This window comes from Callorhinus ursinus, unplaced genomic scaffold, assembly GCF_003265705.2.
Source record: "Callorhinus ursinus isolate GAN/ISIS: 27379988/994484 unplaced genomic scaffold, GSC_fseal_2.0 scaffold4, whole genome shotgun sequence".
Lineage (NCBI taxonomy): Eukaryota > Metazoa > Chordata > Mammalia > Carnivora > Otariidae > Callorhinus > Callorhinus ursinus.
This window is the reverse complement of record NW_027397066.1, coordinates 86,065,636-86,353,993: the sequence shown is the minus strand read 5'-3', so window position 1 is coordinate 86,353,993 and position 288,358 is coordinate 86,065,636. Positions and strand designations below refer to the sequence as shown.

General features: G+C 37.2%; 1 protein-coding gene and 1 pseudogene across 4 annotated transcripts; both read right to left on the bottom strand.

Moving 5' to 3' along the window:
* Window positions 1–4,732: 4,732 nt before the first annotated feature.
* Window positions 4,733–5,196, bottom strand: LOC141372540 (small ribosomal subunit protein uS10-like; annotated as a pseudogene).
* Window positions 5,197–52,153: 46,957 nt separating this feature from the next.
* On the bottom strand, window positions 52,154–189,267 carry TET2 (tet methylcytosine dioxygenase 2). 4 transcript variants are annotated; one of them, XM_025873657.2, is made up of 11 exons: window positions 188,987–189,252; window positions 150,989–151,133; window positions 101,854–105,314; window positions 100,079–100,169; window positions 98,586–98,679; window positions 97,754–97,962; window positions 68,311–68,461; window positions 66,489–66,578; window positions 60,828–60,965; window positions 58,044–58,398; window positions 52,154–56,147 (listed from the first exon to the last, which is right to left on the bottom strand). In XM_025873657.2, exons 3-11 carry the CDS (start codon window positions 105,266–105,268, stop codon window positions 54,655–54,657), a joined length of 6,036 nt encoding a protein of 2,011 aa, XP_025729442.2. In that variant the 5' UTR covers window positions 105,269–105,314; window positions 150,989–151,133; window positions 188,987–189,252; the 3' UTR covers window positions 52,154–54,654. The 4 variants fall into 4 exon arrangements, with proteins under 4 accessions (XP_025729442.2, XP_073748172.1, XP_073748173.1 ...); XM_073892071.1 differs by lacking the exons at window positions 52,154–56,147; window positions 58,044–58,398; window positions 60,828–60,965; window positions 66,489–66,578; window positions 68,311–68,461 and adding an exon at window positions 68,492–70,891 and having other exon boundaries at window positions 188,987–189,266; XM_073892072.1 differs by lacking the exons at window positions 52,154–56,147; window positions 58,044–58,398; window positions 60,828–60,965; ... (1 more) ...; window positions 68,311–68,461; window positions 100,079–100,169 and having other exon boundaries at window positions 97,759–97,962; window positions 188,987–189,266.
* Window positions 189,268–288,358: the final 99,091 nt, after the last annotated feature.

Here is a 288,358-nt window from a genome sequence, read left to right as displayed (position 1 = left end):
GTATATCCATTAAAAATTATTGTTATTCTTACTACTTTTGTCTTTTAACCTTCATATTAAATTTATAAGCAATTGACTCACCACCATTACAACATTGGAGTATTCTAAATTTATATATTTACCTTTATTGTTAAGATTTATATTTTCATATATTTTTCCTGTTACTAATTGACATTCTGTTGTTTCAGCTTGTGGAAATCCCTTTAATAATTCTTATAAGACTGGTCTAATGGTGATGAATTCCCTCAGCTTTTGTCTGTATGGAAAACTCTTTATCCATTTTTAAAGAACAATTTTCCAGTTGGAGTATTCTTGGTTGGCAGTGGTTTTCTCTCAGTATGTTTCTGTTGAAACAATTTTTTCTGCTGAAAAAATCTGATAGTCTTATGAGGGTTTCCTTGTACATTAGAAGTTGTTTTTTTCTTACTACCTTTAAGATTGTCTTGTTGCCTTTAGCTTTTGACAATTTAATTGTGTGTCTTGGTGTGGGTCTCTTTAGGTTTACCTTATTTGGAACTCTGGGCTTTCTGGATCTGATGTCTCTGCCTTCTACAGGTTAGGGAAGCTTTCTTCTATTTTTCCTTCAAATGAGTTTTCTACCTCTTTCTTCCTTTTCTAGGGCCTCCATAAAGTGAATATCGATTGGTTTGATGGTATCCCATGAGTCCCTTACACTATCTTCATTGTTTTTCATTATTTTTTCCTTTTTGCTCCTCTGATTGGATAAATTCCACTGCCTGGTCTTTTTTTCACCCATCTTTTCTTCTGCTTCATCTAGTCTGTTATAGAACTCCTCTAATTAATTTTTCAGTTTAGTTTTTGTATTCTTAGATCTGTGATTTTTGTTTGGCACTTTATTATGTTTTCTCTTTGTTGAAATTCTCACTTTGTTCACACACTGTTCTCCTGACTTCTGTGAACATCATTATGAACATTATTTTCAGCTCTTTTTTAGATAAATCATTCATCTCCATTTTATTAAGGTCTTTTTCTGTGGTTTTATCTTGTTCTTTTATTTGGAACATATTCCTCTGTTTCTTCATTTTCCTCGACTCTGTTTTGGTTTCTATGCATTTCATAAAACAACTGCCTCTCCTGTTCTTGAAGAAATTGTTGTGTAGATGAACCTTACTGTTCAACCCTGCCCTAGCTTAGTTGTCTCAAATCTTTTGACTGTCCAAGCAGGCCTCTGTATTTTTAGTGGCTCCCAGTAGTTGAGGGTGTGCCAAGACCTGTCATTGTCCCAAGGTGGAGGATTTCAGTTAGTGCCTAGATTCATGCTGATTGGAAGTCAGATTCCTAGGCAGCACTTTTAAAATATGCAAATATGCCTCTTTCAGAGGAGACTGGGAGATGAGTGTTTCTGTCTGTTCCTTCTGCACTGAGCCCTGGGGGGAATAGTTCAAAACTGTTGTTTGTTTGCTACTGTCCTCCTGTTGAAACTTTGAACTTAAGCCCCAGTGGCCATCAGATCCAGGCAATCAAGGGATGCATCCCCTTGATGGCAGCCACAAAAGTCAGAGTGCCAGTCATGTGCACAATTTCATTCCCAAGAGATACTGGCACATGGAATGAGGCAGAGTGAGAACATGAAAATGACAACTGCCAGCCTCTGTGGTCTCTGGAGATTATTAAAATTGTCCCTAGGTGTGTGTTAAATTAGAAGCCTGCCCCTCAGACCAAAGCTTATGAGATAAGCAAATAGGCCTCTTTCACAGGATGGCTGAGCCAATTTTAGTCTGCTCCCTCTGCACTGTGCCCTGGGGAGATAGCCTCAGTGAGCCCATGAGAGCTTGTTAAGGACTGTTTCACGGTCCACTATAGCCTTGTGGACCTCACAGATTCAAGCCCCACTGACTTTCAAAACTAGATATTTTTGGGCTCCTTCTCTCAATGTGAAGTCTGAAATGTTGGGGATACCAGATGTAAGGTCCAAACCCTTCACCCCTCAGGGAGCATCTAAGAGTTGTGAGTTTCTTCCTGGCCATGTGTTGCTGCATTAGAGATGAGGTTTATGGAGAGATTGTGTCTCATCCTCTCCTGTTTTGATGTAGGTGTTTGCTTGCCTAACCAATGTGTTGGAGTCTTTCATTTAGTTTCTGGTTTTTTTTCCAGAGGGATTTGTTCTATATGTAGCTGTAGATTTGGTATGTTCATGGGAGGATGTAAGTTCAGGAGCCTCCTATGTCACCATCTTGATCCAGAGATACTTAAATTAGCAGTCAACAATAAAAGAATAGAGATCAAAGTTATCAAGACATGTATAGGATAATATGGAGAAAATTGTAAAATGTAAGGGGCATGAAAGATTCTTGAAAAAAAATGTATAGCCAGATACAATATGTTCAGAAGTCATTTTTTCTTAAAATAGTATATTTAATGTAATCATAATAAAATCTTAGTAGTGTTGGGGTGGGAAGTGAAATGGGGAAGTTTGAAAAATTAATCTAGGGTGCCTGGGTGGCTCAGTCATTAAGCATCTGCCTTCGGCTCAGGTCACGATCCCAGAGTCCTGGGATCGAGCCCCGCATCGGGCTCCCTGCTCCGCGGGAAGCCTGCTTCTCCCTCTCCCACTCCCCCTGCTTGTTTATTTCCTCTCTCGCTGTGTCTCTCTGTCAAATAAATAAAATCTTTTAAAAAAATGAATCTAAAATTTTCTGGACAAGTAAAAGTATGAGAATTGCTTAATTCTCTGAAAGGGGATTAAAAGGGGTGAAGATGTGGCTAAACTGAATTTTGGTGCAAGAGATCTGGGTCTTGGTAAGTGTAATTAAGTTCAGGAATTGTTTGTGTAAGTCTTCCTGAATAGGGATGTAACTTCTAAGTATAAGAGAATTGTGGCTTAGTGTGGTAGCCCCAGCATAGACAGAATAGTGTCACTGGGCTCCCTGTAATTAGCATATTGGGGTGTGGGCCAAGATAAGCTATAATGAGATATGAAGCATTTGCTTCTGCTTTGTGCAGTCACTTCACTTTCACCAAATTGGATGAATAAATCAGGAAGTGTGTGTGTCTGTGTGTGTCTGTTTGTGTTGTGCACTCTTCCTGCTAATCCGTGGCCCATTTGAATTTCTAGAGAGGCATAAATCAATGTGCATGTATTTTATAAAGGAGAAAACATGACATAAAGATGAAACCCATAAGACAAAAGATGTTTAGATTTGATTAAAAAATAAAACACCCATTTAAATACTTATAAACTAGTTTCTTTCAACCTATCAGACAAAAAGGCCGATATTCCTCATGTACAAAGAACTCTTCCAATTTTATACAGAAAACATGACACATAATAGAAAAATTAATACTTACCAAATAAGTGATAGAAATGCCCAATAAACCTATAAAAATTACAAAAAAGATTCTGTTTTAAAACTATTAGCCATATGAGGTTTGGGGTAGAGAATGCCCTACATTAGCAAGGATAATGGATGCTATCATAAATTGTGGTAAAAATGTGTCAAGAGTAGGGAAGCATCTGAAGTTCTACATTACTGGCAAAACCAACGAGTTACACTGTCACAGTTCATGAGTGCCTGGGTCAGAAACAGAAGACTGTATTACTCATATCAATGACAATAGGCAGAACAGCAGCATCTTTGGTACCAATTTCCCAAGCCTCATTTCCCACAAGGACGCTTTTACCTGGGACTTATCATAAGAAAATTGTTGGAAAGAGTGTAAACATACATATACATACATGTGTTCTCATTGCAGCATTTTTTACAGTATCAAGATAAAAAGAAACAACACAAATGTGTAATTGCTTAAACGATAGTGCATCCAATAAGGGAATATTAAGAAACCCTTAAAATGATCATACAGATCTATATTTATTGATGTGAATTTAAATATCTTTAAAATTTTTATGGGGGATATTATGGACTGAATTGTGTCTTCCCTAAATTCATATGTTGAAGCCTTAACACCGAATGTGACTGCATTTGGAGATAGGGCCTTTATAGGGGTACTTAAAACTAAATGAGGTAACTAGGGTTGGTCCCTAATCTGATAGGACTAGTATCCTTGTAAGAAGAGGAAGAGATGCTAGAGCTCTCTCTTGGCATGCATAGAGGAAAAGCCATGTGAGGGCACAGTGAAAGTTAGTAGTCTACAAGCCAGAAAGAAGGATCTCACTAGAAGCTGGCTTTGCTCTCCCCTTGGATCTTAGACTTCTACTAGCCTCCATACCTGTGAGAAAATAAATTTCTGTTGTTTAAGCCACCCGGTCTGTGATACTTTGTTCTAACTGCCTAAGCAGACAAATAAAGGGATAAAGTAGCTCACATGAATTGTGAACTTATTTATATATAATTTTATAATGATGTCTTTGCATGAAGAGAGGTTTAAAAGGATGTTCACCAATGACACAGTGGTCATCTCTAGTAGATTTGGGTTGACATTTAACCTTTTTACTGATTCTCTTCTATATTGCTTAACTTTCTACAGTAAACATGTCATCTTTTATGTTCCAGGGGAAAAAAGTTACAAAGCTAACCTCAGCATAACTTCATTTAAAAAAAAGTTCTGACTGGTCATCTCCCAGCCACTTATATGATTTTACACTTCCAAGTTAATGATTTCACTGATACCAAGTGCATCCTGAGATGGACAATCTTAGATGTTATGATAAGTGGTCCTGATAAAAGAGTGGTTAGAAGTGTGAGACAGGGCTAATACCACATGGAATTATGTTAGATCTCCTTCTTCTTCTTTTTTTTTTTAACAACTGATAATCAATTTATTAAAAAGGTTGATTTAAGCATCTGCAATGGTGACTTCAACCTCAACTCTTGGCTCAATACTGATGGAAGTAATCTGTTTAACAATCTCAGAAGGACTGTGCAAAGCAATGAGTCGCTGTGGATTCTCATCTAAAAATGATCCCAAGTCTTAGAATCTTCACTACAAGGAGTTTTTCTTGTAGTGATTCTCAAGAGTCTTGGTAGGCATCCGAACTAGTCCTCTCACTTTGAGATTCTTTTCCTTTGCGCCTCTGATCAAGTCAGCACATACCTTTTCCAAAGATTTTATGTTGCGGCTGGTGAGAGTAATTCTAATTCGGTGAATAGCCACCTCCGGTTCCACGGGTGTCTTCCCGGGCTCTTTCAGGAAGACGTGGTCGCAGCTGCGGCGGAGGTTTGGACACCCTGCTCCGGCTCCTGACTCACCGCTGTTCGCTCTCACCGAGGAACAAGTCGGTCAGGAAGCCCTGCCTCAGCCATGGCTTTTAAAGATCTCCTTTTGAATGTGAAGTTGAGCAGGTTGAAAAACTGCCCAGTAATTAGATGGGTGAACATCTTTTGCTTCAATCTCTCTGCTCCTCAAAATAATGCTGACCTATTTAAGTGCTTCCTTTATGGGTTCCTCGTATTGATAGGTTTGGTTCAGATGTTATTGGTACGATAAAAATTTAAAAGGCAGATTAATCTAGAGTTAATTTTTTTAAATTTTAGTGTTTTTGGGTGGGCATAAAAGCAAATACAGTCTTGGGGCGCCTGGGTGGCTCAGTTGGTTAAGCGATTGCCTTGGGCTCAGGTCATGACCCCAGGGTCCTGGGATGGAGCCTTGCATTGGGCTCCCTGCTTAGCAGGGAGTCTGCTTCTCCCTCAGACCCTCCCCCATCTCATGCTCTCTCTATCATTCTCTCTCTCTCTCTCTCAAATAAATAAAATTTTAAGTGAGACTGTATTTCCTTTTTCTTTTTTATAAAGTTAAGGCAACTTCTTTGTTTCCAGGTTTTTATTTAAATTCAAGATCATTAACCTATAGTGTAGTATTGGTTTCAGGAGTAGAATTTAGTGATTCATCACTTACATATAACACCTAGTGCTCATCACAAGTGCCTTCCTTAGTGCCTATCACCCATTTTAGCCCATCCTCCCTGCCACCTCCCCTCCAACAACCCTCAGTTTCTTCTCCATAGTTAAGAGTCTCTTATGGTTTGCCTCTCTGTTTTTATCTTATTTTATTTTCCTTCCCTTCCCCTATGGTCATCTGTTTTTTTCTTAAATTCCACATATGAATGAAATCATGTGGTATTTCTTTCTCTGACTGACTTATTTTGCTTAGCATAATACCCTGTAGTTCCAACCATGTAGTTGCAAATGACAAGGTTTCACTCTTGATGGCTGAGTAATATTCCATTGTGTGTGTGTGTGTGTGTGTGTGTGTGTGTGTGTGTGTGTGTACACCACATCTTTATCCGTTCAAGTTGATGGACACCTTGCCTCTTTCCATAGTTTGGCTATTGTTGATAAAGGCAACTTCTTCTTCTTTTTTTTTTTTTTTTTTTTTTAAAGGCAACTTCTTTTTTAGTCAGTATATAGAAGAGGCTTGTTTTCATTAGTTGTGTCATTAGGCATTCTGCCTTATTCAATGGAACTATTTCCTTTATAATTGGTGTTAGTCTAATTATAACATCCTACCTTTTGTGTATAATTTTGATATATTAGCTCCTTATAATTACAAATTTTAAAAATAGAAGACAAGGGATGCATTTGTGCCCATTATTGAAAATGAAATTAATGTGTAACCCAGATATTAGTTGGGGCTTCTGGTACCTGAAGACATAGGTAAATTTGGTTCAAACCTTCAATATCTCAGTTATTATGTATACAGAATTCCGCACAAGATTTCTGTGACTTCCTGTACTTCTTTCTTTTTCTTTTTCTTTCTTTTCTTTCTTTCCTTCCTTCCTAAGAGTTATTTCAGAGAAAGAGTGTGTGCAGGGTGGGTGGGAGGGGCAGAAGGAGAGGGAGAAAGAGTCTCAAACAGACTCCATGCTGAGTGTGGAACCCAATGCTGGGCTTCATCTCATGACCCTGAGATCACAACCTGAGCCAAAATCAAGAGTAGGACTCTCAACTGACTGTGCCACCCAGGTACCCCTTCCCATATTTATTTCTAATGGTCACTCCTATTTATCGTCCATCCTAGCATATTTTTCCATTATAATCTAGCCTATATCAGCCAATATGCAGACCTTCATCATTTCATTTTCCATGAAAAAATCGAATCAGTTATGATTTTGTGAATTAAGTAGCATTATTGAAAACTTGAAGGGCTGTTAGGAGAGATCACATCACACAATCTTTGATCAGTTTCCTTGCCTCCCTTGTCAGGCTCTGCCTCCTTCTAAATGCCCATGCCTCTGACAAAAGACCTTTCTCATGATCTGCAGACCGCTGCAGATTCCTATCAGTTTTACTCCTTCTTTAATGGGGAACATTCTCTTCAAGTTTATTCTGCCTGCCTCTGATACCTGGAATTATGGAAAATAAACTTTCCTATTTCATTAAATTTCATTTTTCTATTCCACCACAATGATGACCTGAAAATGTAATGTTGCTGACGCTTATGCCACAAATCAGCGGCCAGGGTGATACTCTCATTCAACAAACAAGTATTTTTTAGGTAACCTCCAAGTATTGGATACTATACTAAGTACTGGGGATCCAAAGACATAGTAATGAGAAAAATACCTTTTAAAATCTTTTTCATTTGAAAAAATATAAAGTTATAGAATGTTACAACTAGGAAGGTGCTTGGTGGTCACCTGTTTGAACTCTTTATCTTCATACAGATTAGAAAACTAGGGAATAGATTGCAGAACTTGTTGATGGCAGAGCTGGGACTGGTAGCTGTGTCTTCTGTTTCTTGGTCTGGTTCTTTTTCCTAGACAACTTGTATTATGGGGGATTTTGACTAAGTGAGGATATAGGTGAGATGTGTTGGGGAAACACCAAGGGGAAAATGTAAGAAGTACACAGGGAAAAAAGAGTAAAACAAGCTGGGTCTCATGAGAAAAAGTGAGAGAGGATATGCCAAGCCACAAGGCAGCACTGGGTTCATCAAGTAGGAGTGGTTCACCAGCAAAGTGAAGTGTGTTGAAAAGGGAATGAGCTTAGGTGTATGCATTAGTAGGTGGGAAAAGAAGAGAGAAATGTAAAACCAGTGCTTCCTAAAGCTTGCTAATGTTTCATATCATTTATTCAGACTGTCTGATGGTACCCAAAATTTCCTCTGATGTCACTTTTTTTTGTGTGGGCTATCAGAGTAGGAGTTGGTAAATTTTTGAAAAATCGGGCCATCTTTGTGGGATTCTCACAGAGTTGAGAAAATAAACTGAATAATGTTTTTTTTTAAAGGTTTTAATTATTTGGGAGACAGAGAGTGAGCACAAGCAGGGGGATTGGCAGAGAGAGGGGGAGAAGACTCCCCACTGAGCAGGGAGCCCTATCTGGGACTCAATCCCAGGACCCTGGGATCATGACCTGAGCCAAAGGCAGACACTCAACTGACCGAACCACCTAGGCACCCCAAACTGAACGTTTAAAAAAGGAAAAGAAACTCTCTTCTCTTAAAAGATTTCTTGGTATCACTGGAGTAGACCAAATAGTTCCAAATAGTAAAATTAAATGTGACAGTGTTAACCAAAGAACCTTAGATACAGACACAGATACATGATTTCTATTGTCCAGAAGCTACACAACACCAGACTACTTGGAAGTGGTGATAGGGAGAGGATGGAAATACTGCTGAAGACTTGGTTTGTTCCCAAGTACAATAAAAAGGGAAGCACCCATGATGCTCAGGAATGCTTCTCCTTGACCTCTCTGTTGTACAGTATTTTCATTCTCAATCAGCACTCAATTTGACCTTGCATGTGAATTGGTAAACTGGGCCAGTTAGAACCCTATTCTTTTAAAGTTTACTGTTTATAAGACTAAACACCTACTTAGAATAGAACATAAACATTTAGGAATAGAAAACCAAGCAAAGCAAGGCCATGCAGGAACTAGAACTGGGAGTTTAACAAGTGAGGTGCTTCCTCTGTCATTTCAGTCTGCATATTCTTTTTATTCCTGCTTCTGAATGTCTCTTTGCAAACTTAAATGGTTTTTATCGACACCTGGCCCAATGTGGTTTCCCTGGCCCAATTCTACATGATCATTCTTATAATTCTTATATCTATGATCATATTATTGCTGCATTACTTCTGTTTCATAGCTCAAATTTATCTTTTATTGAGGTATAGTTGGCCTACAATATTATATTAGCTGCAGGTGTACAACAGAGTGACTTGACATTTATTTACATTATGAAATGCTCACCACAATAAGTCTAGTTACCATCTGCCAGCATATAAAGTTATTATAATATTTACTATTATCCCTATGCTGTACTTTGCATCCCTGTGACTTATTTTACAACTAGAAGTTTGTACCTCTTAATCCCCTTCACCTATTTCATGCATCCCCCTACCCTCCTACCACCAGTTTGTTTTTTGTATTTGAGTCTGTCTCTGTTTTGTTTTGTTCATTTTTTTTTAGATCCCACATACAAGTGAAATCATATGGTATTTGTCTTTCTGTCTGACTCTTTTCACTTAGTATAATACCTCTGGGTCCATCCATGTTGTCACAAATGACAAGATTTCATTCCTTTTTAATGGCTGTGTAATATTTCATCGTGTACATACTACATTTCTTTAACCATTTATCTATTGATGGACACTTAAGTTGCTTCTGTATTTTGGCTTATAGATAGTTCTGCAATGAACATAGGGGAGCATATATCTTTTCAAACTAGTGTTTTTGTTTTCCTTGGATAAATACCCAGTTGTGGAATTTCTGAATTCTATGGTATTTCTATTTTTAATTTCTTTGAAGAACATCTATACCGTTTTCCATAGTGACTGCACCAGCTTATATTCCCATCAACAATGCATGAGGGTTCCCTCTTCTCACATCCTCACCAACACTTGTTATTTCTTGTCTTTTTGATTCTAACCATTTTAATTGTGAGTTGGTATCTCATTGTGATATTGCAAAACCTTATTGTGAGGGTTTGATTTGCATTTCCCTGATGATTAGTGATTTTGAGCATCTTTTCATGTATCTGTTATACCATCTATATATCTTCTTTTGAAAAAAATGTCTATTCAGGTCCTCCACCCATTTTTTAAAATTGGATTATTGTTTGTTTTTTGTTTTTTTATTTTGTTTTTGTTTTTAGTATTGAGTTGTATATTTCTTTATATATTTTGGATACTAACTCCTTATTGGATGTATCATTTGCAAATATTTTTTCCCATTTAGTAGGTTGTTTTTTCATTTTTTAAAAATCATATGAATACTTTTATTTTTTAAATTTTTTTATTATGTTAATCACCATACATCATTAGTTTTTGATGTAGTGTTCCATGATTCATTGTTTGCGTATAACACCCAGTGCTCCATTCAATATGTGCCCTCTTTAATACCCATCACCGGGCTAACCCATCCTCCCACCCCACCCCTTGCTTTTTCATTTTGTTGATGGTTATCTTCACTGTGTAAAAACTTTTTAATTTGATGTAGTCCCAGTTGTTTGGTTTTGCTTTTATTCCCCTTGCCTGAGGAGACCGATCCATAAAAATATTGCTAGGACTGATATCCAAAAAAATACTGCCTATGTTTTCTTCTAGAAGTCCTGTGGTTTCAGGTCTTAACATTTAGGTCTTTTACCCATTTTGAGTTTCTTTTTTGTGTATAGTGCAAGAAAGTGGTCCATTTTCATTCTTTTGCAGCTTGTCCAGTTTTCCTGACATTATTTATTGAAGAAAATGTCTTTTCCCCATTATAAATTCTTGCCTCCTCTTGATTAATTGCCTCCTTGTAGATTAACTGACCATATAAACATAGGTTTGTTTTTGGGCTCTGTATTCTGCTATTTTAATCTGTATGTCTGTTTTCATCCCAGTGCCATACTGTTTTGAATACTATAGATCAGTAGTATAGTTTGAAATCTGGGAGCATGATACCTTCAGCTTTGTTCTTTCCCAAGGCTATTGGCTATTTGGGGTCTTTTGTGGTTCTATACAAATTTTAGGATTATATGTTGTAGTTCTGTGAAAAATGCCATTGATATTTTGATAAGGATTGCACTGAATCTGTATATCGCTTTAGGTAGTATGGCCATTTCTTAAAAAAGATTTTATTTATTTAATTGACAGAGACAGTGAGAGAGGGAACACAAACGGGGAGTGGGAGAGGGAGAAGCAGGCTTCCCACAGAGCAGGAAGCCCGATGTGGGGCTTGATCCCAGGACTCTGGGATCATGACCTGAGCCGAAAGCAGTTGCTTAACCAACTGAGCCACCCAGGTGCACCTAGTATGGCCAATTTTAACGATGTTATTTCTTCCAATTCATGAGCACAATATATCTTTCATTTATTTGTGTTACCCTCAATTTCTTTCATCAGTTTCTTATAGTTTTTAGAGTATAGCTCTTTCACTTCCTTGGTTAAATGTATTCCCGGATTTTTTTTTTTAATGCAGTTGTAAATAGGACTGTTAATTTCTTTTTCAGATAGTTCATTATTAGTATGTAGAAATGCAATTGGTTTCTATATTTTGTATTCTACGATATCACTGAATTCATTTAATAGTTTTATAGTTTTTTTGGTGGAGTCTTTAGGGTTTTCTATATAAAGCATCATGTCATCTGCAAACAGTGACAGTTTTACTTCTTTCTTACCAGTTTGGATGCCTTTTATTCATTTTTCTTGTCTGATTGCTGTGGCTAGGACTTTCAGTACTATGTTGAATGAAAGTGGCAAGAGTGGCATCCTTGTCTTGTTCCTGATCTTAGAGGAAAAGTCGAAAGCCTTTTGCCATTAAATATGATATTAGCTGTGGGTTTGTCATATATGGCCTTTATTATATTAAGGTATGTTCACTTCATACTCTTGTTCACCCTGTACCTACTTTGTTGAAAGTTTGCACAATATGGATGTTGTTTTTGTCCAATGTTTTTTATGCATCTGTTGAGATGATCATATAATTTTTATCCTTGATTTTGTTAATTCCGGGTATATCAAATTATTGATTAGTAAATGTTGAACGATTCTTGCATCCCTGAATAAATCCCACTTGGCCATGTGTATGATCCTTTTAATGTGTTTTTTAATTTGGTTGTTAATATTTTGTTGAGGATTTTTATATCCGTGTTCATCTTAGACTAATTTTATTTTTGTAGTGTCTTTGCTAACTTTGGTTCAGGATAATGCTGGCTTCCTAGAATGAATTTGGAACCATTTCTTCCTCTTCAGTTTTTTTTAAATAGTTTGAAAGGATAGGTATTAATCCTTTTTTAAATGTGTGGTAGAATTCAGTGACGCCATCTTGTCCTGGACTTTTGTTTGTTGGAAATTTTTTGATTATAGATTCACTTTCATGACCTGTAATCGGTCTATTCAGAGTTCCTATTTCTTCCTGATTTAGTCTTGGAAGATTATATGTTTCTAGGAAATTAGCCATTTCTTCTAGATTATACCATTTGTTGGTGTATAATTGTGTATAGTAATGTTTTATAATCCTTTATATTTCTGTGGTGTCAGTTGTGACTTCTGTTTCATTTTTTAATTTTTTTTATTTGGTTTATCTCTCTTCTTGATGAGTCTAGCTAAAGGTCCATCAATTTTGTTTATCTTTTCAAAGAACCAGCTTTTGGTTTTATTAATGTCTTCTTCTTCTTCTTTTTTTTTTTTTTAGTTTTTATATCCACACTGATTTTTATTATTTCCTTCTTTACTAATTTTGGGCTTTGTTTATTCATTTTTTAGTTCCTTTAGGTATAAGGTTAGATTGTTTATTTGATTTTTCTTATTTTTCGAGGTAGGCCTGTAGTGATACAGAACTTTATCTCTTCTTCAATTCTGAATGATACCCTTGCTGGGTAGAGTATTCTTGTTTCCTTTCAGCACTTTGACTATATTGTGCCACTCCCTTTTGGCCTGTAAAGCTTTTGCTGAAAAAACAGCTCATAGCCTTATGGGTATTCCCTTATATATAATTAGTTGCTTTTTTCTTGCTGCTTTTAAGATTCTCTCATTATCTTTAAATTTTGGCACTTTAATTATTACATGTCTTGGTGTGGACTTCTTTCAGTTCATCTTATTTGGGGTTCTCTATGGACTTGGACCTGATTTCTATTTCCTTTTCCAGGTTAGGGAAGTTTATAGCTATTATTTCTTCAAATAAGTTTTTTTCCACTTTCTCTCTCTCCTCCTTATGATATGAATACTGGTATGCTTGATGTTGTCCCAGAGGTCCCTTAAACTATTCTCATTTTTTTAAAATTTTTTTCTTTTTGCTATTCAGCTTAGGTGATTTCCACTACCCCTTCAGATTGCTGATCTGTTTTTTTGCATCATCTAATCTTCTATTGATTCCCTCTAATGTATTTTTTATTTCAGTTATTGAATTCTTCCACTCTAAGTGTTTTTTTAAAATATTTTCTATCTGTTTGGTGAAATTTCACTGTGTTTATCCATTCTTCTGCCAAGTTTGGTGGGCATCTTTGTGACAATTACTTTGAGTTCTGAATAGGTAGATTGCTTATCTCCATTTCGTTTCATTTTTTTTCTTATATTTTGTCTTAGGTTTAGAACATATTCCTCTGTCTTCTCATTTGCCAGATTCTCTGTTTTTTTCTATGTATTAAGTAAATCAGCTATATCTCCCAGTCTTGTAGTAGTGGCCCTATGTAGAAGGAATTGCCTTATGTAGAAAAGCCCATTCTCCCCCCCCAACCCCCATCGCCAGAACTAGGCACTCCATAGGTGTCTCCTGTGTGGGTTGTATGAACTCTCCTGTTGTGGCTGGGCCATGACTACTACAGGAATGCTGGTGGTTGGGCTAGCCTAGCCCTCTGTGTGCCAGCTTTGTGGTGGGAGTGCTGGTCCTAGCTGACGCTTCCTGCTGGGTATGACAGGATGGAAACTGCTTTGAAGAGGCACCCCCTGGGGCAAATGGGTTGGGCAAGATATGTCTGCTCCTAGCTCAAATTCTTGAGAGAGAATCTGGTTCATTGTGCTCAGCTTACATCTTGGTTTCCTTTTGAAAATTGTCCACTGTTGGTCAAATCAGCTATGGCTAAAGAGGAAGGAAGGAAGGATGAAAGCCCCTTTCTTCAGCAAGGGAATATGGTTTCCTGTTTTTAGAGAAAGTCCATGTGTTTGGTCCTGTGATCTAAATTATTTTTTTCAGGCTCATGGTTTTGAAAAGTGTGATTTATTTGTTCTTCAACTCATTAAGCATTTCTCAGTGGTGTTTTGGTCTGGGATTCAGGTTTTCTTAATGAGCACTCGGGAAGTTTAGAATTAAGATTTGGGATCTCATCAGGAAAGGTGAGAAACAGTTAAAATCATGGGAAATGTGAGGCTTTGTCTCCTTAGGCTGTAAATGGCAATAGCTACAATGGAGTACAATTTTCTCTATGTTCTTGATTCTTTTGCATGGCCTAAATTTAAAACAAAATCAGGGAAGGTTTTTAAAGAAATATATATTTGATGTGGTGGCCCAACACTCCTCCAAAAATAAAAGTCAATTTGAGAGATTAAATAAAATTGGGCTATAGTGGGAAGATTGGGGGTAGGGTGGATTTTTTTTCTTTTTCTTGTCCATAGATTTTGATTAGTGGTGAAATCATAGAATTCCATTTGCTCTTTTGTAAAGATCTGAGAGCCTAATGCAAAACATCATTCATATCTCCTAGTAATGTCTGCAGGATTTGGTGGGTCACAATGAAGAATTTTATTGATTACACTATGAGAAATCAACTCAAAAGTCACCTAGAACTTTAGGTCCAGGATGCATTCTGTGCATGCAATGGCAGAGGCTGGTTATTCATTGTTGTGGCTAAAACTGAGTACCATGGTGCCCAGTTACAGCCCTGGCAAGGGGATCTTCGGGGAAGTAATTGTGGTTTCTTTCATTGCCTTCATGTGGCCTCTGAGTGAGGAGCCTAATGATTATTTTCCAGTCTGGGGCAGCAAGAGAACTAATATGACTCTGTAATTTTGACTTCCCCTGTCCACTAGATCAAATCAATACTCCCCCATCCCTTTAATAAAACCATTTCCCACAGATGCTGAGCAGCTGTCCTTGTCTGAAGATGCTCTGAGAAAGAAAACAAGGGCTAGAAACCCTTAATTTCCTGTGTTGATGATAAGCAGACTTGTTTATTGAAAATAAAACTTTCCCCTAGTAAGGAGGAGAGCAAGAAGACATGGGTAGAAGAGTGAGCCAGAGAGGATGGAGGAGTGTAAAGGAGGAGTTTGTCAGAAGCCCTCTTATGAAGGCTATATTCTTAAGGTCATCTGCCTTCCTTGTGCATGCTATAATTGAAAATGGTTAATAAAGGGCTTTGGATCAAATAAGTTACTTAAAGAGAATATAGGACATAGGAATTATGGCTGTTAGAATTGAAGCCATCTGCCAAAAAAAAAAATATCAGAGCTGTTTGGGCAGTTTCTAACATGTCTTACCTACCATATATTGACTTATTTTGAAAAATTTTTTGGCTCCATGTATAGAGAATGAAGTAGGAGTACCATGAGTATCTGATAAAAGGGAACCATGTTATTTTATCTGTCAAGAAAAGATTTAGTTTTTCTCTTGTTTCCCAATAATCTCCCTTAGTCTGGAATGAAACCTAGCAAGAAGAGAACAATAGGCAATAATGTCAAGGAGCTGGGCTTGGGTGGGGATGGTAGAAGACTCAGAGTCAAAGATGGGCTGCTCAGAGGTTCAAACTCCTAAACTATAGTGGACTGGTAGGTCTGTTCCTTTGGGAATTTGATAGACAAATCTAATAGTGCTTATGATTGGATTTTTATTAAATTTTTCCAGTTGTAGCTAATCTTTTGAATTTTCATGATGGAAGAGATATCCTCAATGACTAAGTGCTGAATATTTTTATCCTACTCAAAGGAAATAGGTTAGGCTTTCTTAGTGATTCTGTGTGGGAATCATTCCTTTTGCATCAAAATAAACCACCATCCAAGTTCCTAACAGTGGGAATAGAGAACAGCTGATAAAAACAGGTAGTATGCACAAGTCAGCTATGAGGAATTATTTGTCTCTGTTGTCAAAAGCAAACCTTTCTAGACTAATTTTTCTTTTATTGAAAGATAGCAGCCTTTCCCCCCAAATGTTATTTTTTGCTATCTTAAAAGTAGGAAAATATTTAAGCTACATTATCTTAGCTGTGTTGAGTTTTGGTGGTGACTGATGGGTACAGTTCTGTCAGTTTTGTTTTCTAAAGAACAAATTGTCAGTCTAAACTGGAAGAAAACACTGTCAGCTATGTCTGGATGAGCAAAATTATTGGTTGTGTCTCTGGAAGGTGAAAGTTCTGGGGAGTAAGAGAAAATTGCCAGATGTATATTTTCAAGACAGAATTGTTGGCCATGTCAGTTAAATGACAGGTTACTATTATTTTACTGCTGAACTGTGAAATTTACCATTTTTATCCCCTTTGGCATTTGAATTGACGAAGTGAACTCCACCCAAATTGTCATGTGCATCGGTACTTAGCAAGGAGGGATGTGCCACATGTGCCTTTGTGCTATGGCTGGAAAGATAGTTATGTATGGGCAACCAACCAGGTAGTATAGGATAAAATGTTGCCTGTATGAATGGAGAAAGAGCCATTCTGGGTTCCTTTAATGGGTACTTCAATTCAAAATGAAAGGCAGCTAGGTCAGTGGGAGGTGGGACAAAGGCACAGCAAGTGGGGCAGTCATTACGAGAACACTATATTTAATAACATGGTTGGTGACAGGTTTGTACTAAGTCAATAATTCTTTTCTGAGTCACAGTTGGTTCTGGGGGTGTGTGCTGGGGGGTGAAGAGAGAGGGAGGCAGGGAGGGAGACGGGGAGACTGAGACTGACTATATTTCTAAACTGGCTTCCATTCAACTTGCAAGAGGTATTTCTGACAGAGCAAGGTAACCTTAAGAGTAAGGAGCAAAGAGATGAGAATATCTTGTGTACACCTATATAACAAGTTATATAATAAGACTTATTTTTTTAGCACTTAGTTTATTTAGGGAGAGTGAACACACATAGTGAAGGGCCAGAGGGAGAGGGGGAGAGAGATAGAGAGAGAAGCAGACCCCCGCTGACTGGGAAGTCTAAAGCAGGGCTTGATCCCATGACCCTGAGATCATGACCTGAGCTGAAATCAAGAGTTAGACACTTAACCAACTGAACCACCCAGGTGCCCCTAACAAGAGTTACAACAAGAGTTTTCAAACTCATATTTGAAAAAAGCTTGAATGACACTGACAAAATGAGGTGGATTAAACTTAATTAGTGGAAGAATTGTAATTTCTTTCCCAATTACTGAAATGCTAATACTGGGCACATTTTATTTTTTGAGACCTAGATGGTATGGTTTATTCTGAAGGAATCTCTGGGATAGCCCGAGAAATTTGTTGCCTGTTTTATTTTTATTCTGTGGGTTTATGATTGTGGTTTTGGAAGGCAGGTCCAGTTTTGAGTCTAAATTAAGGAAGTTGGAAATGTTGAGTTTCAGGATTCCAAAAGTTTGTTCTTTAGCAAAACTAATTTGCTTATCTGTATTATCATATACTCTGGCTAACAACTTTTAATGACTTCCTGATGCCTACAGGATAAAGTAAATATGCCCTAGACTAGAACTGAAGACCTTTATAATGTGGTCCTCCTTGGTCTTTTTAATTCTGTCCCAAATTCTTATGTACACCCTGCAGAAAAACGGCTCCAAACATTATATATTTCCTAAGCCCCATCCTGTTGTTAATCTAACCCTAACCTTAACTCTAATCCTGACTTTGACTCTTCCTCTTGGAGTTCTTTGGGACATAGAGCATATATATCTTTAGTGATGTCTAACGTATCTGAAGATCACTCTTACTCCTTTGTAACCTAGGCATTTATTGTTACTCTGTACTGCTAATTTGGCACTGATTATATACTGTCTTTTATTGTGTTTATGTATTTAAATATTTTTAAGGGCTAACTATGTGTATTATATCTGATGTTAGAGATAGGCACATGTCTTGTTTCCCATTCTATCTCCTTGGCCATTGTAGTTCAATAGGGGAATCGGAGAAGAAAATGGGTGGTTCCAACAGGATGCAGAAAGTGTTATGAGGGGGGAGCTCAGTGCACGATGAGAGCAGACAGGAAGAACTCCTTACCCAGACTCAGGGTTCTGAAGGAGATGTCTTCCCTGTGGAAGTGACATTTAGGCTGTTACCTGAAGGAAGGGGAAGAGTCCGAGAGGTGCACAGGTGCAAGATCTTAGTTCCTGCAAGGAAACCATGGCAGGGTCCTTTATTGAACTAATAAATGGAGTTAATGTTCCTTATCCCTCTTCCTTTCTCCTTATTTTAAGCAGGTGGACTCTATGTGAGATGAGGATGGTGAGTGATGAGGGAGACGCATATCCTGAAGGACATGTGGGCTATCACAAGGGGTTTGAAATTATCCTATAAGGAGCCATTGAAGAGAAGGATATAAGGGGAGATACAAGGTCAAATTTGCATTTCAGGAACATCACTCTGGCTTTAGTGGAAAAAGATTGTAAGCTGGATAACCAAACAATATGGTCTGCCTGTTGTAGTGTCCTGCCCATTTTAGCGTTTGTCTTAGATTTTTCATTTTTTTAAAACAAATTAGGAACTTCTCTTTATACCTCTAGCTTCTGCCATGGGCTCTTCTAGTATTTGAAATGTATGTCAGTGAACAGAATTCTCACCTTAACATGTGGTTAAGTCTAAAAGGCACCTCTCTTTCAAGGACAGCATGCAAAGCAGTCATGATAAAAAAGCCAATGGATAACTAGATTCTAAGTCCTTTAGGTCTTGACTAGTGGTGGGAGTAGTATATAAAACTGCTTTCCTACCTCTGTACCAGCCAGTTGTGCCAGTTTGTGAGATGCAGGAAACTATAATGCTCAGCAGAATTTGAGGGACAGTAAAGGTTAAATGTACATGAAACAATGAGCAGAAAACAAATTGGGTGGTCTTGTTGTAGCACATAGAGAGAAGGTCCACTACAGTAGTTTTGTTATTTATTGTATGTTATACATCCACAACTATTTGCTTGGTTTTATTATTTGATGGCCTTTTATTTAGCAATAAAAGCATTCACCAGCTATGAGTTCAAAAAAATCAAAAGCACATATTCAGTGAAAAATTAGGTGCTGAGCTATAGTTTCTTGAGAAATTTGATGTTGATTGACCAACAAAATGATTAAACAAAATAGCATCACTTACCATATGAAAAGCAGAAGACAGAAATCACTGAAAACCAATCTTACAGAATTTAGTATTTATAAGAAAGCTATGTGTGACTACAACAATTTACTATGTACAGTTGTAGAAAGTATGTTTTCTTATCAGTGTATGAACATGACTTTTCAACAGATCAAATGACTGCTCTGTTCATATCCAATTCCAAGTCTTCTAGTGCATCTATGAATGGTGAAGGATAACCATTGGCTCCATCAGAAGAGGAGAAATTCTCAATCATTGATGCTGGTTATGTATCAATATTATCAGATGCTTCAGTTAGAAAATCCATTATTTCCGATACTGGTCCTTTTCCTAAAAAATATCATACATGGAACCAAAGTAAGCCTTTGGAAGTTTATTTGATTGTCACTGTGACTGTCATTGCAAATTTAGTTTAAAGAGAAGTTCAACTTTGAATAAGAAATTATTTTGTGATAATACAGATTTTGGTGAAGCACAGACATGAGGTAATAAATGTTTTTATACTGAATTAAGAAACTTATGGAGCTGAAATGTACTTGGGTTGGTTGTGCTACACACTTTATAACACCAGAACCATCCTTGGGAGGAGGCATGAGCCAGGCTCCAAGTTTCCAGCACATTTCCCGTTGTCCCACCAGGCTTCATTTACAAAAAGAAAAAGAAGAAATTTTTAAAGAATTTCAAGAAAGTAACAGCAAGAGCATTAAATCCTAAATATGGGAACTTTGGCTCATGGGGCCCTGGTTGCATGCCCGTGGAGCTGGCCCTGGATGTAATCAACTTATCAGAAAATGAAACAGATTGTTGGGTTTATATGGCTTTGTACCTTCCAGCCCCTTGACTCCATTCTACCTTTTTCAGAGAACCAGGAGTATGATTTCCCTCACCTTGTGGTGAACATAAACATGCCCAGGGCCATCTGGGGAAAAGCCCAGTTAAAGTGAGAAGGGGCTACTCTAAGCTGTAAATGACTGCCCCTTCCTTGGTCAAGTCTGTCTAGGTCCCTTACTGAGAAGAGAACTTGTGGCACCATCAGTGCCTGATGCAGAACATCCCAGGAGGATTGAACCCACACAATGGAACAGATGTGTGTTCACACCCACGTGTCTCTTTTTCCCTTTATTACTTTTTATTTTTTCCTAGTGGAGAAAATATAAACAAACAACAAACACACACCCACACACACAATGTGAATGTGTTTAGTCTAGACTAAGCTTTTTATTTGGTTCTGATTTTTCTTTGGGTGGAATGGAGAGCCAGGGAAAGAATATGAAGGAGGCTTTGTTTGGCTTGGGAAAAGAAACTTCTAAAATAAGAACTACTTTAATATCTAGTGAACTTCACATCATCTTGTTTAATTCTGTTAACCAATCCACAAGATAGCCATCATTATTCTTATTTTTTGGACCGAGGACAGTATGGCTCAGAAAAATTAAATAACCTGTTCAAGGTAAAGACATGGCAAAATCAGCCTTTGAATCCCTGTCTGTTTGACTTAAAAGCTATGGTCTTTCTTTGGAGACAAGGTTCTTGTCCTCGTGCAGCAGACTAGTCTCTCCTGGATCTCAAGAAGACTGTAAGTGATACCTCTTCCAGGGGTCTAATTAGTGCCCAAAGAGGTGGTATCTCCAACTTTTTCCAGCCACGTTAGACTTAGAACCATTTTCTAACAGAGTAACAAGTATGCGATTTTGCTGAGAGGATAGCAAGTATAAGAGAGAGAAGGAGGAATTAGGAATAGCTCTTTTTCCCCCACAGGAAGTGTTTAATTTCCTGGCTTTCTAGTGGGGAAAGGATGCTTGCTATTCTTCCCTCCTCAGTTCTCTCAATAATCCTGGTAGCCACATTGGTACAGAGTCCATGTCTGTGAGATGGGAGAGAAAATAGGGGGAAGGTTTTTCTTTGCCCAGTTTATTTTCCTCTCTCTGGTCAGATGTAGATGCTGTACACACTGGATTATGACGGCAAGTTCTTTCCTTTCTGGGCTGTCTCTCTGAAACTCTGAGGTAGATGGCAATCTGCCACTTTTGAGTCTCCGACCTTTTGAAAGTACTGGTGTCATCATTAAACATTTGAGAAGAGCACTAACTTTGAGGAAATGTGCTTCTCATGTCCCCTCCTTCAGACTCACCCTCAGCCCTTGTTCCACCTTCCACTCTTTGACCCCATTTCCAGAACAGGTAGTGCTCTCTTGAGTCATTCTTTCTGTTTCTGGATGGCTCACATTAATAGTGACTCAGAAAAGATGAACAGCCCTCTCTTCTCTGAAAGATCTCATGATTAGATTCAGTCAGTGGCTTCTGGGCGTTGTTCTGTCCTTCCGTTGTCAATCTGCGCAGGCTTGGGGGTTTTCCCTCTTCAAACATTCTGGTTATGAATGGTTATCATGAGAGTGAGTGACTCACCACTGTTTAATATATCAAGGGGTAGGTGGGGTGCTGTGACATCAGCTGCTGGCGTGTCCTTGGAACCAGATACATGCCCACCCACACCTACGCTATTTTGCTTTTGTCATTTAGATCTGGAAGTGCTGAATAGGGCAGGATCCCAGTATTGTAATACCACCGTATAATGTTTTCCACTGACTCTTTTCAGAGACTCAGGTGCAAGACCCAGCTGCAAGGGGAGAGGGGGGTGGGGGGCAGACTTGTAACGTGTAGGTGATGCGTACTCACCATCTTAAGCTGTGTCATTGGATCTGAGGCCATTTTTGTCCCTCTCACTCACCTTTTCCCACTGACCACCCAGACTTCTTTGCAAGGGAACAAAAATAATGGGCAGTGCGTCTTAGCCAGTTCATTCATGGAGCCCAGACACAATCCACAGGACTCCACTGACAGTCCTAGATGAGGTTAATATATATGCGGTCACCTGGGAATTCTATTAAAAATTGGACAGCTGGTCCAAAGGCTAACCTACTGGGCCTCTGACTGTTCTGATTGGTTAGCCAAAGGTCTACTGCCCAGATAAAACAGAATTTCTCACTTCTGCCTTACTTGCTGCCAGGATCCAGAGCCACTTAATAAGTAGCTCTACGACGTTGAGAAAACTACTTCAATTCTGTATCTCAGTTTTGTCAACTCTAAAATGCAGATAATAACATTACTTCCCTTAAACAGTGGTTAGCAAGGATTGGGAGAGTTAATCCATGTAAGGTACTTGGATCAAAATTTGGCCCATAGTAAAATTCTCTAAGTGATAGTAATTATTATTATCCTTATTAAGCCTCTAGTTTGGGAGCTTCTTAAGCTACAAACCTATAAGTAATATCATAGCTTACCTGGGAGATGAAAGCATAGTCTTTGGAAGGTTCTGTGCCTCAGCTAGAAAGCACCCTGACTAGCTGTCAGAATCCTCCTGATCCATAAATACCTGATACTCCATGAATATGATGCTCTTTGCCTGTGGTTACGTTAAAAGGAAGCATGTAGGGGGTGGGACCAAGTCAGATTTATCCTTATTTCCAGCCCTTTTTGTGGTTCTTCCATATAGGCTGGTGTGTTGTAGATGCTCCGTTGAATTGGCATTGAGGGCTCTTCCCGTGAGCCTTTACCATGAAAATGCGACTCTTGCTTGGGCAGAGCTGGCTGCTCCATGGCAGAGAGAGGCTGGTTTCATGTACTGCGAACTCTAGAATTCCCAACTACTATGATGTAAGTGTCCCAAAGAACACAGATTTGTTTTAAGTACAGTATTTCCACTCTCTACAACAGCGCTTGGCTCATGGTCTGTGAATAAATATTTGTTGAAGGTATAACTAAATGAAAAACATTGGAAGAGCTTTGGGAGGTAATGTGTTTAGAAGGGGGCACAAAGGGGCTGACTTAAAGTCTGTGCTTGTAGAGATACCACTTTTTCAACTTAGGTTTTATTTTATTTATTTTTTTTTCAAGATTTTATTTATTTATTCATGAGAGACAGAGAGAGAGAGAGAGGCAGAGGGAGAAGCAGACTCCCAAGGAGCAGGGAGCCCGATGTGGGACTCGATCCCAGGACTCCGGGATCGTGACCTGAGCCGAAGGCAGACGCTTAACCATCTGAGCCACCCAGGCGCCCCTTAGGTTTTATTTTTAATTCTTTTTTTGTGATAAAATATGCAGAAGATGAAATTTACTATTTTAAACATTTTTAGGTATATGATCTAGTGGCATTAAGTACTTTCACATCGTTGTAGAGATTTCTACCTTCCACCTCCAGGAATTTGTCAACTTTAAAAACTGAAATTCTGTACCCATTTAACATTAGCTCTGCATTCCCTCCTACTCCCAGCTCTGGCAACAACTACTCTGTTTTCTGTTTCTATGAAGCAGACTATGCTGGGCCCCTCAAATAAGTGAAATAATGCAGTATTTGTCCTTTTGTGCCTGCCTTATTTCGCTTAGTGCAATGCCCTTAAGGTTTATTTATGTTATAGCATGCATCAGAATTTCATTTCTTTTTGTGGCTGAATAATATTACGATTTACTGATCTCTCTACCTATCTGTCTATCATCTGTCTATCTCCCACATTTTCTTTATCCATTTGTCTTAGTCACTTTGGGCTGCTGTGACGAGTTACCATAGACTGGGGGGTTAAAAAATAAACCTTTCTCTCATACTTTTTGAATCTGGGGAGTCAAAGGTAAAGGTGCCAGCAGATCCTGGGTCTGGGGAGGGTCCACTTCCTGGTGTGCAGATGGCTGTCTTCTCCTTGTATCCCCACATGGTGGTGAGTAGAGAGCAGGAGCAAGCTCTCGTGTCTCTTCCTGTAAAGACACTAATCTCATTCATGAGAGCTTTATCCTCATGATCTAATTACTTTCGAAGTGTCTCACCTGATACCATTGCTTCTGGGTTAAGATTTCAACATATGAATTTAGTCGGGGGGGCACAAATATTCAATGTATATTACTGGTCCTCTGTCAATGGACATTTGGACTCCTTCCACCTTCTCAATGTTTGAATTTTTTTTTTTTTTGAGGAACCACCATACTGTTTTCCTTAGTGATAGCACCAGTTTTCATTCCTACCAGCAATGTTCAAGAGTTCCAATTTCTTCACATCCTCACTAACACTTGGTACTACTATCCCACTAGGTGTGAAGTGGTATCTAGTTGTGGTTTGATTTGCGTTTCTGTAATGATTAGTGGTGTTGAGCATGTTTTCATGTACTCATGGGTCATTTATATATTTTCTTTGGAGAAATATCTATTCAGGTTCTTTACCTATTTTTAAATTGGGTTGTGTGTTGTTTTTGAGCATGTTTTCATGTACTCATGGGTCATTTATATATTTTCTTTGGAGAAATATCTATTCAGGTTCTTTACCTATTTTTAAATTGGGTTGTGTGTTGTTTTGTTGTAGAGTAAGAGAGTTGTTTTAAATTCTTTGTCTAGCAAATGTGATGTCTGTGCTTTTTGAGGGATGCTTTATGCCAGTTTATTTTCTTCTTTAGAATGGGCATGTTTTCCTGTTTCTTTGTCTACCTTGTGATTTTGTTGTTGTTGTTGTTGTTGAAAACTGGGCATTTGGGGAAAACAGCAATCTCTCCCAGTCTGTGTAGACTGGCTCTATGCTAGAGTAGTAATCTCTTGCCCCATGCATGTACTGGGCTTACTCTTCAGGCAGTGTTCCTGAGGAGCTCCCACTCTTTTTCCCCACCTGAGCTCCAAGTTAAGCAAAATGGAGACCAGATAGATGTTCAGGCAGACCCAAGACAGATCAGAATGTTGCATATAAGATCTGCCCTGACCCTCTGGTTCATAGGAGAGATTTGAAAGCTAGCATGTTGCCTTTTCTAGACCAAGACTGTGCCTCACCCAGGAGGTGATGGGCAAGGGCAAATAGAAACACCACAAAATTCCTACCATTTTGAATGTGACTTTTTCTTGATTGGATTGTTTCCTTGGTTGCTAGTAGACTTTTGACTTTGACTTTTTCCAGTGCTCCTATAAGGTTATTTTAACCAATTTCTCTGTGTGTGTGTGTGTGTGTGTGTGTGTTTAATGTTTTCGTGGGGCTCAGAGACTCCTGGTCCACCACTGTGTTGATATCCTTCTTCAACTTAGGTTTTATGACTTCTTTTAGAGTAGCTTTGGGGGGGTATTGATGGAAATTGATATTTCTTGAGAGACCTCCCCACTGAAGTTACTCTTATTTTTTTAATTTTTTAATTTTTTAAATTCGTTTCAGGGGTAGAATTTAGGGATTCATCAGTTGCATATAACATCCAGTGCTCCTTACATCAAGTGCCCTCCTTAATGCCCATCACTCAATTATCCCTTTCCCCCACCCACCACCCCTCCAGCAACCCTCAGTTTGTTTCCTAGAGTTCAGCATCTCAAGGAAAGAGCTCAGCATCATGGCTTGCTTCCCTTTTAATTTTCATCTTATTTTATTTTTCTTTCCCTTCCCCTATGTTCCTCTGTTTTGTTTCTTAGGTTCCACACATGAGTGAAATCATATGGTATTTGTCTTTCTTTGACTTATTTCACTTATCATAATACCCTCTAGTTCCATCCACATCATTGCAAATGGCAAGATTTCATTCCTTTTGATGGCTGACTAATACTCCATTATATATCTATAAATAATTCCTTTATATATAATGTAATATATAACTCCTACACACACACACACACACACACACACACACACACACACACACACACACACACCACATCTTTTTTTTATCCATTCATCTGTCAGTGGGCATCTGAGCTCTTTCCATATTTTGTCTATTGTGGACATTGCTGCTATAAACATTGGGGTGAATGTGCCCCTTCAAATCACTGTTTGTATCCTTTGGATAATACCTAGTAGTGCAATTTCTGGGTTGTAGGGTAGCTCTATTTTTAACCTTTTGAGGAACCTCCGTTCCAGGCACATGGATTGGAAGAACAAAGGTTGTTAAAATGTCTATGCTACCTGAAGCAACCTACACATTCAATGCAATCCCTTTCAAAATACCATCATCATTTTTCATAGAGCTGGAACAAACAATCCTAAAATATGTATGGAACCAGAAAAGACCCTGACTAGCCAAAGTAATGTTGAAAAAGAAAACCAAAGCTGGAGACAACACAACTCCAGACTTTAAGCTGTACTACAAAGCTGCAGTGATCAAGACAAGGAGGAGAACTTGAGGAGAACACAGGCAGCAACCTCTGTGACCTCGGCTGCAGCAACTTTTTGCTAGACATGTCTCCAAAGGCAAGGTAAACAAAAGCAAAAATGAACTATTAGGACTTCATCAAGATAAAATCTTTTGCACAGCAAAGGAAATAGTCAACAAAACTAAAAGGCACCCTACGGAATGGGAGAAGATATTTGCAAATGTCTTATCAGATAAAGGGCTAGTATCCAAAATCTATAAAGAACTTATCAAACATTACACCCAAAAAACAAAAAAATCCTGTCAAGCAATGGGCAGAAGGCATGAAGAGACATTTCTCCAAAGAAGACATACAAATGGCTAACAGACACATGAAAAAATACTCAACATCAGGAAAATACAAATCAAAACCACAATGAGATACCACCTCACACTGGTCAGAATGCCTAAAATTAACCACTCAGGAAACAACAGATGTTGGCGAGGATGTGGAGAAAGAGGGACTCACTAAAGTTACTGAGGCACTATTCCAGATTTCTGGATTTTGAAAACATGAGTTTAAGTAGAAACTCTTCTGAGAAGGCAAAGTGAAGAGGATATGGAAAGCCATGTTTGGAGTGGAAAGAAAGCCTTTCTAACCTCGGCTATGAGGACGTGATTGAGGGCATTACTCACACGATTAGTGGGTATTCTTTATGAGATCCCAGGGGAGAAGAGTTTCTTTTTCCTGATAGGTTGTAAAATACACAAATATTCCCTGAAAAGTAGGCAAGAAATTTATCATGCCCATTTGCCTCATGAAGAAACTCAACATTAATAGGAGTTTTAGCCAGAATTTTTCCGCCTACTCTAAGCTGCCCCCCCCCACTGAATATGGAAGATTCCTTTGTAGTTGAAAGCAAGATCTCTGTCTTATTTACTGATGTATCCTATGCATCTAGAATGGTGCCTGGCATTTGGCAAGTGTTCAGTAAATATTTGTGGAACGAATGAATGAATGGGAGGAGCCAGTTTTCTATAGTAAATGAGAGGAAAAATGAGGACTTTATTTTTTCAAAACTTTGTTTAGTGAACTTTATAATGAAGTATAACATACATACAGAAAAGGACACCTATGCTAAGTATATAGATCAATGAGTTTTCACATGAACACATTTGGGTAACCAGCTCCCAGATACAGAAACAATATGCCCTCCTCTAGTCAATACCCACCACCAACCCCTATCTTCTCTCTAAAGGGTAACAACTCCCCTGATTTTCCTAACCCCAAAGGATTTGTTTTGCCTATTTTTGAACTTCCCATAGATCTAATAATATAATCTGTACTCTTTTGTGTTTGGCCTATTTTTGTTCAACATTTTGTGAGATTTATCCATGTTGTTGAATGAAGTTGTAGTTGAAGGCTACAGTAACCTTTTGAAACCTTAGAAACATTTAGTTCAAACATTAGTTTGAAATCGGTGTCAGGGGATAGCCTTCAATAGCCACCATTTATTGAGTACATAGTAACAGACACTATGCTGAGAACTGGAATTCATGAATGATCTTACTTAATGAACCCTCTTGACAGGTTTCCTGATGTGTAGGCCTCATTCTGTCTTGACAAAGAAACTTAAGCATAAAGAAGTTAACTAGCTTGCCAGTAAATAACAGGCTTGTAATTAACGGAGCCCTCGTCTGAGCCCTGGCCCGGCCGTCAACGATGCTCATGCTTTTATTAACTGCTACTCTCATTTGCCTCCCCATATAAGGATCCTTTAAGACCTCGCTTCAAATGAATATACATTTAGGTAAAACTAGGTGGAAGCGTGGGCTGGTCCTAATTTGGAGATGGCTGTCTTTTAGTCTCGCGCTCCGTGTGATAAGATGGTTTCCTGGGACTCCTTATTGTCCTGACTGGTATATATGTTGGCCCTCGGGTCCGTTTTCTTCTGTTCCCCAAGGCTGACTCCGGGACCCGAGCCCTGGCGAAGAAGAATGGAGCTGGCCTCCAGCCTGTGCAGTACAGATTTGGGCCTCGGGATAAAGTCGGGAAGGACTGTCTCCAGCCATGTCTTGTTTCTTTGGGCCCCAATAGCTGTGGATCACAGACCCAGCGAGAGGTCAACTCCATACCAGCTGTTCTCAATTTCTGTGTAAGAGGTGGTGACCTTGGCTTGAATCAGCCCCCGCTCAGAACTGGATTTCTCTCTCAAGTGAACTGTTGCTGTGGAACTTGTCCCCAGAGGCAAACTCTCCCAGCCCGGGATTTACTGTGTTTACTTCCCAGCTGTTCTTAACACACCATTCAGAATAATGCAAGTTTTTTCTTGTTAGATCTTCCTTGGGCCAACATTTGAGTGTCTCCATTTTCATAGCCTTAATACTCCAGGCTCACTTTGTTGCTTTTGCCTTTGTTTGTAGAAGTTATCTGTGTGCAAAGACAGAGTCATCCACTTGACACCAGGAAAGGCTGTGCTCATACTGTACATCCTGTCTCACCATGACCTGTCATTTTGTGAGGCAGCACACCCCCTAACTGTCCATTCTCCTTTTACCCTTGATTTTTTTTTTTTTTTTTTTAAGATCTCTCTTTGCTGATTTTACAGATTTAGCCAGCATTTAACTCTTGGTTTAGAGTTTTCACTTCCCCAGTTTGGGGAGAAAGTGCATGCGCTTTATCTCTTAGTCCCTTTACTTAATTCTTATATTTCAAGCCTCCCCCCTTTGCGGGGAATCTTCCTGGTGCCATCAGCTCCCTCTAGTAGTTCAGCACTTCATCTCTCTGCTGCTTTTAAAGTCCTATAGTCTCTGGGGTTCTGTGATGGTGGCCTTTGCTTATTTCATCTGCTGATCTAACTCTCTTTAAAAGGCATCTTTCTCCGGGATCTCCATTTTCTGTTCTACTTCCTCTTGTCTCAGAGAGTGATTTTTAAGGTGGCGGGTACAAATGCATACTCCTGAGGCCTCTATGAACTGTCTGGAAGAGCCAGCTTGATTTTCATGCCGGGCACCATATTGGACACATTCCCAGGCGTAGCCCACAGGACCTCAGGGCCACCTTTGTGTGTGAGAGAGAGATGCTATTACCATTTAATAGAGATGAGGAAATTGTGCCTAAAAGCATGTGGCTGGGAATCAAACTCGGGTTTATTCAACCTAAAATTTTGTCTACTTAACCCTAGTGTCTCCAAATCCTTTTCCTTTTGATAATTATAAAAGAATACTGTCCAGAGGAGAAGGATGACCACATAATATAGTTTGTGGAGGAGCGTCCTAAAATAGAGGGCTAATCCGGCAGTATTTTTCTGTCCGTTCACCCACCCGAACACCCCTGTCCTTCGAAGCCCAGCTCAGGTCTCCCCTGGTTTGCCCAGCCTTCCCTGGGAACACTTCCTCCCGGTGCCCTCTCCTTCCTTTGAATAACTCTGAGGCCTGTTTGATCCTGTATTCGGCACCTACTTATTTCACCCTTTTGTTGCATTCTTTGCACGGTGACCCATCCACACTCCCCATCATCATCCTCGTGTGTGTGTGGTGGCGGGGGGGGGGGGAGTTCTTTTGTACATTTTATCTTCCAAACTGCCCTGAACAGTTTATGTCAAAATATATTTTGATAAACTGAGCAGACCACATCTCTGGATTATCTTGTAGATTCTGGCTATTCTTTCATTTCATATTTTGTCTTCCCTCCACTCCCCTCAAGTCCAAGGACTTGCTCTTGAGTTTCTCCCCTTCCTTGCTACTCACAAAAGCCCTTGTGTGTGTTTCCAGGCCGCTTGTGTCACCTTCCTAGGCTGCTTAAGTCTCTGGTGGTGGCTCCCTCCTTTAGACTCCATATCTTCTAACAGCTGCCTTCGTTGTGCCTGGAGCCTGTGCAGCCTTGGGTTAATATACTTTCATAATTTATTTCAGGGGACTATTCAATATCATTTGAATTCCTTTTACTTGCCAGCCACTAGATCAGGTGGGGGCAGTAAAACCAGGGCCCAGAGAGACCCGAGTCCCTGCCCCTGAGGAGCTAAGCAAGCCATTGTAGGCTGATAAGTGGCGTGAGAGGGGAGACAGGGCCCTGGGGGGAAGGGTCCCTCACCTGGATTGGTGGGGTTGGGGTATGTTCCCTCCCGTGAAGAGGTGCTGCCGTGGGGGAACTAAAAAGAGTTCAGTCTGGAGAGCCTGGGTGGCTCGGTCAGTTAAGCATCTGCCTTCGACTCAGGTCACAATCTCAGGGTCCTGGGATCGACTCCTGCCATTGGGCTCCCTGCTCAGTGGGGAGTCTGCTTCTCCTTCTCCTTCTGCCCCTCCCCCCTGCTAGTGCTTTCTCTCTCTCTCTCTCTCTCTCTCTCTCTCTCCCCCAAATAAATAAATAAAATCTTAAAAAATAAAAACTTCAGTCTGATGAGAGCCCGAAATGGTACTGGAGATGGGATTGGTGGGGGCAGTTTGGAGGAGTGGCAGGAGATGTGGCCAGAACCCAGAGCAGGCGCCATTCTGGAATCCCTGGCCAGAAGGTTAAACTTGAGTCTGAGGACAGTGAGAAGGCCCTGAAAGGATTTGGTCAGGGGTGGGGCCGCTCTCCAGCCTGTCACCCTGAATGTGTTGTGAAGTCTGTGAAGGCGTCTGCTTGTGTGGCTTTCTGTCACTGGGGAGCGCTTAGCACATCATTGCTTAGCTGTTGATAGGGACAGGAAGCAGGGCCAGAATTCTGGCTTTCCTCCTCCCAGCCCCATTGCCTGACCCAGAACTGAAGGAGGAGGGAAGTGGGGTCAGGCCCCGCTAGAGTGCTTACTCTGTTCTGGGCACTGGCTACACACTCTTGTATGTAAATAATTTTCTTTGATTTCCACATCAACTTTGCCGCCAATGTGTTATCCTCATTCATCAGATGTGTAAACAAAGCTTAAAGAGATTAGATGATTTGATCAATAACAATATCTAATAACAACTACTAGATAAACCAAGTTACTGCAATTGAATTGGCCAAGAAGGAACCCAACAATCCCAGCACAGTGTGCCCTTAATTCTCGGTTAAACCTCACTTCGTGGGAGGTCTTTATTGAAAATGCCCTGAATGAAATATTCTCCCTCAAATGTGTATCTTCCTGAAGTTCACAGTGGCATCATATTAAGAAAAAATGAAACCGGAATAAAGCTCTGCAAAGCTTACCCTCATCCAGGTTCTGCAATAACACACTAGTCAGCATTGTGACTGTGTTGTCCATAATGCTTCCTGGTGAAAAAGAGCAGGTACTTATTTGAGGTAAGATTGCTACGTATTTGCCTACTTGTGATTCACAAATCATCTGTTTAGCATTTGGGACATGAACTGTCAACTATCTAAAACTTTTATACCAATTATGAATGAACTTTATATAGGAAAGACCTACCAGCATCTCTGCTTAAGAAAAAAACCCCACTTCAGTTAGAAATGGGATTTGATTGTAATAAAATGGTGTTTATTTAATGGGACAGTGGAATTTCTCAGGTCAGGAGTTTTTACCTACCACTTTCTTCTGCCTTTAGTTATGGGACCTGCCGCTGTGATCCAGTGGGAAGAGTCTTGAAGGAAATGGAGGGAGGCCTGGGCCACCCTGTACAGTTCTGTGACCTCAGGCAAGTTGCTTTACTTCCCTAGGCCTCAATTTCTTCCTCCATTTCTCAATTTAAAGAAAGAAGCCTCTTGCTTCCTCAAGTGCCCCATGCCAGAAAACCTCCCCTCATGCTTTCTCCGGCATGATCAGGTCTCCATCTCTAGTGGATCACTGCCATCTGCATATAAAGATTCTTGATGGTATCCCACCTTAAGAAGCATTTTCCTTGTCTCCCCCTTACCCTCCAGACACCACCTCGTTTCTCTTCTCTCATCCCAGCAAAACTCTGACAGAAGAACCACCTATGCTCACTGTCTGAAATTTCCCTTCTCTTCTTCTTGAACTCTCTCCAGCCAGGCTGTCCCGTTTGCCATTCTGGCAAAACCACTCCTGGGGAGCCTCAGGTTTGCCAATCATGCTTCTAAATCCAGCTGTGCATGTTCAGGCCTCATTTAACACAGTTGATCATGGCTTTCTTCTCAAAGCCTTTTCTTTACTTGGTTTCTAGAAAACCTCTCCTCCCCACCCTCATCGGCTTCATTCCTTGCTCTTTCTCAGTGGGTGGTCTTTGTGGTTTCTTTTTCACTTCTCAGTCCCTGAAAATTAGAACAGCCCAGCACTCAGGCTCAGTCCTTGGGCATCTCTCTATCTACACTCCTCCTTAGATGATTTTATCTGGTCTGAGGGTATTAATACCATCGGACATTGATGATGCCCGCATTTGTATCTCCAGCCACATTTCTTCCCTGAAATCCAGATTTTGTTTCCAATAGACTTGTCAGTCTTCCACTTGGATGTCTAATAAGCATTTCAAATTCAGCATCTCAGAAACGAAACTCCTAACTCTTCCCACCTCAGGTCCCGCAAACCTCCTCTTTCTACGGTCTCTTCATTTGAACCTCATCCTTCTCTCCTGAGTAGGTGGCAGTTTCAGTCTTCCACATCCTTGGTACAACCAGTCATTATGTCTACTGCCCTCATCTCTTCTCTGCCTGAATACAGTGGCCTCCGATCTGGTCTCCTTATTTCCATCTTTGTCTTTATTTTATTTTCCAGCTTTAATGAGACAAAACTCACATATAACAGTGTGTAAGGTGCACAGTGTGTTGATTTGATATTTATATATTGTAAAATGATGACCACCATAGCATTAGCTAACACCTCCATCCTGTCATTCTGTTACCATTTCTTTTTATGGTTTTAACACTTAAGATCTCTCCTGGCAACACTCAAGTATATGATAGAGTATTGTTAGCTAAAATCACCATGCTGTACATGAGATCCTCAGACTTGTTAAACTCGTAAAGTTTGTACCCTTCGACCAGTATCCACCACTCCCTAGCACCTGGTAACCACCACGCTGCTCTTTGTTTCTGAGTCCTTTATAGAGTCCACATTTAAGTGTTATCATACAGTGTGTTAGTGTCTTCCTCTGTCTGACTTACTTTACTTGGCATAATGCCCTCAAGGTTCATCCAAGTTAGTGGAAATGTCAGGATTTCCTTTCTTCTTGTGGCTGAATAATATTCATTATTTTATATATATATATTAATTATATATCTGTAATACGTGTGTGTATATATATGTGAATATATATATGTATATATATATATATATATAAAATCACCTCTTCTTTATCAGTGCATCTGTTGATGGACACTTAGGTGTTTTCCATATCTTGGTTACGGTGAGTAATTTTGCAATGAACATGGGAGTGCAGACATCTCTCAGAGATCCTGATTTCAGCTCCTTTGGATATATACCCAGAAGTGGAATTGCTAGGTTGTATTGTAGTTCTATTTTTAATTTTTTGAGGAAACTCTCCATTCTGTTTTCTACAGTGGCTGCAGCAATTCTTGTTCCCACAACCAGGGCACAAGGGCTCCTTTTCCTCCACATCCTCACCAACACTTGTATTTCTTGTCTTTTTGATATTAGCCTTTCTGACTGATGTGAGGTGCTATCTCATTGTGGTTTTGATTTCCATTTCTCTGATGATTAGTGATATCACCTTCTCACATACCTGTTGGCCATTTGTATGTCGTCTTTGAAAAACTGTTTATTTGGTTGATCTGCCCTTTTAAAAATTGGGTTATTAGATTTTATTATTTATTATTTTCTTGCTATTGAGTTCTATTAGTTTGTGATATATTTTGAGTAATAACTAACCCCTTATCACATACATGGTTTACAAGTATTTTCTCCCATTCCATAGACTGCCTTTTCATTTTGCAGAAGTTTTTAGTTTGATGTAGTCACACTGGTTTGTTTTTGCTTTTATTGATTGTGCTTTTGCTGTCTTATCTAGAAAATCACTGCTGAGACTAATGTCAGGGAAATCTCTGTTTTCTTCCAGGGGTATTACAGTTTCAGGTCTTACATTTAAGTCTTTATTTTGAGTTAACTTTTCTGAGTGGCCTAACTTAGGGGTCCAGTCTCATTTTTCTGTATGTGATTATCTAATTTTTGCAACATAATTGAAGAGTCCATCTTTTTCCCATACAGTATTCTTGGTGTCCTTGTCAAATACTAGTTTGCTCTATAATATATGTAAGGGTTTATTTCTGGCTCTTTTTTTAAATTTTTTTATTGTTATGTTAATCACCATACATTACATCATTAGTTTTTGATGTAGTGTTCCATGATTCATTATTTGTGCATAACACCCAGTGCTCCATGCAGAACGTGCCCTCTTTAATACCCATCACCAGGCTAACCCATTCCCCCACCCCCTCCCCTCTAGAAACCTCAGTTTGTTTTTCGGAGTCCATCGTCTCTCATGGTTCGTCTCCCCCTCCGACTTACTCCCCTTCCTTCTTCCCCTCCTGCTATCTTCTTCTTCTTCTTTTTTTTCTTAACATATATTGCATTCTTTGTTTCAGAAGTACAGATCTGTGATTCAACAGTCTTGCATGATTCACAGTGCTCACCATAGCACATACCCTCCCCAGTGTCTGTCACCCAGCCACCCCAACCCTCCCACCCCCCACCACTCCAGCAACCCTCAGTTTGTTTCCTCAGGTTAAAAATTCCTCATATCAACGAGGTCATATGATACATGTCTTTCTCTGATTGACTTATTTCACTCAGCATAACACCCTCCAGTTCCAACCATGTTGTTGCAAATGGCAAGCTCTCATTCCTTTTGATGGCTCCATAATATTCCATTGTGTATATATACCACATCTTCTTTATCCATTCATCTCTCCATGGACATCTTGGCACTGTCCACAGTTTGGCTATTGTGGACATTGCTGCTATAAACATTGGGGTGCACGTACCCCTTCGGATCCCTACATTTGTATCTTTGGGGTAAATACCCAGTAGTGCAATTGCTGGATCGTATGGTAGCTCTATTTTCAACTGTTTGAGGAACCTCCATACTGTTTTCCAGAGCGGCTGCACCCGCTTGCATTCCCACCAACAGTGTAGGAGGGTTCCCCTTTCTCCGCATCCCCGCCAACATCTGTCGTCTCCTGACTTGTTAATTTTAGCCATTCTGACGGGTGTGAGGTGGTATCTCATTGAGGTTTTGATTGAGATTTCCCTGATGCCGAGCGATGTTGAGCACTTTTTCACGTGTCTGTTGGCCATTTGGATGTCTTCTTTGGAAAAATGTCTGTTCATGTCTTCTGCCCATTTCTTGACTGGATCATTTGTTCTTTGGGTGTTGAGTTTGATAAGTTCTTTATAGATTTTGGATACTAGCCCTTTATCTGATGTGTCATTTGCAAATACTTTCTCCCATTCTGTCGGTTGTCTTTTGGTTTTGTGGACTGTTTCTTTTGCTGTGCAAAAGCTTTTTATCTTGATGAAGTCCCAATAGTTCATTTTTGCCCTTGCTTCCCTTGCCTTTGGCGATGTTTCTAGGAAGAAGTTGCTGCGGCTGAGGTCAAAGAGGTTGCTACCTGTGTTCTCCTTTAGGATTTGGATGGACTCCTGTCTCACGTTTAGGTCTTTCAACCATTTGGAGTCTATTTTTGTGTGTGGTGTAAGGAAATGGTCCAGTTTCATTGTTCTGCATGTGGCTGTCCAATTTTCCCAACACCATTTGTTGAAGAGACTGTCTTTATTCCATTGGACATTCTTTCCTGCTTTGTCAAAGATGAGTTGACCATAGAGTTGAGGGTCCATTTCTGGGCTCTCTATTCTGTTCCATTGATCTATGTGTCTGTTTTTGTGCCAGTACCATACTGTCTTGACGATGACAGCTTTGTAATAGAGCTGGAAGTCTGGAATTGGGATGCCGCCAGCTTTGCTTTTCTTTTTCAACATTCCTCTGGCTATTCGGGGTCTCTTCTGGTTCCATAAAATTTTAGGATTATTTGTTCCATTTCTTTGAAATAAGTGGATGGTATTTTGATAGGGATTGCATTGAATGTGTAGATTGCTCTAGGTAGCATTGACATCTTCACAATGTTTGTTCTTCCAATCCATGAGCATGGAACATTTTTCCATTTCTTTGTGTCTTCTTCAATTTCTTTCATGAGTATTTTATAGTTTTCTGAGTACAGATCCTTTGCCTCTTTGGTTAAATTTATTCCTAGGTATCTTATGGTTTTGGGTGCAGTTGTAAATGGGATCGACTCCTTAATTTGTCTCTCTTCTGTCTTGTTGTCAGTGTATAGGAATGCCACTGATTTCTGTGCATTGATTTTATATCCTGCCACTTTACTGAATTTCTGTATGACTTCTAGCAGTTTTGGGGTGGAGTCTTTTGGGTTTTCCACATACAGTATCATATCATCTGCAAAGATTGAGAAGTTTGACTTCTTCTTTGCCGATTTGGATGCCTTTGATTTCTTTTTGTTGCCTGATTCCTGTGGCTAGGACTTCTAATACTATGTTGAATAGCAGTGGTGATAGTGGACATCCCTGACGCGTTCCTGACCTTAGGGGAAAAGCTGAGAGCTTTTCCCCATTGAGAATGATATTCGCCGTGGGTTTTTCATAGATGGCTTTTATGACATTGAGGTATGTACCCTCTATCCCTATACTCTGAAGAGTTTTGATCAAGAAAGGAGGCTGTACTTTGTCCAGTGCTTTTTCTGCATCTATTGAGAGGATCATATGATTCTTGTTCTTTCTTTTGTTAATGTATTGTATCACGTTGATTGATTTGCGGATGTTGAAGCAACCTTGCAGCCCAGGGATAAATCCCACCTGGTCATGGTGAATAATCCTTTTAATGTACTGTTGGATCCTATTGGCTAGTATTTTGGTGAGAATTTTTGCATCCATGTTCATCAAGGATATTGGTCTGTAATTCTCCTTTTTGATGGGGTCTTTGTCTGGTTTGGGGATCAAGGTAATGGTGGCCTCATAAAATGAGTTTGGAAGTTTTTCTTCCATTTCTATTTTTTGGAATAGTTTCAGGAGAATAGGTATTAATTCTTCTTTAAATGTCTGATAGAATTCCCCTGGGAAGCCGTCTGGTCCTGGGCTTTTGTTTGTTGGGAGATTTTTGATGACTGCTTCAATTTCCTTAGTGGTCATAGGTCTGTTCAGGTTTTCCATTTCTTCCTGGTTCAATTTTGGTAGTTGATACATCTCTAGGAATGCACCCATTTCTTCCAGATTATCTAATTTGCTGGCATAGAGTTGCTCATAATATGTTCTTAAAATTGTTTGTATTTCTTTGGTGTTGGTTGTGATCGCTCCTCTTTCATTCATGATTTTGTTGATTTGGGTCATTTCTCTTTTCTTTTTGATAAGTCTGGCCAGGGGTTTATCAATCTTGTTAATTCTTTCAAAGAACCAGCTCCTAGTTTCGTTGATCTGTTCTACTGTTCTTTTGGTTTCTATTTCATTGATTTCTGCTCTGATCTTTATTATTTTTCTTCTCCTGCTGGGTTTAGGCTTTATTTGCTGTTCTTTCTCTAGCTCCTTTAGGTGTAGGGTTAGGTTGTGTATTTGAGACCTTTCTTGTTTCTTGAGAAAGGCTTGTATTGCTATATACTTTCCTCTCAGGACTGCCTTTGCTGTATCCCAAAGATTTTGAACAGTTGTGTTTTCCTTTTCATTGGTTTCCATGAATTTCTTTAATTCTTCTTTAATTTCCTGGTGGACCCATTCATTCTTTAGTAGCATGCTCTTTAGCCTCCATGTATTTGAGTTCTTTCCGACTTTCCTCTTGTGATTGAGTTCTAGTTTCAAAGCACTGTGGTCTGAAAATATGCAGGGAATAATCCCAATCTTTTGGTATCAGTTGAGACCTGATTTGTTACCTAGGATGTGATCAATTCTGGGTTCCATGGGCACTAGAGAAGAATGTGTATTCTGTTGCTTTGGGATGGAATGTTCTGAATATGTCTGTGAAGTCCATTTGGTCCAGTGTGTCATTTAAAGTCTTTATTTCCTTGTTGATCTTTTGCTTAGATGATCTGTCCATTTCAGTCAGGGAGGTGTTAAAGTCCCCCACTATTATTGTATTGTTGTCAATGTGTTTCTTTGCTTTTGTTATTAATTGCCTTATAAAAGTGGCTGCTCCCATGTTAGGGGCATAGATATTTACAATTGTTAGATCTTCTTGTTGGATAAACCCTTTAAGTAAGATATAGTGTCCTTCTTCATCTCTTATTACAGTCTTTGTTTTAAAATCTAATTTATCTGATATAAGAATTGCCACCCCAGCTTTCTTTTGGTGTCCATTAGCATGGTAAATGGGTTTCCACCCCCTCACTTTCAATCTGGGGGTGTCTTTGGGTCTAAAATGAGTCTCTTGCAGACAGCATATATTTGGGTCTTGTTTTTTAATCCAATCTGATAGCCTGTGTCTTTTGATTGGGGCATTTAGCCCATTTACATTCAGGGTAACTATTGAAAGATAGGAATTTAGTGCCATTGTATTGCCTGTAAGGTGACTGTGACTGTATATTGTCTGTGTTCCTTTCTGATCTATGCTGCTTTTAGGCTCTCTCTTTGCTTAGAGGACCCCTTTCAATATTTCTTTTAGGGCTGGTTTTCTGTTTGCAAATTCCTTTAGTTTTTGTTTGTCCTGGAAGCTTTTTACCTCTCCTTCTATTTTCAATGACAGCCTTGCTGGATATAGTATTCTTGGCTGCATATTTTTCTCGTTTATTGCTCTAAAGATATCATGCCAGTCCTTTCTGGCCTGCCAGGTCTCTGTGGATAGGTCTGTTGCCAATCTAATGTTTCTACCATTGTAGGTTACATATCTCTTCTCCCGAGCTGCTTTCAGGATTTTCTCTTTGTCTCTGAGACTCGTAAGTTTTACTATTAGATGTCGGGGTGTTGACCTATTTTTATTGATTTTGAGAGGGGTTCTCTGTGCCTCCTGGATTTTGATGCCTGTTTCCTTCCCCACATTAGGGAAGTTCTCTGCTATAATTTGCTCCAATCTACCTTCTGCCCCCCCCTCTTTCTTCTTCTTCTGGGATCCCAATTATTCTAACGTTGTTTCTCTTTATCGTATCGCTTATCTCTCGAATTCTGCCCTTGTGATCCTGTAGTTGTTTCTCTCTCTTTTTCTCAGCCTCTTTATTTTCCATCATTTGGTCTTCTGTATCGCTGATTCTCTCTTTGCTTCATTTATTCTAACAGTTAGTGCCCCCATTTTTGATTGCACCCATTAATAGCCTTTTTGATTTTGACTTGGTTAGATTTTAGTTCTTTTATTTCTCCAGAAAGGGTTTCTCTAATAACTTCCATGCTTTTTTCAAGCCCAGCTAGTATCTTTAAAGTCATGATTCTGAACTCTACGTCCGACATCGTACTAATGTCAGTATTGAGTAGGTCCCTGGCAGACGGTACTACCTCTTGTTCTTTTTTCTAAGGTGATTTTTTTCGTCATGTCATTTTGTCCAGAGGAGAACAGATAAATGAAAGAACAAAATGCTAACAGGTTAACAATGTCCCCAGCAAATATACTCTATACAAATCGGAAAAGACCTGAAACCAGGGGAAAAGAAAGGGAAAGAAAGAAAAAAGAAAGAGAAAAAAAAGAAAAAGAAAAAGAAAAAGAAAAAGATAATAACAAACAAAAACAGAACAAAACAAAAAAAAAAACAGAATATGATCAAAAATGATCAGACTAGTGCATAGATCAGTGCCACACACTAGATTTTGGGTGTATTTTGGTGTGTTAGAAGAAAGTGCCTCCTAAAATTTTAAAAGGAAGAAAGACTTATATATGTACAAAATAAGGGTTGATACAATGAAGGGATGGAAGATGACTGTAAAGATGAAACTTATAAAAGGTTTTATAAACGGAATTCATAAGAAGTTGTTTGAAAGAAGAAAGAAGATTTAAAAAAAAGAAAAAAGAAACGAAAAAAAATGGGAGAGACTGTGATCAGGCAGGAGACTAGAACAAAGCCATACACTAGTGATTTAGGGTATATTTTGATCTGTTAGAAGAAACTGTATATCAAAATTTTAAAGAGAGAAGAACTTACATATATATATATGCCAAAAATAAGGGTAACTACTATGAAGGGATAAAATATGACTCTAAAAATGAAAAATAAAAAATGTTTGTTTAAAAAAGGGATTGATAAGATGTTGGTTGAAAAAGGGAAAAAGAAAAATTCAAAACAAAAACAAAAAAAAGTTAAAAAAATTAACTTTGAAAAACTAATGAATCACGGTAAAGAAGCCATGAATTCTATGTGCAGTATTCCCCTAGCGCTGGAGTTCTCCCATTCTCCTTGATCGGTAAACTTGGTCTTGGCTTGCTGGCTTTTCGTGCTGATCTTCTGGGGGAGGGACCTGTTGCCGTGGTTCCCAAATGTCTTTGCCGGAGGCTGAATTGCCCCGCCCTTGTGAATCCGGGCTAAGCAAGCTGCTTGGGTTTGCTCTCAGGAGCTTTTGTTCCCTCCAAGGTCTCGGTACAGCTTTGGAGGACCAGGGTGAAAATGGTGGCCTCCCACTCTCTGCCCGGAGGGGCTGAGAACTTGGGGTCCCGCTCCTCAGTGTGCCCCCAGAGAAAAGCAGTCACTCCCTTGTCCCCGGTCTCCGGCCGCTCTCTGTGCTCACCCGGCCTGTGACCGAGCGTTTCTATCTCTGGCACTCGACCCCTCACCAAACCCAGCAGATCCCTGTGGTGCGCTCCTGCGCCGCTCCTCCCGGGGGAGGGAGGGGAGTATCCTCGGCTTTGCTGCTCGTTGGGTCCCTGATGGAGGCGCAGTGGCCCAACTGGGCCGCGGATCACAGTTTATGGCAACCCCGAGCTGCGAGCCCACGCCTCAGCTCCGTCTCTGCAGCCGGCTTCCCCGCTCCGATACCTGGGAGCTCTGCCGCACTCAGGCACCCCCGGTCTTTCTGTGACCCCGAGGGTCCTGAGTCCACACTGTCCCACGAGGGTTCCACCCCCCCACCCCCCACCCCCCCGCTTAGCCACTGGCGTGATGTCCCTCAGCGTAACCAACTTCTAAAAGTTCTGATTTTGTGCTCCGCGGCTCTATCACTTGCCAGAAGCGGCCGAAGGAGGCCCCCTCCCCCGCCGTGTATCCTCCCCAATATCGCCACGGATTCACTTCTCCACACGTCCTACCTTCTAGGAAGTGGTCGCTTCTCTGTTCAGAGAGTTGTTGCTACTCTCTTCTTCGATCTCCTGTTGAGTTCGTAGGTGTTCAGAATGGTTTGGTCCCTATTCAGCTGAATTCCTGAGACCAGACGAAATCCAGGTCTCCTACTCCTCTGCCATCTTGCTCCACCCCTCCTATTTCTGGCTCTTGATTCTGTTTCATTGGTCTTTGTGTTTGTGTTTATGCCCGTGCCATACTGTTTTGATTACTGTAGTTTTGTAGTATAGCTTGAAATCGGGAAATGTGATGTCTCTAGTTTTTTTCTCAGGATTGCTTTGGCTATTCAGAACGTTTCATGGCTCCCTACAAATTTTAGGATTGTTCTTCCTATTTCTGTGAAAATGCCATTGGAATTTTGATAGTGATTGCATTGAACCTAGTGATGGCTTTGGGTAATATGGGCATTTTAACAATATTCTTCTGATACACAAATATGCAATATCTTTCCAATTGTTTCTTCTGCAACTTTTTCATCATAGTCTTGTAGTTTTCATTGTATAGATCTTTGGGCTCCTTGGTTAAATTTACTTCTAAGTATTTTATTGCTGTTGATGCTGTTGTGAATGAGGTTGTTTATTTTCCAGATATTTTATTGTTAGTGTATTGAAATGCAACTGTTTCTATATGTTGATTTTTGTATCCAGCTTGACTGAATTTGTCAGTCAGTTCTAGCAGTTTTTTTAGTGGAGTCTTTAGGACTTTCTCTATATAAGATTGTATCATCCACAAACAAAGGTAATTTTACATCTTTCTTTTCTATTTGGATGCCTTTTTCAAAAAATTGAGATATAATTGCCATATGGCATTATATTCATTTCAGATGTACAACATAATGATTTGGTATTTATCTATATCACAAAATGACCACCACAATCAGTGTAGTTAACATCCATCACCACATATTAGTTATACATTTTTTTTTATCCTTGTGATGAGAATTTTAAGATGCACTCTCTTAGCAACCTTCAAACATACAATACTGCATTGTTACTGAGAATCACTATGCTGTACGCTGCGTCCCCAGGACTTATTTACTTTTAACTGGAAGTTTGTACCTTTTGTGTGCCTGTGTCCCTTTCACCTAACCTCCACACCTGCCTCTGGCAACCACCAGTCTGTCATCTGTGTCTCTGAGTTCAGGATTTTCAGTTTTGTTTTTGCTTTTATATTTCACATATAAATGAGATCATATGGTATTTGTCTTCTCTGTCTCACTTATTTCACTTAGCATAATGCCCTAAAGGTTCATCCATGTTGTCATAAATGATGGGATTTTCTTATATGTTCAGGGTTGAATATACATATTCAACCCTGAACATATAAGAAAAAAATATACATATTTCATTCAAATATATATATGAATATATATACACACACATATATATACACACACCTTTCATTCAATCAAATATATATATATGAATATATATGTATATATATATATACACACATACATACATATACACATTTTCTTTATCCATTTGTCCATTGATAGACACTTAGGTTGCTTCCATGTTTTGGCCATTGTGGGTTATACTGTAGTGAACATAGGTGTGCAGGTATCTTTTATTAGTTAATACCCAGAGGTAGAATTTCTAGATCATGTGGTAGTTCTATTTTTAATTTTTTGAGGAATCCTCCATACTGTTTTCCATAATGGTTGTACCAGTTTGCATTCCTATAAATAGTACACAAGCATTTCTTTTTGCCACATCTTCACCAACACTTGTTATCTCTTTTTGATGCTTGATGCCATTCTAACAGGTGTGAAGTGATACCTCATTGTGGTTTGATTTCCATTTCTCTGATGATTAGTGATATTGAGCATTTTTTCATGTACCTGTTATCCATCTGTATGTCCTTGTTGAAAAATGTCTATTCAGGTCCTCTGCCCATTTTGTAACCATATTTGTTTTTTGTAATCAAGTTGTGTATAAGTTCTTCATATGTTTTGGATATTAACTCCTTATTAGCTATGTGGTTAGCAATTATTTTCTCTATTTCCATTGGTTGCCTTTCATTTTGTTGATGGGTTCCTTTGCTGTGCAGAAACTTTTCTGGTTGATGTAGGCCCACTTGTTTATTTTCATTTTGTTGCCTCTACCATTGGTGTCAAATCCAAAAAATCATTGCCAAGATTGATGTCAAGGAGACTACCACCTATATTTTTTCATAGAAGGTTTATGGCTTCAGGTCTTATGTTCAAGTTTTTGTTCCATTTTGAATTAATTTTTGTGTATGATATCAGACAGTGGTTCAGTTTCTTTATTTTGCATGTGGATATCTTGTTTTCTTACCATTATTTGAAGAGACTGTCTTTTCCCCATTGTATATTCTTGGCGGCTTTGTCATAACTGATTTGACCATATATGCATGTGTTTACTTCTGGTCCCTTTATTCTGTTCTATTAATAAATGTGTCTTTTAACGTCAATACCATATTGTTTTGATTACTGTAGCTTTGCAATATAGTTTTAAATTAGGAATTTTTTGCCTCCATCTTTCTTCTTGCTCAAGGCTTTGGCTATTTGGAGTCTTCTATGGTTCCATACAAGTTTTGAAATTGTCTTTTCTATTTTTGTGAAAAATGCCTTGGAATTTTGATAGGGTTTGCACTGAATATGTAGATTGCTTTGGGTACTATGGACATTTTAACAATATTCTTCCAATCCATGAGCACAGAATATCTTTCCATTTATTTGTGATTTTTTTTTTTTCAATTTCTTTCATCCTGCCTTATAGTTTTCAAAGTACAGGTCTTTTAACTCCTTGGTTAAACTTATTACTAGACATTGTATTCTTTTTTAATTAAATTTTTAATTTAAATTTAATTAACATATACTGTATTATTGGTTTCAGAGGTAAATTTAGTGATTCATCAGTTTCATACAATAGCCAGTGCTCCTTACATCAAGTGTCCTCATTAATGCCCGTCAGCCAGTTACCCCATCCTCCCACCAGCAACTCTGTTTGTTTCCTATAGTTAAGAGTCTCTTATGGTTTGCCTTCCTCTCTGTTTTCATCTTACTTTATTTTTCCTTCCCTTCCCCTATGTTCCTCTGTTTTGTTTCTTAGATTCCACATATGAGTGAAATCATATGGTATTTGTCTTTCTCTGACTTATATTACTTAACATAATACTCTCTAGTTCCAACCACAACATTGCAAATGGCAATATTTCATTCTTTTTGATGACTGAGTCATATTCCATTGTATATATATATATACACCACATCTTCTTTATCCATTCATCTGTTGATGGACATATGAGCTCTTTCCATATTTTGGTTATTGTTACTAGATATTGTATTCTTTCTGATACAATTGTAAATGGAATTGATTTCTTAATTTCTCTTTCTGATAGTTTATTGTTAGTGCATAGAACACAACTGATTTTTCTATATTGATTTTTTTTTTTTTGTATCCTGCAACTTTTTTGAATTTTTAAATTAGTTCTAAGATTTATGGTGGAGTCTTTAGGGTTTTTTTTTTACATATAATATGTCATCTGCAATAGTAACAGTTTTCCTTCTTCCTTTTTGATTTGAATGCCTTTTTTTTTTCTTGCCTGATTACCCTGGCTAGAATTTTCAATACTATATTGAATGGAAGTGGCAAGAGTGGGCATCCTTATCTTCTTCCTGGTCTTAGAGGAAAAGCTTTGAGCTTTTCATCATTGAATCTGATGATAACTGTGGGCTTGTCATATATGACCTTTATTATGTTGAGATACATTCCCTCTACACTCACTTTATTGTAAATTTTTAATCATAAACGGATCTTGAAATTTGTCATAAGCTTTTTCTTCATCTATTGAAATGATCATATGATTTTTATCATTCATTTTGTTGATGTGGTGTATCACATTGTTGATTAACAAATGTTGTACCACTCTGCATCCCTGAATAAATCCCACTTTGATCGTGGTGTATGATCCTTTTATTGTACTTTTGAGTTTGGTTTGCTAATATTTTGATGAGTGTTTTTAAAATTTATGTCCATCCGGGATATTGGCCAGTAATTTTCTTTCCTTGTAGTGTCCTTGTCTTGTTTATCTTCAGAGTAATGCTGACCTTGTAAGATGAATTTGGAAGTATTCCACTCTCTTTAATTTTTTGGAAGAGTTTGAGAAGAACTGTTGTTAATTCTTCTTTAAATATTTGATGGAATTCACTAGTGAGGCTGTCTGGTCCTAGACTTCTTTTGTTGGGAAGTTTGATTATTGATTCATTCTCCTTATTCATTATTGGATTGTTCAGATTTTCTCTTTTTTAATACACCAGTTTTGGCAGATTATATGTTTCTAGGACTTCATCCGTTCCTTCTAAGTTATCTAGGTTTTTGGTATAAAATGTTTTTAGTAATCTCTCATGGTACTTTGTCTTTCTGTGGTATCAATTGTAATTTCTCCTTCTTCATTTCTGATTATTTGAGTCCTCATTCCTCTTTCTATTCTTCTGAGTTAGTCTCTAGCTAAAGGTTTGTCAATTTTGTTTATCTTTTCAAAAAAGCAGCTCTTAGTTTTTATCAATCTCTTCTATTGTTTTTCTGGCCTCTATTTCATTTATTTCTGTTCTGATCTTTGTTATTGCCTTCCATCTGCTAACTTGGGCTTAATTATTTTCTTCCTTTCCTAGTTTCTTGAGTTGCAAAGTTAGGTTGTTTGAGATCTTTCCATTTTTCCTAATGTGCATTTGTCACTATAAATTTCCCTTTTATTACTGCTCTTGCAGCATCTCACAGGTTTTGATATGTTGTATCTCCATTTTCATTTCTTTCAACATATTTATTGATTTCCCTTTTTATTTTTTAGTTTGATCTGTTGGATGTTCAGGAGCATGTTGTTGAATCTGTATATATTTGTGAATTTTCCAACTTTCCTCTTATTACTGATTTCTAGTCTCATACCATTGTGGCTGGAAAAGATACTTGTTATGATTGGATTTCAATCTTCTTAAATTTGTTAAAACTTGTTCTATGATGTATCAGATGGTCTATCCTTAGGGAAGTTCTGTGTACTCTTGAGAAGAATATACATTCTGCTAGTGTTGGATCAATGTACATGCCTATTAGTTTGATTTGGCCTAACATTTGTTTCAAGTCTAACATTTCCTTTTTGATTTTTCCACCTGGATGATCTCTCCATTGTTAAAAATGGAATATATAAATCCACCACTGTTATTGTATTATTGTACCATATCTCCCCTCAGATCTGTTTGTATATGCTTAATACATTTAGATACTTCAGTGTTGGGTACGTATCTATTTATGATTTTTCTAACTTCTTGATGAGTTGATCCCCTTATTATATAATATCCACCTTTTTCTCTTGTTACCATTATTGGCTGAGAGTCTATTTTTTTGTGATGTCAGGATAGCTTCCTACTCCTATTCTTTTTTTTTGGTTTCCACTTACAGGGAGTGTTTTCTCATCCCTTCATTTGAACCTATGTGTGTCCTTTAAGCTGAGTGTGAGACTCTTGTAGGCAGCAAATAGTTTTTTTTTTTTTTTTAAATCCATTATGCCTTTTCATTAGTGAAAATTAATCCATTAATACTTGGAGTAATTATTGGTAAGTAAGGACTTATTAATGCCATATTATTCTTTTCTGGCTGTTTTGAAGTTCCGTTTTTCTTTTCTTCATTTCTTGCTGCCTGCCTTTGTAAGTTGATGATTTTCCATAGTGGAATGCTTTGATTTTCTCTTTTTTGTTTTTATCTTTGTTTATTTATTGTAAATTTTGGCTTTGTAGTTCCCATGAGGTTTATATAAAGCACTTTACATATAAAGGCTATTTTATGCTATAACAATCTAACTTCAGTTGCATACAAAAGCACTATCCTTTTACCCCCCTTTTTAAATAAAATTTATTTTTTTAAATAAAAAAATTACCATTTTTTAATCATGTATTCAACAAATTGTTGAGGCTATAGTTATTCTTATGCTTTTGTGTTTTAACCTTTATTCTAGAGTTAAGTAGTTAGCACATTACCATATGTGACAGTATTAGGGTATTCTGAATCTATGTGTGCTTACCTTTACCAATGTGTTGTATATTTTCATGTGTTTTCATGTAACTAATTAGCATCATTTTGTTTCAACTTGAGCTCATTTTAGCATTTGTTGTAATGCTGGTTTAGTGATGATGAATTGCATCAACTTTTGTTGATTAGGAAGGCCTTTATTTTACCTTCAATTCTGAAGGAAAGCTTTGCTGGGTAAAGTATTCTTAGTTGGCAGCTTTTTTTTTTTCTTTTTAGCACTTTCAATATATAATCTCATTCTCTTCTGGCCTGTAAGGTCTCTGCTAAGAAATCCACTGATGGCCTTATGGGGGTTTCTTTATATGAGAGATTTTTTTTCTCTTGTCTCTTTAAATGTTCTCTTTGTCTTTGGTTTTAGAGTTTTGTTGTTATGTGTCTTGAAGAACGTTTTAGATTAAAATATTGAGATGACCTATTAAGAAAAGAATTGAAAGGGAGAGGAGGAAGGAATGGATAAAATAGGTGAAGGAGATTAAGAAGTGCAAACTTCTAGTTATAAAATAAATCATGGGAATGTACAGTATTAGGGAATATAGTCAGTAATATTGTAATTACTTTATAAGGTGACAGATGGTAACTACACTTATGGTGACCATTTCTTAATGTATATAATTGTCAAATTGCTATGTTGTACACCTGAAACTAATATAATACTGTAAATTACACCTCAACAAAAATTCATCATTATCACAGTTATCCATTATCCATTAAGACACAAATCAGTTCATGTTCCTCCTCTGGTGAGAACCAACACTCCCTTTCTCCATCCCTTTTCTTTCTCCTCATGGCTTTTATCTCCATATTTACTTTATTCTGTGTCTCTCTCTCCCAAGTAGAAGATAATCCCCAAGAAGATAGGGACTTACTGGTTTGCTTATTGCTGGATGCCTAACTCCCAGAAATGTGCCTGGCACCATTTTTCAGAGTGGGAACTTAAAAAATGTTGGTGAATGAATTAATAAATGAATGATTACATAAAATCAGAGTGTGAGAAAGGTGATCTCTAAGGTCTCATTCAAATCTGCTTATCCATGATTTTGTACAGTGAATATGTTTTTCCTCTTTCTCACTAATGACTTGGAAATATGTAAAATAAAGCTTCTGTGGTAAAAAACAGACAACTTCAGCTGAACTAATTAACATAATTATAATAGCTGGCTTTTAAAAAAAATTCTTTTGATGTGCTTTAAATAAACTCATTTATTCCTCATAACAGCCTTGTGAGGTAGGAAGTATTATTTTCATTCTCCAGATGGAGAAATTGTGGAAAAGAGAGAAAGTATTGGCACCTAGCCTAAGGTCCCACAACTAGTAACAAGCAGAGCTAGAACTTGAACCCAGAGCTGTAGTTCTTTATTGTATGTCATGGCCTAGGGAATATAAAAGTGAAGTTCTTTTAAAGTTAATGATATACAATATTTAAAACATAGCCAGTGTCTCCCTTCCATTTTAACATACTCTGCTTTAAAAATATTTTGTAATATGCATATTTGAAACATGGATATTATAAACATTATATTACATGGAATGTATTCCATGTAATATAAAGAATAGAAATTAAAATATTATAGTTTCCTTAATTTATTTTTTCTCTGGTTGAATTTTTTTCTTGACTTTTTTTTTCTTTTAAAGATTTTATTTATTTGAGAGAGAGAGAGGAAGAGGGAGCATGAGCAGGGGGAGGGGCAGATGCAGAAGCAGACCCCCCACTGAGCAGGGAGCCCAACTTGGGGCTTGATCCCAGGACCCTTGGGATCATCACCCGAGCTGAAGGCAGATGCTTAACCCACTGAGCCACCCAGGCGTCCCTCTTTTAACTCTTAAATTGTTTGGACTTTTTATTTTAGTCTTTGTGTATTTGGTATGTTAGAAACTGTCCCATCATTTCAACTATGAGTTTTCACACAGTAACTAGAGGATCATTAACTTGTATGAAAATCAGTTTGAAGCTTTATGAGATTACCAGACAGGGGATTATTTCCTCATTTTGTCTCTCTCTCTGTAGCTTTGAGGTTCTAGTAGTGCTTCTTCAAGAGCTTTTACACTGGTATGTAAACCCATTTTGTCAGGTGAGGTAATTTGGGCTCCTGCCTTTAGGGAGAAAGGAGAGAGGCTGCAGGAGTCAGCTAGGTGAGCATTGCGGTATGCTCAGTGGACTGAATCTTCCAGCAGTAAGCAAAGGAGCGGGAGGGAGATGAAAAATTTTGTGAGAATAGCTGTTTATTCTAGTGTGTGCTTAAAGCTTTATATTCTCCTTAACCCTCACCACATTTCTGAGGGATGCATTATTTTACTCATTTTTACAGATGAGGCTTGATGGCACACAGCTAGTGAAAATGCAAGGTTGAATCCCAAACCAGGTGCTTTCTACTATGCTGTTACTTGTACTTCATTGTATTCCTTAGAGCCAAATCAGGAGCTACCCATGAGGGAAGGGTTAGGGCACCACAGACATCTTAAGTTTCAAGCAACACCACCCAGATTTCTATTAATGTGACTGTTTTGTGTAAGGAATAAAAGCAAGTGCTCAGGGGATAGGCCCACAAATTCTTAGTGATTTAAATCCTCTGAATTCATTCTTATGGGGGTAAGGAAGAAGTAGAGTGCCTTTATGTAACTATTTTACTCAACACCTAAGTAGAAATCCCATTTCAGTTTGAATTAAGAATTGATTAGAGAGTAAAATGTCTAATTGGGTAGAGAAATTCCTTTTGAAACATTATAAAAGGAAGCCCCGAAGAAAGCATATTTTTTGAGTGTCTATGTGGGAAAAATAGCTGCTCCTTTCAGGAGTGTGTTGGACTAGACAAACACAGAAATTTGTGAGAAATTGCTGGGTAAGAGAGAGGGAAATGTAGGCAGGTGGCCACCAATATAGGGAAACAAGAGTATCTTTGTTCTTTGAAACTGAAGAGTGCTGCTAACACTGAAACAATCTCTAATTGCAGTTCATTCTCTTCTAAGCGTCTTTTGTGAACTCTAACAACTAGAGAGTGTGCTCCCAGCGGAGGGAGGAAGGCTGAGAGAAAGCACCCCGAGCCTCAGTGGTGAGCCCAGTGACTGCTTGGTGAGCAAGTGTCTTCACCCAGCAAGCACTCTCCCTTCACATTGACTGTGGAAAGAAAAGATGCTCCCCCGGCCTTCCCCCCCCTTCCCCAATCCCAATATCCTCAACTCCAGATGCCCTCTAACCCAACAAAACCAATTTAAAATTCTCAGCAGCTCGAGAAGGTCCTTGATAAATAAGGCCTTTTCTCACAGTCTGGTTGTCACACAGCTGATGGAGTAGAGAGGCAAAGAGTCAGGAAGGGGTCAAAGCTAAGCTAGAATTACCCCAAACAGGGGGAGGGGTTATGACAAGCCAACTGAAGAGACCTGAGGCAAGGAAGCAGTGCCCCAGTGGGACAGGGCAGCTGTGTGCCCGCCTGCCTGCCTGTAAAGGTTCATTCTTGGCAGTATTTCCCGAGGAGGCAAGGGGCAGGTAGAGCTTCTCTTGCATTCCAGTTCACCTGCAGGCTCCTAAGCAGCAAGTCTGCCTCCACCTTCATTTACAGCATCACCAGCCCCTGGCAGCCCGGGTCAGGGTCAGTATGGCGCCCTAGCGGGGAGAAGCTTTGGAGCTCACAGAATCTCAAATTCCCCTTGCGCTGGGCAATGACTAGCAAATTTGAAAAGTGGGAGGTTCCTGAAGTTCAGCTAGAGGATGGAGGGTCAGCAGAAGTGCTGTCTGTCGCGCCATCCCTAATACTGGCTACACACACACAGCGAACAGGCTAAAGTAAGCTGGGGGAAAAAAAGAAGTTGAGTATCTAGGCTATTTCACTAGAGAAAAAATTTGGCTTTAGTTATCCAGATATTATTTTAGGTACAGTTAAATAACCATCTAAAAAGTACCTTTAAAAAGCAATTTCTTTCCATTCCCTTTTGTCTCATTGAAGTAGCAGCAGTTCAGGCAGTAAACAGAAACTTCAACAAGACCATACTTAGAGTGCATTAAATAAATATAAATTTTATTAAAAACACTCACATAGCGTTATCAGGAATGATATAATAATAAACGCTTTCAAATAACCTGCATTCATAACATTACAATACTTACAAGTATTTATAACCATCCTCAGGTTTTATAGACAAACTGAACATGAAAATGAAATGAAACTAAGTTTTAAAAAAAGCATAGAAAAATGCACACAGAGTTCATTATCTTAGTGTCAAACTGCAAAAGTTTCCTATACAAGTTACCCACTAGCTTTAGAAGTGAACTGTACAGCACTGTGCGTCAATCAAGATGAAAAATTCATTCAAGTAAAGTTGACACCACTCAGAAGCATTTTCAAGTATGGCTATATAGTTAACCTGATATTCCTATATAAGCAAATTGGAGATCTGCTTCCATTCATTCTAACTGAGGCAGGTGTGATATTTACAATTATAGATCTGATATTTACAATATGCCACTGGATTTCCTCTCTTCCTCCCTCCCTCCCCCCCTCCCTCCCGCTCTCCAAACCCCAAACTACACTTCTTGCTCTTGTTGGGCCAGCAGTTTGACAAATGACAGTGGACGATACAGAAACCAGATATTCAAATAGGGATGGCTGACTCAAAACCAACAGATGTGCACAGACTAGCCAGATATTTGGGGTTAGACACATGGTATATGCAAAATATTGAAATCATGTGGTTTGACATATGCAAAGCAAATGTTTTTGAAATATTTGTAAATTGGTCACAGCCAAAAACTGTGGGGCGATTTTTTAAAAAGACAAAAGCCATGTTATAAGGACTTGACCAAACTCCAAGGCCTCGTTTAGGAATTTATTTATTTGAAATGTTAGAAAGCACAAATGTACTTAGACCAAAATGTAATTGTCCAGTGGATTGCACGCCACACCCTTACGTGTTCTGCCTATGGAGGGAAGTCCTCGTGGCCCTTGACTGTATTGGCTACGGGGTCAAAAACTCTTAAGAGTGTCGAGAGACTCTAGCCAACGGCCACTTGCCAAACTCCTGCCTTACAATCTTCCCTTTATCAACTCAGTGCATTCTATTTTCATGTAATTCTTTTTTCCTGCTTGAAACAGTCAAAAGATTTCCCCAAACTTTTAAAATGCTTTTCTTTACAATAAAAAGAGCCAACAGATTTTACAAAATTAGTTTTAGTTACATCAGGACATATACAAGTAAAATAGGAGGGATTCAAAATAAAAGGGTTAAATCCCTGAAAAAGGAATATATTTATTAACCTACAACAATTTTACATAAACACAGGTGACATGTTGGCATAAGGAGAACATGAGCTGAAATATCCCTGAATTTTTAGAACGAAAAGGTTGAAGTTCAAGTTATACTTGCGAAGAAATCAAGTATTGAAAAAAAGGTATGCTTTTTTTTTTAATAATAATAACAAAAAGACTTGGAAAAAAATGATGGTACATGATGCTCTAAGCTTTCACTCTCAGTTCAATATCCTATTGCCAAACTAGTGTTGAGGTATATGACAAGTAGGAACATCACTCAAACCTTTAATGAATTCTTAGCTCACATTATGATATATTTGTAGCAGGCTGAGTAGCACCATCATGATGTGAATTCTGCTTCAAATCCATATATATATATATATATACACATATATATGTATATATTTAATTTTTTTACAGTACTAAAATACTAAAGCATTGCGTTAAAAAAGTTTTGTTTACAATTTAATTTACTTACTATACATCTCTTTCACTTCTTTATACAAATTAATGATTTAAAACCACCACAGCAAACCAGCTGCCTGTTTTTTTTCTTTTTAATTAACAGATTCACATGGAACTAACCCTGTTTATTCATCTTATGCAGGCATCAGTCTGCTCAATCTTCCTGGAAAAGAGGACACTTAAGCTAAGAAATGACAACATCACAATGTACAATTATCAACACAAAAGCAGACTGCCATTCGGTTTGCTGAAGAGCATACAGATCCATAAAATAGCATCAGCTTAAGTGAACTAGCTTTGTTATGTCTGTAGCATGTCGTTATTACCTGCAGTTAAGAGAAAATTCCTAAAACTACATATTTGAGTAATGAACTTGTCATACAATGTTGTATAAAACTGTCTTACAGTATAGCATGTGAGATGAGCACCAGAAAAATGTGTTGTGGACTAATGTATTCCCTTGAATCCAGTAAGCCCCGTGGCGGATTTAACTGGCTATATTAAAAATGGACACATTGCTCATCAGCAGATGCATGGCTAAAAGCAAAAATATTTTAAAAGCTTTCCTTGTTTCCTTAAAAAAAAATCAACTTTGCATTCTAAAATGAAAGTAAACTTTTTTTTTTAAACGTCTCAGTACCTTAGCATTGTTCAAGTTGTCAAAGCTTAGGTAGACAAAGTGCTTCTAAAACACCATTTAAAATATTTATACATATACGTGTGTGCACATATACATATGTGTATACATATATGTACATATATACGTTTATTGTCCTACAAGGACTTCACTGGATGAGCAAAATCCAGAGGCCTTTAAATGTCCACATTTAAAAAAAAAAAGAACAAAAACCTCGTGTAAGAATAGGTAATTATGCTAAAAACTTGACTGAAAAGGTACCCCTATTATTCAAGGGCATTGGAGTACACAGATAGCATCTTGATGATATAAAGGCATTAAATTTTCAATTGTTAAAGACACCATTTTCTTAGCACCATTTCTTAGAACATCCAAACAAATTCAGTGTTTTGCTGTCTATTCATTTATGCTTCCTGTAGCTATTTTGATAAATAAAAGTTAATATTAAGATTACAGTAAAAACTGCATGTTAAAAAGCCATTAATTCCAGTATTTCAGTACATTGTATATTCAGCACCAGATGGTATTTTAAAATTCCTGCCCCTGTAATACTACAGTACTTGTTTGACTTCTGTTCCATGACTATGCAAACTTGGTATTATTAAAAGTGGTCACATGTGTAGAGTTGTAAAGGGGGAAAAAAATCACATTTACATACCATCTCGTCCAATAATAGAACCAGTGTTTAAAAATGCAAATTGTGGAACACTTTCTTCCCCACCTTCTTTTTTGCATAGAATGCTTTGGTCTTTTGCCTAAATGCCATCTGTGACCACTTAGGAGTCAGTGGAAATTAAGTGCTATGGTAGGATGACCTCTTTTTTTGCTGGTGAGCTGAGGTTCTTCCCACCACATTTGCCAGGAATCCTGTATCCTTTCCCCACTGCCCCCGTCATGAGAACTATACTACGGACAGGTTGGTTGTGGTCTTTTCAAATGAGGTACCCACCACAAGGAGCGACATCATATGTATCTGTTGTAAGGCCCTGTGACCCGAGTGAAGGCATATGGAGATGTAGTTACTGTGGAGTCTGTGGTCACGGACATGGTCCTTTCAGCAAGGGACTTGATAAAGCGCAGGTAAGTGGGCTCGGAAGGTTCATGCGGCTCAGTGGGCTCCCGTTTCACTTTTTTGCCGTGGGTTTTCTGAGGCACATAGTCTGGCCCATACTTCTCACACTCTTCCTCTTTCTCTCGGGCTTTTTCAGCCATTTTGGCTTCCCAGAGCGCCAAGCCATGTTTTGGCTCATTCATGCTCTTATGCTGGTAAAAGACCAGCGAGATCCTGGTGGGGTGATTCCTATTGGGATTCTTTAAAGGGGTTGTGGCATGAAGCTCGCGCTTGGCACACTCAATGAGAATTGACCCATGAGTTGGAGCCACAGCCACTCCCCCAATGTCAGGATCTAGAAAGCTCTGCTCACTGTCTGACCAGACTTCATCATTGTCCTCGGGGGCAGAAGGCTGCTTTTCCTGGTTACCGGCATCCTGTAATTTGTATAAGCCTTCTTGGACAGAAGCAGTTCTATCATGGCTAAGACCTGGAAGCATCTTAGAGAACCCATTAGCTGTGTGGGAAAGCATGTCATTTTCCTTGTTTTGGAGATGCAGGGCATGAAGAGAACTGTTGAACATGCCTGGAGCTGCACCGTAGTTATGGATTATATGAGAAGATGGGGGATGTTCACCATTCTTATAGTCTATGTTTGGATTGCTCAAACTGGGTGGTAATCTAGAGGCGGCTCCCATGAAGTGGCCATCCATCTCATGAGTGGAATAAGGAGGAAATGTCCCTACATGGTGTACATTTGTTTTAAGAGTACAACTGCTGAAGGCATCTCCCTGCATAGTTTGGTTTCCATAACCTAAGTACTTAGAGGAAAAACTCTGGCTATTTCCGAACCTTGGCTGGTAAAGTGTATGGATGGGTGGTAAATTTAGCTTAGAGAGAGGGTCTTGGTTTGGATACCTGTATAGATCCATGGGCTGAGGCTGGGGAGAATAGGAACCCAGATACGGGGAGCAGTTGTCCACCGATACATTTCCATTGCATTGATATGATGGATATTGATTATTCTGGTTCAGAAGCCCTGTGTAGGGATTCATGGGATTAGAAGAATTCAAATATGAACCTGTAGCTTGGGATGAGGTGGAATAGAGGTTCATAGGGCTGGCGCCTCCATAAATATCTGAAGTGTGTGAAGAGCCCGGATAAGCTTGGATAACTGGATTGGGCCGCCTCATGTAAAGATTGGCTGATCCAGAGGAAGAGTAGGAGTTGCCAGACTCTGACTGAGGGTTATTCGTCACGGGGTGATGCTGGGGCTGCTGCTGCTGTTGGGGTGGCTGTTGGGGTGGCTGCTTCTGTGGCTGTGGAGGTTGCTTCTGCAGTGGCGGGGGTGGGGGTGGGAGCTGCTGGGACTGCTGCATGACTGGTCCTGAAAGTCGCAGAAGTTCTGTGGACAGGGTAAGAGAAAGCACACAAATGTGTCCGATTATTATTTTACAGAAGCTAGCGAAGATGCTTAAATGTATGTGAGAACCCCCGGTAAGATGATGCAATACCCATCAAACAAGGACAAGAGCAAAGTCAGGGTTCTGATCACTGTCTGGTGTAATTTTTTTGTCTAAAGCATTAGATAAAACAGCAGATCTCTACAACAGTACGATGTGGTAAGTGAAGAAAAATGTCACAAACATCCAAGAGCTGTTTCACCGAGAGCATCATGTTTTCTGGAGCTTCTGTGCATCTGACCATGCCACATTCTACCTGAAGTGCCCTTCTCCCTCCACCCCACCTCCCTGCCCTTCCTTGGCACGGTCCTCCCTTCTTCAAGGAAGCCTTCTCTGACCTCATCTTCTAGTGCATGCAGAATACCCACAGATAGAGCAATGCTTCATAATGTACGGTAATTATGCATTTTTTAGTCCTCTTCTCCCACTGATGCAAAGCCGTTCCTTGAAGGAAGGGACCAGGTCTTATTTTACTTTATTTCTCCACTGCCTGGCATGCAATAAAATTTGTTAAATAATTGGGAGTAGCATAAAATTTGTTACAGAAGATTCAGCAATGCTATGAAGAAAAGAATGACCTTCACTTAACACCCAAAGCATATCTTACATAACTGGTAAACCCCATCTACACAGTGGTCAATAAAACTTTAAAGTAATTTTCAGCTTTGTAAGTGAAAACTTTAAGTCATACTTTTATTGCATGACCTCATAAAAATCTATGTATGAGAAAAGAACAAATAAATGGAGCTGTAATGGCAGTCCTGAGCATTGAAATGATTATTAGAGAAACCAGTTAGAAAAGACTGGAGGCAAAGTTCTATCCGATTATACTTTGCAGCTAACCTAAAGGAGAGATTAAGGAGTGAATAGGATTTACTTCTCTTAGTGTAAGTCAACCAATCAACAAATTTTTGTTAAGCATCGTTAGCATATTATTCTAAATTACTTAGTTTCTCTAGGTTTTGAGATGAATTGGTAGGGGAATTTGACTTGGTGAAGCAAAGATGGTTGGTTCTAAGCAAACCAGTAGACTAAACTTAAAAGATAAACCTTTTACTTTTGTTAATGGCCAGGCCAATACCATTTGTAAGATGTGGATATGGACATTGCATTGTATGGCTTTTTATAGCAATTAACTGAAGACACAAACAAGGGATTTTGAAAGGAAAGTATCAACTTAGTATTGATAAATAATGCTCTGTTGCTACTACCACAGATGTGATCTGTTTGGATGGGTAAAAGCTTTAGACGATAACTACATGTTATGAGGATACCCCTCCTCAACTCAGACTTAAAGTGGCTAAGGAAAGAATCTTCTTCTCCTGCCCCTGCTCCATAAATCCTATTTTCAAATTTCTTATTTCAACAGATAGTACTGTTTTAGTTACCTAAGCTTAAAATGTTCAAGTCAATCTTAAATTTTTCTTCATCTTTGTTCCAATGCTTTGTCAGCCATGTATTGCGAATCATTTTGGGTGCATTCACTTCTATCATTTTTGCTACGTCTTCATTGCTACCACCCAAACTCAAGCTTTTTCTCTTGGTTTATTGCATCTGTCTCCAAACTCATAGCTCCTCTGCCTCTAATTTGGCCTCCTGTCACTGCTAGATTAACACTAATTTCACCATATCCCCTCATAAAACTGCCATTTATTACAGAATAGAATCCATACTTCTCCATTAAGCTGGGGTTGAGGGTGCAATATCTCATTACCATCTCCAAGAGCAAAGCTTGGCCCTTGGGACTTCAGAGAAGATTCTGGTTCAAAACTTAAGACCCTCATTTTGAACATAAGTTTCAGATAACACAGATGCATCTTGCTTTACATTAAATTTACCTGCCAACTGTTTAGTCTGGCTTGCATTTTCAGTCTGTTTTGTACGAGATGAGGCTGACTTTTCCTTTTCATTCTTATTTGCGCTGTTTTCCAGGGAGGAAAGCTTTTCAGCTGCAGCTTTCTTGGCTTCTAGTTTCCTTTGTCGGCATGTCTTGACTGGCTCTGCTAACATCCGGACTTTTCGCCGAAAAGAACTCAGCACCTGAATGGCACCATTTTGTTTCTTCTTCTCTTGAGCTTCCACACTCCCAAACTCATCCACGTCAGAGACTTTGTAGAGAGGCAGAACATGGAGCTGCTCATCCTCAGGTTTTCCTCCAATTTCTCGATTGTCTTCTCTAGTGAGGGTGCATACCTGGTAGGAAAATAAGACAGTACCGCCTCAGTTTCAGTCCAAAAGACACGTGTGTGCGCGTGTGCGCACGTGTGTGTGTGTGTGTGTCTGTGTGTGTGTAACTTTCTCCCTGTCAGTATTTAGATTTGTGGTGGTGGTCTCCTGGACCAGATCGGTAACAGGCATATTACCATGAACCACGTCTTTCTGTTCTTAAGGGAGGTTGCATTAAAATGGTACAGGGAGATAGACAAGTCCATGTTGACTTTTTTTTTCCCCTTTTCTTTTTTTGAGTCTTATCAGGAAATGTTACCAGTGGTGACTTTGTTCTTCAAATATATTTTTGATTCTAAGGGAAGAAGCAACACTCCCACCAAAATGGAGCAATCTCCCACCTTTCACACTTGAAACATAGATGTGAGAGATGTGACACCTCTTCAAGAAGGGGCTAAAAGGTTCTTCCACCAAATGACTTCCTGTTTTGCTAGTTATCACAGTCACCTAATCTCATACTTTTGTACACAAAGAAATTTCACATCCTTCCTCACACCGGACTCCTAACTCCCCTTTCGTTGCTCTTAAGACATTTCCACAAGCTACCAAAGTGAAATCTAAGTAATGTAAAACTGAAGATACAGTTGCTCTAGGGGATGTGTAACTCAACTCTGCATCTACCTTCCTCTTCTCTCCTTTTCTGTACTTGTCAAGACTAACTTACTGTTGTTCCTCTCTCTTTTCTCTTCTAAGCTATTGCACCATACAAGGGGCTCTTCCAAAAATGGGTAAAGTCTACCTCTCTTGCTTTGCTAACTTGATGGTCCCTTTTTCTCTTTTGTTAGCCACAGTTATATTGGTGTTGATGGGAGATTATTTGTTGACTTTAAAATACTAGCTTTTAGTATTTAGTGTTTTTGAGTGATGCAGAAAACAACATGATCATGATTATTTAAAGTACAGGAAATATAAAATTACTGGAAGATACTCTTGAAAGGAATGTGATAACAGACTTACCTTGAAAGACAAGTTTAACACGAGATGGGACTAAAACGAGTTTTTCACTTCCAATACATAAATAAGTCTTCCAAATCCACATCTCTAAGCACTTGCCACTTTTTCTCACGTGTGTGTCCCTACTCTCTTCTTACCTAGTGCTGCTTTCCCTTGCACCTTGTGGAAACCGTGACCTATTAGAGGCAAAGTCCCCTTTACGCAGAACCTTTCTCATCTTTGCCTTCTCTCCATCACCTTGCTAGCGTGAAACATGGCTATCTTTAGAACCTACTATGGCTCTGATTATTATTTATTTCTTCTTCCTAGAATCTAGCCTAGCCTTCTAATAGTGAGCAAGTGTTCAACACATAATTAGTGACAATTTTAGATATTGTGGATGATAAGCTGCCTTGTTGGTCCTCCTGGATCAGAAGTCCGCACGCTAATCTGCCTCACAGCCAGTTTTTGCATGGCCAGTGAACTAAGAGTGTTTTTTGCATTTTTAATAATAATAAAAAAATAATGTGGTGGAGATCCTATGTGGCCTGCGAAGCCTAAAAATCTACTAACTTTCCTTTAATTAAAAAGAACAAAACTTTCTGACCCCTGCTCTAGACCATTAAACCAATACCCTTTCTGCTTCTCAAAAACTTCATACCTAGGTTCCGTAAATTACTTCCACTATTGTTTACCATCTCCCTGGGGTTCTTGTCTACCCGAGACTATGACTTTGGTCTCTGTATTCTATTTTTCATCTGAAGTCTCATTGGTCATCTTCCTCAACTACACATATATCCATGTTGATGACTCATTAGGTAGATTATAGTTTCTTCACCTAAACTTTTTCATTCTCTATCTCCACCCTGGTTTCTCTCTCTCCACGCAAGGCCACACCATGGACTCTCAGTGTTGGACACTGCTCCACCCTAAGACCATATTCATTTTCTCCACTTATCAAGACCTCCAATTATACGGCCCAATCTACTTCACCCACTATGCTATGTAGTTAAAATGGGCTCTTCTGTACTTTGAATTTTCTACAGTAGTTACTTTGCCACAGAAGGGTATTTTTCATTTGCACTTCTCTCTGCAAGGTGGACTGGTGCCTTGACTTGTATACGGCTTTTTACTTTACTGATTATAACCTACCAGATACCTGACACTGAATTTTGAAAGAACCTTTGGCAGCTAATAGTAGCTGGCAATGCCTAGTCACTGGTTTAGCTTTGCATCAACCATGCTTTTCCTGTGCTTGTCAACAGATTTCTAGTAATGTGCCAACCCATTATGAGAGTACGAGATATGCCAAACAAGGTCACCTTTGCAACAGCAATTCATTCATGAAAACACTTGTGCAATGACACCTGTAGAGAACATATTACTCTAATCACATGCTACTAACTTGCAGCCTTTCACTCTTTCACAGGATGTGCTGCTAATCCATCCTGTGCCCCACTTACCAATGTGCTGCCATTCTGCATGTTGTGTAAGTCCCTATGGGCATGAGCGCAGAAGTCCAAACATGCAGTGACCCCTGAGAATGGTCGGCCTTCCTTTAGACCCAGTCGGCACTCTGGTGCTCTGTGTTCATATTCAATCTGAAAAATAAAAGTGTGTGTGTGAATGGGGACATACTTAGGCATTTGAAATTCTTAAGCTACATTTGAGAAAATAGTGTAAGACCTGTGTACTGAACAGGTCAAAAAGACTCCTTAGTATTTTGGCTATTTAGAACTTTAAAAAAAATGTTGCATATTTTATATCCAGAAATACAATAGAATGATACAAAATAGGCCAAACATTTTGATATGGTAAAGTATTTATTTTACAGTGTTGAGGTATAATTGATATACATTAAACAGCATATATTTAAAGTGTACCCACTTGATGAATTTTGACATGCATATACGTAAAACCATTGCAACAATAAAAATAATGTACATAGCCATCACTTCCAAAGTTTCCTCCTTCCCTTTTTAATTCACGCTTCCTTTGTTCCCAGGTAACTACTGATCTGCTGTCACTACAGATTACTTTGGATTTTCTAGAATTTTATATAAGTGGACCTATTTTGAGTATATTTTTATATATGATGAAGATTAAGAGTCAAGGTTAATTTTTTTCCATATGGCTATCCAACTGTTCAAACACTACTGGATAAAAAGATTATCCTTTGCCACTAAATTGCCTTTATCAAAAATCAGTTGACTGTACATGCTGGATCTATTTCTGAACTTTCTATTCTGATCTTTTGGTATATAACAGTGTGTTGGGAGGTGTGTGTATATATGATAATACACGGTCTTGATTACTAGTAAATATGGACCCTTAGTAATCTTGAAATCAGGGAGTAGAAATCTTCAAATTCTGGTATTTTTGAAAATTCTCTATTTCAGATCCTTTGCATTTCTCTCTATGTATTTTACAATCACCTTGTCAATTCCTTCAAAACACTTGGTAAGCTTTTGATAGGTACTGAATCCACTGATTGACTTGGGGAACGTAATAAATCTATCTTTCCAGTTTGGGTCTTCTTAAATTTCAGCAATGGGTTTTCAGTGCACAGGTCTTGTACATTTTTGTCAAATGTCAAATTTTTATGCATAAGAATTTCATATTTTTGATGCTATTTGCTATTGGTTTTCACTACAATTTTTAATTGTTTATTGCTAGTACCTAGAAATACAATTCATTTTTTTATTTTGCAACTTTGCTAAACCATTTATTAGTACTAGGAGTTTTTTGGTAGATTCTTTGGGACTTTCTACATAGATAAGCATGTTGTCTACATATAAGCACACTTTCATTTCTTCCTATTCAATCTGTATGCTTCTTGTTTTTTTCTTGCCTATTACCCTGTCTAAAATTCTCAGTTAGATGTTAATAGAAGTGGTAAAAATGGATGTCCTTGTCTTGTTTCTAGTCTTAGGGGTAAAGCAGTCAGTCTTTCACTATTAAGTTTGAAGTTAGCTTTTGGTTTTTCAATTATTCCCCTTATCAGACTGAGAAAGTTCCCTTCTATGGGTGTTGAATATTGGTAAATGCTTTTTTCCTCTATCTATTGAGATAATCATATTTTCCCCATTACGTTGGCTATTATGGTGCATCCCATTGATTTTTGAATGTTAAAGCATTCCTGAAATAAACTCCATTTGGGCTGTATTATCCCTTTTACACATTGTTGTGTCTAATCACTAAAATTTTGTTAAGAATTTGCACATCAATATTTATGAAGAACAATGGACTATGTAATCTTTTTTCTTTAAAGCCTTTGTCTAGTTCTACTATCAAGTTATTTCCAGCTTCATAAAATGAGTTGGACGTTTACTCCTTTTCTATTTTTCTAGAAGAGTTTCCACTGAATTGTTATTTCTTCCTTAAATAATGAGTCAAGTTTGGAAGGGAAATTATCTGAGCCTGGAGTTTTTAGGAAAGTTTTTAACTACAATTTCAATGTCTTTAATAGATATAGAATGATTTGTGGTATTTATTTTTTTCTTCAGTAAGCTTTGGTAATTTGTATGTGTTTAAAAATTATTTATTTATTTATTTATTTAGAGCACAAGCTAACAGGGAGGGGCAGAGAGAGAGAGAGAGAGAGAGAATCCTAAGCAGACCCTGCACTGAGTGCAGAACACAATGTGGGGCTCAATCTTATGACCCTATGATCATGACCTTAGCTGAAATCAAGAGTTGGATGCTTAACCAACTGAGCCACCCAGGCACTCTGGTAATTATTGTCTTTTAAGTACTTTGCTCATTCCATGTAAATTGTTGAATTTATTGGCATATAGCTTCAATAATATGTCTTTATTTTTCTTTTAATGTCAGTAGGATCTGTAGTAATGTCTTGTCTCTAGATATTGGCAATTTGTGTCTTTTCTTTTTTCCTGATTGAATTGACTCAAAGTACCAGCTTTTGGTTTCACTGATTTATTCTCGTTTCCGTATTTCATTTCATTGATTTCTGTTGTTTAGTTTTTCATTCCTTCCACCTTTTAGGGCTCAAATTGCTCCCCTTTTCCAAGTTTCTTAGAGTAGAAGCCTGGATCATTAATTTGAGACTTTATAATTTTCTAATAAGTGTTCAACGCTATAAATATTTAAGCAAGGCATAGACATCATCCCGCAAATTTCAATGTCATGGCTTCATTTTCATTCAGTTGGAAATACTTTCTAATTTCTCTTGTGATTTATTCTTTGGCTCATAGGTCATTTAGAAGTATGTTGAATTTATATATATATATTCTTTTCTGCTATTTGTTATATATTTGTCTTATCTTTCATTTGGTTCCATATTCCTTTCAAGAACCTTTTTGGACTGATTCCATTCTTTTTATCTCTTTACTGATGGATTAGCTATACACCCCCACCCCCAGTGGCTGCTTGCCTTAAGGTTTACAGTATATTCTGTCACTTCTCACAGTCTACATTCAAGAAATAGGACACCACTGTATATATAACATGAGAACCTTACAACAGTATACTTTCAATTCCCCAGCCTCTATGCTACTTCTACATGTTATAAACTTCAAAATGCATTGTTTTTTAAATAGCAAATTATCTTTTAAAGAAATTTTTAAAATAAGGAAAAAGGTTTTTTATTCACATATCTACTGTTTATGATGTTTTCCATTCCTTTTCGTCAATATAGATTTCTATCTGGTATCATTTTCTTTCTGCTGGAGGGCTTCCTTTAACATTTTTCAAGTGTTATTAGTCTGCTCATGGTAAATTATTTCAGCTTTTGTAAGTTTGAAAAAAAATACTTTGCCTTTACTTTTGAGAGTTGTTTTTACTGGGTAGAGATTTCTAGTTTGACAGTTTTTTGCTCTTTCAGAACTTTAAAGATGTTTCTCCTCTTTTTTTCTTACATTTTTCTCTGATGAGAAGTTTAACTTTAGCAATGAGACTTTATAAAATCAAGGAACAAAGCAAGGGAAGAGCATTTAGATATGAAAAATAAGGATAATATATTCAGTTGGGGGAGGAGACAAAAATCAAACGGTAGGTTTTGACAGCATCCATACCCTTAACAGGTCTTCCCATGTACTGTGTGGAAAGATCACGTGGCTGTTTTTTTGATCTCTATTAAGACATATTAAGACATACAGATGAACATTACCACTAGTAGCTACCATGCAATATACAAAACACTTTATCCATTCACAGCCATTGACTGATTTAATTTAGATAGACATTACATCTATTTTTTACGTATTTTTTTAATGTATGAGTATTTATGTATTTACATTTTTTATTTTTTTCCTTTTCATTTTTTTATTTAAATTCTAGTTGACATAGATGGTAAAATTGGTTTCAGGTATAGAATTTAGTGATTCATCACTTACATATAACATCCAGTGCTCAACACAACAAGTGCCCTCCTTAATACCCATCACCCATTTAGTCCACCCCCCACCCACCTCCTTCCATCAACCCTCAGTTTGTTCTCTATAGTTGAGTCTCTTATGATTTGATTTTTTTCCTCTCCATATGTTCATTCATTTCATTTTTTTTTAATTCCACACATGAGTGAAATCAGATGGTATTTGTCTTTCTCTGACTTATTTTGTTTAGCATAATACACTCTAGCTCCATTCACATCTCTACAAATGGCAAAATTTCCTTCTTTTTGATGGCTGAGTAATATTCCATTATACAAATATATTATGGAAGAATGCATAACATGAGATCTACCATTAAACAAAGTTTCAAGTGTCTAATACATTAGTGTTGACTATAGGTATGTATCATTTTCCCATTTTGCCCCCAAACTTACTTTTCCTCACTGACTCCAAATACTAGTTAATAGAACCATCTGTCCAAGCCAGAAATTTGGTGGATCCTGAAATTTACCTTCTGCTTGTCCTCAAATCCATTGGTCACTAAGTTCTGTATGTTCTACCTCAGATATTTCACATACTTATTTTCTTTATTCTATCACTACTGCCATTTCTTTAATTTAGGATTTTAACATCTCTTGGCCAATGACTACACTAGCTTACTTCTCCAATTTAATCTTACACTAACCTAAGTTGTATTTCATTTAATTTGGCTTGTTGAGTGAAATTTTTTTTTCATTTTTTTATGTTACTCATCATACGGTACTTCACTAATTTTTGATGTAGTGTTCTTTTTAAATTAAATCACCCTCCTCTGCCCCAACACACACTTAAAATGCCCCAATGGTAGCCTTCTTACATACAGGATAAAGTTCAAAGATTTTTATATGGTCTCCAAGGCTATTTGTGACCTTAGTTGTCTCTACTTTCAGGGAGAACTTTTTTGTTCCTTCAGAAATGTGCATACCTCTATTCCAGCTGTAACTGCTATTTTATCTATCTGTCTCCTCTAAAGAAGGAATTCCTTAAAGACAGAAACCCTACATTGCTCATCTTTATGTCCACAGTGACTAAATACAGTATCTAGTTTATGACATATATATATATTTAATATATATAACATATACTAAATATGGTATCTAGCTTATATCCATTTAATGCTTCTGTTGTTGATGTTATGACAGGGGAGACTTTACAATTTTTTTTCCTCCTTCATGAACATTTCTGAACAAATCACCTAGCCTTCCAAATAGGTACAGCCTAGAACACACCTATAAAATAGGAAAAAGATGTTTTTGCTTGGTTCATGGAGCCAAGGCCAATCAAAAAGAAGAGAATCCAGCAAAATCTGATCTATCTGGACACATGTATGTACACTTACAAAGCAGTACACTCATAGGTTAATATGTATAGACATATATGTGAAAACAGTTACTATTAATAGGTGGTTAGAACCTACAATTTGGGCCACATAATTTTAGTTAACCATCAAAGTGTGCTTACAGAAGAGATATGAGAACAAGATTAGTGGATAGAACAGCTTGTGAGACTTAAAAGCTCATTATCTTTACGGATTAAAAGACCAAAAATATGCTCTTTTGGATGATATAATTCCTATGTACCAGAAACAGAACAGTGTGGCTTCACTAATTGGGAAGAGGAAAATTTAGAAAAATAAAGGAAAATCATTGCTTCAAAAATATTTCTGGAAGTATGTAGGCCATCAATAATAAGTAAACTGTTCCAATCATTGTCAATTATTTTTAATAAACTTACCTGATTATTATATGCATCAGGTGCAAGTTTCTTGTATGTTGGTGCCATAAGAGTGGACAGGTTTTGTAAATGAGACTCCAGTTTCTCTTCCTGTATAAAATGAATAACTCTACTTATTAAATTCTAAATCCTTTCTATATGTAAGAGATGCTATCAGTTAAATTTTTCCTGCTACATCTTAGATCCAAATGACAATATATTGTGTCTTTCTTAAGTAATTAAAGTTCCTTAACATGACTATTTCTAAGTAAAAAGTATAAACCATATATCTATTTTTGTATGTGTTATCAAAATATCTAGCTCTTTGGTATTTTTCTATTAATCAATTTTGTACTCTGCATGCAGATATTTGGCATTTTATAAATATAAGCCTATGCTAGTAATAGGATAAGGAGAATGAAGCCATATGATCTTAAAGAGGTCACATTCTCCACTCCTTCTCCAATCAGCTGCCATGGAAGATGAGCTATTGAAAGGATTTGTTTGGTTCATCTATTTTCAATCTTTATATTTTTAAATGTTTATAAAAACAGCATTCAAAATTTGAGAAGATCTTTCCACTGAACTAAAAGTTAGTAGATGCTTCAAATATGGATAAAACTCTCAGAACTAGAATGTGCTATATATGCAGAACTTTGTAAAGTTTACTTGAAAGGAGAAATGTTCAGTTACACTCCCTCCTCCCTACAAAGAGCAGATTTTCCAGGTAAGATGCTTATAAAATGGTAGATGTAACTACCTGGCAGAGTTATACTTATTTGTAGTTTAGAAGGTGAGAAGGTTTCTAAGCCAAGCTCTCCTACCTACCTGAGGGAGGATGTTCCTAGCCATTTCTTGGATTTGCTTTATATTAAATCTAGTGAAAGTGATAAACATTTATAAAATAGTGGTAAAACCCTCCAGTATGGAAAATTAAAGTCGTTGATGATATGTAAAATTGCTACACTTCATTAGGCTTATTAAGTATTTGTATTTTTTTTATGAAAAGGGACATCTAGCCCATTTAATATAGTTTATTAAAAATATAATCCTGTGAAAAAATTTATATCATGATTTCACGAGTTTTCGTTCTTTACTAAATTTCCACTTATAGTCACAGATAATAAAGCTAACACATTTTTCATTTAGAGGGAAATATCAATATTATACATAGTATAACTATATTTCAATTGCATTTAAAGTTTGAAAAGATAATTATAAGGTTCATAGAGTCACTAAAAATTTGGTCATATCTAAATGGTAAACATTTGGGGGGTTTTTTGATTATTCAATTAGCATACACTAGAAGCTATACCCAAAAGTTGTTAAAATTGGTATACATCTGTAAATTATATTTTGAGAAATTTATGTTTTAGTTACTTGAACGCAATCATTATGATAACTTTAAACTATCAAATCTCATGGTATGAAAATGTGATGAGAAGTGGTCTTTATTGAATGTGGCAGTGATGAACATGACTTCTGTAATTCAGGTTTGAAAAATGAAAGTTTTAACAATAAAATGTTACCACTTGGTTTTAATACCAGTGATGGCTGTTTAAAACTCTGGAATTAACATAAAAGATAAGTACAAAAGGCCATAAGGTATGAAGAGTTTATATTGTTCAAACTTTACTACTTTGGTATCACATGGTTATTATTATGCTAATTTTATCAAATATATAATGTGTATCTACAGTATAGTAAAATTCTGATGTACCTCTGAGATGAAATTCTCTATGTTAATGAGAATTTAACAGAGTATGTTATACTGTTCACTTTATCTGTACTCATCAATTCTCCCCCAAAATTAAAGAGATTATATATCAGGAAGTAAACAAACCTCTTTTGGGTCATCCCCAAGCAGCTTAAATTTTCTTGGGATCTTGCTTCTGGCAAACTTACATCCATTGTAGTACATGCTCCATGAACAACCAAAAGAAAAGGAGGCACCACAGGTATCGGGATCCAGCCCTTGACAGGCACAGGTTCTCCTGAGGAATTAAAGCACCAAGTTCATAGATAATCGATATCGAACACTTATCTAGGCTACCAATCTTGTATTCTGGACGTCTGCATGCAAAAAGGAGTGTGAATTAGGTTTAAAAGAAGTTTATATTAAGCTTGCCATAACCACATCAGAAAAGAACTATTTTAATTGATTTTAAAACACAATTTAAACAAACTTTTTATTGTAGCATAATATACAGAAAAAGTACACATAATTTTACAGCTTGCAAATGCTCACAAATAAAACATACCCAAGTAAGTAGCACCCAAAGTAAGAAACAAATATACACTAGCACTCCAGAATCTCTTCTATACTTCCAGGCATTGTCTGTAACAATAACTTCTGTCAGAAGAGTTTTGCCTATTTTTATATTATATATATAGTGTACTATATGTGTATGTCTATATGTATGCATAGTTTTGCCTATTTTTATACTATATGTAGTATATATATACAATTTTGCTCACTCATATATATATATACTATATTAAATTTTTATTTATATGGTATACCATGTTTTTTATTTATATATGTAGTACAAAAATGGGTAAAACTATATATATGTACACAGATAAATTATATTGTATAAGCTTATTTGTGTCTTGTTATTTTTGTTCAACATATGTTTGGGATATCCATCCATATTGTTGCATATAAGTGTACTTTTTCATGTATTTATTCATTGAATACAATTTTCCATTTTATGAATATTTCACAAAATAACCATTCTACCATTGATGGGCATTGGAGTGCTTTCTAGTTTTTGGCTAAAATACAGTACTGTGACAGATATACCCTAAGGGCAATAAACAAACAGAAAAAACTAGCAAAGAACCCAAAGAACAAAAATGATAAAATAACCTACTAGGAAAACTTACTCAATAGGTATTTTTTTCAGCTTTACTGAGGTACAATTTGCAAACAGTAAGAAATTTAAAGTGTACAACACGATTTGATGTATGTGTACATTGTGAAAGGATTTGCCCACTGAGAAAATATATCCCTCACCTTTTTAATGCCCCCCTTTTTGAAAAGAACATTTAAGTTGTATTCTTTTAGTAAACTGCAATTATATAATACCTGTGTTATCAACTAGAGTCTCCATGTTACACATTAGATCCACAGACGTTATTCATTTTATAACTGAAAGATTGTACCCTTTTATCAACCTTTCCCTATTTCCCTTACTCCCAAGCCTCTCACAGCCACTTTATTTTTTATTATTTTTTAAGATTTTTTATTTGAGAGAGAGCATGCACACAAAAAGGGGTAGGAAGAGGAAGAAGGAAAGAATCCCAAGCAAACTTCGTGCTGAGTGCAGAGCCCCATGTGGAGTTCAATCTCATGACCCCTGAGATCATGACCCGAGCAAAAACCAAGAGTCAGATGCTCAACAGACTGAGCCACCCAGGTGCCCTCACAACCACTTCTCTACTCTGTTTCAGAGTTCAGCTTTTTTGTTTTTCTTTTTGATTCCACACATAAGTGAAATCATGTATTTTTCTTTCTCTGTCTGGCTTATTTCACTTAGCACAATGTTCTCTAGGTTCATCCATGTTGTTACAAATTACAAGATTCCCCCCCTCTTCGAGGCTGAATAATAACTTGTTTTCCCTCTCCCTCCATACCACATTTACCCATTGGTGGACACGTAGGTTGTCTCCACACCTTGGTTATTATGAATAATGCTGCAATGAAGTGCAGAAATCTCTTTGAGATAATGATTTCATTTCCTTTGGATGTATACTCAGAAGTGGGATTGCTGGATCATATGGAAGTTCTATTAACTTTCTGAGGACTCTCCATACTGGCTGTTAACAGTTTATGCTTTCACTAATAGTGTACAAGGATTTCCTTTTCTCCACCTTCTTGCTAACATTCTTGTCTTTTTTGGTAAAAGATATGCTAACAGGATCAGGTGATAGATGATATCTTATTGTGGTTTTGATTTATATTTCTCCAGTGATTAGTGATGTTGAACACCTTTTCATGTACCTGTTTGCCATTTGTATGCATTCTCTATAAAAATGTCTACTCAGGTCCTTTGCCTGTTTTTTTTTTTAATTGAATTTTATAGATTCCTTGTATATTTGGGATATTAGCCTCTTTCTGGATATATTATTTGCAAATATTTTCTCCCATTCAATAGATTACTTTTTTTTTTTTAAAGGTTTATTTATTTGACAGAGATACAGCTAGAGAGGGAACACAAGCATGGGGAGGGGGAGAGGGAGAAGCAGGCTCCAACGCGGGGCTCGATCCTAGGACTCTGGGATCATGACCTGAGCCGAAGGCAGACGCCCAACGACTCAGCCACCCAGGCGTCCCAGATTACCTCTTCATTTTGTTGATGGTTTCCTCTATTGTCCAGTTTTTTGGTTTGATGTAGTCATACTTATTTTGCTTTTGGTGCCTTTGTTTTTGGAATGCAAAGAAAAAAAAGAACACATTAAGATCAATTCCAAGAAGTTTACCCCTATGTTTTTTTCTGGGAGTTTTACAGTTTCAGGTCTTGTGTTCAAAACTTTAATCCATTTTAAGTTGATTTTTGTGTATAGTCTAAGAGAGGTCTGGTTTCATTCTTTTAGGTGTGATCCCTACTTTTCCCAATACCATTTATTGAAGAAATGATCCTTCCCTCATTGTATAGTCTTGGCTCCATTAAAAAAAAAAATGACCATATTTGCATACATGTATTTGTCGGCTCTGCATTCTCCATTAATCTATGTGTCTGTTTTGTTGCCAGTATCATACTGTTTTAATTACTATAGGTTTGTGGATATAGTTTGAAATCAGGAAGTAATGACTGTCTTTTTCATTCTCAAGATCGCTTTGACTCTTTGGGGTCATTTGTGATTCCATATAAATTTAGGATTTTTTTTTTTCTCATTGTCAGATAGTTTAATCATTGTTCAGCTTTTCCTCATTGTTTCATTAATGGTTCCCGTTTCCATCCCATAGCATGTTTGACTCATGATCTAAATTAAGATCTACATATTGCTTGCTACATCCTGTAAATTTTTTTTTTAAATTTTTTTATTGTTATGTTAATCACCATATATTACATCATTAGTTTTTGGTGCAGTGTTCCATGATTCATTGTTTGTTCATAACACCCAGTGCTCCATGCAGAATGTGCCCTCCTCAATACCCATCACCAGGATAACCCATCCCCCCCCTCCCCTCTAGAACCCTCAGTTTGTTTTTCAGAGTCCATCATCTCTCATGGTTCGTCTCCCCCTCTGACATACTCCCCTTTTCTTCCTCTCCTGTTATCTTCTTCTTTTTCTTTTTTCTTAAAATATGTTGCGTTATTTGTTTCAGAAGTACAGACCTGTGATTCAACAGTCTTGCACAATTCACAGCGCTCACCGTAGCACATACCCTCCCCAATGTCTATCACCCAGCCACCCCATCCCTCCCACCCCCAACCACTCCATAGGATTTTTTTTTCTATTACCATGAAAAATGCAGTTGGAATTTTGGGATTGCACTGAATTTGCAGATTGCTTTGGGTACTATGGGAATGTTAACAATATTGATTCTTCCAATCCATGAACATAGACTATCTTTCCATTTATTTGTGTCCTTTTTGATTTCTTTCATCAATCTTTTTTTTTTTGAGACAAGGTTTTCAGTATACAGATTTTTCATCTCCTTGCTTAAATTTATTCCTAGCTGTTTTCTTTTTCTTTTGTAAATGGGATTATTTCCTTACTTTCTCTGTTAGTTCATTGTTAGTATATAGAAACACAACTGATTTTTGTATATTGATGTATCCTGCAACTTTACTGAATTTGTTTATTAGTTCTAACAGTTTTTGGTGGAATCTTTAGAATTTTCTATATATAATGTCATCTGCAAGTAGTGATAGCTTTACTTCTTCCTTTCTGATTTGGATTCCTATTATTTTATTTTCTTGCCTGATTGTTCTAGCTAGTATTTCGAATTACATATTGAATAAAAGTGATGAGAGTAGGCATTTTTTGTATTGTTCCTGATCTTAGAAGAAAACCTTTCAGCTGTTCATCACTGAGTATGATGTTAGCTGTGGCTTTCTCATATATGGCCTTTATTATGTTGAGATATTTTCCTTCTGTACTCAGTTTTTATTATGAAAGGATGTTGAACTTTGTCAAATACTTTTTTCTGGGCTTCTTAAATGATATCATTTTATCCTTAATTTTGTTCATGTGGAATATTGCATTGATTGATTGGGTATGTTGAATTATTCTTACATCCCTGGAGTAAATCCCACTTGATCATCGTATATGATCCTTTTAATGTACTAGTGGACTTGGTTTGCTAATATTATGTTGAAAGGTTTTGCATTTAATTTTTCATTGGATATTGGCAGGTAATTTTATTTTTTTTTTTGTAGTGTCTTTGGTTTTGGTATCATTGTAATGCTAGTCTTATAAAATGTTTGGAAATAATTCATTTTCTTCAAGTCTTTGAAAGAGTTTGAGAAGGATTGCTAACCCATCTTCAAATGTTTGGTAGAAATCACCACTAAAGCCATCTGATCCTGGGCTTTTCTTTGTTGTGAGGTTTTTGATTACTGACTCAATCTCCTTACTAGTAATTGGTCTATTTAGATTTTCTATTTCTTCATGATTCAGTCTTGGTAAGTTGTATGTGTCTAGGAATTTAGCCACTTCCTCTAGGTTGTTCAACCTGTGGGTGTACAATCGTTCATAGTTATTTGCTTATAATATTTTATATTTGTGTGATAACAGTTGAAATGCCTTCTCTTTCATTTATAGTTGTTATTTCTTTGAGTCCTCCTTTTTTCTTGGTAAGAGTAGTTAAAGGTTTACTATTTTGTTTATATTTTCAAAAAAGTAGCTTAGTTTCATTCATCTTTTTATCTTTTTATTCTCTATTTCATTTATTTCCACTCTTATTCTTGTTATTTCCTTCCTTCTGCTAACTTTGGGCTTTGTTCTTCTTTCTTTCTTAATGTTGATATTTATTACTATGAAGTCTCATTTTAAAACTGCTTTTGTTACAGTCCATAAATTTTGGTATATTTGTTTCAAGATATTTTTTTAACTATTATTTCCTGAATAAGTGTTCTGCTCTTCTCTCTTTTGTCTCCTTCTAGGGCCTTTGTATTGTGTATATTGGTCCTCTTCTGGTGTCCCATAAATTCCTTAAGCCATCTTCACTCTTTTTCATTCTCTTAAACTCCTCTAGTGGATTTTTTAGTTTTAGTTATTCTTCAGCTCTGTGACTTATGTTTGGTACTTTAAAAATACTTTCTCTTGTTAAAATTCTTGTTTTGTTTATGCGTTGCTGTCCTGACCTCAGTGAACATCACAGTCTTAGGAGTAATATTTTGAAATCATCTAAGTATATTGTGACATGAAGAAGTCAATGTTAAATGTTAAAAAAATGTTCAGTGTAGAATAAGTGTAAAAAAATAAGTAGATACCCTGTAATCTTAATTACAAATAGGAAATAACAATATAAACTCATGGTTTAATAGCTCAAAATCACTCATTCTAAAAAATAATTACTATATCTGCCCACTGAAAATATCAAAGAGTAACAATATCTCAGTGGTAATGAACATATCTGGGCACAAATTGTGACCTCTAAATATCACTTCTCATCAAAATGAAACAGGTTAAAATCCACAAGTTAATAATGATACTAAAAAGAAAGAACAGACTAACTGATCATTTTGGGTGATTATTAGGACACCAAATCCCCATTCTCAAATTTCACAACTAAAGATATGTACCATACATTTATCTGTTAATTTGCTTAAAAACCATATTTAATGGTAATTAAACAGTTGATAAGAAAAAGTTCTTTAAAGAATTCTCGCTAATAAATGCAGAAGGAATGTTATAATTAGAAATTATCATTTTAGAGATGTCAGCCAAAATGGCAGAATAAGGATCTCTGAAATTTCACTCGATAAAAGCACTGAGAATGCTGACTGGTAAATACTGTCAGAATTAACTTTTCAGAAACCTGCAAATTAACAAAGACTTGCAGCATTCCAGTGAATGTTTATGCAAGAAAAGTAATGGAATTTCAATAAGAAGAGTAAGCTCCGTAGTGTTTTAATTTGCCCTATTCCCATTGTTCCCAGAACTCTATGACAGCCTTCAAAACCAACAACCCACATTTATAGTAAAAATCAGCATCCTGGCGACCACTGGAAGGGGTAGAATTAGGTTAGATATCCTCTAATGCTCCATTCCCAGAAAAGTGTCATTATTTTACCTATTGGATAGCTTTGCTAGTAGGGTCTTCTGGAGAACTGTCTTCATTTACCCAACTTGGAGTTCACCTAGTGTGTACAAGTTTTTCCCCAGGAGGTATTAATTGTTAACCACTGTGGCTGCCTGAGGTGGTGGATAACAGGTGGCATTTAAAAAAAAGAAAAAAGCTAATTGAAAGCTTAAAACATGGGCAATAAGATGTCTATAGAAAGCTTTAGAAAAGTTCCAACATGTGTCTGGAAATCCAGAAAGCCATGTACATACATAGGGCTGTATGCCCACTTACAAAAGACATAAGCTCTAAACTGGCTAACTTTGAAGCTCTGCACAAGCAGGGAGTAAAGGGGTAAGGCAGAGTTGTAAATTGCCTGGCTGACTGTTGAAGGCATGCTCCAATATACATCATTTGGCCAAGACTGGGAGACTTACTGGTTTTAGGTACCTAAGGATCTGTGTCTAATCATTAGGTGACCACTAAACTAACCAAGCACAGACTTCCACAGCTGTTCATGAGAAAAAATAGAGATTTTACTGAACTAGTTTAGAAGAGTCACTAAACTAACAAAAAGCACCAGCAACAACAACAAATCCTGGGTAAGGCAGAGAATCTAGCTTCCTAAGTAACTACATACTCTAAAATGTCCAGTTTCTAACAATGATAAAACATACAATGAAACAAAGTATGGTCAATACACAGGAAGAAAGAAGTTACTAGGAGCTGTCAGTAAGGAAGTCCAGGTGTAAAGCTACTAAACAAAGACACTGAGTTATGATTTCAAATATGTTCAAAGAACTGAAGGAAGTGATGCTTAAAGAATTAAAAGTAGGAAAACAATGTCTTCTCAAATAGATGAGATAAAAGAAGTAGAAACCATAATAAAACAAGTGGCAATTCTGGAACTGACAAGTAAAATAACTGAAATAAAGTCCATTAGAAGGATTCAACAGTAGATTTGAGTAGGAGACAGAAAAAGCAGTGGGGAGAGAAGCTGAAGATAGGTCAATTGAGATTATCTGTTCCAAGAAACAGAAAGGGAGGGAAAAAAAGGAAGAAAAAAATTAACCTCAGAGACCTGTGGGGATACTGTCAAACATACCAACGTATTCATAATAAGCATCCCCAAAGTAGAGGAGGGAAGTAAGAGTGTATGAGGTAGGAAAACTATTTGAAGAAATAATGGTCGAAACTCCCCAAATTTGATGAACATTAATCTATACATTCAAGAAGCTCAGCTAACTCCAAGTAGCATAAAAAGGTGTTCCACACCTAGAATAATTATAACTGTTGAAAGCCAAAGATAAAGAATCTTGAAAGCAGTAAAGAAGAACTCATCATGTACAGGATATTTTCAGTAAGATTAACAGCCAATGATGCATAAGACATAATGGAGGCCAACAGGCACAGAGATGGCATACTTAAATGCTGCAAGAATAAAACTGTCAACTAAGAAATTCTATATCTAGCAAAACTATGCTTTAAAAATGAATAATAAATTAAGGTATGCCCTGACAAATAATCTCAGTGTTTATTGCTATTGGGCCTGCTCTATAAGAAATACTGAATGAAGTCCTTCAGACTGAGAGGAAAGGAAACTGGACAGCAACTTAAATCCACATGAAAACATAAAGAACACTGGTAAAAGTAAATACATAAGTAAACAAAAAAAGACCTTATATGTGTATTGTTTTTAACTCTTTTTCTATCTGATTTAAAGGCAACTGTATAAAGCAGTAATTATAAATCTGTGTTAATGTATATACAATGCATAAAACTGTATGACAATAAAAGCACAAAGGAAAAGGGGCAAATGGAGCTATATAGTAATAGTTTCTGTACAATATTGTAATTAAATTGGTATTACTCTAGATTGTTATAACTCCAAAAAATACTGTAAAAGAGTGACAAGGAAGTGAAAATGGTACACTAGAAAACATCTACTGAACACAAAAGTAAAGGAAGAATAGTGAAACAAAATACATATAGAAACCAATAATAAATTGGCAGACATAAATCCTACTTCAGTAATTACATTTACTGTATATGGTTTAAATAATACAATTAAAAAGCAAAAATGGGAAAATGGATTAAAATTTCAACTATATGTCATCTTTAAGAGACATGACTTAGTTTTAAAGATACAAATAGGCGGAAAGTAAGTGGATAGAAAAAATGTTTCATGCAAATAGTGATGAAAATAGAACTGGAGTGGCTATACTAATATCAGACAAAGTAGGACTTAAGACAATATTATTACCAGAAAAAAGTACATTTTATAAAAGGGTCAGTCCATTAAGATGTAACAATTATATATATGAACCTAAAAATAGAGTACCAAAATACATAAAGTAAAAAATGACAGAAGTAAAAGGAAAAATAGATTATTCAATACTCCACTTTCAACAATGGATATAACAACTAGACAAAATTAAGAAAGAAAAACACGGGAAATCAACTGAGCCAACCAATATCCAGAGAACATTCCGCCAAGCAGCAGAATGCATTCTTCTCAAGTGTGCATGGAACATTCTCCAGGACAGATTATATGTCATATCATAAATAAGTCTATCAAAATTTAAATGAATAAAATCATGCAAAGTGTATTCTTTGGTATGAATGGGATGAAATCATAACTGGGGAAGAAGCAAAGTTGTGTAATTAATAAATATGTGTAACACACTTCTAAGTCAGTGGGTGAAATTAAAATCATAAGGGAAATTAGAAAATACTTTGTGATAAATGAAAATGAAAAATCAAAATATTAAAACTTTATGGGATGCATATACAGAAGAATTAGAAGAAAATTTATAGTTTTACATACCTATATTTAAAAAGTTCTCAAATCAATAAAATAATCTGCCTTAAAAATCTAGAAAAAGAAGAGCAAACTAAACACAACCAATGAAGGAAACACATTAGAGTGGAAATTAATGAAATAAACAACAGAAAAATAGAGAAAAATCAAAGAATCAAAAGTTCTTTGGAAGGATCCAAACTTGAGAAAACCACATAGACTGAATAAGAAAAAAGAGAAGACCCAAACTACTAAAACTGGGCATTAAAAGAGAAAACATACCTTATAAATTATAAGGGAATAATATAAAAATATCGACCAAGTAGATAACCTAGATGAAATGGACAAATTCTTAGACACAAACTACTGAAACTGACTCAAAAAAAAAAGAGAATATGAATAGAACTACAACTAATAAAAGATTGAGTTAGTAATCAAAAAAAACTGCCAATAAAAATAAGCCCAGAAGTACATGACTTTGCTGCTGAATTCCACCCAACATTTAAAGAGTTAGCCCAGGAGTGCCTGGCTGTCTCATTTGGTTGTGTCTGCCTTCAGCTCAGGTCATGATCCCAGGTCCTGGGATTGAGCCCCACTTTCTCCCCCCCCCCCCCCCCCCCCCCGCTCATGCTCTCTCTCTTTCTCAAATAGATAATAGATAAGATCTTTTTTAAAAAATAATTAGGGGGCAGGAGAAAGATGGCAGAGGAGGAGACCTAAATTTCATCTGGTCCCAGGAATTCAGCGAGATAGTTATCAAACCATTCTGAACACCTACGAACTCAACAGTAGATCGAAGAAAAGAATAGCAGCAACTCTCTGAACAGAAAAGCGACCACTTTCTGGAAGGTAGGATGTGCGGAGAAGTGAATCAGAGGCGATATTCGGGAGGATAGATGGCGGGGGAGGGGGCCTCCGTCGGCCGCTTCTGGCAAGTGATAGAGCCGCGGAGCCCAAAATCGGAACTTTTAGAAGTCGGCTCCGCTGAGGAACGTCGCTCCAGTGGCTAAGCGGGGGGTGGGGGGGTGGGGTGGAACCCTCGCAGGGACAGTGTGGTCTCAGAACCCTCGAGGTCACAGAAAGACCGGGGGTGCCTGAGTGCGGCAGAGCTCCCAGGTATCGGAGCGGGGAAGCCGGCTGCAGAGAGAGCTGAGGAGCGGGCTCGCAGCTCAGGGTTGCCAGAAACCATGATCCGCGGCACAGTCGGGTCACTGCTCCTCCACCAGGGACCCAACAAGCGGCAGATCCGGGGAGACTCCCCTTCCTCCCCAGGGTGGAGCGGCGCGGGAGCGCACCGCAGGGATCTGCTAGGATTGGAGACTCCACACAGGGTTGTTTGCCAGAAACAGAAACGCTCAGTCACAGGCCCGCTGAGCACGGAGTGCAGCAAGAGACGTGGGAGACGCGAGTGATTGACTGCTTCTCCCTGGGGGCGCACTGAGGAGCAGGCCGGAGTTCTCGCTCCTCCAGAGCAGAGATTGGGAGGCTGCCATTTCACGCTCCTCCTCCAAAGCTGCAGGGAAAGCTTACAGGGAACAAAAGCACCTGAGAGCAAACCGGAGCAGATTAGGTAGCCCCGACCAGGCAAAGACACCTGGGAACCACGGCAATAGGCCCCTCCCCCAGAAGATCTGCAAGAACAGCCAGCCAAGAACAAGATCAATGAGAACAGCAGAACACCAGCACTAGGGGAATACAGCACATAGAATTCGTGGCTTTTCCCCCCCTTAATTCTTTGGTCTTTCAAAGATAAGTTTTTTAATTTCTTGTTTCTCTATTTTAATTTTTCTTTTTCCTTTTTTCAACAAACATTAATCCCGTTTTTAAAAATCTTTTTTATTTTTCATTTTTAGAGTCATATTCTATCCCTTCATAGTAGTTAACCTTCTTTTTGGTTATATATATATTGTTGCCTCTTTAAAATTTTGGGATACAGTTTCTTCTAACAGACCAAAATATACCCTAAATCTCTAGTGTATGGCTTTGTTCTAGTCTCCTGCCTGATCATATTCTCTCCTTTTTTTTTAATTCCTCTTCTTTCTTTTTTCAACGAACTTATCTTAAAATTCCTTTTATAAAATCTTTTATAATTTTCATCTTTATATTCATATTCCATCCCTTCATCATATTCACCCTTATTTTTGTACAGATATAAGTTTTTCTTTCTTTAAAATTTTGGGAGGCAGTTTCTTCTAACAGACCAAAATATGCCCAAAATCTAGTGTGTAGCACTGATCTGTGCACCAGCCTGATCATATTTGATCATATTCTTTTTTTTTTATCATTTTCTTTTTTCCTTCTTTCCCTCTCTTTTCCCCCAGTTTTAGGTCTCTTCTGGTTTGTTTAGTGTATATTCTTCTGGGGTCGTTGTTACCCTGTTAGCATTTTCTTCTCTCATTCATCTATTCTCCTCTGGACAAAATGACAAGACAAAAAAATCACCTCAAAAAAAAGAACAAGAGGCAGTACTGACTGCCAGGGACCAAATCAATACGGACATTAGTAAGATGTCAGAACTAGAGTTCAGAATGACGATTTTAAAGATACTAGCTAGGCTTGAAAAAAGCATGGAAGATATTAGAGAAACCCCTTCTGGAGAAATAAAAGAACTAAAATCTAACCAAGTAAAAATCGAAAAGGCTATTAATGAGGTGCAATAAAAAATGGAGGCTCTAAATGCTAGGATAAATGAGGCAGAAGAGAGAATTAGTGATAGAGAAGACCAAATGATGGAAAATAGAGAAGCTGAGAAAAAGAGAGATAAACTACTAGATCACGAGGGCAGAATTCGAGAGATAAGCAATACCATAAGATGAAACAACATTAGAATAATTGGGATCCCAGAAGAAGAAAGAGAGAGGGGGCAGAAGGTATATTGGAGCAAATGATAGCAGAGAACTTCCCTAATGTGGGGAAGGAAACAGGCATCAAAATCCAGGAGGCACAGAGAACCCCCCTCAAAATCAATAAAAATGGGTCAACACCCCGACATCTAATAGTAAAACTTATGAGTCTCAGAGACAAAGAGAAAATCCTGAAAGCAGCTCGGGACAAGAGATCTGTAACCTACAATGGTAGAAACATTAGATTGGCAACAGACCTATCCACTAAAACCTGGCAGGCCAGAAAGGACTGGCATGATATATTCAGAGCACTAAATGAGAAAAATATTCAGCCAAGAATAGTATATCCAGCTAGGGTGTCACTGAAAATGGAAGGAGAGATAAAAAGCTTCCAGGACAAACAAAAACTAAAGGAATTTGCAAACACGAAACCAGCCCTACAAGAAATATTGAGGGCGCCTGGGTGGCTCAGTTGGTTAAGCGACTGCCTTCGGCTCAGGTCATGATCCTGGAGTCCCGGGATCGAGTCCCACATCGGGCTTCCTGCTCAGCAGGGAGTCTGCTTCTCCCTCTGACCCTCTTCCCTCTCGTGCTTTCTATCTCTCGTTCTCTCTCTCTCTCAAATAAATAAAATCTTTAAAAAAAAAAAAAAAGAAATATTGAAAGGGGTCCCCTAAGCAAAGAGAAAGCCTAAAAGCAACATACACCAGAAAGGAACACAGACAAGATACAGTCACAGTTACCTTACAGGCAATACACTGGCACTAAATTCCTATCTTTCAATAGTTACCCTGAATATAAATGGGCTAAAGGCCCCAATCAAAAGACACAGGCTATCAGATTGGATGAAAAAACAAGACCCATCAATATGCTGTCTGCAAGAGACGCATTATAGGCCCAAAGACACCTCCAGATTGAAAGTGAGGGTGTGGAAAACAATTTACCATGCTAATGGACACCAAAAGAAAGCTGGGGTGGCAATCCTTATGTCAGAAAAATTAGATTTTAAACCAAAGACTATAATAAGAGATGAAGGAGGATACAATATCATACTTAAAGGATCTATCCAACAAGAATATCTAACAATTGTAAATATCTATGCCCCCGACATGGGAGCAGCCAATTATATAAACCAATTAATAACAAAAGCAAAGAAACACATTGACAACAATACAATAATAGTGGGGGACTTTAAAACCCCCGTCACTGAAATGGACAGATCATCTAAGCAAAAGATCAACAAGGAAGTAAAGACTTTAAATGACACACTGGACCAAATGGACTTCACAGATATATTCACAACCTTCCATCCCAAAGCAACAGAATACACATTCTTCTCTAGTGCCCATGGAACATTCTCCAGAATTGATCACATCCTAGGTCACAAATCAGGTCTCAACCTGTACCAAAAGATTGGGATCATTCCCTGCATATTTTCAGACTACAATGCTTTGAAACTAGAACTCAATCACAAGAGGAAAGTCAGAAAGAACTCAAATACATGGAGGCTAAAGAGCACCCTACTAAAGAATGAATGAGTCAACCAGGAAATTGAAGAATTTAAAAAATTCATGGAAACCAATGAAAAGGAAAACACAACTGTTCACAATCTTTGGGATGCAGTAAAGGCAGTCCTGAGAGAAAAGTATATAAAGCATTTCTCAAGAAACAAGAAAGGTCTCAAATACACAACCTAACCCTACACCTAAAGGAGCTGGAGAAAGAACAGCAAATAAAGCCTAAACCCAGCAGAAGAGAAATAATAAAGATCAGAGCAGAAATCAATGAAACAGAAACCAAAAGAACAGTAGAACAGATCAACGAAACTAGGAGCTGGTTCTTTGAAAAAATTAACTAACAAGATTGATAAACCCCTGGCCAGAATTATCAAAAAGAAAAGAGAAAGGACCCAAATAAATAAAATCATGAATGAAAGAGGAGAGATCACAATGAACACCAACGAAATACAAACAATTATAAGAACATATTATGAGCAACTATACACCAGCAAATTAGATAATCTGGAAGAAATGGATGCATTCCTAGAGATGTATGAATTACCAAAACTGACCCAGAAAGAAATAGAAAACCTGAACAGACCTATAACCACTAAGGAAATTGAAGCAGTCATCAAAAATCTCCCAACAAACAAAAAGCCAGGGCCAGATAGCTTCCCAGGAGAATTCTACCAAATATTTCAAGAAGAATTTATACCTATTCTTCTGAAACTGTTCCAAAAAAAAAAAAAAAAAGGAAGGAAAACTTCCAAACTCGTTTTATGAGGCCACCATTACCTTGATCCCAAAACCAGACAAAGACCCCATCAAAATGGAGAATTACAGAACAATATCCCTATGAACATGGATGCAAAAATTCTCACCAAAATACTAGCCAATAGGATCCAAAAGTACATTAAGAGGATTATTCACCATGACCACGTGGGATTTATTCCTGGGCTGCAAGGTTGGTTCAACATCTGCAAATCAATCAATGTGTTGCAATACATTAATAAAAGAAAGAACAAGAACCATATGATCCTCTCAATAGATGCAGAAAAAGCATTTGATACAGTAAAGCATCCTTTCTTGATCAAAACTCTTCAGAGTATAGGGATATAAATGTCATAAAAGCCATCTATGAAAAACCCACAGCGAATATCATTCTCAATGGGGAAAAACTGAGAGCTTTTCCCCTAAGGTCAGGAACACGGCAGGGATGTCCACTATCACCACTGCTATTCAACATAGTATTAGAAGTCCTAGCCACAGTAATCAGACAACAAAAAGAAATCAAAGGCATCCAAATCGGCAAAGAAGAAGTCAAACTCTCACTCTTTGCAGATGATATGATACTTTATGTGGAAAACCCAAAAGACTCCACCCCAAAACTGCTAGAACTCATACAGAAATTCAGTAAAGTGGCAGGATATAAAATCAATGCACAGAAATCAGTGGCATTCCTATACACCAACAAGAAGACAGAAAAAAGAGAAATTAAGGAGTCGATCCCATTTACAATTACACCCAAAACCATAAGATACCTAGGAATAAATCTAATCAAAGAGGCAAAGGATCTGTACTCAGAAAACTATAAAATACTCATGAAAGAAATTGAGGAAGACACAAAGAAATGGAAAAACGGTCCATGCTCATGGACTGGAAGAACAAATATTGTGAGGATGTCAATACTACCTAGAGCAATCTACACATTTAATGCAATCCCTATCAAAATACCATCAACTTTTTTCAAAGAAATGGAACAAAGAATCCTAAAAAGTGTATGGGACCAGAAAAGACCCCGAATAGCCAGAGGAATGTTGAAAAAGAAAAGCAAAGCTGGTGGCATCCCAATTCCGGACTTCCAGCTCTATTACAAAGCTATCATCATCAAGACAGTATGGTACTGGCATAAAAACAGACAGATGAATGGAACAGAATAGAGAGCCCAGAAATGGACCCTCAACTCTATGGTCAACTAATATTTGAGAAAGCAGGAATGAATGTCCAATGGAAAAAAGACAGTCTCTTCAACAAATGGTGTTGGGAAAACTGGACAGCCACATGCAGAAGAATGAAACTGGACCATTTCCTTACACCACACACAAAAATAGACTCCAAATGGTTGAAAGACCTAAATGTGAGACAGCAGTTCATCAAAATCTTAAAGGAAAACACAGGCAGCAACCTCTTCAACCTCAGCCGCAGCAACTTCTGCCTAGAAACATCATCATAGGCAAGGCAAGCAAGGGCAAAAATGAACTCTTGGGACTTCATCAAGATAAGCTTTTGCAAAGCAAAGGAAACCTCAACAAAACCAAAAGACAACTGACAGAATGGGAGACGATATTTGCAAATGACATATCAGATAAAGGGCTAGTATGCAAAATCTATTAAGAACTTATCAAACTCAACACCCAAAGAACAAATGATCCAATCAAAAAATGGACAGAAGGCATGAACAGACATTTCTGCAAAGAAGACGTCCAAATGGCCAACAGACACAAGAAAAAGTGCTCAACATCCGCTCGGCATCAGGGAAATCCAAATCAAAACCTCAATGAGATACCACCTCACACCAGTCAGAATGGCTAAAATTAACAAGTCAGGAAACGACAGGTGTTGGCGGGGATGTGGAGAAAGGGGAACCCTCCTACCCTGTAGGTGGGAATGTGAGCTGGTGCAGCCTCTCTGGAAAACAGTATGGAGGTTCCTCAAACAGTTGAAAATAGAGCTACCCTATGACCCAGCAATTCCACTACTGGGTATTTACCCCAAAGATACAAATGTAGTGATCCGAAAGGGTAGGTGCACCCCGATGTTTATAGCAGCAATGTCCACAATAGCCAAACTATGGAAAGAGTCAAGATGTCCATCGACAGATGAATGGATAAAGAATCTGTGGTATACACACACACACACACACACACACACACACACACACACACACACACACACACTGGAATATTATGCAGTCATCAAAAGGAATGAAATCTTGCCATTTGCAACATGGGGGATGGAACTGGAGGGTATTAGATTGAGAGAAATAAGTCAATCAGAGAAACATATGTATCATATGATCTCACTGATACGAGGAATTCTTAATCTCAGGAAACAAACTGAAGGTTGCTGGAGTGGTAGGGGGTGGGAGGGATGGGGTGGCTGTGTGATAGACATTGGGGAGGGTATGTGCTATGTTGAACACTGTGAAGTATGTAAGATTTGAATCACAGACCTGTACCTCTGAAACAAATAATACATTGTATGTTAAGAAAAAGAGAAGAAGATAGTAGGAAGGGAAAAATGAAGGGGAGGAAATCGGAGGGGGAGATGAACCATGAGAGACTATGGACTCTGAGAAACAAACTGAGGGTTCTAGAGGCAAGGGGGGTGGGGGAATGGGTTTGCCTGGTGATGGGAATTAAAGAGGGCATGTACTGAATGGAGCACTGGGTGTTATATGCAAACAATGAATCATGGAACACTACATCAAAAACTAATGATGTAATGTATGGTGATTAACATAACATAATAAAATTATAAAAAAAGAATTAACCCCAATCCTTTACAAATTCTTCCAAAAAAATAGAAAAGGGGAGACCTTTCAATGGATTCTATGAAGGTGGTATTAACCTGATACCAAAAGCAAAGACATCACAATAATGTGATATATCAATATCCTTTATTAATATAAATGCAAGAATCCTCAATAAAATACTAGCAAACATATCTGAACAACATATAAAAGATTTGTACATTATAACCTCGGGTGATTTATCTCAGAAATGCAATGTTGGGCCAATGTTCAAAAATGTAAATAATATACCACATGATCGATCATCTTGTTAGATGCAGAAAAAGCATTTGCAAAAAGTCCAACATCTTTTCATGATAAAAATAACAGACTAGGATAGAAAAAAAAATCCCCAACCTGATAAAGAGCATCTACAAAATCTACAGATAGCACCATACTTAATGGTGAAAACTGAGTTTTTTCCCTAAAATTAGGAGCAAGACATAAATGTTTGCTCTTGTCAATTTTACTTAATATCTACTGCAGGTTTTACACAGGAAAATTTAGGCAAGAAAAAGAAATAAAGGCACCCAGTATCGAAAGGAAAAAATTAAACTACCTCTATTTGTAGATGACATAATCTTGTATGTAGTAAATCCTAAGGAATCTACCAAAAGAAAAAAATTAACACTAATAAACTAGTTCAGTGAGTTTGCAGAATATAAGATGAATACATAAAAATCAATTGTTGCATGAAGACTAATGAAAATGAAGAGCTAAATGAAACAGAGATAAGCAATATGCCTGATAAAAAATTCAAAGTAATGGTCATAGAGACTGGACTTGAAAAAAGGATGAATGAAGTCAGTGAGAACAGCAAAGAGAAAGAAAATATAAAAAATAACCAGTCATAGCTGAAGTATTCAGTAGCTGAAATGAAAAATATCCTAGAGGGAATCCACAGCAGATTAAAGGGTGCAGAAGAACAGATCAGTGATCTGGAAGGCAGGAGATGGAAAGCAACCAAGCTGAACAGCAAAAAAAAAGAATTTAAAAAGTGAGAATACCTTAAGAGACTCTGCAACATCATCAAGCATGATAACATTCACATTGTGGGGATCCCAGAAGGAGAAGAGAGAAGGGGGCAGAAAATATATTTGGAAAAAAAAAATACCTGTAAACTTCCCTAATCTGGGGAAGGAAACAGAATCCAGGTCAGAAAGCACAGAGAGTCCCTCTCAGATGAACCCAAGAAGACCCATACCAGGATACATAAAAACTAAAAAGGCAAGAAGTAATGACAATGAGAAAATTTTAAAAGCAGCAAGAGAAAACAGTTACATACAAAGAAAACTCCGTAAGGCTATAAGATGATTTTTTTAGCAGAAACTTTACAGGCAAGATGAGAGTGGCATGATAGATATTCTAAGTGCTGAAAGGATAAAACCTATAATCAAGAATACTCTACCTACTCTACCCAGCAAGATTATCACTCAGAATTGAAGAGATACAGTTTCCCAAACAATAGTTAAAGTAGTTCATCACCACTAAACCAGCCTTACAAAAGAGGTTAAAGGGAATTCTTTAAGTGTAAGGAAAAGGCCATAACTAGAAGAAAAATATGAAAGGAAAAATTTCACAAGTAAAAGCAAACATATAGTAAAGGTAGTAGAATAATCACTCATAAAGTCAGTGTGGAGATTAAAACTAAACTAGTAAAATCAACTGTATTTACAAAAATTAGTCAAGTGATAAAATAAAAAGATTTAAAATATGACCTCGTACACATAAAATATGGAAGGGAACAAAAACTTAGTGCTTTTATGTGTTCAAATTTAAGTGACATCAACCTAATATAGACTGCTATACACACAAGATGTTCTATATGAACCCAATGATAACCACAAATGTAAAACCTATAACAGATATACAAAAAATAAAGTGAAAGTAATCCAAGCATAACATTAAAAGAAAGCCATCATACCACATGGGAAGAAAGCAAAAGAAGAAAAAAGGAACTGAGAAGAACTATGAAAACACCAGGAAACTAACAAAATGGCATTAAGTACATACCTATTAACAATCACTTTAAATGTAAATGGACTAAATGCTCCAATCAAAAGACATAGGGTGACTGAATGGCTAAAAAACAAAACCCATCTATATACTGCCTACAGGACACTAACTCAGACCTAAAGACACACACAGCCTGAAAGTGAAGGGATGGAAGAAGATATTCCATGCAAATGGAAGTGGAAAAAAAAACCAAAACCTGAGGTAGCAATACTTATATCAAACAAAATCAACACTAAAGCAAATACTGCAGTAGGACACAAAGAAGGGCACTACGTAATGATAAAGGGATCGATCCAATAAAAGGGTATAACAATTGTAAATATCTATGCACCCGACGCAGGAATACCAAAATACAAAATGCTGATACTAATAGACATAAGGGAAGAAATTGACAGTAATACAATAGTGACTCCACTTGCATAAATGAATAGATCAAGGAAACGGTGGCTTTGAGTGACACATCAGACCAGATGGACCTAATAGATATATACAGAACATTCCATCCAAAACCAGCAGAACATTTTTTTTTTCAAGTGTGGAAAATTATCCATGGAACATTTTCCAGGACAAATCACATGTTAGGCCAGAAAACAAATCTAAATACATTTAAGAAGACTGAAATCATATCATGTAACTTTTGACCACAATGGTATGAAACAAGAAATCAACTGTAAGAAAAAACACAAACCTCACAAACATGTGGGAACTAAATAACATACTACTAAATAACTGATGGCATGGCACCTGGGTGGTTCAGTTGGTTAAGTGACTATCTTTCTTGCTTTCAGCTCAGGTCACGATCTTGGGGTTGTGAGATCAAGCCTTGCACTGGGCTCTACACTCAGTGGGGAGTCTGCTTCAGATTCTCTCTCCTTCTGCCCCTCCTACCACTCACGTGTGCTCACTCTCTCTCTCAAATAAATAAATATTAAAAGAAAAACAACTAATGGATTAACAAGAAAATCAAAAAGGAGATAAGAAATACATGGAGACAAATGAAAACTAAAACACAATGGTCCAAAATCTTTGGGACACAGTTAAAGCAGTTCTTAGAGGGACGTTTATAACATTACAAGCCTACCACAAGAAATAAAAATATCAAACAATTTACCCTCACACCTAAATAAATTAGAAAAAGAAAAAAGCCTAAAGCTAGTAGAAGGAAGAAATAATGGTTAGAGCTGAAATGGATGAAAAAGAGACTAAAGAATAATAGAAAAGATCAATGAAACAAAGAACTCATTCTTCAAAAAGATAAATTGATAAAACATTAGCTAGACTCATAAATAAAAGGAGAGGACTCCAATAAAAACAGAAATGAAGGAGGAGAAATAACTGAAATCAAAGAAATATTAAAAATTATGACAATATTATAAAATTATATGCAAACAAACTGGACAACCTAGAAGAAATGGATAAATTCCTAGAAACATAAAATCTTCTAAAACTGAATCAGGAAGGAATAGGAAATATGAAGAAACCAAATACTAGTGACAAAACTGAATCAGTAATAAACTCCCATCAAAAATCTAGGACCAGGTGGCTTCATACATGAATTCTAGCAAACATATAGGGAAGAGTTAATACTTACTCTTCTCAAACTATTCCAAAAAAATAGCAGAGGAAAGAAAGCTTCCAAATTCATTCTATGAGGCCTACATTATTCTGATACTAAAAACAAAAACACTATGAAAAAAAGAAAACATAGTTCAATATCTCTGATGAACACAGATGCAAAAATCCTTAACAAAATATTAGCAAACCGAATTCAGTAATACATTAAAAGGTTCATTCAGCATGATCAAGGGGGACTTATTCCAGGGATTCAAGGGTAGTTCAATATTCACAAATCAGTAAATGTGATATATATTAATAAGAGAAATAATAAAAGCCATATGATCATGTCTCAATACATGGAGAAAAATAATTTGACAAAATACAACATCCATTCATGATAAAAACTCAACTTAAGTGAGTTTAGTGGGAATACACCTCAACATAATAAAGGCCATATATAACAAACCCACCGATAATGGGGAAAACTGAAGGTTTTTCCTCTCAAATCAGGAACAAGACAAGGATGTTCACTCTTACTACTTTTATTCAACATAGTACTGGAAGTCCTAGCTGCAGCAATCAGACAAGGAAAAAAAAAATCCAAATCGTAAGGAAGAAGTGAAATGGTCACTATTTGTGGATAACATGATACTATATAGAGAAAATCCTAAAGAATCCACCAAAACAACTATTAGAATAAATTAATGAACTCAGTAAAGTTACAGGATATAAAATTAATATACAGAAATGTGTTGTGTTTCTGTACACTAAAAACAAAGTAGCAGAAAGAGAAATTAAAAAAAAATTCCATTTACAATTACACTAAAAATAATAAAACACTTAGGAATCTATTTAACAAAAGAGGTGAAAGACTTATACCCTGGAAATTTTAAGATGTTAATGAAAAACACTGAAGACAACACAAAGAAATGGAAAGATATACCATGCTCATGAATTGGAAGAATTAATGTTGTTAAAATATCCATACTACCCAAAGCAATGTACAGATTCAATGTAATCCCTGTCAAAATACCAATGGCATTTTTCACAGAAGTAGAACATATAATCCTAAAATTTTTATCCAACCACAAAATACCACAAATAGCCAAAGCAATCTTGAGAAGAAAGCTAGAGTATCACAACCCCAGATTTCAAGATATACCATAGATTACTATAGTAATTAAAACAGTATGGTTCTGACACAAAAAAATAGACCCAGAGATCAATGGAATAGGATAGAGAACCCAGAAATAAACCCATACATACGCTGTCAATTAAGCTATGAAAAGGAGGCAAGAATATACATTAGGGAAAAGACAGCCTTTTCAATAAATGGACAGCTACAGACAAAAGAATGAAATGGATGACTTTCTTACAACATACACAAAAATAAACTCAAAATGAATTGAAGACCTAAATGTGAGAGCTGAACTGATAAAGTACTCCTAAAAGAAAAAATGAGCAATAATCTTTTGGACATTAGCCTTAGCAACATTTTTCTAGATTTGCCTGTCTCCCCAGGCAAAGGAAATAAAAACAAAACTAAACTATTGGGACTACATCAAACTAAAAGGTTTTGCACAGCAAAGGACACCATCAAGAAAACCAAACAAAAGAACCTCTACCGAATGGGAGAAGATATCTGCAAATGACATATCCAATAAGGGGTTAATATCCAAAATATAGAAAGAACTTGTATAACTCAAAAAAAAGTTAAAAATTGGGCAGAGGACCTAAATAGACATTTTTCCAAAGAAGACATACAGACAACAGACATATGAAAAGATGCTCAACATCACGAGTCATCAGGAAAATGCAAATCAGAACCACAATGAGATATCACTTCTCACCAGTGAGAATGATTAGAATCAAAAAGACAAATGGTGAGCATGTGGAGAAAAGGGAGCTCTCATGCACTGTGGGTGGGAATGTAAATTGGTGCTATCACTGTGGAAAATACTTAAAGGAACAAGTTACAGTTAAAGTTTGAATGGGAGAGCCTACCATTGTTGTTTCACATTGGATTGTTGCTGTTTACATTCCTTTGTTGAGCCTATATCTTCATAATCTCTTTAGCAAGTGTATGTAGAACACCTACATTTCATAAGCTTTTTAGCAGGTATATGTTGAACACCTCTGTTCATGGTCAAGACCGGATCAGAGGCCATGGATACTGACAAATGATTTGTCTGTTTTCCTCTGTCTTTTCCCATGACTATATCTACTGCCTCGTCTTGATTTATAAACAAAACCTGGAAAACCTACAAAAATAATTATCTAGGAATAATACAGAAAATATTGCTGTTATTTTTGGTGAAGAAAATCAATTTTGTATAGTTTATTTCAACCTAAATAAAATGTGAATTTTGTTTAAAAAAAATAGAACTAGAAATACCACATAGTCCAGTAATTCCACTACTTGGCCCAAATAGCCAAGATATGAAAGCAGCCTAAGTGTCCATTAATAGATGAATGGATAATGAAGATGTGGCACATACATACAATGGAATATTATTCAGCCACAAAAAGAATGAGACTTTGCCATTTGTGACAACATGGAGAAACCTAGATGGTATCACGATAGGTGAAATACATCAGACAAAGACAAATACCATATGACTTCATTTATATGTAAAATCTAAAACACAAAACAAATGAGCAAACAAAAAACCCCAAAAGAAACAGAATCATAAATACAGAGAAGAAATTGATTGCCCGGGGGAGGGGGGGGGGGTGGGGGTGGGGTGGGAGGATGGGTGAAATAGGTGAAGGGGATTAAGAGGTACAAACTTTCAGTTATAAAATAAGTCATAGGGATGAAAAGTACAGCATGGGGAATATATCAATAATACTGTAATCATATTGTATGGCGATAGATGGTAACTACGTTTTTCCTGGTGGGCACAGCTTAAAATATAGAATTGTCAAATCACTATGTTATATACCCGAAACTGACATAACATTGTAGGTCAACTATACCTCAATAAAAAAAGCATAAGAAAAAATTGTCCAAGTGTATGCTAACAATGAATAATCCAATAATGAAATCAAAATAATTCCATTTAATGGCATCAAAAAGAAAAAATACTTAGAAATTTAACATAAGTGTGTAGGACTCGCATACTGAAAACTGTAAAACATCATTGAAAGAAATTAAAGACCTAAGTAAGTGTAAAGGCATCCTTTGTTAACCAATTGGAAGACTTAATATTGTTAAGCTGACAGTACTCCCCCCCACCCCGATTCAACAGAACCCCTGTCAAATCCCAGATGGGGAAATTGACAAATTGATCCTAAAATTCTCAAATACATGAAAAGAGTCCAGAGTAGCCCTCCCCCACCGCAAAAGTCTTGTAAAACATTGGAGGACTTACATAAATACAGAGAAGTGGTGGTTGTCAGAGGGGAGGTGATAGGGAGAATGGGCAAAAGAGATGAATTCCAATTTCAGAACTTACTACAAAACTACAGTAATCAACATTGTATATTACAATCGTAGGATAGATATTTAGGTAGATTAATGGAATAGAAGAGTCTCAAAATAACCCATACATCTTTGTCAATTAATTTTCAACAAGAGTGACAAGACCATTTAATGGAGAAAATAATCTCCTCAACAAATGGTGCTGAGCCATATGCAAAAGAATGGTATTGGACTCTTAAAATCATAAAATTAACTTAGCAGTGATCAAAGAACTAAATGTAAGAGCTAAAACTCTAATACTCTGGAAAGAAAACATAGATGTAAATCCTAAAGACCTTGGATCACACAATGGTTTCTTAGATAAAAGTACAGGCACTTAAAAATTACATAAATTTGATTTAATCAAAATTGAAAAATTCTGTGCTTCAAGGACATTATCAAGAAAGTGAAGAGGCAACTAAATAAGAGAAAATATCTGAAAGCCATATATCTGATAAAGTTCTAGTATTTGGAATATATGAAGAACTCTTACAACTCAAAAAACAATGAACTCAACTTAAAAATGAGCAAAGAATCAAGTAGGCATTTTCCAAAGAAGATATATGAATAATCAATAGGACAGGAAATAATGCCTAACATCATTAGTCATTAGGGAAAAGCAAATCAAAACCACAAGATACACTTCACACCCACTGGGAGGGCTATAATAAAAAGGACAGACAATAACTAGTTTTGGTGAGGATGTGGAGACATTGGAACCTCCATATATTGCTGGTAGGAATGAAAACTGGTACAGCTGTTTTGGAAAATAGTTTGGCAGTTCCTCAAAAAAGCTAAACATAGAGTAACCATATGACTAACAATGTAACTCCAAGAGAACTAAAAACATATGTCCATACAAAAACTTGTACACAGATGTTCACGGCAGCAGCATTCATAATAGCCCCAAAGTGGAAACAATCCAAATGTCCATTAACTGATGAATGGATAAAGAAAATGTAGTATATATACACAATGGAATATTACTCAGCCACAAAAAGGAATAAAATACTGATTAACATTAGGACATGGAGAACCTTTAAAACATTATGCTAAGTGAAAGAGGCCAGGCAGAAAGGCCAAATATTGTATAATTCCACCAATACAAAATGCCCAGTACAGGCAAATCTATGGAGACAGAAAGTTGATTGTGGCTGCCATTTTAAGGGAGAGGAGAATGGGAATTGACTGTCTAATAGGTATGGGGTTTTCTTCTGGGAGTGAAGAAACATTGCACAACTTTGTGAATATACTAAACCACTCACTGTATACTTTAACATGGTGAATTTTATGGTATGTGAATTGTATCTCAAAAAAATCCCTGCATAATAAGGTGGAGCAACTTCAAGATGATTTCCCACATGAAATGGCTACTAAAAGGCATTTTTATTTCTATAGGGCCCTTTCAAATAATATTAGAATTAGCACACGGCAGCCTCATTTAACATGACTCAAATTGGCTCATGGTTAAATGACAAATCAGTAAAGCAATTGTAATAAAAATATTCATCTATATAACAGATTTTTAAAAACATTCTCAACCGTTGAGTTACCATCTGGACTTCTAACAGGAAAAAAAAAAAACCTCAACAACTTTAAACTAAAAATTAGTTCACATATTCAACCTTATGCAATTTTAGAAACACTAGCAAAAATGTCTTGAATCTAACAAATAAATATATACTTCAAAAATAAGAAAATTATCAATTTGCAAACTCAAAATAATGGAAACAGGCAACGATCCTCAATGAATATGCTGCACCATTAGGTGAAAGTTTTCTGGGAAATTTGATGATGGACAGATCAAGCTGACAACTCCTGAACTCACTAAACACTCTTAACAACATTAAGAATGAAACAAAGTAGACATTATAACCCTCATGCTGGATATGAAGAACTAAGATTATTTCATCACCACTTATGAAGCATTTCTGCTAATATAGACATACATACATGTATATACACATAACTTGTTTAAGTCTCTTCATATCAGTGTACAAAAGACAGTTGGGATAGAGGAATAAGTTGAACAAAACGAGTGTGCAATCAACCAAATCCAGAATGTGGGAAATTTTATACAGCAAATGATATAGTCTGTTTTGACAATAAATGCATTAAAAAGAGAGGGGGAACTGTTATAAACAAAAAGAGGCTTATGAATCATATGATTTATCTTCCAAATTAGGATACTTTTGAGAGTGAAAGGAAGTTCTATTTTTTTGAAACGAAGTTCTATTAATTATTATGCTAGACAACAGCCATGAACTGGGACCACTCAAAAGTTTCAATCAAATACAAGGTATGGGCTTTCACGTTGTCAGTATCTTTTTACTTTTTATTATTATTATTTTGAAACAGGATCCAATTAGGGAATCTGAATGTGGTCTGAACATGAAATGATATTAAAGAATCATTGACATGACACTGTAACTAGGTTTTGTAAAAAAAAAAAAAAAAAGTCCTTATCTGTTAGAGTTACACACTGAAATGTACATGCGTGAGATGGTTATCTGTGTTTCGCTTTAAAACACTGGTGGGGGGTGGCGGTGGGGGTAGGAAGTGTCGGGGAAACATGTGAAACAGTATTGATAAAATGTTGATAACTACTGAAGCTACATAATGGATCCATGGGGATTCATTACCCTGCACTCCTCCATTTATGCATGTTTGAAAATTTTTATAATATAATGTTAACTTAAAAAATTTAACATCACCCAGCATGGCAGAACACGTTTCTGGCTTTGACTTCTTATCATGACAGATACACTCCCACAACTCTTACTTGCCAAAAAAATATTGGTTAGGCTTAGTCATAAAATGGAAATCTCAAAGGGAAATCTTTAAAGAAGAAACAGCTGTTTAGGCTCAAAGGAAACATGAAAATCTGTTTTTGACTTTCCCACTGAAAGATACTCTGAGTTCTTTTCTGGACTCACAGTGGGTGGTTATGGTGCATGTAGGCATTGGGATTTGTAAGAACTCAAGAGATGAGGTTCATACAGCTTTGAATATTAAACTGAGTCAGCAGCCCCAATTTGAGATTATCCTCTGTTTTTGGCAAAGTCATAATTTTAACTTCTGCCAGACATAAAATTTATTTTATGAGGTATTAGAAATTTCAAAAACTACATCTGAATGAAGTCTCTATTGCCACTGGTAAATGTCTATTTTAATTGTGTATGTTGTTTTGTTTTGTTTTTGGAGAATTGTTTTAAATATGCATAACCCAAATCTAAAATTCATCTAAATAATTACCTCTACCTTTTGAAATTCCAGACCAAAAGAAGCAAAAGTATGCAGACTGGCCTTTAAAATGTCTTAATATATGAAGCACATCTTCTAACGGTTTTGTACTCAAGACCAGTTAAACTATAATTTTTCTTAGACCCTGGCCCAACCATTGCTCATGGATTTTAAATGCAAATAACACAATTCAGGAAAGTTCTTAACATAGAATTTCTTTCTGTATGTCAGATTCCATTTCAGGCAATAGCATTTATAGAAATTATAGAAAAGCCTACAGGGGAAAAATACCAGAGATATAGAATAACTGAAAATTAAATCAATCACAAAGAATGTGAAATATAGTTTACATGAAACTTCAAGAAATTTAAATAAAACAACTGTTATTTTCACAAGAAGTTCTTTGGTAGTTTAGAAGTTCAAGCCACCAAGTCTAAGAGGAAGACTGCTTTAAAAAAAACAAAGACAAAAACAAAAAAACAAACAAGGCAGATACTTAATTCCTGAGAAAAATGCTATCACTGACATCATCTCAAGGTGCCTTAACTTTCATTTTCTTTTTTTTTTTTTTTTTAAGATTTTATTTATTTGACAGAGAGAGACACAGCAAGAGAGGGAACACAAGCAGGGGGAGTGGGAGAGGGAGAAGCAGGCTTCCTGCTGAGCAGAGAGCCCGATGCGGGGCTCGATCCCAGGACCCTGGGATCATGACCTGAGCCAAAGGCAGACACTTAACGACTGAGTCACCCGGGTGCCCCTCATTTTCTTTCCGATTAAAGTCATTTAAATACATCTTTTAAAGAGGGAACAATGGAAATTAGGGTACACTGAACAGTATTTTATACCTAGAACAGTCCATCGTGAGTTTGAGTCATGTGTTATGAATCAACATTCTATCTTCCAGCACATCATTTATAAAAGTGGATTTATGGCATTGAGGTACACACCATTACAGTTTTGGATCATAACTACAACAGGAGGCCAAGTCACACTTTCCTATATGAAAAGTAACTTTCCTAGACACATTATAGTTGATTTGCACCCCCCCCATGACCCAGAGAAAACCCATGTCAACATGAAGTTAGTAAAGCAGTATTAGTCAGATTAATAGCAAAGGAACAAATTATGGTAGCAATGGGCTGTTGCAACCAGCAGCACAGTATTTCCACATATTCAGTAAACTATACTGTAGTTTGGTGAATGCAGAGGAAAGGAGACTAAAGGAAGAAGTGCAAAATTAAAATTATTTTAGGACCAATTGTGAGTAAATTAACTCCTGTAGGATTTCAGTGCAGCACTATAAATTCTCCTGTATTCTAATGTTATACAGGAATGGCATAGCAGAGGAACAATCGTAATGAAGCTTTCTCCAAGTGAAGATTAAACTTCCTAAACTGGATGAGGTCAACAAACACACACATACTAGCACTTGGATGCACTAAATATATTTAACAGCATGCCCCTGCTCTCCTATTCCAAATGTTTATATTCCTCAAAAATAATGCAAGTCCATAGCCACTAATTTCTTGCTTATATAGTAGTAGTAAAAATGAAAGCAATCTTTATTACTATTGTGGAAATAATAAATGGGATTGAACTGACGAATGAATCAGTTTGTTTCTACAGAAATTCTATAAGCCTGATATTTTGATGTTTGCTACATTAGCATTATGTATCTGTTTCAGATACTGCAACATAATAATGGTGTCAATACTTACTAGTGTGGTGGCCAGGCACACAAGAATTGTCACTTGCAGTAAGTGGACACACAAATATTTTCAAGTTTATGGCACGATCGAGTTCATGGGGTACAGACATTCAGACTTTCAGCAAGCTGCTCCTAACTAAATGTCTGCACTGTCTGAAGGTACGAAATGGTTAAGGAAATCACCTCAAATTACCCACGTTAGCAAATCCAACTTCCTTCTGCATGACTGAAACAGGCATTTTGGTCTCCATTTTATAAATGTAAAAATGCAGGTTCGACTCCCTTGGGTCAGACCCAAGATCAGGTTTTGCGGTCAGTGGAGAGAGAGGGGAGGCTTCACTTACTCTTCATTCAGGGCACACCGGCGATTGGTGAGAGTGCCGTATTTCCTCAGCGTTTCAGTGAGCTCCGAGTAGAGTTTGTCAGCCAGGGACAATGGGATTCCTTCCCACACCAGGATGAGAATCACAATCACTGCAGCCTCACATGTGTGGCCAGCTCGCTCCCGCACCAAGCACAGTAGCTTCTCCTCACTGCAGCTTCTGCGAACCACCTGTGCGGGTCCCCATTCCACCCCAACACCCCCACCCCCACCAAAACAAAACAAGGGTCACTTGTGGCAGAGGAGGGCACTGATTTATGTATGCATATTTTTTCATGTCTGGGTCACAATTACGGCAACATTGGCCAGCACCTGCAACTTGCCTTTTGCTACCCATCTGTAAAATGGGGTCAGAACTGGGAGAGATGCAAAACTGCTCAATGTTTAGCAGACTGTACCAGTACAGGGAGGGGTAATGACCCCTGCATTAAAGCTAGAGCTATATGGAAGAACTGCAGGTCTTTTTCACAAAGTTCAAGGCTTTCAAAGATGACACTATAAAGATTAATGGAAGGTATTTAAAGGATTAAGGATGACTTCACATTCCAGAAGAATTACACTTTTTATCAATTTGAATGGACTCCTCCCCACTAACGTCTTTCAATTAAATACAGTTTGTACGTGCTTTAAAAACTAATCTGCCTTTTTCTTAAGAGCTAACACAAAATAAATATAAGCAATGTTCACTTCAACTGGCATAAATGACTCTACTCTTTGATCTGGTAGCCCAATTCTCAGGGTTAATGAATCAAAACGCCCAAGATTAAGACCAAAGGCCTTGTCAGGTCACTTACCCATTTAGCAATAGGACATCCCTGAGAACTTTTGCCTTCTTTACCAGTATAGATGACTCTTTCAATCCTAATAGCTTTACCCTTCTGTCCAAACCTTAAAAGAAATCCACAGAAACACACACACACACACATAAAATTAACAAATGAAACCGAGGCAACCAAAATATTGAACATTTGAGCATAATTTTATTCTATGACCACACCCTGAGAAATGAATGGTTTAATTTATTTTTAAAAAATAAGTCTAAGCCAAGCAAACTGGATAACACACTTTAAGCTTTGTATTTCTTTGGTATCAAAATATATTGATAATTGTAATGAACTAGTTTGAAATTATATGTTGGGTGAAAATAAATGGGAAAGCTTATTTTTAGACATAATTTCACAAAGTACAAAACTTTTTTAAGTTTGTTAAATTCAGTCTTCTAAGATATATACTATTTGATTTTTGTCCTTTACTAAATTTAGCTATTTTAAAACTTGGGGAATCACAACAGATTTTAGTTAGAACTGTTCCTCAAAGAATCTCTACCATTTTTTAAAGATGGCTTGCAAATAACTAGCATCCAGCAATTTTGAAAATATAGGATAGCTCTAGAGATAGATTATATTTTCCCTTCTGACCAAGGCACTACTTACTACTTGCTAATAACAAAAGGCACTTAGGGAAATTCACTGTATCTGCCAGGCTACTAGAGGATTATTTAGTGAATTTCTACATACTAATTTAGAAATGGATAGTTTGTAAATTGGGCAAGAATGATACAATGTCCTTGCTGCCCACAATGTCTCCTAACATATTTTAATAATAACACTGCCTACCTCTTAAAGAAAAAGCCCCCTAGCATAGTTAACAGCTCACATCTGTGGATACCTATATGAAAGTCTCTCTCTGCATTGATGGTCTCACTCATATGCAGGACTGACTGTGTAGATTCAGGTAAATACTTGCCTACCTGATTGACAGTTAAAAAAAATGCAGCTATAAATAGAATCTGTCTCTATTTCTATTCAGCATCTCACACTTACCCTCTGCTCATACTAAGGGACAACTTCCTTAGAGATAACTACTCATTTACAGCTGTAGGTGAATTTAACTCAGTGGTTCCTTTCTTATACCACATCTCCCCTCCCTTTCTTCTTGGATACTTTATCATCAAGTGGGAAAGCCAGAGTGGGGCCTCTCTTTACAGCCTGTGCCAGCACCCCTGTGCCTGGCAGGCGGGCTGGCTGGTTCTCGTGCGTGCCTGGGTTTTCTGGCATCCATCTCAAAGTGGGCAGCCTGTGCCAGCTCGCAGACTATTAGTCCTGTCAAATATTGTGACTCTCTGGTGAATAGCACAGTGTGGAGTGCTGGCAACCCTAGAATAGCTAAGCCTACTAATAATTACTCAATTTACAATTGTTTACTGCTTTGTATGTGAAAGCTGAAAAAATTCTGACATATACAAAAGGATAAACGTTAATCTGCCCTGTGCCTTTGCGTTAATTACCTTTCTTCCATGATTTCTCTAATAGCTGCCACATTAGGACCTGCTCCTAGATGGGTATAAAAAGGACCTTCATCTTTTTCAATAATTTGCTCTGTTGAGATAATAGAAGATTATTATTTTAGACCTCAATTATACTAAATATAAAGGCTACATCCACAAAGCTTATCCCCCAACTGTACATTAAGGGCCCTAAATGTGACTTTAAACATTTTTTTTCTTTAAAATGAATAAACTGATGGACTAATCTATTAGAAAATGTGCCAAATAATTAAGTATATGTACATGCTGGCTGTCGGATAAAAATATATTAAATTACATTTCAGTCACGGTATAAGAAATTATTTATTTTAAACAAAATAAGTGGAACTAAACAAAACAGTGAGGGAATTAGAATATATTATATGTAATACCGACTACAATCCAGTTTTTTGAACTGAAAAAAATTTTTTTATAGCTAACTAGAAGCCTGCCTACTACTTGGATGTTAAAAGATTAAAAATTTCCTGTCTTATCTCACCCCCAGGATATTGCTCAGTTTTTATTGTCAAGGTATCTTTTTCTCCTCGTTTCCCCTCAACATTTAATTGCTGTGTTTTGAAAATAAGAATACTGATTCCAGACCCGTATTTGTGTGTACTTTAGAATAATTTATGATGAGAGAAAATTCTGGAGAGAGGGTCAGGTAAAAAGAAGAGGTTCTTGTAGACTATCGAAGATGGAAAGGGGGAGGAGAGGTAAGATGATGGGAGAAAAGACTGCAGATAATTAGAACTTACCTAACATTATCTATGACATGTGTGGTACGGCACCCCTGGGGCAACCTAATATTAACCGCACAAAGGGGCAGTATGGATCCTCCCTCCATTCTTCTATAAGCTGTGGGGTGTCCCGTTGTAAGAGGAAGAACATGAGGTGGGTGGACCACTGGCCATATCAGTTTAACATTTGTTTTTTTCAAATGTCTTCTACTGTATCCAAGCTGAGAGACTATAATGAAGTCTTCGTATATATTTTATATGTTATATATATATATACACACACACATATGCACCTATCAGCAAAATGTTTCCCTATTCCAACAGACCTATCACGTATCTTGAATTTTAACAAAAACGTGTTGGTTTGAAAAAAGAAAAGAAAACAGCATATTTTCTATTAAAAAGATGACACTTTAAAAACAGAATCAAAATGAATATAAATCATACAATATTTCAAGTGTATAACTGAAGCGCAATGTCATGAGTATTCAGAACTTCAGCATTATAATTTCCCCCAACTCACCAAGACTGAAGATAATTTCCCCCATCTAGAAATTAATGTTCCAAAACCACTAATATGTTCAACCTTGAACTAATACATATTAAAAAGCTCCCACATTAAGTTGCATATAGCAGTTACTTTTCTCATTTTAATAGATGTTTTTAGAGATGCCTAGACGTCTCTTCAGGAGATGATATACAAAGAGTTAAACAGACTGATTAATCTAAAACAGATACCTTTACATTTTAAAGGGTTTGATTAGAGGAAGAAATGAGCATGCACATTGTTTTAATTTTTTTTGGAAAAACTGAATGTAAGTGAAGTTCTCTCTTGCACAGCACAAGCATCTGTAATTTAAAGACAAAAAATGTAAGCTTCAGGTTTTTTATGAGCCCTTACAAATTGCTGCCAGACTCAAGATTTTTTTTTTAAAAAGAAAGAAAATCCCATATCTGAAGATGAATTTGCTAATTCTGGATAAACACCATGTGTCTCAGTACATTTCTAGCACTTACCTACACATCTGCATGATGGGAAATCATACTGAGTCTTGACAGGTGTATCCAATAAATTTTTTATAGGAGTATCTAGTAATTTGGAAGGTGACTCTAAAAAATTATTGAGAACAGAACCAGCTGTTCTTTTGGTTGGTGTCTTTTCTGAAGAAGGAGTTGCTTGCTGCTCTAAAGCTTGGGTGTGGCTATCAAGTTCTGCAGCAGTGGTCTGTCTAGTTAAAACTGTGACTGGCCCTGACATTTCAACTTTTACTTGCTTCTGTGATTTGAGAGTTAGAGCCTTATGGTCAAATAATGATTTGACCTGAAACTGCTTCAGATGTTGCTCCATGGTCTCAAGGATGCTCCTTTGCTGCACATTATCACAACTCGGGGGTGGAATCTCTTGCTTAGTTATCTTTTTCCATGTTTTGTTTTCTGGCTGTGCCGACATGGGGCGCATACAGGTATGGGGCTTGGATCCAGGTTCAACCTTAATTGGCCTGTGCATCTGACTATGACAAGACTCAGTTTGGGGATGTTGTATCTGCTGCTGTTCTTGCTTTTGCAAGAGATGCCACCTTAGAGCAGCATGCTTTTGAATGTCCTTCTGGGGAGGCGTCTGAATGTGACTTCCTCCCTGGTCAGACACAGGGAAAGCATTTGCTTGGTTTTGCATCAGGTACCTTTGCTGAGGGAGCTGTGCTGCTTGCTGGCCAGACATATCTTGGTTTCTACTTCTGTATCCCTGTAGAACTGAAGCTTGTTGAGGCTTCTGCTCTTGTTCTTGAAAGCACCTATGAAGAACATCTTGCTTTGGAGTCACATTATTTGGAAAATATTGCCTGTGATGCAAGTTTTGGGTCTTGTTTCCTGCAAAGAGTTCAGAATTTATAGTCTGTTCTTTATTTTCTGGAACTAGGTGTGTACTGTTTGAACAAGAAATCTGTAGTTTGCTTTCATTTGATTTCAAGATCTGACCATAGGGGTAATTTCTACTATTCATATTCTGTACTTGCTCCAATCCCATTTGAGTAGTATGAGTCTGGAACTCACTTGATTTCAAATACTGATTTTCACCACGGAAACATTCTTCCACTTTAATCTGGCTAAAGAATGATCCTTCCCTTTGCTGATCATTGTTGCCTTGGGGATGAGAGAAAGTCTGGGGCATTTGTTCTTTATTCTTCATTTGTAATTTTTGCTGCTGCTGCTGGTTTTGAGACATAAGTGAGTTCTGGGATGGTTGTGTTTGTGTTTGTGCTGCCGGTTTATGAGGCTTGTGTTGTAAAAGGTGTGAGTTTGAGAATGGCTCAGTCTCTGAAGCCTGCTGATTCAAGTGCTGTTTTAACGTTGGGGGTATGAGTTTCTCACTTTGGGAATCTGGTCTTTGTTCAAAATAAAACCTGTGGGTGCACAATGACTGCACGTGAGCTTTGGATGAAGGGTCTATCTTGGAGAAGTGCACCTGGAGTGAGGGTTTTTGGAAATGGAGCTGCTGGTCCACTGTACCTTGAGACTGCCCTGGATTCATCTCACCTTGGTACCTTTGTGGCCTCTGCTCTGGCTGCATTATTTTCTGGATGTAAGCCTGCCCTGGGAGCCCCCCAGGCAAGCTGGAATTTCCAGTGTATTGTTTGGAGGTCATTTGATTGGCGGGGTTGGACTGATACTGAAGAACTGACCGCAGTGATGCCTCATGACACTTTGGGTGCGATTCTGCTTGACGAAAGTGAGGGGGCTTCAATTCAATCCACCCCGGTTTCAGATAGTGCTGTGCTGGGAGCACAAGACCTCGTGTTTGTTCCTTGTCTCGACCCTTCGGCCTATCTTGCTCTTCGTGTCCCATCAACTGCTGGCAGGGGTCCTGTGGAGCCCCACTGCTACCAAGAATTGGTGGGTTATGCTTGAGGTGTTCTGCTATTTGTCTCGCTTTCTCAGAACATGCTGGAACCGTCATCATCCCTGGAGTCTGCATGTCATTCTTGTTAACACAATTACTCTGAGGCCTTTCTGGAAGCATCAGAGAATGGCTGGATGCATGTGTAGATGGATTAGGACTCGGGGATGGCTGTGCCTCAGGTTGACCCTCTATTTTCACTTCCCTTAAAAGAGTTGGGTTACTTTGGTTGGGGTAGTGATGGTGTTCTTCCAAAACTCCATCGTTCAGAGTACTCTTTCTTTCTGAAGGAAGCTGAGAAACCTGTGGAAGAGGAGGAGGGGGAGAAAGAAGCAATTGTGATGGTGGTGATGTGGTAGGGGCAGAAAAGGAATCCTTAGTGAACACTGAGCTTTGCTTGAAGTGAGCACCATTTGTTTCATTTTGCTTTAAATACCGTTCAGAGCTGCCACTGGGAGCCTGCACATTGCTGCTGGAACCTGAACAGAATTCTTCACCAGATACCAGCTTTGTGGTTCCTTGTATAGGACTGTTTGCAGCACGCGACAGGCATATGTCAAAAACTGATTTTTGTTTTTCTGGTTTCTGAAAAGGACAGGTCCCTATCACTGCAGCTGTCTTACTGGCTTTGTCAGCATCACGGGCCTCGGTCACCACTGCAACTGGCTCTGGAGGCAGCTCAGAGTTCGAGGTCGGTGGGACATTGGTCTGCCCTGAGGTATGCGATGGGTGAGTGAGCTCACAGGACAACTCGTTAGTAGCCTGACTGTTAATGGCATGTATGTGAGATGTGGTTTTCTGCACCGCAACGGAAACACAATCTGGATAATATTGAGACAGTGTTTTTTCCAGGAGTTCACCATGTGTGTTTTCCATGGAAGAGGCAGAAACTGTAGCACCATTAGGCATTAGCACTGCCTTGTTTTTAAGAAGTAATACAATGTTCTTGTCATGGTAGTTAGCATTTTTCTCTTCCTGCTCATTCAGAATCCGAAGCTCTGGTTTTTCAGACCTACTGCAGTTATGTGTTGAAAAACTGATGAAATCTTTAACTGCATTTTCTTGGGCTACAGAGCTCACGGATTCTCTCTTATCACTCAAATCGGAGACATTCAGTTGACTGCTGCCTTTGCCTGGATTTCTTTCTTGGCTTTCCCCGAAGTTATTTCTTTCTCCATTAGCCTTTTGGTCTTGTCTCAATTTCTTGTTCTGATGAAGCCCAGAGAGAGAAGGTTCACTAACTGTGCGCTTTATTCCTCCATTTTGCAAGCACCTGGAATACCCTCTGCCTTCTTGTATAAAGTCCGGACTCACGCGACTATTCTGGCTTCTCTTCATATGGGGTATTCCATAATAACTTTTGAAAGACTGCCACTTGGTGTCTCCATTTACTTCTGGATAAGGTCTCTCAGTTAATGGGCTTCCATTCTGGAGCTTTAGAGCCAGAGGTTCTGTCTGGCAGATGGGAGAAGGAGATGGTGTCAGGAATGGACTTAGTCTGTTGCCCTCAACATGGTTGGTTCTATCCTGTTCCATCAGGCTTGCTTCGGGGCCATCCACAAGGCTGCCCTCTGAATGAATTCTAAAGAGCAGGGAAACAGAAATTGAAGTGCATTTATACATATTAGCACTAATAATAAATCTGGGAGCATAATCATGGCATTAATGATACTGAAATTCCTAGACATAGCAAACTGCGATACTCATTTTCATGTTTCAGACTGACAACCAATAGCTACTCGGGAACTGATTACTCTTGTCTTCTCAGCAACTCTCAAATATTTATGGTCATAGAGAACAAATATGATCAAAAGCACCAGCTAATGTGGGAAGTTCATAGTGCATTAGTAAATAGAATCAACTTCCTTCCCAAATAACTCTTTTTGTCAAAATGCTAAGAACAATAGAGAAAGATTGCCAATCCTTTCTTTCTTCTCTAGTACCTTATACATCCAATCACTTGCTAAGGTCTATCAATTCCATTTCCTATATGTTCCTTGAATTATCCCACTGATACTTGGTAGCCAGACATACATTATCTTGCTTCATTATTTGTTGCAGTAGCTTTTTAGAGGGTTTCTTCCCCTGCCCACCCTGTCCTCTCCCTAGTTCTTCAAGGTTCCTTCAAATTGTTACCAAAGGAAATGTTCTTAATGCAAATCTGATGTCACAGCCTCCTTAACATGCTTTTCTGGCTCCATATTGCCTGTATTAGTAGTTCTCAAACTTTCTCACCCACACGCCTGAAAGACAAGGCATGCTCCCTTTAGTGTTAATATTCCAGGAAATGGAATGGGGTGAGAAGTGTCGTTTATAAAATGTCACTTCTATTCGATGTCTTCCTCCACAGGCGCTGGCTGCCCACTTCTACTGAGAATCCCTGCCTGACACAAATGGTTTTTCATAGGCAGATTTCTGTTTTTCTCTCCTCCTACTTCCTCTCACAGCTTATACTTGAACTATAACAACAGCTTATAAATATCCAAACATGGTAAATGGTTTCAGACCTCCATGCTGTTGTTTTGTCGGCCTAGAATGTCTTCTGAGTACCTTGATTTGCCCAATGACTCCTATGCGTTCCTCTGAAATAGTCTCAGATATCACTTCCTTTACGATTTCTTCTTTGATTTTCTAAGAGAATAAATCACTCCCTTTTCTATGTTATTTCTATATCTTGTATATGGCTTGCTGCTGAACATATCATACTTGATTTTATTTCGTTTACTCACTGGACTGTGAACTTCTTAAGATTACTCTACTCTGTTTTTGTGCTTAGTATAGAGTGAGCATCCAATCAGTTTCACAAAACTGATATAAATTTGCTCATCTTACAATCATTTCTTCATTCACTCATTAATTCAAATATTTCTGAGATCAATACTGATGGAGATTTCAAAGTCCAAATGATTGGAGTGCACGGAGGAATGGGCACTAAAAAACATAAATAATCCATCATATAAAGTGAATGCTGCCCCATTCATAGTACAGTCATGCTTTATTTTCCTACAGTTTTTCTCATCACATTTATTTTAAGGAGGTAAGTAAAAAATCTAGACTATTTTCCTTTTGTGCTACAAAAAACTATAGCCATTGCTTATTAAGTGCAAAAGAGGAAGAAATAAGATATAAACACTGGAAAGCAACACTAAAGTTATCATTTACAGATAATAGGATCGTATACTGGTCAACCAAGAGAATCAACTGAAAAACTGTTACAGTTTATGAGAAAAGTAGTTGAATAAGAAAATCAATAGCTTTGATATATAACAGCAACAACCAGTCAGAAGCTTTAGTGGAATAAAATACTGTAACAGGAAAAAATATTCTTAAAACATTAGGAATAAATTTAAAAAGAAATGTGGAAGTCCTATTTAAATAAATCTTTAAGACTGTATTGACAGATACATAAAAGCAAAACAAGTAGAAAGGTATAATATGTTCTTGGGTAGTTGTCAAATGAATTTATTAATTTAATTTATTCTCAATAAAAATACTAGCAGATTGTTGTGAGGAATTAAAGAACCTGACTCTAAAGTTCATGTGGAAAAATAAACAAACTGGATAGCCAGGAATAACCTGAAAAAGAATTGTAAAGGGGTCTGGGCAGGGCAGTAACCAAATTAAAAGATACTAAAAAAGAACAAAGGCTACTATACTTAACACAGCTTGTACTTGCAAATTAGTAAATAAAAGAGTGTTAATAAGACGAATGAAACAGAACAGAATGTCCAGAAATCGATCCTAACACACATAGAAATGTGGCATCCTGATGGCACTGCAAATCAATATGATATTGGAATAACTGGACAGCTTCTGAAAAAAATGATCAAGTTGGATTTACCCCCAACATCTTACACCAAAATGAATTTTGGTTGGATTTAACACTTAATATGTAAAACAAAACTCTAAAAAAAAAAAATCTAAAACAGTCTGAGAAAACTTTAAAAAAATAATCTAATGACTGGGTAAGGTCTATGACAAAAAATTTAGAAGCCATAAAAAATGAGAAAGTTCAGTAAAATCTATGCATGCAAAAATAAACCCATAAGTGAAGTTAAAAAATCACATAAAACTTTTCTTAATATACAGAACTCTTACAAATTGACAAAGGAAAAACCAATCATTGAATAGAAAAATGAGCAAAGGACATGGGTTCACTGAAAATGAAATGCAAATGGCCCTTAAATGTTTAAAAAGATGTCTAGTATCACTCATAAAAAGAAATGTAAATTAAAATCTCAGCAAGATACAGCTTTTTTTTCCCTCAAATTGGCAAAGATCAAAAGGTTTGATAATACAAGATATTGGCAAGCACATGGGGAATAACACTCCCCTGTGTGGTTCATGGGAATGAAAATGAGTACAAATACCATGGAGGACAATTTAACAATAATCTTCAGAGTTTCACAGAAACTTTCTTTGTTCAGTTTTAAGAAGTTATCTAACAAATATGCTCATATATATGTTAAGTAATGTGTGAACAATCTTTTGCAATAGTAAATGGTGGGAAACAACCTACATTTTCAGGTGGAAGTATTTCCAAGTAATTAAATGAAATACAGCAAGCTGCAGAATGGTATGTATAAGAATGCTATAACGTGGGGGCGCCTGGGTGGCTCAGTTGGTTAAGCGTCTGACTTTGGCTCAGGTCATGGTCTCAGGGTCTCAGGATCAAGCCCTGCAGTTGTTGCGCCCCGCGTGGAGCTCCATGCTCAATGGGGAGTCTGCTTCTCCCTCTCTCTCCCTCTGCCCCCTCCCCCAGCTCCTGCTGTCTCTCTCTCTCTCTCTCTCTCTCAAATAAACCAATAAATAAAATCTTTTAAAAAATGTTACAACCTGTACATTTACAAAAATAAATATAAAATCAGCTCTGGGAGAACATACAACAAAACTGTAATAACATTTTGCATCCAGAAAAAAGAATGGAGAGTCCAGAGAATAGCACTGGGAAGGAAACTGCTTTTTATTATTGTTTTTGTAACTTTTAGGCATGTATATTACTTAATTAGTAAATAAAACTTAAACTGCCAAGTCAAATTCCTACTGTGCAAAGAAAACAGAGCATAGTGTTTATTTCTGCTAGACCAACTTCCTACAAATGTTAAGAAATGGGTTAGATGTGCATATGGCTATGGGGCCCTTTAAATGTGTTGAGCACAAATGAAGATGTGCCATAAGTGTAAATACACACTGGATTTCAAAGAATTTAGTGTGGACAAAAAAAATATAAAATAATTTGATTTTTAAAAATATTTATTACATGTTGAAATAATACTATTTTGGATATTTTTTTTATTTTTATTTTTTTTATAAAGTAGTTCTTTTTTTTAAGATTTTATTTATTTATTTGACAGAGAGAGAGACAGCGAGAGCAGAAACATAAGCAGGGGGAAGAGGAGAGGGAGAAGCAGGCTTCCTGCTGAGCAGGGAGCCCGACGTGGGACTCGATCCCAGGACCCCAGGATCATGACCTGAGCCGAAGGCAGACGCTTAACGACTGAGCTACCTAGGTGCCCTATTTTGGATATTTTAAATAAAATATATCATTAAAGTAATTTCATTTGTTCCTAAGTTTTTACTTGTTTTAGTGTAAGTACTGGAAAATTTTAAATTTCATATATGGCTTATATTGTATTTCTATTGGACAACTCTGAGCTAGACTAATACTCTTGATCATCAATAATCCTTAATAATAATAAAAAAAACTTTAGGTTCTGGAATCATGAATGAAAATTGATTTGTAGTCTTAAATGTAAGGGGTTTCTGCAAAATCAGGGCCACTACCACTTTTCAAAAATTAAGGAGCATAGAAATAAGCCTAGATAAATTCTTTAGAGACCAGGTCAATCAGCTTTCCAAATACTATAACAAAAAATGCTTTCTTTTGGCAACTGTAAAATCATTTCACACTCATACCAATCAAAAAGTATTTACATATACACACACATGTACATTTATGTTATGTTATATATTTTATAAAACTTGCAGGCTCCATATACAATATATATTATTCTACTTAATTTTCTAGATATAAAATACTGTAAGCATTTAACACATTATTCTCTATTATGATCCGTTCCACATAATTTGGACATTCTTTAAAGTGTCAAGGGCACAATTACCATAGATGGAGTTTGCAAATCTTTTATGAGAATAGCTAAGAACAAATGAAGGTGACTTAAAATGAAATTTATTTCAATATGGAACTTTAAACACAATAACCATCTTTAAATACTAATTTAAACTATTAACAGAACTATTCTGTCTGTGACAGCAATTTCTTAACAGAGTATAACCACTGGATGTGAAAAGCTAAAGGGTTAACATTTTTAAGGAGAGCAAGAAAATTATGTATTATCTTTTTATTTTAGGACAAGGATAATTTTTTTTGAGGCTTAATTGTAACTGGTTTATGAATCTGATTCAGAAAATTCAAACCAATAAAGTGCCATTGTAGAGGAAGAAAAAATACTTTATTCAAGTTCAATATATCCTAAACCACACTTTTTGTGTACATACCCCAGAATATTACATGATCCAGTAATCTAGTTGTACAGCACATTATTCATTCACAATCAAAATCACACTGGTGATTTTATACTGACACTGGCAAGCATTATTTATTTTAATAAATGAAAGAAAGAAATGAGACCTGTTCCTCTTGGTCATTGTAGAAATATTTAAAAAAGCATTGACACTATAATCTTTACAGCATCATTTACAAAGTTTTTCCAAGCTTACAAAAGTCAATAATTTATATATAAAAGAAAAAATCCAAGATAATTTTTTGTAGATATCTATATGCTGATCAGTGAAACTAGAGTTAATAGGTTTTTACAAATTTAGGGAAAAAAAAACTTTTTCTGAAATTAAACTGAATGTAAATTTTTGCTATAGAGATTTTTGTGTGACATTCCTTTTGCTTTTTAGAGACCAGGAATAGAAATCGTTTTTATTCATTCATATCTGTTCTTATAAGTAACTGATATCAGAAATACTTTGAATTCTCATAGCTGAGTGTTTTGAGATTGAGATTAAATATCCTTTATTTAATTACTATAATGTACAGTACCAATCAGGATACTATTCCCTTGGGCAACCGAATATTCAAATGTTTTTTAAAGTAATGCTAGCTCTTGGAGGTTTGTGTATGGTAATTTATGCCAAATAAAATTGTATCTATAAAAACCAGGAGAGATAATTTTTATTTTAGAAGTCTCAATTTTTCACTAGGGATAGTGACTCACCTAAGAGGATACTGTCCAATCAAAGTTAAGGCATTTTTTTTCCCTAAAAGTGTTATGAAGTTTAAATGCAAGAGTATAGGCAGAAGAGCTTCTGGTAAACCTGGTGAGGCTGACTGGGTAGGCTTACCCAGGAATCTTTTTCATGGTGCCAGTACTTCATGTTACAGTAATTAGTTACAATTTAAAAATGAATAGTGAACTTTTAACATATACCTGAAGAAATGCTCTTATGGGTCATGGCTGATTTCAAGCTATCAACCTTCAGCTTACAAAATTCCTGAAAATTTTACAATCTGCTCTCACAAACTGTTACAAGCTGGTTCTAACACACTACTGTTAGAGCTACCAAAATATTAACAAATCGTATTACTTACTTTCTTTTTTTTTTAAAAATGGAATGAAAGTTCCCTAAGATCAAGTACATGCCATATTATTTTGATAGTCTTCAATCCAGAGTCATACTGGACAACAAAACTCTTGTTCCTAGAATCAGTGAATTGCATTTTAAACTTTTGGAAGGCTAAGAAATTTTACAGTGACATATCCAAAATGAGTGATAATATGTGATGATGATGGTCCTAACAATGTATAAAACATTTCAGAGTATAGGAAAGGATCTAGTTCCATTCTCTCACTTTACAGATGTAAAAAACTGAGCAATTTGCTTCAGGTTAGGCATCAAAATAATCTCCCACAAGGGCTAGACTGGTGGCTCCGTAATATCAAGAAAAACACATAATTCAGAGAGTAGGTTTTATTTTATTAATAAATTCACTTTGCCAACATTTGACTCTTTATAGGATTAGGATGAAAAAATAAAGTATTCTGGTTACACGTCTGTAGGGCTGTAACTATTTGCACAATTAAGGGCATTTTACATGTATTTTGAAGTATCATGTCTTTGAATTGGAACAGAATAAAAAAGAAAATGGAAACATTTAGTACATGGAATTTGAAGTTCCCACAGTTATTCTGATCCCTTCTTTGCTACCTCTCTAGATTACCTTTTCAACTGATGCTGGGTTGCTGATGATTTTTTCTCTAAAATATTTGAGGACAATTTCCCTGGTAATGTTATGGAGAGAATTAGAGCCCAACACTCTCTAGTTCATTTGTGCATTCAGTCAAGCATTAGTTGAATCCCCGCTCAGTGCCAAGTGCTATGGAGTAGCGCAAACACAAAGATGTACAGATCATGTACTGCCCTTGACTGTGGTAAGGCAGTGTGACTGTTCAAGAGCCACAGGACTATAGGAGAGGGGAAATATACTCCTAGCTGTCAAGGTCTGCATACCATCAACCGAAATCTCTCATGAAATTTAACTTCATTCCCTCTTGCCACAGTAAGAAACAAATACTTATCCCACTAAGTCAAAGTTAGTTTTAAAAGGATAATAATGAATGTTCATCAAACATATCTATCAACATCACTGAGGCAGAAGGACTAGTGTCTTAAGTAGAATGTATCAGTAGTCATCAAGTATAGAGGAGACTATGTAAAAAACTTGGTAGAGTACATTTTTAATTTTTTAATTTTTTAAAGATTTCATTTATTTATTTGAGAGACAGAGAGTAAGAGAGAGAAAGCACCAGAGGGGGGATGGTCAGAGGGAGAAGGAGACTCCCCGCTGAGCAGAGAACCCGATGTGGGACTCTATCCTGGGACTCCAGGATCATGACCTGAGCCAAAGGCAGACGCCCAACCAACTGAGCCACCCAGGTGTCCCAGTAGAGTATATTTAAAAAAAAAAAAAAAAAGTCATTCAACAAATGACTCACGGAAACTTTTCTAACTACTGAACCCTTAACCTAGGAAAAGACATGGCATACACTTTTCTGCTTTAATAGTTATCTTTGCTAATCAAAATGCAGTAAGTAGCTCATTATTTAAATTGTACACACATGCACACACACATGGTTTTTGATTATGTGGTACAGTATGAGGTTTCTTCATACCTAAAAAGGAAACAATATGACTTAAATGTTAATGCACAAAATATAACACTCAAATTCTAAAACCGACTTTGGCATTTTTAAAATAAAGATTTATTTATTTATTTTTGAGGGGGAGAGAGAGAACATGAGCAGGAGGTGCAGAGGGAAAGGGAGATTTACGCCAAGCATGTAGTCTGACACAAGGCTTGATATCACAACCCTGAGATCACATCCTGAGCCAAAACCAAGACTTGTATGCTTAACCAACTGCGCCATCAGGTGCTCCTTGCATTTCTTTTTAAAGACTAAAGAGACAGATTTAGCAATTATTTACTTAAATGACAGATGTCAATTAAACCACAACTTAAAATGTCGTAATTTAGATCCTATTGGTCATATTATTTATGTTTATCCCTTTAATAGTCCAATATTTCCCATACAGTATGCCCTTCTAAGGAATGTAAAAGAACAGTTCTATCAGTCATAAATATCACCAATTTTGTTGGACATTTAAAGGTCAAATTATAACCAGGTAATGTAATATATATATAGGAACAGGCAAAAATATGTTATGGTCACCCTATGATTGCAGCTAATGCTCCTGAATAATTTTTCAGAAGCTACAAGAGTGAGCGAGTGAATGAGTAAGTGAGAGAGAGAGAGAGAAAGAAAGAAAGAGAGAGGGGAGGGAGGGAGGGAAAGAAAGATAATGAGACAGAGGTTGAGAACTTTTTTTTTTTGAGATTGAGAACTTTAAGTGAAAACGCCAAGTATGTCAACCTTCATCCTCTATGTCAGAGGTACAAATTTACTCAGCTGAAAATACTGGTCTTTTGACCAGTTTCCTAAAACCAAAACAGGTTTAGCCACAGCAGTTTTCCTTTGGTATTTGATTTGGCTCCTTCTCTGGCCTCTCTGACATAATTTATTATGAATTCAAGTCACATCGGCAGCATCTGTGAAACAATTACTGCATCTAGGACTGACTCTGCAGTCTAATCCATCATAATTATGACAGGCCTCTTTGAAGATGCTATGATGCATGACTTAAAAATAGCACATTAGTGTGCAAATGGATCAGCATCTCATTTCACCAATATGCATTTAGGGTTGTAATTTAGCTCAACACCATTTGACTCTATTTGAATCACTCAAGAATGGTAGCTGTATCTCTCACCACATAAAGCTGTAGATGGTGCTCAAAATTTGTGAAGAGGGCTTTTTGTTTCTGCTTTTATATTTTGGTTTATTGATTTTGTTGGTGGTGTGTCTTTTACTGTTCTAAGAGAAAAAACATATCATTTAAATCTCATGTCAGTTTTTTCTTCAAGGAGACAAAAGAGTCAATTTATAGATCTGTGTAGTTGCCATACTATAAGGCAGTAAAGTTTTTTCTATAAAAAACCTTTGACTTCATGTACTAATATTAAGAGTACATAAAATATTCTGCCATCATCAGATGAGTCCTATTTACTGATATAAGCAAATTATTGGAGGTAAATTCTTAAGAGCAGTACTTGTAGGGACTGTATCTAAAGTCCATGTTTCAGCATCAGCCTTAGGAGATGATTGAATATGTTTCCAACACCTCCACTGGCAGGTTTTGCAAACCCTATAGGTAATTCTGGTGTTAAAAAATTAATTCGTTCTTGACATAGAAAATGCTGAGTAAAGACGATATATTTGACTCTACTTGCATAGATGGTACTAATCTCCAGATCTATTTTAGAATCTTTCTACCAAAATGGGACATAATTGTGTCAATTATACATTTATTTCAGGATACGAGCAGGACAAAGGGCCTCAGTATTGCCTAATAAAGTATCTGTATGCATAGGGCTCTAAAATCCTAACCATAATGTTGGTTTCAACCCCTATCTTCTGCACCTACGAAATTCCATTTAGTTTGACTTTCTTTCTTAACAGATAATATTAGTATGGTTGTTAAGTCCCACTCAGGTAGTAAGCAAAGTGTTTTTTATAGGGCATTATCAATGAAATTAAAAGCCATTCTTTATTGGTTTAATGTTAACTCCATATTAAAACAAAAATTTAAAGGCAAACAGTTAATCCAAAAATATATATTTTCAACAGCAAAATTAATGTACCCAAGCTATATGTTAAGACTGGAATATAATGGTTCCTATATGCATTAAGTATAGAAAAAATATGAGGTGAATTAGTATTTTCATGGTAAAACTGACTTTTACATTTTTCAATCTTTAAGAACTTTCAATCTTAATATTAAGGAGTCTGTGAAGATACATTTTACATCTTTTGAAAAGGACCCGTGAACACACAAGCATATCAAAATCTCAGAGAAAGTTCCTGCCTTTCTGGAAGTGCACTAAGAAGTAGCCGTATACACATGACAAGCATGTGCATTGCTCCTGCAGTGGGCTGCATACTCAGAGGGGAGATCTTGTCAAGTTTTTCATAATCCTCAGTAGAGACTATTTAATTCCAATGTTTGAAGTTTTAAAATTTGTTCCTTATCTTAAAATAACAGTGGAGACAAAATTTAATAACGTATAGATTATTTGAGGGAGGAGACTCAGGAGGAATGTCACTGAAGATTACAGAAGAGCCTTACAGACAGAAGTCTGCATTTAAGATGGGGAGACAACTGACAGTTTAGAAACGTATCTGCTTACAGTTTGCAACTCCAGCCAACATGGTTCCCAATGGGTGAAATGGGCATCATCTTGTCAGTTCCCAATTATCCAAATATCTGTTAATTGTGGGATTGTTTCTCAAATTTGGGCATATTCCTCCTGCTCTCTAACTCTCACGAAATTAATATGTGCTGAGGGAAAAGATCCCCAAACAGAATTCAAAATGTAATTTGTCACAAACATTATTTTTAGAGTACACTTACTAGGCTACACACTATCCAAAGCTTGACACTTTCAATTAAAAATATATACACTACAGAAACTACAGTTGTTTGGGCTTGACCTCACTGATACCTTATGTAGAATCTGTCCAGTGGGCAAGCCGACCCAGTAGAAGAAAGGCTGTAGGGTAGACTCTGGAGGCAAAGCAGAAGTGGGTGAGGTGACAGAAGAGATGAAAAGGAGGGAGCTGTGCAGTAAGAGTCCCTGCAAGCCCCTCTGAAGAACTCATATGTGTCAAGAGAGAGCGAGTATGTGAATGCTTGCCTCACAGAGGGCATCCCACGGCCAGTCAATGTCAGCTACCAAAATAGCAGGACCAAAAAGTCCTGCAGTCTTATTCAGGTCAATAAGGAGCCCTGGTGCCCTAAGCTTTTTTTCATCCTTCCCAGCCCTGCTCAACCTTTTAGTGGCTGGAACTTAAAGTAGGTAGCAGGGGGAGATATTCTGAGTGAGACTCCCCTACTCTCAACTGCAAGTGTTGGAACCTGGGGTCAAGCCTGTGCTGGGGAAGAAGAGTACTGAATCAGGCTTGACTTGGGAGTTTTATGATGAATGGGACTGAGTTTCAAAGACTGGAATAAAATTGTTCTAATAACCAAAAGATCTATAAAATCACAGAATCTAGTCAAGAAGACACCATAGGGAGAGTAGGTTGGGAGGAGACTATCATAATATATCTCAGGGGCAATTATAGGGGAAATGCTTTCATTTTTATACCTTGAGGTATGACTTTTCCAATAAAATGGTTACATAAATCCAATAAAACAGTTTCTAGTAACATATAAGAACTTTATATAAATTCTGACAGTTCATGATCATTCAATGTTTTTACACAATGACAGTGGTAGAGTCATACAAATAACCTGTCAATGTATTCATCATTCTTTTTAACAAATACTTACTGAACACATCCTATGTGCTAGGCACTATTGTAGTCAACAGCAGTACACCCTGAACAAAAGAGACAAACACCCTTGCCTTATTGGACCTGATATTCTAGTGGGGAGAGAAACAATAAACATAATAAGGAATAAATGATACAGTAGAGTACTAAGGGAAAAGTAAATAATGAGGGATCAAGAGTACTAGGGAGGGGTTTGCAGGTTGCAGTATCGAACGGCATAGTCAGAGTAAGTCTCACTGAGATAGTGAGATCTGAACAAGGTCTTGGAGCCAAATTATATAATAAACATCCAATTCACTGAGATGATCTTAGTTATTCAATGTGTTAATTCTATATTATTGGATACATTATCCTGTCTTAAGCCTAAAATCAAGAATGGAAAAAAAAAAAAAGCAAAACCATCAAGATGGTTAACTATATTAGAGCCAACTAAATTGTGACATACCAAGGGGCTCTAAAAATATTAACGTGAAAATAATAACATACCTAAAATTTCACTGAAAACTATACTAGCAATCCCTACACACATGAATTTTGGCAATTATTCACTGTATAGTATTCATGAAATCTGCTCCTTCTCAAAGGTGTTTTAATCCCCCCCCATTGCCTCAAAGGACATGTCATCTGTGTTCTGAGATGTTCTATATAACCTTGAACAGTCCATCTTCATACCAATCCAGTCCTAATCTGCTACAGTTATGAAAAGCTAGTTGTTTTTCTTCTTCCTATTTTGGAACAATTAGTGACTACTGTGTTTCAATTAACTTGTAGGGTGTTACAAAGTTATACTTAAGGGCAAAATGAATATTCTACTTAAATGCCATTAAACCCATTACCCACCAATGGCTATCAATTTAAGATACTGTAGTATGCTCCAGTACCAAAGAAAACTGCTAACATTTTATAATATAAATAATTTTGGTCTATACTCAGAAGAAAAAGAAGTAAATTCTTAAGTGGGTAAAGCATTAGGAAAATGAAAAACATCAACTACATAGATGTTTTAAAAGAATATCATATAACCACATATTCATCAGAAATATGTCCCTATGTTGTGTTACTCTCACCTTCTTTGAGCATCTGTGTTCTGCTAAAAGATCTGATAAATACTTTAGATCATCCAAAATTACAGTGTACACTTTAAATGTTATCAAAATAAAAGTAGAAAGACTACTAAATTTTTTTTCCTCAAAAAAGTTTCTTACTTCTGGAAGCACAATCTATGGGATCCAGAAGTAGTATCAAATATGGTCTCTATCTTTAAGGATTTTTTTAAAGTATTTAACCGGCAAGACAAGACATGGGAATAGCTATTCAGAATAAGAAAGCTGGCTTCTAGTTCTGGATATGGATTTCTGAGCAAGTCACAACCTCTACACATCACAATTAAAAAAATCTATAATGTAAATATGAAGGAAATGAACAAGATTACATCTAAGGTCTTTTTGAGTTCTAAAATGCTATAATCCTCTAAAATTGGCAATGACAAATATCTACTGGTGTCTTATTGAAATAAGTCATCACAAAGACTACTTTTGGTCTGGAAGGTATAATTTTCATGTCATTTTACATATAAGTAAACAGAAGCTGAAAGGGTAAAGCAGATTGGCATTGCTGACATGAGGCAGAGGTAAATAAGAAATGCAGACCTGTCCCAACTTCTGAGCCATTATGAACAGATGGAGGGGTGGTCAGTTCAGGGCAGAGAGGCAGATTCAACATTCTTTATCAATACTGTCTTGGGAAGGGAAACACTGGATTGGCTGATATGAACACAGTCAATAGGCAGCAAATTCTTCTATGGGACAGGGATGACTAAGAAGCTGTCTTCACTAAGGGCTAAATAATAAAATATTCCTTAAGACTCTCCACCTCCAAGAAACACTGGGTACCCTTAATGCAAGCATTTTGAATAGTGGATGTAAATCATATTTTGATCACTGGAAATATGAATTCCTGATTATGAATTGACAAATATATAAATCTGTTTAAACACTAAACCTCATGTGAGTCTGATTAAAACAAATCCCTTTCCATCAATCCAATCAACTGTGAGGGGAAGATAAAATTGGATGACTGGATTTTCAAATTAAGGCACAGATCTTGGGCAATGGTGTCCACCCCAAAGTTAGATCTTCCTGATATCTCTACCAAGTCTCTTTATAAGTGTATTGCTAATAAACTACAGATGAGTCTGTATGTATAGGTAGGGGAACACAAATACACACCCATACTATTGGAACAGAGTCACATCACATGGATTTAATACTTATTTATAAAAAGGAAGGGCCAGGCTGAGGAAGAACAAGTAGGGAAATGAAGTTAAAAATAAATTTAAACCTTTCTTTAATGAAAGTCTTCAAAGACTTTAATATGATGATGGGATCTCTAAAAAGGCACTATGATATATGCCATTTCGGAGTATCTTACAAACCGGCATCCCATGGAATAGCACATACTAGAAAACTCTAATTCAGATGCATATGATAATTTCATGCAGTTTTAATATGTACATGGATCTTGAGGCACTGACGAGAACCTGTGGCGTAGGAGAATATAAATTCATGTCACTGCTCATAACTTAGCTATAAAGAGCTCTGAGTCCATCTTCAAGAACTAAAGACATGTATATATGCCAATCTTGCTTTTACTTCAAATTATACATATAAACACTGAACTATTTTCTTCATCTTATTTCTTCCAATTATATTACTATTCTAATTATTCAAACTCTTCCTTAGAAATGGCTGTTTTTAGCTCAAAATCTCTTCTGTACTGGTAGAAATGTTCAAAAGCGGTAATAAAGTCTCAAATTGAAATAAGAGTATTGAAACAGTAACTCATAATTTCTGTAATAGTAACATTTTTTCTTGATAATTCTAAGAGTGGCAGCCATTTTTTAATGCCAAAAGTGATTTTCATCATATATTCTTATTTTAAGAGACAAATGAGCGCTTAGCTTTAAATTTTGTAAAAATAGCCTTTGTGATCTCTACATTCCCACCTGCCACATCAAGAAATCTACTCTTAATTGTCCAATACCAGATCACATCAAAATGTAATGGAAGCATAAGGATTGACATAAGGTAAATTTTTATATACTAAGTATAAATAATAGAAATAAAATCAGATTAGAGTTGAGAAAATACAATGATATAAAGGGTTCTACTGAATAAAATAGGAATAGAAAACAGCTTTTTATGATTATTTTTTAAATATGAGAAATGTTTGTTCTATGATGTTCATATATGAAAGAGAAATAATTTTCTATCAAAGATTTTGTCAGCCTTGAAATAAACGATTAAACTTTTTTCTTCTAAATCTTTCCAAATACATCAGGTATTAGATAAAATAGTATTTAGCATAATGTAAAATAACCCTGAAGCATAATTTTTTTAAAAATGAAATTAAGAGAAACAGGAAAATTCAGATTCCCAGTAGAAATTTTATTTATATTAAACTATCCCATGTAACTCTTTACTTTGCCCAAATACATAGGAAATTGTTAAAAAAATTTTTTATCTGAGCAAAATAGACTGTTTAAGTTATGTTTTTAAAGTTAAGAGAAAGGTCTGCTCTCAGGGTATAATCTAAGCGACCGTTCCTTTAATATAGCATTGCATTCATATATCTTCATAGAGTATGTGGAGAAGGAAAAGAAAGAAAAAAAGAATATTAAAAAGAGGATTATAAACTCACTAAATCTAAGCATTAATAAAAACTAAAAATATACTTCCATATATGTCTATATTAAAAATACCATTTGAATTCAAAATAAGACCTAATTACCTGCAAAGTTATCCTTGCAAAGAATTACAGAGAAATAAACACATTTGAAACATTCATTTGTTTCAGTCTTTGGCTTTAAAAATACTAATTTCTACTCTACCTGTCCTCTTCCATCTGCCCCAGAAACTCTAACCAAAGTCCAAGTCCACTAACTCTTTTTTTAAAATTTTTTATGTTAATCACCATACATTACATCATTAGTTTTTGATGTAGTGTTCCATGATTCATTGTTTGTGCACAACACCCAGTGCTCCATGCAGAACGTGCCCTCTTTAATACCCATCACCAGGCTAACCCATCCCCACCCCCTCCCCTCTAGAACCCTCAGTTTGTTTCTCAGAGTCCATAGTCTCTCATGGTTCGTCTCCCCCTCCGACTTACTCCCCTTCATTCTTCCCCTCCTGCTATCTTCTTTTTTTTTTCTTAACATATATTGCATTGTTTCAGAAGTAATGATCTGTGATTCAACAGTCTTGCACAATTCACAGCGTTCACCATAGCACATACCCTTCCCAGTGTCTATCACCCAGCCACCCCAACCCTCCCACCCCCCACCACTCCAGCAACCCTCAGTTTGTTTCCTGAGATTAAGAATTCCTCATATCAGTGAGATCATATGATACAGGTCTTTCTCTGATTGACTTATTTCACTCAGCATAACACCCAAGTCCACTAACTCTAATATTCATAGTGTGGAAATATTTTACACTGTCTTCTAAACCCACATTTAGCAATGAAGATCTTAAAATACTCTGAAGCTAAAATAATTTTGAGGGGAAAACAAAGGATAGAAGGAAATGGTAGGTAGTCTCCTAATAGGAAATTACTTTACTTTACTCACATAGGGAGAAAATAGAACTCTGAATCATCAGAGTTTTCTATTCAAAGGTATTGACTTACAGTTAAACATTACTTAGGCCACTCATTTATAGTATTACATAAAAATTCAACACTGCCTGCTGAAGGAAGTTAATGCTTTGAGAGGATGGTTAAAATGGCATTATTGAAACAATGCTGGGAAAATGTATTCCTTTCTGTTTCTCTATTCAAAATACTTTCAAAACCCTAAATCTTTCCTCAGAACCCTCTCTGACATTCCCAGCTTTGGAAACTGCCACAGAGCTACCAATCTTAGTAAAGAGTTAAAGTACCTCCTAGCTAATTTAAGTTTTAAATAAATTGAAATTATAATATGCTGTATAAGAATTCAGATATTTTGGTAATAAATATAAGTCAAATGTCACAAAAATTAAAAAGCTCTTCCATTAATTTTCTTGAATATATATTTTACAATCTAGCAAGTGATCATAAGATGCTGTTATAAAGACACACTGAACTAACCCATTCTCTTCAGTTTAAATGCTATTTAAAGAAAGTTGGATTTTATAAAAGCTTTCATGTGGCATTTTCTGTGAAAGTAAGCATTACACGTTTATTACTATACATGGCAAATGTTTAATGGTAGGTTTGACACCTATTTTCAAAACTGTAGTTCAGCTCATTGTTTATTGAGCCTATCACCTGAGCAGTGTGCTAGATGCCATGAAAAACACAACGGTGACTGGCCATAGTGCTCTCTGGGAGCTTACACTTAATTTAAAGGTAGATCATGGAGTTAAAAGAAGCTATGTGCCATCAGGCTCATACAAACATGAACTACAGTAATATCAAAATGAGGATGATTGGTAGAAGACCTTAAGAATTTTAAGGATTTCTTCAGTTGCAGTGAGAGAAGACCATCCTAGGTAAAGGAAAATGTTTGAGAAAATTTATAGAAGACTTAAAACACAAAGATCCTAAAATAACAAGAAACCAATTCAGTTCCACATAGGTATATTTAAAACCTTAGAGTGAGAAGGGGTACAGATGTGATCATAATTAGGATGTCATTTTTAGAAAGGCTATTTATGATTGTTACAAGCTTTGATGCATAATCACTCAACTTGATTAAAATTGGCTTAAAAATTTAGTATGCTTCTTCTAGATTTTACTTCTGAATATATTTGAAAAACTGAGAATCTTCCCAAATTCTATTTCCATGACCTTAGGAAAACCAAGTATATTATCAAACTTCAGCAAGTTATGTCAACATGCTTACACATATTGACGTCTAGTCCTAAAAAACAGTCACTATAAGCTATTTCATACTGTGGCTGTACATTTCCATTTCAGAAGAAGGGTTGAAGAGTTTAGTCAGGATTTAAACTCAGACTTGAAAAACTGGTCTATGCAGATAAAAAGAAATTAGATGGGCAGATGCATTTGTAAACTAAAACTTACATGGAGTCTTCTGGTAGGGGAAAGTAGGGTGCAGAATGAATGCCTTTTTTTTTTTAATAAAAGAAAGTTAGAAAATCAAGACTAATAAAATTAATTCAATTTTTAATGTATTTAAGCTGGGGGAAAAAAACCAGCACTAGAAAATATAGACAGCCTTCACAGTTTTAGCTTCTAGAATTTTGGGAATCCTAAGCTTTGATTTAGTGTGCTCAAAGGAAGAATTTTATTCTATTTTTAGTTGTGTAAAAAACCCTGTAAGTTAGCAGGAGAAGGAAACAATAAAGATTAGAGCAGAAATAAATAAAAAAATAAAATAAAATAACCAAAAAACAATAGAAAAGATTAACAAAACTAAGAGTTGGTTCTTTGAGAAGGTAAAATTGACAAACTTTTAGCTAGATTAACCAAGAAATAGGAGAGAAGACTCAATTAAATAAAATTATAAATGAAGGAGACATTACAAATTATACCATAGAAATACAAAGGATCGTAAGACTACTATGGACAACTGTACACCAACAAACTAGAATATCCTAGAAGAAATGTATAAATTCCTAGAAACATACAAACTACCAAGTCTGAATGATGAAGAAATAGACAATCTGAACAGATCAATAATGAGTAAGGAGACTGAATCAGCAATAAAAAATCTCCCAACAAAGAAAGGCCCAGGACCAGATGGTTTTGCTGGCAATTTTACTAAACATTGAAAAGAAAAATTAAGATTAGAGGCCAATACTTCTCAAACTCTTCCAAAAAATCGAAGAGGGAACACTCCCAAACTCATTTTACAAGGTTAGCATTACTCTGATACCAAAGTCAGATAAGAATACTACAAGAAAAGAAAACTACAGGCCAACAGCCCTGATGAAAACAGATGCAAAAACTCTCAAGGAAATACTAGCAAACCAAATTTAGCAGCACATTAAAAGGATCACACACCATGATCAAGTGCAATTAATCCCTGAGATTCACAGATGGTTTGCCATACTCAAATAAAAAAATGTGATACATCATGCTAACAGAATGAAAGATAAAAATCACATGATCATTTCAATAGATTCAGAAAAAGCATTTGACAAAATTCAGCATCTGTTTATATTAAAAATTCTCAACAGACTTAATACAGAGGGAACATACCTCAACATAATAATGGCCATATAAGACAAGCCCACAGCTAATATCCTACTCAATGGTGAAAGGTTGAAAGCTTTTCCTCTAAAACTAGAAAGTAGACAAGGGTGCTCACTGTCACCAATTTTATTCAACATAGCACTGGAAGTTCTAGGTAGAGCAATCAGGCAAAAAACCAAAACAAAACAAAAACAAAAAAGAAATAAAAAGCATCAGAATTGGAAAGGAAGAAGTAAAACTGTCTCTATTTGCAGATGACTTGATTTTATATATAGAAAATCCAAAAGACTCCACCAAAAAACTGTTAGGTATAATCAATGAATTCAATAAAGTTGCAAGATACAAAATTAACATGCAAAAATCAGTAGCATTTCTATATAGTTAACAATGAATTTGCTGAAAAATAAAGAAAATGATTCCTTTTACAATAGCATCAAAACCAATAAAATTCGTAAAAATAAATTTAACTAAGGAGATGAAAGGTCTGCACATTGGAAACTATAAAACATTGATGAAAGAATTAGAAGACACAAATAAATGGAATATTATCTGTGTTCATGAATTGGAAGAATTCATCTTGTTAAAATACCCATACTACCCAAAGTCATCTATAGATTCAGTGCAATCCCTATCAAGATTTCCATGGCATTTTTTTTTTTTACAGAAAACAAAACAATCCTGAAATTTGTAAGAAACCACAGAAGACCTCATATAGACAAAGCAATCTGAAAAAGAACAAAGCGGGAGTCAATGCACTTCTAATTTTAAGCAGTATTATAAAGCTACAGTAATCAAAATGATATGGTACTGGTAAAAAACAGACATAAACACCAGTGGAACAGAACCAAGAGCCCAGAAATAAACCAAGGTATATATAATCAATATCTGACAAGCGAGCCAAGAATTCTGGAGAAAAGACAGTCTCTTCCATAAATGATGCTGGGAAAACTGGGTATTCATATGCAAAAAAATGGAATTAGACCCCTATCTTATACCACTCACAAAAATTAACTCCAAATGAGTTAAAGACTTGAACATAAAGACCTGAAACCATAAAACTCCTAGAAGAAAGCATAGGAAAAAGTTCCTTGACATGGGTCTTAGTAATGATTTTTTTTGATATAACCTAAAACACAAACGACAAATAAAAAATGAACAAGTAGGACTAACAACAAACTAAAAAGCTTCTGAACAGCAAAAGAAATAATCAACAGAATGTGAAAACCTACAGATTGGGAAAAAAAATCTGCAGGTCGTATTTCTGATAGGCACTGAATATCCAAAATACATAAACAACTCAATAGCTAACAACAACAACAACTACCCAATTAAAAATGGGCAAAGAACCTGAATAGACATTTTTCCAAAGAAGAGGTACAAAAGGCCAACAGGTATGTTATAAAGTGCTCAACATGACTAACCATCAGGGAAATGCAAATCAAAACCACAATGAAATATCACCTCATACCTGTTAGAAAGGCAATCATCAAAAAGACAAAAGATAACAAATGCCGATGAGAATGTGAAGGAAAGAGAATCTTAGCGCACTCTTGTGAGAGTACAAATTGGTACAATCACTACAGAAAACAGTATGGCAGTTCCTCAAGAAATAAATAGAACTACGTATGATCCAGCAATTCCTTTTCTGGGTATATACTTGAAAGAAACAAAAACACAATGTTTTCTTTGGAAAATGTCTATTCATTTCTTCTGCCCATTTTTTAACTGGATTATTTGTTTTTTTGGTGTTGAGTTTGATAAATTCTTTATAGATTTTGGATAATAACCCTCTATCAGATATGTCGTTTACAAATATCTTCTTCCATTCCTAAGGCTGCCTTTTAGTTTTGTTGATTGTATCCTTCGCTGTGCAGAAAATTTTTATTTTGAAGAAGTTCCAACCATTCATTTTTGCTTTTGTTTCCCTTGCCTCTGGAGACATACCTAGTAAGAAGTGCTCACTACATCAAAAACTAATGATGTATTGTATGGTGGCTAACATAACATAATAAAATAAAATAAAACCTTAAAAAAATCACATTAAAAAAAGTGCTACGGCTGATGTCAAAGAGTTATTACCTCTGTTCCCCTCTAGGATTTTGATGGTTTCCTGTTTCACATTTAGGTCTTTCATCCATTTTGAATTTATTTTTGTGTATGGTCTAACAAGGTGGTCCGGTTTCATTCTTTTGAAACTAATGTCACACTATTTGTTAACTGAAATTTAAATACAAACTTGGAACTACAAAAAAATTTAAAAATTAAAAACAAAACCAAACACACGATGTTGAAGGAATATTTTTACCCCCCATGTTTTTGCAGCATTATTTATAATAGCTAAGACATGGAAATAATCTAAGTGTCCATCAACAGGTGAATGGATAAAGAAAATGTGGTATGTTTCAAATATCAAGTGATTTGTATAGGTCATTTTGCAAAACAGAACAAAAAATGATAAAGAGGAGATGCTTCTTATTACAAGTAAACGATTTGTCAACAATCTAACCAATGGAAACTGCACGGTTCAAACATTTTGGAATTTCTCACATTTTGGGACAGATAAAATGCTGAAATGAGAATACAGGCACATCTTGTTTTATTGCATTTCACTTTACTGTGCTTTGCAGATAATGCATTTTTTTTTTTTTTTATAAATTGAAGGACTGTGGTAAACCTGTGTAGAGCAAGTCTGTCAGCACCATTCTTCCATCAGCGTTTGCTCACTTTGTGTCATATTTTTGGTAATTTCAACTTTTCTGTTATATTTGTTATGGTGATCTGTGATCAGTAATCTTCGATGTTACTATTATTGTTTTGGGGCATGATGCACCACCCCCACATAAGATGGTAAACTTGAATGATAAATGTTGTATGTGTTTTAACTGCTTCTCTGACCAGTCATTCACAGTCTCTCTCTTCCTTGGGTCTTTCCTTGGAACACAACAATATTGAAATTAGGCCAATTAATAACCCTACAATGGCTTCTAAGTATTCAGATGAAAGAAAGAGTCACATATCTCTCACTTTAAATCAAAAGCTAAAAATGATTAAGCTTAGTGAGGAATTCCTGTGGAAAGCTGAAACAGGCGTCTTGCACAAAACAACCAACTTGTGAAGGCAAAGGAAAAGTTCTTTTTTTAAAATTTTATTAATTTATTTGAGAGAGAGAGAGTGAGAGAACACAAGATGGGGGAGGGTCAGAGGGAGAAGCAGACTCACCGCTGAGCAGGGAGCCCAACGAGGGACTCGATCCCAGGACTCTGGGATCATGACCTGAGCCGAAGGCAGCCGCTTAACCGACTGAGCCACCCAGGTGCCCCAAAGGAAAAGTTCTTAAAGAATATTAAAAGTGCTACTGCAGTGAACACATGAATGATAAGAAGGTGAAACAGTCTTATCACTGATATGGAGAAAGTTTGAGTGGTCTGGATAGAAGATCAAACCAGCTACAACATTCCCTTAAGCCAAAACCAAATCCAGAGCTGGGAAGGAGCTCACTCTCTTCAATCTGTGAAGGCTGAGAGAGGTGAGGAAGCTGCAGAAGAGAAGGTGGAAGCTAGCAGAGGTTGGTTCATGAGGTTTTAGGAAAGAAATGGTCTCTGTAACATAAAAGAGTAAGGTGAAGCAGCAAGTGCTGATGTAGAAGCTGCAGCAAATTATCCAGGAGATCTAGCTAAAATCATTAATGAAGGTGGCTACACTAAACAATAGATTTTCAATGTTGGTGAAAACAGTCTTCTGTTGGAAGAAGATGCCATCTAGGACTTTCATAGCTACAGGAGAAGTCAGTGCCTGGTTTCAAAGCTTAAAGGACAGACTGACTCTGTTGTTACAGGCTAACGCAGATGGTGATTTTAGGTTGAATCCAGTGCTCATTTACTATCCCCCAAATCCTTGGGCTCTTAAGAATTATGCTAAATCTACTCTGTCTGAGCTCTATAAATGAAACAACAAAGCTTGGATGACAGCACATCTGTTTAACATGGTTCACTATTTTATTTTTTAAGATTTTATTTATTTGACAGAGAGAGACACAGTGAGAGAGGGAACACAAGCAGGGGGAGTGGGAGAGGGAGAAGCAGGCTTCCCGCTGAGCAGGGAACCCAATGCAGGGCTCGATCCCAGGACCCTGGGATCTTGAGTTGAGCTGAAGGCTGACACTTAATGACTGAGCCACCCCGTCGCCCGTAAGTATTTTAAATCCACTGTTGAGACCTACTGCTCAGAACAAAAAAGGTTACTTTCAAAATATGGCTGCTCATTGACAATGTACCTGACCCAAGAGCTCTGATGGAGATATACAATGAGATTCATGTTGTTTTTATGCCCACTAACACAACATGCATTCTGTAGCCCATGGATCAAGAAGTCATTTCGACTTTCAAATCTTATTTAAGATATTTATTTCATAAGCTGCCATACATAGTGATTCCTCTGATGGATCTGGGCAAAGTAAATTGATAATCTTCTAGAAAGGATTCACCATTGTAGATGTCATTAGGAACATGGGAAGAGGTCAAAATATCAACATGAACAAGAATTTGGAAGAAGTGATTTCAACCATCATGGAAGACTTTGAGGGGTTCAAGACTTCAGTGGAGGAATTGAACATGTGGTAGAGAGAGCAAGAGAACTAGAATTAGAAGTGGAGTTTGAAGATGTGACTGATTTGTTGCAATCTCATGACAAAACAGATATGTTCCTTCTTAGGGATAAGTAAAGAAAGTGGTTTCTTAAGATGGAATCTATTCCTGGTGAAGATGCTGTGAAGTTTTTTTTTTTAAAGATTTATTTATTTATTTATTTGAGAGAGAGAGAGAGCGCGCGCACATGAGCAGGGGGAGGGGCAGAAGGAGAGGGAGAGAGGATCTCCAGCAGACTCCCTACTGAGCATGGAGCCAGATGCTGGGCTCGATCTCAATCAGATCATGACCTGAGCCAGAATCAAGAGGTAGATGCTTAACTGACTAAGCCACCCATGTGCCCCAGTGCTGTGAAGATTGTTGATATGACAGCAAAGGATTCAGATTATGACATAAACTTAATCAATAAAGCAGTGGCAGGGTTTTGGAGGACTGACCCCAATTTTGAAACAAGTTCTACTATGGGTAAAATGCTGTCAAAAAGCATTGCATGCTACTGAGAAATCATTCATGAAAGGAAGAATCAAGCATGGCAAACCTTATTGTTGTCCTATTTTAAGAAATTGCCACAGCCACCCCAACCTTTGGCAACCACCACCCTGATCAGTCAGCAGCCATCAACACTGAGGTAAGACCCTCACCAGCAAAAAGATTATAATTTGCTAAAAGGTCAGATAATAGCATTTTTTAGCAAAAGAGTATTTTTCAAAGTACATATATTGTTATTTTAGCTATAATGCTATTGCACACTTAACAGACCAAAGTACAGCATAAACATAACTCTTATACACACTGAGAAACAAAAAAAAATCATTTGACTCACTTTATCATGATGCCCACTTTATTGTGGTTGTCTGGAAGTAAACCCCCATATCTCCAAGGTATGCCTGTAGTTAATTTTATCCTCAACCTCAATTTCCCTTAATGCCATAATGGGAATATTCAAAGTTAAGCCTATCTGCTATACTGTCATCATGCTTGTTCACACCTCATTCCATCACTGGCATACTGTTATTTGCAGGGAGAATATGAGTTATCTATAGAAATTTGATGACTTAAAGTTGGAGTAAGAGTAAGATTCAGATAGATGTGAATTTAAATTCTCATCCTTCCCCTTACTGTGTGGTCTTGATCGAGGCTTGGTTTTTTTTAATCTAGTGACTAATACTAAAGGGGTTACTCTAAGAATTAAATGAGGTATGTGAAAGACAAATGAGATGACTCTGTTCCCCAAACAGCCATGCATTTTCTGCACCTAGGCCTTTGAGCTTCCATTCAGTCCTTCTTACAAGATTTCCTTACCTAACTTCCAAGGTTCAGTCAAAATTCACTTCCTCCATATAGCTTTTCCTGCTCCCTTTCAGCCAGAAGGAATGCCTTATTCTCAACTCTCTTTTCCTTCAGACCTGCATTTCACTTTAGTGACATCTTGGTCTTAGTGGTCCTCTATCTCTCATTGCTCTTTCTCAGTCTCATCAAGCTCTTCTTCCTTTGCTTACTCCTTAAAGGCTAGTGTCTTCAGGGTTCTAGTGGAGACCCTCCCCAATATTCATTCATCTATTCAACAGAGAGCTCTATCAAAGTATCATTCTGAGTTCAAGGGATGTATGAGTGAACAAGATAGTCTGGGTTCCCCCATTAGTAAAGCTTACTTATACAAACACGTAAGCCAATAAGACACTGCAGATTGATAAGTGCTATGAAGGAAATAAATCTGAAAGACAGGATAGAGAAGAACTGAAATGGGATTAATCAGAGAAGTCAGCAAAAGACTCTCTGTGTTGGTGACATCTATCTGAGCTGACTAAAAAAGCCAATGGTAGGATGAGCTGGGGGGATACCAGTCCATCCCGAAGGAGCAGAGTATACAAAGGCACTGAAGCATAATTGCGCTTGGCAATCTGAGGAACAGAGAAATTGGTCTGGTTGGTTCTCAGCAAGATAGAGAGCAGTTTTAAAATGAGGTTAGAGGTATGCAAAAGCCAGGTAAGGGTAAGGTACTTAAATTACTATTTAAATCCAATGGGAAGCCATCAGAACATTATATATAGAATAGTTGCATGCTCTGACTTGAACTTTTAAAAGATCACTCTGGTAGTCTGTAGAGAGTGAACTGAAGGCATTAAGCATAAATGTTGGGAGACTGTAGTAATCCAAGAGAAAGGCTATGATATCCTGGACTAGGGTGACAGTGGTGGTAAATCAGAGAAGTGGATGGACGGATTTAGGATACATTTTGGAGGCAGAACAGAACCAAAACAACCTGGAATTGCATTGAATGTGAGGGAATAAATGAAAGGGAAGAAACCAAGCTAATGCCTAGTTTGGGGTCAGCTACAAGGTTGAAGATGGTACCATGTACTGAGATAGAGGAGAATGGGAGTAATAAAACTGATGGGAAAATTATAAGTTCTGGGCGCCTGGGTGGCTCAGTTGGTCAAGCGACTGCCTTCGGCTCAGGTCATGATCCTGGAGTCCCAGGATTGAGTCCCGCATCGGGCTCCCTGCTCAGCGAGGAGCCTGCTTCTCCCTCTAACCCTCCCACCTCTCATGTACTCTCTCTCTCTCATTCTCACTCTCTCAAAATAAATAAATAAATCTTAAAAAAAGAAAATTGTAAGTTCTGTCTTGAACAACCTGTGTGAAATGCATGGTATCACTCAAGTGGGTATATTAGACATGCATTTGTAAGAAGGGCTAGTAAGAAGTCTAAGGGCTAAGAAGTCTAAGCTGAAGATAACTTTGAGCTTTGTCAGCCTACAAATGCTATCTAAAGCCACAGCACTGGATGAAATCATCCTGAGTGAGGGTACAGTTAGAGAAGATGGCCTAAGATTGGGGCTGAGAAAACTCTAGAATTTAGAGATTGCAAAGAGAAAGAAAAGACAGCAAGGTCATCCAAGAGATGGCCAGAAAGAGTGAGATCATCATTCGCTGGATGACCCATTTACATACCATGAGCTCTAGGTGCAGATCAATCCCAGATCTCCACTTTGAGTCCTTAGCAGAGTCCCCAGTCTGAATTTGCAATAGTCTCTTAATCATCTCTGTATCTCAAAGTGAGTTCATTGTCTTTCACTCCAAACTTGTCCCCTCGTGTATGTTGTTCCCTGTCCTACTGGGTAGCAATATCATCTACCCATTTACTTATGAAACCTTGGATATTTAGTTCTTTCTTTCCTCATACAAACATCCCATTAAATACCATGTATGATTAGTTCTACTTTCTAATTGTTTCTGGAATCCATAAATTATCTACATCCTCACTTTTACTACCATGACTCTTGCTGTTATCATTCCTGGCTCACTACAATAGTCCATTAAAAGGACTTCTTGCTTCTGGTCTTGTTCATCTTCTACCTATTCTCTATACTAAAGCCCAGTGCTCAATACCATCACTTCCCTTTCTTCCCACCCTCAGTAGATCCTCTTAGTTTTCCATACCCACTAATATGACCCTAAAGCTGTCAGGATCTGCCCTGGCTGCCTCTCTGGGACTTTCTCTCATGCCTATTTGCCCCAGCCTCTTATTGATATTTTTATATAGTTCCTCTAACATACCATGTTCTCAATTGCCCCTGTGCCTTTATACGTGTAGTCCCTCTCACTGTAACAAATCTTCCCGATCTCTCTCCTCTTTACCCTTACCATTCTGGTTAAATTAATTCTCACATATTCTATCCAGGTCCTAGTGTAGACAATACTTCATCTAGGAAACCTTGAATGACTTTCCAAGAGAGTGTTAGATGCTCTCCAGAGTGTTCCAAGAACACCTTGTATTTTTCCTCATCACAGCACTTAACACATTATACTATATCTACCTATTTCTTATCTGCATCTTCCATCAGACTTAAACTTCTTGCAGAACAAGAGCTATGTCTATTGGTTTCATAGTCGTAACTAAAATACTTCAGTCAGTGCCTGGCACAAAGTAGATATTCAATATATGCTGAATGAATGAATGACAGTATATACGTATCCTCTTTCCTGCTGGTTTCTAGCAATCTTAAGATTTACATTTAGCAATCCTATCTTTTAACATATAAATTTATTTTAGTGACTAAGCATATTAAAAGCTGGAACACACAACACTTCTATAAAAGGAAAAAAATACTGTCAGGTATAGATAAAGTATTACCTAGAAAAAAAATGAAACCTAGTCATGAATTAGCAGTTGAGAAAAACAAGTTTAAAGTCTCTTCCCATACATGTTTATTTTCAACCCAGGTCCCAACAAACACAAAGACAAACTCTCAAAAAACTGCCTAACCACAATAAAAATGATTCACTTATTTTTTAGCACATTGGATAGAAGTGCAAGGACTTCAGAGGGGTTTGGAGCCTAAGTTCCCTTGATAACTCCTCTACTTATCACTAACATGGTTTGTCCTTTGGCTTAGTTGTTTCTCAAATCCCTCCAGGCAAATACTGTGCTTTATCTACCTTCCCTCCCCATCTTAAAACCTAACACAGGTATGTGGCGGGCACTCAAAAGACTGCCTGTTGACTGAATGAAAACAGAACAGATATGACTATTTTTGACAGGCTCCACTGTAAATAAACAAACCTGAAATGTCAGTAACATGTCTATATCTAAATATTGTATGCCAACCACATGGGCCTGGTCTTAGCATTTTGGTATTCCCAGCTGATTAGAAATAAACTCTAAGTTTTCTGTTTCTACTTGAAATACTTACTTCATGGCTAGCTACAAGTTTAAGAGTTCTGAATTTTCCTAAAGACAGCTTTTAATTCACTGTAGAAGAGCAAAGTCACATATTTAATTTCATTAAGAAACACAAAAAAATATGAGAGAAATCTGCTATCAGATTTCGGTTCTGTTCTCACTGTAACAGACCAAGCTGACATGTGCACTATTTTAGTTAAAAGGAAGCTGTTAGAGGCACATCATGACAGCCATGGACCTGAATCAATGGGCACAGAGTATTCAGACCTCTAACCTCAGAAGACAATTCAACTGACTGTGATAGAAGGAACCAAAGTCAGTGGATTGTGTCCAGGATTATCCAGTGCATCTTGGTTACAGTAAGAACAGATAGTTCAAATTTTAAGTTTCTTTCGATGATACGGCTGAAGACTTGTTTGGATCCAGAAACCTGTTATTACACTTGACTCATCCTAGAAAAATTCAAGCTTCAAATACTGCTAATCAGATGCAAACTTAACCTGGAGTTTTTTTGGTACAAACTTAATCATAGTGGTTGAATAACTCATAGCGGGAATGAACACCAAAGGTGAATGTATAAACAATATTCATGCAGACATTCATCCCAATGTATTCAGTTTTGCTGGAAGCAGCCCCCATCCAAACATATACAGCATGCATTAGGCATCTATTTATACTTCTGTTGTGCAAGTTGTAACTTATTAAATACCAAACTTAATTAAACTGGCATGCATTTTAATTGTTTTCCAGCAGATGCTAAAATTTAATAGCTTTGTTCCTTTATTCCTGTTTCACTCTAAAACACTTATCACTACTTGAATTTGAGATTACATTTGCTGACAGTTCAGTTTTTTGGTGGAAGGAGAACTGGTTTTAATTGGTACCAAGTTTCCTGCTATTTCCTCTTTGTTATGGAAGGTCACCATGTCAAAAAAAAAAAACAACAAAACAAAAAAACAAAAACAAAATCCAAAAAAAACACAGGAAGACACCAAAGAATAGAATTAATGCTAAATTAATCCCAAACTTTGAGATTAATTGGAAACACTGTCTACTCATCAGTGTGTCCTACACACTCCTATTTTACTCTTTTTCATCTTATAAGCTAGTAAATAAAATTGAGCATGATCAGCAACTTTTCTATGACTGGAAAAGATTCAAGAAATATAAAAAAGTTAAATAATAAAATAAAGATGCCCTAATTAGGTCTTTTTACTTGTTGCTCATAAAAATAAATCAGGTCTTTCTGTGCCCTTTATACTTCACTTAATGGTAAGAAAAATAATTAGACGATAAAAATAAATGAGAAAACCAGAGTTTCCCAACTTGGGAAACTGATTCTTCAGAGGATTTACCAGTAATGCAGGGGAATATACTGAGGAGTCCTGCTCACTCCTGGACAGTTATTCACAAATTGAACAATCAATTGGCTCAATTTTTGTAGAAATATATTCTACCAGTCCACAAAACAAACAGCAGATGAAAATATCCTGATACATCAGAATATGCTTTATTTATTCTGCTAGTGCCTAACTACATAATGAATGTATTTTTAGCAAAATACCTTTAGCAGAAAAAGTTGTCTTAAGAGGGAAATAGCTGGGCTCTTTCCCCCTCCACAACCATAGAAGTACACAGTTGCCATCATGACCAATCATTTTAGTTCCTTCTTATGTGCCCTTAATACAGACAGTGAAACTGAAGCTGAGGCCAAGAGAAACTGAATGTGCTCTTCACTTGTCTTTAAAACTCCCTCGTCCTTCTTCCTTCAGCATACCAGAGGAACTACGCAATACAGGATCTTGTTTAAAATCTGTGGATTATTCTGGATGTAGTTCAAATCATCCAGTTTTCTGCACTCCAGTTGCAGCTCTTTTCTCCCCTTTTATGTAGTAAAAAGAGTTTTCATGCTTAAAGTTTTCATGTTTGTGCTAAAGCAATCTCTTGTGGAATCAGGCTTATTATCCAAAATAGAAACTCATAAGATAATGAATTTTTGCCTTAATTTTCTTATGCATTTGCAGCATTCATTCCTAAGCTCTGAGATCCTCTTGAGAATCTTAGGAAAGCAATGAGTCCCCTTTTCCTAGCAAAATTTATGTAAGAATGCTTGTGAGTTAAAGATTTTAGCTCTTCAGTTTCATTTGAAGAGTTCAACTTAAATTAGAAATGTGTAAAAAAAAAAAAAAGTTTACTCCAAAACCTGTTTCATAAGATTTGGCTTATTTTTGTCCTTGAGAGACTGGCTGATAATTTATTCTCTCTTCTTGAAAGCCTACTTTCTATTTTGAATTTCCTTGAAAGCAGCATCCAATATTAAATCCATTTGAGGAGCTAATTTTCATCATGTTCATGAACAAAATTAGGCTGGAGGACTTGGTAGAGAAGTGGTAACACAGAGCAGATATCCAAGCCCTCTTCCCAGTGGATCATTGAAATAATCAAAGAAAAACAAAAATTGGAAAATATCCTGCAGCAGCACTAAAATACCAGGGAACAGTGCTAACTGAAAGTAAGTTTGAGAAATTTATGGATAAACTGCAGATGAATCCATATTAAGGGACAACACTGAGTCTAACCACAGTCCCTCTTCCTAAGTCAGTTGTGGAAAATAAAGAAAACCCTATCTGACTGCCCCAATATCCCTTACTTGGGGGACAGGGCAGGAGGAGGGAGAGGGGGAGGAGAGAGGGGGACTGAAGGGAAGGAAGGAAGAGGGAGGGAGGGAGGGAGGGAAGGAGGAGGGAAATCAGACAAAACCAAATTATGAACCTGGACTAGAGACCACAAGTGAAAGACAAATACAAAGACAGACTGGGGGTGGGGGGACCTGATCTCTTAAGCAATAGTTTCAACAAACAGAAAAAAGTAATAATGTTCTAAATGTCCCAGTAAAAGAAATGTTTTGAATAGTCTAAGGTACTATTACACTTTTGTGGTAGTAGGTGAATCAGCCCTCCTTCAAGGATATATGAGTAAGGGGAGATAATCCAGAATGGTACCTATGGGAAAAAAAAAGAACTTCAACTAAAAGAAAAAAAATTAACATCTTACTCAATAGTAGTAGAAGAGCATGCTTTTAGAAATGATTTGCTTAGTGTTCTAGAAATAAATTGTAGATCTCCTGTGCCTTGTCCTGCCAAGGGAAGTTTTCACAGGTACTTTCTGAAGCAGCAGATGGATGATTAAATTGGAAAAGACACTGAAATTAAGAAGTTAAGGAAAATAGAGCCAGATGACGTAATTCTATAGCAAAATATAAAACAGAATCATAAGAAGAAAAAAAATAGAGTTCATACTGCAAAAAATCAGTCAAGTAGAGAACAAGCTGAACAATTTTTTCTTTTTCTAAATAACTTTTTGTTCAAAGAAGAAACAAAAACTTATTTTTTTTAATGAAAACTTTAAAAGAAAGGATTCCTGAAAAACAGGTAATTAATACAGGACATCCTGAAATGCATGAACTGTAGTCAAATTATAACCACAGCCTTAAAATCTTTTACAACACAAAATAGAATAAAAATAAATGACATAAGCATTCTAACCCAATAGTTTAGGAAAATAAAACAAGACAAACTTAAGCAAAGTAATTAATAAGAGAATTAAGAACAAAAACATATATAGTAGGTTCAATGAATAAATCCAAGAGTTTTTTTTTTTTTTTTAAAGAATTTATTTGAGAGAGAGAGAGGGAGTACCAGCGAGGGGAGGGGCAGAGGGAGAAACAGACTTCTCACTGAGCAGGGAGCCCGAGGAGGGGCTCCATCCCAGGACCCTGGGATCATGACCTGAGTTCCCAGGCATCCCCCAAGAGTAGATTCTTTGAGAAGGAATGCAGTGGACAGAAAAATCACTAAAACGATAAGAAAAAAAAAAAACAACACAAACGAATGTAGACAGAGGTGCTATAAATACAGATATAGAGAATATTAAAAAATAAAATGCTATATAGTTTTTTTAAAAGATTTTGTTTACTTATTTAAGAGAGAGAAAGAGCACAAGTGGGGAAAGGGTCAGAGGGAGAAGCAGACTCCCCGCTGAGCAGGGAGCCCGATGCGGGACTCGATCCCGGGACTCCAGGATCATGACCTGAGCCGAAGACAGTCGCCCAGCCGAGCCACCCCGGCGCCCCTGCTATACACTTTCAGTGAACAAATTAGAAAACCTAGATAGATAGAATGGTGGTATAGGGAAATATACACTGCTAAAATAAGCTCAAAAAAATATAATGCCTAAATAAGTTTATACCTTTGGACTATAATCTTTAAACTTTTCAAATTATTATCTGGCAATTAGGCCCAGAGCCCAAATGTTCTCACAAACACTCTTTCAATTTCCCAAGAAATATGTAACTCTAATGCTATTTAAAATTTAAAAAGCACAGGGAAAGAGATTACTAGAGATCTCTCTATAAATAAATTATTGTGAATAACTGAGAGCACTTTTTTCTCTCAACTATATACCTGATATTACATGGTTTCTGTATTTTTAGGCAATAATAGCCCATTATTCATTTGAATATTTATTAAGTACCTGGTATGTCTGAAGGATTCAAGATTCTTGTCCCTGAGGAAGAGAGATTCTTGAAACATCATAAGGAAATAGTGTGATTAGTTTTTCACTAGATTTTTATAAACATGCTTTGCAGACATAGAAAAGAAAGGGTCTAAATTTGCTTCAAGGAGTTGGGGATGACTTCACAGAGGTTGTGTATTTCTTACTACAATTAAAACTTACTCAAATCGTGCCTAAGACATTTCCTCAACATCCTCAATCATGGCTCTGATGTCTTTGGTATTCCCTACTGCTTGGAAGCATCACTACTGTAATTAAGAGTTCAGTAGGTGTGTTTCCCAGAGCCAGGCACTCCTTTCTGTGTGATGAAATGTGCTAATAAATACATACAAAGACCTTTCTCTGACACAAAGCACACTCAATCCCCAACTGTTTACAGTATTGTTTAGGATTTTAAAGTTAGAAACAAGATTATTTTCCAGTAAATCCATAATTTAAAACCCTCTCTGACCACATCCTTTTCCAACTATCTTCGAACCCAGTTTGGTGCTTTGTGTATTATGTAGGCCAAATATGAGTTTATATGGTGTAAGAATGGAATTCTTAATATAGCATAATCAAATGGCACACTTATTTTCCTCCCAAATCTTATATAAAATGTTTCAAAGTAACCAACTTGATATTGATAGACAGCACTTTCCCAACGCGCTTCCTCATTCAGTAAATCAATGATAATCATTATTCATCTGCCAGGCACTTATTAATTACTCACCATGTTCCAAGCACAGTGTTAGGGATCATAATAAGGATAAAAGAGAAGTCCAAGTACTTCAGGAGCTCAAATTCCATCAGGTCATTTTCAGTTTATGTGGATGACTACACAATTCAAATGTTTTCATTGATATTTCTTAAAACATTTAAAAATATTTGTCCAGGTAACCAGTTATATTTGATACCTTTATTTACCGGTATTCTGCTTTGTTCCAGAAAATGTTTGCATTTACTAAACTTTCATTTTGCCTGCTATAGTTAACAGCGACTCCATTTCTTCACCATGAAATCTTTTTGGGCTAAATGGGTGATGGGTATTAAGGAGAGCACTTGTTATGATGAAATTGGGTGTTGTAAGTGATAAATCACTAAATTCTACTCCTGAAACCAATATTACCCTATATGTTAACCAACTACAATGTAAATAAAAAATTGATACAAAAAATATTTATGGTGCTAATATAGTACCCACTCTTTTGTTGTCAGTAATCCTGTTATAAAACTATGGAACCTAAAGGGCAGTACTTTCTTTTTAATAAATTACAAGTAATGAAGGAAAAAAAAGAAAGAAACACCCAAACTTCATTATAAAAAGTAAGTAGAAATATGGTTCAAAATAAAGGCTTAATGTGGCCATGCTGATTGATTAAAGTTATGTTACTAAACAAGGTGTCATTCAGAGGACACAAAAATCCATTGCCTTTAAGGAATACAGAATTTCAGAGAAGAAAAACAATCACTAAGATATCAGAACCATGGGTAATTAGAAAAGTGTTTCCTTTAATAATTTCTTTAATAACAATGCATCAGTTTATGAAAAAGATTAAAAAGAAACTATGAATTACAGACTTTTTAAGATAGATGTTATATGGAGCTGTGGGTAAAAAGCTACCTATGTATGCATTCAGAGGATCTGAGAGGCAGACCCAGTAGCACCAGTAATTCACCACCCCATCCTGAAGCAGTCACCTTACCTCTCAGAAGACTCAGGTTTCTCAAAGGCAAGGATGGGGAAAAACAGAATTAATTTGATTTTCATATTACTTTCAGCATCATCTATCCATTAAGTAAGATTAATGCATGTTATTTATCCACAGATTTTGCAAATCGTCTGTAATAATAAAGTCTGAAGAGGTGTGTGTGTGTGTGTGTGTGTGTGTGTGTGCGCGCACGCGTGCAGGCGCGCACGTGTACACTCATTCATTTCCCTGGGAACTAGTTCATTGGACATATATCTTTGTTCACAATATGTCAAGGACTGAAGCTGGGGGACAGGTGTTATCTCAGGAAATATGCAGCAATTTTCATGGTCACACAAATCTGGAGGGCAGGAGTTGGTAATGTACAGATTTTGGATGAAGGTGTCCTGTTAATAATACCTTATTTAACTATATTGGCAGGAATTCAACTCTATCCCCAACTTGGAGGTGACCTTCTATTGCTTTATACTTTGCTTCATGTAATCCATGATTAGTAGTCCTGAAACCCCCTCAGTAAAATTAAAATTTTTTTAAAAAAGCTCATATATAAGCAATACCTCCATTTACTAAAGTGCCTAGTTTAAATGTTATCAACTGATAATTTTATTTACAGAAGCTATTGAGCACTGAAATGGGAACAGAAATTAGCATAGTAACAATGCCCACATTATTTATCATTTTTAAATCCTTTTTTTTGCCTTACCTCTGTTGTCTTCCTTATTATGAATGCATGAAAATATACTTACACTTTCCATAAAATTTTTAAGAAATCCCTTGCATTAAACAAGAGAGCAAATAATGTAAGTCTGAATCACTTCAATAGGAAAAGATTTCTTCTCCATTAAGTATTTGGGAAAAATGGGGCCTCTCCTGAAGAAGTGATTTTGTTTTAAAGGGCAATTCATCCAACTTTTTAAAATACATCAGATGTAATGTTTCCAAAGTAAACTCTTGATTTGCAAGTACTTAAATGATTCAGCTGAATAACTGAATTTAAAGGGAATTCTTACCAATCTTCCAGGGGTAGAAGGATTCAGCAACAGGTCTTTCAATCACAGTATTATCAAGGGTCTTAAGACATAATTATCTCATGAACATAAAAGACAACAAAAGCACTCCAGTGAAGTCAACCTTCTTTCTCATTTTGGTTAAGAGTACGACCTAGTTGTTTAAAAAATGTGTGTGTGTGTGTGTGTGTGTGTGTGTGTGTGTGTGTGTATTCGTATCAGGCAAACAAGAAGCAGTGTTTTCAGACAGGGAGGAAAATGAAAAAACAGTTAAAAAGTAGAAGGGAGTAAATGAGAATTAAGTAAAAAGGTAATTAGATAGTGGTTGAGTGAACATACAAAGAAGAAGGAGTTAATATTTTTTATACATAAATATACCTTTTCCTATGTTGACAAAACAAAACTCTTGAAGGAATTTTCCCAAATAGAAATAATGGATGAACTGAGGCTTAGAGAAACAGTCGTGGAAGTTTAAAGCTTATATACATCAGTTCTAATGTTCTCTAAAAACAAATCACAGTTCTTCATATCAATGCCAGTTGTGCTTATTATGTCATTCTGACCCTCATATTCTAACGTGACTTAGACCAAACATTCTCAGGTTTCTATGATTTATCAGGTATATTACCTACTATTCCTAATAAATTGGTTATATGAAAAATAAGGTGAAAAATGCATTATCTGCACAACCAATGGAACATCTCTAAGTAAAGGCAAAAGGAACCACACATTCAGAACTCAGAAAATTGCTTCAACATCTTCAAACCTACTTTCTAGTACATCCTTAGGTTCATGATTCATCACTGTGTCCAACTCACTGAACAAATTCCTTAAAATGACTCCAGTAAGGCCTTGCCAATTCCATATCTGCCCCTTGTTTAGGGACAGAGGACATGGTGGGGTGGGGTGGGGTGTGCAGAGCATATCACATCCTTCTCCAGCTGCCTCCAGTCTGTGGGAGCCATCTATTATGTTGCTGGTTATAAATGTAAAGCTGACTTTTAGAGTTTTAAAAGTATGATGTTATATCAAGAAAGTAGATCCTTTTTTCCTATTAAGTAAGAAATCTGATGCCTCCATTTTCCAGAGGAGAAAGTTAAAAATAGAGAAGATGAAGGATATAATAAGAGTTCTTCTAAATTTTAGCTAAGATTTTAATTAAAAACGTATGACATGTTCTCTCAATGATTATCCACTTAAAAAAAAAGAAATTATATCAACTTAAATCAGTAATAAAAAAAGAAGTCATCTTTACAAAATTTACAGAGGAAATGAGAAAGAAAGAGAACCTGTGTTTATAAACAATACATGGAATGGAAATAGATTTTCATAAATTTGTGTAGGCTTAAAAGAGGAACTAAAAATAACAAAATGGAATTTAATAAATTGTTAAAATCTTCCACACTGATTTCGATAATCACAGTAGCAAAGTAAAGGTGGAAGAGATCTTGTTTATCAGCTGCTTGTATGGGGGGGGATGTATGCTGCCACTGGAGTGTGAAAAGCGGTGTGTACTCGCAGGCAAGGACGCAAGTGTGGTCCAGGACTCGAGTGACAGATGTGCAGTGTCCAGACAACTACAGGGGAGCCCCAGGTGATCTGAGGGTGTCTAAAATACCGAATACCACAGTTTAATATTTAAGGGACTTTTGTATGAAAAAGGGATCCAACATTCTTTAGTAAATGCGGATTGTAACTCAGCATGACACTAAACCAGGAGGACTTCCTAAAAATGTGCTAAATCAGTGCGTGGACCATTATCAGAAGAACCCAATCAGGTGCTAGACTAGTCCTTTCTAGGAAGGCAATAAAGAAGATTCCTCCATGGCATGAAAGGAAATAATCATTTTCTTTGAGCTTTTAAATATATAACTTTTCTCTGTGATTTTGTAATATTATAAAATTTGCAATTATAAAATTACAAATTTAGTAAATATTTTGAGTCTCATAAATTTAGTCAATTCCTTTATCTCCTGGCCACTTCTCTTCCCCTTCTGCCCTTTTAAACTTGCCTCGATAAAGATTTGAAAGTAGGCATTTTATGATAAATTCCAGTTGTATGACCCGTGTTAATGAAGAGAAGTATCTTCTACATCATTAATAAAAGCTAGTTTTTGAAAAACATTTTGATATTAAGTTATCTTCCATTCTATAGGATGATAATCCCATTACTCAATCAAAAACTATTAAATACTTACTATGTGCTAGGCATTCATTCAGATATGCTTTACTACCTTGCTACTCTAGGAAAACGTGCTAGTAGAATGAGCATCAAAGTAATCTCAATTTTTAAAATGTCTAAAAGAATGACCCACCTTGAGAAGGCAGAACTTTTGAAAATGAGCAGGGGACAACTAAAGCACAAATTAAACAAAGAAAACTTACTACATTATACCTTAAGAAAGTATGAAACTGAACAAGAGAAATAAAACCTTTTTGAGACCACCTGGTTTTATACTTTGAATAAGTATGACAAAAGGCTATATATTTTTTTTGTTCTTAGTGAAATACATTTAATAAGTTCAAGTGTTCAATTCTGCATTTTATTTTTTAATTTTTTATTGTTATGTTAATCACCATACATTACATCATTAGTTTCTGATGTAGTGTTCCATGATTCATTGTTGGTGTATAACACCCAGTGCTCCATGCAGAACGTGCCCTCTTTAATACCCATCACCAGGCTAACCCATCCCCCCACCCCCCTCCCCTCTAGAACCCTGTTTGTTTCTCAGAGACCATCGTCTCTCATGGTTCGTCTCTCCCTCCGATTTTCCCCCCTTTCATTCTTCCCCTCCTGCTATCTTCTTCTTTTTTTTTTTTTTTAACATATATGTATTGTTTGTTTCAGAGGTACAGATCTGTGATTCAACTCTGCATTTTAATTGAGAAGTTTATTTACTCTCTTCTATGAATTCTCATAATCTAGAAAACCTATGGATTCTAATAATCACTTTACTATTTGGTTAGGGAACCTGGAGCTCAGTAATCTTTCCAAAAATGCTCTCTAGAGTTCTAGCATATTGATTTAGCCCGGCAACCTTGCATACATTCCCAGCTATGTCCTCTTAATACCACAAAGCACCCAGACAACAATGCCAAACATATGGCCTCCCAAAGAGCTTATGTTCTGAAGTACATTGACCACTTTTCTCCTCCTCCCTCCCTGAGACTAAAAAAACAGAACAAAACAAAAATGGCCTGAGAAGAAAATCTATCATCAACTGAAATTTTTGGAATTTTCAAAACATTTTCCGAATTCATGTTTTACTAAACGAAGTCTTGAGTGTATTTATTCATGAAAATTATCATCCAGCAGACATTAAATATCATATCTCTTCAAATCTCTCTTCCTATAGTGAAGCATTTATGTTCATCAATACTACTGGAATTAGAACACTGAATACATCCCCAAAGTCCCCAAAATACATCCCCAAAATAGCCAACAAAAGCACAAATCCCAATGGCAATAAATTTAATTTGGGTAGGATACTGCAGGAAAAAAAATATTTCAGGTAGCAAATGTTACTTATACAAGTGTTAGTTACAACTGAGTATGTGTGGGGTTCAAGTTCTGAAATAATGTTAACTTTGTATATGATATTGCTATTGGATTCAAGTTGGAACTTGAAGTTCCAACTACTCACCTTCCACAGTTCCTTACCCCCCCATCCTCCAATGTTGTATATTATTTTAATAGGGGATTAGAGAGGACAAAGGAAAAAAAATAAAAGATATGAAAAAGGTCACAAAGTGAATTGTTTTAAAGAGTGTGATGGAGCGCCTACTATGTAACCAGATGCTGTGCAAGATATTAGGAATAAGAAGATAAGACACAGCCTTTGTCCTAGGGATTTGAGTTTATAGAGAAACAGGCACAAGAGACTACAGTAAGTGTGGGGTTTGAGGAACATGAGTGCCACAGATACAAGGCTTTGCTGATGAGAAACCCGAGTTGGGTCTTTATTGAAAAGGCAGAGGAGAGAAACAGCCAGTACAAAGGCTTGAATGTGTGAAATATAATGTTAGGTTCAAGACCTATAAACAGTAAGGAATAATTACCTCATGGAATCTGAAGGACGGTATGGTGACCTGGAGGTTGAAGAGTAATTAAGAGCCAGATAGGGCTACAAAACCATTGTAGGTCAATGGTTTTCCAAAATGAGTACTTTAGATATCAATGGTTCACAGAGCTGTTCAAGCCACACTGGTTAAAGAGGGGTTAGCAGGTGACCCTAAGAGTCCCAAAATTGCATCTATTCCTGCATTGACCAGATGAACTCCATTTTAACTGTAAAAACTTTGTGGGGCAGGGAGGAGGAAGCTTCTATTGCTTTAGCAAAGTTTAACAATGGGTAACCATTAAAGGGTATTAAGAAGGAGAATACATGGTTAGATTTGCATTTAAGAAGAAGCACACTGGGACACTTTAAACTGACCATCAGGAAAAAGAAAAGAATAGCAGAGGGAACAATTAAAAAATAATTAATTCATGGAAAAACTGAGAAAATTCTGAAGAGAAGAAATATGGATCAGCTGGATTTGAGGGTATGAGTGGAAAAGAAAAGTAGAAGTTCTTGCCCAATGAGTTCAATATTCTAAGTAAAGTAGGAAGCAAGCTGGCTAGAAGGATTTAAGGAAGCATGTAAGTGTGCACATGTGTAAGTATGGAGGAGGATTCAAGATCTTGAGAAGACGGCCAAGGTTTTTTTCCTTAAAGTCCCTCTAAGACTCCTAGCAAAATTCAAGGACTGTACATGCCTTTTAAGAATTATAAAAGTGCAATACACATATACAACTTTAACTATATGGTCACAGATTATCCAAGAAACCCATTAATTATTCTCCCAATCTTCTCAACATTAAAAAAGCCAAGATAACACACTACAGTAGTCGCTGCCCTGGCCCCCCTTGGTTTCGCTTTCTGCAGTTTTGGTTATCCGTGGTCATCTACCATCCAGAATCTTTCTGACACATGGTCAGAAGGTGCTATGTCACACTGCCTATGCCATTCACCTCACTTCATTTCACCATTCAGGCATTTTATCTTCTCACATCATTCCAAAAAAAAAAAAAAAAGAGGTATTTTGAGGGAGAGGAGAGGGAAAGGGGGCACATTCATGTAACTTTTATTACAGTATATTGTTATAATTGTTCTATTTTTAGAACAATTGCTGTTAACCTCTTCCTGTGTCTATAAATTAAACTTTATCACAGGTATGTATATATGGGAAAAAACAAGAGTATATATAGGGTTTGGTACTATCCACAGTTTCAGGCATCAACTGAGCATCTTGGAACATCCCTCCTCCCCACTCCCCCATAAGGGGAGACTACATTGACTGCATTATTTCACATTTTGAGAAAATGCTTTGGTCAGATTAACATCTGTAAAGATGGGTAAACATTTCTAATGCCCTCATTTGCACTGCAACTTTCTTTCAGAATACAAAGTGTTTTCACCAAGACTTTCATTTCTGCTTAAAATATCCTATGAGATAAATGGAGACAACTGATACTTCACCCTTTGATGGGAAACTGAAACAAGAATAGTGAAAATAACTTTCATAGTGTGTAGTCTATTTTAGCATGGCTTACTTGTTCTAAACTCATAGTACAGGTCACATGTGGACAGGCATTAATGCAAAAAAAAAATGCTACAGTACTATTTGTGAATTCAGGGATTGCCAAAGCTCTCAGTAGAATCCCATGAGAATGTCAATAGTCTTCTATAATTCAGTCTCTTGGGACATAGAGACAATGAGACCAATCTGGGCCTTAAAATATACACAAGATACAGCTTTCATACAGTTCAGCCATGACTTGTATCATAATGTGGCATGTGTAATGGAGAGAGTAAAGAAACATAAAGAAAGATTGTAGCACTATTGTAAATAAAAAAGTAAACATTTTCCTCTTTTAAATACACTTCTGCACATTGCTAGATACTTACATTTAAGAAAACATTTAGTAACAGATGGGTTGGAGAATAATAGTTTGAAGAGCACTGCCTTAGATGATCTCTAGGATCTATTTTTGTTTTAAAGTTCTGTGACTCAAAGGATAAATCAATTGGGTTTGTTAGAATAATGATGATGGACTTCAGTTCATAAGGCTGGTCTGCAAAGAAAGGACATTTGGAGTCTTCATTTTAAAGACTACGTGGTGATTTAAATTTGAGATAAGAAAAGCCATTTTTCTTCCAAAAGATAAACAGGAAAAAATAACAATATTAGAAATAACTGTTCTGTCTCAAACTACTGAGGAAATAGAATGATGACTTATTTTTTAATCAGGATACATCAACAATGACCATAGGTGGGAGAAAATGACTAAGGCAAGAAGAGTGAAGCTTGTAAATGAGTAAGGTCTGTTTCATGAGGAAGGGTGAGAATATCCATAATAATTAGAAGAATGGCTACAAGAGAGTTCTAATGGGCAAATCCAAACCTTCTAACTCTTTTCTCCACAAACAAGACAGCAAAATAGAAATCACTAACACTTCTTACAGATGACATAGAGAGGTAGTAGGTCTCAATAAGGACACTTACTGAGGGGCTAGTCCAGGTTTTGCCAATAGCTAATGACATGACCTTTAGGAAGTCATGTATTATGTCTGGGTACCCTTTAACCTGCCATAAAATTAGCCAACTGGACCAAGGTGATGTCTAATGGCCCATTTTTGAGCAATACTTTTATGACTCCCTGGTGTAAAAATGTAACATTTTGATAGGCATATTCTCATACAATTTTTGCACTAGGTTAATATTTAGATTTCAATGCACAGTGAAAAATTTCTCTTAGCAACTCAATTCAGCCTGTCAAACATTGCATGAACTTTATCCTTAGTAGTCTTAAGGATACCTACCCTAGATTGTGTCACCTCCTTCACACCATAAGTTCAAACTCACAATATGCCCCTACTTCTCTATTTCCTTTAATGCCAACACTTAATTGGTCATTTAAAACCTGAAGAGAAAACTTTGATTCTTCTTATCCTCTATTTGCAATTAGTGATCAAATCCTCAGGATTTTCCCTATCAAATCTATCTTCCTTTTTCAGTCTTACCTCTAATATCATAATCCATGTTCTCAGCCTCACTCCTGAATCACTCAACCACTTCCTCCATCTCCATACTCTCCTAAACTTGTCAAAATAAACAGTATTGCTAATGACCTGGATGCATCTGGTTACTCACCTGCTTCCACTGCTCCTCAGTATTTGTATGATGGCATGTAATCACCTTTAGCCTGGCCTAAGAGCTTTACAAAATTTGGCCTCACCTGCTTTTCTATCTTCGCTCCCACCACGTGCCATCCCTATGCAAGGTAGCCTCTCTTTGCCTCCCCCGTCGTGCTCTGTCTCGCCCACCTGCCCTCAACACCAACATCCTTACTTCACTCCATCTCATGCTGTTTCTCTTCCACTTCTCCATTAGGGTGTCATTCCCTGTTTGTTTTGTTGTTGTTGTTGTTGTTGTTTTTATGGCTGAAAGTGTGAAGGCTATGGAACTGTGATATACAAAAATAACTTTAATTAGAACTTTTTCTTTCAGTGTGACTGAGGTACAACTGACCAACAAAGCTGTAAGATATTTAAAGTGCACAAGGTGATGATTTGCTATACATATAAATCATGAAAGGATTCCCCCCCATCAAGTTAATGAACATATTAATCACCTCGCATGTTTACCACTCTTTGTGTGTGTGAGAACACTTCCACTCTCTTAGCAAATTTCCATTATACAATATGGTGTTATCAACTATAGACACCATGTTACACATTTGACTGTCAGACCTTATTCATCTTATAACTGAAAGTCTGTACTCTTTTGTTGACTATGCAATTTCTTCCTATCCTTCAAATCCAGGCCACCATCTGCCACCTTCCTTTGCGAAGTCCTCCTCTAACTGTTTTAGTCTGGAGGGACCTTGCTATTCCTTGAACTTCCAAAGTTCTTATCTGTATCACTTATTTGGGTATATGTGTACATATTTACAGATGGTAGATGATTTAGCTGTATAAGATCCTCTGATTCTGTTTGGATCATTCTGTGAAAACTTTTTACTACTCTAGGTCTTTGTGGTATTCTCCCCTACCTGTTCTTCCCCATATGACTTTATGGTCTATTTATATACTTTTTTTTTAGGTTTTTACTCAAAATTAATCTTCTCATGAGGTCTTTCTTGACTACTCCATCTTTAATTACTACCTCACCACCCCCCCAATTTTCTTTTTCTGTCTTAAATTTCTTATGCTTAGCACTTCTTGATATTTAATGCACTATACATTTTTATTTATTTATCTTGTTTATATCTGTCCGCCACTCTAGATTCTAAGCCAAACAAGTACAGGGACTTTCATCTTTCTGCTCAGTAAGGCACCCTGGTTCCTAAAGAGCGCCTGGTGCTTGATAGGAACTCAGGAAATACTCTTTGATTGCACTTATTATTTAAAAACTGAAAGCAACATTAATAATAGTAATAATAAACAAATACTAATATGATTTTGAATTTAATTGTGCCAGGCCCTGTACATATTATCCATACATGTACATATATCCATATATATATATAATTCCATTATTGTTATTTATGACCTATTTTCCTCCTTGCCAGATAAAACAAGGCTTGAAGAGGTTAAATAATTTCCCTAAGAACACAAAGCTAATAAATATTATTAAAAACAAGTCCTAGGTTTATTTATCACTAAATTTCTAAATATCTCCTAGGCTGAGCTTATCCAACTGTAAAAAGCTAAATACAAAATAATACTGTTTTTCGGATATGAAGGAAGAACTCCTCTGGGAGTTACTTGTGAAATCAATCTCTCTCTCTCTCTCACAAATAGCTAATACTTTAATTTCTCCTTTTCTTAGTAATTTCTCTTACATTTTCCCCCAAACTTTGCACTTCCTTCCTTACCTACACTTCATCTCCAAGAAGAGAAAAATTCTAATGTTATTGTAAAACTTCCATTTTAAAAATGCATCTCATTTCTCATATAAAGGTCAAATATAGAATGAGTAGCCACAGTCCTCACAGTGAGAGGTAAAGCATCCATTACGGGAGGAGGGGAAAAGCAAAGAATGCTTTATTCATAATTACCTAAGATTTTCCAGCCCAGCCTTAGAGGGGAAAGAGGAAGTCTATTTTCAGTGACAATGAATGCTCTAAAAATATTAGCATGCAAGGGGAAAATTTTCATTCTGAGAGTTAGTAGTGCTGAGTTCTCTTTCCCTTACAGAGTGATTTAAAATTCCCAGGGTAGAGAGGTAATCTAGGCAGACGTAGTTGCCTTATGTCTGGAAAATGGCAACATCTAGGAATCATGGGAGTTTAATTGAGGACACAATGGGAAGGATTTCTCAGCACCAGGTCAGTCTCTAAGAAGTATCAAGTGGCAGAGTAGATACTTATATCCTCAGGCATCCAGAGTGAGGGCAGAGATTACAGCTACATGGGCCTTTTAGAAGATTTGTTATGCTGAATGCATAAACAAGATTCAGTGAAACTGAAGCTGAACTACCTGCTAAGAGTTACAGAAGGAAAAAAAAAACAACACTCATTCTTCTTCTTTTTTTAATGTAACCTCCATTTTCTTTCCAACGATGCCCCCATAATTTTAACTGCCTGAAAGTACGGGCAAAGGTATACATGGAATTCATTCTGGTGTCCATCTTGAATATTTTGGAAAAAATATCAGTTACCAGTTCCCCATTTCTGTTCATCTATATAAATGTTAATGGTCTGATAAATAACCCTTAGGTTGGGACACCTACTAGCCTCTCAGTGAAGAGCATTCAGAACAAACTGATCTTTATTAATATCAACTGTAGATGAAAAAAGTACTTGGTATCTCCCTGTCAGTACCTCTATTTATATTTTCAGAAAAATCATGTGAAAAAATTACATAGGCTTTCCTGAAATTGGTCATTGTATACTTTAGTTCCCTGATGGTTCTATGGGGCCAAATTATCATGAAAACTGGCTGCCTAGGTTCAGGAGGTGCTCACTTTTCTGATCAGCAAATAACCACAAATAATCACTTTTTTTTTCATCCTCAACAAATAAGACAAAGTGACCACAAGTGAGGTAATAACGGAGAGGAGAAATACTGTGACAAGTGGTTACAGATATCACATTTTTCCATGCTTATAGTTATATTTGCATGGCTCTTATCTTTTTTAAAAAAATTCAAAGACATTTGAGAATCTGATGAAAACCTTCCTTTTCTCCAGAAAACAATGTAGATACAAATCCATCCATCCACACAGGTTAGCACAAAACTCCAGGACATTCACAGCTCTTAAAATCTAACCCATGTGTCCTAAGCATAGATAATTAAGATATTTGAGAGAGTACAGAATAATTTCGAGTTGAAAGTTAGAAGAGAGATTGACCGTTAAATTAGGAATAAATTTCTACTTCTCAGAAACCAAGCACCAACTGTACCCAAATTCTTACCAGCAGCTTTATCCCTTACTGCTACTCCTGGATCATGGCCTGTTGGCTGCTGCTGAGCCCATCTCCTGCTTCCAAGTGTGGTAACTCAACAGGAGCAAGGGCAAGTAGACAATCTTGAGAGGGTTTGATGATGATGTTGGCTAGCCTGGAAAAGACACAGAATTTGAATATTTTTAAGTTAGCAAAAAGGAACAAGATATACATCTGGTATGAAAACTATCATATAAAGTTTAAAGGTTATAGATGCCCATAATTTGATATGTCCAACTAGACCACTGGCTGGTAAAAAATTCAGGGTTGGAGGATCATTCTCAAAGCAATGAAAACTCCCAAATGCACCATAATACAATACTAATATTTGTAGAGAAAACTTTGCAATGCCCAAAGTATCTCTGCCTAATCAGCAATCCTCATATCTTGACTGTGATTATCAGTTAGTCTTGGGACCCACTGGGTTATATTACTTCATCTGTTGAATCCAGTGGTTCTCAGCCTTGGTTGTAATAGTATCAACTGGGCGGGAAGCTGGGGGCTAATGCTCAGAGATTCTGATTTGTTGGGCTAAAAATGAAGCCTTATTCCCCAAGTAATTCTAGGGTGCAGCCAGGATTGAGAATCATTAATTTAAGGCCTTGTACTTGTTGAGATGCAGCACTAACTTAACTTATAAATAGCAAATGTTTATTCAGAATATACTATATCAAGGCAATGTACTAAGTGTGATGGTAAAGGTAGAACATTGTAACATGTGGTCCCTGTGCTCAGGGACTTTAATTTAGTTCAAGAGATTGAATACAAATTTTAATCTGATCACCTAACAAGACACATACTTTTTAATTATTATTATTATTGTTTAATTCCCATTCTGCTGACCCTTACATGCAATTAAGATGGGTCCACTTGAAAATGCTTCTTAACCACCAAACTGAACAAGGCAGATAATACATTTGATATGCTAGCAGACTGCAGAGTTTGGTCAGCCTTAGTCAGTACTTCCAAAAATTACATTAGAATAAGATACAACCATCTCCCATTTCTCATTTGTGTTACTCCTGAAATCTCCTATGGGTCCACAACACATTTCTATGCCTAGACTTTGCTTCGGAAGTTTACGCTGATTATTGTTCAATAATTCATTAATTGCATATAACACCCAGCGCTCATCACCACACATGCCCTCCGTAATACCCATCACCCAGTTACTGGGTTACCTCATTTCCCCACCTCCCTTCTGTGACCCTCAGTTTGGTTCCCAGAGTCCAGAGTCTCTCATGGTTTGTCTCCCTTTCTGATTTCTTCCCATTCAGTTTCCCTCCCTTCCCCTGTGGTCCTCCACGCTATTCTTTTATGATCCACATATGAGTGAAACCATATGATAATTATCTTTCTCTGCTTGACTTATTACACTTAGCATAATCCCCTCCAGTTCCATCCATGATAAGACACATATTTTTAAAAATATAACCAAAGTAAGGCTTCCTTAGTCAAAGATGTAGTGAGAATCTTGGGTGCTCCAAAAGTAGAGATGACCATGAACTGAAATGAGGGAGAAGGCTAAATGCATGAAGAAAGTCTTCTGAGTTCTAAGGGCAGGCTGAAAGTCAGAGAAAGACAGGAACAGGGAGAGAGCATTTTCAAAGACATAGCTGTTAGAATATGTGCAGCAAACTGAGGGAGACTAAAGAGCCCATTGTGACTGACGGATTTCTGTAAAGGGAGCATTACAAGAATTTGGAGAGGCAGATTTGAGCTAGAATGTACAGACTAGTGATAAATGGCTAAAGAAGTTGGGTCATTTTCTATAATATCTGGAAATAGTACCTGGAATAGTATTGAGAGATGTTGAATGCTCATGTCCCAAGGGGTCTTAGTAAATTTACTGGGTTCTTAGTAAATGCCAGACACTGTGCTTGATGCATTACATATGTTATCTCATTTAACACAAACATCTGGTTAGGTAGTTATTGTTATCCCTACTTTACAGAGTAAGAAGGGAGGTCACTTAATTTTCTCAAAATTCCACAGCTAGAAATAGTAAGCCAAGACCAGACAACATGCTGTTTCTTTAGAACACAGCATTACAAGAGTTATATATTAACCCTTAGGGTTTTTAAAAATTGAGATATAATTCACATTCCATAAAATTATTTTAAAGTATTTAATTCTGTGGGTTTCAGCCAAAAAGTTGTGCCATTGCACAAAAGTTGTGTTATTGTCACTATCAAATTCCAGAACAATTTAATCACTCCCAAAATAAATCCATTAGCCAACTGGAGTCAGGCTTCATTCATCCGTCCTCCAGCTAATCACCCTTCTATTTCTTTGTCTTTGCTCATTCTGGATATTTCAAATAAATGAAATCATGCAAAATTTGACTTTTTTTTTGTCTAGTTTCTTTCACATAGCATAGTGTTTTCAAGGTTCATATATGTTTTATTGTGAATCAGTACTTCATTCCTTTTTATGGCCAAGTAATATTTCACTGCATAGATATACCATACTTTATTCATGATGGATATTTGGGTTATTTCTACTTTTTAGCTATTATAAATAATGCTGCTATGAACATTCATTTACAACTCTTTTTATATTGTGATAAAATATATGCAACAAAAATTTAGCATTTTAACCATATTTTAAATGTATAGCTCTATGCATTAAGCAGTCTTATTGTTGGGCAATCATCATCACCACCCATATTTAGAAATTTTTTATCTTCCCAAACTCAAACTCTATCCCCATTAATCAATAACTCCCCAATCTCCCCTCTCCCAAGCCCCTGGTAAATACAACTCTATTTTCAGTCTCTATGAATCTGACAATTCTAGGTACCTCATATAAGCAGAATCATATAATATCTGTCCTTTTGTGACTGGCTTATTTCACTTAGCCTAACGTCTTCAAGATCTGTCCATGTTGTAGCACACATCAGAATTTCCTCCCTTTTAAAGGCTGAATAGTATTCCATTACACGTATATACCACATTTTGTTTGTCTATTCATCTGTTGCATTGCTTCAACCTTTAGACTATTGTGAATAATGCTGCTATGAACATGGCATTCACTGTTTTTAAGTTTTGTGTGGACATACCTTTTTAATTCTCTAGGGAGTGGAATTGCTGAGTCACATGATAATTCTATACTTACCCTTTCAAGGAACTGCTAAATTGTTCTGCAAAGTGAATGGCTGTGTCATTTTACATTCCCATCAGCGATGTATGAGTGTTCCAATTTTTCTTCATCCTCACCAATACTTGTTATTGCCTGACTTTTTTTTTTTTAAAAAGCCATTCTCCCAGTTATGGAGTAGTAGAAGATTTAGCTGTTCTAAATTATTACATACAAGATATTGGCTTATTGCAGTAGTTCAGATATAAAGTGATAAGTCTGAACAAGAGGGTGGCAGAGGAAATAAAATGTTCAAGCAGGGAAATATTACTGATTGGGAAAGGAGTGGATATTAGTAGCATTGTAGATATAGGGAGAAAAAGAAAGACTCGATTATAGAAGTAAAACTTTGAGCTTGGCTGAAAAGAAAAATAATGGTATTAATCAGAGATAATTCTAGAAAAAAATCTGAAGCGACAAAATAAATTGTTGCCATGATGTATTTGAGAACCAATGTAATCCAAATAATTAATTATCAGATAGGAGGTCAGGGTTGGAGACAATAAAATATCTTGTGTTTTTAGAAAGATTCAAAGAGGCATTGGTAAGACTAGAAGAGAGCCACTGTCTGTACATGTTTAGATTCCTTAAGGCTGGGTTTACTTATGGACCAAACACTGAGGAATACAGAGCAACAGAACTATATATTTGCCTTCCTGTTTTCTGTTTAAAATACTAATACAAAACTTAAATAGTAAAATAATATATTCTTTACACTCAGAGTTTTATCAGAACTTGAGCTGTATGTAAGTCCCTTGAGGGGACTTACCAGATTTTTATGTATACTTTGAGGCATTCGGGACAGCAGTGCCCTTGGTTCAGAATGGTATGAGCAGGCTTAGTGGTATTGCCCTCTAAGGGCTGGCACAAGATCAAGAGGCCGACAGAAATGAATGTCGCTACAAGCAGTTATCTGGTTGGCTGGAAACCAGCTGGCAAACTCTCAAGGAGAACATGAAGTTCCAGTTTTCTATGCCCCAAACAGCCCCCTTAAAAAATAAAAAACAAAAAACAAAAAACCAACAATTAGAATGTACACCCATAAGAGACCTCAAGTCTATTGTTACAATACAGTTCCTTAATGGTCAACGATTCTGGCTTTGTTCAGTTTTGGAAAATTTCCAAAATAGTAACATTCAGAAATCAATGCAGTGATGACTCACATACTTGGTTACCTGTTCTGAAAGAAAAATTTAGTACTACTTAGGATGCTGTGGTAAATATTCTCAAAGAAAATGCAACACTGTCAGTCAGCTTACACACTGAGTGTTCCCTCTGACCTAATACACTGAGATTATACAAAAAAAAAAAAAAAAAATCACCCAGAAGGCAAAACAGAATAAACATGAAGGGTTACTGCTGAAGAAAGAGGTTAAAATAAGAGCTATAGAGAAAAAAAATCTGAGGGAAAGCCAATGAATACATTTAAATGTTCTCACTCCCACACACATATCTACATTTTTAATTGAATGAAATAAACCTCAAGGTCAAAGTTGGAATCTTGCTAAGGATAATGTGGTTCCAAGACAGATTTTTCTTTGTTTCCTAAATTAAAGTCTATTCTGGTATATTTAATCTTCATCAACTACTCACTGTGTTTTTAAAAGATAGTATCTACTTTCTATATTTTCCAGAACGTAGATGAAAAAACAATGACAATAAAAATTGCTACAATTTATTAATGCACGCTTAGTCATTTAACCTTCAAACTACTCTCACATTCCCAGTCTTGTCCCTTAGGACACACTTTGTAGGTGGCAGGCCTCTGGAGCCTGTGCGGTTACCAACCATGCTTCACAACATTACCAGCTTGTAAGAGATTCAATGAAGAAAACATTACATTTTGGTGAAAGGTAAACTATTCTCTTTTTCAAACCCTAGAAGCAGATATTTTATCTCAAAATCAAAATAAAACTTTTCTCTGTAAACCAGTTACTCTACCTATAAACAAGTATATATCAATATAGGCTGTGCATCCTGCATAGAAATCTTTCTCTGGGGCCTTAAATACATTCTCCTCTCAATCACTGATCAGAAGTCATTAATACTTTCATCACAAACTATGTTTATCCTGCTGGATCCAGTCCTTCCTTTCCTTTTTGTGCTACTTGTCCATCCTCCTTGTATGTCTCTTCAAAGCTTCCAGCAATAGGTGCTTCCTTCTGTTGTGATGCTGCCTCAGCTGCTTCTCTGCTCTATGTGATCCTCCTCCAGGTCTAAATGGGGTCAGACTGGAGTTCACTGAACAGCAGGTTACTGACCTCAGCAGGATATGCCCATAAAATGGTTTTCCTCCTCCCTCCCCCCTCCCCATAGCCACTCCCATACACTTTTTCTGCAAGTAAATGATTCCAACTGTATGGTGCCCAAAGGGAAGTGCTATTTCAGAATGTCAGCTTCTTGGCAGCAACGGCTATTCTATTAATGCTTTTAAAAAATCACTACAGCAGTTAAAATTCTAAGAAGAAAACTAAAGGAAGTCCTCATGCATATTTACTCCCTGCACTTCCTAACAGAGACAAAGTGGTGACTCCAAGGAAAAATTCAGTAAGCATTTACGGAACAAATTCCACTAAGCTAAAAACAAATATACACCCAACAAGGTTGTTTCTAATCAACAGTCTTTATAGAACTAAAACTGCCAAACAAAGTTGAAGTATAGGCAGCAGTTGGAAATTGTTTGGCACAGCATTTCCACTGCATAAAAAATTATTTAAGAATCAAACACAGGAATGTAGAGGGACAGGTATAAATTCACTTGGCATTCTATGTACATTATCAGATCAATTTATATACCTTCCAGAAACAAACAAAAAGTTATGATGGAATCAATAATTTTAAAAACCAAGATGGAGAACCCACATTAGAAAAAAACACTGAATAAAAATCAGAAAAAAAAACATACAAATTCTTACATCTGAAATTAAAACATTCCTATGATATTCTGATACTTGCTAATACTTGACCTCTTTGGTCCGAGAACAGGCTATTATAAACTAATAGAGGTGTGCCCAATATCTTAATTCTAAAAAGCCAGCAGAAGATATGGTTTATTCTTCATCCACTAAAACAGGAAATACAATTTTCTGTAACAGAATTGCCATTCCTAGTGTCCAAGCATTTGGGGGATTCTGTCTAGAAATTCCATGTAGTGGAAGAGAGGAAAGAGGTAAAGAAAAGAGTGTGTACTTATTTAATGGTTCATCTGTCATTTCCTTTTTTCTTTACACAAGGGACTTTGGGAATTGGCAACTGTATTTATATGGTTCGCTGCAGGACAATAATTCTACTGGGAGCTGGGTATTAAGCTGAATCTCAAAAGAAACTTCTCTCCTGTAACTCTCACAAACCCATAAATAAGCTAAGGAGGTAGGCAGGTGGAAGATACAACCAAACTATAGATCCATCTCAGGCTCTAATTCTGACATTAATTCTCCATAACTTCATGATCTTGAGCCAGTCACTTAAGGAAACTGAGGACTAGAGAAAGCTATAAAATATTAAATTGTATTATCTCTGTTCCAAATCAGGTTTGGGCTTTATGATTCTATGGCTTAGATACTATTAATTTGATAAGGGTGGAACAAATACAAATATAAAAAAAGGGTAATTGCAAAAATGAATAAGGTGTAAAAATGAGCAAAATTATATTGGTAGAATTATCCCAATTTAAAAACACTTACATTAAAACTTTATAATAAATACTTCTTAAATTGTAATATGTAACTCCAAAGAAATTTTTGCATGTACATTCTATTCTAAGATATACAATGTATATTCTATTCCTTTAGATTTGGGAATTTCATGTTATAAATTAACATAATGAAGTTTTCAAAGTAATGAAGCTACTACCATGGTTCATTTAGAGTCAATTGCTAATTACATCCATTTATAACAGCCATAGATTGAGGATCAATAACTTGGTAGACTGTAAGTGCTTTTTAAAAAACTGTTTCAAATCTACAGCATTAACCTAGATACTTTTTCAATGAGTCCATTCTCCTTACTCTTTAGGAAAATTATTACATGTATACTAACTCCATCTTCCTATTTCTTTAGGACAGATGGGAAGTAAAAGAATAAATTTTTAAATCATTAATTATGATATAAATTATTCAAAAGCCCAAAGAATATCTTCATGTAAAAATGCTTTATGTCTTATGGGCTACATGAGTTAAGGTTTAAAGCCATTACATTAATAACATCAATACAAACAGCAAAGGATCAATGAGAAAAATTCTAATGCTTGATGAGTTGGTAAGCTGTATAAAATAAGATTTTTATAGTATATATAAAATTGCCAACATTTGATTTTTTACTATTTGTAAAAAGCAATATTATTTCAGTTATAATACTGTCTACATTTTGCATTCTAAAAGTTTAAACAAGGAAATTTCATTAAATTTTATTTCTAATAAAAAGGCAAAGAAAGGAGAATGAAGAATTCCACAAATTTCCCAAAGGTTCTAATTTTATTCTGTTCCTTAAAGTGGAATATTACATTGAAAAGATTTCAGAACATATAGGAAAACTCTGAAGGTATGCTTACCAAGACCATTAAAAGCAAATTATGCATTTTGCAAAACTGGTGTCAGGAAGACGATATAAAAAACTTCTATCATAAGATATTCTTAAAAACAGTTTAGTAAACATCAAGTTAAGACAAATAAATGATGATTCTCTTGCCATGGACATGAGCAGTAACAAAAATATTTAACAGTTGACATGTCAAAATATGGGTCATAGGGCTGGAGGAGGGTCTAGAGGCCACCTACAGGCCATATATTACTATTTTAGTTACAAGATTGTGGGGAGGTCCAGGGAGTCATGCAGAGGGAGCCACAGTATCGTAGGGAAGAATTCTCTGGCTACCTTCGAAAAATTTCAGTAAACATCAGCTATAGCCGCACTCATGTATACCTGCTGCATATCAGCTCTGGCTGTTCGTGTAATTCTTAAATACAGATTTAAAAAGCATTAAGCAATTGTTTAAGTCTTTGAAAATCTACTACTTGTTACTAGAGAAAATGTTAACTATTAATTTTGGCAGTAGCTAGCAAGCAACATCATGAGGGAAGTTCAGGGGAAGGAATGAAAACTTAAAGATGAAAGATGTTTTTTTTTAATTTTCAAAATGAAACGAAAATTATAAAAATATTTTATGACATTATTTAAATTATTTAAAAATGAAAATACGAGGTTAGACCTTCAAATAATGACCAGGATGACAGAATTTAAATATATTTCTCCCTAAACAAATAAGACCTTTAGAATAAAAATCTATAATCACACTTAAGACTGGAGAATCATATAAATGGATGAGAAATCCAAATAGGTATTTAAATAATAAAATTTTGACACAGTAGTTTTTTACCAAATTATCGTGTTCATAATAAGTTGGATGTTCATGTTTTAAATTTCCTGGAGTTGGTGTTCAACTATTGCTATTTAGTAGTTGATCTCTTAGGAACAAACAAAATCATAATGTGGAAGAAATAGCAGCATAATTAAAAAACATCTGCTGCAATGTTACAGAGATGTAGGGGGTGGTCTATAAGGAACTGCACATTTAGAAAATGTTTTAAATCATTTTTTATTCGATAGATCTCCTAGGTGGAATACGTCAATATAAAGAACAGGAATTTGTTGTTGTTTATTGTCCTCTTTTTGAGAGGGATTAAAATCACCTAGCAACCTCTGTGTTGTAGAAACCAAAATAGAATAGTTGGTTGTCTACTACCAGTTCATCTAAAACAGAAGAGTGCAAGCAAGTAGAAAAGCACCGTGCTACACTACAGTGCTCTGACACACATTTTTCATCACATGACAAGGTAAAAGTCATCAAGAAATTCCCAGGGAAAAAACCTCCTATAAAAGCATATTAAGTCTAATTAAATTGAGAGCTTACAAATCTTGACCACACAGACAAGAGATACACACTCCAAAAAATAACAAAAGACTTAACCAAAGAGTATAGAGATCATAGTTTATAGAGGGGACTCAATAATGGAAACTTTGTTAAGGGCTTTAAAATATTCTAGGTAGAAACAGATATGGGCATTATAATAATTTATAGAAGATTTTATTTTTGAACTTACTTTTATAGAGGCAAACAAGGAATGATTATTAAAGTAGAACAGGACATAGGGGAAGCAACTTTAACACAATAATAAATATGAGGATCTGAATTATAAAGATTGATAAGGGGACAATATCAATTAGAATGTGAAATGCTGTTTGTGATAATGGAACAGAGTGAGGTAAATGATAGAGCATATTAATATTTCAGAAAGGTTTTTTTGAGTGTCATATTCCAGAGTACAGGAAATAAGCTCTGCAATAAACATAACTTAGCTCCCTAGTAAAACAAAGAAACTATGTATTTTAAAAGAGCTTAATAATTATAGGACATGTGTGCATATATTTTGTATTTATCAATCTATAAGAGTAGAAAAAAAAAGCAGGTATGTCAAAATCTGTATTTTCCTTTATGTATTAATGATGGAGGTTTTGGAATGTGGGGCAACATTTTTAGATACTGAAAGAATACAATCACCATTTTTAAATCATCACTGAGCAAAGTGGAGTTTGGGGAAAAAAAGAGCCACGACTTAGCCTTCAGAGAAAAATGTCTGGGACAAGCCCTTTGTGCCGAGTTGACACAGGTCCACAGGCCACGAAAATCACTATTGAATGTCTTGATTGTTCATTCGTTCTGAGTAGATGAGAAGGTAAACGAAAACTGGAGCATCTAACTCCTTATACTTGGACATGTGAGTGTCATTTCTAAGAAGGGTCAATTGTCAGCTGTCCAGAAGGGCACAACTACTCTAACCTCCAAGAATGAACCAGTAAAAGAAGAGAAGGGAAACAAATGAACAACCATACATATACGCATGTTATTTTAGCTCAGTGGCCATTAAAAACCAGATAATGCTGCATGCTAAAAACTGCTCTCCTTCGAACCATGAGAGACTATGGACTCTGAGAAACAAACTGAGGGTGCTAGAGGGGAGGGGGGGTGGAGGGATGGGTTAGCCTGGTGATGGGTATTAAAAGGGGCATCATGAAGCACTGGGTGTTATATGCAAACAATGAATCATGGAACACCACATCAAAAACTAATGATGTAATGTATGATGATTAATATAATAATAATAATAATAAAAATAACATAGACAAAAAAATAGCCATTAAAAAACCTTGTGAGAAGGTGAGTAATACTGCAGAGCCTAAATAGTGGGGATAAACTTTATCAGGTCTCACTAGGAATGCAGCTGCTTTACACTGCAGACAGTCTTATAGTGGGATGTCAATCTTCCCTCCAGCAAGTGCCAATGAAATGACTTAACACTCCAGGTTTACGCCAGGTCAGTGTACACAGGTCATGTCCAGAGCCATGAATGAAGTCATGCTTTATCAGAAAGCAGGTCAGAGGTGACAGAAATCATGGAAGTGTAACAGTTGACTAAAAATAAGTTTCTATTATAAGCAGTCATTTCCTAAATGAAGAAGATACATACCCTTCATTTTTCGAGGTTTGTTTTTGGGGGGGGAGATCCTCACATAAAACTGAACAAGTATCTTTCATCTTCAACACCCTGAGAAAAGGCATGGAGTCTGTAGGTACATGAATTTGGCTGGTAGCCTTTGATGTACCACAGACACTGAATGAAGCCACTTGAATTATGCCTATTAACTGCCTCTGGACATCCTATACCTCCACTTCCACTCACCTTTTTATGAAGGACTGGTACTAATGGTTCATTGTAAATAAGTTTATAGGTTAATTAAGAAGGAGATTAGGGTATTTTTCCTTAACCTCAGGTTAGAAAACTGAGTGTCAAAAGAGGACTTGAATTGAAACGTTACAACTACCCATAAGAAAGAGAAGACATGTATTGCCTAATTTATTTTCTTTTTACAAATTTAGGGTTTTTTTTCAGGTTGCTTTGTATGTTTTTCTTTTTAAAGATTTTATTTATTTATTTGAGAGAGAGAGAGAATGAGAGATAGAAAGCATGGGAGGGAAGAGGGTCAGAGGGAGAAGCAGACTCCCTGCTGAGCAGGAAGCCCGATGTGGGACTCGATCCCGGGACTCCAGGATCATGACCTGAGCTGAAGGCAGTTTAACCAACTGAGCCACCCAGGCACCCCGCTTTATATGTTTTTAATTAATAAACTTTATTTTTTAGAGCAGACTCAGGTTCACTCTAAAATTTAGCAAAAAGTATATAGTTGTCACATACTTCTGTCCACGCACAAAGAAAATCTCCCCCACTATCATCTCCCATCAGAGTGGCACATTTGTTACAACTGATGAACCTACATTGACACATCACTATCACCCAAAGTCCATAGTTCACATTAAGGCTCACTCTTGGTGTTGTACATTCTATGAGTTTTCACAGATGTATAATGACATGTATCCACCACTGTAGTACATTACAGAAAGGTTTCACTACCCTCAAAATCCTCTATATTCTGCCTATTCATCCCTTCTTAACCCCTCATCTGTGAAAAACACTAATTTTTTTGCTATCTTCATAATTTTGCCTTTTCCAGAATGTCATACAACTGGAACCGAATAGAATGGCTTATTTCATTTAATAATATGCATTTGAGTTTCTTCCATGTTTCTTTATGACTTGGTAGTTTTTTTTTTTAAGTGCTGAATAATATTCCAATGTCTGACTACTGAAGTTTATTTATCCATTCACCTACTGAAGGGTAGTTTTGGCAATTATGAAGAAAGCTGCTATCAACACCATGTACAGATTTTTGTGTGGACATAAATTTCAACTCCTTTAGGTAAATACCAAGGAGTGCAATTGCTGATTGTATGGTAAGTATAATTTTGTGAGAAACTGCCAAACTTTGTTCCAAAGTGGCTGTACCATTTTGTATCCCCACCAGCAATGAATGGTGTCTGTTGCTGTACATCATTACCAACATTTGGTGGGTCAGATATGTAGCAGAATATCATTGTTATTTTAATTTGCAATTCCCTAATGACATAGGATGTTAAATATCTATCATATGCTTACTTGCATCTGTATATCTCCTTTGATGAGGTGTCTGTTCAGGTCTTTTGCCCATTTTAAAAATTAGGTTGCTCATTTTTTAAAAATTGTTTTGAGAATTTGAAGTGTTCTTTGCATATTTTAGATAATAGTCCTTCATCAGATGAGCCTTTTGCAAATAATTTCTCCCAGTCTGTGGCTTGTATTCTCATTCTCTTGACATTGACTTTAGTAGAGAAGAATTTTTTTCATTTTAAAGAAGTTCAGCTTAAAAATTATTACTTTCATGAATCATGTCTTTGGTGTTGTATCTAAAACATCATTGCCATACCTAAGCTCTAGGTTTTCTCCTATGTCATCATCTCTAGAAGTTTTATAGTTTCGCATTTTATATTTATGTCTATGATCCTTTTTGAGTTAATTTTTGTGAAAAGTGTAAGGTTTGTGACTAGATCCCTGTTATTGCATGTGGATGTCCAGCTGTTTCCGCACCATTTGTTTAAAGTTTGTCTTTGCTCCACTGCATAGCCTTTAGCCTTTGTAAAAGATCAGTTGACTATATTTATGTGGAGCTATTTGTGGGCTCCCTATTCTGTTGCACTGATCTATTTTTCTATCCTTTCACCAGTACCACACTGTATTGATTGATGTAACATTACAGTGAGACATGGAGTTGAGTTGTTGTCAATCCTCCAACTTTATTCTTCTCCTTCAATACTGTGTTTGAATACTGGGTTTTCTTCCTCTTCCATATAAACTTTAGAATCCATTTGTTGATATTCACAAATGCTGGGATTTTGATTGAAATTGTGTTAGATCTATAGATTAAGTTGGGAAGAACTGACATCTTGACAATACTGCATCCTTCTATCCACAAACATGGACTATCTCTTCATTTATTTCCTTTTTTGACATTTTTCATCAGAATGCTGTAGTTTTCCTCATACAGATCTTGTACCTATTTTGTTAAATTTGTACCTAAGCATCTCATTTGGGGGGATACTAATGTAAATAGTAATGTGTTTTCAACTTCAAGTTCCACTTACTCATTGTTGATATATAGGAAAAGTGATTGACTTTTGTGTATTAATGTCACACTATGCGACCTTGCTATAATTGCTAGTTGCAGGAGATTTTTGATTACTTCAGGTTTTCTACATAGCCGATCATGTCATCTGGGAATAATGACAGTTTTATTTCTTCTTTACCAATCTATATACCTTTTGTTTCCTTTTCTTGGCTTACTGCATTAGCTAGGACCTCCATTACTATGTTGAAAAGGAGAAGTGAGGGGGACATCCTTGCCTTGTTCTTGATCTTAGTGGAAAAAATCTGGGTTTCTTACCATTAACTGTTGATGTAGGATTTCTGTAGATGCTCTTTATCAGGTTGAGGAAGTTCCACTCTATTCTTAATTTGCTGAGCAGTTTTATCATGAATAGGTGTTGGATTTTGTTAAATGTTTTTTGTTTTTTGTTTTTTTTTGCATCCATGGATTTGATGATGTGCCTTTTCTTCTTCTAGCTTGTTAGTGTGATCAGTTCATTAATTGATTTTTGCATGTTGGACCACCTTGCATACCTGAAACAAATCTAGCTTGGTCATAGCGTATGATTCTTTTAATCTATTGTGGGATTTGATTTGCTAATACTTTGTTGAGGATTTTTATATCTGTGTTCATGAGAGAGAGTGTTCTATAGCTTTCTTTTCTTGTAATGTCTTTGTCTAGTTTTGGTATTAGGGTAATGTTGGCCTCAGAATGATTAGGAAGTATTCTCTCTGCTTCTGTTCTCTGAAAGAGATTATAGAGAATTGATAGAATTTCTTCCTTAACTGTTTGGTAGAATTCACCAGTGAACCCAACAGGCCTGATGCTTTCTGTTTTGGGAAGTTATTAATTACTGATTGACTTAGGTAGTAGAGTATATACAGACTTCCTAATTCTCCTTGTGTGAGTTTTGGCAGATTGTGCCCTTTCAAGGAATCGGTTCTTTTTATCTCAGTTACCAAATTTTTGCACATGGACTTGTTCTTTTATTATCCTTTTAATGTCCATGGGATCTGTAGTGCTATCCCCTCTTTCATTTCTAATATTAGTAATATTTATCTTCTTTTTATCTTAGTTACCTGGCTAGAGGCTCATTGATTTTTTTGATCTTTTTAAGGAACTAGCTTTGGTTTTGTTGGTTTTCTTTATTGCTTACCTGTTTTTATTCTCATTGATTTCTCTAATTTTTAGGGTTTTTTTGTTTTGATTTTTTTTTTTTTTTTGCTTATTTTGGATTTAATTTGCTCTTTTTCTAGTTTCCTAAGATAGAAGCTTAGGTAATGGGTATTAAAGAGGGCATGTACTGAATGGAGCACTGGGTGTTATATGCAAACAGTGAATCATGGAACACTACATCAAAAACTAATGACGTAATGTATGGTGACTAACATAATAAAATTAAGAAAAAAATTATTGATTTTAGATCTTCTTTTCTAATATATGCATTCAATGCTATAAATTTCCCTCTAAGCACTATTTTCATTGCATCACACAAATTTTGATGTTTTATTTTCATTTAGTTCAAAAATTTTTCAGATTTATAGTAACTTTCACTGTACCTTTAACACTGTGGTCACGGGTCCTCAGACAGTGAAATCCTCTGATAGAAAGAAATTCACAAAAATTGAATGAAGTAAGCAGACAGTGAAAATATAAGTAGTACTGGAACTGCATGACAAATCAGTGTTAAGTAGAGTAGTTCAAAATATTTTTATATCTGATGTGTGATTCCTTCCTTCACCCATGTGCTATTTACAAGTTTGTTGTTAAATCTCCAAGTATTTGGGATTTTCCAATGATCTTCCTGTTATTGATTTCTGGTTTAATTCCCTTGTGGTCTGAGAGCAGACATTATATAATTTCTATTCTTTTAACCTTGTTAAGGTGTGTTTTATGGACCAAAATGTGGTCTATGTTGTTTAAATGCTCCATGGGAACTTGAAAAGAATATATAATCTGCTGTTGTTGGATAAGGTAGTCTATAGATATCAATTATATCCAGTTGATTGATGGAACTATTGAATTCAACTATATTCTTACTGATTTTCTGCCTTCTGGATCAGTCCACTTCTGACAGAGGAGCATTAAAGTCTTCAATTATAATAGTGGATTCATCTATTTTTCCTTGCAGTTCTATCAGTTTTTGCCTCATGTATTTTGACATTGTTGTTAGATGCATGCATGTTAAAGACTGTTATGTCTTCTTGGAGTGTTGACTTCTTTGTCATTAAGCAATGCCTTTTTTGTCTGATAGCTTTCTTTGCTCTAGTCTGCTCTGTTTGAAATTAATGTAGCTACCCCAGCTGTCCTTTTAATGTTAATATGGTATATATTTCTCCATTTATTTACTTATTTTTAAAAGGTTTTATTTTACAGAGAGATCGAGAGCATGAATGGGGGGAGGGGCAGAGGGAGAGAGAGAATCCCAGGCAGATTCCATGCTGAGCATGGAGCCTGACTTGGGGCTTGATCTTATGACCCCAAGATCATGGCCTGAGCTGAAATCGAGAGTCAGATGCTTAACCAACTGAACCACCTAGCCACCCCTCCATCTCTTTACTTTTAATCTACATGTCTTTATATTTAAGTATCTTTTTGATCCACTCTGATTATTTAATTGGTGAATTAGACCACTGATACTTAAGGTGATTATTGGTACAGGTGAATTAGTATCTGCCATATTCATTACTGTTTTCCTAATTGTTGACTTTGTACCTATTTTTGTCTCCCATACTTTTTCTCTCTTTTGTATTTTTAATTGAGCTTTTTATATATTTCCTTTTTTCTTCTTTCTTAGCATAGTAGTTATACTTCTTCTTAAACCCTCTTTAGTGGTTGCCCTAGAGATTGCAATGTACATATATAACTAATCCAAGTTCACTTTCAAATAACACTATACCACTTTTTGGGTAGTGTGTGTACCCTATAATAACAAAATATTCCTAATTCCACCTCTTGTCTCTCTGTATCATTGCTCTCATTTATTTCACTGATACACTTAATACATTATTATGCTGAATGAACTATATTTTGTTAGAATTAACAGAAGAAACATAAAACGTTTTCTTTTACCTGCAGTTACTTACTCTCCAATGTTCTTCCTTTCTTTACATCGATCCTAGTTTCTGATCTATGTCATTTTCTTTTTGCCTAAAGAATTTTTTTTAAACATTTCTTGTAAGGAAGTTTACTGTCAACAAATTCCCTCAATTTCTGTTTGAGAAAATCTTTATTTCTCCTCACTTTTGCAGGATAATTTCACAGGGTACAAAATTCTAGGTTTCTGTTGTTTTTGTTTTTTTCCTCTCAACACTTTAAATTTCTCCCTCCACTCTCTTCTTGCTTGTAATGGTGTCCCAGGAGAGGTCAAATGTAGTCCCTATCTTTGCTCCTCTATAGGTAAGGTGTAGTTTTCTTCTGGCTTATTTCAAGAGTTTATCTTTGATATCAGAAGTTGGAATATGATATGCCTACATGTCCTGTCTGTTTTGCTTTTGTTTTTTTGGTATTTATCCTACTTGGTGTTCCCTGAACTTCCTGGATCTGTGGTTTGGTGTTTGTTGTTAACTTGGGAAAATGTTCATTCATTACTGCTTCAAATATTGCTTCTATTCCTTTCTCTCTTCTTCTGATATTTCCATTATGTCTATATCACATCTTTTGTAACTGTCTCACGGTTCTTGGATATTATTTTTTCCCTGTACTTTTTACTTTTTAGTTTTAGAAGTTTCCAGTCATATTCTCAAGCTCAGAGATTTCTTTCTCAGTCATAACCAGTCTGCAAATTAGTCCATCAAGGTATTCTTCATCTGTCATAGTATTTCTGATCTCTTGCATTTCTTTTTCTTTCTTAAAATTTCCATTGCTCTGCTTACATTATCCATCTCTTCTTGCATCATGTCTACTTTTTTCATTAAAACCCTTCATACATTAATCAGTTTTTTAAAAAATTCCCAGTGTGATAGTTCTAACATTCTTGCCTTATTTAATTCTGGGTCTGATACTTGTTCAGTCTCTTTGAACTGTTTTTGCCTTTTAAGTATACCTGGTAATTTTTTGTTTTAAGGTGGACAAGATGTACTGGGGAAACGGAACTGCAGTAAAGAGGCCTTTAGTAATGTAGTGGTAAGGTGTGGAGGGATGGGAAGCATTCTATTGTCGTATGATTAGGTTCCACCTCAGGCTTTTGGTCAGCCTGTGACACTGAACTGTGAACTTTACCAGTACTTCTCAGTGCCAACCATTCCTTCCCTAAGTAGGATAGGACAGCTGGAGGGGTTTGGAGGTACATATTTCCTTTCCCCCACACAGAAGGTTGGAGGGAGCTGAAGTACTTATTTCCTTTCCCCCACACAGAAGGTTAGAGGGAGCTGAAGTTGGGAATTTCCCTTCCCCCTGGCTCTGGTAAAATAGCTTCTTTTGAGAGCAGGCCTTGTTAAGAAGAACAGGATGTTCTGGCATATTTCACAATGGTTCATCTCTCCCCTTACTGAATGAAGTACAAGGGGACTTTCCTCTGATATTTACTGAAGGGACTGGTAGGACACCTGGAGGTAAAGCTCATGAAAGTGTGGGGGCTCCCTATAACTGAGTTCCCCTGGGTTTTTTACTCTATGACTTATCCACACTGAGCCTCCAACAATTTGTTTTACAGTTCAGATTTTTCTACCTTAGCTCTGGTTCCTATGGACGTTTCTACTTGTGTGGGTTTCTGCTCCAGTAGGTTGTGGTTCTCTGTATTCGCCTGTCTCTCTACTTTTGGGGGCAGTGGTTTGCCCTGTGACCTCACCTCTCTTACAGAGCTAAGAAGAATTATTGATTGTTTTCAGTTTGTTCAGCTTTTTATTTGTTGGAATAGTAAGCTCCTTACATGTTAAAGTGGAAACTGGAAATCTTAGGGTTTTTTAAATATAGTTTTTTAAACTTTTTAACCATATGTAGTCCTAGTAATATATCAAGTCTTCTTTTCCAAATATGTATTAGGACATCCTAGTGACTATAAATTCTGTGTGTGTGGCAAGCCATTTCTCAAAAAGGGTTTTTACAATGTATAAATGATTGTTTTAGAAAAAAGCAGTGGTAAACTGTCTTTTAAGGCCTATCAAATAAGGTGTAGGCTTACCGTGGTTATGTACAGATATTTGTTCTTTTCTCTCTTTAATATCCATAAGTTTTTATTCACATATGTACTCTAGTGATAGAATGAATTGAGGTTCTAGGTGAAAATGGAATTAACATATTAAATTCATGGTTGTAATAATTTTGTCAATGTGTATATTGACAGAGGGATCTATGGCCTTTTGAAGTCATTGCTACCTACTATTAAGAAATGATACTGAGTTGCCCCTGAAACAATGTGGGGGTTGGGGCACTGACCCTTTGCACAAAAATCCATGTATAACTTTTGACTCCCCCAAACTCAACTATTAATAGCCTATATTGACCAGAAGCCTTACCAATAACATAAGCCGTCAACACATACTTTGTATATGTATTATATGCTGTATTCTTAAAATAAAGTAAACTAGAGAGAAGAAAATATTAAGAAAATTGTAAGAGAAAATACATTTCTATTACCATACCATATTTAAAAAAAAAATCTGTGTATAAGTGGACCCAAGCAATTCAGACTGGTGTTGTTCAAGGGTCACCTGGACACTATTTTTGTAAGCATGAATGTTTTATATTTCCATGTGTACATCTACAGCTAGTCAATATTTTGTTAAACTGAAGTCCTAAAGAAGTCTCAAGATTTTTCACAACCAGTATTAATCTCTGTTAAATTATAATCCTGTTCATACAACCAGGAACTTATCACTTTCCTAGACTGTACACAGCAAATAGCAATTTTATGTGCAGCAGGAGTGAACTTCGTCTTAAAAACAAAATCTATATTCTTAAGAGATCTGAGAAGCAGAATTCTTTTTCACATCTATTCTCTGAAGGGATATTTAAGGTTTGGTTAATGGAAATAAGAACAAAGTAACTTTGCTCTCTGCCCTGTCAGAAAACCATTATCATTGCATAACAAGATAGTAGTAGCATAGCCAACTTAGAAAAAACTGTTAACTGCCCATCAGTTTCCTTTTTTTTTCTGCCCCTATCAGTTTCATTACCAAAAATATATCATTTACTAGAATACTTCTGATGAATACGTTTTCCCCCTCACTGAAAGATTTTTTTTAATTGGACAGAGTTAATCAGTTTCACTCTTGAGTCCACCAATATTCTCACATTATGAGAGATACTGCTGAAAGTACAAAGACCATCTGTAAGAAACCTTGAATTCAACCTCAACAGTTTTAAAATGTTTCTCATAAACATACAGGCATTTGAATGTAATACTATTTTTTCCTTAAAAGGAAATAATGTGGTCATTTACAAAATGCAATAAAACAAATATTTATTTAACATCTGCAATATGCTCCAACTAGTCATATATATCTAATATGCTGACTTTTAAGTTCAGTGAGATTTCAGAAAAGATGTCCAAGTCCTTCATTTGATAAATGAGGAAATAGTAAACTTCCTGCCCAGCATCACATGAAAAGTCAAAGACCTCATTTAATGTCAACAATGCTTTTTTGCAATACAAAGTATGCACTAATTCTGTTTGGGCTCTGAAAAAAGCATGCAATGGACATACGAAGGAGATGATAAGCCTTGGAAGGTTGGAAAACAGACTTCCAAAAGAGGTAAAGACAAGCATGTGAAAATGAATAATGCAATCTGAAAGAGTCTAGCCTATTTCTGTAGGTCTGTTCACAAGTATGAATGTTGCCTTACCTTTTTCAACATCTCAGGTACTATATAGGGGAAGATATAACACTGGAAGCATGAACCAGCATCCTTTATCAAAAAGCAGTTGTAGCTCAAGAGTCATACATTGCACCAGTACAGAATTCAAAGATTTCAGATGCCTCAGTAAGTTATACTGTTTAAATTTTTTTTTGACCTCTGATTTTTTTTTCTCATCTTCCTGCCATTTTTTAAAGAACTGGTTTCTGTTTCCTGGTTACACATTATGTCAATGAAACATATTAAAACTCATAAATCAATTCTCTGGTTTCAGAAAGTTCTCTGTATTTGGAAAAAAGTAAAGAAAGAGCTACTCTACCTGTACTTCATTTCACTAGCACTGAGAAGAGCATTACTCATTATGGGTTTCTTTTTTTTAAAGATTTTATTTATTTATTTGACAGAGAGAGACATAGCGAGAGAGGGAACATAGGCAGGGGGAGTGGGAGAGGGAGAAGCAGGCTTCCCCGCAGAGCAGGGAGCCTGATGTGAGGCTCGATCCCAGGACCCTGGGATCATGACCGGAGCCGAAGGCAGACGCTTAACGACTGAGCCACCCAGGCACCCCTCATTATGGGTTTCTTACGCTACTAAATCTTTGGAAGGAGAATTCTTCAACAAATATTGATTGTAGCTTATAATGTTTCAGGCACTGTGCTAGAAACTGCAGATAACAGTTTGAACAAAACAGAAGTAGAATGCCCATCATGGAGCTTACAAATCAAATTCAAATTCTGCAGGATTTTGAACTGTTAATAATAACTACAATAACAGCAGCAAGGAAAATGCACTCAAAAATACTATTATTTTAGCCATATTTAAAATGAATAAAGAAGGTATTTCCAAACCAATGGAAAACTTGTGTATAAGGAATCATCTACCTATAACTATTTTTCACTATGAAATAAATGCCAAGTTCACTTGAACCCAGAACTAAGGACCAATCTAATATTATCTCATCATGACAGTAAATACTGACAGATACTGGAAACAGTGCTATTTCTTGTGGCCCAGAAGGTTGCTGGTAGCCACAGAACTGAAAGAAAAGAAGCAAAAGAAGAACACAGGCGGTACTCATCTTCAGGAGGCTTGAGCTCCAAAGTCTATTTATAAATCAGTTGTTTAAAACTTAAAGTAGTTTTGCAAATCATGCTCATATTTTGAATCAGTCCCAGAAGCCTCTTAAACACAGTATAACTGAAATACTATTCAATTACAATAACATCAGAGTGTTCAGTTGCTAACATATATGGTAATGTAGTTACAAACATTTCTTTCTTTGTTGTTCTATTTTTTAATAAAATTTCATCCATTCCTTAGGATGTGAGTGCAAAAAAGGCTTCCATTAAGAAGAGTTAATCAGATATAAGAATTTTGGGAAATTAAAATTTATTAACATTTAAAAAATATCAAGTGAATTGGGGAAATATATAGAGAAAACAGATGGAAAATATGAGGGGAGTTTAATACACAAGAAAAATAAATTGAGGAGGTCAAATGTAGAGTTAGGATGAGTTCCATGAAGAGAAAAGAAAAAATACAGGGGAAGAAATAGTCAAAGGTACAACAGAAGAAAACTTCCTAAAGTGGAATGAGGACATTTTTTTTCTAGATTGTACAGGACCATTTATGGCTGAGAAGAATGCATTTTAAAAGAGCTATGCCTAGACAGATTTGGACGTAGATTCTCCTGTGAGCTTTTAATTTTCTAGGTGGAATTTCAGAGCTGCCAAGATAAAGATCCTAATTACCATTTAAATAAGAAAAAAAGTTATCTAAAAAAAATGGAATCAAATTTTTATCAGATGTCTCATAAGTAACACTGGATAAAAGTCTCCCAAGTTTTGAGGGGAGATTACTTTGAATCAAGGAGCATATACACAATAAATTGTTAACTCTGAGGAAAAAATTAAGGCATTTTGGATATGCAAGGACTCAGTTTGCTTCCTACCCACCATGTCTGGAAAACAGAAACAAGAATGAACTCTTGGGGATGTACGCAAGGAGAAAGGGGGGAAAAAATCAAATACCAAGCAAGACAAGGGTGTGAAATAATAAAGCAGATCTAACCAAGAGAATAATGAAAAGAAACCCTAATTCAGAAAAAAGGAACCAGACAGCACAGAGAAGAATGACCTGAAGAAGAAGAAGGTATAGGGCGCCTGGGTGGCTCAGTCAGTTAAGCGACCGCCTTTGGCTCAGGTCATGATCTCAGGGTCCTGGGATTGAGCCCCGCATCGGGCTCCCTGCTCAGCGGGGAGCCTGCTTCTCCCCCTCCCTCTGCTGCTCCCCCTGCTTGTGCTCTCTCACTCTCTCTCTGTCAAATAAATAAAAATAAAATCTTAAAAAAAAGAAGATGGTATATTTCATTTACCAAGTGATATAACTGGAAAAATCATTGTGATGTGATGAAAGCATATAATTCTTCTATCAAGAACACCAAAAAAGAAATTAGAATTTTCAAGAAAAATTTAAAGCTCACAGAAAAAATGTAAGTCCAAATGTGAAAGAAACTAATATATGGCACAATTTGAGGCATTTAAGAAAGTGCAATCTATTTTATCTTGGCACTTAACATATTATTTTCGGAACAAACAAAATTTTAATGCTATGGGATCATTTTTTTTTCCTTCTTTACATATTCAACCACACCACTTGGTGTTACAGTGAATTCTATTTATTATAATCACATTATAAATGTTGTGGGTTTTTTTTTTCTCAACAAACAAAGCACAGGAGAGAGAGCTATAGATGAAGAACAGAATATAAATATATAAACAGAATATAAATAAACTTAGCAATAGAGAATGGTATAGAATACAGAAGTTGGTAGAAGGCAAGGGAAAAAGGAAATGAAATGAGAAATACTAATGTTCATATCCTGCATAGTGGGGAGTCAGGAAGCTATGGTTTGATGTTGATAATTTTGAAAATTAAGTATTACTGTAGGAAAAAGTGATAAAGACATACTTCTTATTACATCATTTTAAATTGTTTTTGATGTTACCACATACCTGTATTTTTTTAAAAGTCACTGTAGAAACCAACCAATCAATCAAATCTCTCTGTTTTTGTGTTCCTTATTTCCCAGAAATGATAGTTCAGACTGGGATGGTACTCAATAATATTTCCAACCTACACAGGGCAACCAGTCTATCAGTATGCATATATGTATACAAAGGGCCTGCTATGCGCTTGGTTGCATGCTAATTATTGTGGGGGGATTTAATGAACATACAAGTTATGATCCTGGCTCTCAAGGAAACTTCTATCATGATGAAAGGAGGCAGTTGCTGACACATAAATAGCTGATATATTTTAAACTGTTAAGTAATTGGGAGACACTCCAAAACATCTTTCACATGGGTGCCAAATCCCATGACACCACCATGTAAGGAATCTTCATTCTCATGGGAAGTCCCTGGGATTAGCACAAGACTATCATCTATCTTTAAGCAAGGTGTGCCAAAGTATCTGTCCTTGTTCCTAAAAACAGGATATGAAACAGAGTTAGAACAAGTAACATCTACCATCCTCAGTAGTTTTTAAATCATGCATGCTACCATTTTATATTTCTATGGACAAGTTTGTATCCTTTCAGTGTACCTAATATAGTAAAAGATGATTGTGAACAGATGAAACTATGGACTCATAATTTGTATCCTGATTGAAATAATAAAAGAGATGGAAATAATCTTTCCTTCTAGGGGCCTTCTTCAGAGACAATGTTGTTAGACTTGTGCAATCTCTGTCAGGCCCCAGTGTTGAGAAAGTCATGCCAACTCTTGTGCCTAGGACCATTCAGGCAACTGAAGAATCATCCTTCGAGCAGAGGGCTAGATGCATCCTGGGAAACTCCCCACCTGACCAGTCTGTGAGTCCTACAATTTTCATCTCATTATGCTTTTTAAAAGATCATGGTACTGACTCTTTCCTATGAGTTTATATACTCTACAAGGGCAAGGACAATGGCTTTCTCCTTTCCTAATACATAGACGCTCAACATATGCTTGAGGAATGACCAAATACTTATTCAGTCATTGAAATTTTGCCAACTAATACATTGGATGTTTCATTATATTAACTCATTCATTTATTCCCTCTTGGTAGCACGGGAGATAAGAATTATTAGCTATTCCTATTTCACAGATGGGGAAGCAGATTCTGAGAGGCTAAAACTACTATGTGGGGTAAAAACACACAGTTTATAAGAAGGAAACTTAGGATTCAAAACTAGATCTTCCTAACCCAAAAGGCCAAACTGTTTAATGGCAGCCAGCTGTTTAAGAGTTAGTTCATTGTGATCCATTAGAAATAAGGCGGCAGTGTAGATTCCTTTGGGGGGAAAATATGGTTGAAAAGCAGGAATAACTGGGAAAGGATGGAAAGAAAGGTCACACAAGTGAGAATACCAAAGAGGAAGAAATTACAGTCCTAAAAGAACGGCAGTGATGTTAAATATAATTCATACAGAGGTTTAAAACCCTATGACCTATTCTTTTCCTCAGTAAAATGGGGATATACAGCACAAACAAACAAACAAAAAAAAGAGGTGATGTGAGAAAAAAATAAGATAATCTCTGTAAAGTGCCTAGCATGGTGCTTAACACAATGTAAGAACTTAGTCAATATTGGCTATTACCAGAATGATAGAGATCCTATTATGTAATTTGAGGCAAACATCCTTCCCTTCCTATGGCTCCGTTTTTTCAATTGTAAATGCAACAGACAGGTTGGAGAGTCTCTAAAGTCCTTTTCAGCTGACAACAATCCATGATTCTATATTTGAAAATGAACTATATTTTTGCAAATCTGATGAATGATTTATTGAAATGTTGAAGTAAAAGTGGTGGCAATACCATATAAGCAATTGGAAACAACTCTAGTTTACACAGCTAGATCTAAAATATAAAAACATATTCAAACACACACATACATGCACACAGAATTAAACCGACAGTCCAGAAAAAAACTGTTACAAGTTCAAAGGAAGGTGGATGAAAAAGTCTTTGATAATTTGTTATAAGAGAGTTTGAAACAGATCTTTAAAATGTTCATCATTTGTGACAGAACATTTATTCATTAAAAACTCTTTATATCCTCCTTATATTTACATGTTTTCCCCCTCACTGTTTTAGGCACGTTTCCACGTTAAACGTAGTTGCTGGTATTTAGTTGAATGAATGCCACCACTTTGTTATTATATATTTTCCAAAATTATCACCTACCTTTTCCTTTATCATGATTCTACCAGATAAGAAGGGAGTTTCCCCCCACGTTTTTGCAGATATAGGCTCTTAAACAGAGTATAATGTTAAGCAAATTAGCTCTACCCAAACCTATTCAGTGATTTTGGAAAGCATTTCTATATGTACTAGGAATGGCATATTTTCAAACATAAAACAAATAATGAGTGAGGAACAATTTTAAAACATGAGAAAATGGCAGCTCTAACTCCAACTGTTTCCATGCAGGTATGCAGTAACTTACTAGACATGGTTAAGTTGCCACAATAGCTTCTAAAAGAGTCTGAGTCAGCTTGGTTATGAGAGAGAGTAACACTCTTAAGAGCTTCATCACCTTCAGTCCTTGGATACTAAAGCCCTTAGTCACTTGTCCTGGTTAAAAGCTACTATTTTAAGTTCAAAGTAGAAAGCTCCTTTCGAGTGGTAAAAACAGTTTAAAATAACAGTGTGCAGGGTTTGGGGGAAAGCCTCCTTTATGCATCTACCATGCCCCCTCACCTCATCCCCCTCTGTCCCAGTCAAGCATTATTATAATCAGTGCTTTCTTATCCTGCATCAATATTCAGGATCCAGGTCGCTAAACAATTAACGAGATACAGACCGCTCGCTCCTTCTATCCTCATTGTTGCATCACTGGTGTTCAGAATTCTGGAACAGCGTGTGTAAACATTAGAGTCATGTGTGCCTGACCACATGGGAAGAGGGAACACCTGGTGCCAATCTTAACATCATCAAGCCAGCTGTTTCTGGGTGAGCTCCTATTTGATTCTTCAGCTGTCTTCTAAAAGGGCATATAAAAGCAGTTGATACAAATGAACTTTAGGATTTTGTGCAACTTCATGATATCTGAAAAGATGCATGACATTAGTTATTTTTTCACTTTATATTCAGAGACAGAAACTTTTACTGTGGTTTGTTTAATTAACCATTTCTACCAAGAGGACTTAAACAATATCAGAAGTCCAAAATATATGTGAACAGATGCACACACACACACACACACATGCACACACACACAGTAGTAATTGAAAGGGGATAAAGTAAAATTTCACACTGCTTTTTGGCATATATCTTTCACATTCAATGTACCATTTTGATATTTTATAATACTAAGACAATTGCAGCTAAGTATCGTCTTTGTGAAGGGAGTGCATCCATTGAATAAATCAATTTTTATTGCATGCTTGCCACTTCAAGTGAAACCAAAGTACAATCAAGTGAAAGTTATATTTAAATCCTTTTCTTAGCAGAAATGTGTTAATTTATGGCCTTTATCAAATTCTGAGCACTTTCAGCTTATGATCACATATAATTAAGTGTCCAAAAAAGTTGAGAGGAAAATATTAATGTTCTAATATAGGATAATTCTTGTGAAAGCCCACGAATGTTCAGAATTGTCACTGCTCTTAGAAAAGGATACTCATACGTAATTTCACACAAACTTTCACTATTTAGGCCAACAGTGATTAAGATGAATACGTTATCTTTAGGCCAAAATAATAAAAAAGCAAGCAAATAAAGCAAATGAAAAGAATCTTTGTAAGCCTATAATCTACTTTCACATACCTTAATTCAGTATATTAGAAATGTACAAAATATTTTAAATAAATTATATCTTTTCAAGTCCAGAAGGAACTTTTACGCAACAGGGATGAAAAATGCCCATCCTTAGATTTTGTTGTGTTGGTTAAATGAGTCACTCTTTTGGCAATTTCTTCCACATGAGAGCAAATTCAGATGTTAAACAGCTAAAACTTACTTTCTAAGTCTCATATGTAAATAATAAATTTGGACAGATAATCTCTAAATTATTTCAGATCTGAACTTTTCTTATACCAAAACAGTACTTAAAACAAAATAGATTTTTGGTGCTTGGTTTAACTCTTGGGGAAAAGATTCTTTATTTTTAAAAGTTAAACAAATTCCTTTAGTTCAATGTACTGTATTTAAAAGATTCTAGTTTTTCCTTTTTTAGAAAGATAGTATAATTACAAAAAAATTCTATGAAATAAGAGTTCAAACAGACCAACTTTTAAATTACCTAGGAGTTTATTTTTTGATGATCTAATTTCAATTCTTTGTTATGCATGGTTTCTATTTTTGGATAATCAATGGTGATGTCCATCTAAAATGATCTTTAGATGCAATACAACAAAAACAAAAACAAAAAAATAACCCTCAAAGTTTACTCATATTTTAAAGATTCCAACCAGTCAGCTTACAACTTGCGATGAAAAGCACTGGAAAACATATGCCAGATACACTTTAAATTTGTGTACTTTACTTTTAATTAAAGTTTGTGTGCCTCAACTTTTTTTAAAACTCAAGACTTGGGCGCCTGGGTGGCTCAGTCGGTTAAGCGACTGCCTTCGGCTCAGGTCATGATCCTGGAGTCCCGGGATCGAGTCCCGCATCGGGCTCCCCGCTCAGCGGGGAGTCTGCTTCTCCCTCCAACCCTCCCCCCTCTTATGTGCTCTATCTCTCATTCTCGCTCTCTCAAATAAATAAATAAATAAAAATCTTTAAAACTCAAGACTTTCTTTTTATTGATAAATATAAATGAAAAACTCTTAAAATCTATCTGGGAAAGGAAAAGCAATTCCCTAAGTATAGAGACTTTTTTTTTTTTTAACCCAAGTCTTGATGTAGAGTTAAAAGCCGAGGAGGGTTGAGGGAGGTGTGATGAAGAAGAACTGAACAGGGAGGGGGAAGGGAGAGGAGAGGGGTCAGTGCAGGAAGGCATAAGGAGGATGATCAATTAATCACTTTCTTGAGTGTTCTGTGGTTTGTCTAATCTTGCAAGTCAGATTATGAATTGTCTTGCATCTGAAGATGATTACAAATTCAAAAATACATCTTTTTTTTTTAAAGGCATTATTTATGAGACTGAGTGATAGGCAAGCACACTTCACTTACAGTGGCATTGCAAATTAACAACCAGAACCAAGGTACGGTTTGCCCACATTTACCAAAATCACAAAAAAAAGTTTGGCATAACTGGTTCCATTTGCTGAAGGAAGAAAAAAAAGATTAATCTGGTATTAAAGCACTGCCTTTGAGACTTTGGTAGGAAAACGGCGTATTGGGCGGATCCTGACCTAGACACCTTGATCTTTGGTTCATGACCCTGTCAGAGCCAGACAAGGGCTCCCTGACTATGAATTAAACTGTTTGATTCCTCCGCCCACAGACACACAAAGCCCGCACTCTCTCAGCTGTTACATAAGAGTCTCTGGAATCCTAGGATGGTGTTTGTAAATAGCGCTGCCATGCGCAGGGTACCCACGTGTCAAATGTTGATGTGACCGCGTGTAATCAGAAGGCGAGAGAGCATCAACAAGCTCCGAAGAAAAGCCTACCTTTTCTTTGGCCCTAAAAATGAGCATGTGCCTGTCAAGGAACTATCTCTAAGAGTGATTTATTTTACCTTTTCCTTTCCTTACCCTCTCTCTGCCTGCCCCCCCCCCCAAATTAATGGGAGGAAGAACAGGAGAAATGACCAATCCCCACTGTATTCCTTTCCTTCTTTAAACAGCACCTAACCAGAGTACAGAATCACAATTAACTGCCTTTTCTAATTAAATTTGGGGAACGTTTTGAAATCTCAACAATGCATTCTGAATGCACTTTCTACCTCCTCTTATCCCAAGACTTCTCCTTTATCTTTGCTCACTTACTTTGGTGTGAACTGAAATATTATGAGAAGTAGGATTACACAACTACTCGACAGAGATACTCTTAAGTAGGCAAATGGTTTGCAAAAAGACAATTTACATCCAAATAAAATTACAACATGACCCTTTCAGCAAAAAGTATCCCATGCCTATGTTTGAGTAAAGAGCAATGCAATTTAGTATTTTACCTGTCTTCTTATTTTAATTTTCAACCTCATCTATATTCATTGCATCTTTTACAATGGGTTTATGAACAGGAAACAAGTAAACCATTTCTTAAGGGGGTTGAGCTCTTACCAATATTCAAGAAAAATGTCAATATCAAGATTTTTACCCCTAAATATGGAAAGTTTCCCATAACCTTCAGCTTTATTTAAAGCATGACATATTATAACAATGCAAAAAAAAAACTGAAGCAAAACTGTCAGTAAATTAAACTAGTGATATGAAAAATACTCTGATTTCAACAAAATCTCAAGCATTTTTTAAATCATTTTAAAATGCTATATTCTATATCTCCTACACACTTGGTAAAAAATGTTTTTAAATTATATATTAAAATTAGTTGATGTCTATAAAATTTCCTACTTGAAATATAAGAATCACAAGTTTCAAAATATTGAAAATTTAGTTCCCAAAGTTAATAACCAAATGTCCTTACCTTATGTGTTTCATTAGAAAAACATAAGTAAATTATAGGTATTAAGAGGTAAGCCATTAGCAAAATGTCTACTAGCTTTGCTTCCCACCAGTATGTTTTTCTCCAAGTTATGATGTAGTAGACATTCCAAAAATAAGTACAACTTTGTCTTACTTTCAACTAAATGTTATAACTTCACAGGAGAAAAAAAATAACCGCTCGGTTGGCTATACTGGTATAAAGCTAGATTAAATCTAGAGTATAAAGTTTAAAATATATGCTTTCCTGCTAAAATGTACCTGCTTCTGTTTTTACTGAAACAATTCACGTGGTTAGTCTGATGTTGGAAAATTTGTTCTTCCTTCATGTTTGAAAAGTATCCATATATGGTATTTTTCCTTTCACCAGTTCTCTTTGGTACATTAAAATATAAATATAAATTAATTAATGTTTCAATAACTGGATTCACTTTTTAAGAGGCTTATTCTAATTTTATGAATGATCACTTTATTTGCAGAAGTGATTTCTTGTTCTGTTATGATGTATGCAGTAAAACAAACAAAAAGCTAATAATCATCCAAACTAATTAGAGGGTGCATAAAAGTAATCCTTTTAATGCAAAAATCATGAGAGATTATAAAAGAGCTGAGAGAACTTTATAGCCAATGGCAAATATGAAAATTCTATAACTTCAAAGTAAGAGACTTCAAACAAAAAATGGAGAAAGTGCTGAAAGAACAAACAGATTAAAAAATAAATTAATAGGAACAAGATGGTATGTTGGGGATGGAATCTGGGTGTGGTGTCATCGTATTATTTTCAGATCCTGGCACTTTACTTTAGAAGAAGCAAAACTAATAATTAAGGTATTTTTTAATGGTTGCCCTTGTTTCTTAATGTAGACAGGGAAGAAAAATGGGGAATAACTCAGAGATAGATCATGTTATATCCTCTGGGTTTCACTATCATTATTTAAGCCTTTTTACTTCTACATTGCAAGATGAAAAATATACCAATTTGAGGAGAAATACTATAATAAAAACTCATCTTGAGATTTGGGTGAATAGTTTTCATTAAAGAATAATCTGGACATAGAAGCTAGGTTAATACTCTATCGATAAAGAAAGCAAGCAACTTGAAAAGGCAGGTTTTAGCAATGGCTAATGATATATGACAATAGTAATAAAAATTATCATTACTTTGCAGCATTCACAGAACAAACTGAAACAAATCTCAAAACTGTAAAAGGAGCAAATGAAAAATAACAATACTGTGTATGGCATGCCTTAATGGGAGATCTGCTATGTCTAGGCCTGACCATAGACAATTCTGTTCCCTGAAGACAGCAGTCCATCAGCAAAAATTCACAGCCCTACGTTTTACTTCTGAATATAGGGCATCTTCCATAGAAATTACTTATAAAGAGCAAAGCTCAAAATATAAACAAATCAAAATATCTCATCTCCTATATTTTTAATGTACTTGAAAAAATTTAAGATTTTTGGGAGTATATTTAAAAAGCAAAGATGGAACAGCACACTAAACCCAGTGAACAACTTTTGAACACAACTATTATGGAAATACTATTATAAAAACCTATTATCAACTGAGGTGGTTCACAAAGTATTAAGAGAAATAAGAGAGGGTAAAAACAAGGAAGCTTTTCATTTCTCCTATATGGAGGACCAGACCCATATTCTACCTTACTGCTTTCTACAACAATCGCTCCATCAGCTTGATAGGATCAAGATTCTAATGTGAGTGTCTAACTTGTACCTGTTCCAAATACACAACAAACCTACAGGTAAGTGCTATAATCACACTCTTAAAAAGCAGAATTTCTGGCCACTGCTATAGCGATTCCTTGAAAAAATAATGATTACAGCAATTATATGAAGCCAAGGCATTTCCTTATTGAGTACAATAACATGTATACATTATTAAAGTTGAATGCTTGCAGATAATTGACTCTCCCCCACCCTAGTTATATTTGTAGTTCCAAACTATGGAATCCAATTGGCAGCAAATCAACATTCTCATCAGAATAAAGAAGGAGAGAAGCATTGCTCAACAAGAAGAATGTCTGGTATCTAGAATTACATTAAGTTAGAAATTCAAAATAAAACCAACCCCAAGTAATTCACCCTGTGTTTCCAAAACTAAAAATCCTAATTTCATAGGGACAAATCCTAAAAAACTCACTGGTGCCATGTTTCTAGAAAGATATGCATAGCCCCATACCACTTAATTCAAACAGCACCCTACATTTCTTTGCATGAGACATGAGATACTTTCTGAAGGCCAAATACCTTGTCAGTTGTATGCATTTTTACTTTATTTAGGATATAATTCACATATAATAAAAGAATCACCTTCTTAAAGTATACAATTGGGTACTTTTTTAGATTTGTGCAAACATTACTAACTATAGGATATTTTTAGGCTCCAAAAGAAACTCTGTATCTATCAACAGTCACTCCCCCTTCTTCTCCCCGCCAGCCCCTAGCAATAAGTAATCCACTCTCTGCCTCTCTAGATTTGCCTATTCAGGAGATTTCATATAAGTGAAATCATATCATATGTGGCTTTTTGTTATTTACTTCTTTTCAAGTTCATCTATGATGCAGCATGTATCCGCCCTTCGTTCCTTTTTGTTGCCTAATAATATTCCATTGTATGGATATACCACAGTTCATACATTTATGAGTTGTGATGGACTTTGGGGTTGTTCCAATTTTTGACAATTATGAATAATGCTGCTATGAGTATTCAGGTACCAGTTTTTATGTAGACAATTGTGTGTATTTTAAGTCTCCTCTTAGGACTTTCCCTGCATAGCCTACATCATAGCTTTACTTTTTTATTACTAGTAATGAGGCAGAGTAGCAGAGTGGTTAAAGGGCTGGGATCTAGAGACAGACTGCCTAATTCAAACCTTAGCTAAGCCATGTACTGGCTGTATGAATTTGGTCATTCAACCCCACTATGCCTCAGTTAGCTCACCTGAAATGAGGATAATAATACCCATCTTGAGAGTCATGAAGAGAATTAATGACATAGTTACAATGTAGTAAGTTATTAAAACAATTTAAAATATTTTGAACACAAAGGTCATCTTATGCAAAAACACTTTTAAGTAAACAAAAACCTACATTCTGATGCACGTTTTGATAAGGAATGGTAGCACAATCACATGACTGATGAAGTAGAACTGGGTTAACTTTTCTGCTTTCAGGAAAAAAGATTTAAAGATACCTGATAGTGTGATAAAATGGTATGGACCTAAATATACAATACACAAGTGTCCAAGTCAAACTGGGGGTATCCGAGTAAGACTGGTAGACTATATCCATGTCAGTATCCTGGTTGTGATATATTTTTTTTTTTTACCAAAAGTTACCAGAGGAAGAAATTGGGCAAAAGGTACATGCCCAATTATTATTATTTCATATACCTGTATCTGAATCTACAAACACCTTAATAGAAATTTCAATTAAAAATATGTGATCTCTGTGTAAATTTACTAAAAATCATTAAGCTGTATGTTTACAATGGATGGCTTTTATGAAACATTTGCCATAGCCTACAGAAGTTATACTTAAGGAAAAACCACCATCATTACCACCATCATCACCATTACCACTGAGAATAGATTATACATTTTCTAATTAAATGACATTACTTTTTTCCAGTTCTAGGTCATTCATTATTTTTTCTCAGCTTTTGAGACATAATTGACATATAACACTACGTAAGTTTAACGTGTACAATGTAATGATTTGATATATGTATATATTGGGAAATGATTACCACAATAAGGTTAGTTAACACATCCATCACTTCACATATTTACAAAGTTTGCATGTGTGTGTGGTGAGAACTTTGTACTACACATTACATTCCAGAACTTATTCCTCTTATAACTGGAAGCTTGTACTCCCTTCATTACATATTGACTGAGTAGAACACCACTAAGTTCTACTATGGAATAAACAGATGTAGAAATCAGTGCCTCTCTTCCAAGAACCATAAATTTAATTTAAAAGAAACATTTATAGTATCTTTAGTGAAGCAACCAGTTCATTTTATGACGTAATTTGTCCTCCAAAAACACTTCATCCTAATTTATTCATCTCTTAATTTTAATTCTCAGATTATTTGGAGCTTGATTTCAAGTCAGTTTGAGTAACAATCCTGAGTAAATATAAAATATTGAATTCCAAATTCTTAGAACTTCAGGTAGGTTGACATTATCACTGAGTTTGTTTTTACACAGAATATTGAAAATTCACCTACTATTTCTAGTTCTTGAATCCTAGCACATTTAACTGCATTTCATGACAAGTGGAGCAAGCATAAATCAAAGCTGATAGAATTTACTATTTTGGAAGGGGCAACCAAAATCTATTTTATTGCGAAAAGATTATATGTCTATCTTAAGTCAGGGATTTTCTGCAATGTACAATCTAGAATCAGAATAATGCTGGAAATAGCAGATACTTAAGACTTTTTGGCTTGCAGTCACACTGATTCAAGGGCTCTCACTTTACCCTCTCCTCTTGTGGAACTCTTCTTTCCCACTGTATACCAAAGTATATATATCTTGTACTGTACACCAAGGTATACAGATGTACTATATAACCTCCTTAAATAATGTCACAGTATTCCCTGAGTTTTGGCAGCGAGTCAAAACAGAAATTAGAGATCTAGACCAAGTAAATACTGTATATTTGGCAAAATCATTTGTGGTTGTGTTCTTCAGCACAATTTCCAAGATAACCACCAGCTCTACTTGGCAAAACGACTCTCCCACAGTTAAGGCTCCAATTGTAAAGTTGGCTTGTAAAATATTTTCCTGCTACTGGCTTTGGTGCCATTACTATGCTTAAGAACTAGTGTGCAATGGTGGCATAATCATTGAGGAAAATGTTATTTTGATGAACCAACACTGACAGCCACTCCAAAGCTTTACCTTGTCTATAGAGTTGTTTATAAAACAAAGAAGGCTCCCTCCAGTAATCGGAGATGGCTAGGTAAGACTATTAAATTCTATTAAGCAACGACAACTGAACTCATTGAAGAAGGAATTAGAGCATTAAAAAGCACGTTTAATCTTTCCAAGTATTAGATATTCTAACATGTCAAACACCCATAGCTTTTGATGATGTTTTATTTAAAGATAATTTCAAAGAATTCATAAGAATTTATCAACTTGGATCTGGGACATAATGGAAAATGGGTTTCTGCCAGGTGTGTCTGTGAATTATAAGAAAGGTTTCTTAATGAGATCAGCAAATAAGGAAATACATTTCAATAGTGACACTGGCTTTCAACATTGTGTGTGGGTGGAGCCTTGGAGGAATTGGTAGAGAAATTATAACTTCAGCAAGTGAAACCAAAACATTAACTCCATTTTTTGTTACCTGATACAACAAGCCCAGTGCCTAAACAGGACTTTGGAAGTCTCTCATAATAACTCCTTGGCAGGTGCATTTCACTTGTTCTGGAAGTGATGCTGACCTGCCAATGTCTACCTTCATGTGCCACTGCATCAAAATCATATCAATCCCCTTGACTCCTTGCATGGACCAGCATAATGCCAAATATAATTAAAGCCATAGTTGGTAAATCTGTGAATTTAAACAAAACAAGGGACTCTCTTCGTTCCAAGTTAATTTCTCACTAACCATTAGTTCAATAAGAAAATAAGGAAAACAATACTGCAGTTTAAGAAAAAGATCTATCTTGTTATTGTCCATTATCATTTCCATAAAATTCAACTGCTCAAGACAATTCTGTCCTATGAAATTTTGAGAACATCCAGGTGCTACTATCACACATATAATAAATGAAAGAAGGAATTCAAATAATTTCTCTTTTATAATAAAGGAGAAAGTGGTACTTATATTGAAATTGGTGAATAATGTGCATCTCCTCCTAATAATCACTTAAGCCCCTCATACTAACAGTTATTTTCAGCATACAAATAGGATACATAAAATAACAAGAGTCTAAATTTGATATGAAAGAACAGATCTTCACGGTCACAATAAATATTATTAACCAATGTAGGTATTCTTATTTACCAATATGAATGGAAAATACTACATCTATTATTAGTTGAATAACCTGAAGAAAGCATAAACCACAACATTTGAAAAGTCCCCAAAAAAGCAGTTAAATATTAGTCTGTTAGCAAAAGGAACTGTTTATTTTTAACTCTGAATTACTGCAATAATTAATCATAGTTTTCTCAAGGAATAGTAAGCATTTATGCTAAACTCCTAAGTATTTTCCTTATTTTAGGACAAATAAGAACTAACCAAATGAGCTGTTTCTATTCCAGAGATCAGTAATACTACTCCCTTGTAATCATGTGAAATAACCTTCAGTATCAATGATTAAACTTAACCGCTTTTTCAGAGATCAAAATAGAAAGAGTTACAAAGTGAACTGAGGACAAATGGTTTTGGAAATCTGGTTTATGGAGTAATGTCCATTACTGTACTCCTCCTTCCGTCCATCTTTTCATCATATACATGCCTTCTAAGCTTAAGTTTGACTTTCCAGTCCTTCACTAACACTTCTCTGCTTAATAACATTAAAAAAAAAAAACCAATATTGTGATGAAACTTATATTCTACCTCAAACCTATTAGGAAACACACATGCAAACATGTAAAAGAATGTAACTCTCCTCCAGCATTTCAACTTTCCATTAAAACGCAAATAAATGATTTCATTAACCAGGCAACAATACCCACAGTCTTAAACCAAAGCAAAGCAAAGCAAACCAATATCTTTTCTCTTTACATCCCAACTTCCCCTAAGGAACAATCTTCCTCCTATGTTGGATCATTTGTTGATGAATATTTTTTATTTGGATTTGCCATTATTATCCCTTATTGGAGAGGTGAAAGCACATTATGAGACTTTAGATTTTAAATTCGTGGATATATCCTATTCCCTACACAGGAAAATATAAAAATATTTCAGTAAATTTTAAGCAAACAACTGGAAAATAACCCTTCTTTCAATTCCTAAACACTAGATGAAGGAGGGGGGATCAGTCAGTGATTATGTATGTATGTCATGAAAGCAATAGCCAGTAAATAACACTTATATTTCATATTCGACCTTCCCAGGAGTCTATCCAGGCCACACTTTATTTTGTCATAGGTAGAAAACTCTCCATAGAAACTCTGTTAGCTTAATAACACTAGACAAGCAGCCCCAGCGAAAAGATTCGGCAAGACTCGTGTGTGTGTGTGTGTGTGTGTGTGTGTGTGGTGTGTGTGTGTGTGTATGTGTGTATAGAAGGAGGAGGAAAAAAGAGACACAGAGAGAAAGGCAGATAAAAAACCAAAGGAAAGAGAGCAACCAAGACACAGAGAGAGAAATTTGGATGGGACTGTTAGAAATCAGCTCCCTACTTCTCCGTTTCTTTGCTGGGATTGGGTTTCATTTCTTTCGGCGCCCCTGACCTTGCAGTCTTCCAACTCTCAACTCTGCCCCCCTTCTCCCGCCCGCCCGCCCCCTCCCCCGGCCTGCGCCTGCCTTTGTGTCTGCCTGTCACTTACCGGGGAACCAAACGAAGCTGATTCGGGAGAAGCACAAAGCCAGGACACAGATTTGCCCACAAATTCTCTTACACCCACTCCCCAGGCTGGAAGGCACAGCCCATTGCAGAGCTGATGTACCTTGAGAAAAGTGGGATCTGGTCTTGTTTGGGGGACCAGAGAAACTATTCTCTCTCACTCAGCACCACTAGCAAAACGCGCGGACTTAGGAAAAAACAAAACCCCACTTAGTGTACTACAGGTCCACTCCCCGTGACATTCGCTTAGTTCGCCCCCCAAAAAGCGGACACCGGGGTAGAAAGAGGCGGACGCGAACGCAAACCCAGACTCAGACCCTACAACAGATAAAAGGGTCGAAAAACACTCCGTCAGAGTTCTTTCCGGGGTGGGTTAGGTTAAACGAGAGACTGGTCTGACTTACAAGAAGGAAAGGGGGTCGGGGAGGATTCAAGGGAAAAGTAATGCCCCCCAAAGCTGAACTATTTGAGAAAGGAAAGCAAAGAAAAAAATCACTTTCCTGAGGATAAAAGGCCGGGAAACCGGCTGGTCAGAGTCACAAAGGTAAGTTTTCTGGGTAAGGAGAGGAGCATTAGCAGGAGAGCGGAGAGAACACAGAACTACAGGTTTAAAGGGGGGGGGGGGAATTAAAACTATATTTGTCAGCCATGTTGAAGAGGCTCCAGTAATTTGTGAAGCTTCCCTCTTCCCTCTTGGTATTTGTGGGTGACACTGCAGGGTTTGCTCCCCAGTCCCTGGAAGCCCGAGAGAAAGCAAGGGGGAGAGGAAAGGGAGAGTTTCGCGGCATAAGAGAAGCGCTCTGACCTCGTTCACGTCCCTCAGCCTTGCAGCAATCCAGCAGTTGCAGTCGGGTCTCCTTTCTAACAAATCCTAAAGGGCAGCCATCTTGCTTCCTTCTGCTTCTCTACGAAAGCAGCCTAGCCTCCGCATCAATATTCATAAGGCAGTTTGACGTCTGTTCTCATCACTCGGCGGGGCCGGCGTCTCGGGGCGGCCTCGCCGAGGGGGCGGACGTGACTCGCATGCGAGCCGGGCCTGGGCGCGCGGCGCTCGCGAGGAGGCGGCGGCGGCGGCCGCCCGAGCTCTCGCCGCAGCCGCTGCTGCTGCCGGCTCTCCTCCTCCTCCTCCTCCTGGCCTCCTCCTCCTCCGCCCGGCTCGCCTCCTCCTCCACCAGCCTCCTCCTCCTCCTCCGCCCTGGCCTCCGTCGCCGCCCTGGGGCCCTCAGCCCCGGCTCCCAGGGAATCAGCCCCCCGCCCGGGGCTTCCCGCACAAAGGCCGGCGGCACCTGGGGGCCGTACAATGGGGTGCGCAGTCGAGGCCGGGGCTGCCCTGGCGCTGGGCGGTGGAGCCCGGCGAACTGTGCGCCGGGGTGAGCGCGGGGCGGGGGCGAGCGTGGGGGAAAGTCCATTCCCTGGGCGCCGCAGCCAGACCCGGGGCACCCCGGAGCCCCTCGGACGGGAAGCCACCCGGGTGAAGGCGCGGGGCAGGCGCGCAGGGGGAGGTGGCGTGGGTGCTTGGCACAAGGATGGAGACCCTAGATTAACCTTTTGAACTTTTTGTTAGTACCGCACTCCACCACCCACTTAGAGGTATGTGCGCGCCCCTCACCCCGGCGCGCTGCCACCTCTACCCCGCAGCCTCGCACTAGCCCTTACTCCCACCTCCTTGCAGGTATCTCCGCACACGCCCACGCGCGCACCCACCTCCGCGCGCGAGGGCCGGCAACCCCACCCCCAGTAGGTGCACCCGCTCCCGCCTCGCCCCCGCTTTGGCATCCTCTACACCGTCGCTTTAATTTCGCTCTACAAAAGCGCTCCCGAGTTTCGCCGAGGGCATGCCCTTAGTGCTTTAGGGGCCTGTAGTTTTAAAGACTCGACAAATTAGGAAATTGACCGAGCCCTGCTTCAGCCCGCCCCGGCCCACCTTCTGTTTACTTTTGCCACGTGGGCTGGGAAAGAGGGATTCTTACAGATCCAAGATGAATTTCTCACCAGTGACTCTACTTCTCGCTCGACTCGGTTTTAAGAAATAAACCTGCGCTTTCAAATGCCTACGTTTTCTCCAGTAAGAGCCTCTATTTTGAAAAAAAATTTCTACCCGTACGTATAATTAAGTAATGAAGAAATCGACCCATAAAGAACTAAATTCCAAGTGACGGACGCTCGATATTCCCTGACGTTCCGGATTCTATACCTACCTCCTTCCATTGACAGATTGTCTTTTCTATTGCCGACTAACTTTAATTCTCTTTTTAATGCCCCTTTTCTAATCATAAATTTTTTATTTGAAGGTAAGAATCAAGAACAAAGCTCTTATGAATCATTACATCAGTTGTTGAGATTCGCCCTCTACAAGAAATTTTCACGTACTCACATTCAACTTTTAAATAGATATTTCGGGCACATCGTTTATAGGATCACTGCATTGTGATCACAATACTTATAAGTCAACACAAGTTATTTTGTGTAGCTTCTTTTTTTTGTCTGTAATTTCTTTAAAAGTGAAGCCTTTTCCTAATTTTATGAAATTGGAATATTTCCCCTTTTGTAAAGAGTTAAAAAGGGAACTCTTTCTGTGTGTCACATTGTTACTAAGAAGAACGTTTAGAGTGTGTTCTAATGAAACATTGTATATTCCATTCTGAGGCAGAGTTCATTTGGGTTTCTGATTTTGCAACGGCCAAGTAAAATTCATTTTTCCTTAAGCATTTCATGTAACGTTGAATTTCTGTCTTTTCCAACTGCACACTAATGTGCCATGGACGTCCTGGCAATTGTTAGTGGACTTTAAGCTGTTTGGGAGGTCCCTCTAATTTTTTTTTTTTGGTCAAGTCCAGAAAATAAAGTTTTCCAAAGACTATGACATATATTTATGCAGTGCACAGTACAGCAGAATTGTTGAAAGCATGGGCTTTGGAGTTGGACAGATATGATTGAATCCTGACTGTATCCCTTACCAAGTGTGTGGCCTTGAGCATGTTACTTACCTCTGTGTATCAGTTTCTTCATGTGTTAAACACCCTCTGAAACACAAGGGTTGTTGTGAGGATTCAATAGGGCTCTAGGTAAATGTCCAGGTAGTCATTACTATTACCAATAATAAACCATCTACTTCCAGAAGTTTCTCTTGATTAACTGAAATACGTAAGTAATTATATGCCTTCTTATATTGAATAACATGTGGCAAATATTGTATTCACATGTGTTTGATATAAATATCTGCATGTTCCCTTAGTTGTTTGTATTATAATTGGGAAAATGATCTTTAAGGTCACCTCCTTCTCATTTCATCTTCTAAACCTCTCCCTCTGTTGTAACAGGTGGTTCTTGTCTATCTGGAATCATGCTTGGCTTGCAGTTGGTTTTGTAACAGGCCCTGAACCTTTTCTTGCCAACTTCTTTCTGTGCACCCTCACCCCACCCTTAACCACCACCACATTCGTTAATTTAAAAGAACATACATTAACTCCTTTTGGCTATTGTGACTTTTCAATAGCAAAAGGAAGTAAAATTCTGAAGGTCTCCAACTGTAAAATATGTTAATGAGATTTTTATATTGTTGATTTAAAAAAACCCTCTTGCTTTGTTGCTTTTTCTGGGAAAGAAAAGATATAGTGCACACAACCAGTTATTTACTGGACATTAGTGCATATTTGTATGTGTAATTAGGAACCAGCTTTTATTAACTATGTTCCTTCTTGAGATTCTTCCTATAGGTGTGGATAATCTATTTTTTTAAAAGGTAGTTTGTTGTTTTAATACCATTCAATTGTTATCAAATTCCTTACCATTTTTTTCTCAAAATGGAAATAGCAGCACTGCATCCACACAGAGAAATTCTTGCTTCCTTAACAGAGAAAAAAGACTAATAGAACAAGTTCCACAACATGCATTTGTGTTAGAAAATTGACTTGATTGGCCTGGGCACCTGCTGTCTAACTCAGTTGCTCAGTCTCTAAGCCTCTTAGGGTGGAGGCAGCTTCCTGACTGCTCTGGTCCATTAAAGAGAGCTGACAACAGCGGCTTGTTTTACAATGCAAATTTCTTATAGTGTACTAACAAAACAAAACCAAAAACAACAACAACAAAAAAGGTGCATTCTTAATTTCCTCTCTACCTGCAAAATAGGAAATTTTCTTTAAGGACTTGATATTCTCTTTAACAGCGAGAAATTGTTGTGATACGTATTGCTTTGGAAGAATTATAGTGGTTCAACAAAAACATTAAATCATGGCCTGTTGTTTCCCATCTCCAAAACCATATTTCTGAAGTATGACATGATAAAGATTCTCTGCATGCTTAAAAGACAATTGACCTTCAAACAGCACAGCAGTCATTGCTGTGAAGGGACTTTCTTGTTTCTCTTATCTGGTGACATTACTGCACACCATACCAAGGTACATGTTTAACACGGGTAGAATACTAATTTTAAAAGTTTCCAATAAATGAAACATTTACACATAACACTACCTTACTGATATAAGTATTATTATTAACAAAAACCATTATTGTCTAAGGCCAGGGATCATAATGTAATGAGGTCTTGCTAGAGTCTCTTTTATTAATATGATTTCTATTTTTTGTGACCTTATCTCATATGGCTAATTTCTCTTTCTCTAATTTGGAAATTTTTAAGGAACAGATACAAATGATATAATCCTAAATTATTCGAGTCAGGTGCTAGCCAATGTGTATACTGATATAATGGGCGCAAAGTGAAATGTCAGATAAAACTCAAAACTCTAATCCTGTTCAAATATTGCTGAAGGCATTATAAAAAGAATATTAGGATCATTAGTGGGACAAACATCATGGAAATGCTTTCAGAAGTATTGCAAATATGATGTTAATATCAATCTCTTTTCTCCTCATGAATTCTGGTTTCACAATCTAGTAACTACTTTTTTTTCTTTTCATCCAAGTTTGGTAACTCAATACACCCATTTTTTGAGAGGATAATTTTTTAGCTTTAATGATGAACTTCAATAATGAATAAGTTTTAACTATTGGTAATTACCCCAACAACACCCTTTGCATTTATATATGATTTTATAGATTTCAAAGCATTTTTTGTACACTATTGTTTTCTTTGGTAAAGATATACTATTATGTTTAATATTCAAATCATATGCCATATTCAAGTTGGCATTGAATTTTATTCCTATCTTATAAATATGAAAAATGAGTTTAAGTGACTTTCTCAAGATCATACAGCCTGTGTGTAGAGGAAGGAGCACCTCACAAACTCGAGCTTTGTGAATTCAAGTTCAGGCCTTATTCATTACACTAAAATTAGCCTTATATATCTTTTCCTGTTCAGCTTCCTCTAAATTGTTCTTACTATTAATAGTACTGACTGATATAGGAATCCTCCCTTCAAAATTCACAATAATTTTCCATTATTCTTTGTTACTTAGACAGGGCGCCTGGGTGGCTCAGTCGTTAAGCGTCTGTCTTCGGCTCAGGTCATGATCCCAAGGTCCTGGGATCGAGCCCGGCATCGGGCTCCCTGCTGAGCACCCCCTCTCCCTCTTCCCCTGCTTGTGTTCTCTCTCTTGTTGTCTCTCTCTGTCAAATAAATAAATAATATCTTTAAAAAAAAGAGAGAAGAAAAAAACAGCATTTACATTTACTCATTTTTTAGTACTCCAAAAGTAACACTATTGCTAAATACTGGCCATGCACCAAGCATGTGGATAATTGTTTTACATTTACTATCTCTTTTAATTTAATGCTTATTAAAACCAAATAATGTAGGTATCATCTTATTGAGAATGAAGGGTTGAGTAATTTGCTTGGGATTAAATATTAAAGAGCTGGAACCAAGGTCTAAATCTAGGCTTGTCTGATTCTAAAGCTCATATCCTTGCAAACTACACTGTACCGTCTCCCCATTTTAGCAGTTATAGATACCTATGTTTACACCATAAGTTCTTCACACAGCAGTTTTTAGCAATAACATCAGTATTCCCCATCTCTATATATTTAAGTCTTGCCTGTCTAAATCTCTACTCGGGTTTTTCTCATCATTTATTCTCTCCTCTCTTTCTTTAGTTTCCTTTTCATGTTAGGAAGTTGGCATGCTTGAACTCTTTGGAACAATGATTACATTTGTGTAATAAAAGTGATGCCACAGCCTTGTCCACCCCCCCCCACCACCACCACTTTAACATATGTCTTCCCTCACTAACAAATTTTTTGGAAAAATAAGTTCTGCTATCTGTTTTCAATATTGGTGTGGTAAAAGGGAATTGCACCCTTGATCTGCTCCTGACTTCCTGGAATGACTTTGAGTTCATTCCCGCCAAACAGGGAAGCTGGCAGGTGGAAAGAGCGCCACCTACCGAAAGTGTTACTAAGACATGGGTCTTTGGGGATAAAATACTCAGCATGCGATAGCACCAAATCTTTCCATTGGGAAAACAAATCAGAATAACCTATGGAGCACTTGAAAAATATGCATAACTAGGTTCCACTCCTCTACCCCCAAAGTCTCTTGGAGATTCTGATTAATAAGGTTTGGCACGGGGATGAGATAACAGTGTTTTTTAAAAACATTCATGGACAATCAGATGTACAACTGCTTAAAAATCACTGGAGTGGCTTAATATGTGAATATTAATAGTTAATAGGCACACAATGTTGTCATTCATAGAATGTCCCATGAAAAAGAGCAAATAGTGTGTACACCTCTATAGTCTGGTGGAACCCTCACACCTTTGCAAAGATCCAGCAAAGCTGCCTGTGACTCTCTTTCTGTATTTCGGGTTGATGGAATTCATCTAAGTTCTCTGTGACAGGTAAAAAATAAATCTCCTTTGAGGAAAATATAAATGATTAACAGCCAAAGAATGACCCAGATTATCAAGAGTGAAAAAGAAATATCAGGGGAAAATGCAAGTGATAGTATTAATACCCTAATACCCTGATGCAAGAAAGATGTATCGGAAGTTGCCAGCGTTCAATCTGTGAAGAGTATTTTGGGGTTTGCGTTCCCACGGGGTAATTCTGTTGGTTGAGTTTTGTCACACTTTTTTTTTCCCTAAAAAAATTAAACCATTGTTTAATCTAGGCAATTAGACAAAGTGATTCTAATTTCTTTATTATCCCCAAGATAATGGCCATGTAATAGTTTGTGAATGTATTATATAGCTCCATGCTGTTAGTGCAATGCTTCTAGAAGGAAGAGCTATAGAGATTAAACTAATTTTAGGTCCCTGTTAGGTTAATCCCTTTCTTATAGATACTCTGTATGAAAAAGAAAGAAAAATTTATAAAGGAAGTAGGGTAGCCATTATTTGACATCCGATTTTTTTTTCAAATATTCTAAAGTATGTTTCATTCTTTCTAGAGATGTGTGAGAAAACGTAATGAGATCTGACTCGTGCCAACTCAGAGCTAATGGGAGCAGGAGAGGCCGAGTAGTTTCCTGAAAACTCTGCACTACCAATTTCTGTTTAATTTGTTTTCTTATTTTATATATTAGAGTACAATATTATTGCTAGTTGGCAGAAAAACCTCCTTGATCTGTCAGTAATTAGGCATGCCTCTAAGTTGAATATGGGTTGATTTTCAATTACTCTGCATTTTGCAATGACTTTTGTTACCAAGAAAATGAATTATATCCAAACAGGGACCACAAAATAAGGGTTCCTGAAGGAAAGATTGGAGTAGAAGGTGTAAAGAAACACACACACACACACACACACACTAAATTAGAATATAAAAAACAAATTCTAAAGGAACATTTCATTGGGGGTCCCTAATTTTTATTTCTCGGTAATATTATGATCATTGGCTCTAGTTAGACTGGGTAGGTAGAGGCAAGGAAGTGAGAACTATTGGAGACAGGTGTGTTTAGCATGGGATGGTGGTTGTCAGGTGGGCGCAATCTTAGTGATAATATGAATGCATTATCATGAAGGAAACTTTCCTAAATCTCCTGAAATCACAAAACATCAATAGCGACTTTCTGCTAGTGAAAAAGAACTAAGAGTCTCTCTCTAAGTTTAAAACCCAGAAAAGGGTAAAGTCATAATTTTGATGGGCGAGGGCTGCTGTTAAAGGTAAAAGTAGCCTGAACTCACAAAATACATGTTCCAAAAATTTAGAAAGAGAAACTAGTAAAAGTATAGCTATTGAAAGTATTAAGCTCAGTCTAAGTAAATGACATAGTCTAGGATTGTAGCCTAGATGCTGCTACTAAAAATCTACCAAGAAAACTTTAATATGCCTTATCTCATTTACAATTATCTCATTTACAATAATCTTGAAAATAGGTGAGAGAGTTATCATCTAAAGTATTAAAAAATATTTTTAGCACTAGAGAACATGTGTTTAACACATGAGGGGACATGTCCGAGAGATTAAGTAACTTGCCCAGGGTCACACAGCAGGTGATAAGTTCTCAGACTTAAGTCTTCTTCAGTATGCCTTCCACAAACCAAGGAAACAAATAAACCAACTTTAATTCCTTTCTGGGGGCAGAAAAGAAGCTTTAGGCACTTGTGACATTGTATCTTAGGATGATACATTTCATTCCTTGCCTATGCTCACCCACATGGAGGAGAAGGCTACATTTAGGAAAAATGTGTTTCTTGTATTTTTTTAAGATTTTATTTATTCATTTGAAAGAGAGAGAGGGGGAGAGAGAGAGAGAGAGAGAGAGAGAGAGAGAGAGAGAGAGAGAACAAGCAGGGGGAGAGTCAGAGGGAGAGGGAGAAGCAGACTCTCTGCTGAGCAGGAAGCCCGATGCGGGGCTCGATCCCAGGACCCTGAGAGCATGACCTGAGCCGAAGGCAGATGTTTAACCATCTGAGCCAGGTGCCACATCTTGTATTTTTTTAAGTAGGTCATCCATCGTGGTAGGAATTCTGTTCATTCCAAATGTGAGGTGAGAGCTAATCTATTCCCTATAAACATTTCTAAGGGAGAGAACAAGTTGCTCAAAGGTATGAAAGATAAAATGTTAGACCTCTTCCTTGATTTCTCCTTTCTCAGGCCACAGAGAAAGCTGTTTGGAGTATGAACGTTTGTAAAAGGAGCAGACTTGTTGAATAAGAAGACATAGACTCACATTTTCATAAAAAGCAAAAAAAAAACTTTTTTAATATCTGAAATTAATGTAAACAATTCCCCTTTTATTGAGTAGGGCTGGGGGGGGTTGGTGGTTGATTTAGTGTAAGTCAGAGTTTCAAACTCACAGATTTTCTAATGAAACCAAAACTCAGAATGAAACTTCATGCACACAATCTGGACTGAGTGAACGGTTTTCCTCCCAACCATTTCATGAAAAGACAAGTTTCGTACAATTCTAGCAAATAACAATGCTCTCCAACAGGGCTGCTTGCCAAACAACAAACAGACAAACAAACCAAAAAACCTTATCATATATCCTAGATCTTTATAAAAAAGTCTAATGTAGAACAAATTTATTATAGAATTGTTAATTCTTGGTGACAATCATTACTTTACTTGGTAGCATATATTTTTACCTTTGAATTTTTAGAAACTTCATGCATGGTAGCCTATGAGGGCACTGATTTTGGTAGTAAAGCATAAAATTCAAAAGCATAGCTTTGGGTGACAAGAGAAATTTTTAGTTGGGTCATTTTGGATTGCTTTGCTCATGAAAGAGTTGTGCTATGAATTGGATATTGGGGAGAAGCTTACAAAAGGACTTGAGATGAATGAAAACTAACCTAGTCAGGACACCTTCTCAGAAATGTTTTTTAAAAAAACTTTAAAAATAAAGGATTGTTAGTTTCACTTTCTATTGCATACGTGGTTGTTCAAGTCTGTATTTCTAATTTATCATAGTTTCTGGTGGTGCTCGAGATACTGGTGTGTCATTTGTATCTTAATTTTCTCATTTTTGAGAGGTAGTTTAATCAGTGCATGGCCAAACTGAGTCAAATGGCATCAATATGGGGGTCTGCTCAGGAAATGCTCAAACAGAGAGGGATGAGAAGTGGATGGAAATACCATCATAGAACACCCCTGAAAAGAGTGTTATAAGAATGACATATCTATTCATCCTTGTTCCACATTAGTGTTGGCATTTCCCATGCTCTGCTTCCTTAGCCCACAACATTATCCTCAATTCAATATGCTCTTATTTCTTCTCTCATCCAGCAATACAAGAGTGAACAAGATGTGTCCCCTGCCCTCACAGAGCTTATAGTCAAGTGGGGAAACAGACCTGTAAATGGGCAATTATATAACACTCTGAGATGTATGAACAAAAGTGTGCGGGCAGCAATAGGAAGGATGCTTAACTCAGAGAAAATGTCCCTTAAAAGTAAGATTTAATCTGAGATTTTAAGAATAAATAGGAATTATTAAGTCCAGGTAGAAAGTCAGAGAAGAGTATTTGGTGGAGATGAGAAAGAGTGTATGAAGAACCGGGGCATGACAGAGCATGACATATTTGAAAAAATAAAATACATTCCAAATGCCATGTTTAGAAAGTCAAGAGCAAGACTGTGAACTTTCAGACTGCAGCAGCGTGCAGGGAGCTAATCATCAGGGTTAGTATAAATCATAGTGAAAGGTTTGGCTTGTGGCCTAAGTGCAATGGGAAATCAATAGTGGATTTTAAAGGAGAAGAAAATCACCAGATTTGGACTTTGGAAATATCTTGGTAGTTGCAGTGGGGAGAACAGATTGAGAGAACACAATAGCAGAGCCTAGGACACCAGTGAGGAGACAGAGGAAGTCACTTAGGGAAAATGAGAGTGGTTTGTGTTAGCGATCAGGCGATAGGAAGGAGAGAAAAGGAGAGGTCCATGGATGTCACAGACGTAGAAGAAATGGGGCATAGTAACTACTACTTGGAAGTAGGAGTGAGTGCAGAGGCAGGGCTCAAGGATGTCACCCAGGTTTCTGACCTGGCCAATGAGACTGTTGTTGGTGACTTTCTCTAGAGACAGAAATAACAGGAAGAATAAAGGTGTGGATCATCTGTATAAAGATGGCAGCTGAGAAAGATAACTGTGTGCCCTGAGAAGAAAAGTAGAGGTCTAGGAGAGAAACAGAGGAATGTCACCACTGAGTTTGACAGAAAGAAATAGAGCCCCCAAAGGAGGAAGCCAGAGGTGTCTGGAGGAGGTCTGACCTGTTAGCAATGCCACCTACTAGTGAGCTGTCACCAGAGACAAGTAAGAAGTGTGCCTTGGACATGGCAGGGGTGCACCGATTGCAGTCTTTGGCAAAGTGCCATTCAGCTGAAGATTAGGAGTAACAGAAGCCAGATTGCCTGAGCCTGAGGATAAACAGCGAGTGAGGATGAGGAGATAGGGAGTGGAAATGACTACTTATAGGTTAGCTCAAGAGAGGAGGAAGGAGATAGAAAAGTAAGAACAGGAGGATACAGGATTGAGGAAAGTATTTTTTAAGATGGGAAAGACTTGAGCATGTTTACTGATGGGAGAGATCAGTTTGAGGTGGGTGGTTAAAGATGTAGAAAAGAACATAAAACTTATTGTACAAGGTCCCTAAAAGGCGAGGTCTTTAAAAAAATTATTCTGCTGATAAGCTGAGGTGGAGGATAGGCTAATCCGTTCAATGTGAAGTTTTCTTTACATTTCTTACGGTTCACGTAGGGTGTAGTCCGTAGTTACTGACAGAGGTTAAAAGAGTTCATTTCACGGTGCCCTACCTGATCTCTCCCTCTCTAGTGGGTCCTGAAGATTTTCTTCATGAGTTTTTATCATTGCTTTGGAGAGAAGGAGGAATGGGGTCTGTGAAATGTACTATGAATTAAATGCTGATGTTTTAGGCAAGACTGGGGTGGTGTCTGTTATATAATACAAGATTCTAGAGGTCAGAGTTTCTTTTAAAACACAAGGGTGTATCGTAAAACATTGTAGGTACTACATATATAAAGTTACCCTATGGTGGCAAGAGAATCTCCTCTGGGTGATGGGCAGGGATGGCTATGATTCTTAATCCATGCTTCCTACTAGAGTGTCAGGTCTGTGATCCAAGAATAATCATAAGAATACATATCAAATAATGATTGTCTACTGAGTGCTGGGTACAAAGTGTATATTATTTTTATATTCTTATAAGAATCCTAAAAGGTAGATATCATTAATTTTAGTTTATAGATAAGGAAAGGTTCAGAGAAAATAAATTTCTACAATCAAAGAGCTAGTAAATGGCTCAACTAGCATTAGAACCCAGGCTTGTCAGTTTCAGGGTGTGAGCCTTTTGCACTGAGTAACATGAGGTGTCTTGCAGAAATATCTCATTAGAATTATTTTTGTTCTGAATTTTTTCTTTCATAGTCATGTGCTGTTAGGCAACTAAAATATATTCTCTGTTAGAAAATAGTGAACAACTAACATAGGGAAAAATTGGTCTTGGTGTATAAGGGAGAGAGAGTTGGAGGAAAAATGGATCCAGAAATACAGAGACTAATGGGAGAAAAAAAAATCATTATCTCCAGCATCACATATTCCTTCAGCTTGCTCATGTGTTCATGCACCCATTTAGTCATTCAATGAATATTTAAAAAAAAATTTGGGTGGCTCAGCTGGTTGGGTGACTGCCTTCGGCTCGGGTCCTGGGATCCAGCCCCACATCAGGCTCCCTGCTTGGTGGGAGGTCTGCTTCTCCCTTTCCCACTCCCCCTGCTTGTGTTCCCTCTCTCACTGTCTCTCACTCTCTGTCAATTAAATAAATAAATAAATAAAATCTTTAAAAAATTTTTTTAAGTGTTTAAAAATTCATTTATTAGAGAGAGAGTGTGTGTTCACATGCATGAGCCAGGGGTGGAGGTGGGAGGAAGGGCAGAGGGAGAGGGAGAAGCAGACTTCCTGCTGAACAGAGAGCCAGACATGGGGCTGGATCCCAGGACCCTGAGATCATGACCTGAGTGGAAGGCAGATGCCCAACCGACTGAGCCACCCAGGCGCCCCTAATATTTTTAAATTTACAGACATAGAGCTAAAAGTAATTGCACAATTAAATACTTACTTGCAATCATGACAAGCACTACAAAGGAGAAGTTTGGAGGCTGTGGGGAAGATGAAAAGGGAAAAACTTAGTTAAGCTTTCCTTGTCAACTTTTTTCCTTGAGGAAGTGATAATTAAGCTGACTTTTGAAAAATAAATAGAAATGAATCAATCAAATGAGGCATGAGGAGAGGAGTCTTGTTTCAGGCAGAGGAAATTGCACATGGGAATGTCCAAAAGCAGAAAGACACATGGCATAAGGCCCATGTGGCTGGAGCCTAATAAATAGGAGAATGTATTAAATGAGAGTGGTAAGGTAAGCAGGGGCCCAACACGCAAGGCTTTGTGGGTCATGTTCAGTATTCGTCCTTATAATTATCTATTGTTTTTACCTGCTCAGGTTTCACCTCTTCCTGCTTCTGTCAGGCAATGAATGACAGTATGATCTATCCTTGGGCAACCAATCTTTAAACCATGAAGCTCAGGGAGAGCTAGTCTACCCTGAGCTTCAAGGGTGAGCACTTGTTAAACCAGCCTTGGCCAATCAGAGAATAACCTTCTCATCTCCCTACAGGAACTGCTAAGAAAGGGAAACATACAATGCAAGCCAGGCCAATCAGTTCCAATAGGGCTAACAGAGCCTTTTGTAGATGTTGTGGTGGAACGTTCTGTGAGGATTGGTAGTTCTGTGGGATCTAAACTTAAAGCAATGGCAACCAGAAGGGAAAAATTCAATTCTCTCAAAGGAAATGTCTCTCCTACAGTGTAGCCAATGCAGAAAAAAGCTGAGCTGAGAGATGAAGAGATGGGTCCAGTTGAAATAAATGATTTTCATTTTTGTGAAACAGTAAATTTCTCTTACCAAGCAATCCTGTTTGAGATATACTGTAGTCACTCAGATCTGGAAGAGTCTTGATTTACTTTTTTTAAACATGGTACAAGAATTGAAGTGTGGTAGGAACAGACTCTAAAATGTGGAGTTAGCATATTAACTAGGTTGGAAAGATGCAATGATGACCCCTCTTTCTTTAGCGGAAAATGAACACAGCAATTGATTAACTTGCTATCTGTGGTATCTTGGGACTCAGAGCCCGGGCCTATGAGACTGGAGGTTGGAAAGCATGTTTGAGGAAAAAAAAAACAGGAATATATTGTTCCTTCATGTGAGGTTTAGTGAGGTCCTTCATAAAAGGGACAAACTACAGTTAAAGCTGGCTTGCCTGGAAGCAGTAAATACAGTCAGAGTAGCCCATTAGCCCTTACCCTGAAATCCAAAACAGCCAAGAGTCAGAAGCATTTTAACTGTTTATGGTTTGAAAAGTCAGGTCCTCTCCTCCAATCTAAATTTAGTGCTAGCAAAGTTGGGGAGGGTAGAATGAAATTAGAAAATAAGATTGAAAACAGAAGCCCTACCCACTCCTGTTGACAGAACATCAAGGTCAATAGTTAGAAGACAGAAACAACCTGATTGGAATCTAGTCAAGGATTAGGCCTCCATACTAACTCTGGCTTTTGTTGCTAACTCACTGAATTTACTGGAAACAAATAGATTGTAAAGTTTACTAAGCTTTTAAGGAACTTGGGTTACCAGAGAAACTCAAACACCCATAAACTCAGGACTATGATTGCTCAACCCCCAAGGCAATACTTAGTGGGTATCTTAAAGCCACACTAACAGAAACAGCACTATTAGTCAGTTATGATAATCAGTAAGTAGATATTCCCCAGTGCCTTTCTCAGCTGTGGCTATATAGGACAGATTGCAAGGGAAAACATCCCAGAAGACAGATCCAAAAGCAGAAAGAAGGGACCCCCAAGAAACTCACTTTGAAGTCAAGACAAGGGATCCCTCTACTGTCCAACAGGATAGTTATGTATGCAGACAGTATATTGCATACTGCCCCTCCTCCAATTTCCCTTTTTCCAAGTAGAAGTTTTTATGGTAGTTATTTTGTTTCCTCCTCATAAATGTGTAAGATGGTTAAATGTATCATTTTACAGTAGGTTTCTGAACCATGAGGAAAGTGCATTAAGGAGAGTCTGGACTCAGGCTGAATGCAGTAACTGGACAAAACTTGAGTGGTGCCAGTACATATGTTTTTGATTCCATCTGATATTATTGCCTAATGTAGGTCTGGGGAATTTAAAAAAATTTAGGTATAAGAAAAATATATGTGGATGTTGTGTAGCCGGGAGGTGAACTGTAATAGCTATCTGTGTTTTGGCCTATCTAGAATCCATTTCTCATAGGTTCCCTACCTGATTTTCTCAGGGGAACTACTCTTCCCTTCCCACCCACCCAACTCTCATTACATGTGACTAGGTGAATCTAAGTTCTCTTTCAGACTGAGAAGGTCAACACTGACATGGACCTGGCCAATCAGACATTATAACCCTCTGACTTCAGTGACTGCTTTTGGACATCTGAACCGCAGGTTAATATGCAGGCCAGTTAAATTAAAACCAATGAGGCAGTTCTGGGGCGAGGCAAGAGGCATTTTATTTCTGTTGAGATTGCTGCAAATATAGACGACAAGCTTGGAGCTTCTAGCAGCTATCATAAATGAAGAGCCTACCTGACAATAGGGCAAAAATAGAGAAAATGAGAGCAGAATGATAGTAAGACTTAGTCCTGGTGATAGCGTTTGAGCCGCTTCACATCTAGCTGAATCTAATCTATCCTTGAAATTTTTTATTATGTGAGTTAATCCCCTGCCCTCCCACATTTGGGGGGGGGCAGGCAGTCTATTTTATGTTGGGTTTATTTTCTTCCCAACTGAAAGGGTCTTTAATTCAAGAGCAATGGGATGTCATGAAATGGATTTTATCAGGAGAGGGATGTGATCAGGGTTGCGATTTTTGAAGACTAAGGTTTGATTGAGCAACTCTTCTTGAAGGAACACCGCTAAAGCCTTTTCCATGTCATTCCCCAAAAGTAATAAAGAAGAAAAATCAGTCAGCTTACTGATTGTACCTATATTTGTACTCAATATTTGTAGCGAGACCAAAGGTAACTGGGGTTCAGGGATCATTACTGGGGACACGGTAGATGAATATTGAATACACATCATTTTGTTTACTCTTCTTTAAAGTCTGCTATTTAATCTTCCTTTACTTTGCATAGCATTCTATCCATGAATACTTTTATACCTTTACCAAGCCAGTTAGCACTTCACAGATGAAATGACTAAATTTCTGGTTCATTCACTGGTTGTGAATTAAAAATTTGAGAAGACAGTTGGTAGGACTCCTTTTTCTTTTCTATGAAAAGATGGAAGAGAACAGGCCCATTAAATGCTATAATTATTTATAGAAAGATATAGAATTATTTGTTAGCATTGATTATATCCCATGTGCATATATTCATTAAGAAGAAATGTTGGGAATTTTATTATGAAATTAGCAGTGTCTTGCTGTCTTCTGGCGTATCATATAAACTAACCTGTTTTTTTTTTAAATCTTTTAGTTTTAGCCAATAGGTAAAAGTAAAGTATACAACTTGTATATCACATTTTTAAAGGGATTTTCTTGCCCTTTATTTCATCTCCTCATCCCACTATGGGCCAGATTGTGAACATGATGGTATAAAGACAGCGTTGAAGCCTACACTTTAGAGGAGGGAGAGCAACAAGGTAAAACGAACTTGGATCCCCAAGTGACCTCCTGGATTGGAGCCACCTACTTACCCTGGACCACATATGAGAAATAAATAAACTCTGTTTTATCTGAAGCATGGTATTTTGGTGGCTCTTTATTACATCAGTTTAGCATGTAACCTAACTATATATACATCCATCAAATTCAGTGGATTGTTATTTCCAAATAAGCAATGGTGTATGTGGTGTGTGTATGTGGTATGTGTGTGTGTGTAGCAGATTAGATGACCAAAAACTAAACAAAACCCAACTTGTCCTTTATTCTCATAATATGGAGGGATCGCCCTCCATGGCAATGGCTGCAGGCTTTAGAATGCATAAGAATTTCCTGGGAAGTTTATTTAAAAAGACAATTTCTGATTCTACTCCCAGAGATTCTCATCTACTCAGGCTGGAGTGTGGTCCTGGAGTCTACATTCTTAAACAAGCATTACAGGTAACTATATACAAGTGGCCTAAGAAACTTTATGTGTAGATTTGTCAACACTGTCCATAGAAAACTGCATGGGCTTTATGAAAAGTAGGGATATGTAACAGAGTAACAAGGGATGTTTCCTTTCTGAAGCAGCAAGAGGTAAGAAAGCAGATAAGAAAAAGGAAAGGAAATACTAAACTTAGTCTCCTGATTCGCTTCAAATCCTCAAGTCTAAAAAAGATTTAAGAAAAAAATTTATCTGATAATGCTTTGGAGGAAAACAAAAGCCAATCTGGGGAAAAGAAAAAAATAAATAAAGCAAGCCCCTAAACTATGCTGTTAAACTCTTTCCCTCATTTAAAAAAAAAATTATGTGTCCTCTACCTCTAATATGTATTTGCTGTGAAGAAAAAAGGGTCTATTTTTCAGCTGAGAACCTATTCCACTTCCTCAGAATGCAAGAAAAACATAAAAGGGGAAAATTATGACCTAATGCAAATTTTTCTTCAAGGTAGCTATGTTCACTTCACGGTGGGAAGCAGCTGACAGAGGGAGGCCCGAGGGGCAGCAGAGCAGTATGTTTCTCTTCCAGACAAGTGGCTCTAAACGCTTCTCTCACTCAAAAGAGCAAACAAGTGGGACTTCACATCTATGCAACTTAAAAGTAAAGAGGTGAAACTTTTCACACATTGATTTTTTTCGTGGGTTTTTGAATGGTTAAGCAGTTTGCCTGCAACGGACATTTAAAAATCTCTCTTTGGGTGTTTTCATTCCAGTGGAAAGAATGCACTTTACACTCTGATATTAACATTATTAGTGAGTATAAACCTTTCTTTCCAAGAGACTCAAGAATTACTTTGTATAAACAGATTTCTAGAACCTGAAGTCTTATTTGATATAAATATAAATTTAAAAAGGAACTACCAATCAACAGTATCAAATTTCTTGACAACCTGTTATATATCTGGACTTGGGTAAATTACTATTAGCTACTTTGCAATTATTATACTATTATCTACTCTGCAATGATCTACTTTGCAATCGCAAAGCAAAAATGAGTTGGGTATTTACAAAAGGAAACTCTCAGTGTCATACCACTATGAGGAATAATTGTGTAACATGATGTCAGTAATATGTCTGATGGAAGATTTTTAGGAAAAATAATTTTGAGAAAAGCAAGCCAGGTTTTGTTGGTGGATTTTTGTATGATTTTTGAATAAATGCTATTGATATAATTTTTTACTTTAAAATTAAGTAGCATAAAACAAGTGCAGGGGTTTAAGAGGTATAAGCTTCTAGTTATAAAATGAATAGTCATGGAGATGTATAATACAGCATCGGGGATATAGCCAATTAAAAATAAAAAAGTAAGTAGCATTTTTTTCCCCATTCAGTGTTGCCACCACATTATTACTTTCTGTTTGTGAAATCTCATGACTTCATTATCATTAGAAAAATCTGGAAAGCTCTGATGATATAATACCTGCCTTGGCTTCCCACTGTAGTCCTCCTGCATCAGGATGCTAACCTTTACATATATTTTGGTTTGTTACTTACCTTTCCATCCCCAAATGCTTCTGAGCTACAAGATTTCCTTCAGTGTTCTTTTTTGTCAATGATTGTCAACATTTTACTGAGGAAGAATGACCTAAAAACCTAGATCACTGAATTTTGTGGGTGACATTTTGCTTAATGATTGACTAAGAGATATTTGTGCCAACAATATTGGCAATATTTTGGGTAATTCATTAGACCCATTCTCAAAAGGAAAAAAAAAAAAGGAAATACTCTCCTTGAGACTATTTACTCAACAAGTTCGTATCTTAACATGTTAAACTGTTTCCCTTTGAGCAGAAGCAGAAGAGGATAAACATAGAGACTAACTTACTGTTTGACAGAGTTTGTTATTCAAAACCAGGCTTCTGTGGCCAATTCTAAGTGGCCGAGGTTTGGGGTAACCCTTTTGTGGTTTTACAAGTGATTGTCCTTAAAATCTGAGTTTCTTAAGATGAATCCACATATGCATCAGTGAAGACCACAGCTTAAGAGTAACCTTCCCACTCCCCTTCTATTTTAACCAATACATAAATGTGAGTTTAGCCAAAAGAAATTGACTGCACCCATAATGTCATGGCCCTCAGGACATCTGCCAACTATTTCAAAACATAGAGGGCATTGGCTGGCATCAGTGAGACAAATGGTATTTAACTTTGAAAACCGATTTTGTAAGTGCTTTTGTTTCTACTATGCCTCATGCAATCTCATTCAAATATGTTTTGCAAAAGTGTTGTTACTACCCTATTGATCTCTGAAAAAAGACAGGCACTTTACTTTTTAGAGTAGAAGATATTCTCATCACATTAGGTTAAGGTCAATTTATGAACCCCAAGTACTTTTTCATTTCAGCATAGATTTTTCCATCTGTCCTGTGGACAGCTACCCTAGATAGGAAGAACATCTACAAAAGCAAGTATTTCATTAAAAGGCCTGGAATTCCCTAGAGAAGGATAAATAATTAAAGTTTCTTTCTTTCATAAAAATTCAAAATTATTATCACAGTTTATGACAAAGGAGACATTCATTTCCGTAGGTCCAAAAGAGTGTTCAGAAATTGTCCCCAAACAGCTTACATGAGGGATTGTACTACATAATTTGGTAGCCTTCTTTTCTTCCATAAAGGAGTAGAGTAAGGTTTCTTATTAAAAACATGTGCCAAAGAATTTTTAAATCCAGATCTATATATTATTTACCACTTAGAAAGATAATTATGTACATTTCCCTTCCTAAAGTGGTTTAACAGCCCTTCTCAATCAAGATAAACCTTAGAAATCAAACATAAAGCTAACAAAGTCAATATCTATATTACATAATGGAACTTTTAATTTTATTTGTTTCTTACATTCTTTTTGAAAAATGGTATTTTGATCCATAAAATGTAAGACCTGTCAGGACCTCCAGAATTTTTATTCATGCTAGAATATTGTGTACAGAAGTCCTGGAACCTGGGAAAATACTGGCATTTAACGTTTTTTAGATTGTTGCAACTTTTAAAAACCCAGCAACTTTTCCATGATGTTATTTTTTAAAATTGAACAGAAGGTATATCTCTCTTAGGGACTTTTATAATTACATTAAACAACTTTTAATTTAGCAAATTCCAATTAATTTTTCTACTTATTAGTTTACCTTTTAGGCATACCACCCTATTATTTGATAGGTAGATATTCAGAATTGATCATTCCTGAAATAATATTCAGGAAATATAGTCCTTAACTCCATTAGAGAAATCTCAATAAAGGAACTGTGAGTCAGTGAGGATCCCAGCTGGAAACAGAGGACATACTCAAATATGCCCTTTGAGAAGGGCCTTTGAGAAGGTTTTAATAAAGAGATATTATAGATGTTTGCAGAAGACTTAATGGAAATCACAAAGGAGAGCACTTACATAACCCTTAAGCTTGAAGGGGCAAGATGAGGGAATGGTTACTAGAACCCAAAAGGGGAGCAATGTATTAAGTAAGCCACCTTTAGAGGAGCTATGACCTTGGGTAAAGGACAAAAACAATCTGAGATGACCTCACAGGGAAGGAGTCAGGGAAGAAATATCCCAAATTTACTCTTCACCTTCTTTCTGATCCATTGCCAGGGATCCCATTGGGCTGAACTGCACTGTTTTTGTGGTAGCCTGGTCGCAGATGGCTACTGAGCACTTGAAATGTGGCTATAAGTGTAAAACATGCACCAAATTTTGAAACCTTAGTATTAAAAAGAATGTAAAACATCACATTAATAATTTTACATAAAAATAGGAAGGGCAATATTTTAGATATATATTCAATGTATATATTATTAAATATTAACTTACATTATTAAATATATATTTATTATATGTAACAAATAAATAATATATGATTTTAATACTAATTTCACCTGTTTTTAAATTTTAAAATGTACCGCTAGAAAATATAAAATATTTAGAAAATTATTAAAATTAAAACATATATTTCTGCATTATAATACAATATCATATTATATTATATCATATACCACCTATATCATATCATTTTTCTTGGAGAGTACTGGATAAACTCACCAGAAGTAAGGGAATATAGGAGTCTGTTGATGGAGTTAATTAGAGGCCAGCCTCCTATAGCAGAAAGTAAGATGGAGAGGGATGGAAAATGGACTTGGAGGGGCCAACAAAAATGTCTGGCTTAGGCTGTTAATAAAGAAAATTATCATAAAAAGATTGCCTTAAGTAAGAGGATATGTTTCTTGACGATTTCTATAGTTGGCCTGTGGAATGATTTGTTAGCATATTTGTTCCGACATTCCACATTAATGAAGACTAACATTTTTTCTCTTTAAATTTTTTATTGTTATGTTAATCACCATACATTACATCATTAGTTTTTGATGTAGTGTTCCATGATTCATTGTTGAAGACTAACATTTTTTTTAAAAGCTGCGTTGGGAGTGAACCAAGTACTCAGCTGACTCCTTTAAGAACTTTGTTTTAACTTTTATGCATTTTCCAAGTTGTTTAATCTTAAATACAAATTGAAATTCATATTATGGAAAGATCTTAGGTCTTTAAAAGATAGCTACAGCAGGGCGCCTGGGTGGCTCAGTGGATTAGGCATGGGACTCTTGATTTCAGCTCGGGTCATGATCTCAGGGTTGTGAGATCCAGCCCTGCCTCAGGCTCTGCCATCCATGGAGCCTGCTTAGAATTCTTACTCCCTCTGCCCCTCTGTAGCACACGCGCACTCTCTCTCTCTAAAAAAAAATAGAAATAAAAATAAAAAAGTTAAAAGACAGGTACAGCAATCTTGACAAGTAGAAGATATAACAAAAATAACCCACAGATTTTTAGGCTGATGTTTTGATGTAAACATTTGATAAAAATTTAATCAAATATTTGATAAAAGTTTAGATAAAAAAGATTTGGTAAAAAATCTTGTTGAAAAACCTTTGTTTAATTTTAGGCGTTTATTTGTTTGTTCAACCAATATTAAGTGTGAGAACTTTTTACATTCACCCATTGAACTTACAGTCTAATATTAGAAGGAAGATATTTTACAAGTAATGAAGCACATAAATAATATTAACTTTATAGTTTTATATATTGGGAAGGAAGAATAAAAGGTTCATATATACATAATGACTGGTGTGACTTTTTAGATTATTTTTTAAAATTAGAATGGCAGGTGAGTTTTCTGTTGCTATGCGACAAATTACCATAAACATAGCCATTTTAAACATCACCCATTAATTATCTTATGACTCTGTAGGTCGGAAATCTGGCACAGTGTGACTCCATTCTGCTCAGGGTCTCAGAAGGCTGAAATCAAGGTGTTGACTAGGATTTGTTCCCATCCAAAGGTTCTGTGGAAAAATACACTCCCCAACTCTGTGCTGTTATTGGCAGAATTCAGTTCTTTGCAGTTGTAAGACTATGGTCCTTGTTTCCCTGCAGGCTGTCAGCCGGGGCTATGCTTGCCTCCCACATTCTTTGACTTCATCCATCTTCACATCAACATCAGCATGTGAAACCCTTCTCATGCTTTGAATCTCTGATTTCTGCTAACAGCCAGGGAAAATTATCTATTTTTAAAAGGCTCATGTGATTAGGTCAGGTCTATCCCGTTAATCTTCCCAATTTAAAGTCAACAGATTGGGGACCTTGCTTTCATCTCCAAAATCCTTTCACAGCAGGCGCTGGATTAATGTTTGACTAACTGGGAGAAGGTATGCATATATACCAGGGCCAGGAACCTTGAGGGGCATCTTAGAATTCTGCCTACCACACATAGTTAGAAACGAAAAAGCCTCTCTGAGTTTTCATTTGAACCAAGAACTGGAGGATGTGAAAAAAAACAGTCATAAGAAGATCTGAGGTGTTGGGGGTGGGGGTGGGCACTATGGCCAGAGAGAATAGCAAAAGTCAAAATCCTGAGCCAAGGCAGAGATTTACACATTCAAGGAGCAGAAAGAGGCCAGTAGGACAAGCCTGTGGTGTGGAGAAGTGTAAAGAGATGAGGTCAGAAAAGTAAGCAGACTTGAGACCAAGGGAAGGAATTTAGAATTTATTCTAGTTGCAATAAGAAGCTATTGAAGGGTTTATGTGAGTTAGGGACCTTTTCAAATGACTAAAGGAGATCTCTTCTTTCTGTAGTGCCTTCACCAAAATGCATACTTGGCCAAATTCTGGCATATGAATTCTTTCCTGGTGTCCCCAAACTTTTTCCTCGTGATCTACCATACAGAAATCACATTCTTGGCTCTTTTTGTAATGAGTACAAGATTTATATTTGAAATCCTTTTCATTGAATTTGTTTTTATAGTTTTGAGCACTATGATACACTACTGTTATAGTTTTATAAAGTGGAGTGGATAAAAATAAACAAATATTGTAGAGAGAACATTAAAATTAAAGTCGTTAATTTCCTGATTATGTAGTCTTTGACTGAAATTAAAAAGTTAGGTCCGGGGGCGACTGGATAGCTCAGTCATTAAGTGTCTGCCTTCAGCTCACGTCATGATCCCAGGGTCCTGGGATTGAGCCCCAAATCAATCCTTGCTCACTGGGGAGCCTGCTTTTCCTTCTGCCTGCTGCTCCCCCTGCTTGTGCTCTCTCTCTCTCTCTTTCTGTATCAAATAAATAAAATCTTTAAAAAAAAGTTCCGTCTAATTAACACTAGAAAGACTATTTTTAAAAATCTTTTATATAAACTGGTGAGAATGAATGAGATTTTCTCTTGCATGAGAAATGAATATGCTTTGTCGAGATTTTGAAATTCGTTGATATAAGAGGCTACTTTATTTGACTTTTGCCACTTGGGTAATTTTCATGTTCCTTTCTGCACCCAATGTTCTGGATCATCTGCGTAGTATACCAAAAGCCCTGATATTTGAGATGATGTACATTTCAGATTGGCAATTCCTCAAAAAATTATAAAGGGGATACAATTTCAAAAACTCTGGAAGTCTCTGGATGCATACAGATCATTAAGTTCTAGAAGTAAATAATGGCTATCTACATGTATCTATTATGCAGATGCTGATTTTAAGTATTTGAGTTCACCGAAGAAGTTTACATAGTGGATAACTTTTTAGGGCCTTATACTTTTTATACTTCTCAAAATTTCTACTCTCTTCCTGTTTGTCTAGGCTCCACCCCTTGTTGACATTCCTCACGTATCTTCTTGGCCCATCTTCTGCCTCCTCTACTGTCACACAATCTTAATCACCATATTATGCCTTTATACGATCTTCCAAGGGATCTGACATATCTAGAAAAATCTCGTCTATAGCTCTACTCTTAAGCCAAAGGCCCACTCTGGGCAAAAATAGGAAAAATTATCCTTCATGGCTCTTTAATCTCTCCTTTAAGTCTTCCTTGACTTCTTTTTAGCACCTCTGCTCTATCAAGTGTCCATAGATCTCAGGACTTCTCTTCCAATGTTGAACCCCTGCAGCTAGATTACATTGGAAACGTCTCATGTGTATTAAAGTTTAAGCAATTGATGAGTAGTTTCATGTGTGCAGGGAGTGTCTGCATTTTAATAGGGAGTAATTGGTTAATTCAAAGGTCTGAGGATTTAGTCATGAACTGTTCAGAACAATCAGATTAGGTGCCAACCATGGTCAATGTTCCTATGAACTGCCTGCTCAGGAAAGCAGCGCCAGGCTCTTTATGCATTCTTTGTGCAAAGTCAGACCCTAATATGACCAAAGTGGGTACCTGGCTAATTAAAGCCCACCCATAAAAATGCCAATAACCTATAAGATGATTGGTACAAAAGGTTCTGCCCGAAAACCAAGCCAATTAACCTATTTCCTTCCAAAGTTTTGTCTGTAGATTTGGGGGGAAATTTCCCATGTAGAGTGCAAGCAGGATGAGCAGGCCAGTCAGGAAAAACAAAGATGCCATAGGAGAAAGACCATAAAGTAATAAAAGGGAAAATAATGGGATCCCCTTTAAATGTACTGAAAGACTCTTACGAAGCTCATAGAACAATAAAAATACAAAGCTAAAAAAATTGAAAGAGGTCTTTTGGAAGATTTCTTCAAAAATTTGTGAATACCTACCATCTGCATCGACATGGATGGAACTGGAGGGAATTCTGCTTAAGTGAAATAAGTCATGTGGAGAAAGGAAATTGTCATATGGTTTCTCTCATATGTGGATCATAAGGAATAGCACAGAGGACCACAGGGGAAGGGAGGGAAAACTGAAGGGGGAGAAATCAGAGGGGAGACGAACCATGAGAGACTCTGGACCCCGGGAAACAATCTGAGGGTTTCAGAGGGGAGGGGTTGGAGGGACGGGGTAGCCAGGTGACGGGTATTAAGGAGGGCACGCGTTGTGATGAGCACTGGGTGTTATATGCAACTAATGAATCATTGAACTCTATGTCAGAAACTAATGATATACTATACAGTGGCTAACTGAATATAATAAAAATAAATAAATAAATAATAAAAATGAAAAGATGAAAAAAAATTGTGCAGAAGAGAAAAAACGGACATCTGGTCTAATAGTATGAAGTGTAATAGGAGTGAATATGTGTTGAAGAGGGAATATTATAAGGATTAGATATTTATTTTATTGTGCCCCATTAATTGAGTGAGAGTAGGTATCATACATATGAGTAAATTCTTTTCTGATCTATCTGAAATAACAAGGGCTTTTGGCAATACATGCTGTTTTTACAATGCATGGGCTAAAAGTATATTTAGAATGCATATAGCACATGTCTCAGGAAACTGGGCAGAGTAGCGGACAGAGCGGGGCAGGAGACATAGGCAAAGGCCAAAATAGGAGTGACCTAGGGTGAAAGAGATAGCCCTGTTAATTTGTAGGAAATAAAACCAAGGCACTTGAAGACATGAGAAAACTCACATTAGGGTTAGAAGACTTCTCTCTTGGCCTTTTCTTCTTCTTTTTTAATATAATTCTAAGACAGGTTAAGAAACTTATACAAAGTTTTATAATTACTTGGGTACAGCCATATCATATATGCAAGTAATATTTTTGACCTTCTAAACATCACCTCTGGTTCTGTCACCATTTATGAGATCACTTCCCTTGTGTTTCCTTTTAAGGCAGGCTTTTGATGTTAATTTTAAAAGGACTTCACTTGTTTTAAGTCAGGTTTTCTCAGACTTGAATGTGACAATTCTGATTTTGTAGTTCTCACAAGCTGCTAGGTTGATGATGTTAGTCTGTGGGCCATGCTTTGAATAGCAAGAAATTAGGTTACTGGGATCTCAAAACTTATCCTAAAATACCAGTGGAAATCACCAGGAAATTAATATTAGGTATAAATGCCAAATGAATTCTATTTCCCCAGGTTATTTATTTATTGAAGAAATATTTATCAAGATCTTCTAGGAGGAGAAAAGATGAAATATTTTACTGTCATTTCTATTATTATAATAAAACAAATCACCAAATTTACTTAGAAGTCACTTTTTAAAAAAGATTTTATTTATTTATTTGACAGAGAGAGACAGCTAGAGAGGGAACACAAGCAGGGGGAATGGGAGAGGGAGAAGCAGGCTTCCTGCAGAGCAGGGAGCCTGATGTGGGGCTCGATCCCAGGACCCTGGACCTGAGCCGAAGGCAGATGCTTAACCAACTGAGCCACCCAGGCACCCTAGAAGTCACTTTTGATATGCTCAGGCAGAGTTGCTTTTAAATGCACTTTGGACATAGATTATATATATTGAAAGACCTTTTCCAAGAATAGACCCTTTTCACTCCATCAGTATATTGTTCATGTTTCTCAAATTTAGTAATACTTCTGCAGAATACTTTCAGTGAAATGTGCCTCCAAAATAAAATATTTCACCAATTAAACAAGTGGCAAAACATGTTTACTTTTAGTCCACAGGAGAAACCCAGCTTACAGCATATGGTATCTGAACTTAATAAACGTGCACAGAATGCTTTGTGTGACCCTTATGCTAGGATTGCTGATTTGCTTCCACAGCTGCCCCATGTGGTCTTTTGCAACATAACCCAGGTCAGGTTGACGTGCTAAATAACTAACATTGCCAAGTGCCAACCAGAGAGAGCTAGCTGAATTATTCGGTACCGTCTTTCCTCATTGCAAGGGCAACTGCAGCATTTATTAATTCAATGCGATACTTTATAATTACCGTGGGAGCTACATCAAATGTCTAATTGTACCTGACAGCAAGAGGGTGAACTTTGCTGAGCCTGGAAACTCTCTCAACACATTTTTAGGAGGTTCAGCTTTCCAACTATCAGTTGGTGGCTTTGAGAGTAAAAAAAAATAGCAGTCATGCTGTTGCAACAGTGATTGCCCCAGCCTTTTTTTTCGGTTAATTAAGTGTTGAAAGTTCAAGACCTGTTATTGGTGGAACTAACAAGAACCAAAAGAATACTACTTGCTGGAGAAACTCCTTAGGATTTACACAATCATGCTATCAGAACTGCGTTTTGTGTGCATTTACTAATTCATAATGTATTTATTCATGGATATCTTTTGATCACAGAAGTGTAAGCTACTTGTGAGCAAAGATAGTGCCACCTGTTTCTCCACTGTGCTGGTATACAGCCTTGTTCATTATAAGTGCTCCAAATTGCTTGGTGAATAATAACAGGATGCAGTCTGCATTCATGTCTTCTTTATTAGCGTCAGATTTTCTCTGCTTATTCCAAAGAGGTTTTCTTAGTGCTTTCCTTCGTGCCTTCCTGATAATAGCTGGATTAGGTATTAGACTAGCCCCCTCAACACAGTTTGGATGAATTCCATTATTACACAATTGACTTTTTTTGAAAAACAAAAAAGTGCAGATTATCTACAGTATCTGAATATCTTCCTGGATAGTCCAAACCCTGAGGGTTGGTTTGGGGAATACAGTAGGAGGCACTGAGAAGTGAATTCCTTCCTGCATTGGTTTCAGAAGGACCAAAATTTACTCTTCAGTTTCCCCTCAAGCACATATATTCTGTGGGACTCAAGAAATAATGTATCTGGATATAAGTTTGCAAAGTTTTTCCTGAAAAATCTCCCACACCCCTATTATTATATTACTTAACATAACATCTTATATGGTGATGGAACTAGGGCACTGAAGATGTCTTCAAGGAGTATTGCCATGAATATTCTGGCTATAATGGAAATGATTCTAATTATAGAACAAAGCCCTACAGTATTAAAGATGTGCTTTATTCTGACCACCCCTAGACTCAATTACATGCTATATAAAAATGGCAGATTAAAGAGAACCAACAGCAATACCTGATGCTCACCTAGTATCACTCCATGCCAGGCATTGTGCTAAAACTTCATATTCATCAACTTATTTGATAGCACTATAAAGTATATATAATTTTTGTGCCACTTTAGAGATGAGAAAGTGGAGGTACAGAGAGATATTAAGAAATTTACCCAGGGGGTGCCTGGGCAACTCAGTTGGTTAAGTGTCTGCCTTCAGCTCAGGTCATGATCTCAGGGTCCTGTTCAGTGGGAAGCCTACTTTGTTTCCGCATCCCCCGCTTGTGCTCTCTCTCTCTCTCTCGCTATCTCTCTCTCTCTCAAATAAATAAATAAAATCTTAAAAAAAAGAAATTTACCCGGGGATATTCATCTAGTATGGACAAAGGGATTTAAACCCAGATTTATCTAAGTCTAGAGCCCTCATTTGATCGGTAGTATATGGTTTCTCTTTTAAACCAAGCTTCCTCTAAAGGACAAATAGAAATGGAATTGTTGCTGGTTCTAAAATCACACTGTAAATGTGAGAATCTAAAGTAAATGCTCTCACCAAATTGGCATAAAGAGTTTTTTTAATCTTGTAAATATTGTTTTCATGTCTTGAAAAGATGGTTTGATAGCAGAATAGGCTGAGGAGTAGTGGGGATTTAACATAAATTTCACACAGTTTGTAGCAGAGGTGAAGAGAGAATTTTTATTTATTGATACCCCAAAAGATACATTCACTATGATAGACTTGGCTACATGCATGCCATATCCTATTTAGAGAGCAACTAAAAGAATTAAATTAAAAGAAGTCTGATTCCCATCCTGATTTTAGTCTAACAAATTAACTTTTCCTTGTGCTTCATGACTTTACATGGTTGAGTCATAATGCAGATATAATTTTTAATTCTATATACTGCACTTAGCACTGTATATTAGCATTTTCTTTTTTTCTTGTATAGTCTTATGATTTACAAAATGTTTTATGTATTTAATGTTGATGTGCATTATATAAACATTTTATTTTTCTTGAGATTTTTCTTCCCCCCTCCTTTTCTTCTAAGTATCTGAAATGACTATATTATATATAGTTGACTTCTCCTTCCTCCCTTCCTCCCTTCCTCCCTTCCTCCCTTCCTTCCTTCCTTCCTTCCTTCCTTCCTTCCTTCCTTCCTTCCTTCCTTCCTTCCTCCCTTCCTTCCTTCCTTCCTTCCTTCCTTTCCTCTGTCTCCCTTACTCCTCTTTTTCTCTGTCTTGTTAAAATAAATTGTGAAAAGTGATTAAAGAAAAAGAAAATTTTTTCAACTCTTGAAACTTGGCCAAATTATTTACCAAAAATGTACCAACTTTTGCTGAAATTAGTAATATATGTATCATTTTTTTCATCTTTACCAGAATTGTTCATTATAATTTTAAATGGTAGAATGCTTCTTTATTAGCAAAAATTCCACCTTTTTGGGAGAGTTCCTTTTAAAGCTTTTCATCTTTTACATTTTTAGAGAAGTTAATCTTTTGATTATTAAAAAAATGCTCAATATAGTTCTCTTTCTAGAGGTAGCCTACCAAAATAAGATTATTCTCTGCCATCCACATCTTCCCAAGATATATGAGACGTATGGCAATCTTTGTCAAATTATCCCTGCCGTTTGTCCCCTGGACCATTACACTGCTACCTTAGTCTAGGAAAATAAATTCTCTTGGGCTACCTGTTTTTTTTTTTTTTCCACCATAAGCTGAATTTTCATTTAGAGGTTCCCATTTTCTGTCTCTTGATGTTACCTAATAGATACCACAAAGTAACTGGTGGTAGAGAACTCTTGTGGCTCTAATTATAAGAAGAACCTAAGCTCCAAAGAACCTGGTGTTTTTATGTGAAGAGCTAATCAGCAACTAGTACTGATTTGGTTTCACACATTCTCTCTTTGATGAAGCTAGGGAAGGAGGGTGATGGACAAGGGTGGTTGGCTGAAAATTCATTTTTTTGGAAACAGCATGACAACTTATTTACTCGAAGTTTATGTGTGAATAATGTCTTTTTTAATTTTGAGAAACTTTTAATTTTAAAAAATATCAAAACTGCAATTAAATTACAAGAATAAAACAATGAAGACTTGTAGATTCTTAATCTACATTTACTATTTGTCAATATTTTGCCGCATTTACTGTGTCTCCTTTTCTTTATATTACATTTTTCTCCTGAGTCAGTTGAGAGTAAGATGCATGTTATCATGTTACTTACCCCTCAATACTTTAGCGCATATATCCTAATAATAAGACATTCTCCTACTCAACCACAATATTATTATCACTCTCAGAAAATTTACCATTGACACAATACTACTGTCTATACATAGTCCATATCTAAATTTCTCCTGTCATCCCAATGCCTTACAACTTTTCTTAAAAAAATTGGGATTCTATCAAAGATCATCTATTTTCTTTAGTCTACTTTAATCTAGAACAGTTTCTCAGTCTTTTATTTTTTAAAAATCTTTCATGACATTGACATTTTTGAAGGTTCTCAGACTTATCCTCACTGTCTTTTTGAAATATGGAAGATGTCTTTTTGATTGTCATATCAATCTACTTTTGAAATAATTTCTCTCTATATGTTCCTTTTACGTCTCTGCCCCCCCCACTGCCATCTGCATATCTCTCCCCTTTATTTATTTAGAAAGTCCCTTTCTTGTTTTTCAACAGTTTTGGGGATTTTTTTTTTTGGTTTACTTTTATTTTTTTTCTTAACCAACTTTCCTCCTTCCCTATAGGGACTCATCTGTTTCCTTGAGATAATACTATTTTTGTCATTGGTATGGTATTACTCATCTTTCTGACTCTTTAGCACCTCCCTTTAAAGACTATGTGCTCCCTGCAAAGACAAACATTTTGTTTTACAAATATTTTCTAAAGTGTAATTTAAATTCTCCTTGAAGACTTATACTTGCTTTCTGTCAATTCCCCAGCTCTCTCTATTCTATGTAGATCTTAACTGAAGTCTTCATTTTCTGAGTTGCCCTAACCTAGAAGTTTACTTTTATTAAAATTAAGTTCATTTAAAGCATAGTTACCTAACCTTGACTCTTTGGTAGAGAAATGCTTTTTGGTACATTTCTGCTTCAACATTCATGAGATTTCTGTCTATTTTAGTTAACACAAACCTTGGATTTAAAGTTTAAAGGAAGCAAAATGAGCTTATACCTCTGCAAACATACCTGTTGAAAAATGGCTATTATAAAATGGCATTCCAGTTATTTCAAGATAATCTGATCAAATGCATCTTAGTAGAGAGAATGAAAGATCTGGAGAGACCTTAGAGATAATGAATTTACAGCCCTCAGTTTTCAGATGAGGAAACACAGAACCCAAATCACCTAGGTTTACAATTGGTTCATTGCAGAGACAGGCACTATATCCCGATTCTCAGTTCAAAATGATTTCTTTTGCTCTCATGGTGCTTCAATCTAATATTATCCTAAACATAATATTCAGATATATAACAGAAATCATTGCAAAGCACTTGGAAAAGTATGATAACAAACTGTCAAGAAGGCCAGTCATAGCTTCATTAGCTGTATCTTCTGATTGCTTTAAAAATATAGTTTTGCTTTAGAGATGGATGTAAACCAAGAGACAGAGTCTTAACCATAGATAACAAACTGATGGTTACCAAAGGGAGGTGGGCAGGAGATGGGTTAACTATGTGATGGGGATTAAGGAGTGTGCACTTGTTGTAATGAACACAGGTAATGTATGGAAGTGTTGAATCAGTATATTGTACACCAGAAACTAATATTACACTGTATGTTAACTAACTGGAATTTAAATAAAAACTTAAAAAAATATATAGTCTTGCTTTGATGGCTATGGCTACAGACCTAACATTTATTGAATTATTGCTCTGTATCAGATACTGTTCTAGGTATTTGACATCCGTCCATTCATTTAGTCTTTACAATATCCCCCACAGTTGGCATATTATTATTCTCCTTGTTTACAAATGCAAAAATGGAGGCACAGAAAGCTGGAGTTACTTGTGTAAGGTTATTTATTGATTGTGTCAGAATGGGCTGCAAACTCATTCAGTATGTTTCCAGGGTTATGCACATAATCATTATGATATATTGCCTCTCTTGGTCTTAAGAGCTTCAAACACAAATGCGATTCATTCTCTTTCACAGAAGTAGAAACTGAGGCATAAATATGTTTGAATGATTTATTGATTTTTACCCAGTCAATGAGATGCCAATAGCTATCCAAAACTACCTTTGCCTTAAGTTGGAATTTCCCCAATATCACAAAACTGCTGTATTCTCCATTCTAAGAGGATTGCTGGTGAGACCCAACAGGAATTTTATTTACAGTTAAATTGATTTATCACATTGTTTCTTCTTGCCAATATGATTTGACAAGATGGCTATCTATAGTTTATGTTCTATCATCTCTGATAATGGATATTTATAACTAACTAATGCTCTCCTTTTAAGTATAAAAAATCACTAAACTAACTCTGTATTTATGATTAATCATTTTCATTCAACTGTTATTGATAAAATATTTTTTAAATGTTATTAAGACTAGACCCAAATATGGTCAATAACTAAGTGGATAATTGATAATTGACTTTTTGGCAAAGAGTATGATACATGAACTAAATTGTCAATTGGAGTTGACCTAACGGTGGGATAAATTTTGAACTGATGACCTAACTCCTGAATGTTTCAGACATCTCTGGAAAGATGAATTTCAGGATATTGTACTTGATAAATAATGTACTACACCACAGTGACCCTCTATTAAATGTAAGGCTAGCAGGAAATGATACTTAAAAAGTTGGAAGACTTGGGCTGAATTTCACGAGGTTGTGCTTCTGGCCGTCCCTTTCTCAGTGTTGGCTAATAGATGAAGAATACTTCAAATTGAGAAGAGAGATAAGGCCTCTTGAGAATTGCTCAGGACTGAAGACTTAGGGCTTACCTTGAGCTAGGTTTGGCCTTAATACATAATTTCTCCAGACAATCTGGAGAATGGAAATGGCCACTAACACCTTGGAATGACAAGTTATACAAAAATTACTGGAGTCAAAAAAAAAAATCACTGGGATCTCCAGAAAAATTCCTCCTACTTTTTTTTGGAAGGGTGCAACATACAGAGCAGGTAATTATAGTTAGGCCAGCATGTAAGTCAGCCAAAGCCTTATCTTACTAACACATCTTGCATAAAAAATGAAGTGTAAAAGTCTAACTCAGGAAGAATATACGGCTGAGTAAGTTTCTAGGGAAAAGACTTGGATAGAGAGAGGAAGAGAGGATAATATTAGAAGAATGCCAAATATAACCCTTTTTTGGTCTTCTAGATGTTACAGAAGATTCCAGAATCTTATACCTCATGTCCATCATAACACAAATTCTATAGGGGAACTTATGTATGAAGTAGACATGTAAGGCAATGCCACAGTTTTGTTGAGAGGATTTATTGTTGAAGAGCATCAAAATGTGAATTTGTGGTTTGTGGCAAAGGCCAGGGATGCACCCTAATACAAGCACTAAGCAGTTCACTAAATTCAAATAAACTGTGGTTTCAAGCTGTCAGGAATTGTTTTTCAAGGGAAAGGTGATAAAGGAGAAAGCTGTAAAAACCTTTGTTAGGAAAAGGTAGACAAAGGTCGATGGTTTATGTTTAAAGGGTGACATATACTATACTATGGGTCTTATCAGTGGGGTCCCTGGAACATTGGGGAAAATGGCTACTGTGTTAAAGGCTTCATATTTTAGTTTTAGAAAGGAAAATTAGGACTGAGATAGAAAAAGTGAATGAAAACTCTAAATGTGAAGCAGTTTTATATAAAATAGCATTAACTTTTGAAAAAAATTATAAACAAAATTTCATAAACTTAGGTTGATATGTGTCAGTTATGGGTTTGGATAACATGTATTCTCTGTTGCACACCTTGATGATTCTTGACTTATAAATGACACACATATATATATGTTTTTGGCATGGGAACCATCTTCCTGGGATACCATGAAAACTCTTTTTCCTCTGGCTCCTACCTTTGGAGTTCTCAGTGGCTTAGGACTCCAGCAACTTGAAATGTAGTACTCAACATTTGGATGGTCTAGATTTTCAACTGCATGATTTTTAAAATTTTTTTGTCTTTTTTTAAATTGTATTATGTTATGTTAATCACCATACATTACATCATTAGTTTTGGATATAGTGTTCCATGATTCATTGTTTGCATGTAACACCCAGTACTCCATTCAGGACATGCCCTCTTTAATACCCATCACCGGGCTAACCCATCCCCCACCCCCCCCACTAGAACCCTCAGTTTATTTCTCAGAGTCCATAGTCTCTCATGGTTTGTCTCCTCCTCTGATTCCCCCCCTTCATTCTTCCCCTCCTGCTATCTTCTTCTTCTTCTTCTTTTTTTTAACATATAATGTATTATTTGTTTCAGAGGTACAGGTCTGTGATTCAACAGTCTTACACAATTCATAGCACTCACCATAGCACATACCCTCCCCAATGTCTATCACCCAGCCACCCCATCCCTCCCACCCCCCACCACTCCAGCAACCCTCAGTTTGTTTCCTGAGATTAAGAATTCCTCATATCAGTGAGGTCATATGATACATGTCTTTCTCCGATTGACTTATTTCGCTCAGCATAATACCCTCCAGTTCCAACAACGTCATTGCAAGTGGCAAGATTTCATTCCTTTTGCTAAATAATATTCCATTGTGTATATATATACATACCACATCTTTATCCATTCATGTGTCGATGGACACTTTGGCTCTTTCCATAGTTTGGCTATTGTGGATATTGCTACTATAAACATTGGGGTGCATGTACCCCTTCGGATCACTACATTTGTATCTTTGGGGTAAATACCCAGTAGTGGAATTGCTGGGTCGTAGGGTAGCTCTATTTTCAACTGTTTGAGGAACCTCCATACTGTTTTCCAGAGTGGTTGCACCAGCTTGCATTCCCACCAACAGTGTAGGAGGCTTCCCCTTTCTCCGCATCCTTGCCAACATCTGTCGTTTCCTGACTTATTAATTTTAGCCATTCTGACTGGTGTGAGGTGGTATCTCATTGAGGTTTTGATTTGGATTTCCCTGATGCCGAGCAATATTGAGCACTTTTTCATGTGTCTGTTGGCCATTTGGATATCTTCTTTGGAAATAGGTCTGTTCATGTCTTTTGCCCATTTCTTCATTGGATCATTTGTTCTTTTAGTGTTGAGTTTGATAAGTTCTTTATAGATTTTGGATACTAGCCCTTTATCTGATATGTCATTTGAAAATATCTTCTCCCATTCTCTCGGTTGTCTTTTGGTTTTGTTGACTGTTTCCTTTGCTGTGCAAAAGCTTTTTATCTTGATGAAATCCCAATAGTTCAGTTTTGCCCTTGCTTCCCTTGCCTTTCACGATCTTTCTAGGCAGAAGTTGCTGCAATTGAGGTCGAAAAGGTTGCTGCCTGTGTTCTCCTTTAGGATTTTGATGGACTCCGGTCTCACATTTAGGTCTTTCAACCATTTGGAGTCTATTTTTGTATGAGGTGTAAGGAAATGGTCCAGTTTCATTCTTCTGCATGTGGCTGTCCAATTTTTCCAACACCATTTGTCGAAGAGACTGTCTTTTTTCTACTGGACATTCTTTCCTGCTTTGTCAAAGATTAGTTGACCATAGTTAAGGGTCCATTTCTGGGATCTCTATTCTGTTCCATTGATCGATGTGTCTGTTTTTGTGCCAGTACCATACTGTCTTGATGATGACAGCTTTGTAATAGAATTTGAAGTCCAGAATTGTGATGCCACCAGTTTTGCTTTTCTTTTTCAATATCCCTCTGGCTATTTGGGGTCTTTTCTGATTCCACACAAATTTTAGGATTATTTGTTCCATTTCTTTGAAAAAAGTTGATGGTATTTTGATAGGAATTGCATTGAATGTATAGATTGCTCTAGGTAGCATTGACACCTTCACAATGTTTGTTCTTCCAATCCATAAGCATGGACCGTTTTCCCATTTCTGTGTCTTCCTCAATTTCTTTCAAGAGTATTTTATAGTTTTCTGAGTACAGATCCTTTGCCTGTTTGATTAGATTTATTCCTAGGTATCTTATGGTTTTGGGTGCAATCGTAAATGGGATCGACTCCTTAATTTCTCTTTCTTCTGTCTTGTTGTTGGTGTATAGGAATGCCACTGATTTCTGTGCATTGATTTTATGTCCTGCTACTTTACTGAATTCCTATATGAGTTCTAGCAGTTTGGGGGTGGAGTCTTTGGGTTTTCCACATAAAGTATCATATCATCTGCAAACAGTGAGAGTTTGACTTCTTTTCCGATTCGGATGCCTTTGATTTCTTTTTGTTGTCTGATTGCTGTGGCTAGGACTTCTAATACTATGTTGAATAGCAGTGGTGATAGTGGCATTCCTGCTATGTTCCTGACCTTAGGGGGAAAGTTCTCACTTTTTCCCCACTGAGAGTGATATTCACTGTGAGTTCTTCCTAGATGGCTTTTATGAGATTGAGGTATGTACCCTCTATCCCTATACTCTGAAGAGTTTTGATCAAGGAAGGATGCCGTACTTTGTCAAATGCTTTTTCTGCATCTATTGAGAGGATCATATGATTCATGTTCTTTCTTTTATTAATGTATTGTATCACATTGATTGATTTGTGGATGTTGAACCAACCTTGCAGCCCAGGATAAATCCCACTTGGCCGTGGTGAATAATCCTTTTAATGTACTTTTGGATCCTATTGGCTAGTATTTTGGTGAGAATTTTTGTATCCATGTTCATCAAGGATATTGGTCTGTAATTCTCCTTTTTGGATGGGGTCTTTGTCTGGTTTTGGGTTCAAGGTAGTGGTGGCCTCATAAAACGAGTTTGGAAGTTTTCCTTCCATTTCTATTTTTTTTTTTTTTTTGGAACTGTTTCAGAAGAATGGGTATTAATTCTTCTTGAAATGTTTGGTAGAATTCCCCTGGGAAGCCATCTGGCCCTGGGCTTTTGCTTGTTGGTAGATTTTTGATTACTGCTTCAATTTCCTTAGTGGTTATGGGTCTGCTCAGGTTTTCTATTTCTTCCTGGTTCAGTTTGGTAGTTTATACATCTCTAAGAATGCATCCATTTCTTCCAGATTATCTAATTTGCTGGCATATAGTTGCTCTAAATATGTTCTTATAATTGTATTTCCTTGGTGTTGGTTGTGATCTTTCCTCTTTCATTCATGATTTTATTTATTTGGGTCCTTTCTCTTTTCTTTTTGATAAGTCTAGCCAGGGGTTTATCAATCTTATTAATTCTTTCAAAGAACCAGCTCCTAGTTTCGTTGATCTGTTCTACTGTTCTTTTGGTTTCTATTTCATTGATTTCTGCTCTGATCTTTATTCTTTCTCTTCTCCTGCTGGGTTTAGGCTTTATTTGCTGTTCTTTCTCCAGCTCCTAATCCAGGTGTAGGGTTAGGTTTTGTATTTGAGACCTTTCTTGTTTCTTCAGAAAGCCTTGTATTGCTATATACTTTCCTCTTAGGACTGCCTTTGCTGCATCCCAAAGATTTTGAACAGTTGCGTTTTCATTTTCATTGTTGGTTTCCATGAATTTTTAAAATTCTTCTTCAATTTCCTGTTTGACCCATTTATTCTTTGTAGGATGCTCTTTAGCCTCCATGTATTTGAGTTCTTTCCAACTTTCCTCTTGTGATTAAGTTCTAGTTTCAAAGAACTGTGGTCTGAAAATATGCAGGAAATGATCTCAGTCTTTTGGTACTGTTTGAAACTTGATTTGTGACCTAGGATGTGATCTATTCTAGAGAATGTTCCATGGGCACTAGAGAAGAATGTGTGTTCTGTTGCTTTGGGATGGAAGGTTCTGAATATATCTGTGAAGTCCGTCTGGTCCAGTGTGTCATTTAAAGTCTTTATTCCCTTGTTGATCTTTTACTTAGATGATCTGTCCATTTCAGTGAGGGGGTGTTAAATTCCCCCACTATTATTGTATTGTTGTCGATGTGTTTCTTTGCTTTTGTTATTAATTGCCTTATATAATTGGCTGCTCCCATGTTAGGGGCATAGATATTTACAACTGTTAGAACTTCTTGTTGGATAGACCCTTTAAGTAGGTTATAGTGTCCTTCCTCATCTCTTATTATAGTCTTTGGTTTAAGATCTAATTTGTCTGATATAAGGATTGCCACCCCAGCTTTCTTTTGGTGCCCATTAGCATGGTAAATGGTTTTCCACCCCCTCACTTTCAAGCTGGAGATGTCTTTGGGTCTAAAAATGAGTCTGTTGCAGACAGCATATCGATGGGTCTTTTTTTTTTTTTTATCCAATCTGATAGCCTGTATCTTTTGACTGGGGCATTTAGCCCATTTACATTCAGGGTAACTATTGAAAGATATCAGTTTAGTGCCAATTGTATTTCCTGTAGGACCCCTTTCAATATTTTTTGTAGGGCTGGTTTCGTATTTGCAAATTCCTTTAGTTTTTGTCTGTCCTGGAAGCTTTTTATCTCTCCTTCTATTTTCAATGACAGCCTAGCTGGATGTAGTATTTTTGGCTGCATATTTTTCTCATTTAGTGCTCTGAATATATCATGCCAGCTCTTTCTGGTCTGCCAGGTCTCTGTGGATAAGTCTGTTGCCAATCTAATGTTTCTACCATTGCAGGTGATAGATCTCTTGTCTCAAGCTGCTTTCAGGATGTTCTCTTTGTCTCTGAGACTCGTAAATTTTACTATTAGATGTCGGGGTGTTGACCTATTTTTATTGATTTTGAGGGGGGTTCTCTGTGCCTCCTGGATTTTGATGCCTGTTTCCTTCCCCAAATTAGGGAAGTTCTCTGCTATCATTTGCTCCAATATACCTTCTGCCCCTCTCTCTCTTTCTTCTTCTTCTGGGATCCCAATTATTCTAATGTTGTTTCATCTTATGGTATTGCTTATCTCTCGAATTCTGCCCTCGTGATCCAGTAGTTGTTTATCTTTCTTTTTCTCAGCTTCTTTATTTTCCATCCTTTGGTCTTCTATATCACCAATTCTCTCTTCTGCCTCATTTATCCTAGCAGTTAGAGCCTCCATTTTTGATTGCATCTTATTAATAGCCTTTTTGATTTTGACTTGGTTAGATTTTAGTTCTTTTATTTCTCCAGAGAGGGTTTCTCTAATATCTTCAATGCTTTTTTCAAGCCCAGCTAGTATCTTTAAAATTGTCATTCTGAACTCTTGTTCCAACATCTTACTAATGTCCGTATTGATTAGGTCCCTGGCAGTCGTCAACTGCATGATTTTTAAATGGAATTTCTCAGATTCACCTGCGAAGCTGAACTTAAATGGATTTAGTGGGGGAAAAATGTCCCAGTTACAATCAACTGATTTACAAATGCATTTTGGAATACATTCTTTTTTATTCTGAGTGTTTGTAAAACTCTTCTCTGTGTGTTTATGAAAGACATGTAATACACTGTTCTCTATCAGGAATAGATATTTTGGGGACTGCAGATGCTGTGTCCATTTGGGCCTGTGGAAGGGTGTTTATTTAAAAGTACAAAGCTTGCTCTCTCTCACTCTTGGCTAATGCCAAAGCAATTATATATCTCACTCCTGGCATTTGACTTGATATCTCCCTTTGGATCAGTGAGACAATTTTCATATTTATGGATTTGCTGAAAGCAAATTTTCCAACTACTTATAATTTAATGAGGAGATTCGTTACTTTAATTTTTTAAAATTTCCCAGAAAAAGTTCCAAATGTCTCTTAGCCATTCTGGTCTCCCCAGACACTTCTTCACTTGCCGCTACTACCCAGACTTACTGGAGCCAGCACCAATTTCCCCCTCGTGCTCCTAGGAATGGGAATCAATGCTTTGTTGGCACCCTGATGGTAAGGTGGCACAGGATTTATTCCCTGGCATTGGTGACTTTGATTAATTTCCTGGTGTACTTCAATTTTTTTTTTTTTTAGATTTTTCAAGTTTATGTCTTTGTCCCTTCTTTCCTTTTATCCATTAGCTAGTTAGAATCAGGTAGTATATCATTTTTCCAATGGCCAACAGATGAAGAGAAGGAAGTGGAGTCAGCCTCTGGCTAGATTTCAGGCAGCATGAAGAAGTCCATGTTCAACAGAAATCAGTGGCATTCCTATACACCAACAACAAGACAGAAGAGAGGCAAATTAAGGAGTTGATCCCATTTACAATTGCACCCAAAACCATAAGATACCTAGGAATAAATCTAACCAAAGAGGCAAAGGATCTGTACTCAGAAAACTATAAAATACTCATGAAAGAAATTGAGGAAGACACAAAGAAATGGAAAAACAGTCCATGCTCATGGATTGGAAGAACAAACATTGTGAAGATGTCAATGCTACCTAGAGCAATCTACACATTCCATGCAATTCCTATCAAAATACCATCAACTTTTTTCAAAGAAATGGAACAAATAATCCTAAAATTTGTATGGAACCAGAAAAGACCCCGAATAGCCAGAGGAATGTTGAAAAAGAAAAGCAAAGCTGGCGGCATCCCAATTCCAGACTTCCAGCTCTATTACAAAGCTGTCATCATCAAGACACTATGGTACTGGCACAAAAACAGACACATCGATCAATGGAACAGAATAGAGATCCCAGAAATGGACCCTCAACTCTATGGTCAACTCATCTTTGACAAAGCAGGAAAGAATGTCCAATGGAAAAAAGACAGTCTCTTCGACAAATGATGTTGGGAAAACTGGACAGCCACATGCAGAAGAATGAAACTGGACCATTTCCTTACTCCACACACAAAAATAGACTCCAAATGGTTGGAAGACCTAAACGTGAGACCAGAGTCCATCAAAATCCTAAAGGAGAACACAGGCAGCAACCTCTTCGACCTCAGCCGCAGCAATTTCTTCCTAGAAACATCACCAAAGGCAAGGGAAGCAAGAGCAAAAATGAACTATTGGGATTTCATCAAGATAAAAAGCTTTTGCACAGCAAAAGAAGCAGTCAACAAAACCAAAAGACAACCGACAGAATGGGAGAAAATATTTGCAAATGACACATCAGATAAAGGGCTAGTATCCAAAATCTATAAAGAACTTAGCAAACTCAACACCCAAAGAACAAATGATCCAATCAAGAAATGGGCAGAAGACATGAACAGACATTTTTCCAAAGAAGACATCCAAATGGCCAACAGAAACGTGAAAAAGTGCTCAACATCGCTTGGCATCAGGGAAATCCAAATCAAAACCTCAATGAGATACCTCCTCACACCAGTCAGAATGGCTAAAATTAACAAGTCAGGAAACGACAGATGTTGGCGGGGATGCGGAGAAAGGGGAACCCTTCTACACTGTTGGTGGGAATGCAAGCTGGTGCAACCACTCTGGAAAATAGTATGGAGGTTCCTCAAACAGTTGAAAATAGAGCTACCATATGATCCAGCAATTGCATTACTGGGTATTTACCACAAAGATACAAATGTAGGGATTCGAAGGGGTACATGCACCCCAATGTTTATAGCAGTAATGTCCACAATAGCCAAACTGTAGAAAGAGCCAAGATGTCCATTGACAGATGAATGGATAAAGAAGAAGTGGTATATATATACAATGGAATATTATACAGCCATCAAAAGGAATGAGATCTTGCCATTTGCAACGACGTGGATGGAACTGGAGGGTGTTATGCTGAGTGAAATGTCAATCAGAGAAAGACATGTATCATATGACCTCACTGATATGAGGAATTCTTAATTTCAGGAAAAAAACTGAGGGTTGCTGGAGTGGTGGGGGAGTGGGAGGGATGGGGTGGCTGGGTGATAGACATTGGGGAGGGTATGTGCTATGGCGAGTGCTGTGAATTGTGCAAGACAGTTGAATCACAGATCTGTACTTCTGAAACAAATAATGCAATATATGTTAAGAAAAAAAAAAAGAAGAAGATAGCAGGAAGGGAAGAATGAAGGGGGGGAAATCGGAGGGGGAGATGCACCATGAGAGATGATGGACTCTGAAAAACAAACTGAGGGTTCTAGAGGGGAGGGGATGGGGGGATGGGTTAGCCTGGTGATGGTTATTAAAGAGGGCACATTCTGTGTGGAGCACTAGGTGTTATGCACAAACAATGAAACATGGAACACTACATCCAAAACTAATGATGTAATGTATGGTGATTAACATAACAACAAAAAAGAAGTCCATGTTCAGCATCAACTATTATTACCTTGTCTGGTGTCTCAAGTGGGAACAAGGATTAAGAAACACAGATTACACATACCACCCCCATAGAAGAGGGGCTTAAGACAGAATATAAGCCCTTGTTCCTTATGTTCTGTGAGAAGCTTTTAAAAATTTCTGAAGAAGGGAACTAGTACTATTTCCCTGACAATATGAGCTCACCTACTAGGGCAAATGAAAGAAAGATGTGCCATTTTCAGTACTCAGAAAATAAATTCCAGCTTGCACTTGAAACATGCTTCCTGGACGAAGACACATGGTAGACAGATGGCTATTGTCATGAGAACCATCTCACCAAGCTACTATAAAAGCTGCTCTTTCTCTAATTTCAGAGTTTTCAGTTACTTAAAACTCAAATACACCTGCTACTTAAAACTCAACTCTTTCCCATCTTACATATTCTTTTGCAATATAATCTTGCCATTCATCCCATCAAGAGGTAGAATCTGTTTTTCTTTCCCTTGAATCTTGGCTGGCTTGTGGCAATTTTGTCCAACAATTAGCAAATTTTTAGCTACATCACGGGTTAATTAGAATTTCATTGATTCATAGAACCTAATCACAGATATTGTGAAGATATATATGCCAATCTGCAAGCAGATGAATCCACAGATTTGGCCACAGGAATGGAGCCTGGTTTGGTAGATCCAAGGCAAGTGATGGTTCACACAGTTGCTAATGATTTTGATTCAAGAACATTTGGAACAGAGAATTTATTATTATACTTAGGGCTTGATTTCTGAGGCAAAAACTAGGAGAAACAAAAGGAATAGAAAGATAAAGGTAGAAGCTAGAGTAAGATGAGACTATGGTAAGTACACAAACATGGCAATTTATGAAGATATACAGCAAAAATATGTTGTGAGATCTTAGAATACTCCACTCAAAAGAGAAGTTAGATCAAACTCCAATAAATAAGAAAAGGAAGAGGAACTATACTCAAAAGGACATACCATAGAGATCTGTCCTCAGGAAATGACTAATTGAACTAAAAGTCCTCTGACCAGGGCCATCTGGTCTTAAAAGAAATTCAGTGGATGGAAGGAATGTAGGGACTTTAACAATATTCATGTCTCCTCAAAAACTGAGTGTTTTCACTGTGTGTCTGTTTTATTATACATGAAAAAAATACAATGCTAATCTATGTTTAGCAGTCATTTCTACACTTTTAAAAAAAGACTTTATTTATTTACTTAAGATAGAGAGAAAGAGAATGGGGGAGGGGCAGAGGGAGAGAGAGAAAGAGAGAGAGAGAGAGTCAGAGAGAGAGAAGCAGGCTCCCAGCTGAGCAGGAAGCCTGACCCTGGGCTCTATCCCAGGACCCGGAGGTCATGACCTGAGTCGAAGGCAGAAGCTTAACCAACTGAGCCACCCAGGTGCCCCACATTTCTGCATTCTTCATGGAGTTTTGTAGTTTCTTTATGGACTTGGAAACACGGTAACAAACTTCTTTATCTGGCTATTAAGGACTCAGCAATCTTACTACAAGTCAACTCATGATCTTCCTCACATTTATTAAATGTCATTGTACTGTGTATTATATAAAGTGATGAAATTAGACATGGGCCTTGAAACTCAGAAATTTAAAATTTGAGCCAGAATATTAAAGCACTCTAGGACTGTTGGAGATATGTAATAAGCAAATACACACCCACATACACACCCACACCCACACCCACACCCACACACACACATGCAGTCCTGAAATACAGGCTTAAAAGAGGGATTGCTTTTTCTACCCAGAGAATATTAGAGAAAAGTTATATGAACTAACCTAAATCTTGATCCTAATAGCTTAAAATTTTAGTAGGTTTTATTAAAAAAAAGGTGAGTTATCCAACAAAGGATAGTAACAGCATGAAACCATAGACAAAAAAGTGGTAAAATGGGAAGAGTGACAGGAATAAAGGTGACAATGCTTCATTCATTCATTTTCTCATTCATTCATTCATGCATTCAGAAATGATTGAGTGCTGCAGTAGATTGTCTCATTTCATTTTCAAAGATGGGGCAACAATATTTCCCATCTTACATGCTCTTTTGCAATAATCTTGGTAGTCATCTACTGAGAGCTGGAGTCTGTTTCTCTTCCTCTTGAATCTTGGCTGGCCTGTGGGAAGTTCATCCAACAATATTGGCAGAAGTGATGCTGTGTAACTTCTGAGGCTGGGCCTTAAAAGATCTTTAGCTACTGCCTTTGTTGTTTGGAACCCAGCCACCATGCTGTGCAGAAGCCCAAGTAGCCCCATGGAGAGGCCCATGTGAAGGAGAACCAAGTGCCCTGGCTAACAATCCCAGCTGAGCTCCTGCATGTCAACTAACAGTCATGTGAGTGAAGCCATTTTGTATCATTCAGTTGCCCTAGTACCCCAGATAACACTATATGGAGCAGAAGAACCATCCAATAAAACCACAGAATCAAGAGAAATTATAATTTTTTTTTTTTTTGCTTTAAGTCACTAAGTTTGGGGAAGTTTTGTTATGCAGCAATATATAACTGCAAGTGCTTACTATGTACCTGTCATTGGGCTAGTTAAAAAAAATGAAGACACATCCTCTTTCAAGAAACTAATAGAATTAATAGTCCAGTGGGAGAGACCTATATATTACCTATGCATATGATATATGGTGATAAATTCAACAGTAGCATATTCTTATGCAGAGAGAACACAATGAAGGAGATGATGATTCTGGGTCATTAGGGAAGACTTCTAAGAGAAGATAACATTTAGCCAAAATATTTAAATAGTGCATTTGATATTGAGGGAATTGCATGCACAAGTATATGGAGGCGTGAAGCACTATGTGTGTATCAGTTTGGACGCATCTGGTGGTCAATAAAAGAAAATCTGAATCAAATTAGGTTAAATTAAAAATGAAAGGTATTGGGGCACCTGGGTGGCTCAGTTGTTAAGCGTCTGCCTTCGGCTCAGGTCATGATCCCAGGGTCCTGGAATCGAGTCCCACATCGGGCTCCCTGCTCAGCGGGAAGCCTGCTTCTCCCTCTCCTGCTCCCCCTGCTTGTGTTCCTGCTCTCGCTGTCTCTCTCTCTGTCAAATAAATAAATAAAATTTTTTTAAAAAAATGAAAGGTATTGGATCACATACATGAACAGCCTCGGGTAGACCTGGCTTCTGGTTTGGCTGCACATGGGTTTCAGATGAGGTAATCAGTATCCAATTTTTTTCTCTCCATCATTCACTTTGCTTCCTCTGTGTTGGCTTTATTCGTAGGGCTATCCCCTGTAGTCCCCAGATGGCTGCCAGTAGATCCAGAGGTTACACAATTCTGGACTTGTGTTTAATAGAAAAGCTTGAGGATTTCTTTCTCAAGATTCCTGAAAAAATAAATTTCATCACGAATCACTGGCTATGATTGGGTAATGCCCATTTCTGGGACAATCACTATGGCTTAATTGCAAGCATCTACTCTAAAAGGGGGGAGAACTTAGACTATGGTTTCTGGAAAGGAGAATGAATATTAAAATACCTAGTACAGAGTATTTGGAAGTTTAAGGTACTTGATATTTAGAGAGCGATGAAAAACGACAGGAAATGAGACTGGAGACATAGGCAGAGAAAGGCTATTCAGGACCTTATATACCATGTTAAAGAACTTAGTCCTTAACCTATAGGTAATATGGAGCCATTGAAAGGTTGAAAGAAGAGCAGAGACATAACTTACTTTTTTAAAATCCTATCTTGGCATTAGAGAAGAATGTTTGGAAGGAGTAAGGTTGCAGTCAGGGGAACCAGAAAAAGAGACACTGTTCAAATGATATATTAACAATTCCTGGGAAGTAGAGTCAACGGGATGCAGGAATTGATTGGATGAGTGTTGTTGAAGGAAGCCTGCAGAGGTGTGAACTGCACTGCAGTTCTCTTAGCCATGGGGAACTTTTGTGTTAGGGAAGGCCATGGGACAGAAGGCAGGAAGATGCTCATGTTAATTGGTAGTATAAGCTATAGTCTTTGTTGTTTCAATTGGTCCTCAGACTGTAATTGATTTTATCATCTTCCTTTTACACCACTAATGCTAGATTTTTATAACCCTCAGCCAACACTTAAGCAGGTCTAAGTTGCTTGCCTTGTCAGGTTGAGGGGGTCTGAGTCTTTGGTTACTTTGCCCTCATGAAGCTGTAATTGCTCCAGTTGCTGGTTAGCTGTTGTCCCCAGGCATGGAAGCATAATACACTATGGCCAATGCTCCAAGTTGTAGATATAGTCCACTTTATCTCTATTCTGTGGCAACTCTAGCTCCACAAGAGAATCACATTTGAATGTTTCCATCAGTAGAGTATCTTTTATTTGCCAGTTGGTCCATTGGCATGAGGAACTATAGCTTCAGGTTCAATGGAATACTTGCAATGTTTGCTGATGGAAGAATCCCCTGATATTGCCACCCCTTTCAGAGTTAGAACCTCTAATCCAACAGAGACTAAGACTGCAGGGAAAGAGCACAAATTTTGCAATTGTATTATTGGCAGTGATGGTAAGGGGCCAATCCTTCTCTTACCTCTTGGTAATAGTAATCTGTTGCATAGGAGTCTCTATATACCCTTACCTCAGCCCACTTCTCCCTCCAAAAAAATGTGGCCGACTAAATATACTGGTCAAAGCCCTGCCAAACAGCATTTTCCCTCATTATTTTCCCCTAGGAAAAAATCATGAGTGGAGCTGCAGTGTAGTGGCAGGATTTTCTGTCTCACATCAATTTATTGAGCTGTGTATAGGACCAAGATTTTTCTTCCTCTGTGAGGAGGAAGACTTGGGACAAAAGTATGTTGAGGGAGAGTCACTGGTACCATAGGGATAAGTGATAGAGAGATCATGGCCATATATTCATATGATTAACTTGTGTCCTCTAGATCTGTTGAGGCCTGAATCACGGTATATTATTTCCATTCTATGATTGATTAGAGCTGCACAATCAACACCTGGCTTGAGTACTGGTATCTTTTCTACATGAATGTGAATTGCTTTGATCCTCATTAATTGATAGGGATTGAAAAGAATATATTCAACAGATTAATAGCTACATACCACATGCTACCATTTGATTAAGAAGGAGTGTTGATCAGTTCCAGTAAAGATACCACATCTCACATAGACACATAACTATGGCTTTCTTTTAGCAAGTTCATGGTAATCAATTACCATTTACAGTGATATTAACTAGACAGCAATATAAGGACCATGATACTTGTGTCTTTTATGTCTTGATTGAAACATTAACATTGTATTTTCATGTGGATTGTAGTATTGCTTCTGATTTACCATCTTGACTGTTGCTTCAAAGTCTTATCCTTGGCCTTTCATATAATAGTGGCTTATATTGAACAATTCAGGGAACCATATGAGCATTTGTTAGCTGCTGAGTATATCCATACCATTTATATACTCAGGGACAAGGAAAATAACAACAAAATCAGGTCTATGTACACATTGTGAGAAAGTTCTTGGTCAGGATGTATCTGACCTTCAAAGCCCCACTCTAACTAACGTAGTAGGGCATGAGGGTGTTCCACTCATGTTTCAGCCTAGAAGTGTATCTTATAATCCTTGAAAGGTCAGAGTGCTCATCTTCTCCCAGTGTACAATTTACTGTGGTAAATGGCCACAGGTCTTTTTGGTAATGAATTAGGGGATGTTTGTTGTATATGCTTGTTGCAGTAGTATATATAATACATATACTTTCCCTAAGGAAATCTTCACGGATTTTTCTTTAAGGAGGACCATTCCCCCCTTCAATGATTGGCTCTTTGTCTGAGAACAAGATCCAATATTAAAATTGGTTGAATAATTGTGATTTTCTACAGTGGAGGCTGACATCAGACTTCCATTTTCCAGTTCTTGATTTTTGTCTGTAGTCAAGTGCCCATCTCTCTCATTCCTAGGAACACCATGGTCAAGGTTCTCAGATTGCCATTCTGGATTTGATGCCCATTATTGTCATCAGTTCTACCTTGCCTCTAAATGCTATAACCTTTTCTCTGATTTTTTTGAATTCTACCAATCCCCATTGATTCATTGGAAATGAGTTCCACCATGGCATAATTTCCTACTATCTACCCTGGCCTACTAAGAAGAGTTATCACTGAAATTCTCAAATATATAATGGAATCTCATCAAAAATTTATTCCTTATTTTCTTAGTAAAGGAAGTATCCTGCAAAACATGGTTAGGATGAGTTTTTTTTCATACTTCCCTGAGACTTTCCAAATTCTTCTCCAATACTTTGCCAAGGCAGTTACAGTGTCTCTACCTTTATTACTATAGGCCAAAGTTGTGACTAAGCTTCATGGAGGCCTCTCAGCTCTGGCTTGCCAGGTGTTCTTGCTGAGACATTAAATCCTGAGTCATGGAAGAGTATACTTCAATGTCAATAAATCTCCCCTATCCAAGTTTATATACTGCCTCCCCATTTTAATCCTTAAAAACCACTCCCATACATACTCTTCCAATTCCTGACAATACATATAAACCAGCACTACATTTTCTGTAAAAAAAAAAAAAAAAGCTATTTCCCTCTAGAGCAAGAACTGTATTTCCCTGCTAAATTAATATTGAGCCATACCTTCATTATTGGTTTGTAAGCTATAAGGGGAGGCAGTCGTGGATTTTGAGGAGACATCATCTTACTAGGCATTTGCAAGATCTTCAGGTAAGGGAGACTCCTTTCCTCTAGGAGGGGGAGGAAACTGCCAATTTGGAGGATCCAGGAGAACTTGGAGTTTCAATCTTCTTAAATGAACCCACCTAATGTCCTCATATCAAGTTTCAGGATTCTACTGGTTATGTCTTCAGTTTAGGAGACCTCTCAATACTACACATTCTGTCTTTCCATAAGGTTTAAATATTTGGCCTTTCAGCATAGATTGCCCTCTGATTATAGGAGTTGAAAGTCTTTTTGAAACTTTCTATGGGGGCGCCTGGGTGGCTCAGTTGTTAAGTGTCTGCCTTCAGCTCAGGTCATGATCCCGGGGTCCTGGGATCAAGCCCCGCATCGGGCTCCCTGCTCAGTGGGAAGCCTGCCTCTCACTCTCCCACTCCCCCTGCTTGTGTTCTCTCTCTCGCTGTGTCTCTCTCTGTCAAACAAATAAAAAGTCTTAAAAAAAAAAAGAAACTTTCTATGGAAGCTTTCTGATCTTCACAGTGTGCACTGAATTGATAGCTGACCTCAGCCTGGTATTTTATTTCTATTCCATATTTTACTTTTTCACAGTTTTTAAGGCATTTAAGAAAAGCCACTCAACTCCATAACCATAATTACCATTGCTCCATATCATTCAGTACAATGCTTTTCCTTTCTCCTATACTTCATCACATCCATTATGGGTGAGAATCCTAGTAATTGAATGCTACATTATGCTAACTCTTACCACCATAACCTGTTTACCACCAGTAATTGGATTATTGGTATCACCTAAATAGAGACAATCCAACTATAGAATCTCATTTTGAAAGTCTGCTTTCCAGGACCATTTCTGGTACCCAATGCCTTTGGGTTTCCCCGAAAGTAGTACCTGCAATAAGAACTTGGGTACGGGTAGTTTACTTGGGAAATGACCCCACAAACCATGAGTGACCAAGTAAGGAGAGTGAGACAGTGAAGGAGAAAAATCCAGTGTAAGGGTACTTCACTGAGGTCAGTGCTCCAGGCAACAAGGGGACTTTTGAGAAGAACAACGAATGCCTCCAAGAATTAGCCTATGTGAGAGACAGGACTTTGGAGCATTTATCTACTGACTCCTTCATTGTGGGTTTCCCTGGTTTAAGTGGACAAGCCAGCTCCTATGGCATTATAGAAGACCCTGGGGGCAAAACATGGAAAGACACACAACAGCAGGCACTTGAGGTGGGAGTGTGGCAGCAGGAGCTGAGTTGGAATTGTCCTTAATAACCACAGCTGACGACAACTGAGATAGGCAGGTGAAAATAAAAGGAAGAAAAGTCTAGGCTAGAGATACAGATGTGAAAATTATGTAGAGGAGATATTGAAAACATAAGAAGGAATGAGATTGTTAAAGAGGAGGGGGAGAACACAAAGAACACCTATTTTTAAGAGCATGGGGGAGGAGAATTCAGAGAAGACAGAACTGATCTAGATAGAAGAGAATAAGGAGAGCATGGTATCATAGAATACAAGAGAAATGTCTCAGAGGAGAAGGTGGTCATCATCTTTAAATGCCATAGAGAAATCCAGTAAAATAAGTACTGAGAAACATTCACTGTATTTATCAATAAGTCAGTCGTTTTGACCACCATCTTTGTAAGTGGTACTACCTTACTGATAAGGTAGTAAGGACCAAAGGAAGATTACAGTGGGTTAATAAACCAGATGGGGAGCTTAGGGACCCTGAATATGACAATGCATTTAAGGTGATTCCCTGAGAAGCAAAGTAGAGGTACAATATTCAAGATTAACAGGAAAGGGAGAGAATCGTGGGTGGCTATTCATGTTCCAAAGCTGTAAATTATGTCAGCCCAAAGATTTCTTTCTTAAACTAGCTCATTTGACTAATTCTTTATTGAAGAGTTGGTTCTTTAGCCAGTTAGTAAGAGTCTCAGCTGCTTTAGGAAATGCCATCCTTTCCTCTATCCCAGTACCACTTCCTCTTACACAAGGAGAGACTTGGGTTACAACTTGGTTGTGTTCTACTTGAAACAGCAGAATTTGAGTGAGGGCCTGCATTGTCTAGAGCCTGGAAACAGGAGGAAAAAGTGATTAAAATAAACACAAAGCTTGTTTACATATTCACAGGAAACTTCCCACGACATATTAAAATGGAAACAAAGAGATCAAATTGAAGAAAGGGATGCAAATGTTGAATTTCTCTTAATCCATGGAGGCCAATTTTCTTAACAGTAAAAAGCCCTGAAATAGAAAATTAGCCAAATGCACTACTGTTTTCCCGGGCTGCCAGCTTTTCAGCATCCGGTCACATTGTTGCACTGATTTTCCCCCTTATTATAGGCAGGCAGAAGCTTGAAATCCCTGCTAAAGCAGAAGGCATCCGTGCAGATGCCTATCCTAGGCAATTGCAGTGTGACTCACACGGTGAGGCTGGGAATCTTGGGAGTTGAACTGAGGACAAAATGGGAGGGATTTTCCTTTCCTAGGCTGGTCTCCAAGAACTCACTCTTTACACGCCCCATTTTTAATGTAAGCTTACTGCCTGCTTAGATTGCCTCGTGAAGAAAGATTATGAGACCTATAAGGAAAGTGAGGTGCTTGTTGTTTTCTTTCTTAACTCACTTTCTTGACTTTTTACTTGCTCCCACTGTTGCTTTTTCTGAAGTTCCCCAACTTCATATTTGAGTTTATGAAAAATGTGATAGCTAAAATTGGTGATAATGATATTACTACTTAGAATTTATACAGCAATTATTATTGGAGAGTCTAAAGAAGAACTGTGTGGATCTAAATCCTTGGAATGCTTGTTAGGAGGTGGTGATGGTAGGAACTGTTATTGGGAGGAAGAGTGATATCTGATGGCAGGAAGAGCTGAGTAGGCAGCTTTCCCTTGTCCCTTTATCCCTCTTCTCCTCGCTCCTTCTCTCCCCTTCTTTTCTTTCTTTCCCGACACTCCTTTTCCTTCTTCATGCCTCTATGTCTGCCCTGATAGCCTGATTTCCTCACAGGGTTATTTTGAGATTAAGTAACACATAGGAAATGATTTTAAAGTTCACAAAGCCCTATGGGACTGTTTTAAGATTAGAATGATCACTCTAGTGCTATTTTGGAAGGAAAATCAAAGATGATATCACTGATGGAAATACATCAGTATTGTATGATGTATTCATGTATTGATGCATGAATACTTCTTTCTTTTACCCTGCACTTGAAACTGAAGTAGAAGTAGTAGTGGACTTGTCATGTTGTTTCTTAACTCATTGATTGGTAATAGTAGTCACACTTTTGTCTCAGTTCTACCTGTATCAGGCTTGGAGTATATGTATATAACTCTCTCCATCCCTACCTCTATCTCTATACATTCTCTATCATGTCTGTATCATTTATACCTATCTGTATCTACCATAGATGTTTAGGATTATTAGTTATAAATCACATGGGTACCTCAAACTGTTTACTGATTTATTGATGCCACAACCATTTGTGGAGTCTGACTGTAACCTTCCTTCTTGGTGTTATTTTCCTTCCCTAATAATTTTTAGCATACTCACAAAAAGATCTGCCTGTGTCCTCTTTCTGGCAGAATGGGCTGATCTATTTCCTTGAAGCCCAGAACTATTAGAGCATCCCAAAGCTTTCTTCAGTCTTTGAGACCATAGTAGGTACTTTTCATATGTTTCTGAACATTCAGTGAGCAAGACATTAGGGCCTCAGTATATGATACAATATACTTCTAGGATATTAGATATAAAGCCAATCTATTTGATACCTGGTAGGGCTTCTGGAAGATGCTGGAATTACTCACATAAACATCTGGGCCATCTGGGGTAGGCTTATATTCTCAGGACTATGTAGAAGTTTGGCACGTACTTGTCACGTGAACACTGTCTGAGCTATTGTTCTTAGCTCAAAGTCTACCCTGAGCTGAGATGCTTGCTCCAGGAACATTACTGAGTTGGCTAAATCTTTAAATGGGAAGGAAACATAAAAATGAAGTAGAATCTTTTTCTGTTCAGTTCTCTTTGATCCCTCTAGGTAGTTCCTCTTCTCTAGTCTGGGATTTTTTTTTTAAAGATCTCATTTTTTCTCTCCAACCCCCCACAAAACCATAATAACATATCAAAAGTATCACATTTTAAGTGCTCATCTTAGTTGAAGAGTTTGCAGGATGTATAGCCTTCTTTGGGAACCAAGCACTACAAGGAGCCATTGGTGTGGCAATAGGGACAATATCTACAGACCGAAATAGAAAAGATGGTCTGCACCATTTCTGGGGTTTGACAGTTTTGTGATTGTGTAATAATAACAAGATTACCTCCTTCCAACTATGCCCTTCTGCCACATAACAAATGTACCTACAGATGCTTCTAGATGTCATAAGCATAACAAAGAATTTGTTAACTGAGGGCATCACTTTGGATGGCTCCCTAGTATGTGTGCTTCTGGTTCTGATTTAACTGGCTACTGAGAGCAATCAATGTTTTCTCAGTGCAATCAGTGTTTTCTTTGGGATGGAGGCTTTAAGAACCCCTTTGGGACAGAGGAGTTACTTCTTGTTTGATGTTAGAAGGGAAAGAGAAAAAAGAATTTCTCCCTCTCCCCCAGTTTGGGCAGGACCATGACACTTCCCATGGAATTCTATCACCCTCCCCCATCCCCCCATCAGCTCAAGGTTGTATTGTTTAATCACTTCATGCTCAATCTTGTATAGATTATAATATCCTCTTGAAAAAAACTGCCCAAAGACATTTAAAATTACAAATGCTAGACAATTTTATTAAGCTGGAACCTAACCATGACACTTTTGGGTATTTAGCAGAATTTTGTTCAAAGGGTTTTAGTTTCATTGCTGAAGTGATGTTGCATGAAGATTATCAACCTTTAATACTCCATTCATGATTTAATTTTAGTTCAAGACCAGTGGGCGTTCAAAATGAAGCATAGAGCTCAATCTTTATTTCTAGGAGAGTGGCTGCAGATGCTAATTTAAATTTATGGAGGAAAACAATGGCCCGTGGCAGACTATGTAGAGCATCTGGGAGGCCATTGGTATTCTGGGAGGACACTTCCTAATTAAGCTGTACACCTCCCTCTTCCACTTTCAAGACCCAGCAGTTGTTGTTTATGACAGATAACTTATGATTTGTTATTGTGTTCATTTTCTTCCTTCAAATTTTTGGATTTGTATTTCTGCTAGCAAATTTTGAAAATTATCTAATTCACTGGACTGCTCTCCCCTTAAGGGAAGCATAAGCTTGGATTAAAAATTAACTTTTGCTTTGGAGCCCTTGAAGTATAGACATTTTATCCTTTTGTGGAGCTATGACAGAAGAAGCTTGTCATAATTTTCCTTTTGTGCACTGCCCCACATTACTCTCTGGGATATACCGAGAATTATTAAGGAAGGAAGGAGGAGTGGCAAACACAGGCACAGTGTTATCATTTCAAATCACCAAGGGAACCCTATTAATAAAGTGGAAACTCAGCTCCTACAGAACTCACCCTACCTGAGGTGTCATTCTTAATTTCTTTTCTTATTCTGGCTCTCTCCCCCTTGGCCTATCCTTTTGCCTACTGCATCAGCACTGCAGTATCCCTTTGAACTTGCCCAAGGTTATAATTTAATAGCTGATTGTCTGGGTTTAGGAAGTACCTACTTATTGATTGGAAGAGTGTTGTCTGATTAGAAATAGTCAGTGACTCTCAAAGAGCTAAGGTGAAGTGATTGAACTGTTCACAATTCTCTTTTGTGCCACGGTCAGGAATGATGGAGATAGCATGGTCAGTGGAAGAATATGCTACCGACTTTTCCCAGAAGTTCCTCTGGTGGAAGGAAGGTAATGTAAGCAAGGGCTTCCACAGCTTTCTGCTGTCACAGACTAATTGTACTGTAGTCAAGTCTTTCCTTACTTTTGCAATCTAATACTTTTCCTTTCCTTTCCTCTGCTTAAGCATAGGTTTCCTATTGATGAAATAATACAGAATAATGCATTAAGAAACCATAGTGACTATTCTGCCTTGTAAAAGTCTGGCTTAAGACCTGTGATGTGTTAAGGTTTGATGACTGGCTCTCTGGGTAAGAAATCCTGATTTGTAGTATCTACTGATTTCCACGGTGTAGATACTCCCACTGTCTGATTTCAAGGTGCCAATGTGAGGTCACTGAATTCAGAGCTGGGAAGAGATGTGCATAATTAGCTTTTGCAAGCTGGTACTAGCTGGCTTTAGCACACTACTGAAAAAATGTTAGGTGCTTAGAACACGTGGCTTAGAACAGAGTAAATACTAAATTAATGTGTCTTTATCAATTATTATTAATTAATATTGTGATTATTATTGCCTTCTGTTTCTCTTTTCCTCTTCTTTTATAATGTATGTATATACCCAGTGATGTGCTGGAAAACTCTAAAATTTTTTTTATTTGTATCATTTGCCAACTTCCTTTTTTGCTGTTGTTGAAGTATAGTTAACATACAATGTTACATTAGTTTCAGGTGTACAACATAGTGTTTTGACAACTCCATAAAATATGCTACACTCACCATGAGAGTAGCTACCACCTGTCACTGTACAATGTTATTACAATACCATTGAATATATTTTCTATGCTGTACCTTTCATTCTATGACTTATTCATTCCATAACTGGAAGTCTGTACCTTCTACTCCCTTTCACCCATTTTACCCATCCCTCCACCCCTTCATCCCCACTTCTGGCAATCACCAGTTTGTTTGCTATATTTGTGGGTCTCCTTCTGCATTTTTTTATTTTTTAGATTCTACATGTAAGTGAAATCATATGGTATTTTTCTTTCTCTGATGTATTTCATTTAGCATAATACCCTCTGGGTCAACCCATGTTGTTGCAAATGGCAAGATCTCATCCTTTTTTATGACTGACTAATATTCCATCATATACATATTATATATGTATATATAAATATCACATCTTCATTCATTCATTGATGAATGCATCGGTTGCTTCCATATCTTGGCTATTGTAAATAATGCTGCAATAAACATAGAGATGCATATATCTTTTTGAATTAGTGCTTAATTTTCTTCAGCTAAATACCCAGAAGAGGAATTACTGGGTCATATGGTATTTCTGTTTTTAATTTTTTGAGGAACCCCCATACTGTTTTCTACAGTGGCTTCTCTAGTTTGCATTCCTACCAACAATGCGTGAGTGTTCCTTTTTCTCTACATCCTCACCAACACTTGTAATTTCTTGTCTTTTTGATACTAGCCGTTTTGATTATTGTCAGGTGCTATATTGTTGTGGTTTTTATTTTTCATTTCTCTAATGATTAGCGATATTGAGCATCTTTTCATGTATCTATTTGTCATCTGTATTTTTCTTTGGAAAAATGTCTATTCAGATCCTCTGCCCACTTTTTAATCAGATTGTTTGTTTTATTGGTGTTGAGTTGTATGAGTTCTTTCTGTATTTTGGATATTAGCCCCTTATCAGGTATGTCATTTGCAAATATCATCCCCCATTCAGTTGCCTTTTTATTTTATTGATGGTTTTTTTCAATGTGGAAAATGTGTTTAGTTTGCTGTAGTACCAATTGTTTACTTTTGCTTTTGTTTCTCTTGACTGAGGAGACAGATACAGAAAAATACCACTTACATTGATTTTTAAAAGATCAGGGTTGCTATCCCTACTAAAATAATAATAATATTTTTTATAGAACTAGAGCAAGTAATTCTAAAGTTTTTATGGAATAAAAGACCCTGAATGCCAAAGCAATCTGGAGAAAGACGAACAAAGCTAAAGGAATCCCAGATTTCAAATTATACTGCAAAGCTATAGTAATCAAAACAGTATGGTACTGGCACAAAAAAAGAGATGCAAGAATTAATGGAACAGGATAGAGAGTCCAGAAGTAAACCCACACGTATATGATCAATGAATCTATGACAAAGGAGGCAGGGATATCCAGTGGGGAAAAGACAACCTTCAATAAATGGTGCTATGAAAACTGGGCAGCTAAATGCAAAAGAATGAAACTGGAAACTGGACCACTTTCCTGAACGATATGCAAAACAAAAACAAATGAAAACAGACAAACACCTCAAAGTGGATTAAAGACCAAAATGTAAGACCTGAAACCACATAGTTTAAGAGTTGGCTTCCAGGGATGTCTGTATCATCTTCAGAATTTTCTTCACAAATGTTGAAAGGGTAGGTTGTAATTTTTAGATTGTTTAAGTGAACTTTTCTCTTCTGAATAATAACCAGTGAATAAGTGTTTTCTATTTCTTTTCCACAACTCTTTCATCTTTTTCTATTTGAATTATTTTAACTCTCAATTTACAAAAAAAAAATAGAATCAAATCTTATAATACACAACTCATCTGACATTTCCTGGAAAGCATTATAAATTTAGATCTTGGACTTCAAGCTTATATATTTAGAAGCTGAATCATCATTTTGGCTCTTAATAGTTACTAGCCTTATAATTTTGGACCAATCCCAAATCAAAGCTAATAAGAAATATCTCAAAGGATAACTGTGATGTATGTGAAAAGATGTTACAAAAAGTGCATATTTAAACATATGGCACGTTCTTATTGTCTCAACAATCAATATTGTGACTAATCCCATATCCACTTATGCAAGGAGGCAGTGGGTGGATGGATGGTATGTATTTTTAGTGTCACAGAATTTGAATAAAAGAACAGATCATTAAGATTAAGACAGTTTGGAGAGAAGCTAGGACTAGAGAAAATAGTTTGGATAGATTGAGAAGAATGGAGAGGGTGTTTTAAGTAGAAGAAGTATATAAATAAAGTAACAAATGTAGAAATAAGGGGTGCCTGGGTGATGCAGTTTGTTGAGCGTCCGACTCTTGGTTTCGGCTCAGGTCATGATCTCAGGATCTTGAGATCAAGCCCTGCTGAGAGTGGAGCCTACTATAAAAGACTCTCTCCCTCTGCCCCTCCCCCTTCTAATAAATAAATAAATCTTTTTAAAAAAGTATAAATAAAATCAGTATTCAGGGGGAGCATTAATTTAACACACACTCGCTGGTTGCCATATGCCAGACATTGTGCTTGGTTCCAGAGCACAAGAATAAGCATAAGACTTAATTCCTATATTTCTAGAGCATAAGACAGTTCCTATGTTCCTAGATTCTGAAATCTGATAAGAGAAAATGCACTAGATTGGAGAAGATGGTTTGGAAAAACTGCAAATGAAATTTTGTTGGGTAAATTAAAGTAATTTGGTGGAGGAATATAGAGTTTGTAGTTATCAGATACATAATTAGAAGTCACTATAGAATTGTTAGCAGGTGACTGAATTAAGATGGCATTTTGCAATGATTAGTTTACATGAAAATTTAAATCAATTGTACATGAAAAAGTAAAAGGGATCAGAGGTTTAGAAAAGAGGTTGGCAAGTTTTCTGAATTTTCTGTATTTTTTCAAAAGCTGGATAGTAAATATTTTTACCTTTGCAGGTCACATGGTTTCTGTTGCAACCCCATTCCATTCTGTAGTACATGAAAGCAGCAGCGGGAGACAGTACAAAAGTAAACAAGCATGGCTGTGTTCCAGTAAAACTGGTGGTGGTGGTTTTGGCCCACTGGCTGTACTTGTTTGACCTCCAGTTTGGAGTGTTAAGACAAGGACAAGAGTCATTATCTAGAGGAGAGGATTATAACTTAAGTCTTGGATATGCTAGGTTTAGGGGATAAAAGGGAAACCTAGGTGGAAATATGGAAATTTAGGATTGGACTTAGGGTGAGAGATTAAGTTTGGATTCAGATTTTAGTTATTCACTATCGATGTGAAAGAAAGAAAGTAGATGTACATTTCTGGTCAAACAAAGAACAGGGAAACCAGGAGCAATCTATTGCAAAGAACAGATTAAGAGGTGATGAAGAGATAAAGAGGTGATGAAGGAGCTGAGGAGACAGTGGACAATGCAGAGATTGGGAGCAGCATGTGGCTAGGGTCCTAAACCGTGGCTAGGATGGAGGTGGTGGTTCTGGAGCTCAGGACTGAGTGAAGAACATTGTTACAATAATGGCTTCCAGTGACTACTTCCTTGTGTCCAGGCTGCTTGCAATGGTATATTGCTGTTCTTTTCACCAAGAAGCAAAGTCTATTTTTCTATCCCTTTGAATAAGGGCTGGGCCTTGTGACTTGCTTTGACCAATGGAATGTGGTAGATGTGACTTCTGGAATTCTGGAAACTCTAGACCTTAAGAGGTTTTGTAGTTCCAGTCTTGTTCTCTTGAAACCTTCAGACCACAATGTTGTGAAGAAGCCCAGTCTAGTCTACTGAAAGATGAGAAGTCACATGGAGGAGAACCCAGCTAACAGCCAAAACCCATTGTCAGATGTGTAAATGAAGCCATTTTGAACCATCCAGCTGCAGTCAAGACATCTGAGATCATATCCAAGGCAGAGAGAGGGAGGGAGAGCAATACCCTGGCTGCTCTTGTCCTTCATGCTATCATTCTCAGTGCCTCCTTACTCCCTTCAGTGCCCCCACTTGGTCTAACTAAATGAAACAAGCTGGTAGGAGACCCAGGGAAATGCAGCCTACAACTGAAGTGGAGCTGGGGAAATAAGCCCAGGATCAGCACAGTAGATTAAGAAAGGCAAGTATGAAGTGGGAGAGGGAGAAAAGCGGAGGGATTAGTTCTGTTGTGTCCATTGAGAAGGGAGAGGAACTCATAGAGAAGTGGAGATGGACCAGCCAGACAGGTTGGAGAAGCAATAATATGACGTTGGCATGAAGTAGGAAATGAGAAAATTATAAGGAAGAAGGAGAAGTCTGATAAATGCTGGAAAATAATGCAGAGACTTCAAAGAGGGTGACTGGCAAAAGAGACAAATTTATTTGCTGACGTGCAATAATTAGTGACCCACGAGTGTGCTGTAAATGTTCATTTTTCCTTCCCACGCTGTGATTTGACAATCCTCAAAGGTTTATGAAAGTGCCATAGGGGAGTCATCATTAAAAATGGTAATGACATCTGTTTTGGTTTCTGGCATGTTTGAAAAATTCTTTATTTACTTGGTAAGTTTATAAAAGATTTTCAAATGTAATACATCTCTATTAAAAAATAGAGATGCATAAACAATTAAGTTGCTCTCTAATTTTTGTTTTAAAAATCTCTCAATGATGTGATTATTTTTTCTTCCAGAACTGAATGCTTTGAGGGTCTTGTAGGGTGTATTGAGTGGCCATGCACACCAATCATTAGATATAAAAGGATTATATTTGTGCTTAGGTCGCCCGGTTGGATACCTGTAGCTGTTGTGTTGATTTTGATTACCATAGCATTAAATAGTCCTTTTATTCTTAAGTACCTTTTAAATTTATACTCATGATGGGACTTTTGATGAAGACAAAAACCAAAATGAACACTGAAGTTAAATATAAGTTAATTAAGGGTGTAAAAATGACAGTAATTCTCTAATTTGCTCCAAGATGTCCTGTATAAGATTCCATCAATTTAATCACAATTTATATATAGCACACTGAAATCTCTAGCACTTCCAAAACCACTATAAAAAGAAAAAAAATTGCAGAGACAAATATATCCAATTTAATTTTTTTACTTATTGCAAATCAAGATAACCCATATCTGTAAAGCAACATGTTAAAGAAGTGCTGCCTTAGATATTTTTTTGTGATTGAAAAACAAAAGGTAAATACTGTATCATTCCATTTATATAAAATTGTGAAAAGTCAAATCTAAACTATAATAATAGAAAGCAGATCAGTGGCGTTCTAGGACCAGGAATAGGTGTGGATAAAGGCAAAGGAATAGGATAGAACTTTTTGGGATGATGGAAATGTTCTGTATCTTGGTTGTGGAAATCGTTATACTGTCAAATGCAATGGACTATACATTTTAAATGGGTGCATGATATTGAAAGTAAATTAGCTCACAACATAGCAGATTAAAAAAACAATATATAAATTTCATGAAAAGAACTCAACTTATTGTTTTAAATATTCAATTAGATAACTCCAAATAGAAGGTAAAAAAACAGATTTTTGTCTGTAAGGGCCAGGACTTGGGTAGGGCAAGTGAGGCATCCAGGGCACAAAATTTAAGAAGATACCCACTGCCATATTTCCTCAAGGATCAACCCTGCACTTGCACATCCTTAAATTTTCCCTCTAATTTTGCATGCTGGGTGCCTCACTTACCTCACTTTTTTTTTTTTTTTTTTTTTTAATTTTTAAGACTTTATTTATTTGTTTGAGAGAGAAACAATGAGACGGACAAAGAGCATTAGAGGGGGAGGGTCAGAGGGAGAAGCAGACTCCCTGCCGAGCAGGGAGCCCGATGTGGGACTCGATCCCTGGACTCCAGGATCATGACCTGAGCTGAAGGCAGTCGCTTAACCAACTGAGCCACCCAGGCGCCCTACCTCACTGTTTTTGATGACTTAATAGAAATAGAAATTTCATTACATCTTTTAATATGTATTTGGTACCTGAACCAAAGGGTGCCTGGGTAGCTCAGTTGGTTAAGCGTCTGCCTTCGGCTCAGGTCAGGATCCCAGCGTGCTGGGATCGAGCCCCGCATCGGGCTCCCTGCTCGGTGGGGAGCCTGCTGCTCCCTCTCCCTCTGCCTGCTGCTCCCCCTGCTGTGCTCTCTGGCTCTCTCTATCTCTCTGTCAAATAAATAAAATCTTAAAAAAAAAAAAAAGCTTGCTACCTGAACCAAATGTTATAAAATATGCTGGCATTACATTTTATTTGTCTCCAAAGTAAAATTAAAAGAACAAATCCTGGTGTGATTTGTTGGGCTTCTTGAGTGTGAGGATTTCTGCGTTTCACTCTGGAAAAATCTGAGCCATTATTTCCCGGAATAATGCACCTTTCCTTCATTTTCTCCTTCTGAAACACTGACTGGATATATGTTAGAGCTTCTCTATTCTTCATGTTCTGTCATTGCTTGTTCAAAATCTCTATCCCTTTGTCTCATTGTACTGCATTCTGGATAAAACTCAAGTTCTCCTTTAGTCATTATTCTGTGGCCTATCCTGTCCACCAAGTTTCTAATTCTAATCATTATTATTTGTTTATTTCTTCAGGTTCTATTTGTTTATCAAAACTGCCTGGAAATTTGGACATCCCCTTGTATTTCTTTAAAAAAAAACTTTCAGACATTCTTTACATTTTAAATGCAAATATTAAATATCACCAAAATGGCAGAAATTCAGTTTTACTCATTGATGTGCCTGAGCACCAAAAATAGTTTGGCACAAAGTAGGAAATCTATAAATATTTGTTTTAAAATTCATTATTTGCCATCTTTGCAGGTCAGATGCTGTTCATTTTTTCTGCCGACTCTTGCTAATGACAGCTTAATTCCTTAGATGTTTTGTGATTTTTCTTTTTTTTTCTGAGCTCATGTTTCTTGGAATTTTCTTGGGAGAACTTTGTGTCCTGGGTTTAAGGTGCTTTCCTTTGGAAAGTTTCTGTATTTGCTCTTTCCAGATGCCTTGAAGGCACTTAAAACCACAGGCTGCTAAACTAAATGCTCAGCTTGAGATTTTTATGGTTTACAAAGGTAGAGTACATGAATCCCCAATGTACATGAAGACTAGCTTATGATTAAGAATACTCACAGGAGAACTTTTGTTTTCTTCATGCAGGATAAAGGCGGGATTTCTTACTATTTTTCCTGAAGATAGAATGGAGGCTTAAGAGGAGTAAGGTCACATAGCTTGAAAAGGACTTAGGATGACTACATATATTTGTACGACTTTGGAGCCCATGCCGTCTCTTCATACAAATATCTTCAAATGACTTGTGTTGTTGTATGAACCAGACTTAAATCTGCTCTTGAGTGGGTAAACAAGTTAGATCATGAGGGAAACGAGCCACATCTAGCTGCTAGCATAGAATCAGAAATGGGGATTGAGTTAGAAGTCTGGAAGATTGTTGGTTCTTTGTGGTCAATGCCTCTGTCAGTTCACCATAATGGGTCAGACGGTAGCTTGATTTTACTATTTGTCAGCAGGGCAGGCAGTCAGGTAGGGAGCTGGGCATAGATCAGGGAGAGGAGGACAAACTGGAAACTTTTTTGTCTGTCCCTCTCTGCCTTGAGCAACCATGATCTTCTGAGCACAATGGCTGCTGCTTTACTTCACCTCCCAAATCTCCTGTGCCCAGCGCTAGCCCAGGGCTATGAAGGGAAGGGGATTCCGGGAAATGTAGTTCCAGCTTATCTAAGTGGACACAGTATACAACCACCAAAGAAGTGGAAAAAATTGGCGACCTATAAATGCTAGTTTCTTCTTTCTCTTGTCTCTTGACTAGAGGAACCATAGTGCTCACAGACTTTTCACAGTGACCACCAGCTGCCTTACCTTCCCACCACACAACTTATCACCCTGAGAGCAAGTATGGGAAGCTGCATACCTTTTGCATCTAGTGTTAAAAGTGTATTTATTTTCTTGGGGTTTTGGTTTCAGAAACAAAAATATGCAGTAGTTTTCTATCCATAATTCCTGGAACTTTTTTACTACTTAAAAATCTTGAGTTCCTATAACAATGGAAAGCTGTGAATTTTGAAGCAGAGGTATGGTAATGAATGCTTGCCGTTGCCTGGAGACTTCATGTAAGGTTATAAAACATGTGGGCAACAGTTCTAGTGAGGGGGAAACATGACTTTGGCATGTTAACGTGACCCCCATGTTCTATGGGTAAAGGTCATTTGAAACCCTGCAAGCTCTTTGAAAAATAGGATCCTCTATCAGCCTATGCTTCGCTTTTGAAAAACGCTCTCAGAAAGATGCGACTTTAATTTAAAGCCTGCAGAGTTTCTTTCACAGAATATGTATTAATGTGTCTAAAGTCTACTTCAGTCAGAATAGGTGTCACTTCTTTTTATATGGGATTATAGGGCCTGTATGTCTCTTTTCCTACAATTCAGAGAATAAGAACATAGTCTGAGCTGTACCATCTACCAATTTTCAGCACTTCTGGGCAAGTTTCACTATTTTTAATATTAATAATAATAGTCATTATTATATTTAGTAAATATTAGGATTGTTATATAATCGTTACTATTATCGCTATTATCATTCCTCTTCTTTTTTCCTTCTTGATGCTCTTAAAATGTTTTACCATTTGCAAAGCTTTCACAAACATGTCCCCATTTCCTGCTTACAAGAGCCCTGGAAAGGAACATTTCACTATTTCCACTTTATAGATGGGGAAACGGAAGCTCAGACATGAAATGATTTGCCTGGACTCTTACTGTCAAGGTCAGAGCTGGGCTCAACTCAGGCTATTGTTCTACTCCCTCCTATTTTTTTTAATCGTTCTTTCTATTTTTAACAAGGCTGATTATTCTTATTTCTAACATTTGATCCCTTATACAATGTGAGCCTTTTTTGCAGCAGGAATTGTGGACAAATCACCAATTTACTCAATATTACCTGCTTCAACAATGAACGCACGTGACAGTAATTTCCTGGACAAACTAATGAATTTGCACCATTTGTTTGTCCTCCCTTAAAAGTGATGTTTTGGGATCAATCTTCCAGGTAAATTACATATTCTCAAGGAACTGATTAAAATGGGAACATTTTGACTCCTTAAAATGGCCAGCCCACAGAGATGGGTAGGGGATATTTCCTTTGGCCCACACAGAACAGAATAAAAAAATGATTCGTCATGCACTGATAATTACAGTACAAAAGAAATGTGACTATTTTTAAAGCACCATTTTTCTTTCTAAGACGCAAAGCTTCCCAACCTCTTATATAAAAATCCATTCACCTGATATTAAAAGCTCTGTTCCCTGCACCAAACCTCAATCTCTGACCTGAAACATAATGGCAAGTTCCAAGAAAATGATGCAGCCGCTGCCACAGTCGAAGCCTTTGTTGTTTGCACTTATCCTCACACGCAGACATCTCTGAATAGAGAGGCAGGTGCTGTTTGATAAAAAAAAAAAAAAAAAAAGAAAAAAAAAAAAAAAAAACCCTCGTCCCCACAGTAAATGTGAACTGCAGTCAGAGCACATTTACATTTTTTTATTTTCTGAAGCAAATGTTAGATGAGTTTGGAATCTTGCAATATCCTCCTGCAGTTGAGTGCCCACCTCCCTTCCACGTTGACCAATTCCAATATTTTAAAGCTGTGTTTAGTGGTTAATTCATACAAGTTGTTCAGATGCAGGCATCCCAGTAGATCACAAGACAATGACAAAGAGAAAAATCATCGTATATTTCAACAGAAACCCTGGATTTAGAATTAAAGACTATGCTTGCATATTCCCATTTCTTATGATTTAGAAAGGTTCTTTGGAGTTGCTCTTTGCAGACACAGCAAATTCATTGACAGGATTAAAAAAAATTGGGAGCTGGATTTTTAGATGAAAGTGTTACTGTCTGCATATCAATGCCAGCTACAAATCAGCACAAACAATTGTTCCGTCATTAGCAAGAGCCTGTGAACAGGAGCAGTCCTAATATTAAGCCTTCTGGCACTCTTGTTGGATTTGTTTGACTTGATTGCATCCCGTTACATTTACAATCTGTTTTGTGTTATCGGCACATAGACTGACAGACTTTTAAATTCACATTTAGAAAATTTGAGAGCAGTTTTCAAAAAACAAACACTCCCCGAAAGAGTAATATATCAGCAGCATTGACTTACACTGCCAATAAATAATACTTAGCCACTGGAAACAGATAACCTGATCCAATTAAAGAGGAATCCCAGAAGTTGAGAGACGTAGCTACTGCTAAGGGTTTTCTTGGTTTTACTTTGTGCATGTGGAGTTAGCTTTCTATCCTATAGTTCTTTTTAATAACGCCATTGTATGTGCTCCTGCCTTTACTTGCATAAATAAAGTAGACAAGAATTAATATTTTCCAGGGCTTTGGGTCCTCTGAAATGAAAGGTGCTGTGGAAATGCAAAGACCTATTAAAATCATGAGTTCCAAATGTTGTTACCATTCGGTTCAGACACATGAAGCAGCTAGTTGCATGCAAAGTGAAAGTAATAATGAGTATAAATTCCTATTTAATGAGTGTTTATCATGTGCTGGCCATGTGCTAAGTGCTTTACATTTGCTCTCCCTTTTCATTCTCATGGCAGCACTATTATTATCTCTGTTTTACACACAAGGAAACTGTGGTTAGAGAGGTTTAGCAACTTGTCCAAGGTCACACAGCTCCGTGTCACAGAAAGGATTCAGACGCAGACTGCTCTATTTCTAAAGTCTGTGGCTCTTCACCATGAGGTGAATGCAGAAAGCCACGGCCAAGGCCTCATTTTCTGAAGTTGCCTTTCATAATCTGTTCCCCACATCCCATGTGCTCCTTTTATGCTTTTGACTGGTCATCTGTCCACAGAGTGGAGAACTCAGAGGATGAATTCCAGCGATGGGAACTCTGTGGATTCCCATGACCCATATACATCTTTTAGCTAAGAAGAAAGCGAAATGACTTTGGGTTCTCAACGAATAGACGAATTTTAAGGCTTTTGAGAAGGCCTTTCCATTAGGATATGGGTCCCCCAGAATAAAAAGAGGACATGTTTTCCTAATATTCTAATGTGTTATATCAGAGTAATGGGAGAAATAGCAGAAAAATGAACTGAGTTGTTTGAAATTTCCTTTTTGGCTCAACATATGTAAATTAAGTAGATACGTTATTCAGGCCTTATTTTAGTTGGTTAGGGATGAAATGAATCAGACATGATAGCTGTCCTCAAAGAGTTTATAATTTAATTGAGAGAAATAGATCTGTGAACAACTAACTACTTAAAACAATGTGTTAACTGGAGTAGGGATGGAAACCAGTATAGATTTCTAAATATATAATGTAGGAAAATATTCTTTTTGGTCTTGGAAATAAAATTATTTAAGCTAATAATTTTCTGTAATTCTTACATAAGGTCTATTTTGCAGATAAATTATTTTAATGAAATATACAAGGCTCTGGAGTCTATTATTGATCATTTCTGATAATTAACTGAGTTATTATAGACAAGTTACTTAACTTCTATAAGCCTCGATTTTCACTTAGAAAGTGGATAAAAATTCCTATTCCAGAATGCTGTTGTAAGGATAAGAAAATAATCTGTGAAGTGGCTAAAGTAGTACCCGGCATAAATCTGCACTTAATACATGTTACAAGCCAGTAGGATGTTTTTCTTCTTTCTGATTAAACAATAGGAGAAGTGCATTTTAGTTAGTAATAATGATTATAAAACAGAATACCTTTTAAGGTCATGTCTGTAAGAGATAAGTGCATCCTGTTTTCTTTCTGGTGCTATTTAAAATATAAAGTGCTTAACAATGTTTTTCATAAGGAATAGGGATTATGAATGCAGAGAGGCAGCCTCCGAGTCTACCTGTCTGCATGTGGAATCAGGAACACTGTATTTCTTTAAAAGACACTCAGGGGCTCTGCTTATTATTGCCTTTTTTATTTGTTGCTTTTTTTTTTTTGCAATGAACAAAATAATTAAATTGTTAAGGACCTTCACTGTATGGATCCTGAGCTAGGCCTTTCCATGTACATCTACCATCAGTTCTTCTAACACCTTTGTGAGCAAAAGATACAGATATGGGAGAGTTACAGACTTAGAGATCATCTGAGCCAGGATGACAAATTTTCTATTTCTCTTTTTACAGGTGTCAGTTCCTCACTGTGGTCTGAAGATTCTCCTGGCCCCCTCTATCATTCACAGGAGTTGCTCCCAGTCAACATTTTGCATGTATAATCCTGCCTCAGTGTCTGCTTCTGGCTTGACCTGAATTGATATGGTTGATACCAAAAGTGTTCCGATAAATCAGGTGGTAAGATGGGTTTGGGGCTTGGTTCACTCACTGTCCAGCAGGCAAGAGGACCTCATCTGTAGGGCCCAGAAAGTCCCTGGCACCAGATGGCAGTCCAGTTGCTGGACATTTTACCACTGGTAACTTGCAGAAACGTCTCAATGGAGAGCACCCTTGCAGGTGTGATGATACCCCGTTTGAGAGAGATGGGGATGGGTGTGCAAGGACAGCAGAATTGGCTAGCAATTACTAAGATAAATACTGATGCACTGCAGTAGAATAATGAGAAACTGAGGGCCATTAACACACAAATGCTAAGAGTGAGAGCCAGGGAGCCTCCTTGTTATCCTATAAAGAGGTCCTTATCTCCTGCCATGGAGTAGTGAACAGCTGAAGAGCAGAATCAGAACCTGATACAGTTCTAGAAGCTCCAGAGATATTTGGATGCTCAGCCAAGGCCTGTCTCTTCCAGGCCATGATTGGGAAAACCCGGGATCTTGAAATATGGGATGGAGTCATCTCGATAGATATCGCCAGAGGATTTTGTCTCTGTAGACCTCCCTGAATGTTTAAATTTTACAGAGATAGTCCACTCCTCTATAGTAAGATTTGGCAATCCCTAAGACATGCATGCCTGTGAAATTTGCAGTTACCCAGTGGTCAGGAACATGGTGAAGTATGTCCTCCTATGCCAAAATCAAGTTGCTGCATCTTACATTGCCACAGCAAGAAAGGAATAATTGCACCTGGTAGGGCTCCTCAAGTTCTAGAGGCAATACCTTCTACAGCTAGGAATGCTTCCTTAGGCCACAGGCTTGGTTACATAGAAGGCGGTCAGCTTTGAGTGGGCATCTGTGCTGGAAGGGGCTCTGCAACAGGTTTAAGCTGCAGGAGGGTGTAGGTCCTTGGACTATTGGAGCCATCAGACTCTATGGTGTTGGAAGTGTCAGTGCTGGGAAAAGGTATGGTTTGGAGTTTGTAGCAGTCTCTAGGAGGGGAAACTCAAGGCAGGCCTTTGGGCAAGCAATGCCATGCCATCTTCAGTAAGCTCATGCCATCTGCAATGGAAAATGACATGTTTTTTGAAAAATAGCTCCTGTAAGTGGTATTGGGTCCTACTGGAGGTGCAAATCCTGACCATGGGATGCCAATTGAGCTGCGCATGATGAGCTAATTTCTGTTGGACTGGCCAAGCCGTAATTATGGATGAGCCCGGCAGCAGTCTGTCATTAGAACTGTATATCCAGAAATGTCACAGGTAATAACAGAGCACAAGTAAGCTGCTTGGGTAGCCCAGACCCCATGTCACTAGACAGTCACCCTTAACTTACACCTTTGTCTATGGTGGGGTGGGGACAGGTATTCTACAGTCAACTGAAGAAGAGTAGAAACACCTGAGCTTGGTTTGTAGATGAGTTGACTCACTGTGTGAAAATGGAAACTGACTGTGTTACAACGATATTTTGCAGAGCTACAACTTAGGGATAAATATTTGACTGTAAAAGTAGACACTTTTTTAACTTAAACATATGTCAAATCCTACAAATGTATAATTTTTTTCTTTTCTAAAATTCTTTCTCCTGAAAGAATTTTTTAAAAATTCAGGAAACTTACAAATTATTTGGGTTACAGTTATATTCTCATACATTTCTCTCTGACCACCTAATTTATGATAATAGTTTTTAGTTTTTAACTTAAACATTTCCATCTGCTCAACAACTGGAGTCCATCTGGAATAATGTATTTTTATCAAATTGTATGGGTAACTCAAACGAGGATCACTCATCTGAAGAGAAAATGGTTGTTATTTCATAGGTTTCACACATGAGCAAATTGATCTATAGCTGTGAAATGAATAATAGTGTTATTTGACTATGCAGTTAAATGTAAGTCTTGGAAATTATATCATTGAATATTTTGCATTATTACTGCTATTTTCTCTGGATTTCTCTTTGGGAGGGCCTTTATGCTTAGAGTTTTTCTTCACTTTTCATCTATCTATTAAACTATAAAAAGGACTGTTTTGTTAATGCAGGGTTGGTAAGCAGCTCTGGAATGCTCCATGGATGTGACAGAACTATGATGAGTTAACACCTCTGAAGGTAGATTTATGAGTTTTTTAAAGTCAGTGTAGTGCCTTTTCAATTAGTGATTGACTCTGCCCCCAAATGGAATCATTTCACAATATGGAATAGAAGATAACTGGATAATTCCAGAATGTGGTTTATCTCCATCAGCACAGCGGTGTGAAAGAAGCTCTGGTATTTAGGTCACCTGCATTTGCCGTGGCTTCTTCCCTGGATAAGTGTCGTGACCTGCAGAAGTCACTTAATTTGTTTGTGCCTCAGTTTCTTTATCAGTAAGATGGGAAGGTTAGAGTAGATTTATTTCCTTCCAACTTTGATTTTCAATTCCTAGAATTTGATATTTGACTAACCACAATGAATATCCAACTGCCCCCAAAGTATCCCTCCTAAAACAGTCTCTTAAAATGATGTTTGAAGGTGACTTAATCTTCTAACTAATAATCAATTGTGCTAAGTCCTCATGATTAATTCTTTATTCTCCCTCCAACAAGATGACATTAAAATGTCTCATTGTAATATTTTAAATTATTTTCTGACAGAGTTATACCTTGAGAGATATTGATCATACTTTCTGTTATCTGAAGAGATGGCACATGACATCGTTTATATAGCATATTTCATACAGAAATTCTCAAAAGATGGATGAACAGGATTTACCATGTCCTTTATCCAGTCTCTACCCTTTCCCTCTTCTACTGCCAACAGTGTTCCTGCCTCAAAAATTATCCCAGTGCTTTTTACATCTGTTTACATTTCTAAAATTTTTAAAGTAGTAAATCTCATAAATTCATTACATACTAGCGAAGTAGTAATTATGGTATCTGTATAAAAAGTCCGCCTTCATTTTATTCTAATATTTGCCTGTGTTCCTCATATCAACTGATTTGAGGATATTTTTCATTCTTTACACTGCTGATAAATAACCTTCGTTTTGAGAATTCACCATGGAAGAATGATATTGCAGGAGAACTGATGCTTGGCAACCTTGGGAATTATATGAGAAGTCTTGGTGTAATGTGCAAAGGCTTTTAGGCAAAGAGGGAATATGCTATGACCTTCACAACCCTAATTGTTCACAATAGAACCTGTCTAAGAGTGAGCACTTAACAGCTATTTGCTGAATAAATGAAGGTATTAAATGAGTACAGCAAGTTTTTTTTTTCTTTCAAGCTCAATGCAGATGGTGATTGTCAGACAAAAAAAATATTATCTCAAAATATTTCCTAGCCAACAAATGTCATCATACTCCTCTCTTAATTTTGGAGATTTTATCATGCCTACCAACGATATTGTGGATTAAGATCTACAGTTGGTTTTGGTGGTTATAAGGCCCTGAAAAGATGACAATTAGAGCAGTCTGGATGTTCACTCTTCCTGTTGGAATTATATTGATACTATCATTTCATTTGGGTTTGTTTGTTTCTCATAACAGCATTCCCATCTTGGCACATAAGCAGAAAGCTTCGCTTGTTTTGGTTGTTTCACAGTTGATTCCATCCTTTGACTTCCTGTTTTCACAATTTGCCAGCCAATCAAAGATATCTGTGGTTTAAAGCATATGTCAACTGAACAGATATCAAGAATAAAATGCACATATACATCCCATAAGATTTGTGTCAAAATCAGTAAGATTGCACAAGGCAGGAACCTCGGATAGTATTTTAATAGAAGAAAATTGTCAGAAATTAGTTCATCCTGTCCATATCAGAGCTTTAAAAAACCGTGTCTTATCTCTCTTGGCCAGTGGACAGCTTCTAATTAGTAGGGGTCCAAGGTAAGGCAAACAAATGCAAAGAACCTGTCTGTCCGGCCTTATACATCAGCAAGATAGCCCTATCGTACATCAACGGACAGGCTTCAAGTTGACAACAGGAAAAATGTGACTCAGCTTATACAAAAGGGGAAGTCCCAGCATTGGCCTCAAACAATGGGCCTGTCATTTTACTGCTTTGCCAGTTTGTCATACTGTCTTACCTTTTTTGAAGATGTGCAGGGGCAGAGGACTCTGTATTCTTCTCTGGCTCTTAGACAGGGACACTGAATTTAGTATCAAAGGACAAGTATTATTCAAGAGTGAGAGCAGAGCAGAAGAAACAACGTGGAACTTGTGGCCTGGCTGGTAAAATGACCCCTTAAATTCCAGGAATACTTCATCTGGGTATGAAAACAGGAGAGGCCCAGCAACAAAACAGAAGTGGCATCAAATCCTCCTGAGAATGATAAGTCTCCTGAATGAGTAAAGCAAAGAGAGCAGTCTGGGAAGGATAGGCTTATTTTCTCCTCCTCTTTTCTCCTGCTTGCAATTCCTACTGCAAAATAGAAATCCCTTTTCAAGTCAGGAATGACCTCATCTATGCAAAGACATTCTGTATGATGCCAAACGTCGTGCATGTGGTCAACATATTGTGCTGTTTGAATTTTGGGATATTCTTTACTTAAGACTTATAAGGCTGAAAAAACTTTTATTTCTCTGACAACTGAGTTCCACCTTACATGATTCACACCACCAACATAAAGTGGGGAGACCTCACTGTAGAGTCAACAGCGGAGATATCACACTTTGGAATAAGCCATTCCAAGACGTCTGTGGTCTCTGACAACCTGACCACCATTACCCTGTATGCTTATAGGTTGTCCTCAGTCCCTGACTCAGGGCTTCACCTCATTTCACTGTTTCCAATTCTTCCTAATTGACTTTTGTGAAGCTTCTATCTTCTTCCTTTCTTGTGGTGAAGTGAAAATATGGGAAATGCAGGTGATTAAGCCCTTTCAGTCAAACACAGACTTATTAACAAGAACCAGGAGGAGTGGCTGAACATTGCTAGGGTTTCAGAGTTTTATGGGAAAGACAATGACAGTAGTTAATCGTTGGTAAGACCATGAATTAATTTTTAAGTTTCATTCTTTAGAATCCATTGAAAATATGTGTATTATTTTTGACTGGATTATTTCTCGAGTATGACAAACATGTTTTCCTGTGACTTGAGGTCATTATGTTCTTGTCTAGTAACATGCCAACAAGTTATTAAGGATGGCTTCTCACTAGTCATAGAATCACATCTTCCTCATCTTTGTGTCCTTTATATATAGACAAGACCTGAAACCCCTCAATCACCTAATAAACATATTTAATTGAATGAATAAATTTTCAACTGTGTTTTGATTAGTTATGTTGAAAAAGCCCCAAGGAACAGAGAGATATAATGACATAAGACTAGAATAGAGCAAGGATTAAAACAACAAAACTAGAATTCCGTTTTCTGGGCCAGAAAGTAAGTTTTGATTGCTCTCCTTTGGGTGCCACAGAAATATAGAATGAAGGAGAAAAGCCAGTTAAAAGAAGTCTTTAGTGGCAGCAAAGAAGCTCTGAGCTTAAAATGCCAGAATTAGATAATTTAAACTCATTACAGGGAAAAACATTAAGGAAATAGCAAACTTTTTAGCTTCATACTACCCACAAGATTTCTAGAACCTTCCCTGATCTCAGAGTAGAGCTCCCTCTCTTTCCCAGCCCCACCCATTCTTGAATCCTGTGCTTCTCCTTTCTGTGTTCTTGTTCTCAGTCTCCCATGTCACACAACAGTAACAAAATGACTAAAACCTTACTCACTGAATTTACTGTGTGAACCAAAAGCAAGTGTTTTGGCCATTTGGCAAACTTACCACATCTTCTGAGTCTCAAGGCAGCACTGGCTTAAAGTCCTCTATGCAGCTGGGAAAAGAAAGTATGATACATTTTTTTCTCAAATATCCAGTTGGCTAACTCCACCACCTCCTTCAAGTCTGGTCAAATCCTACCTTCTCAATGAGGAACACTTTGACTAGTCTATGGAGTGTTTTAAACTAACACCTAACCTTATATCCTGGCACTACTGATATTTCTTACTCTACTTTTTCTCTTTTCCATGGCATTTATCATCTAACAAACTAGCATGTCTTATTATATTTATTTTCTCTTTCTTCCTCCCACTTGAATGTAAGCTTCATAAGGCCAAGGATCTTAGTTTACTAATGTATCCCAAGCCCGAGTATTGTATGTAGCACATAGTAGATTCTCCATAAAAATTTATAGAATCAATGAATAACAATCCACTGCCCTCCTTTAGCTAAGTTTTTGAGTGGGGCAGCTAAAATCTCAATGGAACTTCATAGGATTCTCTACAGGAATTGTAACCAAAGTCCTATAATATATTCATATAGGATGACAGGCCACAAGTGAAATATAAGGGGGAAGTCCAGTTAACTTCAATTTACTAAGGTATTTTCAATGTCTATTCTGGTCCAAGAACAGAAATAAATAAGCTATTGCTCCTGCTCTCAAAGAGTTTACCATCTGTTAGTGAGACAGATACAAAGCCACATCATACAGTGTGATCAGTTCTAAAACAGCAGTATAAACGAAAAGCAATGGAATGAGGAGTTCCACTGAACATAGAACATTTCCATAGAATAGTTCTTTGTTCTGGAAAAGTGGCCACAGTGCATCATTAGAGAGGGCAGAATTGGTGGAGGCATAAAAAGAGACCTTCTGTGTGTTGTCAGCTACTCTTCCCTCCTTGGAATGGGGTCTTCATGAGGGCCTTTTCCTGCCTCTGGTATGGCAAGTTGAGCCAACCAGTGGAGTTGGAAGAATTAATTGGTGAACTGGAGCTCACCTACCGAGTCTTTTGGCTTCCAGTTCTCTGGCTGGTTGAAGTATAGACCTCCTTTCCTTTTCTCTATCAGTTCCTGCAGGTTTTAGGTTTCACAAGGTCTGTTTCTGCCCAGCTTGCTCAGAGGAGTTCTAAATACATTGGTCTCCTTGTGACAGCTTCTTATGTACTTTATCTTTCCTTCTATCATTCCAGAAAAACAGTCTGTTTTGCTTTTTCTTGGTATTGCTTTACTCTTGGTTATCTGTACCTTGACTTATCTTTTCTGAATGAGAAGCAGATGGCAGATGACTCATCAGTGCAATCATTATGACTTTCTTTGCTGCTCATAATTTCAGATTCCTGGCCTAGCTGTTTCTTCCCACTTCTGCTTCAGATGAGTCATATGACTTCAGGTGGAGGATTAGAACCACTGCCTTCTCTGCCCTAACCAGTTCTGAGTATCCACTTTTAGGTTGGTGAGTATTTAGAAGTTTTGCTACTGATAGACCCTCCCTAATGAAAAGAATGGGGAGAAGTTCTGTGTTTGTGATATCTTAGTTTTATTGATTGGCAAAAGATGGTTGTATTGATTATTACCCTAAATCTTTAAAAAACGTCATGAGTGAAGACAAAGTACATCTTAGGCATCTATCCCTATTTACTGTGTTCTCTATGGCTTTGGAAAGTGAGAAACAAATGAGTTACATCCCTTCTTTGAGAAGCTTTTACTTATTTCTTAAGACAGAAGCTGGGAAACACAAGGGAAAGTACCTAACCATTTGTCTAACCATCTCACTAGCACCAATGTGCTAGTAAGTTCCTCTACGTCAAATTCATTTTTGCACACCTAACTCCTAACACAGGGCTGCACATACAGTAAGGTATCTAATAGATGTTGTGAATTAGTGAATAAAAAGCATGGATTGGCCTGCTTAGTCATCTGCATTGAGGAACAAGATGGAAAATGGCAACTCAAATTCTCTGTCTAGAAGAAAGAAAAATTATGCCAGTCAATTCTTATGCCAGTCATTTATCTACTAATGAGAAATTTGTAGGATCAGTTGAACAGCTGAGACTTTTTTTTTTTTTTTGGTGCAAAATGGTGGTTTTATTAAAGCAAGGAGACAGGACCCGTGGACAGAAAGAGCTGCTGCACCAGGGTCTTGAGGAGTGGGGATTATATACTTTGGAGTTGGGGGAAGTAAGGAAAAGGGAAGTTTCAAAAGAACTTTCATATGCTAGAGAGGACTGACCTACAAGATGCCTACAAGATACCAGAGGCCTTGCCATTGTCAAGTTAAGGTTGTTTTCCACCTCTAGCAATGTATTAACATCGTTAAGATAGTTGGGAGATTCCTGGAAGAATGTCACACGTGTCCCACCCAGGAGTGGGGGGAGGGGGGAGGTGGCAGGGTGTCAGCTTATGCTTTGTCTTCAGCTAGCTTTCTACTCCCTCATCATTTCCCCCCTGAACAATTTTGACCCTTAAATCTTTAAGGTTGTTGAAGGTTGACGATCTCATCTTCTGTAACATCTTCCCGCTGAATAGAGGCATAGAGATGTCCCTACCTATGGGTCAATATCAGTCAGTTGGCCAACATGTAGGGGAGTTACAAAAGGAGAGGCAGCTGAATCCAACGCTAACAGTAGGAAGTATCTCTGTGTGTGGTAAGGATCTTCTGTTGATGTGAAGTCATTGTAGGGATGGAGTCTCAGCACCAAGCAGAGAGATATTGAAAAAGGCAACATATTAAGATTAGTATGGCGGGGCGCCTGGGTGGCTCAGTTGGTTAAGCGACTGCCTTCGGCTCAGGTCATGATCCTGGAGTCCCGGGATCGAGTCCCACATCGGGCTTCCTGCTCAGCGGGGAGTCTGCTTCTCCCTCTGACCCTCTTCCCTCTCATGCTCTCTATTTCTCATTCTCTCTCTCTCAAATAAATAAATAAAATCTTAAAAAACAAAGATTAGTATGGCTATAAGAATGAGAAGTCCAATAAAGCGAACCTAACCAATCATTAATGGAAAGAGATCATTTAAAGCATCAATTTGAGTATTCATGTCAATTGGAAACCCAGAAATATTTTTGTGGTAATCTGGAATGTATACACAGCATAGTTTTTATGATAGTGCAAGTTTTGTAAAACTGCTTCACACATTTGTATTACTTTAGCATTTAATTGAGAAATGCTATTTTGAGTGTCATTTGGGGCTTTGACCATGTACTTAGGAGTTTCCATGTGCAAACAATATCCTCCAGTCTCAAAGAGGGAACAAAGATGGATGCTGGGTGGTCATAACAATGAGACACAGAACTCGTCCACTGTTTTAAATTTAGAAACTTGGCTGGGTTAGTAATGGTTTTAATAATGCGTCCGTGCATCCAGGCAAAACCCTGAGTACAGTGGCCTATCCAGCCTAGGGGAAGCCATGAACACAAATTAGAGCTGGATAGCCATTGGGTCCTAGCCAAGAGCCAGTCATTTAATACTGGGCCTCTTTGAAGTGTGGTCAGGATATCAAGGCTATTTGGTTTTGGAGAGCTATCCTTTGAATTTGTGTAATAATTTCAGGCCCATATTTGACTGGGGAGTTATGGCTTGATAATAATCCTTTTTTCTTTAAATTGCTCCATTGGCATATAGGACTAGGAAGGCATATTTGGAGTCAGTATAAATATCAATTTTTAAGGCTTTTGCCAATTACAAAGCACAGGTGGGTGCTATTAACTCAGCTTCTGGGGCAGATGTATTTGCTGACAGGGCTTTGGCCTCAACAGTCTGTTAGACGGTCTATAGCATACCCAGCTTTTCTTACCCCTTTTTCCATGAAACTACTGCCATTGGTAATCATTTGCAATTTCAATAGGGGCATCTTAAATCTGGTCGACTAGAATAAACAAGATCAATAACCTCTGAACAGTTACGTTCTATACTATAGAAGTATGATGATCAGGTCCAGGCATAAGGGTAGCTGGATTTAAAGTTTGACAGGTTTTACATATATTTCAGGCATCTCTATAAGCATTGCCTGGTGTTTACTAAGTCAGCTTCCCATAGTCTATCGGTGGCTTTTGGTCTCTAAGACACTCTGGACCTTATGTGAAGTCATCATTACAGGCAGGGACTGTCCCATAGTGAGCTTTGAGGCTCCTACCAATAGGACTGTTTTATGCTTGGCTAAAGCCTTTGTTTGCAATTGTACATCAAGAGGTGGCTTCTGGATACATAGGACTGTGAGGGATGAGACCATTAAGACGAAAACTTTTTGTTTGAGGTCCAGCCTTAACAATATCCTAATTACAAGGAATCACTGGCAACTAGGAGAAAACTTGTCAAGAGATAAGGGCATCCCCAAGTACATCATCCAATCTAATTATAAAGAAAGTGGGGCCATCCATTATCTCCACAAGTCCATAGCTAACCCTATGGAATGGGCTTTGTTCTGGCTTTTAGCGAATGATTTCATCATCCCAGTCGCATAGAATTGGTCAAGGGGTTTTAAAAAGATTTATTTATATATTTGAGGGGGAAGGGGCAGAAGGAGAGAGAGAGAGAGAGAATCTCAAGCAGACTGTCCGCTGAGCATGGAGCCTGATGCAGGGCTTGATCCTACAACGCTGAGATCATGACCTGAGCTGCAACCAAGAGTTGGACGCTCAACTGGCTGAGCCATCCAGGTGGCCCTGAACAGCTGAGATTTTTAAGTTCAACAAAATGTGTAAATAGTACATTTTTTTTTTCAATTCTACAAGAAGCGAAAATTGCCTAAGGAGTGCATTAAGTGAGTACTATCTACAAAGTACAATATGAGGGGTTCTAATTCAGAGTCTCTTGGATGCCTCCCATGACACTGCCTTCCCTCGTATCTGGCGAGTGATCTCCATCAATAGCACTTGCCTTCAAGCTCAAGGACTAAGTATCTTCAAGGGAGCACACATTAATGGGAGTGAAGATAAAGTGTTGATGATTTTCTTAAGTCTTCTCCTTTTATAAGTCTTTTTCATTCTGGCTCGCACATGGATATAAATCTAAGGCAGAATTTCCCAAATTATATTCTGTGGATTCCTGTACCATAGGTACTCCAGGCTCAATGGTCATTGTTTATCTCCATATCCTGCTTAATTTTTCTTCATGGTTCTTATTACTACCTGAAATCACATGTTTCTTTAGTCTTTACTTTCTGCCTTCATCACAAAATAGTATAAACTCCTGGAGGACAGGGACTGGTTCATGACTTTCTAAACATAAAAATAGTGTTTGGCATATATAGATATTCCAAAAATATTTTAATAAAGGAAGGAATGTCATGACATGACAAGAGACTTCTGTGGACAAATTCATTTTGAAAATGCTGGATAGACAAAAACATAGGATTCTTAGTTTCTTTCAGCTGAAGGGTGAGTCTGCTCTAGCTACACCATATACCTAGGTGTAAAGGTGCTACCAAATTACGTATTGTTTACCATTTACTTATTGAATGTTAAGTGCCAGGAACTATGAAAAATGCCTTATATATCCATTCATTTATTAAATATTTATTGAGCACCTACTAAGTGCTCAGTACATTTTAAGCACATGGGCTAGATCAGTGAACAACACCAGCAAAATGACTGTCTTCATACATGTTCAATTCTTGTGACATTAAAGATTTAAAAAAATTATTATTCATCTTTGTTGACAGATGATAAAGCCAAGACACAGAGAGATTTTTAAACTTGCTCAGGGACCAACAGTTAATGAGTGATAAAGCTAGAGTTGGCACCTAATGGCTCTCTCTGAAGTCCTACTCTATTCTCTACAGAGTATGTACACCTAGTTGATCTTTCCCAAGAGTGAAAACTTGGCTATTTATGTATTTTAAAAATCTTTGGAGAATTGCCTATATAGACTCAAGTTATTATTCATAAAATAGGAACTCTCTTCTATGGAGAATTTTTGTAGATAAGTTATTTTTTTCTGTTCTTATCTTTTATTTTATTCTTTTTTTTAAAAAAGATTTTATTTATTTATTTGAGAGAGAGAGAGAGACTGAGCACAATCAGGGAGGAGACATAGAGGGAGAGGGAGAAGCAGTTTCCCTGCTGAACACAGAGTCAGAAGGGGGGCATATTGGAGGGCCCCATGCGGGGCTCGATCCCAGGGCCTTGAGATCATGACCTGAGCTGAAGGCCAAGACTCAAGCAACTGAGCCACCCAGGCACCCACTTACCATTTTAAGTGGGCTTATTCTGCTTTCAAAATCAAAAAGTGAGATGGGCAAACGTTCCTGGGAGGGAGCTGGCCTCAATTTGTAATACTCATCCCCACTGCTTTTTTGGATGCCTGAACCATCTCACTAGTTCTGATTCTTGTCTTCCCTCATGCTCAAGCTACACCGTTGCCCCCCAAATCACTGATGAATGGCATGGTTGTACTTCTCTGCTTGACTCTTAATACACCCCTCAGGACATAATCTTGGTTTTTGCCTTTCAGCTCTACATATCACAGGTGAAGGTAAGAAGCCCAACCTGTGCAGTCTTCTTACCTTCATGACTGAATAGCATTAGGCTGTTATTTAAATATTTCAGCTGTTCACTTAGTCCATAAGTCAAATTCTTTGCACTTGAGTTCCCTTTGGCTCTCTAGACACACAGAGTAAATTGTTTTTTAATCTGGCATTTATTTTCACTTGACTCATTTTTAAAGACTTCTTCATTTTTTTCTGTTCATTTATAACTCTATTAGCTTGGGGACACCATTCATTCTGTAAGCAGTGCTTTAAACACATTTCATCTATCAGGATTAATTTTGCTGAATGCACCACCAAATAAATACATTAAAAACAACTGTAACACTTCATTAATCAAAATGTCAACTTCTGCAGATGTAAAATGTCCCCCACTTTTAAAATTCTCTTCCTTTGCTTGTGAGTGCTTGTCTGTTTGACTAAAATATAAAAAAGTGGTAAAAAATGCTGTCATTCTATTAGAATATGCATGCAGGATTTGAAGGTGCAATCCATTATAATTAAGGCTAATTAATTATTATATGGTCAAATGAGCAACAAATGCACATGCAAAATCTAAAAAGTTAATTATTTCAAAATTGGTTAATCAATTGTGCATTCAAATGCACATTTGTTTTAGCATGCAGACAGTTTGCTCTTTTACAAGGAATTAGTCTAGATAAAAAACCATTAAAGTAAAACATTTTCAAAATATCTCTGCTCTGTGGGGAAAGAGAATACATTAAGATCAAATGAATCAGATTCTTACAAATCAAAACTGCTTCTTCCAATCAAAAATCTTCAAAAGAAAGACAAAATATTAGTATGAAATTAATTTACAATGGGAAAAAGAAATCAGTCCAGATTACCTACTTTGTGGGAGCCACTCAACCTGAACATAATTAAAAGGAAGTCTCCACCATGTTAAGTGGCCTGCCACCTGCACAAAGTTCCTCCAAAGGCTGGTATTGAGATGGAATTGCTCTATTTTAAAAACAAAACTAGAATCATGTAAGGATGTACAAGTCCCTAGTCAGCTAAGTGATTTCAAGCAAGTTCTTTTTGTCCTCAAATTTCACAAGCTGTATAACTTAAAAAAAGTAAGGGCAGCTCAAGAGACTGTCACAGTGGCAGAAATAGCAAAACTCCTAACAAACTACAAGAAAGACATGAGAAGAATGGTTGCTGAAAGAACCCATAGTATATGTGACCTGTTCTTTTGTATATTCATCAGGGAGTCAAATTTACTGAAAGCAGAGAAAATGTTTTCTTGGCTTCTGAATATCAGAAAAAAGATTCTATTTTTCCTTAAAGGTGATTTCCAGAAATCCTTTGTGGGAGAAGCAGGAGAAAATTCACTAAATTGGGTAGTGGAGAGTCACTGAAGTTTTCTGGTTCAGAATTAGGATTTCATTTAGGCTAAATTTTAAAAAGATTAATCTGGGAGAGATTGGAGAAAAGAGGTATTTGTGACAGAATTGTTCGAGGTTATTTAGTTAATTGAAGTAAATATATCTGAATGTTGAAGAAGGAGGAAAAGTGAAGCAATAGATATTAGAGACATTTCAAAGCTTGAATCAACATGATAGGAACTGTTAGAAATGCTTCAAATATTTCATGTTGTAAGACTAGAAAAGTGCTGACACCATTGGAAGAAGTAGGGATATTAGAATAAATAGTATATTTGAACCTAAGATGGTAAATTTAGTGTTGGAAACTTTGAGCTTGAAATGACAACAATGCAATAAATACAAATACAGAAATTAGCAGGACTGCTTTCATTGATTTGGGGATTCATCTAAATCAAAAGGGATCGGCCCAAAGAAAAGTGTTGAGGAGTAAACGAGGTTTAAATATGAACTCTCAGGAGATAAGAGTAAAAGGAAAAGTTGAATAAGGTGAAAAGAAACCAGCAAAACAGGCAGGAAAAAGAAACCTAGGAGGATAACTAGAGTGGTGCAGAATTGCATAAGCCAATAGTGGAGATGGTAGTCTATAATAAATCACCAGGATAGTCAGGGGTGAGACAGAACTGGTTTTCTATGTGAAAATAGTTAATTAGAATTTAAAAACAGAGAGATTAATAAAATTAAGTTATAAAAGAGGGTCAGTGGATTAGGGTTAGGGTAAATGTTAAAGATGTGTCACTAAGCAGAAGGAGTTATGAAGAACATAAGTAATGAGATAATGAGTTCGTTAGTAAACAATGAGCATTGACTGATCACATATATAATATATTCAAGTGCTAGGCTAGGTGACATGAGATAGGAGTCATACTCTCAAAAACCTTACATTCTGGTTTGGGAGATGGAAAGAATAACATAATGCATCAAGTGATCATACTCAGAAGAAAGACACACTCTATAATAGTTATTAACGACTGATACACAGAAAGAGGGCAAGCCCTGTGGGCAGAGGATGATGCCAAAGGCTTAACAAAAGGTAGACCCAAGCTTGGATTTAAGGACACGAAGACTTACATAAACAGATGAAGGGAGAAGAGAAGGCATTCTAGGCAGGAAAGGATAGATGCTGAGAAAGCGTTAGGTTTTTGACAGACATAATTTAATGCCTCCCCAATGTTAATTCTTCAACACCTTATTTTCTGCTCACAGAATCCCCATTTATTCAGGTAGCAATGGAGAACTCCTGAGTTCAAGTGGAGCAATGTCTTATCCTAGCTTCAGGGAATGTGATTGGTCTACGTGAGAAATGGTATTCTCATGTATTTTTGCCATTGATTGGTTTGAGGTAAACATGTATTTCAGTTTTTTTTTTAAATATTTATTTATTTATTTATTTGACAGAGAGAGACACAGTGAGAGGGTGAACACAAGCAGGGGGAGTGAGAGAGGGAGAAGCAGGCTTCCTGCGGAGCAGGGAGCCCGATGCGGGGCTCGATCCCAGGACCCTGGGATCATGACCTGAGCCAAAGGCAGGCGCTTAGCAACTGAGCCACCTAGGCGCCCCAACATGTATTTCAGTTCTGCCAATGAAATTATTATTTCTTAATAAAAATTTCTTAATTAAGAAAAAAAACCTTAGTTGGCCCAAACTTTGGTCCTTTTGGTTTTTCCTTTTATTTTGCTTGTAAAATGGACTAATTCCTCTAGGGGCAGTAGCTAACTCATAACCATGTTGATAAGCAGTGAAGATAAAAGTCAAAATACTAAATTTGGCCAAGCAGAGGTAGAAAGAGCTTGAATCTTTGTCATCGTCATTGCTGTTTTACAGCTGCTGACTTGGAATGCCTACTTCCAGACTTCTTGTTTCATGAGAAAAAAGCAACTATTTGTACCATTTCTTTAGTCATTTTTGTTATTGTTGTTATTTGTAGCCAAATAATTCATACCAGATTTAGATTACGAGTGGTTCTAACAATGGGACACTAATAAGTTGAGTGGGAAAAGGCCAGAAGAGATTTCTGGAGCAATGGCAGACTAGGCCTCTAGACTGTTCTGAGAATAAAATACTGGGTAAAATATAGAAAAATACTCTTTAATGCTTTCATTAATGGTAAGAAATAAGGAATATGCAGGCCAGAACTGTGGTGTACCTAGGTACCAAGAGAAGGGCATAGATAACACTTGAAACAGATTTTGTTTGTTTCTTGAGGGCGTTAACTATACCATGAGAACTTGAGGACTGGTTTTTGTGAGATTGTGAAATTTAAGGAAGGGAAAAAACATTCTGGAAGGCATCTAAAGTGAGTCTAATAAGAGATCCCTCACATAAAGCTGGGGTCACAAAGGATTTTACACTCACAGTATGTATTGACAAAAATAAATCTGCCTCCTCTTTCTCTTCAGGAAACTATCAGGAAAACTGCCAGTCTCAAAACTTGGTATTTAGTAGAAAAAACTAAAAATTATCCTTTGATATTTGCAAACACAATTCAGTTTTGTGACCCAAATACATGCTACCTGGATAGCCAAAAATCCCCCAGACACACAAAAGGAAAAAGACAATTTTTTTCTAGAATAACCTTCCTTCAAACCAGGCAATAACATGTTTCTACAGATAATGTCCTAAGGCATAAGAGCAGCATATAATTAAAAGAAAATCATTAAATACAAGGAAATAAACTACCCTATGTGAAAAAGGAAACAGAAACAGATATTCCAACTTCACATTTTGGAATTACAGAACACAGAATATAAAAGTGTATGAATATATTTTAATAAGTAAAATAAAATATGAGAAAATTTGAAAAAGTATAAAACAGAACTAGAATTGAAAACTATGATTATTAAAATGAAAAACTCAATGGATTAGTTGAATAACAAATTATACACATCTAATAAAAGAATTAGTACATTAGAAAAAAGAACAACTGAAGAGATAATCTTAGTAGCCCAAAGAGAGAGATGGAAAATATTAAAGATAGGTCAAAGTATAGGGAAAGTGAAGAGAAAATGTAGAACATACATATGTGTATGTATATGTATACGTATAGTTGAGAGTTTTGTTTGAATTAAGAGAAAAACTGAAGCATAAGATACTATGGTTTAGAACTTTCCAGAAATGATGAAAGATACCAATATCACTCAACAAATCCAACAAATTCCTAGAAAATTTGAAATTCACACCTAGGTGTAGCACAGTACAATTGAAGAACAACAAAATCATTCAGGGGATTATATGCCTTTTGAAAACACTACTGGACAATGGTAGAAAAGGAGTGCATGACCATGTATCTGGAACTGCCCATCACAAGCTGGGGTCTGTCAGACTCTTTGGGATGCACAATTGAGTGGGCCCAGCAACAATCCAACAATATGTTGTAAAATAAAAATAGTACATCTAGGATCAAGGATGAACAAAAGGCAAAAGCAAGCTGACTCCCATTTCACCTGCCATTATTGCACGAGCAACCGCTTAGCTCATAATTTCACTTATAATTTAGTTACAATAAGGTGATTGAGGAAAACAAAGCCCAAGCTTGGTGTATGAATGTCAGCTCGGTATGTTGATGCCCAAAATGGGCTGCAAATTCACTACAGCCATACTGGGTGGCTTTTAAAGACAATGGTGAGAGAAACCACCCTGGCCTTCCTATCGATAGGCAGAGCTTTGGGTGGTGCACCTGGTCATATATTTTGGATACAAGGGGTATATGGATCATTGCACAGTGGCTTGTAAGGAGAAAGACTGGGTGGTCAGAGGCCAAAAAGTATGTGGTAGAGGCATATGGTTGGATATATAGGAATGGGCACAAAGTTTAAAACCTTCATATTAATTATTAATCTCTGTTAGGGTAGCTGTCACAGAAAAGACACTCAAAACCAAATTAGCTCAAATAACTTGGCTGATTAAAGTCAACAAAGTGTCAACAAGTACCCCAGTGCTAGAACAATAGGCACAAGAGCAAAGTGGTCATTGTAATAGAGTTGGAGGTTCTGTGGGAGAATTCCCCCTTATTAAGACTATTTTTTCTAATTCCACCACCAAATGTCCAACCTGTAGCAACATACACCAACACTGACTTCTACTATGGACATTCCTTGATGAGACCAGCTGACCACATGGCGGCTTGAGGTGGGCACCACGTGGCATCTCAGGGCAGGGCAAAGCATGGGTCTGCCTAGCCCTGGGATGATTTGCCACCGTATTTTCAGTGGCAACTCTGTTGGGGCCCTCCCACTCCTCATCAGGTTACTGCGTGTTTCTTCTGGGGTTGTTCATCTGCCACGGGTTAGGGTATAGGTCTGTGGGAAGGGGAGATTGACTCTCCTGTCCCTGCCATGTCTGCATTTTGCATTTTGCACTAAGCCCTGCAAATTATGAAGCTGGCCCTGCCCATAAGACTGACAGGAGCAGGTTCCCTCACACCACTGAGAAGTGGTAAAGTAAGATTACTGGGGATTTATTAGTAAAGCTCTGATCTCAGTGCTTGACAAAGAGTAAGAGGCCCTACATGTTATCTGTTATTACTGTTACGACTAATGGAGAAGAGAAAACAAAAAAGAAAAAACAGTGCTAACTGCTTTGTAGGAATAGGCTTTGAAGATGGAGGAAGGGGGTGGAGGCACAAGGCAAGGAATACATAAGACCTCTTGAGGTTGGGAGTGGCTCTCAGCTGACAGCAAAGAAATGGGACCCTAGTCCTATAAACCACAAGAAACCGAATTCTGCTATTCTCCTGGAGCCTCTAGAAAGGAATGCAGGCCTGCTGACCCTTTGATTTTCACCTTGTGGGACCTGGAACACAGAAACCAGCCAAGACCACCTGTACTTTTGACCTAGGAACTCTGAGATAATAAATTTGTGTTGTTTTGTGTTGCTAAGTTTGAGTAATTTGTTACAACAGTGACAAAAATTAAGTTATCTATAATTTTCAAATAAAAAAATGAGCCATAGAAGAGTTCTGTAATAAGCAAAGGTAATAAAAATCATTTCATTATCTTTAAAGCTGGGTTCAAAATCATAAAACGCACCTTAAATGATTTCTGTTCATTGTTGTAGTTCATGGTGACAATATAATAACACTTGGTAACTCTTGTGGGCACTTGTAATTTTTTTGTGACTGCTTAGGGTGTAATTTTCCTTCCTCCTGGGGGGATTCTCCACTGTATAGATTGGTAAAATGTGAAGTCAACTTCTTTATACTCTGCCTATCACCACTACCTATAAGTCAAGGTATAGATTAATGAACTAGGCTCTGGATGCTTCTACTTAGAATTTTGAATATGGAGGCAGTGAAACAAAGAACTAGAAATAATTTGAAAGTACTAAAGGTCCAGTGGTGGTAGCACCACACAGTGGCATCTGATAGGGATGGAGGTACCATTGCTAGCAAGGTATCTAGACTTTCTTGTGGTATGGTTTTAGTTTTGGCTCTGCTGCCCTGAAGCAGTTGGTTCCTGCTTATCTTCTGACCCTATTTCTCTATTCTTCCCTCCTCTTAATTCTGTAATCCACCCAATATTTTCATCTACGCATCTCTTTTCTGATCAGTTTAGCCACAGTTGGTTTTAGTGGCCCACGAACAAGAACTCTCACTGATACAGGTACTTTCTAAATGCCAGCTACCATTTTAGATGTGGAGGTCATAGACATAAAAAGGTGTGGTTTCTGAATGCTGAAAAGTACACTAGAGTGAGAAGCTGGATATACTAAGCAAGAGTTTGACAAGAGCATGTAGACATGTATAATAACATGCATAAGAACTATAATGGAGGGCCTTGTGAGGAGTGGAGGGCAAGAGGAGGAGAGAAAAGCATGCCTGTTCTTGCCTTGGGAGTCAGGCTTTTTCACAGAGTGGGGACTCCAGAGCTCAGGAGACAGCTGGCAGAAGAAAGTAGACAAGCAGAGGAGTAGGGAAGGGGTCCTAGGCAGACGGTATAGCATCAGCCACAAGGGGATTATATCATGGAATACTGAGAAGTAAGATACATGATGGGAAAATAGTAGGAGGGAAGTCTAAACAGATAGGTGGGTGTCACATGAAGGGATTGAGAATCTGAAGAAGAGATTAGATTATTAGAAAGATCTTTCTGGGAAGGAGAGAGTGGATGAGACTGAGCCACAAGACAAAGAAACCAGTTAAGACGGTGGTGTTTCTCCTAATAGATTTCATACTTTAAGGGGCTGAAATAACCTCTCTTCACAACACCTCCTATGCTCTTTTTGCAAACTCACAAATATATGTCTTTTTTTAAAGATTTTTTTATTTATTTGACAGAGAGAGAGAGAGAGAGACAGCGAGAGCAGGAGCACAAGCAGGGGGAGTGGGAGAGGGAGAAGCAGGCTTCCCGCGGAGCAGGGAGCCCGATGTGGGGCTCCATCCCAGGACCCTGGGATCATGACCTTAGCCGAAGGCAGACGCTTAACAACTGAGCCACCCGGGTGCCCCTACAAGTATAATGTCTTTTTTTAAAATATTTATTTATTTATTTATTTATTTATTTTAAGTATAATGTCTTAATAGCAGATCTGACTCTTTTGACTACCAAATATTAAGAACCAACAAGTAAATCTTTGTTAGCTTTCACGGGCTGAGGTTCACTTGTCACATTATTTACATTCTGTCTCATGTCTTCATGTTATTAGAAAGCAATAAAAAATTACCCAGTTAGTAGGAATGTTAAAACAGAACTTTGAAGTATCTCTCGACCAGTTGAAGAGTATCTTCACTGTGCATGTTGCCATTACATTGCCAAAGAAATGAATGAAAGCAGAAGTAAGGTTAGAGTAACAATTAGATGCAGATGACTGAAGAGGTGAAATGTGCATGGGGACAGAAGTTACAGATAATGAGATAGGGTTGGTAGAACTGAGAGCAACAGGATGTCTCAAAAAATTTAATAGAAGATAATGATCAAAGCAAAGAGGTGCCTGTATGCAGAAGGCAACCTACACAGGCCTATGTTCTGCAAGTAAAAGATTTGTTTTCCCCCTCCAGTGACTGTGTTCCCTGCCTGTCCCAGGGTAGGCTGTAGCCAGGAGGAGGGAGGACCAAGTGTGCTCCTGATCTTTTCTTGCTAAAGCCCATAGGAGAACCATGGTATACATCGTGCTTTAGTTCCCAGAGCAACCCTCAAGTTCTGTTTTAGCAAATATTGTGGCCGAAACATTATGGAAAGAGGAAGTAGGGCTGGTGGTGGTGGGAGGAGGGGCAGGAATGGTAGGAAGGGAAAGAGAAGGGAGGAGGAAGCAGCAAACAAAGAGGAGGAGGAAGAGGGAAGTAAGGAAAGTCTACAAGGCAGTGAAAGAAGACAGATCAGCTCAAAGAAAATAATAAAGTGAACTAATTCCAGTGGCTGACTGGTTTAAATGGGACATGGGAATCAGCCAGGAGTCTAAACGCTCTTTACAGCAATTGTTCCAGTTCTAATCATTGTGGAATATTTATCGAATTAAAATCATTTAAATAAACATTCGGATTAGAGAAGGAGAGAGAGAGAGAGGGAGAGAGAGGGAGGGAGGGAGAGAGAAAGAGAAAGGGTAGGGCTGCCAAGAATAAAAATGAGCCACTGCAAGAAGAGATGATGACAATAATAAAACATTATTGCTCTAAAATAAGGAAGCAAATCACCTGTAACAGATGAGGTGAAACCAGGAAGTTTGAAAGAAAATATGAGGGCTTAGAGAAGCTGCACTGCCTGTGTTGTCTGAGACATTTAAGACTCCATGGAGGAAGTGCAGAAATTAAACTCTTCTCTTTAGCAAGCATAACTATATGGATGCCTGATGCCTCCACTGGGATTTCAGTTCTTTTGGATACTGTAGACCTGAGACATGTAATTATTTTGGCACTGTTTACTTCTGCATCTTATGAGATTTAAAAACTTATATTTAACTATAACTTGGTTTAGTAAGAGCAGAGCTGGCCATGGCTTCAAAACATACACAGATCTGTCTCTGAAAAGATACATACCAAGCTGTTCACAGCCCCAGCCTGTGAGAGTGGGGTTGACTTCACACATTTTTGTAATTTATTTTAAAGTTAATTTTTAAAGTTAACATGTTAAGCAATTTTGCTCTTTCTTCACTCTCCTGCCCTTCCATACTTGAAGGCTTTCTTGAAACTGCAAAATGGATATGTGCCTGTTGTAAGATTTTATGGTGATTTATTTAAGCAGTTCCTACTGACACATTTTTAGGTTGTTTCTAAATTTTTTGGAATGACAGACGCCGTTAAGGTGACCATGTTCGTATGTTTCATGTTTCTTTATTACCGTAGGATAGCTTCACAGAAGTGAATTGCTGTGTCAAAGCAATGGTGTGCTTTAACTTTGAGAAATACTGCTAAAGAGCTTGCTGAAATGTAGTGATTTAAACTTCCACCAAAGTGTATGATTGTGCTAATTTCCCCTTATGTTCACTAATACTGGATGTTATTATTATTCTTCATCTTGGCCTGTCTTTTTAGTAAAATTAATTTCTTCTTGTTTAAGTTGGAATTATTGGTGAGGTTGGGAACAGTTTCATATGCTTAGTGGTTTTTTTTTGTTTTATTTTGTTTTTAATCAATTTGTAAGAGCTTTCTCTCTAAAGTGATATTTACCCTCTACCACACATGTTGAAAATATTTTCTTCCAGTTTGTGGTGTCTTTTACCTTTGTTTATATAAAAGTATTATTTTCATACAAAGATTCTATGGTTTTATGAAGTCAAATGTATCATATGATTAGAAAGAGTTATAGAAATATTTTCATTGACATCACTGCCACTTTATTGGTGAAGAGTGGGCACTCAAAAACTGGTTTTAAAATTCATAGGACTATTTTACAGAGCTAGATAATTAAGTCGACAGAAGATATTAGCCACCTTAAAGTTATTAAAAACACTTCTAGAGAAAATCTTTACTGACTTTCTTTGACATGATTTTTTGGTCTAATATAGTAACTGCAGAGCAAAATAAAAAGAAAAAAAGAAAAAAAGTGTTTTATATTGAAACAGGATTTAATCTCAAATAAGAACTAAAATTATGTTTTAAATTGTCATCTTACTAGAACCCAGGGGTTGGCTTTGTGATTCTTTGAAATCTATATTGTAGCCACACCTCTCCTGGGTAACTTGTATGGGTGTGTTTGAATCAAAACAAGGTGATTTTCTTCAATGGAAAAATAGCTAATTAAATTGCTATCACTTCTCAGTCATCAACAGAGAAGAGCCAATAATTGATTTGGGAAGGGAGGGAGAATATTATATAAACTGGTACTGATTTTTTTTTAATTTTTTATTTTATTGAATCTGTCTCCTGATGATTAACACAGAAATTTCTCCAGCAATTATGGACTCTCTTATAAATGACTGTGTCATAATTTACAGCTAGCCAGGAGTAGCTTCAACTCAAACATGTGTGTAGTTCACTCTTCTGGCTTATTTCCATCACATCAACACTCCCAATCCAGACTTTCTTACACATGTGATACGCTCCATTCTGAGAATATGTGTCCATTTTCCAGGGAAAAAATTGACTCATCTTGTATAGAATACCATAAAGGAATTCCATAGGATAGGTTTCACACTTCATTCTTATCACTGACTTCAGATACTTACCCCTTCTACAGTTTTTTTTCTTCCTCATCTTTATTTTTTTTAAACTATTAGTTATGCACAAACAACTCAGTTTATAAATTTGAATTTTAGTTCCTTTCTATTTATATTTCTCCTTCTCTAGTAGAGATGCTAATAATCTGTAAAATGGCCAAAATATGAGTATTAATGGATAAAGAAGAAAAAAATAATTTGGAGACCATATAGACCAAAAATCCCTCTCTGAACAATAAGCACTTGAACATGGAACCATATTAAAATTTCCCAGTCCTATAAAAGACATGTACTTTGGCTTCACTGTAGTACTTATTTTTATTAGTAGTAACATTTACATTATTACTAAAGGGCTTATTTCTTTTCTATTGTGCATGGTAATGGGGGGCTAAGGGAAAACAGAGAGACATATTAATAGCATTGGGCCTATAAGGTGGTGGGTTACATTTCCAAGAAGATAATCTGCTAAAAATGTATTGCATGCCTACCTTTTTCAGTGCACTGTACCTTGCCAGGCTTCCCACCATGGATTTGGGGACAGCGTATGGGATGAAGGGGAGAAAAGCATATGATCGATAGATGAAACTGCAGAAGATACTGGATCACAAAGGGCCTGCCAGGGAGCCATAATAATGGAGCCAAAGGGACTGAACTGGGAACGATGATCAGCTGCCATTTATTCAGTCGACATTTGCCAACCACCTGTGATGACTAGGTTGTGGAGCAAGGTTTTGGGGACACAGCAGTAAATGCGAGAGAGTCACTGTACTTCCCACCCCGTTTACAGTCTAGTTTAGAGCTGGGGAGCCTGGGAGGAGATAGCAGGAACAGCAGTAGGGATGGCTGGTCACTAGGATAGAATGACGCATGGTGAGAATTGGGAAAATATGCTTCAGATTCAAGGCCCTCCTAAGTGTAAATGTTTCCTTTATACTGCCCTAATGTGGACTTAACAAGCTGAGGACACACTGTCAATGGCTGAAAAACAGAGAAAGCTAAGACACAGTATTTGAGTACAGGTACTTTAATTTAGGAGGTGCCGCATGTAATACACGCGGATTACCATGTTACAAGACAGTATGTGACCCGTGCCATTGGAGAGGGAGGGAATAATGGAAAATTTACTGAGTGTCACTACACTGGCTATATCCCGTTGTCTTCAATGCCCAGTGTTCTTTCTTTGGTAAAGTTTCCTTGCCCTCAACTGCCAACTCAGAGAAGCAATAATGGGCTATTTGTTGGTGTGGCCAGTGTTTGGACTGGCAGTGTATACCTGAACCAAATCACTTAGCCTATAGCCTGGTAGATAATATATGCTGCAGCCTGGCCTAAAAATATGAATTTGCCAATTGGTTCACTTTTCATTGGAATTGAGCTTAGAGCCACTAAGAGAACAAAGTGATTAGCATGGGGAGGTAAAGTGAAGTCACGATTCAGAGCATCGAGAGGGGACTATGCAGTCCATGAGAGAATCAGAAGCAGGGGAATCAGGTTAATAGAGAAGCTGAGGGTTTCCGCACATGTTGGAGTGCAGGGAGTTCCCTGGGTTCCCCACCTCCTGACTTTGAAAGATGACTTACCAGTGCAGGATGGTAAGAACAGATTTGGAAAAATAGTAAACACCTAAACTGGTTCAGGAAAGAATAGAAGGGAAATTTAAAGTGGTAAAAATAATCAACTTATTCTAAGGAGTTTTGATGTGAGGAGAGAGAAACGGTACAGTGACGAGAGGAAAAAGTGGGATCAGGAGAGGAAGTTTTTTAAGATGGGGAAAGAAACGTATTTTGATGTCAGTAGTGAAGATTCAGTAGAGAGGGAAACAACCACGTGGGACAAAAGAGATGGGGATGCTGGAGTTATGATTTCCTTGAGCAAGTGAGAGGGATTGCTAGAGCTGATTGATAAACGAAGTTCACCTTTTGTCCCAAGAAGAAGGCAGGCAATATGCACCAGTTGCATAGAAGTTAGTGGGTGTGACAGTGAGAGCTTGTGGAAGTTCTCCTGTGGTTGCTTTATTTTCTCAGTGAAACTAGAAACAGGACAAGCAACTTGAGAGTAAAGAAAGGATAGCAGGTGTAGGGCATCTGAAGAGAGAGAGCAAGGTATGAAATGGGTGAGAGAAGGAAGGCTCTGCAGAAATGTGATGGTGGCACAGCATGCAGGACCCACATGATGGTTGGTGACTACGAATTTAAAGTGAAACCAGTCAAGGTCAGCTGCATCTGGAGTCAACATAAACTCAGGTTACTAGTATTGAGATTGGTCAAGAAGGGCCTACAAAGGGAGCTGAATAAGGGGAAATAGGGGGTATAAAAGGGAATGGTTACTGTTAATTGACTATGGAATTTAACCTCACCAAAGGCCATGAGGGAGTAAAAGAAAGCACAAAGGTGGTAGGTGGGGGGCCCTGGTTGTGGGAATGAGTGGCTAAAGTTAGGGAGTGGGCAAGATCCCTGGAAGGCAGGAGGTCAATGACCAGTTTTCACATTCTATTAAAATTACGTGTTTATGTGTATGTTTCTCCCACTACATTAGGGTTTCTCAACCTTGGCACTATTGACATTTTGGACTGGATGATTTTTGGAGGTTTGAGGGGAACTGTTCTGTTTATATTGTAGGATGTTTAGCAATATACCTGGCTTCTACTCACTTGACACCAGTAACACTGTCCCAGTGGTGACAATCAAAAATGTCTACAGACATTACCAAATGTCTCCTGGGAGACAAAATCAATCTTGGGTGAGAATCATGCCACTGAGCTATAGGATTCCTAATAGAGGTTGTACCTTATTCATGATTATATTCCCAATGTTTAAAAAATACTTGGACGCATACTGGAAACTCATTAGATGTGTGATACACTGAAGATTTTTAGTAATACTGAGTAAGGTGCTGTGTTGAAGTTATCCAAAATCACCCATAGGTTTGGTGATTTGCTAGGAAAACTCATAAGACTCAACATATAGTCACATTCATGGCTATGATTACTACAAATGGCACAAAGCACAATCAGCAAAGGGAAAAGGCCTAGGGGCAAAGTCTAGGGGAAACCAGGTGTAAGTTTCAAAGAATCCTTTCTCAGTGGAGTCACACAGGTTACACTAAATTCCCCCAGCAATGAGTTGTGACAACTCTTTGGTGGCTGTTGTCATCCAAGGAAGTTTGTTCGAAACTCAGTGCCCAGGGTTTTGGAAGCTGGTCATATAGGCATGCTCTGCCTGGCACTCAGATTCCAGACTCCCGGAAGGAAAACAGGTATTTAGGATAAACCACGTTGCTTACACAGTTTAGGCACAGTGAGCCACTTTTATCAATTCTAGGAATGGTGGGACCCCTATACCCCAAAATCCAAGTTCCCAGACATGATCAAGGGTCAACCTTGTTGTAACAGATATTTTACTTTCAAAGGCTAGAAGTCAAATCTGCCATTTTAACTCTGTTGCATAGATTTATATTACACATCACATAGATAAACAATACAATTTCCATCTAATCCCTGTTTTCAAAATTCCTAATCCCCCACCCAAGTTCCTCATTTTCCAGCCTTTTTTTTTCTACACCAATTCACAGAAAAAAAAAATGTCTCTGATACAACATCACACAGCCCTGCATACCCCCATTTCATTAGGAAGCTGTTAGGGATCACTTATTGTTTATAAGGAATGATGCCAGGAGATCCAAAACTCTCTAATACTTACTTCAAAACTGCCAAGAAAACAAAATATCTTCCATATTCATATTGAAAAAAAAGAGGAGCTTTTATTTGTGTAATCTTTAAGAAACCTTTTGTATACTCTGTCATAGCTGCTTTAGCCTTAGAGCAAAATACACTTAATAGAATAAACTTTGTCTTAAAAATAGGGTTTACTGTAGCAAAAATATTATCACTAGCTGTTTGACCTGTTGACCAGATTTTTAAAAAGTTGGCTGATTACTTAAAGCTCTCTCTCAAAAAAGAAACAATCCATATGTTAATTTACAATCTTTATAAGTATGGAGAGGTTATTAGTAAAGGTTACTCCTTACAGGCCACAACAGAGAACAGAGAGGCTACAGGAATGAGAAATAAAAATAAAAATTAATATGTGGGGGGGCACCTGGGTGGCTCAGTCATTAAGCGTCTGCCTTCAGCTCAGGTCATGATCCCAGGGTCCTGGGATCGAGGCCCGCATTGGGCTCCCTGCTCCGCGGGAAGGCTGCTTCTCCCTCTCCCACTCCCCCTGCTTGTGTTCCCTCTCTCGCTGTGTCTCTCTCTGTCAAATAAATAAAATCTTTAAAAAAAATTAATATGTGGGGCTACATCAAACTAAAACGCTTCTGCACAGAAAAGGAAACCGTTAACAACATGAAAAAGACAACCTATTAAATGGGGGAAAATATTTACAAATCATATATCTGATAAGGGGTTAATATCCAAAATATATGAAAAATTCATACAACTCAATAGCAAAAAAAACCCAGTCTGATTTAGAAATGGGCAGAGGATCTGAATAGGCATTTTTACAAAGGAGACATACAGAAGGCCAACAGGTGCATGAAGAGATGTTCGACATCCCTGATCATCAGGGAAATGTAAATCAAAACCACGGTGAGATACCACTTTAAACCTGTCAGAATGGCTATTATCAAAAAGACAAGAATTAACAAGTAATGGCGAGGATGTGGAGAAAAGGGAACACTGGTACACCATTGGTGGGGATATAAATTCATACAGCCACAATGGAAAATAACATGGGGAAGTTCCTCAAAAAATTAAAAATAAAACTACCATATATGATCCAGCAATTCTGCTTCTGGATATTTATTTGAAGAACATGAAAACACTAACTTGAAAAGATATGTGCACCCCTATGTTCATTATTTACAATAGCCAAGACATGGAAACAGCGTAAGTGTCCATTATGGATGAGTGGGTAAAGAAATTGTTTTACATATGTGTATATATATGTAATGTACTGCACAGTGAGTATAGTTGATAATGTTGTATTGCATATTTGAAAGTTGCTACAAGAAGAGTTCTCATCACAAGAAAAAAATTGTAACTGTAGGATGACAGATGTTAACTAGACTTGTGATCATTTTGCAGTATATATAAAAGCCAAATCGTTGTTGTACAGCTAAAAGTAATACATTATATGTCAATTATATCTCAATAAAAAAGCTGAAAACTAGAAAAATGAAACTAATAATATGTGAGTAATAATGTGTATTTTAAGTAAATTTTGAAATATTTTTATATTTTATTTTGTATTCTTTATAAATTTTTACTTTGATTTTTTTTTAAAGATTTTATTTATTTATTTGACAGAGAGAGACACAGCGAGAGAGGGAACACAAGTAGGAGGAGTGGGAGAGGGAGAAGCAGGCTCCCTGGGAGCCTGATGCGGGCCTCGATTCCAGGACCCTGGGATCATGACCTCAGACGAAGGCAGACGCTTAATGACTGAGCCACCCAGGCGCCCTAAATTTATACTTTTAAAACAGTAATTCACTTGTTAACTCCGTAGTCATTAAGAGCATGGAATCAGATCATGATTAAAGTCCTAGATCCTTTCCCTAGTAGCCATGACCTCTGGAAAATAACAATTTCTCCAAGCTTTAATTGCCTCATCTATAGAGTACTAGTAGCACCTACATCTTTTTGAGTAGTAAAAGAAATAATACACATAGTTTGTCCTCATAGCACTAGCCCATAGCACATTCTCAATAAATTTCCTCTCTTGCTTTAGTGACCCATTATTTGCTACTGCTATTTAACTATCCACGCATTCACTCAAAAAGTTTCATCTGACACTAGACTTTGCTCTACTTGGTAGGAACATATCGGTGAACAGGACAGCCCTGGCTTCTATCCTCACGGTGCTAAGAATCTAACAGGGAATTAAGTGTGTGCTTATAACTAAATAACTACTAGAATAAGCAGGAGTAACAAAATAATCAAAGCATAACCCACAAATTACTGAGATACATTAATGTGTTAGATATTGGCTTTTAGGAACCTCTAAATTAGCATACAGGGTGTATGGATCAATCCCATTTTGTAAAATAAATCCTATAGATGACTAATTGTGTTGTTAAAACTAATCCTATAGATGACTAATTGTGTTGTTGACCATGTGAAAGATGTGAGAGATGGATAACAATTTATTCACAGTGTTGGCAAGAGGAAGAGATGATACTACATTCACAGATTGGGGTTAAACATGTTACTTTTGAGATTTTTGAGAAAATTTTAATTTAAAAAGTGTTAGGAAAAATCATAGTTTTATATAGGGAGATTCTTTTAAAGACTACTACAAAAGTCCTCATAAGAAATGATGCATGTCGGACCAAGGTATTGGAGGAAGAGAAGAAACAATAAAAAAAGTGATTCTAAGTTACCATGATTAAACCTTGTAACTGGTAAGATGTGGACATGAGAAAGAAGAAGAGTCAAGGGCACCTTCTAGGGCTCTGGCTGAGGTAAGTGAATACACTTAGCTAATCAGAGAACATAACAAAGGGATGGGGTGCTCAAAACTAAGGGATTATGGTTTGACCTTTGAACATGTTGATATATAGGCCCCTACAAGACATCAGAGAGGAGAAAGCTGTTTGACAAGAGGGTCTCTGTTTCAGGAGAGACACGGAAATTGCAGATGAATATTGACTGGAAAGTCAGTCAGCTTACCGTTCTTTCATCTACTGCCTGCTGTGTGGCAGGCACTTGCTGGGACTGTCAATGCTGGTTTGTCTCCTGCCCTCCATTCACTCTTCCACTTAGCCCCTGACTTCTGTGTCATTACAAATAACTTCAACTAACTTCACAATCTCAATTTTGAGCTTTTTCCTCTCTGCTCACCACCTCCTATCATTCTAGTTTCCTCTGTCCGGAACCCTGACTCCGGTCGTTCCTTTGCCTCATCAGAACCTGTAATCTATAACAGTTTCACTGTCAATTCTTAACCCCCTCATGTTCTCACTTTGCCTCTTATCTAGCTTAAATTCTAACCCCCTTTCCCTTGATGACTCCTACAGAGCCTGACTTTCTCAGTCATCTCCCTTGCAGGTAGGGGTTTTCATGTGACTCATTTCTGTCCTATAAACTGTTAGTAGAAACCTGGTGGAGTTAGTATGGGTACAGGTGGTGGTTTTGGGAAAGCTCCTTCCTCCCCATTTTGTCCTGACATAAATGAGGCTATAATGGCTAAAGCCTTGGCAGCCATGATGCACCCATGAATGAAAAGCCACGGGAAACAACTGCCTGGATGCAGGCTGGCCTGGATACACTGCAGCAGCTGAACTAAAGGTAGCAACTGCATTCCTTTGGGTATATTTTCATGCAAAACGCAATCCCCAATCAAGGCAGAGAACATTCCTAAGTATTATGCCCAAATAAAAATGATGGGGGTTTTGATGAATCTGTGTCCTTTAGAATGTTTTGTGTTATTCTGAATGTTTTCTGCTATAGGCAATGGTGAAAGTTGATGTTTAAACAAAGGAAAAAACACTTTAGATCTATATTATAGAAAGAGATAGGAGTTGGATATATGGAAGTTTAAGAGGACAACATTTTCCTTCCTTTTCCTTCTGAGATAACTCTTCCTTTCTCATTCTATGTGGTCTTGGTGAGGGTCGAACATAGCTCCTGACTGCATGGCCCTAGTAATTAGCCCAGGGAATGAAATGTGAACCAAGGAGCATCAATCAGAATCCATCCTTAGGATTATTCTAGTCAGAGCTAGGGGGAAGGCTTAGCTCCAATTCTGGGCCAATGGAGCTGGGATGCTGTGAAGTCTCAGTCACTCAGGCCATTTAAATCACAGTTACAGGGTGAGTTCCTTGGAGGCCGACAGAGATGGAGTTTGGAATGCAAGTGCTTATTAGGGATCAACCCCTGCAAAAGGAATGAAGAAACATGGTTGGGCAGAGGGAGGAGTGGATTGAGATGCAGGTTTGACAAAGCTTCAGCCAACCTGTCAGGAAGCTCTGGAGTGAGGAAAGCCCAGCAGTGTCCTGCATAGGTTCCAGATGGCTGGTCAGCTTCACTCAGTCACCAGATGGACGCTACCATGAAAAGGTGTGACCTTGGGTGAGGTGGCTCTCTGCAGCTGATGCAGATCCTAAAGGAACTGACAACTGGAGGCTGTTGGCTCATTGCATTTCCCACAGTTAGCAGCAAGTCCTTTCTGGAAAGGGATTTGGCCAGTACATCTACATGTCTACAATACCCACCATATGGAAGAAGTCTGACTGCAATAGGTGAGAATGGGGCCAGCCCATGGACAAAATCAATGCTGAGGGATGGGAAAAGAAATCTAATCATAGGCTTGAGTATATGGAGTCAGTTGCACCTGAAGCCAGAACTACCTTTGCTATTCTTAGTTGCTTGAGCCAATCAATTCCCTTTTCTAGCTTAGCCATTTGAGGCATCTCAGTCAGGGTTGAAACAGTTCTGTTTAAGACAATAATTGATTTTAAGGGACAATAAGTGGTAGAGAGACCTTTATAGAAGTTGGGAGAATTGATGAGGGACTAAGATAGTAGCCATGGAGATGTACAAATGTTATATGGGAGAATTTATAGGCTAAAATGACCGGTATAAGGCATGAACCAAGGATTCTCAGACTGACTTCTTAGCATTTGGTTTAGGTGATATGGGAAGATAGTGAAGCTACTTATGGAGAGAGGGAATAAAGGAAGAGGTGGAAAGTGGGAAGAATTTAATGTAACATACTATATTCCAAGTACATATAGTGTACTTATTTAAAATCTAGAATGCTGGAGTGGAGGGGGGTAGGAGGGATGGGGTGGCTGGGTGATGGACACTGGGGAGGGTATGTGCTATGATGAGTGCTGTGAATTGTGTAAGACTGATGAATCACAGACCTGTATCCCCGAAACAAATACATTATATGTTAATAAAAAAATAAAATAAAATCTAGAATGCTAATAAACTTTCAGTGAAAAATATTACTACTAATATGCAGGAAAACTTAAAACAGTTGGGCATCTGAAGAGTTTTTCTGCTTGGAAGAGCTGTTCATAAAACCAAATT

Bases quoted from the DNA above. Each gene is read 5' to 3' on its own strand.
- TET2 (XM_025873657.2), bottom strand. From the start codon at position 105,268: ATGGAACAGGATAGAACCAACCATGTTGAGGGCAACAGACTAAGTCCA. The intron at 98,680-100,078 runs GTAATTAACGCA...ATTTCTTTTAAG, and splicing joins AGAGAAATCATGGAAGAAAG to GTTTGGACAGAAGGGTAAAG. The intron at 56,148-58,043 runs GTAAATTTAATG...CCCTGTCCACAG, and splicing joins CCAGACTAAACAGTTGGCAG to AACTTCTGCGACTTTCAGGA.